We start from the raw sequence: 247,014 nt of genomic DNA, 5'->3' as shown, positions 1-247,014 counted from the left end.
CTATGGACCCCCACGGATATTAGTAGGCTGGTAAATGAGAAAAAGATATGTTGTATAATGATTGAATTACAAGAGGCGTGATAAGTGTTATGTTTTACAGCTTGTATTATTCCATGATTATGATAATGTTATTGTTTTTCTTATATTGTTTCATAAATTTCACCGAGGTAAGTGGATGGTAAAGGTTTTATCATAAATAAAAGGATTTGTTGTAAAACATGTTCCATGGGTCCTTTGTGTTTTCTACCCACCTTTACCTCCGTGACGGTGAGATATCGTGATGTTCTTACTGGACTAGTGTAGCTCACTCCTTATTTAACCATTTCAGATCAGGAAGACATGGTTCCCGAGCCCGTTCCGCAGGAGGACGACGAAAGGGATGCCTAGAGACTCTGTAGTCATACTCATAGCTTTATTTTCGAGTTTCACTTTTAGTTAGTTTAATCTTTTATATTTTAAGTACGTTTTTGGTTTTCGTGTAAGGGATGTTAACTGAAATTTTGATCTCGCTTCCGCATTTGATATATTTAAATACTCATTTCATTTTAATATTTCCGGAGTCGTTACAGTTGGTATCAGAGTCGCATTTCCTCGGACCCATCCCTTACACTAATGTGCCTTAGAGAAATACTCACCGATATATTGTTACTCAATCATTCCTTGTGAATGCAGGTACACAGGAATGAGGAGAGGAAGACCCCCACTAAACCGAGCGGCCCCAGATAATTCAATTCGAGAGGATTTAGATAGACTATTCGAGATGGTGGAGGCTCTCGCAGCTGCCCAGCGAAGGCAAGAGGAGAGAAGAGAGTTACCGGGACCTCCTCCGCTAGTGCAGGTTGTCCCCCCGCTACAGCAGGCTGATCCCGAGCCACCCCGGTAGGAGCCTGTTCCTCCACGATACCACCCGGTACCACAGCCGCGGTACGATCCGGTACCACAGCCACAGTACCAACAGGTGCCGCCACAGCACATTCCGGTGCCCCCACCACATCAGCAGGCGCCACCACAGGGTCCCCCAGTTCACCCTCAGCCGGCCCCAGTCCCTCTACCTCGGGACCCCACTCCCTCATTGATCAACCTCGGCTTCATAGAGAGGTACAGGAGACTGAACCCTTCTACCTTTTCAGGGGGATCCTCGTTCGAAGAGGCCCAATACTGGCTGGCAGAGACTGAGAGAGCTTTTGAGACCCTGGGAGTAATTCCTGAGCAGAGGGCTGCCATTGCCTCCTACATGCTGGTAGGGGAAGCGGTACGCTGGTGGGAGCTCAAGCGGGCAACCCTGCCTGTACCAGTTACTTGGGAGCAGTTCCTAGCGGCCTTCCATGCGGAGTATCTCCCTAAACACATCTAACATTTAAAGGAAATAGAATTTGCTCCATTGGTCCAGGGTAATATGACAGTGTCGGAGTATGCCCATAAGTTCCTGGAGCTGGGCCGACATGCCCCGGAGACATTGTTGGATGAGGGCCGAAAGGCCAGGAAATTCCAGTGGGGCCTCCGCCCGGCGATCAGACAGCACTTATTGGTGATGGAGCTCGAGACATATTCGGCAGTCCTGGCAAAGGCGCAGATCATAGAAAGGAGCTTCGACACCCGCCCTCAGCTAGCGGGAAGTTCCCGACCCTCAGCTCCGCTCCGCAGACCAGCGCCTACCATGCCTGTCCAACCCAGTAAGAGGCCCAGGCTTGCCGTTCAGGCCCCTCCTCAGGCTATGGGGGCAGCACGTGGGAAGATCTGCCAGTACTGCGGCAAGGATCATGGGGACCGACCCTGCTACCGCCTCAACAACACCTGTCGCATATGCGGCAGTGCCCAGCACTATGCGAGGGAGTGCCCTAGGAACCAGAATCAAGGGAGGCCTCCAATCTAGGGCAGAGTTTACAACCTTACCCAGAAGGATGCCGACGCAGACCCGGACGTGGTACATGGTATGTATACTATCTCTGGCCACATTGCTCATATTTTGTTTGATACTGGTGCATCACATTCTTTTATTTCACATGTTCTTGCTTCCAAAATTTGTGTATCACCTGATAGACTTGATTCATTATTGCTTGTATCTACCGCTAGGGGGGAGACATTGCTAGGAGAGGTTGTCTACAGGGCATGTGCCGTGGAGATAGCAGATAGGAAATTGAGGGTAGACCTGATAGGGTTAGACACAGGGGATTTTGATGTAATCCTAGGAATGGATTGGCTAGCAGCGTATCACGCCACCATAGACTGCTTTAATAAAAAGATTATATTTAATCCTCCCAACGAGGAGCCATTCACAAGTTAATAAAATTATTCGGTACTGATTTTCCCTAATGACAAATTCTTTTCTCCTTAATTCCCAGTGCCTTAATATTGTATTTTCCCTAACTAGGTAAACCCAAGAAAGAAGTTTGTATCCAAGAGATTCCAGTAGTCCGAGACTTCCCAGACGTATTCCCGGATGAACTGCCCGGTCTACCAGGGGACAGAGAGGTCGAGTTCACCATAGACTTATAGCCAGGAACCCAGCCCATCTCGGTAGCTCCTTACCGAATGAGCCGCATCGAGATGGAAGAGCTAAGGAAACAAATCACTGAGCTACAAAACAGTGGCTTCATTAGACACAGCATTTCCCCATGGGGTGCCGGGGTTACTTTTGCAAAGAAATGGGATGGAACGTTGAGACTGTGCATTGATTATAGAAGGATAAACAAGGTAACAATTAAGAACAAGTACCCTCTTCCCCGGATTGATGACCTTTTCGATCAGTTGCAGGGTGCACAGGTCTTTTCTAAAATAGATCTACGATCAGGTTACCATCAGGTAAAAGTGAGAGCAGAAGACATCCCCAAGACGGCATTCCGAACCAGGTACGGACACTATGAGTTCCTGGTTATGCCGTTTGGGCTAACCAACGCCCCGGCCATCTTTATGGATCTAATGAACAGAATCTTCAGAGAATTCTTGGACCAATTTGTCATCGTGTTCATCGATGATATCTTAGTCTACTCAAAAAGTAGGGAAGAACATGTTCATCATCTTGCCCAAGTTCTACAGGTACTCAGGGAAAAGAAGTTGTATGCGAAGTTGAGCAAGTGTGGATTTTGGCTCGTACAAACCGCCTTCCTAGGACATGTTATATCGAAGGAAGGGGTGTCGGTGAACCCCGAAAAGGTTAAAGCAGTACTTGGTTGGGAAAGGCTGACAGCAGTTAAGGAAATTCGCAGTTTCCTAGGGATGACAGGTTATTACCGCCGGTTTGTCGAAATGTTCTCTAGTCTAGCAGCTCCTCTAACCCGACTCACAAAGAAGAATGCAAGGTTTGGATGGAATGAGAACTGCGAGAGGAGTTTTTCAGAGTTGAAGAAGTGACTGACTACTGCACCAGTGCTGGCTCTACCGAGTGGATCAGGAGGGTACACAGTTTATAGTGATGCCTCCTATCTGGGCCTGGTTGTGTCCTAATGCAGCATGGAAAGGTTATAGCATATGGGTCTAGACAGCTAAAGAATCATGAGAAGAACTATCCTACCCATGACTTGGAGCTTGCCGCCATCATACACGCCTTGAAAACCTGACGCCATTATTTGTATGGAGAGACCTTTCAGATCTTCACTGATCATAAGAGTTTGAAGCATATCTTCACCCAGAAGGATCTCAACATGCGTCAGAGAAGGTGGATGGAACTCCTCAAGGATTATGATTGTGACATCCTATACCATCCAGGTAAGGGCAACGTGGTGGCCGATGCCCTCAGCAGGAAAAGTGCAGGCACCCTGGCCCATCTGATGGTTTCAGAATGTAGGTCTATTGGGGCTACACAGCAGGTTCGCCTGCGAGACCTGAAGAGAGTCACATGTTTGGGCCACCTAGCAGTCCAACCCGAGTTAATCCAAAGAATAAAGGAAGCCCAGTCAGTCGACCCCGCCCTAGTAACCCGCAAGAAGAGTGCAGAACAGGGAGTGAGCTCAGAATTTCAGATCTCCGCCGATGGATTGATTCGTTTCAGGGACAGAGTGTGTGTCCCAGATGACAGTGAGTTAAAAAGAGACATCATGACAGAGTCCCATAGCTCAAGGTTCGCCATGCATCCAGGAAGTACGAAAATGTACCAAACTATGCGACCCCAGTTCTGGTGGAATGGGATGAAGAGAGACATAGCCGACTTTGTGTCTAAGTGTTTGGTATGTCAGCAGGTCAAAGCAGAACATCAAAGCCCAGGCGGGTTACTTCAGTCTTTACCGATTCCAGAGTGGAAGTGAGAACATATCACCATGGACTTCGTATCGGGACTACCCAAGGCACGATCGGGACATGATGCTATATGGGTAATTGTTGACCGACTCACTAAGTCTTCCCACTTCCTGGCCATCAGAATGACTGATCCTTTAGATAAGTTGGCAAGAATGTATATCCGGGAGGTAGTCAGACTGCATGGAGTTCCAGTAACAGTGGTATCCGATAGGGATCCCAGATTCCCTTCTCGGTTTTGGAATAGTTTCCAGCAAGTTATGGGAACAAAGCTGTCTCTTAGTACTGCTTTCCACCCCCAAACCGATGGACAATCAGAGAGGACAATTCGTACGCTGGAGGATATGCTCCGAGCTTGTGTCCTTGACTCCGGGGGCCATTGGGACGACCACCTACCCCTGATAGAGTTTGCTTACAACAACAGTTATCAAGCAAGCATCGGCATGGCCCCATACGAGGCGCTATACGGGCGTCCGTGCAGGTCGCCGATCTGTTGGGAAGAAGTGGGCGATAGAAGATTGTTTGGCCCGGATTTGGTAGAGGAGACCACGTCCAAGATAGTTAAGATCAAGAAGAACATCCAGACAGCTCAGAGTAGGCAGAAGAGTTATGCCGATACTCGGAGGAGAGACCTGGCCTTTGAGAAAGGTGACCGGATGTTTCTTAAAGTCACCCCCTTCAAGGAAATTAGTAGGTTCGGCAGGAGGGGAAAATTAAACCCCATATATATTGGACCCTTTGAAATCTTAGACAAGATTGGTACCACTGCCTACAGACTTGCACTGCCCCCTGAGCTCTCCCGGGTTCATAATGTGTTTCATGTATCTATGCTACGCAAGTACAATCCGAACCCTTCTCATGTCGTGGCTCATGAACCGCTTTCACTCCGAGAGGACTTGTCTTATGAAGAAGTACCGGTCAGTATCACGGACCGAGAAAGCAGAATACTCCGCAACCGGAAAATATCATTTGTAAAAGTCATGTGGCAGAACCACACGCCTAGGGAGGCGACTTGGGAACTGGAATCAGAATTTAGGACACAATACCCCCATCTAATTGATCAAGAGTAATGAGGCAAATTTGGGGACCAAATTTCTTTAAGGGGGGGAGAGTTGTAGCGCCCGGAGAAAAGGGGCCGAAAAAAAAAAAAAAAAGCCACGTCAGCAGCCACGTCAGCAGGCCCGGTCAGCAATCCCGGCCAACCGGGGCCTGCCACGTGGCAAGACCACGTCACTCCAGAACGGGCCACGTTGGCGATCCGCGTGGGCGCGATCGGACGGCCCAGATCAATCGCGTGATCGGACGGCCCAGATGCAATCGCACGGACGGCTGAGATCAAAAGGCAAGGGGTTATAAATAGAACCCCCACACCAGACCACAAACCCTAGCCGCCTGCCGCTCGCCGGAGAAGACAAACCAGAAGCCGGCCGCCGCCACCCGCCGCCGCGCCGGGGAAATTTTCGACCGCCAATCAAGGTAAATTTCGTACCTCCGACTCGTTTTTCCACGCTGATTCCTCCTGTGGCCAAATCGGAGCCAAAATTCTGGCCAAACGGCCGAAGCCCAGCGGCGCCGCCGCGCCCCTTCTCGGTTTTTGCCTCCGATGAGGCCCTTCCCGGCCTCCGTTTGATGCAATTTTTATATCACTGTGATCACCATTCTTTTCTTTACAGGTTGACCGGAGCTGAATCACCAAAACACGAACTTCACCGGAGAGCCACCGCACCCGAGAGCGCCGCCGCCAGTAAGCTCCGTTTTTCCGTGATTTTTTGGCCCCCCGAGGGCCCTAGGGTTGTTTTCTCACAGGGACCGATGCGAGTGTGGCCGAATTCAGCCAGAAACGGTCGAAAATAGCCAACCCGAGGCGACTCGCCGCCGCCAGCGGCGGCGCCGTCGCCGGAGCACGGCGGAGCCGCCGTGCCGGAGTTGTGATTTGGGCCGAAAGGGGCCCTGGGCCTAATTTGGGATTTTTTTTGGAACACGTGCAGGTACCAGTAGTGCGTTTCAGTTCCCCGAGAAAAATTCAGGTTAAATTAGGGACAGCCTGCAAGCGCACTGTGAAGCCGTGTTCGGACCCCAAAACGAGTAAGGACCCCTCACCCTATTTCCTATCACGGTATTAAAGTTCAAAATGATAAAACGGTATTTCTTGAATTAACGAATGTGTGAAATTACTTAAGGTGGCTAATGGAGCCCGAGTATAGTGTAATTGGTGATTTACTGTTATTTGGCCTGTTTACAGCTTTAAATGCAGCATGAGGTTTGATGTGTTCATTTTACAGATTTGTGTGCATATACTACGTTTTTATTAATTATGGGTTGAATGACTGAAAAACTGATACTGTATGTTGTCTGTTTGGCATGAATTACGATTTGCTTGTTTAAATGTGAATTGATGATGCTGACTGAGGAAAAGGAAAATAAAGGATTGTGTAGACTGATAATTGTATTATGGGGTCAGCCTGACTAGATATCCTAGGAGATGGTGGACGGACCGGGTCCGTAGGGAACCCTACCGGGATTGTGGTCTCACATGCCGGACGGGGTATGGAGATCTTATGGGTTTGGCGCCCATACCGGACAGGGTATGGGGACGGCCCGTTTCACCCTCATACCGAACGGGGTATTGAGGTTTATGGTTTTGGCGCCCATACCGGACGGGGTATGGGGACGGCCCGTTTCACGCTCATACCGGACGGGGTGTTGAGGTTTATGGTTTTGGCGCCCATACCGGACGGGGTATGGGGACGGCCCTGGAAACTGATTATGAATGTTAAAGGTTAACGGGTAGCGGGACCCCTATGGACCCCCACGGATACTAGTAGGCTGGTAAATGAGAAAAAGATATGTTGTATAATGATTGAATTACAAGAGGCGTGATAAGTGTTATGTTTTACAGCTTGTATTATTTCATGATTATGATAATGTTATTGTTTTTCTTATATTGTTTCATAAATTCCACCGAGGTAAGTGGATGGTAAAGGTTTTATCATAAATAAAAGGATTTGTTGTAAAACATGCTCCATGGGTCCTTTGTGTTTTCTACCCACCTTTACCTCCGTGACGGTGAGATATCGTGATGTTCTTACTGGGCTAGTGTAGCTCACTCCTTATTTAACCATTTCAGATCAGGAAGACATGGTTCCCGAGCCCGTTCCGCAAGAGGACGACGAAAGGGATGCCTAGAGACTCTGTAGTCATACTCATAGCTTTATTTTCGAGTTTCACTTTTAGTTAGTTTAATCTTTTATATTTTAAGTACGTTTTTGGTTTTCGTGTAAGGGATGTTAACTGAAATTTTGATATCGCTTCCGCATTTGATATATTTAAATACTCATTTCATTTTAATATTTCGGGGTCGTTACAACAGTACTTTTATTTTATTAGTATATATTAATTATTTCTTAATGCATGTAGAATGTAATTTTTAAATTACAATAATATTTAACATATTTTAATTTAATTATTCATTATATTTTAAAATTTATGTTATCGTATATAATTTTATTTGGAAATGTATTTTATTTTTATTTTGGAACTACCTTTCAAAATATTCTATATAAGTTGGTTATATCATATTCTTGTATTGAATTTCTACTTTAGTTCCTCGTTAAAATGACACAAGTTTTTTGTAACAACTCAAAACTTAAAAAAAAATGAATTATAAATTGAATGCGGAAGCGAAATAATAAAGTTAGAGTTTACATTCTTTATACAATAATTTAGAATACCCAATAGGATTACGAAAATGATCATTCTAAAAGAATAAACGAAAAATCAAAGTAATAAATAGAAAGTAAACAATTGGTATCCTATTCGCAACTCTCTTGTGGATTAAGCTATTTTTTCATAATGAAAGAGTGAATGAAAGAGTGAGCTACACTAACTCAGTAAGAATGTCACACTACTCACCGATACAAAAATGAAAGTTGGTAAAAATCATAAAAATAACTATTTTCAATTTTATCCTCCACCTATTTTTTCTAAATTTTTATATTAAATAAAAATTCATAAATTTAAAAATTATATTTTTTATATTAATTTAAAATTTTTAAAATTGATTCTAGTTATTATAACTCTCAATCCCTTAAAAAAAATTTGGTCTCTCAAATTTGTCTCTCTCTCACTCAATCAAACAATTGGGGATACGGGACTCTGAAGTCTGATTCTAGCTCCCATGTGGCCTCTCCCTGTGTCTGATTTTGGCATAGGACCTTAACGAAGAGAATTTTTCAGTTGTGGAGTACTCTACTCTTTCGATCCACAATACCGACTGGTATCTCATTGTAGGACAGATCCTCTTAGAGTGAAATGGGCTCGTGGTCCAAGATGTGAGAGGGATCCGGGTTGTACTTGTGTAGTATGGATACATGAAACATATTATGGACCCTGGATAGTTCTGGAGGCAGTGCAAGTCTATAGGTGACAGTGTCAATTCTGTTTAAGATTTCAAATGACCCAATAAACCAGAGATTTAGTTTCTCCATTTTATCAAACCTACTGATTCCCTTAAAAGAAGTGACCTTAAAGAACACCCAATCACCTTTCTCAAATTCCAAATCTCTCATCCGGGTATCCGCATAACTCTTTTGCCTGTTCTGAGACGTCTGGATGTTTTTCTTAATTTTAACTATTTGGCTGTAGTCTCTTCCACAAGATTTAGACCAAACAATCTTTTATCATCCAACTCTTCCCAACAGATTGGCGATCTGCATGTGTGGTCATACAACACATCGTACGGAGCCATCCTGATACTTAATTGGTAGTTGTTATTATAAGCGAACTCTATTAGGGGTAAATGATCATCCCAATGGCCCCTCAAGTTAAGAACATAAGCTCGGAGCATATCATCCAGTCTGTGGATCTTCTTTTTTAATTGTCAATCGGTCTAAATGTGGAATGCAGTATTAAAGGACAATTTCATTCCCATGACTTGCTGAAAACTAGACCAGAATCGAGAAGTGAACCTAGGGTCCCTATCAGACTCTATTGTCATTAGCACTCTATGTAACCTGACTATCTCCCAGATATACATTCTTGGTAACTTCTGCAAGGGGTTGGTCATCTTGATGGTCAAGAAGTGGGAAGACTTTGTGAGTCGGTCACCAATTATCTAAATGACATAATGTCCCAAGTGTGCCCTACACAATCTTGTCACGAAATTCATTGTGATATGTTCTCACTTCCACTATGGAATTGATAATGGCTGAAGTAGTCCGCCTGAATGTTGATGCTCTACCTTGACTTGCTGACATACCAAATACTCGAAAACAAATTCGATTACATCTTTTTTCATCCCGTTTCACCAAATTCATGGTTAGATACTTTGATACATCTTTGTGCTTCTGAGATGCATTGTAAATTTTGAGATATGGGCCTCGATCATGATGTTCATTTTCAGCTCACTGTCATATGGAACACACCCTATCCAGAAATCTAAGCAATCTATCGGTAGAGACTCGAAATTCTGAATTTACTCCCTGTTTTGCATCTTTCTTGAGGGCTGCTATGGTGGAATCGACGGATTAGGCTTCCTTTATTCTCTGGATCAACTCAAGTTAAACAGTCAGATGGGTCAAACATGTAACTCTCTTCAGATCCTAAAGTCGTACCTGTTATGCAGCCCCTATTGCCCTGCATTTTGAAACTATAAGTGAGCTAATATACATGTACTTTTCCTACTGAGTGCGTCGGCTACCACGTTGCCCTTACCCGGGTGATATAAAATGTTGCAATCGTAATCATTGAGGAGTTTTATCAATCTTCTCTAACGCATGTTGAGATCCTTTTGAGTGAATATGTGTTTCAAGTTCTTATAGTCGGTATAGATCTGAAAGGTCTCTCCATATAAGTAATGGCGTAAAGTCTTTAAGGCGTGGATAATCGTAGTAAGTTTTAAGTCATGAGTGAGGTAGTTTTTCTCATGACTATTCAACTGCTTGGACCCATATGCTATGACCTTCCCATGCTGTATCAGAACACAACCCAACCTTAAGTAGGAGGCATCACTATAAATTATATATCCCCTTGTCTCGCTCGGCAAGGCCAATACAAGTGCAGTAGTCAACCATTTCTTCAATTGTAAAAAACTCATTTCATAGTTCTCGTTCTACTCAAACTTGACGTTCTTCTTTGTGAGCTAAGTCAAAGGAACAGCTAGGTTAGAAAATCATTCCACAAACCTGTGGTAATAACCTGCCATTTTCAGAAAGTTATGAATCTCCTTGACCGATGTTAACTTTTCCCAGCCGAGCACTGCCTTAACTTTTTTGGAGTTTACTGGCACTTCATCTCTTGATATGATGTGCTCTAGGAAAGTAGTTTGCTTGAGCCAGAACCCACACTTACTCAGCTTTGCATATAACTTCTTTTCTCTGAGAACTTGCAAAATTTGAGTCAAATGGTGAACGTATTCATCTCTACTTTTTGAATATATCATGATATCATCAATAAATACAATGACGAATTGATTCAGAAATTGTTTAAAAATTCTATTCATCAAATCCATGAAAATGGTCGGTGCGTTGGTTAGTCCAAATGTCATGATCAAGAACTCATAGTGTCCGTACCTAGTTCAAAAAGCTATTTTGCTAATGTCTTCTGCCTTGATCTTTATCTGATGGTAACCTGAATGCAGATTTATTTTGAAAAATACCTGAACACCCTGCAACTGATCAAAAAGATCATATGGGAAAGAGGTACTTGTTCTTGATCGTGACCCTGTTCAGTCCTCTGTAGTAAATACATAACCTTAATGTCCTATCTCTCTTCCTTGTAAATGTGACTCCGGCACCTCAAGGGAACATACTATGTCAGATGAATCCACTATCCTGCAATTCATTGATCTATTTTCTCAACTCCTCCATCTCAACATGACGTATGCGGTAAGGGGCAATCGAAATAGGTTGAGTGCCTGACTGAAGATCTATGGTAAATTCAACTTCTCTGTCTACTAGCAGTCTGGATAATTCATTCGGGAAGTCTCGAACTACTGGAATCTCTCAAATATAAATTTCTTTCTTAGGTTTGCTTAGTTGGAGAAAATAGCTGAGTTAAAGCACTTAATAATAGGAAAAATTGCCATGAGGGAATAATGTTTAAAGAATTTTATTAATTTATAAATGATTCTTCATTAGGAGGGTTGAATATAAGTTTCTTATGAAAATAATCTATGGTGGCGTGATACGTCGCTAACCAGTTCATTCCTAAGATTACATCAAAGTCCCTTATGTCAATCTCTATTAGGCACACATTCAATTTTTTATCTACTATATTTATGATACAGACTCTGTATATAACCTCCCCTAGTAGTGTACTACTTCTAAGAGTAGACACAAATAACACAAAATCAAGTCTTTCAAGTAATACATTCAAATTTGATGCAAAAGTATATGAAACAAATGAATGTGAGGCACCAGTATCAATCAAAACATGTGCAAGATTATTACAGATAATGTACGTACCATGTATCATGTTTGAGTTGGCTTCTGCATCTTGCTGAGTAAGGTTGTAAGTCTTGCCTTAGATAGGAGATCTGGCATGCTTCTGATTCCTCAGACACTCCCTAGCGTAATGCTGGACACTCCTACATATGCGACAAATATTGTTGAGGCAATAGCATGGTTGGTCCCCATAATCCTTACCGCAGTGCTGACAAATCCTACCACGTCCTATTGTCGGAATATGAGAAGGAGCTTGAGTCATTGGTCTAGGTCTCTTGTTCTGCTAAACAGATGCAGTAGGTGCTGGTTTGGGGTGTGAAACCGAGGGCCTAAGGTTCCCTACTGCTGGAGAAAAAATACGAAGGTTCCTCTCCACTAGCTGTGCCTTGGTCAGAACGACCGAGTAAGTACTGAGCTCGAACATATACAGCTACTGTCTAATCTCAGGACAGAGGCCCCAATCGAACTTTCTTGCATTTCTGCCTTCATTCATCATGCTCTCAGGGGAATACTGGCCCAACTCTAAGAACTTTCATGCATATTCTAATACAATCATATCACCCTGAATCAGGTGTGCAAACTCCATTTTCTTTAGATACCGGAGATGCTCTGGGAGATACTCTGCATTGAAAGTCATCAAGAATTGTTTTCAAGTGACTAGAATGGGCATGGTGACCTGCTTGAGTTGTCACCAGCGGCCTGCCTCTCCCACCAGCATGTTGGTGACAAGTATGACTCTCTGTTCGGGAATCACCCCAAAAGTCGTGAAGACTTTTTTTGTCTTAGCTAACCAGTACTCTACCTCTTCAAAGGAGGATATTCCTACAAAAGTATATGAATTTAGTCCTTTATACCTCTCAATGTAACTTGGGTCCATCATCGGAGGAGTTGGATCCCGTGGAAGAGGTACTGAATTGTGTTAAGGATGGACTAGATGGCCTTGTGGTGGTACTAGATGATACAGTTGAGGCACCAGATTGTACTGTGGTGGTGTTGGATGATGCAGTTAGGGCACTGGGCTATACTGTGGTGGTGCCGGGTAATGCAGTTGGGGTACTAGACCATACTATTGTGGTGTCAGATGGTACTGTGGAGGAGCAGGATCATACTGGGGTGGCTCAAGATCCTCCTGCTGCAGGGATGGCTCAACCTGTGTCAGAAAGGGAGGGTTAAGTAGCTCACTCCTTTCCTCCCGGGCCTGCTGGGTAGCAATGAGTCTCTCCAGCATTTTAAATAGTTGGTCCACATCCTCTCGAAGCGAACCCTCCCAGGCTGCTCGGTTTAATGGGGGTCTCCCTCTCCTCATGTATTTGTACATGCATTTCACAAGGAATGGTTGAGTGATAATCCATTGTTTTTTGTGTCTCGTAAGGATTTTGTGTAAGGAATGGTTCCGGCTCTATTAGTAACCCGTAATTAATTATCGAAGTTTTCTAAATTTCGCAAAATGCCGTATTATTTATAATTAGACTTCAATTCCATAACCAAGAATAAGGTGAGAGATTCTTACCCGAATCAGTGTCCGAAATACTAAACTTTCAGCTGCACCTATTGACGGTCCCCGGGTTTGTTAAATATTTCTACAGAGGTTAAAATATGCTTCAAGTGCCTAAAAATACCAAAAAAATCTCAAAATCGATGTTAAAACTCTTTTTTGGCCAATTAAAAAAATCCAGAATGGCGGTGTCGCCGTGCTCTAGCAACGGCATCGCCGCCCGCGGCAGCAGTTTGCCTCGAACTGGCTGTTTTCGGCTGGTTTTATACTCATCTCTGTGAGAAAACACATTAAGGGGTCTCGATTGACCGAAAAAAGTCAAAAAATAAAAACTCATCGGCGGCTCCGCCGGCTCACCTTCGTGGTTGGACGTTTTTCTTCGATCAACTTGTAGAAAATAGAATGGTGATTACAATAGTGAAAAAATTGCACAAAATGGGAATCGGGAAGGGACTCATCAGATGTGATTTTTAATTTTTTCTACGACAGTGTCACCGTGCTTTACCCGCAGTTTTCGGCTCATCCGCTGGTCCTTTTGCTCCGATTTGGGCATGAGAGTATTCAAAATCAAATTTCGAGCGAATGAGAAATCGTTTACCTTTTTTGGCGGTCGGATGTTGCTTCGGTGCGTCGGCAGGCGTCAGTTGACTCCCTTTTCCAGCGACTGGTCCTTCATCTCCGGTAGGAGGCTGGCGGCTAGAGTTAGGGTTCGGTGTGAAGTGAGGTATTTATATCTGTTTTTTTTTTATCTGGACCGTCTATCGCATTTGATCTCGACCGTCTGATCGCGTTAAAAGAGAAAATGAATCTGAGCCATTCATCACGATTTGATCTGAACCGTACGATTGCATTTAAAGAGAAAAATAATTTAAGTCGTTCATCGCGATTAATCGTGACCGTCTAATCGCGCCTGATGAGAAAATGGATCCGGACCGTCTACACACGCAGGAACAAATCCAGACTGTCCAATCATGGGCACACGGATTGACGATGTGACCTCCTGCGCGGCATTGAGTTAGCGTGCCTTACCGCGTGGCGTGCTCTGGTTCGTCGGAGCTGCTAACTAAGCAGTCCTACGTGACATATTTTTTTTAAATTGTATTTTGACCCCCTAGTTTTCGATTTTTCTTTTAAAAACACTCCGAGAATCCAAATTTTCTCACATTTTTTCTAAAATTATTTTTAATTTCATCATCAATCTATTTTTTTTTCTAATTTTTATATTAAATAAAAATTTAAAAATTTAAAAATTATATTTTATACATTAAATTTAAATTTTTAAAATTAATTCCGGTTTATTACATTTTCTCATTTATCTAGTTCTACCATATATATACACATATATATATATATGGTACATGCAACATATAATTTAGCATTTCCTGGGTCTTATCCAGGTAGAAAAAAGATAAAACCCTCCTAAAATTCAATAGTATTAAAGTAAATTTAGTATTATAAATCTAAATAAGTAAAAAAAAAATTTATATCACACATAAGTTAGAAGTAAGAGAATTTTTAATTATAAGAAGATGCCATTTTCTCTTCCAAGTGAGACATTTTTCAAAGGATACAATTATGATAAAATAATTGCTTAGTTGGACTCAATAATTATTATCAATTTATACATAAAATTTTTAAATTTATAAAGGTATATATATATTTAACGATTTTTTTATTTAATAAAAAATATCAATTTATTTTAATATAGCAAAAATATTAGAATAAATAATAAAATATAGTTTTTATATGAGGGTTAAAAAATATATAACTACAATTACTTATGGTAGGATAAACTCTTACTCCTATTTTTTTTTTATTAACAAAAAAATTTGGCTCCCCAATAAAAAATTTATTTTGGTTCCTCTACTCCAGGATATCTATATTACTTATTTCTCAGTTTTACAGGAAAAAAAGAACATCAATCCTCACGAAAACGATGCCGTTTCGGGAGAATAGACAAAGAAACGGGATATCACAAGCCCCGTATGTACTATAATATATATATGGACTTAATGACCAAACTGACCCTGTCTTCGTCTTTTTCTCAGTTTGTGCTTTCCCTCGCTTTTCTGTTGCTAGAGAAAATGACCATCCAAGAAACTGTAGAAACCGCGAAGAAAGAAGAAAGAAATATTATGTACGCCATCTTATCTCTCTTGAATTCTTTTTCTCATTTCCTGTATTTTTGATCACCCAGAATGTTGTTTGGTTATCGAGAAAAGCAAAAAGAATCAAGAATATGGAGTTTCCACGTACCCTAAATTGTTAACTTGTTCATGTGTTTACAATATATATATATATATGTGTGTGTGTGTATACTGAAGAGTCATGCAGTAGGTTTTGTGTTTTTCTTGAGAAAAGGAAACAGAGAAAATAAAGGGAGGGTTTGTAATTGGTAAAAAGAAATTAAGAATGAAACACATGATGTAGGTGTTAATAATGATTCTTGTCTTGATGAAGTGTTTTATTTTGGTTTAATATTTGTGGTAAATAGAAATTTTTTTTGCAGATTCTGCAATGAAGATAACAAGATTGGAGAAGAAAAGAAGAAAGGCAGAGAAGAAAACAAAGAAGAAGAAGAAGAAATAGAAAGAGAGAGATTTAAGGGCATGCGGCTCCAAAAGTATGAGACAGGTACAAATACATATTTGTATGTATACATACATCTATCACCCTCACCTCCCTCTTTGCTTATCTGGTAAAGCGGTTTTTGCAAGCTGAGAGTGAGTAAGATTTGGTTATTAGGTGGGCGGAGGCAAGAGCAGAAGAAGATCAGATTGAGGATAGAGAAAGAGCTTAAGGCAAGATACCAACTTGAGGAGCTTATCCAGGAACAGCTCAACCGATACAGAACCACAATTCCAATGCCACCCCATGAATTGGCTGCCATTTCTTGGAATGGAGATTGGCGTCCATCTCTCATTATTCACCTCCTCCAACTCCTGATACCTCATTCTTCCAACCACCGCCTCCTTCCGCAGCTTCTCCATGATGTACGCATCGAGGAGGCTATAATTGATGGCCAAATGGCTGAGCTGCAAGCTCACCCTCCTTTTTTTTCAAATTCATCCGCAATGAATCACCATTTCAACAAGATTCACAACCTCATCTCTAAGGCACAACAGCTAAGGTCTACTTGCATTCATATATCTTTTACTTGCTTAAATGTATTCAATCTCATATTTACTTACTGCTCTCATTACAGGTTCAACACATTGGAGATGGCTGTCAACAAGGTGCTGAATCTCACCGATGCAGCCAAGTTCCTTGTCGCTTTTTCTGGAATTCAAGATGCAATCCACCACTTTGCTCATCAACAGAGGATAAAGGGCTTGCCCACTCTGCCTGCATCTAGAACGGCATGGGATCTACCTCACACCTGAAAAATATGCTCCCAACAACGTGAACACATCTAATACAATTCTACTTCAAAATCAAAACACTTTTATGCAAATTCTGTAATGCTTGTCATACCATAAGTTGCAGATTTTCTGTTCATTAACTCATTGTTCACTGCTTAGATGGATAATAGAAACCTCTCTCTGTCCATTAACAAATTAACTGTGACATTTTTCTATTTTTCATGTAAAAATATAGATAGCTTGTAAAAGATATATTTACATCTTAATTTGTTTTCTGATTCAAGCAACCTCCTGCTTTACCATACCAAATTAGAATTAGCAGGCACCACTCCCTCCTACAACCTGAAACTATCATGTTACTATGCCCCTTGTAGTTTTCTTAAAGTTTTTTCTGATTTCTGTTGGTCATATCAGATTTAAATGCCTTCACAGAATCACCTAGCAGCAGCAGGAACACCTTCCCGGAAAATAATATTTGCTACTGGTGGTGGAAGCCATGCTGCATTGCCCGCTGCCTGCCCTTCCTGACAATTTCTTCTGTTTTTCTTCATTCTTTTATTCACACCTCGTCCAACAGATATGCCAATCCTCCCAGCCATTAGCATACCTAATACAATTGTCAGTGGCCTCACAGCCCAGTGAAAATCCTCCATATGTCGATACTTACCAATGATCCCAGGACAACTTTCAAATGACACTGGTTCCACTTCAGCTGGATCTGCCAGGAATCTGTTGGATTCATCTCCAAACACAAACCTCCCTGGAAAATCCACAACCAGACACCCATTTGGAAGCACCTGTAAGATCCTCCCGGTGGCCCATGTTCTTCCACTCTTACGAGGCCACTTGAAACGAGGAGTTGAAACATTTGCCTTTAGTCTAACAAACTGCCCAACATAGTAAGGAGTTGCCATTCGGAGATTCGAACACTTCCCAAGCCTAAGAGTTTCTAATCCAATAAATCCAACAGCAACCCTTCCATCACGATACACAGAATGCAGAATCCCCACTGGAGAGTGAACAGTGCTTTCATCTTTCAAACAAACCCAATCACCAACTGCAAAGCCAGAGGTGACACTTTGAAGGATTGACCCCTGGACGGTTAGAGGGTTCCGGATTCCTGGCACCTTCACCAGAACAAAACTTTTTCTTTCACCTTCACAATCTAGACCAACCACAGTTCCTTCAGGTAAATCAATATTTTGGGGTTTGCATGCATTAATAGGCTTTCTTGAACGGACAGTATCACCTACTTGGAAATGATCTTCTGAGAGAAACCATGAAGAATAGCCACAAAGACTTGCATTTTCTGCCAGTGATTGGCTTCCTAGACCAATCCATCCTCCATCAATATAAACAGCATTTTGTGAACTGCAAGTTCAGGGCAAATTATCAAAATATAACCCAGAATCCCAAGGGAGAAACACAGCCTATAAACATATAAGCTACCAATAAAACAATAGTAAAAATGATAATGAAGCTGGAAACTACAACATATTGTTTTTAATGTTTTGGAGAAAACCACTTTAGGTATGCTTGATTATTTGCAAAAGACCTCTTACATACTTTTATAAATAAATACATGGATAAACACATTAATATAGAAAATGAAAACTACAAAATATTTTTTATATCCCAAAAGGGTGTCTTAGATTTGTAGTTCAATTTGTTTCCTAGTGGAAGTGTGTATATTGCAATAGCAAATTCTCTACAAGATCTAATACAGTTTAGAAAAGATTTCGGATGCAGTACAAAAACGCAAATATAACAAGAAACATTTCAGGTTATCCAGATAAATGAAGCCTCAGCTTATTTGAAAAAATTCAGTAGTGTGTTAAAATACTGATCAATGCAAATCTGTAGTTCCAACTCCAAATTAGTGTTTGGTTCCATTATGTTCTATTTCTAGCCAATTCCTACTTCCAGATCTAATATTTTGTAACATGGATAATGTAGAACGTAATCTGTGATATTTTAGTTCCGCCACTGCCATCTTGAATTCCTTGATGGCGGAAATTCAATTCCTGCCGTTTAAGGCAAAGGTTGCCTTGTCACAACAAATGAATTCAAAATAGAGATAATGGTAACTAAAGATTACAAATCATGTTCTAATGTATATATTAAAGACTCGTATGAAGATCAGAACTAAGAACTAATATACATGTCAAAGATTGGTATGAAAATCAGAACCAGGGATTGACAAGAAATTAAATAGGAATAAAATTAAACACAACGTAACAACTATAAGATTGTACTGGTAACACCTGTCAACATTTACTCTGTCATATTCAACAAAAGCATCTTAAGTTTGATTTAAACCAAATACATACAAATTCTTTCAGTAAAAGTAATTATCATTAGTAGTTTTTATGGTATTGCATATAAATACACTATTTAACCGTGCAATTTATTATAAATTATTTTAGATCAACCCTCCAACCGCCATTTGTGGTCATCTTATAAGTTGAACCACTGTAACATGTACAAATTTCAGAGGACTTTGTATGCTAGTGAGAGTAATGTTTATTGATTTCAGTGCAATATTAGATCATATTTGAAAATAAAAAACTTGAGGTACAAAGGAAACTGAATAATTCATAATACCACTGTAACATGTACAAATTTCAGAGGACTTTGTGTGCTAGTGAGAGTAATGTTTATTGGTTTCTGTGCAATATTAGATCATATAGCAAATCAAAAACTTGAGGTACAAAGGAAACTGAATAATTCATATTCTATCAAAATAAGCTATTGGCAAAGGAAGTAACTTTTGTTTTCGTTTTTTCTTGTGATTCTCACTTTAAGTAATATAAGTAAGCAGGAGCTTGTACCTTTCAAATGCATGTAAAATATCTGTCATTAATGGTCGATTTCTTAAATCGTACTCAAAGCAACCATTAATTACATTTTCAACAGCAGGGGGCAAACCACTTGGAATGTCTGGTTTTTCTTGCTTGATCACAACTGAATCATATATTTGTTCAACTGATTTCCCAAACCAAGGTTGATTTCCAGATAACATCTCAACTATGCTACATCCAAATCCCCATGCATCAGTCTCAAATGACAAAGGACCCCTTAGTTCTGGTTCCCACTGTTCTGGAGCCATGTAATTTGGAGTTCCAAGTCTGAGAGCCATGTCTGGGTCAGACCAGGAAATTCCGAGCAGTAAGTATGGGATTCCAAAATCTCCTAATACCAGTTGGTCATGATCATTAATAAGAAAGTTAGAAGGCTTCAGGTTGAGCACCAACAATCCTAGTGTATGCAACTCCTTGATTCCTCTTGCCATATGGACTCCATACCTGCTAACCATTTTCCACTGCTTGACAATTTCCTCTATTGCAGAAACATGATTGACAAAGAAAAAGTATATGCTTAAAGTCATTACCTCAAAATGGTAGATAATGGAATCTGACCTCTTTTCCGCAGCGCTATTCGATCAGCAACTGATTCCTCATAATATTTCATAGCAATGCAGATCTGCCAAGACGAGTACCCAACATTTCAAGTGTTCTTTTCTTGATTTATCCCATTTCATTTACAAAAGGCAAAAAACTTTATCAGCCAGTTTACATATGTAGGTAAATACATAAATGCTGCAGAATTGCAGCGCGCGTGCATGTTCAAATAACATCTAAAACTTCAATATGTTATCCATCAATTGTCACATATCGCAGTCCAGTCCCTCACCGGTTGAAACTAAACAACTAACATGCTATTTACAGTACAATGCCATGTTAACTAATAATAAAGTTACATCTTGTATTTCTCTCAAGGATATAAGTGAGAAGAACAACATGTACTGACAAAGTACCACAAAACAGACCTAAGATGTTCCATTAAGAAAATAGAATGAAAAATATGCAAAAAAAATAAAAATAAAAATAAAAAATGTTAAATTGGAAGAATCACCTTTCCGTTTATAACCGATATACCGTGCAGCCAACAAATTTCTTGGAGTTCTCGGCACTTCAGAAATATTTCTTCAAATTTATCAGTAAATGTTTGTGTCCTATCCTCCTCTATACAATGCAACATCTTCACAGCCACTTCATGATACTCGTCAAAATCATCAGCAGACTGATGATGAGTAGCCAACCAAACATCACCGAAGGGGCCCCGTCCAATCCTATGCTTAAGTTTCAACGAGGCAGGAGCAATCCAAGGACTAATCTGAGTAGGTGTCGCCACAACAGTTCTAAGATGGTCAGGATCTCCTTCAAACAGCTCAAACTCAAAGGAAGCTGGTGGCCGAGGTGCTTTAATCCGTTGAGCCATTGTTGCTATAAAAATAGTGCTGTTATGGAAAGCAAAAAATTGAAAAGAATTCATCGAAATCTTCACTAAGATAGCAACATATACACGAAAATGAAGTATACACTAATACCATCTAAATTTTTGTAAAATGGTTTTGATTCCTGTATTTATCACCGAGTAATTGAGCCTATTACTGTAAACCGATCTACAAGCAAGAAGTTAGGTATAGCCACCTAGTTCCAAACACATCAAACATGCCAAGTGCAATCAGCCATGAATGCAACTCCAACTTGGGAAATTGATTTGCATGTAGCTGTCAATCGTATAACATAAAATCAAGGCACACGAATTAAGCATCAAAATCAGTCCATATTATCATAGGGAAGAGAGCAATTAGAATATTTGTTAGTTTATCTTCATATAATCAAGGACTTACAAAAAAATTGATTTAAGGATATCAGTCAAATAATGAGTACAACATTAACAGTCCACCCCTGATTAACACATTGTATAATCAACACTAAAAGCAAAATGTCCTTTATCGAAGCCAGTTGGACCCATGTTGCTTTCAAGTAGCAAATTCAAGAAACCCCAAAGGTCTTCATTTTTTTTCTCTTTTTGAAAAGCTGTAGGATAATTTATTTGGAACCCATTGCCTGGTCTTGTAAAAAAACCCAAGCGGGTGAATATGGAGTATTTAATACTCTTTAATTTTTTGCCTGTTTTATTGTGTGGAGGCATTGAAAATTTATACACATACAGGAGAGTGAAAGAAAAAGGGGAAGGTGGTCTCTGGAATCTACTGAGACCACCAGCTATCTCCAATAGTAACCAATTTTAAAACAGAAAAAATCTTGACCCTTCATTTTAGGGTTTTGATTTGGGCGATATACCTGTCCATTTCCTTTCAGCCTTTCCCCTTTTTTTACACTTAATTTTTTTCATCCGCTCCTCAAGATGAAGTCTGTTCACTTTCAACACTTCAAGTTCCTCACCACCACTTCTTTAACCCTTTGTGCTTTTTTGTTGCAGGTGCTTCATCTTGAACAGAAGTTGGTGATGTGCTAAGATTCCTAAAGGTTTCGTGAGCAGATTGGCGAGTTGTTCTCTCGAAGTGACGTGTTTCGTTTCGACGAAACCTTTTTGTACCTGGTTACGAATTATGTGGTAATCGATGTCGAAGTGCTTCGTTCATTCATGAAAACCTGGATTTGCTGCGATATGCTCGACGGCTTTGTTATCGTAGTTCAGTATTACGGGTAAGTGAGGTACTATTTGAAAATCTCGAAGGAGATAGGTTATGCACTGAACTTCACATACTGTAGATGACATACTTCTATACTCAGCTTCTACAGAAGACTTGCTCACTGTATTTTATTTCTTTGTTTTCCAGGAGATTGGTGCAGGTCCGAGGAAGATACAGAAGCCCGTGAGGGATTTGCAGGTCATCAGACACAATACTCAGTCCGAGTCATAAAAGGCTTGAACTTTAAGTATATTCCTTCTCGGGAAGAAGATTCCTTGCTCCTAATATTGCTTTAGGTACCTAATAACATGGAGTGCGGCGTCGAGATACGGCCATCTGGGCTGTTGCATGAACTGACTGAGATGTTGGGTGGAGTATATTATGTCGAGTTTGGTAAAGTTGATGTAGAGTAAGCGGCCGATTAGACGTCTGTACCTTTCCGGATCTGGTAAGATTTCTCCTTCTTCTGCATTTAGTTTTAGTCCGGAAGGCAGGGGAAAGTGGCTTCCATTTGCATCTTCTATCTTTGTATCTTGTAAAATGTCTTTAATGTATTTTCTCTGGCTAATGTAGATCCCTTTTTTTGACCTAGCTATCTCGACTCCAAAGAAGTATCTTGCTTGGCCGAGATCCTTGACCGTGAAGGCTTCATCTAGGGTGCTTTTAACTTCACAAATCTCTTCGTCGTTAGGACCCGTAACAGCTCATCCACATATACTACAACTGCAATGTAGTTTTCTTTTGTTCATTTTGTGAATAGATAGTGGTCAGCTTCTGACTTGGTGAAGCCGATGGATTGAAGCTTTGAAGTCAGCTCCTTGTTCCATTGGTGACCCGCTTGTTTCAGGCCGTACAGGCTCTTGGTTAAATGACAAACTTGCCCTTCACTGGTCTTGAAGTAGCCCTCTAGGGGATTTAGGTATAGCTCATCTTCTACAAACCCATGTAGGTACGCATTATTGATATCTAACTGATATACTGGTCAATCGCTTGCGATGGCCATGACTAAAAATAGTCGAAACATGACCATTTTGGCCACTGGTGAGAAGCTATCATGATAGTTTATGCCAAACTCTTGGTTGTGACTTTTAGCCACGAGTCTTACTCTGTATTTATCAATTGATCCATCGGCATTGTATTTTATTCTATATACCCATTTTGAGTCGATTACTTTCTTCTCTTTTGGTAGTGCAGTTAGTTCCCAAGTATTATTGTTTTCTAGTGTGGACTGCTCAGCTTGCATGGCCTCAACCCACTTGCTGTCCTTTTTAGCATCCCTATATGACATTGGTTTCTTCGTAATAGACACTTGTGCAATGAAATTAACATAGCCATGATTGTATGTAGGTGAGGTGGACATGAGGTAGGGAGGTTCGGGCACAGGTTGTTCGGTGGTATGGGCAACAAATTCTTCCATCCAGGCGGGCCTGTTTCTCACCCTGATGCTCCTCTTCATTTCAGATTCTTGGGAATGATGTTTGGTAAGGGAATTTCTTCTCTTCTTTGTAACTGGTTTTCAGGTGTAGTTACTGTGTCGATGCTTGGTATTGGTAGTGGTGTATCATAGTAATCTGGTTTAGGGTGTTGTGTTTGGTATGGGAGAATATGTTCATGGAATATGACATCCCTTGATAAAATCTTTTTTCTGTTTAGTATATCATATAAAAATTTGTATGCCTTAGCATCGGGTGCATATCCTAAGAAAATAAATTTCAAAGCTCTGGGTTCAAACTTGTCCTTTTAGGGGTTAAATATTTGAAACAAAACATAGGCAACCGAAGACTTTTAGGTTTGAGTAATCTATCTATTTTTTGTACAAAATTTCATAAGAGTTTTCTACTCTAAAACAGAGCTTGACAAAACGTTTATTATTTGTATGGCTATGAGTATGACTTCGTCCCAAAACCTTTTTGGTAATTTTGATTCAAACATCAATGCCCTAACAATTTGCAGTAGGTGTTTATGTTTCCTTTCCACCACACCATTTTGCTGTGGTGTGCATGTAAAGGTTTTTTGATGCATGGTTCCCCTTTCTTGAAAAATAGTTTTGCATGAAATGTTTATGAACTCAGTGTCATTGTATGTCCTAACTTTTTTGATTGTTTTTTGAAATTAGTTTTGTATTAAATTGCAAAAATATTTTAAAGTATTTGGTACACTCGTTTTCTCTTTTAATAAATAAGTCCAAGTGGCTCTTGAAAAATGATCAACTATGGTTAAAAAATAGAGTGCACCAGAAATACAATTGACCAGATATGGTCCCCAAAGGTCAACATGTATTAAACTAAAAATGTCATTGGTATTGATGGAACTTTTAAGGAAAGACAAACGCTGTTGTTTTGCCAAAGGGCATATTTCACAATCATGTAAAGCTACACTGCCTGGTAACTTTAGACTGGGGGATGTGAATCAATTTTTTTATGAATGTGTGATTGAGCTTTTTGTTCCATAGTTGTAGGTTATTTTCTTGGATGTAGTTGATGCATGCTTTGTTAGAGTCTATGTCTTCACTTCGGGTGTACAGACCCTTCATTATTGTTCATTTCCTCAATATTTTGTTAGTTGTCAAATCCTGTATAAAACAATGGTTGGGATGAAAGGAAATGTAGGTATTTGAAGCTTGAGTTAGCTTTCTAACAGAAATAAGGTTACAAGTAAATTTTGGTAGATAGAGGACATCCTACAGAATTAGATTGTCACACAATTTTATGCTTCCTTTATGGGTTAAATGATTCGCGGTTCCATCTGGTAGCGAGATAAACACTGTAGGTTCTAGTTTTATGGATTTTGAAAGCATTTTAAAATCATGACATACGTGTGATGTGACACCTGTGTCTATTATCCAAGTTCCTATATCATTAGAGGCATGTAAAAAATAACATTTAGGTTGCTTGCCAGCGGGGCCAGAGTAGCCCACGCATCCTACCGACTCTACTGTGTTTGCTCCTTAGTTTTTCATGTACTTGTTGATCTCTTGTAGTATGAGTGTGGTCATTTTTGTGCCCCAGTTTGTGTTGGATGCTTCTGTTTTGGTGTCATCGGGGGCATTGTTTGCCACTGCATTGGCTTTTTCTTTGTTCCTTTTCCCTTTGAGTTCTACAAACCATTCTGGGTAGCCATGGAGTTTGAAGCATTTGTCCTTCGTGTGCAATGTGTTTCTACAATAAGTGCATGTCATGCTGTCTTTTTCTTTTTTTTAGTTTGAAAATTTTGGATTGTCTTTCAGATTGGTGTAAAATGCAGCAGGCGTCCCTTCAGGTGAGTTGATATTGTATACTTCTTTTTGTTTTTCAACACTAATCACCATAGAATAAGCTCTATTCCTGATCAATATTGTAGACCCATTAAAAATTGAATCAGGTTATCGGTATTGTCTATTTCACTGTGTTGTGTTGCAGCATGGCAAGTGCAAGCAGGTGAGGGCCTTAGGTGGGTTAACTCATCCCAAAGCCTTTTGAGTTTTGTATAATAGGCTGTGACAGAAAGGTTAGACTGCGTGATAGAACTTATTTTACATTTTAATTGATACAACAAAGGCCTGTTGCTTTCACATTACCTCTATTTTATTTCATCACACAGATTTTTTGCTGATGTGGTGAATAGGAAAGCGCTGGTGAGCTCTTTATTCATCGAGTTTAGGATCCAGAACACCACCATGCTATCTGTTTTGTGTCATTGTCCATATTCTACTGCATTAGGTTCGGGTGTTTTGCATATTCCATCAACGAGAGCGAGCTTGTTCTTGGCTCTCAACGGAATCACCATGGCTCAGCTCCAAGACAAATAGTTGAAGCCATTAAGGGTAGTTGTGATAAGTTGCATTCCAGGCTGATCCGAGTTTAAGAATGTCAACACATCTGTATTAGGGTTTGCCATTGAGTAGTAGAGTAATAGTATAATATAGAAATAAGAGAAATCAGTGCTTATCACAGGCACTGCTCTGATACCATGTAAAAAAATCCAATCGAGTAAATATGGAGTATTTAATGCTTTTTAATTTTTTTTCTGTTTTATTGTGTGGAGGCATTGAGAATTTATACACATGCAGGAGAGTAAAAGAAAAGATGGAATATGGTCTCTAAAATCTACTAAGACCATTCGCTGTCCCCAACAGTAATCAATTTTAAAACAGAAAAAATCTTAACCCTTCATTTCAGGGTTTTGATTTGGGCGGTCCTCCTGTCCATTTCCTTTCAGCCTTTTCCCCTTTTTTTACACTTAATTCTTTTCAGGTCTGATTCTTATAAGTCACAGTATTGGATGGTAAAAGGAACCAGATTAGTTACTGTTAATCTTAATGGATTTTTATAGTAATTCAATGCCATAATGGCCTTTGGATGGTAAAGACTAAGGTTCCTTTAAAAAAAAAAGAAAAAACAAAAGAAAGATTAAGACTAGAACATTCAGACACTAAATTCAGTATTTTCAAGTGTTAAAAAAAATAGCTTTCAGCAAAAAGTGTAAATATTGTTTAGCAATGTTAAACTCCATATTACTCCATATGAAGCCCTAGACAAGTTAATGGAACAACTATAAACCAAAACCAGTACCATACCTAAGCAAGCTACCAAGAGCAACTAACTCATCACACAAGAATGCCCATAAAGCTTTCCAAAAAAGATATACAAGAAATGCATAGTTCACCAAACAATCATGAAGACCTTTTTGTTAGCAATCAAAACACCATCTTTTTTTTACCGATCAAAGACTGAAGAGAATGGGCAACTTGCTATGACGTTAAACAAACGAATAAACAATATATTAGAAATAACTATTTCTATTCACAATAAAAAAAAATCCTGATATATAGCAGTAGGAGTGCATCACAAGATATCAAAACAATCAATTTTAGTACGTAAGTATCAGTAGGAGTGTACAAAAAAAAAAAAAAGAAATATTGATGGTTAGAAAAAAGTGAACCTAAATGCCCGTAAACAGCGCATATAAACATAGGCAGAAAATTGCTATTTGAAATTGGATGTATCGACGAAAGGTAATTCGAACAAAAGATATCTATGCCTTCTTCTTTTCCTTTTTCGGATAAATTAAATTTCATACTTCATATTTTCTCTTCATTTTCCAGCAATTTCTAGGAAAACAAACAGAATATGACAACAAACACCAGAAAAAGAGAGGATCCATTTTAAAAAAAGAGAAAAAATTAAAAAATAAATCTCACCAGAGAATAGACAGATAACGATTGAAGTTTCAAATTTTGAACGATAAGTCGGCAAATTGAAATTTGAAAGAAGAAAAACAAGTTTAGTTCATCCTCGATCAGTATTATTCTTTTTTGACACATGTTTATATGCCTCAAAGCAAGATTAGCTAATCTCGGATAAACCGGTCAACGCTAAACAAACGTGCCAAATTGACACTATCTTTTGTTAAAAATTAATTTGTAATTTTACAAAAGTATTTATCATCTACCTGAGTATATAATATCAAAGTTTTGATACTTAGAATGTCACATAGGACAGATATAGTCTTTATTCTTCTCTTACAGAAGGTACCATTTAATTTTCTTATTTTATTAATTTAAAAATGACTGTGTTGTTGTAAAAATAATACAAATTTCTAATAAGTATTTACTATTATATAACTATGAAGTCATTGTCCTATCAAATTCTATTATTATTTTATTTAAAATCCAACAAATAGACAACAAAAAAGACACAAATTTTGAATATCTATATCTACGTGAGGTTATAATTGAATATTTCTTACCATTATTCAAGAAATAAAATTATAATAATAAACTACTTAAGTTTGATTTTTATTCCACTCTTATCTATATTTAGTATTAACAATTAACTATTTATATTAATAATATTTTTATTTAAAAAAAGTATAATATCCCTGATTTTTTTCTAAATATCATTTTATGTCTTCAACTAATTTATTTTAATATTGTATACTAGTTTCTCAAACATAGCAGCAAGCAATCCTTTGGTAAACAAACATGTTAAGTTATCTCCTAACGAATGTGTTGATATAATACCCGGATCCAGAATTTGGTCCGGGATTAATTTTGATATTTTAAAATATATAAAAAAATTTATTTTTAAATTAATTTATTTTAATTTTTGTTGAATTTATGGAAAAAAAATAGGTTATGGATAAAATCAAAAATAATTTTGAAAAAAATGGGTAAAAATTTGGGTTCAGGGAGTGTTTTTGAAAGAAAAATTAAAAATTATGAGTCAGAGTGCAAATAGAAAAAATTGTACCACGTAGGACCGCCCAATAGCAACCTCGACGATCAAACGGCCCATGTTCGATCCCGCGCGTGTGGACCGCCCAGATTTGTTCTCTCTTTAAACACGATCAGACAATTGAGATCAAAACGTGATGAACGATTCAGATTCATTTTCTCCTTAAATTCGATCGACGGTCAAGATCAAATCACGATGGACGGTTCAGATTCATTTTCTCCTTAAGCGTGATCGGACAGACGAGATCGATTGCGATGGACGATCTAGATCAAAGCAGGATGGGTATAAATACCTCGCATCACACAGGAACTAAAACCCTAACTGTCAGCCCCCACCGGAGAAGAAAAATCAAACGCTGAAGAATGAGGCTGACCGCCGCCGCACCAGAGCCACCGTCGACCCCTAAAAGAGGTAAAAATTTCTCCTACCTCTCGGAATTTGATTTCGAGCACCCCCATGGTTAAATCAGAGCAAAAAAGACGGTAGGTGAGCCAAAAATTGTGTGCGAAACTCGATAGAGCCGCTGCGACCAAAGTCCCAAAACCCCTCCAATGAGCCTCCTTCTCGATTCCTGTTTTACGTAATTTTTCGATCATTATATTCACCAACCTTTTCTATATAAGTTGGTTGGAGAAATAATCTTAGCCGCGAAGGAGAACCGGCGGAGACGCTGCACCCGAAGGTTCCCCCAGTTGTGAGTTTGATTTTCTATGATTTTTTGGCCAACTGAGGCCCCGTACCTGTTTTTCTATAGGGATACAGCCAAAACCGCCCAAATACTAACAAAAACTGGCCAAAATCGGCTAGGCCGAGGCGAACCACCTCCGTGGGCGGTGGAGCAAGGCATCGCCGCCGTGCTGGAACCCTAAAATTACCAGAACGAGTTTTGGACACTGATTTTTTATTTTTAGAGTATTTTTAGGTACGTGATAAGTATTTTGGTTTCTGCAAGAAAAATTCAAGAAATCCGATACCCGTCAAGAAGCATAGTAGACAGTGTGGCATCTACTACTGATCTGGATAAAGATCTCTCACCCTTTTCTCCGTTACCACAAATTGAGGCTTAATAATCGATAATTATGTAATTTTATGAAAACAATAGAGAACCTTAAAGATAACTACAGGTCGCTAGTAGAGCCGAAACTAGTTAGTTTACGGTCGTTTCGATTACCTGTTTATTTTTCTGTATTGCCTATATTTATTTACTATTATACTGTGCGTAACTAAATTAATGATTTTTAGGGTCTTTTTGGTTTTTTGGTTATTTTTTTCCCCTATATTGTTTGTCGGTATTCCGATCATTGGTTGTTTGACTGTGTTAAACTATATTGTTATTTAAGTGAACTGTGAGTATAAAATGAGATATGATTATTGCATAGTTGATTGTTATGCTGATGGAAATCTGTATGGGAAAGACTTACTGGGTATCCGGGAAAGGGCATACGGGCTCAATACATAGGAAACCCTATCGTGAACGTTACCTTAGTTAGACGAGGTTGGGAAGTCCCTTACCAGTAAGGTTTGGGAGATATGGTTCATCCTTATACTGGACAGGGTATCAAGGTGGTGGAATGTTTGGTACCCATTACCGGACGGACATGGAGACGACTGGTTAATTGTTTAATTGGATATTGGGTTTACAAGTAGGATGACATCCCTATGGACCCGTAAGGGTACCGGTAAGCGAAAAAAAATGAAATGTGATCGTTTCTTGTTATCTTAATGTGATAGTAAAAATGTATAGATATAGTTTTCATAGGTTATTTTTGAAAAAAAAAACTTACTACGTAAATATAGAATAAATGACTTTCTTTATAGTAAATGAATTTAAATAAATTAAGAGCTCCATTAGTTATTTTTATGATTTTTGCCAATTTTCAGTTTTCCGTATCTGTTATTAGTGTGATATTCTTACTAGGTTAGTGCGGCTCACCCTTTCATTAACTATTTCAGATTAAGGGGACCAAGATCCAAATCCCTCCTTCAAATGTCTGCATAACTCTTCTACCTGCTATTAACCGTCTGGATGTTCATTATCTTAACCATTTTGACTGTAGTCTCCTTCATAAGATTTAGACCGAACAATTTTTTATCACTCACCTTTTCTCAACAAATCAACAATCTGTACGGGCGTCCATACAACGCATCGTACGGAGTCATGTAAGTACTTGCCTAGTAGCTGTTATTATAGACGAACTCTATTAAGGATAAATGATCATCCCAATAGCCCCTAAAATTAAGAACACAAGCTCGGAGGATATCCTCAAGGGTATGAATCGTCCTATCTGATCATCCATCGGTCTGAGAGTGGAATACGATACTAAGAGATAGTTTCATTTCCATAGCTTGCTGGAAACTAGACTAGAATCAAGAAGTGAATCTAGGGTTCCTGTCGGATACTACTGTCACTAGCACTCCATGTAACATGACTATCTCCTGGATATACATTCTCGTTAACTTGTTCAAGGAGTCAGTCATATTGATGGCCAAGAAGTGAGAAGACTTTGTGAGTTGGTCAATAATTACCCAAATGGCATCATATCATAAGCGTACCCTAGGCAATCCCATCACGAAATCTATTGTGATGTATTCCCACTTTCACTCCGGGATCAGTAATGGCTGAAATAATCCACTTGGGCGTTGATAATCTACCTTGACCTGCTGACACACTAGACACTTGGAAATAAAATCAGGTACCTCTCTTTTCATCCTGTCCCACTAAATCGGGGTTGCATACTTTGGTACATTTTAGTGCTTCCAGGATGCATGACAAACTTTGAGCTATAAGTCTCTGTCATGATGTCCCTTTTCAATTCACTATCACCTGAAACACACTCTCTGTCCTGAAATCTGAGTAACCCATTGGCAGAGACTTAAAATTTTGAATTTACTCTCTGTTCTGCATCTTTCCTGAGAGCTGCTAAAGTGGAATCGGTGGATTAGACTTCCTTTATTGTCTGGATCAACTCAAGTTTAACAGTAAGGTAGACCAAACATGTGACTTTCTTCAAGTTCTGAAGTCATATATGTTGTGCGATCTTTATTACCCTGTATTCTGAAACTATTTGGTAAGCTAATATATCTATACTTTTTCTACTGAGTGCGTCGATTACCACATTATCCTTACCCAGATGATACAAAATGTTGCAATCGTAATCCTTGAGGAATTTTATCCAACGTCTTCGACGCATGTTAAGATTCTTTTGAGTGAATATTGTTGTTGGGGAAGTGAAGTAATTAACTTCATTCTTTTTTTGTTTTTTTGATCATGTCTGATCATGGAGAATATCTTCTTTTTGATCTAAAGAAAGAGAACACCACCAGACTTGAGAAAACAAACCAAGTTAAGAAGAAAAATTTGTCAACTAAACACGGGTTTTGAAGAAAGTAGTGTAGAAGAAACAGAACATATGGCACATAAGCATACTTTAAAAGAGCTAGCTACACCACCTATAAATCAGCAACCTCTCTGCATCACTTGCCCAGATCTGGAAATTGCTTTTGACCTAATTTTGGCTTGATTCACCTACTACCCAAATTCAGAGGTTTGGAGAGCAAGAACTCGCATAAGCATCTTAAGGAGTTCCATGTGGTGTATTCAAGTATGAAGCTGTAAGGGGTATCCGAGGAACATATTAAACTGAGAGCGTCCCCTTTCTTCCTAGATGATGCAGCTAAAGACTGGTTGTTCTACTTGCATTTTGGCTCGGTTACAACCTACACAGACATGGTGAAGTCACTTTTATACAAGTTTTTTTGTTCTTCCCGAGTTCTCGAGATAAAAAGGGAGATATGTAGGATCAGACAAAACGTTTCTGAGAGCCTTCATAATTGTTGGGAGAGATTCAAGTGACTATGCGCGGGCTGCCTACAACACGATATATCATAATAATCTCTCCTTCATTACTTCAATGAAGAGCTACCTTCATTAGAAAGTATTACGCTGGATGCAGCCAGCAGAAGCGCTATAGTGAACAAGACACCGCGAGAAGCCATGGAGTTGATAAAAATCATGGTAACAACCTCACAATGATTCGAGACCATGGTTATAGGAAACACCCTACGGGCTAGAGTTTGTAGAATTTGTGCATATGTAGGGTATCCTACGGATAAGTGGCCTACACTATAAAGAGGATGATCAATAATAGGTCAATGTTGTAGGAGGATTCCCAAATGAGCTGCAAAGTAGATATGACTCATTTTCCAATACGAACAATCCAAGATGGAGAGATCACCCCCAACTACAGCTATGGATCGAGACAACAAAACTTTCAGCAGTACCAGCCAAGGCTGCCTCCACAACAACAACCAGCACCTCTAAAATGAGGTATGTCTCTTGAGGAAATAGTTAAATCTCTTCCCTCTAACACTCAACAAGTTTAACACAAGATAAGAGTCAACATCCAGAATTTGAAAACGTAAATGAGCCAACTAGTGACATCTATGAATAAGTTGGAATCCAAAGATAAATTGCTCTTTCAAACAAAAGTAAATTCAAAGCCCAACATGAGTGCAGTCACACTGCGGAGTGGTAAAGAACTATTAAAAACTCTTTTACAAGTACATCTTGGGCAAGGCTTACAAAAGGATGCAGAACCAGAAGCCTTGGGCAAGGCATCCGAAGTTGCGATTGATGCCAATACCCGTCAGACAAAACCAAATTCTGGTTTGCCTGTGCTATTCACAGTCAGTCCACCCTTCCTAGAAAGGTTTACCAAAACCAAAAAAGAGGAGGACAAAGAAATTCTAGAAAATTTTTACAAGGTCAAGGTGAATATTCCCTTACTTGATGCGATCAAACAGGTATCTCGATCCACAAAGTTTCTAAAGGAGCTATGCACCAACAAAAAGAAGCTGAGCTACAATGAAAAGATAAGTGTGGGGGAAAATGTTTGAGCCATTATACAAAGAAAATTCGCCCCCAAGTGCAAAGACTAAGGTATATTTGTCATTTCTTGCAAAATAAGTAACTTAGGTATAAGAAAAGTCATGTGTGATTTAGGGGCCTCCATAAATATAATGCTGCTGTCCATCTAATCCAAGTCGAATACTGGGCCATTGAAGGAGACCGGTGTCATCATCCAGTTAGCTAACAAGTTAGTTGTTTATCCCAATAGAGTTTTAGAAGATGTGCTAGATATGGAGGGTGACAAATCCTCAAACTCATCAGATCTCTTATTAGATAGACCCTTCCTTAGCACTGAAAAGACCAAAATAGAGGTACAAGATGTACCCTCACCATGGAATTTGATGGAGAAGTTGTGAGATTTAATATTTATGATGTCATGAAGTACCCTACTGATATATCTTGTGTGTACAGTGTGGACATCATAGATTCCTTAAACTAGAAATATTTTGACTTTTGTCATGGTGATGAGTTGAATGTTGTACTCTGTAATAAATTAAATGTTAACAACTTAAGAGCTCTGGATGAAGATTTTATGGCTGACAGGAATCTGAAGGAGACTGTGTTTGAACTGGAAGTACTTAAATAACAAAAAGGTAATGCCTCAAATATTTATCTTCTTGCTTTTCACACAAGACTTTTCACCTTTTTTTTTGTAGGCACCTAAGCTGGAGCCGAAGTCACTACCCGAACACCTGAAGTACATATTATTGAGAGAATGAGAAACTCTTCCGGAAATAATCTCCAATAAATTGAGCAAGACAAAAGAGGATAGACTAGTCAGAGTGCTCCAGGAACACAGGGAAGTAGTTGGGTGGACCATTACTGACATTAAAGGGATATCACCTTCTACGTGTATGCATAGAATACTACTGGAGGAAGACAGCAAACCCAGTAAGCAAGCATAGAGGTGCTTGAACCCGCTAACGATGGAAATTGTAAATAAAGAAGTCTTGAAACTACTTGACATCATAATTATCTACCCGATTTCGGACAGCAAGTAGGCAAGTTCAATACAAGTGGTGCTAAAGAAGACGAGAATAACATTTATTGAAAATTAGGATGGTGAGAGGGTATCCACCAGGGTGCAGAATGGATGAAGAGTCTGCATAGCTTATCAGAAGCTGAATGCTTCCACTAGGAAGAACCACTTTCCCCTAGAAAGGTTGGTCAGACGAACACATTACTACTGCCTGGATGGCTATTCAGACTTCTACTAGATCTTGGTTGTACCTAAAGATCAAGAAAAAACCACCTTCATATGCCTCTTTAACACTTTTGCTTACAAAAGAATACCCTTCAGTCTTTGAAACGTCCCAGCCACATTCCAAAGGTGCATGGTCAATATCTGCACTACTCATGCATCAAATATATCCATAGATTCTTAGCCTACTCTTTTTCGGATCGGAAGAATGCACCAAACAACTTATCCAAAACTGAGTTGTACTTCATGTGGTGTATGATTCGCAAATGAAGAGTAAACCTAGGCTTTTGGTTAACCTCTCAATTCTTCAAAGTCATTTCTTGTAAACAACTACTAATTCTAGGATCTATCATCACCCGACTTGCAATTTGCATTACCGTTTTTGATATAGAGGACACCGACCTGCACATTATTTTCCCTCAAACTGCTTTGGATTTAGGCTCCTTAGATGACATGGGATTGCTGTATCTCAAGGATAACATCCTCATTTTTGCCCCTCCTGACCCACCTATGCCCAGAAACATGTAAGTGTATAGCAAAAAGAATGAGCAAAAAGAACCTGCTGCCACCAGCCTTACATCAATTAACACTCTTCCATTTATGGAAGAAGTGCTGCTGTATGTTCGAATGATAGATTCGCACTTGTTTCGCCTCTAGCGATTAACATAATAGCTAGCATACAGAATTGAGGGACTAGCCTAGTCCATAGCCCAAATGATGAAGGATGCCCCTCACCCCAGAACCAGCTGATGGTTCCAGTGTGCCTGCCTCTCAGTCACTACACCAGTGGAGTTACTCTGTCCCTTTATTTTTCTTTTATTTCTTATTTTCTTTGCATCACATTGGGAACAATGTGTGGCTTAAGTGTGGGGGTGGGACATACAGCATTTTTAGGTTCCACTTTGATATTTTTCTATATCCTCTCGGCCAAACTAAAAATTTTCTCACGACACCCACTGATGCACACTTTAGCCTTAGGCACAGACATATACACTTTCAACAGTTTTTAACCCCATCTTTTTCACTACTATCTTAGTTATTCTCAAAATAATTCAATTCTGATGTTTCAAGAATTAAATTACATTCACCGTAACCTTATAGGATTTCTACCTTATTTTTTATCCTTCCACACTATAAATGACTATCTTTAATAAAGTGTCTTAACATAACTTGTTTAGAGATTCAACTTAACTGATTTTCTCGTCTTGAAGTGAATGGCAGTACCTAAGGAAACTATACAACTACGTGTCTGGATTTTTATGTTTAATAATCATAAGTTTCATAACTAGAATAGATTTAAAAAAAAGAGAGAAAAGGGAAGGAAGAGCACTACATATAATCTACTCCTCTAATTAATTGGCTATGAGTAGCTAGTAGCCACGTGAAACTATGAGAAATTGAGTAACTGGGTACATTCATTACAAATATTTGTCCTCACATCAAACAATTGATGACATTTCAAGCAAGCAAAAGAGTGATCAAGAACTAGTCCCAAATAAATTTTATGTTCTAACATGAACCAATTGCATGAAACTTTTATGTCTAGACAGGATTGGTGTAGATGGTGTACTAGATATTGTTTGTTCTTCTCAATATAAAAATGTGTTCAAAAACCTGCAAAAACCTTTCCATTTTATGTTCGGGTACTATTCAAAGTAGTCATTCATTAGTGTGATTCCATGAAACTCAAAGCCTAGAATTACTAGCTGGTGACTGTTTTGTAATTTGAATATTGAGATATAACAAACAAGTTGTGAAGGAACTGGGGATAGTTCGGTTGAGGGTGAGAGGTTGAGAACTATTGAATGGTATTGCGGAGTGCTTGAGGGCAAACACAAAATAAATGTGGGAGAATTTGATAATGCGTATAAACAAAATCTTTATTACATATTATTTGAATACACAATTGAGTTGCTTATTACCTAATATAGGTGGTTTTGTCTGTTTTGATGCAAGTCAATGAATAAAACTCAAATACAGGAAAACAGCCCAATTGAAGCAAATTTTGTGCAGAAGTTGTCATCATTTCTGGTATAAGCCTCGAGCATGGCATATACCTTAAATAGGGACATTAGTCTCAGTTTACAAGCCTCAGGCAAGGTTTGTATTTTGGCAGACAATAGAAAGCACTGGTTCATACACAAATAACCCTTGGGCAAAGCTAACACTCTGGTAGTAGTAGGAAGTATTAGATCACTCATGGATAAGTCTTGGCCAAGGCTTAGGCTATAGCAGCAGCAGATATTGATAACCTAGCGTGCTTTCAAATTTAAAAGGAGATCCCGTTACAACCGGGAAGTGGGGGAATTAAATCAAGAAAAAAGATAATTTTGAAAAGTAGGAAGAAAGCCAAAATTATCGTGAAAACCTATCTTCACAATGAAATATCTTGATCCTCTAAGCCTTTAAATAGGAAGAAAAACAAAAAAGAAGGCACACCACCGACGACATCAGTAAACTTCGATTTTCTAAATCACTCTTTTCTTTCTGTAATCACAAAATAATCTCTTATGTATTGAACTCATCATGAACGGCTGACAAAATATTTATTCCAATTGAAGATTTAGTTAAAGTTTTAGTTTTGGATTCTAAGATCTAATTGTTTTGCACATGTTCTTGTTTGAATTACAGTATTTGCATATACCCTTGTGCGTATCATTATTGTTGTCTGTTAACTGATTAACAGGGTCCATTAGGTGTGCAACGTAGTAGCATACTGTCATTTAAACTCACGAATCTTTAATTGTTCGAGTTGTTTAGATGCTTTAAGGTGAATTAGTTTTGTACTAAAGGAATATGAAATCTAGTTTAAATGGATCACGCAGTTGAATCCATTAACTACAATCAGGTCTTTCTGACTATTAAACTTGTTAGTAAATTAAATTTTAAAATTAGATTTGGAATTATTTATTAATAAGAATTAAATAATAAACATTTCTTGGTTAATTTAAAATTAAAGAAAGATTGATTATTAGAAGCATTTTCAATAACTAGAATTGATTTATTAAAGTTTGAGTGAATTAATCATTGCATCAATGATCAATCCTATAACTAGAACCAAAACGTTTTTTTTAACTGGAATCAATTTATAACTCTTTGGCACTTTAATTCCTTTCAGACAGAATCTTTTATTTTTTATTTTGAATTTTATTAATTTATTTACTTTTTTGCATGGATATGGAATAGAATGCCTCCAACATTTAATCCTTATTCACTGCCATAAAATAAGAGTGATTCTCAACTCTTTGAGGATTTGAACCTATTCACCACTACTACAAAATTTCATTTGTTGGTAGAACAGAAAATTATTTTTGGTGGATTCAACACCCACTAGCATGCAAGAGAGGGAGGCTAGAGGTTGATAGCTAGCTGGGCGAATGGCTTCCTCGGCCAGGTGGCTGGAACACTACTTAAGATGCAGTTTAGTGGTGCCCCATCAAAGCTACAAGTGGAGGGTGATTGCCTCGTGGTCTGTTGTCTGCGAAAACTTCTGCGAGCAGGCAAGCTGAGTCTCCCGCATGCCCGTGCGCCTTGCAACTTGCGAATTGACACGCTAATTTTCCCCCACTCCTGCATATGCGAGATGACTGTGCACAGCAAAGTTGGTACCTTAGATCTGTGTGTCCACATGCTAACACCAGCCCGCAGATAAGGAAACTTTCTGTCCTCCACAGGTTGCATTTGGTTTTTTCTTTTTAATTTACATATTCATTTTCACAAGAATTTTAACTCAATGCAAATACAACTAAAAATAAATTAAAATTAACTTATGCAAAGAATAATAAAAGTTACAAGAATACTTCTTTTTAATAAAACTTAATGTCGTACAAGGTGGGATGTTATATTATCGTAACAACATTGGTCTTTATTTTAAGAAATGTAAGACTATAGATTAGTATAAAAATTATGACTTAATAATTTGGGCACCTCGAGAAGTATATGTAAATATTATAAAACTTACCTTCTTTAAAGATTTATTACATTATATAAATGACTTTCTTAATAAATAAATTATTTTCTTAAAAGTAAACATGAGATATATCTTGGATTGAGGTAAGTAATTAAAGCTGGTGGGTGCTTTATTGTACTACTTAAAATGGAAAAAAAAATGAGCCAGTAAGATATTGAATTCTGACGTGAATATTCTAGTATATACAGCTCATTTATTTTTTATTATGGTAGTTGGTAGCTATATGTGTGGCTAGCTAATATGCTTGATAAAGAAGATTTTAATATCAACTTTCTCATACCCAGTTTGCATTCACACTTTGTTAAGAAGGGAAGCCACTAATCAATCCTATATAGAAAAGAAGGTTCAACTAGCAATGAGATATATTTCCTACTTTAACTATTTAGGTTCAACTCTTATTAAATGCTTCATAAGTATGCAAAAACTAACACTAAGATACCCTTACCGTTAAAACAATCGAATAAGTACACTAATATTATTTGGTATTCATGTTTTAATATAAGATGCCCACCATCCTTGGTCTATGTTTGGTGCATATAGAAATAAGATTTTTCTCTAATTTCATGTCGATTAATCGAAATACGTACCTCAATATCTTCTTATAATGCATACACCCTCAATAAGCAGGGATGATAATATATTAAGTTTTAGGACAAGTTTTCTAAAACTTAAATCTGACCAAATTTTATAAATAAAAAACTCAAACCCTACATTGGATCTAGGCATGTTCACCAAACTTCTATGGTTTTATTTTCTATTGAATCCAATAACACATGGCCAGATAAAAGAGAAAGACTTATGTGTGGAGATGAATGGTGATCCAGGTAGATAATAGGGGAAGACTTGAGCTTGAATGGCAAGAGAACAAAGAAAATAATGCATGGAAAACTGAAGAATAAGAAGAAGAAGAAGAGACAATGCATGATGTGAACTCTAGCAGTGTTGTTGTGCAAAAATAAAATAAAAAATAAGGAAAATACCGGAAAAAGAAGATGAGATAGAAAGAAGAGGAATACTAGAAAAAGAAGAAGGCAACACAGAAAGAATAAGATAAGACTAAGGTGAATATTGGTGGCTAAAAGAGAAAAGTAAGGAACTTGGGTTAGGGTTTTAGTTTTATATTTCTAGTTAATATTGAAAAATATATATTTAATTAAAATAAAAAATATTATACATATCTAGGAATATATTACTTATGTTGTATATATTTAGTATACATTAAAGTTAAAGATATGTATGTAATAAATTAAAATTAACTTGGTCAACTTTGAGTAGTTTTTTTTTTTTTTTTCAAGAGGATGTAATATGTCTTGGCTTATTAAAAATATATCTGAACTAACTCGCATCGATTTTTTTTGGAAAAACTAAGACGAGCTTGACGTGTTAGTTGTGTTCATCAGTGTAGGTCGAGTGTTGCCATCCTCATCAAAGAGTAATACATTATCAATATTGATCTATTCACTTTGATGTCTATCTCTCATGTCTAACATTAGACATAGCCCTTGTTTTTTACCTTTAGTGTTAACAATAGGTTGATGAGTCATCATCAAATGTTTGTCTTTGAAAATCTTGTGTGCTAAATGACATTCTTATAATATATTATGATAACTTTTTAATGATATATCTTTGATCCAAACCCATAATTCTTGAAAAAATAGATAAATTTTATTTTATGATATTGTGAACTTATTTATTTACTTATACTCAATCAAATTGAAATATTACCATACGAGTTTAATATATCAATAATATTTTATGTTATTATAATAGGAGTTTGAGTCTACATTTATCATATTTTATAAATGAGAACATCATAATTGAGGATTATAGATATCAAAGAATTATATGAAATACATCAAACTACATAAATATGTGACTATAATCATGTTTAGAGAAATATGTAGAAAAATCAAAATTGATTAGAGTCAATGTCTCTCTAAAACCTTTCATAATTGCATTTAAGTTCATTATAGTTATTACTAGTGGTTGTGGCATTGACTGCAACTAAGGTTGAGATGATTCATTGAGTGTGTTAATTATTTTTCAAACTTTCTCAAACTCTTGCTTTATAATTCATTTTAATTTGTTAAAACCAATGACATTAAGTTGATGAAGAGGCTTTCCCATATGGTTGTGGAACATCACCTATTTAATCTCTTTCTCATTATCATTCTTACATTATTTTTTAAGTTGCTCGGTGGCTTTAGTGATCATTTCACGGACAAAGCCTTGTTGCATCATTTTTTTCTTACTTCATTCCATCTCGGGCATCCTCTTAAAACCAGCCAGCATTTCTTTGGTTCTTAAAGGTGAAGGTCAAACCTAAGGTTGCGATTCATACGGGCTATAAACTATAGCACAAGCTTCGACATCACAAAGGATGCTTAGTTCATCAACCTTTTTCATCAAACTCGTCTTCTTCTTCTTATAGGTGGCTTTTCTGGCAGAATCGCCAATGATATATGCAAGCTTCACTTTTTTTTTTGTCATGGTATTGTTGTTGTCTTACCCAAACAATATCGGTCTTTATATAGAGAAATGCAAGACTATAGATTTGTACAAAGATTGTGACTTATTGATTTAAGCACTCCGAGAAGTATATCTAAATATTATAAAACTTGCCTCATTTACAAAAATTTATTGCATTATATTGACTTCTCAAATAAATATATTATGTTCTTAAAAGTAAACATGAAACATATCTTAGATTGAGGTAAGTAATTAAAGTTGGCGAGTGCTTTAATGTACTACTTAAAATGAAAAAAAATGAGCATGTAAGACATCAAATCCTTACAGTTGATCCACATGAATATTATGGTATATAAAGGTCATTTGTTGGTCATTATGGTAGTTGACAGTCATTTGTGTGGCTAGCTATATATTTGATAAAGAAGATTTTATTGTCAACTTTCTCATACTCAACTTACATTCACACTTTGTTAAGAAGGGTAGCCACTAAATCAATCCTATATAAAAAAGAGATATATTTCACTTTTTCTAGTTTTTAAATCAATTTAATGTGAATTTCTCTTTTTTTTTCCTTTAAAATTTTCTTTCAGTGCACATAAAATTTGGATAATTGTCATTTGATCCCCCAAAATATTTTTTTTGTGTTTTTTTTGTAAAAATTAATATCTTTATTTTTTCTAATGGAAGTCTCAGTAATGATTAAATGAATCATATAACTTATTTTATAAGAATTAAGATAAATATATTAAGAGTAAAGTATTTAACAGAAATTGAAACATTAATTTTCTAAAATAATAGATTTCCTTTCTTCTTTTATTTAACTAGATAGTAATCATTGCAATTCTTTTAGTTTTATTTTTATAAAAGAATGATCATATTAAATAAAAAATATCTTCATCACTTTGATTCTACAATCAACTATTGTATATATATATATATATATATATATATATATATATATATATACCTTTTTTAATATAAATGAACTTTTATTTTTTTCATGCATATTTTAACTAATATTTTATACAATATGCATTAAGTAACATTAAAAGAATTATTTGAATAGAAAAATTCATTGGAGTCATATATATAATAAATTCTTTAAATAAATAACATCAAACATAAAATAAAAGATCATACCATCTAAAGTTGTGTGAGTTAAAAAAATATGTAGACATCAAATTATTGAAGTATTTAAGTGAAAATATGCTTACAAAAACAGATGGATAGCTAACTGTGATTTATTAAGGTCTTGATGAATAAAGAATTAAACCAAAATAGTCCATTGTTTTGGTTATTATTAGTAAACCTGTAGCATGCCTAAACATGGATATTATGGATGTGAATATTAGTTCATCATATCTATGAACTAGGATTGCTATTACAACTATTAATTGTGTCCATAAAAACAATAAAATATTTATCATAGCAAATGTCTCTCCAAGAAACCTCATAGTTGTATTTGGGACCATAACTGTAATTATTGCCAATAGGGTGTTGGCGAAGGCAATTTATTGAGTGTGTCAATCCTTTCTTGAATTTCAATCCTTTAACATAGATCGTCTATACTAATGAAGTTGAGTTGGTGAAAAGACCTCCCAATAAAGCCTTCAAACATCACATGCATAAATCTTTTTTTATGATCGACCGTGCTACAATGAGGTGACATGAGGTAAAAAAAATTCTTAAAAATAAATTTAAAATTTTTTAATGATATTTTTAATGCCATCGTATGATTCTTTTATTTTGTTTTATTTAGGAAGAAAATATGCTTGGGTTTAGGGAGAGGATATATTGTTGAATTACAATGTCTCTGACTTTGAAGTTCAAAATGTGATTTTATGCTTCTTGAAGTTTGAAATGTAATTTTATGCTCTTGATTTAGTATGTGATTTTATGCTTCTTAAATTCAAGAACAATTGTGATGGATAGTGTTTTATTGGAATTGAATTGAATTTTTTTTTCTTTACAAGTAAGTAAACTAATACTTCACGTGGAGGAGTATTTAACCATATATTTATGTTTTTTATCAGAATATAATTCATAGTTAAACTATTTCAAATAAAAATCTCTTGATAAAAGGATTATGAAAGCAAAAAGTAGGGATGATCCTTTTCTTTCTATATTTTTTGAATAAAAGTATGTTTTGTATTGATATGAAGGTATCAGGGGACACAACTCATTTACAATGTATTTACATGTCAATTAAACTATCAACGACAAAACCAAGATTATTTAAACAGTTGATGTTATGCTCCAATGTAGTGGAATCAAAATAATAGAATCAACTGTCAATGATTTTGTTAACGTCTACTTCTATTTCTTTAAAAGCGCGGTTGTTTCTTTCCTTTCAAAGAACCCATATTTATGGTGAGTGGGATGAGTCTTAAGCTTTTTCTCTTGCTGCAAAAGCCTTCCCGTGCAAAAAGTTCAGTTGAAATGTTGTTGTTCCTGACTCAAGACTGTCCCATTAGGCCAAGAATAGTGTTTTAAAGGTGTTGTGAGACTTCACAGCCAAAGAGTAGGTGGTTGTAAGTTTCGAAGTTTTTTTTTTTTCAAAGGAAACATCTGTTAACAATCGTGATACCTCTTTCGTTAGGTTGTCAAGGGTTAGAATACGATCTTTTGCTACTTCTTAAGTAAAAAATAAAATTCTTAAGATTGCACCAAATTTCCAATTTAGCTTGTAAGAGAAAGTGATGTTACTTCTAGATTCATAGCTAAGGACCCTTTCTATTCTATATTTCTTATTTTGCTCCGCTTCTTTAAAAACTTAAAAAGAAATTAAGTTTTACTATTCAAAAAAAGGGACATTTTAACAACTTCAGTTTTGATAGATGACAACCTTTAAATAACAATTATTCATGAATTTTTGAAGGATTTTAATTAGCAAGTTCTTGAAATAAAGCAAGGAGTATGAAGATTTTATACATGTTTGAAGAAAAATGAAGGAACTAAGAAGTTCTAAAAGGCATTGAAGAAATTAGTGATACTTGTAAATGTAAATAAAAAGTTAGGGCTAAAGGAAAATAATTTTTCAAATATGAGTTTTTACATGAAAGATGTCTTCGAAATAATGCTTGTAAACAAAGTGAAAATGATAAGATTTTGGGGGGATTTCTTTTTTTTTTGGAATTCGTACATGTAATGTGATGATCTCTTCATCATAGGGAATACCTTTGAACTAAGCAGTGAAAGAAATGATTTAATAATCTCTTCATTATACAGAATGATTTGCTTAAGGAGTGAAAAACGTATGTAACTCTGGATGTAATGAAAATTTCATCACATCGATGTCCAAGATAGTTTTAGAAATTATATTTTGGATTTTAGAAAGCAAAAATTATTTTTCCGATGTGTGTTATAATTCTTTTTAACTTGCACTATAAGTGTCACTCATGTATACTACATTTATTATATCTTTAAGAGAGAGAGAAAAATGAAACTTTTGAATAAAAAGCTTGTACTTTTACTTTTGTATTATAGTTTTTGAGTTTCCAAACACTTCACCTTGTTCTACTCTATAAGAGAGAATATATCATAAATCTTTTTATTTTTTTTTCTTGATCTTATAAGAAAGGATTAGAGATTCTTTATGGGGGAGTTTTGGCTTTGGAAAAACACAAATTTTGTGAAAGAAAAAAAAGTTATTTTTAAAGAGAAAGGATGATAAGGTGCAAAAACAATACCTTTATCATCTACTTTTGTGTATTTAAAATAAATTATTTACTATTTAGTCAAGTTATTTTATCTATTTTGATGCAGATCGGAAGATAGAGCTTAAGATATGAAGGAACAGCAGAAAACAAGAATAAGAACTGCAAAACAACTATTTGTCACAATTTTAGCCTTGGGCAAATCTTAGACCCCACAGTTACTGCATACTTTGGCCCACACAAACAACCCTTACCCAAAGCTTACGCCTCGGCAGGAAAGGGTAAACACAACTAGCCCTAAGCGCAACTTGCAACTAAGGCAGCAGGATGGGACTCAAATCATACTCAACTAAGCCTTGACCATGGTCGAGGCAGTGCTTAAGTTTAAATGACCCGCATGCAATAGAAATAAGATTCGCCTGAGACTTGCGTCGCGATCTGCAAAATACTTAAAAAAAAGATAGATTTTTTAAAAAATCTGATAAGATATTCTCCCTGCTGAGATTCCAAGGCAAAAAATCATGAGAAGATCATTTTAGAAAGCTAAGGATAAGCTGAAATCAAGAAAGAGATCCAAAAAATCAAAAAAAGAAAGAAAAGAAAAACCCTAGCTCCCATTTGGCTATGAAGGCGACGACTGTCAAGCATAATCGACATCCTTCTTTTTTTCGATACTGCCAACAGCAGCTGCATATCTTGCACCCTCTTTTCAGCTCTTTTAATCTCTTTTCTTCTCTTTAATTTTCAAGGACTCATTTTGTATTCAAGACCATTATGAGTGGCTAATTTGTTTTCTTTTTTTAATTGAGATTTGGTGAACTCCAACGATGTATTTATGATATTGAATTGATTTAATTCATGTTTTATTTAAACCTTAATATTTATTTAATTCTTGTAGCTATATATATTTGTTGTTTTGATTCGTTTGAACAGACCCCCTTGAACACGTACAGAAGCTGCAAGCAGTTGGCCGAACAATTCAAATCCTTAATTGTTTGAGTTGTTCTGGCACCTAGCAGCGATCAATAATGCACTGAGGAGGTAAGTAATTTAGTTAACCGGTTCATGCAGATGAATCCAACAACTTGAATTAGTTTCTTCTACTTCTCAAGTCCGTTGATAAGTTAAATGGACGTTCCCAAAATTGTTGGACAATAAAGAACCAACTAATAAACAGTTTTTGGTTGGTTTATAAATAAAGAATGATTGGTTGTGAGAATGTTTTCGACAAATATCACTAGTTTGCTATAATTTAAATAAAGTAAATTATTGCATCTATGATCAATTACATTACTAGAGAAAATTATTTCATCGAATAGAAATTCTTTTTATAATTGCTTAAGTCTCTAACTTGCAGGCAAGAATCATGTTTAATATTATTTTGTTATTTGTTTATTTTATATTTTACGTATTAAATTCTATAAACCCTCTTCCTCACCCCTGGTTTACTCTTCATTCGTTAGTTAATATAAAAAATTAGTCTTCAATTCTCTGTGAACTCAATCCTACTTACCATTACTATAATCAAGTTTTGTTAGTTAAATAAAAATTTTATTTTTAGTAAATTCAACACCCATAAAAGGAACTCTTGTGAAAGATGAGGAAATTCTTTTAAGAAAATGAAGCTAAAGTAACACTTATAAAATATGTTGAAGATTAGTCAAACACTCAAAGTAATAGCTTGAAAGAGGATGTATAAGCAAGATTGTTATCTCGAGCCTTCATAAAAATAATAGTTGTATTATCTCTCTAACTCCTTTATTTTTGTAATATTTAAAATTTTATTTGCTCGTTCATAAAATATATTCTTAAGAGTTACATTTATTATCACTCTGGGGATAAATTAGATTTTTAAAATTTTTCTTATTTTTAACAATTTAAAAAGATACAATAAATGAAACACTTAAGCCAATAGAACTCTTAAGAACATAGTCATTTAGATAAGCAGATCTCCTTTTTCTCAAGTTCATCTACTGGGCAGTGAAGTAAATTGAATTTAGCAGTAGGGGCTAGAGATTCTTCTTGTCTATATGTATGCATTCAAGCACAGTAGTAATCTGCTCCTTCCATTTCCTGAAGTTAGTATCATGAAGTTACTGGAATGATACTTATTAAAGTTATTTTATCAGAAATTTAAAAATAAAAGTACATATTTTTCAGCTCTTAGTCATGTTGGTTGTTTGAGATAAACAGAGGGCGGCTTGAGTGCGAAGAGAAAAAGAGAGGATTCAGTACATAGGAGAACATCCCAGGCGCCACGTGGCAATCCCCATCCACAACATCTGGTGCCAGTCACCGCATCAGCAACCAAAGCTTAGTTTTCTATTGGGTTGGCTCACACTGGACCACACACTGCTTGTGGCTGCAAATCATCTTCCCCAACAGAAAAATCCCTCTTTTCTTCCTTCTCTCTTTCTCGCTTTATCTCCAATCCAAGGTTGATTACCAGTTTCTTTCCATTTCTTGATTTCTGTACTCACTTTTAACTTCCCTAATGCTTGTATTTTGATGGGTTTCTGTCTGTTTTCTCTCTGGTAATTTCTGCTAAAATCTTAGTCTGACTAAACTCATCAATCTTTGCTTTTAATTCATTCGAGTAAACATCCCTAAATATGCTCTTGTTATTAGTATTATTATTATAATATGATGAGGAGGAAATTAAACTGAATGGTAGTGAATACTTGGAATTCGCACTGTGATTGAGATAGTTTGCGAGCAAGTAGTAGCTTGAATTTGGTCAGAAAGTGTTAGTTTTATTGTGTAGGAATGTGGATATATAGAAAGGAAATAAGATTGAGATCCAAGGAATTCAAGTAATATGGAATCAGTTCGATTGTGAATCCTATATGACGAGTATGATTCAATGTTACATATCAAATGATATTTTAGTTCTTATGGTAACATCCTTGGGCAATGTTATGGTTTGTGAATTTGTCTTATAAAATGACCTCAAACACTGGAAGATACAGTCTTTATTACTCATAAAGTTCATATTGAACCTCAGTAGTGTTTTCTTTCTCTGTTTTTCCTCACGTTTTAGAATATTTCCACTAAAACTATTTGAAACGATAGTGTCCTTTGCATCCATAGTCTGTGACTTAAAAACTTCTATCTTACGTTCATTTTCTTTATGTTACTTCTTCATATTTTATAAGAAGTATCTGAACCAAATTTGATCTATCTTCATCTCAGCTTCCAGATGCTCTCATAAAGAAGATGCTATCTGACGTCATCTCATTCCTATTTTGATCCTCTGACCATGGCATTTAATGCAAGCCAGGTTTCAAGTGGTCCTGTGGTGGCTAAGAGAATAGATACCTCTCAGTCTCCTGGAGTTGTGTGTTCTTTTGCCAAGGCAACAAAACACAGTAATTTACCTCCTGCAAGTCCTGAAGTTGTGCTTCATCATCCCCGCAACAGATATCGTTTGACTGCAAAATCCAGCTTCTCCAGTGATGGATTATGGAAAGTGCTTGCAAAACCAGTTAGTTTTTGGGTTTCACGGAGATCTTCGACATCATGCTTATCGACAAGGACGCATAAAAGTAAAGCAAAAGAATGTGATAAAAGTTATAGTGATTCTTCAGAAATATCCAGGTAAGATAAATGGGTACTATTAGATAAGTTCCATACCTGTGTATTGGCTGCTGAAACTAGTTGATCAGTTTTCACCATTTAGTTATTACACGATTCTTATGTTCTTTTTAATTTATACTGCTGTTTGTCAGTGCACAAACCAGAGGGGAGGAAAATGAGGACCCAGTCATGCCTGTGAGAATTATTCATTCAAGTGAGGGCTTAGCTGAAGCTTGTAAATATGTATGCAATGATGCGAAATATGTGAATGAGAGGGCTCGTAACGACATTTTCTTGCTTTCTCGGTAAATTTTATGTACTTCTTTTTCTAATGATTTAGTCAATGTTGGCCTTGATAGTGTGGCAACTCAACAGGGAGCTGAATTGTGTTTCTTAGATGTTTGCAAAATTTTCTTATTTGCTTATCTTTCTTTCTTAGGCATTAACATTGGCAATAGAAGAGTCTTAAACAATCAACTCGTTGGACACCTTTAGTTTCTGATCACCATCTTATTATGTTGAGGAGCATTTCATATCACTATTACTTAACACTCAGTAGGATGTCTCTCTAACATAGTGAAAGATTATTCTATTTTCCTAATATTTTTCTGTTGTATCTCATAAAATCACCACTTTCAGTTCACTATCCAATAGCATTGATAGAACTTTGTTCTTACATGAGTTTAAAAATATTTCAAATGACTAATGTATCTGGTACCAAGCTTTACAGACTGAGATATACTTTACTGATGGTAGTTATCTGTTTATCCCTGATTTTAACACTATACCAGTGAATTGTGTGGATATTCGAGAGCATCCTGATGATTAAAGTATTCCAAGAACTCAGCTAAATCCAAGTCAACAAAATTAATAGCTAGAATAAAACACTTGAGCAATAATTAAAATAAGGAGTAAGGGAAGTGATGGATGCATGCAAGATTTATAGAGGTTCGACCAAAACATGTGCCTCCATCCTCTCATCAAGTCATCACTTGATAATTTCATTAATAACTTCTTCTGCTAAAAGGGCTTGTTTTACACATGGCTTGCTAGCTAACCGTTTACAAATTGTTCTGTCTCCGAAAGATAGATAACTGTTCTGATTGTCCCTGGCTCACAAGCAATCATATATAACTTGTTTTGTCTTCGGATCACAAGTAACTGTCTTGTTTTTCCTGGCTCACAAGTAACTGCCTGTACTTGTTTGATCCTGGCTAGGCTATCTTGTTTTTGCTCATAAGCAATAATTCATACTTGTTTTGTTTTGGCACAAGCGTAAGCTATTTACAATTAAATACTTTAGCACTAAGCTCTCTAAGTAGAGCATATAACAGTTTCATGTCCGAATGACTTTCTCACTATATTAAATGTATATTTTCAGCAAAATATATTTATAGTCTCTAATCAGAGTACATTATGGTGAGGATATCCTAGACTATCACATTACTTTTCAAGAAGAATATAGATATGCCCATTTGACATCAAATGTAGTCTTTTTCTAAAACCAAGTAGAAAATCATTACGGAATCTTTTTATAAAGTAATCTCAAGTATTCTTTCATGAAAAAAAATCTAATAAAAACATGAAGTTGAGAATTATTCGATTTGTCTCAAGAAAAGATTTTTGTTAAATTTATTTCTTAATCATCTTTGTAAACAATTTTAAACACAGATCATAAAAATCCAAAGCAGATTTCAAAAGTTGTCTTAAAGCTCTCTCTTCAAAAGTAAATAATCCATTATGTATCTGGAAAAGGAGAAATAAGATTTTTGAAATTGATTTTTAGTATGTTATGTTTTGAAATCTTCTTCTCTCTCGTTTTGAAATGGGGTCGATGAAAGATACTTATGTACTTGACAGGAAACTAGCTGTTAGAGAGACATTTTTGAAAACTCTGAATTTTGTTTTTTTTGCTAGTAATCAAATACGCATGTATTTAGGAGTCTTGAAATTGATATAACTCGAGTGAGATTAGAGTATTTTTCAATGTGATTCATGATTTCTTTTTGTTTCAAGAACATATATTTTATAAAATGCTTCCAAATACTTTTATCTTTTGAAAGCTTTGGTTATCTGATATAAAAGAGCTTTCTTCTTGAGCCATTATGAGATTATATAACTTCTAAAGAGATGATACCCAAGAGATTTAATTCTTTACTTTCTTCTTGAAGATCTTCTTTGAGATCTTTGATTATATGTTCTTGTCTTCATCTTCTTTTCCTTCAGCTCATGAGCACTTTTTCAGCTCCATCCAGCTGCTTTATTTCTTGGCTGTACTGTTAGTTTTAAATATTATCTCAAAGCAACACTAGTAAGAATTAAGTGTTTTCTTATCAAAATCGATGCATATATTTCAACAGTTTAAGGACTCAATATATATTTTTTGAAATAAGTTTAAGGACTCAATATAACAGTTCTTTTGTAATTTTAGTTTTGGGATTCCATTTTGCTAAATTGTTGATCACATGTTCGTGGCTGACCACAAGTTATGTCTTATGTCAACCACAGTAAACAAGATTAGAAAATTTTGATATTTCTTGTATTACAAGAGAAGCTTCCCGCATAAGTTCACTTAGTTTCTTAAGGTATTTATTTTTCTTTTCAAATCCCTGTTGTTTTCAGAGTTCTGTTTTCATTCTTTTCTAATTTCTTTTAGTGGCATAATGAGGCTGGATGCACGTGCACGTCAAGATGTTGCTATTCTTGGTTCAGGGTTTCTTAAACTTGATGGTAAGATACCTCTCTGTTCATTTCTTAATGCCAGCTATCTATTTCATGGAACACTGCAATAAATTTGTTAATTTCCACTTTGCTGTTAAGTGAGTTTAATCCTTATCATCCGAAGTGTACTTTGCATGTTTAGTACAGCAATTACAACTTCACTGAAGTAGAGGATTTCAACATTTTCTTTTTAGTTGTTTTTTGCAGCCTATTTTTCTCTCTTTTTCTCTGAAGGTGAGGGGAGAGTGAGGATTATGTTGATGGTTTTGGTGATTGAATCAAGTAGATGGGAGCATATTTATTTTCCATTTTAAATGGTGGCCACACAGTTTATTCTCTCTCATTTGCTTTTTGTAACTCGCTGCCACTATCTTCCCTATGCTGACTCTAAGCTAATTTTCTCTTGAGTAGCTCGAGCAAGAAAGGACACAGAGAAAATTGATCGTGATGTCAAGGAAAAGGCCGAGCGTCTTCGTCATATTGCTACTGTATGTGTATACATATTGATTGTTGGTTTGTTGGCCACAATGAAATCCATCGCTGGGTGCTCTACAGTTCAATGTCTAATGCGCTTTCTGTCCATTTGTAGATCTTAAAAGACAAAGCTCAGTCTAGATTAAAAAGGGCTGCTGATAAGCATTGGAGTGATGGTGCTTTGGAGGTAAAGTGTCTTAGTTTTGAGTTTAAGTCACTCTGAAACGTCAGATGTATTAGATTGCTGAAACCTGAACTTCTTCTGGTATTTTAAGTAATGGAAATGGTCGCTCTTCGTCATGGCTGATCAAGGAAATTGAAAATCCATTTTTAAAAAAAAAAAAAAGAATTGGTTTGAATCCTGTTTCAGTTGAAATCTAGTTTATCCTCATGCAGAAATTATCTCTTTTCAGGCTGATCTACGTCTTGCTGACTACCGTGCCAAGCAACGTGCCATGGAAGATTCATTAATGGCTTTGGAGGTAAGTCAATTCTTGCATTTATGATTTGCACATTGGATAGGGACAGTTTTATAAGTTTATCTCTGGTTTTCACCTTCATTAATGATCTTTTTCAGACCCTTCTTTCATCACAAGTTTCCAATTTCAATAGCATATGCTTTTTAATGTTATGGTTCTAATGTTGACTTTTATTTCATTTTATATGATTGCCCCAGTTTATTAAAAATATTCATGATATGATGGTGAGGAAGATGTACGACTTGTAAGTTTGTACCATTATGGCATGCCTAGCTGCCGGCTCTTTTTTCTCTTAGCCTTCTGTTATTCTTTTATACAAGATATTTAAGTTTTGAATTTTCCGTTGCATCTAGCCCTCTGCGTAGAGAAAAAGGGCTTATATCAGCAAATGACATGATGGAGCATATAATGCTTGAGAAAAATGGCAAAGCTCTTGACTTCTTCCCTGGGGAAGTCTCCACTGACCGTATTACTGCTATTCAGGTCCTATCTCTCAGCTGTCTTAAGTTATTTCATCCATCAATTTTCATCTGGAAGCATAACATTGTTCTACATTTTTTTTTCATACAGGATGCTTACTGGAGTATGGCGTCTGCACTGTCTGAAGCTGATGGAATTGACTATACTGATCCTGAAGAGGTTCAAAGACTTTGTATTTTATCTGATGGAGCTGTTGATAAATTATTCTTGATTCATTTATTTACATGCTCCTTTCTGTTCTTGAGCAGCTTGAATTGGTAGTTAGAACACTCATAGATCTTGATGCAATGGATGGTAAAAGTAGTGCCTCACTATTGGCTGAATGTTCGAGTTCTCCTGATGTTAATACTAGGTAATCTATTTAGTCATAGCACGCCATTCTATCTGTTTTTCATTTCAGGAGTTCATCCAACGGACGTAAAATTATGAACTAAATACTCTACCTACAAGAAATTTTCAACTTATTTGAAATAATTTTCCTTATAATCATTGATTCATTCAGGAAAACTGCCATGTGGAACATCTAGATTATCCAGATAGGTCACTGCAAGACTCTCTGTTTAATTTGTTGTCAATCAATTATCAACATTGCCACACTGTAGTCTTTTGGAAATGGTTGGTGAATTTACCCTCCAATACTTGCCTGACAGAATCTGTACAAATATGACATATTGATCTTACTAAATCAGTGACTAAATCTGCAATTTTTTCCTTGTTGCCGTTTTAAATATATGAAGTTGAACCAACATTTTCCTGTTTGCATCTTCTCTTGCATTCTTTCTGAATGTTTGTATGCCATTCGACTATGTATTGGTTAATATACAAGGTAATCCCACATGTAAAGGGACTTTGAACAAATTTTGAAGCTTTTTAACTAAATCGTGATATACTTGTATGCTATTTCTTTGATTTTCTTTGTTAGACAAGCATTAGCAAATGCTTTGGCAGCAGCCCCATCCATGTGGACCCTCGGAAATGCCGGCATGGGAGCATTACAGGTTACTTATTCCTTCCTCGTTCTCAAGCCCTATAAAAGTTCGTTCTAAAAATTAAATGGAGGTTCATGATGCTTTGGAATAATGGACCTAGTCATGACTATATCCAAAATCAAGGACACCTAATAGATTTGGTGGGGTTTTCTGAAAGAAATAGATTTCATCTTCGTTTGATGTGTGGAAACTGATGTTTTTTCTGTTCTTACAGAGACTTGCAGAAGATAGCAATCCAGCAATTGCTACTGCAGCATCAAAAGCCATTTATGAACTGAAGAAACAGTGGGAAATAGAGGAAGGAGATAGCTGGAGATTTATGGTGAATCAAAATCCAGCGAACGAGATAGATAGCAAAGAAACCAAAGGGGATCGAGATACAAAGTGATCCGATTGAAAAAGAAAAAAAATAAAATAGTAATACTGTAGATATCAACATGTAGTCTTAAAAATGTGGGTATGAGCTAAAATCCCACTCCCGCAGAAAAGAATTTGTGTCCATCATTGTTCATGCAAAGATGAACTTTACAACCCTAATGTAGAATTATTTTGGTCAGTTTTACAGCTTTGGCAGGAAGTTCCTTAATTCAGGAACAGAGAGCCACATAGTTGGGTGTGATCGAGTCTAAAGAGCATGCCAGACAACCTAACTGGTGTTCAAGTGTCGAGGAAAATGACCGTTGCCTAAATTACTATAGGCTCAGAAATTTGGGCTTCTTTTAGTATGTGGTATATTTTAATTTTTATTTAAAGATAGCAATCAATTCTGATATGGTATTCTGGTAATTCTCAGTATCCATAATAGGAAAAAAGAATTCTCTATTGTAGCGAGCATATCTTTGATATGCTAAGCTAATCTATTTTTAATTACTTTATGGATGTCATTGATGAAGATATTGAATAAAACATCAAATAAGAAATGATCGTAGCTGAGTATCATATTAGGTTATTTATACAGAGAACAATTATGTAGTATCTGTTTTATGTAACCTTGTGAGATTATTTTGTTACTATATTCGTAAAATTAATACCCGACCGTAAAAAATATTCAAATCTATTATAAAATTTGCATAATACTTTAATTATATATAATAATTTTTAGAGCATATAATAACTTAGTACTTTATGATTTAGGATTTTTTTTTATAAAAAAAAAAAAATTCAATACATGTTTTCTATCTTTTAGCAATTTTAGATTGCAATATAATTGCTAATAAGTAAATATCATAGAAATTAAAACTAAAATAATAAAAATATACAAAAAAATTTGAAAAACTTTTTTTAATTTTTATTTTAAAAAGTCTAATATAAGTCTACTATACGTTAAACTTTTTAAAATTTAAACTGATAATATTATTATGTTACGTGACTAATAATCAAATTAAAAAATATGGGAATTAATAATATATAACTTTTAGTATAAATAAAATTACATAATAATTAATAAAAAAAATTAGTTTAATTCTCAGAAAATATGGGAATTATTAATATATAGATAAAACCAGAAAAAAATGTAAACGAGTGAAATTATTAATATTTTCTGTTAAATTTATAAAAACAAAACTTATGTATGATATTATATTTTAATACATAATAAATTAAAAAAATTAAAAATTAAATGTTCAATATTTTTGCCATAAGTCGGCTAGAATTTAGAAACTCTGAATTGGGCTCTCTCAGAAATGACTGCATCTTGAATTGGGCCTCGAACAACCATAACTCTACCAGACGAAGCAGCGTAAGGGCAATCATGTATCACACCGCCATTTACTCACTTCTCGACTCCGATAGCTGGTGATATAAAAGGAGGAAGCAGAGCCACATTTTCGCCATTTGGTCCCTTCACTCTCTCAAGCCCGAGTGAGAGAGAGAGAGAGAAAGAGAGACTGAGAAAGAGGGAAAAGCTGGAAGGACCCTAAACCCCAAAAACCCTAGAAACCGCCATCTGAGATTCGGCATACTTTTGCTTACTTCGAAATTGTCTGTATGTCCATTTGGTCTTCACTTTGGGGCTTTCTTATCGACGTGCTGAATTGAATTGAAATCTAAAGCTATGTGGAACAACGGAGGTCAGCAGCTTGCTCCACCAGGGACCGGAGGGTCGGTTATACCGCCTCCTCCAGCGGCGCAGCCCTCATATACGGTGCTTACTCCAAATCCTCCGCCGCAGCCGGCACCGTCACCACAGGAGACGGAGGCGAAGCTCGAGGAGAAGGCCAGGAAGTGGATGCAGCTTAATTCTAAGCGTTATGGAGACAAGAGGAAGTTCGGTTTTGTTGAGACACAGAAGGAGGACATGCCCCCGGAGCATGTCAGGAAGATTATCCGGTGTGTTTTCTTGTAGTAGCTTTTTTAGCATTTGAAGTGTTAAATTAGATTTTTTTGTTGTTGCAACTTTTAGTCTCTGGTTATTGTGGTTTCTTTCGGATGATTTCCATATGTTTTTTTCCTAGCTTTCTATCGAAAAATGTTTGATGTCTGATCGTTAGTTGTGCACTTTCGATATCATTGATTGAGTTTATGTGACTTCTCGTTGCAATAGATTTCTGATTGGCGCTTTAGTTTATTTTCCTTTCCTTTATGGTTTGTTCTTTTCATAAATCTCAGAAAGAAGAGAAGAAAATAGTGGATTTTGGATATTGTCACATCTGAAAACTTCCTAACAATTGCTCATTTGAAATAAAAAGTTCCTACTGCTATCGCCGGGTATAACTTCAAAAGATTTTTCAATTGCTCAAGGAAATAGCAGCTAATCTATGGCTGTTAATAATAAAAGAAAAAAAGAGCTTAATTGAGCTGGTGATGATTTTAATTGTTTGTATATTTTGACTGTGTTGATGTGTAATTTTTTTTCGGTTTGGCATTCTTAGGTATGATGCTAGCTAGGTATTGGTGAATGTAGAGCTAAACATTTATAGCTGCACAAATTGACTTGGCTCATGGGTGTCATTCAAAAAATGGCAAATGTTATATTCAGAAATTTGCTTTTTAGCTTCACTATGGTAGATTCTATATACAGGTTGCACCCCTTTGTTCCATAGATTTTTTCTTTAAAGAAAAACTACGATAGTATGTTATTCATGCAACTCTTCTATGTTATATTCCTGTTAGACTTGTTTACATTGTTTTCTTAGAATAATTGTTTATTATTAGGAAATCTTTTACATATGGCTGGTTGATGTATTATTAAGGAAACATGTGAAAAAGCAAGACAAAAATTATTATCACTGCTTTATCTGTGGGTAAACCTGAATTTCTACTTTCTTAAAGTTTGTTGGTTATTTCTTATATAGAACGACCAGCATCTTTAATGATTTACTTTAGCCTGGATGAGATTTTGTTAATTTACCACTGGTCGTGTATAGTATTTTCAGCTTAAAGTACCTTTTTTCATATTTTATATTGTTGATCTAATGGATCTTAGGTTTTTATAAGTAACATGATATATGAGAGAAGTGGAACTGTCATTAGCTATGTTTAGCTCTTTTGTATGATGGTTATGAGAAAATTTTATGCTCTCTTTTGCAGAGACCATGGCGACATGTCTTCTAAGAAATATCGTCATGACAAACGTGTGTATCTTGGAGCCCTCAAATTCATTCCTCATGCAGTTTATAAGCTCCTTGAAAATATGCCGATGCCCTGGGAACAAGTATTATCCCCTCTTCCAAAAATTCACTTTAATTGCATTTATTTTTAATCTGTTTCTATGCCTATAAGTCATTATTTTTTATCTTACTACAGGTCCGCGATGTGAGGGTCTTGTATCATATCACCGGAGCCATTACATTTGTAAATGAAATACCATGGGTTGTTGAACCTATCTATTTGGCTCAGGTATGAAGAGTTTCTTTCTCTCTTCTCATTTGCCCCTCATATTTTTTTTTAGTTTGAGACAGGCACTGTATGCATATTTCAATTTTTGGCTGATATTTGGCCTTCTATTTGGGTTTTGCAACTAATAGTTGGCTTTCAATTTCATTTGACAGTGGGGTACCATGTGGATCATGATGCGTAGGGAGAAGCGGGATCGTCGGCACTTCAAAAGAATGCGGTTTCCTCCATTTGATGATGAGGAGCCTCCATTAGACTATGCGGATAATTTGTTAGATGTAGATCCCCTAGAGCCAATTCAGTTAGAGCTGGATGAAGAAGAAGATTCTGCTGTATATACGTGGTTTTATGACCATAAGCCTCTGGTGAAAACAAAACTTATCAATGGCCCAAGTTATAGGAAATGGCATCTATCCCTTCCAATCATGGCAACTCTCCATCGGCTTGCAGGCCAACTGCTTTCTGATTTGATTGACCGCAATTATTTCTACTTGTTTGACATGCAGTCATTTTTTACAGCAAAAGCATTGAACATGTGTATACCAGGTATGCTTGCTGATCTTTAAGTCTATTTAGTTATGTATGTTAGCTTTTGTCTTTACATTTATTGAGTTGCAGTCTCCTATGAATAAGTACAGGTCCTACATCCATCCTGCATGCATGGAATGGTGAAGTAGATTTGTAATGCATTTAGTTAGAATCTTTAATTTGAATGTACAGTAGGGTGTTCATCTGCAGATCAGACAAAACTGCTTGGGGTTGGAAAAATATCAAGTTTGAGTGTAGCGTACGCAAAACATTCTTTTGCATATCCACGGTTAACTAAGAGAGATACAAATTATATCGAGAGAATAAACGTTGCTCTAATACAGAATTTAATGTGAAAATGAGACAATTTTTTTCCAAATTTCATCAAAAGTGAAGTCATATGAAATTCTATATGTGGAATTAGAACACTCCTATTCTATGAAATTTGATATGAGCTCACTTTCTATTATTTTTAGGTAGGATTTTAACTATCATTTAGTTGAATTACGTTTGAATTTGCAAATGAATTTCCTAAAAAAAGAAGGTTTTCTTCCAAACATGGACTAAGTATGATCATCTGCCCTTTGAAATTGTGAATTTGGGCATACATATCGAATTTTGTATTACTTCATCTTTGATGTAGCTATTAAAAGTTCTTAGTTTGATTGTAGATGCATGTGTGTGTCTTAAGTTCAGGCTTCATTTAATCTAGGTGACATGTAGATTAGATACAATTCTTGTACCTACTATGTGTTGATGTATATGGTGTTCTTTTATAGGTGGCCCTAAATTTGAACCCTTGTATCGTGACATGGAGAAAGGGGATGAGGACTGGAACGAGTTTAATGACATCAACAAACTCATCATTCGTTCACCTTTGAGGACTGAGTATAGAATTGCATTCCCTCATCTTTATAACAACAGGCCCAGGAAGGTTAAGCTTTGTGTTTATCACACTCCAATGGTCATGTATATAAAAACGGAGGATCCTGATTTACCTGCTTTTTATTATGACCCTTTAATTCATCCCATAACCACCACCAACAAGGAACGCCGTGATAAGAAGATTTATGATGATGAGGATAAAGATGATTTCTGTTTGCCAGAAGGGGTTGAACCGTTGCTGAAAGACACTCAGCTTTATACTGACACAACAGCTGCTGGAATTTCCTTATTATTTGCTCCACGACCCTTCAATATGAGGTCTGGTCGCATGCGAAGGGCAGAAGATATACCTCTTGTATCGGAGTGGTATAAGGAACACTGGTGAGATTACAATTCATTTGCAATTTATGCATGTGAAATTTGTTTCTTATGTTAATTAACAACTGATTTTTCTTCGTTTTGTATTTTTACAGTCCCCCTTCTTATCCTGTTAAGGTTCGGGTTAGTTATCAGAAGCTTTTGAAGTGCTATGTATTGAATGAGTTGCATCATAGGCCACCTAAGGCTCAGAAGAAGAAGCACTTGTTTCGGTCTCTCCAAGCGACCAAATTTTTCCAAACCACAGAACTTGATTGGGCTGAAGCAGGTCTTCAGGTCTGCAAGCAAGGATACAACATGCTGAATTTGTTGATTCACAGGAAAAATCTGAACTACCTTCACCTTGATTACAATTTCAATCTGAAGCCTGTAAAGACTCTAACCACAAAGGAACGCAAAAAATCACGATTTGGCAATGCATTTCATTTATGTCGAGAGATACTGCGCTTGACAAAGCTTGTAGTTGATGCTAATATTCAGTTCAGACTTGGTAATGTTGATGCCTTTCAGTTGGCTGATGGTCTGCAATACACGTTTTCCCATGTTGGTCAGTTGACTGGCATGTACCGTTACAAGTACAGATTAATGAGACAGATTAGAATGTGCAAAGATTTAAAGCACTTAATTTACTATCGTTTTAATACTGGGCCGGTGGGAAAAGGGCCAGGATGTGGTTTTTGGGCGCCAATGTGGAGGGTGTGGCTGTTTTTCCTTCGTGGCATAGTGCCTCTTCTTGAGCGATGGTTAGGGAATCTACTTGCACGTCAGTTTGAAGGTCGGCATTCAAAGGGAGTAGCCAAGACAGTTACCAAACAGCGTGTTGAAAGCCACTTCGATTTGGAGCTTCGGGCCGCTGTGATGCATGACGTTCTTGATGCTATGCCTGGTTATCATCTTTTCATTTTCTCTTTAACTCCTTTCAAGATAGGATGATGGTTAGCTTCCTGGTTTCTGTATTCTGCTTAGTTGACTTAACTAACCCTAATCTATTTATTTGCAGAGGGAATCAAGCAAAATAAAGCGAGAACTATATTGCAGCATCTCAGTGAGGCATGGCGCTGTTGGAAAGCCAACATTCCATGGAAGGTTCCTGGTTTGCCCGTTCCAATTGAAAACATGATCCTTCGGTATGTCAAATCAAAAGCGGATTGGTGGACAAATGTTGCTCATTATAATCGTGAACGTATTAGGAGAGGTGCAACTGTTGATAAGACAGTTTGTCGGAAGAATCTTGGAAGACTAACTCGCCTTTGGCTGAAAGCAGAACAGGTTATATATGTTATGGTGTTCTCAGTTTTGGCTGCTTACCCTCTACTTGCAGCAATTTTTCAGAATTTTAAATATTTTCGTTTTATTTTTTGTAACTTACACCCTCGATGATGTAGGAACGACAACACAACTACTTGAAAGATGGTCCGTATGTTACCCCAGAAGAAGCAGTTGCAATATATACAACAACTGTGCACTGGTTAGAATCAAGAAAGTTTTCTCCCATTCCATTCCCTCCACTGTCTTACAAGCATGATACAAAGTTGCTTATTCTTGCTCTGGAGAGATTGAAAGAATCTTACAGTGTGGCTGTGAGATTGAACCAACTGCAAAGAGAAGAGCTGGGTCTCATTGAACAAGCTTATGATAATCCACATGAAGCTCTGTCACGTATTAAGCGACATCTGCTTACCCAACGTGCTTTCAAAGAAGTCAGTTGATAACTTGCATTTACTAGGCTTAGTTGTATTTTTCTTTTTCTATTGCTTCTTTTCTACATTGTGTCTGAGCTAAAAACTGAATGTTGTCTGTTACAGGTTGGGATAGAGTTCATGGATTTGTATAGCTACCTGATTCCGGTTTATGAGATTGAACCTCTTGAGAAAATTACAGATGCTTATCTTGATCAATATTTGTGGTATGAAGGTGATAAGCGCCATCTATTTCCTAATTGGATTAAGCCTGCGGATTCAGAGCCACCTCCGCTTTTGGTTTATAAATGGTGTCAAGGTATAAACAATTTGCAAGGCATATGGGACACAAGTGAGGGGCAGTGTGTGGTTATGCTTCAGACTAAATTTGAGAAGTTCTTTGAGAAGATTGACTTGACAATGTTGAACAGGTAATATCATCATGTTAATATTTTGTGGACTGTAACATATGAAGCCTCTGGATTTCTCACCAAGGTTTCTTTTGATTTCCAGGCTTCTACGGTTAGTTCTCGACCACAACATTGCAGACTATGTCACTGCGAAGAATAATGTTGTCCTGTCTTACAAGGATATGAGTCACACGAACTCATATGGTCTTATAAGGGGTCTTCAGTTTGCTTCTTTTGTTGTACAATATTATGGACTTGTGCTGGATTTACTACTTCTTGGATTGACTCGAGCGAGTGAGATTGCTGGTCCACCACAGATGCCTAATGAGTTTATCACTTATTGGGACACAAAAGTTGAAACACGACATCCAATACGACTTTATTCAAGGTATATTGATAAGGTGCATATATTATTTCGATTTACTCATGAAGAGGCTCGAGACCTTATTCAGCGGTATCTTACTGAGCACCCTGATCCTAACAATGAAAACATGGTTGGATACAACAATAAGAAGTGCTGGCCCAGAGATGCGAGGATGCGGCTAATGAAACACGATGGTATTTATATTCCACTAATACCTGATGAATGTTCTTTTTTTCTGAATTGAACTCTATGAGCTCAAGAATGATCATTTTTAAATTTTTGTTGCAGTAAATCTTGGTAGGAGTGTCTTCTGGGACATGAAGAACCGTCTTCCTCGAAGCATCACTACCTTGGAATGGGAGAACAGCTTTGTTTCTGTATACAGCAAGGACAACCCCAATCTGCTTTTTAGCATGTATGTTTTTTGCTAGTAATTTAAGATTATGTCATGTGTCGTGATTGACTCTTCTCTGGTTAGTTTATTTTCCATTCTGACCCAGTTGTTCTTTTGTCTTTCCTATCCTATGCCTTTTGCAGTGGGATTAATTCCTTCTGATTTAAAAGTTAAAAGCTAATTTAGCCATCATTTAAATCCTGTCACTATCATTCCACCATCCAGTTCTTGTGCTTTTTTTCCCTCTAAATTTTTCATTTTTTGTATAAGCTTGAATCCCTCTTTCTTTGGGACTAGGGTTGGAGCTTGTATGTTGGTGGTTGTTATGCCCTTGTTTGAGGTTTCTCCTTTCTTACCTGTAGGTGTGGATTTGAAGTTCGTATTCTTCCAAAAATAAGAATGACCCAAGAAGCATTCAGCAATACGAGGGATGGAGTTTGGAACCTACAGAACGAGCAGACCAAAGAGCGAACTGCAGTTGCTTTCTTACGAGTTGATGATGAACACATGAAGGTTTTTGAGAATCGTGTCAGGCAGATTCTTATGTCCTCTGGTTCAACAACGTTCACAAAAATCGTTAATAAATGGAACACCGCATTGATAGGTACTTCTTTTTTATGTTTCTTTTGCACCATGATACAACTAGTATTCTTTGAATGTTGGCCTCTTTGTGTAGTCACTTGTTGAACCGGTCTTCTCATCTGTTTGAATAGGTCTTATGACATACTTCCGCGAAGCAACTGTGCATACGCAAGAGCTATTAGATCTGCTGGTTAAATGTGAAAACAAAATTCAAACTCGAATTAAGATTGGGCTGAATTCAAAAATGCCTAGCAGGTAAATGGTGGTTTGGTTCCATGAGCTAGACTTAATTGGTTGAGTTATTTTTTGCTTCGTAATGTGCTTATCAATTATTCTCTGTTTCCAGATTTCCTCCTGTTATCTTTTACACTCCAAAAGAAATTGGAGGACTTGGCATGTTGTCTATGGGTCACATATTGATCCCTCAAAGTGACCTTCGGTACAGTCAGCAGACAGATGTTGGTGTAACTCACTTTAGGAGTGGAATGAGCCATGAGGAGGACCAGCTGATTCCTAATCTTTACCGCTACATACAGGTTAAATCAAACAATGTCCTTTCAGCTATACATAATTTCTTCTTCAGTTCTTGATGTCTTTCTTTCTTTCTTGATCTGCAGCCCTGGGAGAGTGAATTCATTGATTCACAGCGTGTCTGGGCAGAGTATGCGTTGAAGAGGCAGGAAGCTCAGGCACAAAATAGGCGTTTAACCCTTGAAGATTTGGAAGTGAGTATTTGCGTTTTCTTAAGCTTGCATGCAATGTTTAATTATGTGGAGTGTTCGTATCCCTTTTCTTTTTGAGTTTGTGGAACACCAGCTAGAGTGGAATACCATATAGAATTTCAACTGCTAGAATATCATAGGGGATTTATATGGCTTCTCCAAATTATGTTGGCAGGATTCATGGGACAGGGGAATACCACGTATAAATACTTTGTTTCAGAAAGACAGACACACTTTAGCATACGATAAAGGTTGGAGAGTTCGAACTGACTTCAAGCAGTACCAAGTTTTGAAACAAAATCCTTTCTGGTGGACACATCAGAGGCATGACGGGAAGTTGTGGAACTTAAACAATTACCGTACAGATGTCATCCAAGCTCTTGGAGGTGTTGAGGGAATTCTTGAGCATACGTTATTCAAAGGAACCTAGTGAGTCTACTTTCCTTAATTATCTTATTTGTTATTTGTTTGCAATTGCACACTTTAGCATCCATCATTATCGTGTTTGTTGAATCCCGATTTTGTTGGCAAATTATGCATTTTTCATAACTAGTTATAATTATGAATTAAATGGATGTGTATTTAAGTGCCAAAGATATATTTTATTTTACATGATACTGAAAAATTGAAGTTCAATTAATAATATTACATTACTTTGCTGCATGACGTTCTTTGGCTGGCTCTAGGGATTATTAATACGTTACCATCAATCTGATTCTATGCTTGTGAATATCAATTATGTGCAATATTACTGATAGATTAGATGCAAGGACTTTTACATATAAAAAAGAAGCAATTGATTTTGCTTGGTCTAAATTTTTCAGCTTTCCAACCTGGGAAGGTCTCTTCTGGGAAAAGGCTTCTGGTTTTGAGGAGTCAATGAAATACAAGAAGTTGACAAATGCTCAAAGATCTGGTCTCAATCAAATTCCTAACCGTAGGTTTACTCTTTGGTGGTCGCCTACAATAAATCGTGCCAATGTGTATGTTGGTTTCCAAGTGCAGTTGGATTTGACTGGAATTTTCATGCATGGAAAGATTCCAACCTTGAAGATATCTCTAATTCAGATATTCCGAGCACATTTGTGGCAAAAGATTCATGAGAGCGTGGTTATGGATCTTTGTCAAGTCCTCGACCAGGAGCTAGATGCTTTGGAAATTGAAACTGTCCAGAAGGAAACAATTCATCCAAGGAAGAGTTACAAAATGAACAGCTCTTGTGCGGATGTTCTTCTCTTTGCTGCACATAGATGGCCTATGTCAAAACCTAGTCTTGTAGCAGAATCAAAAGATATGTTCGACCAGAAAGCAAGCAACAAGTATTGGATAGATGTACAACTCCGATGGGGAGATTATGACTCCCACGATATTGAGCGTTATACTCGAGCCAAATTCATGGATTATACCACTGATAATATGTCAATATATCCATCGCCCACTGGTGTGTAATTACTTCCTTGGTTTCATTCTATGCTCTTCTGTGCTTGCATGTACTCTGTTCTCAATTTGTCTGGGACTGGATTTCATGCAGGTGTAATGATTGGGATTGATTTGGCATATAATTTGCATTCTGCTTTTGGCAACTGGTTCCCTGGTTCAAAACCACTGCTAGCTCAGGCAATGAACAAGATCATGAAGGTAGTGTAGTTCTATTACTCTGATCATATACGTCTCTTTTGACTGGTTTGAAGCTTTTACTAGCAATTTACTCATGGGCTAATTGATGATTATGCAGTCAAATCCAGCTTTATATGTTCTGAGGGAGCGAATAAGGAAAGGTTTGCAGTTGTATTCATCTGAGCCTACAGAGCCATACTTGTCATCCCAAAATTATGGTGAAATATTTAGCAACCAAATAATATGGTTTGTTGATGACACCAACGTTTATCGTGTCACAATCCATAAGACATTTGAAGGAAATCTGACCACAAAACCTATTAATGGAGCTATCTTCATCTTCAACCCAAGAACGGGACAGTTGTTCTTAAAGGTTTTTTTTTTTTTTTTTCTCTTTGGTTTGATTATTGAATATATTCTCACCCTTTTAGTATATCATAATAACTAACCTATTAACATGGTGGTCTGTAGGTCATCCACACGAGTGTATGGGCCGGTCAGAAGCGTCTTGGTCAGCTTGCTAAGTGGAAAACTGCTGAAGAGGTTGCAGCTCTTGTGCGGTCTTTGCCTGTTGAAGAACAACCGAAACAGATCATTGTGACTCGTAAAGGAATGTTGGATCCCCTGGAAGTTCACTTGCTCGATTTTCCCAATATAGTGATTAAAGGAAGTGAGTTGCAGCTCCCATTCCAGGCGTGCTTGAAGATTGAGAAATTTGGTGATCTGATTCTGAAGGCCACTGAACCGCAGATGGTTCTATTCAATATTTATGATGATTGGTTGAAGAGTATATCGTCGTACACTGCATTCTCTAGACTCATTTTGATCCTTCGAGCACTTCATGTGAATAATGAGAAGGCGAAGATGTTGCTGAAGCCTGACAAAACAGTCATTACCGAGCCACATCATATCTGGCCTTCTCTCACTGATGATCAGTGGATGAAGGTGATGTCTCTCGCACAGTTCCTGGATTTGCTTGCATTCATTTATTAACTTCTGTTCCTTCCATTTGATTGTACAACTTTCTTTAGCTTGTCTTGTCAAATCTTCCGTTGTGTGTAAATTAGCATTGTAACAGCTAATCTCATCATTAAATGAAAGTGCATACTTCTATTGTGCAGGTTGAGGTTGCCCTAAGAGATCTTATACTTTCGGATTATGCAAAGAAAAACAATGTGAACACATCAGCTTTAACACAGTCTGAGATACGTGATATCATCCTTGGAGCTGAAATTACGCCACCATCGCAGCAGAGGCAACAAATTGCAGAGATTGAGAAACAGGTCACATTTGATTCTATCTTCTGGAGATTGCTTTTGAATCTGAGTTTCTTTTTCTATTTACTGAGTGAATTAATATTTTTCAGGCAAAAGAAGCAAGTCAGCTAACAGCTGTCACAACAAGGACGACAAATGTTCATGGTGATGAACTCATCGTCACTACCACTAGTCCTTACGAGCAAGCTGCGTTTGGATCGAAAACTGATTGGCGCGTGAGAGCAATATCAGCAACTAATCTTTATCTGAGGGTCAACCATATATATGTTAATTCAGAGGACATAAAGGTAAAGTTCTTTCTTGTTTTCAATTGAATGGTTGGCATACAAGCTCTTGTTCTTTTCTGACTCTGGTTTGCACTTGATGATGCAGGAGACAGGATATACTTACATCATGCCCAAGAACATTTTAAAGAAGTTTATTTGCATAGCAGATCTCAGGACTCAAATTGCCGGGTATCTATATGGTATAAGCCCTCCAGACAATCCCCAGGTGAAGGAAATCCGCTGTATTGCAATGCCACCCCAATGGGGTACTCATCAGCAAGTTCATCTTCCGTCAGCTCTTCCTGAGCATGACTTCTTGAATGATCTAGAGCCTCTGGGATGGATGCATACACAACCAAATGAGCTTCCTCAGTTGTCACCACAGGCACGACATGCTAATTATTTGTCTTCAAAATTTGTATGGTTTATCTTAAAATGGATTTGGTAACTGGTGCAATTGTTTGCAGGATCTGACAAATCATGCTCGAATCCTGGAGAACAACAAGCAGTGGGATGGAGAAAAGTGCATTATCTTGACATGCAGTTTCACTCCTGGCTCCTGTTCGTTAACTGCATATAAACTTACCCCAAGTGGTTACGAGTGGGGACGTGTCAACAAGGATACAGGAAGCAATCCCCACGGCTACCTTCCTACCCATTATGAGAAGGTCCAGATGCTCCTGAGTGACCGGTTCCTCGGGTTTTACATGGTAAGAAGTGTGCATTTATCTGTTATTGGATTTTTAGATTTCAAGTATGATGTTGGAATTAATGGAGCTGTGGACTTCTATCTGTAGATTCCGGATAATGGGCCATGGAATTATAACTTCATGGGGGTGAAGCACACAGTGAGCATGAAATATGGTGTGAAGCTTGGAACACCACGAGAGTACTATCATGAGGATCACAGGCCAACCCATTTCCTCGAGTTTAGCAACATGGAGGAGGGTGATGTTGCTGAAGGCGATCGCGAGGATACCTTCTCCTAGACATCAATTTTCTTCTTACTTGTAACAGTTCATGTACAAGCCACGCCCATGATGTAACTGTATTTGAGCACATAATTTTTGAATTAGCTGTAAATATTTCTGAGCTTTACTCTATGTAGCTAACAGATTTTGGTTCATAACAAGAGTATAAATTTTTCAGCAGGTTTTAATTCTCTGAAGTCTCTGGGAAAGAAAAGAGGGAATTTACAAACTCCACAAAGTTCTTGGTTCTGTTAGTTTTTAGTTGGAAATAGGCTTTATAATTTTCTGACTCTGGTAAGCGTCAGAGCGTGTAGAAGACACATAAGATTAGCAGGTTAAGGTCCATGGTAGCGGGAGCTAGACTTCTATTTTACAAAATTTATCGGTTGGTGACTGCCTGTAAATAAGTGTAAAAATTTAATTTTACCATCTTAACATAATTTTTTTGTTAGTGAGTTTGTAAGAGCAATGAACGTATGAATAAATCAATATAATTTATAAGTTTACATTACCAAAAGTTTATAATTTTTTTTAAAATTTAATAACCTAAAGTTCCTAAGCAGTTACATGCCATGTTTATGTTGCCTTCAAATGAATTTCAAAATTTTAGTTGGAAGTTTGGATATTTTACTGAACATAACTTGCAAATTTTCAGAGCTTATGAATAATTGAATAGTACACAAAGTCTTATACGCTAAAGTCATTCTTTCAATAAATTGAATAATTGAAAATTGTGTTGAGATAATTGGGGTGATTAAGATTCTTTTATTCGGGATGACGCTTGCTCATGGGAGAAGATCTACACACGTAGAATTGGAAGGCGGCTCTAAAACAATTCACACTTGCTCAGTCTTTTCAATTCTGAATTTTGCATGTTGTTGAATGAGTTTTTATTGATTATTATTGCTATTAAAAATTATTTCTATTTTCAAATCACGTCATTATGTTTGCTTCTCTATTACTCAGTTTGAGATAAACCTTTAACAATAGATACTTTTATCATCTGAAAAGAATATATATATTACTTATAGAATAGCAATAAGTCTTTTCTTTTTTTTGTTAATGTTTATCAAATTCTCTGAGTGTTTAATGTTATAAAATATAATAGTGAAATACTGCATAAACTTATTTAAAAATGTATATATAGTTCAGTTTTAAAAAGAAAAAGTTATAATAATGGAACAAAAATTCAACTCCATATATGTGTTTTAGCTTTTTCTTTTAACTTATTCACTTTTTTTGTTTAATTATTATTCATGCTTAGTTAAAATGTTTTAATCTGATGTATCTCTTACCTCTTTGATTTTACCAAGTACATAAACTCAATTATCATTTCAATCAAATAATTAAAAGTAGAGTCAGACATGCATACAATAAGTGCAATTTTTGTTTTAAGTTGATTAAATCATAACTTAGATGTTAATGTTATTAAAATCTTGATGGCCACAGTAAGTAATCATATAAAATAAGAACAAAATTATCATACTTCTATAACACCTCAATCGAGTTAGGATTTGTATTATATATTTTCTAGTTAAATCAACTTTAATCTGATTTTTTTTTTATTCCCAATCTAAACTGCATGGACCAAGCTTTTATTAAATTTGACATTAGAGAAGGCTTTTTCTCCATGTTATATTTCAGCTTTCAAAAGTTTCATTGAAATAGAAATTATATCTATGATCATTTTGGGAGAGGGGAAAAGAAAAACCTGAATTATTGCTTGATCTTTTTCTTCTTTTTTTACCTGATGCTTTAGAAGGGAGTCTCTAGGAAAATTTCTTGTTTCAATATTATAATAAGGTGCTTTTAAGACTCTTGCAGAATATAAAAGATATAAATTTACTACTTATTTCATTAAATATGATATTAAACAGCAGATTATGCACCATTAAATTAAAATTTATGATTGTTGAAAGGAATATATTCAAAGCATTAGAATGCTTTAAATTATTTAAGCATGTAAGTTATTATTCAAAAAGTAAGTGGTTAATGTTTGGATAAACTACTAATTGTAAACAGTAAACAATGTCAATGGCTCCCTTTCTTATCTCTATTGTTAAAAATCAAGAGCTGCTAAGAAAATAATTCATAAATGGCATAGGCATCACTTTTGAATTTCTTATCAGAAAGTTCAAAAGCTAGAAGAAGAACTTGAAACTTCATAGCAAGAAATCACCCACTTATGCTTGCATGAGAAGCTTATATTTAAACTACTCTCTGCAAGAGTTTCTAAACAAGATGAAGTCTATTGGGGGCAGCATTCTTGTGCTTAATAGACTGTTCAGGGAGCTAGGACTATTTCTCATCGTATTAAAGGGGAGCTGCTCTATATGAGGCTCGTACTGTAGAGCAAGCAAAGCTATTGGACCTGAAATGCATCGATCTAGCCATGAGCAGGTTGAAGAGAGCTCTTACAGTGTTGCTCTCGTTCCAAGTCAAAGACTCACATTCTTACTCTCTATTTATGCTCAAAAACTCAACCCAGTTACATGCACTTACATCTAGAGAAGCATTGGAGGGCTCATTGGTCGTCGCCAAAAAAGAGAGCAAAAGAAAGATAGGGAATGACAAATTGCTCTTTTTTCTATCTTTTTCATCCTACTATAATGAAGTCACAAAAGAAGTAGGAATAGATTGCTCAAGGGAGGAAATATTTCCATCTAACCTTAACTATTCAGTGGAAAGGAACTCCATTGCGACACAAATAGATTCCCAAAGTAATTAGTTTATTGATCCTAAAGGCATTATTGATAAGTAAATGTCATATTACCCACTTTCTCTACAAGTGATGAATCAATCTTATGCAATGAAATCTCAATTATTTCTATTTTGCATTACAACTTAGGATAATGAGGAATTATTTCAAATTCCTTCTGGTTGCAAAACTTTTGTGCCTCTTAAAATTATAGGTCCCAACAAATCCTCGGGACTAGAAGGTAAGCTAGGTTCTTTTTACTAAATTTCATCGGAATATTATTGGTCCAAACATTATATGTATATTCAATAATCCTTTCATACTAGTTTTCTCCTTAAAGAAATGAACCAGAATACTGTCTATATATCTGGATGTCTGGGTGCATAATGTTAAACGATTCAAACCTATTGCTTTATGTAATATATCCTACAAGATTACTTCTAAGCTCATCGCTTCTCAATTTAAGCCTTTTTGCAGTCTATCTTCCCTCCCTATCATGTATCTTTTGTAAAATGAAGTACAATACAAGATAATGCGTTCAATGAATCAAAAGAAATGTAAAGTGGTACGGATTCACTCTAAAATGTAATATCGAAATAATCTTCAAAAGAATGGAATTGTCCTTTCTTCTTTATATTACGAATTATATAGGATCTCATGTTAAAATAATATAAATTACATCTATTGATACATCTCTATGTCTCTTATCAATTCTTTTATTAATGAAAATCCATCCAATGACCTCTGAACCCAATCAAAGTCTAAGACAGGAAGATCATTTATCTTTATCCCTTTTTATTTTTTATACTGAAACTTTATTTAGATTGCTAGCTTAAAAAGGGATTGAAAGGACTAAAGAGCATTAAAGTATGTCAAGCTGCTCCCGGCTTAAATAATTTTATTTTTTTAACAGATGAACTATTTATCTGTTATCAAATTAAGATAGATTAGGTTGCTATTATTTTATACTATTTGGAGCAGTACAACAATTTGTTAGGTCAATTCTCTGTATGTCACTAAATTCTCCTAACATTCAGCATCTTATTAATTCTCTCACAGGTCTCACTATTAACCGAGCTCATTCCAATACTTCGGAATGTCATGAACTCCATACAGACTTTCCTTGAGGAATTTTGAAGACCTATTACATAGGATGCAAGCTCGATTAACTACTTAGACATGCATGGCTTCACCCTATTTAGTTGAGATGCCATGTATAAGCCAAACAAATTTTGCGGATTAGCATTCACAAGGTTAAGTGATTTTCATATGGTCTTTGTGGCTAAACTTGGCTCAGAGTTGATTTTTAACGCTCCAAAACTATAGATACAAATAATTATATGATTTATACGCACTACTTCTATTTCGATATGCAAATAAATGTGTAAGCAATCCGAAATTTCTTAGGAAAATCTGGAAAAACATCCACCGCTGTATCAATGGAAAAAAATTATCCTGTAAGTAGCCTCCTCTCAGACATATATAAATGTACAGAGAAAAAGTCTTACACCAAATTCAAACTCAATATCATGAAAAGAAATTAATGAATACAAACATTGCGAAAAGTGCATAAAACATAAGTTAAATTCGCTACCAATCCAACAGTTCTTGGAACTGAAAGAGCAGTGAATGAAAATGCATTCATATACATAAACAAAGATTCACACACACCTCACAAAATTATGCTTCCAATTCCAAACACCATGTAACCACACGCCCTGGCAACTTTAATAAACAAACAGCCAGTGCCACCTGTTACACAAATAATTAAGTCCCCGAGTCTACATCTAAACCTTCATTCTCATTATGAGCAACTGCAGGTACAATCTTTTCTGGTCCCTCCTGTGGTTTCTTCTCTTCTGAGATGCAATCTTCATTGTCTGACTTCCCATTATTTGATTCTGCAGGTTGGGGATTCTTGAAGAGTTCATGATTTTCTATTTCAGTTAATTTCTCCTTTGATTCTCCCTTGAGCAATTCAACCACCTCAAGCATGGTGGGTCTTTTCTCTGGTTGATTGTGGGCACATACAAGGGCAACAAGGACGATTCTTTTTAGCTCTTCCTCAACAAAGTTTCCATTTAGCCTAGCATCGGCAATCTCGCTGAACTTCTCCCCACGCACCAAGGGCAGAGCCCAGTCAGTGATTGTTCGTTTTGTCACTGCACCTAACTTCTCTATGGGTTTTTTGCCACTCGCCAATTCCAGCAAGAGAATGCCGAAGCTGTACACATCACAGCTCTCTGATGCTTTCCCCAACATTGCATATTCAGGGGCAAGGTAGCCAAGAGTACCTTTGACTCTTGTGGTGACATGTGTTGCACCATCAGGGATCAGTTTTGCAAATCCGAAATCAGCAACTTGAGCCTGGAAATCAGAATCAAGCAATACATTGCTAGCCTTGACATCTCTGTGGATAATATGCGGGGTAGCATGGTGGTGAAGATAGCTGGATTATTCCATCTAACAAGTTAGCATATGTGGTAGTAGATAGTTGAATAATATAAGAAAGTTGGGTTTTCAAGACTTACGCTATACCCTCTGCAGAGCCTATTGCAATATTCATCCGTCTCTTCCAATCAAGAAGGCACTCAGCCGAGTGGTGTCCATGAAGATGAGAAAGCAAGCTCAAATTTGGCATATAGTCATAGACAATAAGCCGTTCTTGTCCTTCAGCACAATATCCACGTAAACTCAACAAATTCTTGTGCCGGACTCGTGCCAGTATCTCAACCTCAACAGAAAATTCCATCTCCGCTTTATTGCTCCAAACCTTCAGTCTCTTCACTGCAATCTGCAGACATACTTTTTCAGAATAGAAACTAGTCTATCCAAAAGACAACATGGAAATAAATTTGGCAGCAACAACTCCAACAAGATGCCACTTCCTTTTTTTGTCAAGGGAATAGACTTGTAATCCAGACATTCATTCTACTTATATAAGAGAAAGAAAATGCAGTATTAGAAAAATTGCAGTGACATTGATTTTTCTAAACCAAAATATATTTAAGTTGGTGACATTCTGTTTTCACTTTTAATCTCTCACATGCTAATATTACCAATTATGACTCTGGTAAGCAAAATAAATAGAGAAAAAAAGACCTAGCAGATTTTGTTAAGCCCAAAACTCAACCTGAAATGACATCAGTAATTCCGACTATAGTTCCAAAAGGAACATTTACCTGCTAGAATTACCTAAGTTTCCAAAAGGAGACAGAAAAGAAAAAGAAAAGGTCAAAATGAATAAATTCTGCAATCAGCTTAGCACTAATTAAGTTGGTGACATTCTGTTTTCACTTTTAATCTCTCACATGCTAATATTACCAATTATGACTCTGGTAAGCAAAATAAATAGAGAAAAAAAGACCTAGCAGATTTTGTTAAGCCCAAAACTCAACCTGAAATGACATCAGTAATTCCGACTATAGTTCCAAAAGGAACATTTACCTGCTAGAATTACCTAAGTTTCCAAAAGGAGACAGAAAAGAAAAAGAAAAGGTCAAAATGAATAAATTCTGCAATCAGCTTAGCACTAATTAGGTCTCTCATATTAGGTTAGGCTAGTAGAACCACAGATAACCACCTGAAAATGCAACACAAGCTTTCCCATGAAGCTTGTGGAACCCCTAGAAATCACTTTTTTACTATTGACAAAATAAACCAAAGCTCTAGCTTCAATGAGGTAAGCTCAGCCATGAAACATTATGGCCCTTCGCCAATGTCTGTGTATCCTTTGGTTAAACAAACAAACAACCAACTTTGTGCACAAAAGCATAACTGCAGCTTTAGGGAGCCAGAGCTCAAATATTATTAGGCTGGTGAACTATTGATGTAGACTCCAAGTTGATTGTCGTAACACAAATCTATGGAAACTAACTATATGCTTGGTATTTGTTCGTTGCTGGAGAGAACATAAAAGCAATGCATTAGCTATATAACTGGAGCTTTTGCATTGTTTTGTCGACAGTCATAAACTTGTACTTCCTGAATAAGTTTTAACTCTGATTCATGAACGGGACGTCATGAATCAATGTTATAACCAAGGTATGACTAGTCACTTTATCTTTAGGACCATAATACCCCCATTAGCATAACAGTTGAATAGAATATTAACAGTGCACAAAAATACCAATGCATTTTAATGTGAAATTTCATAATGTTATTAATTAAAAAATTATATGAAATCAGAATTAAAACAACTATATTAAATCAGAATCTATGATGTCAAAATATGTGAGTAATTTTTTTTATTTTATAAACAGAAAAAAGTCATATATATGCAGCAAGGTCCACCGTCTTCTTTAGCACAATTATATGAAATGTTATAAGTCTATGAAAAAAAATATATGAAAATTTGAACTTACTAATTAAAATGTTTGCATAGATTCTATCAATTTATTATGTAATAATATATAAATTTTTAATATATAGATGAATTATTTATCATAAGTGCATTATATTATATTTTTAAACAAATAAAGTAAGGTGTGATATTATAATCACTTATGGTTTATTATAGCATTATTTCATTCTCGTACACTGTTGAATCAAACATAGCAATAATGTTGTAATGCTTATTGAAAACCAAATATCATAACATAACTACAAGTTTGTTACAGTATTATGCCGTCTCTGTTGAATAGTTATTCCATTCTACCTGTATCTTATTCAGCAAATCAAAATGTGCCATAAGTGAAGGAATGATAAAACCCAATCACAACGAGCAATGATAAAACTTGATAACTAGCCAATGATTCAAAGGTCATATCTTCCATTGGAATACCATTGAATTATTTCTGCCGAAAAGCATTAAGCTAAAGTGACAAACTAAAAACTTTCAACTCCAGGATTGAGAATGTGAAATTCAATTCCTAGATAAACTTTCACTAAAGAACATTGGGTCACATGCAAGCAAAAGGATATTGTACAGGAGGGAAAGATGAAAGCAAGTAGTGTTGACATGCAAGTTATGAAGACAAGGATAAATGACAGCAAAATTGCATTTCATTAAAACAGAAACAATAAAGGTACTGATCGAATTCCTTTATCTATGTACCTGTGGAACAAAAAGAAAAGAATAGATTTGCTCCTTTGACTTTGCCCTTCCAGTAAAATTAATTGGGGAACATCCAGAATCTATTCCTAACACATTTTAGCATGAATTGGTATAAGAGCTATTCCTTCTCTCAACAACCACCCAAAGCTACTCAAAATCAAACGCCTAACAAAGAAAACAACTAACTTGAGGCCATAGGGTACTTTGACACCAGGCACACAATCTCTTCTCTTTTTTTTTTCTTTTTGAGTAATGACATCCATAAAAATCTTGAAACTGGAATTTACATATCCAGATATGAAGAAATAAATATTTACATTCAGAGGAATGCCATATTCTGCACAAGAAACTTAACACAAAGAGGTACATTCCTTACTAGTTTATTACATCACCAACTGACTCAGAATTAGGCAAGAAAATGGTTATGGTACATTAGCTGGTTTCTCTTGCCAATCTCTTTTTTCCTTGGCAAATGAATGCACACACCCAATGCAGTTGGGAGTAGGAATCTTCAACAACTACATTCTTACTCGGACTATTTCACATGCAGCTACTAATTTCCATGACTAATTATCAGAATCTCAATAAAAAGTAACCACTTAAAGCTAACCATTCAAATAATTGGGTTTTGTATGAAATTGAATTTCGACTATTTTAAGCATATAAAATAAGGTCAATCAGTACACTTCAGAGCTTGAACAGCACCCACCCATCCAGTCCGGTCCGCCCCACAACAAATTCAATAATTTGCTATTTGCTGATAATTCTGTGTAAAATCGATAATTATATTTTCCTTGATAAATTTAATTAAAATTTAAAACCAAAATTCAAATAGGAAAAATAAATATCCAAAAAAAGCTAAGCTCAATACCTGCGAACCATCCCAGAGCTGACCCCAGTAAACACTGCCAAATCCACCTTCTCCAAGCTTGTTATCATAATTAAAATTATTGGTAGCTGAGTGCAATTCTTTTAATGAGAAAATCCTCCATGTTGACAGTTTCTTCTCCCTGTCTTTCCTGTAGAATTTCATAAACTAATCATCAAAACCATCATTACAACATGGTGAAAAGAACCCCAATTGCCAGTAACATCACACTCCTAAAGAATACAGGGAAAAAAGAAAAAGAATATGGAATGAGTAATGTAAACAACTCCTCTGTTACTGTAGTTTCACAAAACATGAATACTTCACATAGGCTAAACCTACCAGTCACAACCAAACTCAGTTCAGTATATTATAAACAATTTGTCATTTTAGGATCCACAGAAGAGTTAAAAGAAAATGAAAAATAAACCAACATCCACCTAATTAATTTTTAAACCCACCTTAATCCCCATTTCCACCAGCACAACAGTCACCCGCCGTAACCAATCAATCAAAAATCAAATTTCACCATAAATTTAATAGCACCCTTTAACAAATAATCAGATCAAACAAAAATAGAAATTCAAAAAGCAAAAGGAAACTCCAGTTTCCATCAATTGACCCATCATTGATACATACCGATCCAAACCCTTTCTACAGCAGAACATACTGCAAAACGCCATTTTGAACCACCAATCAAATCCTTTTCACCTCTCCCCCTATAATCGTTCTTGTGATTTCTTCACTTTCTCCTTCTAACTCAGTGCTGTTCTTGTCCCTAGCTCATCACTTCACTCTCTCGATATTGAGTCTGTTGCTTAGCCGACGATGAGATACAAAACAGAACGCTTTTACATACGAGAAAGCAGCAAAACATTTGTGTATCAGACCAGAGCAAAGACAATTTTCTTCTTCTCTTCTGCCGAAAGGAATCGAAGAATAGTGAAGGCGAAGTCTTGTTGTCTAACCATTTTCTGTGTTTGTATTTGTATTCGGGTACAGTTGTTTCCAATTTTCAAATGCTAATACATGTGGTGGTCGCGGGGTCCACTTCTCTGCGTCTTTTCCTTTATACACAAACACATGCATTTTTTTTTTTCAAAATTAAAAAAAGAAAAAGTTAAAATACTAAAATACCCCTGTATTAATCTGAATTTTTCATTTCAAATACATATTATACAGAATTCCATTTAAATACATGCAAATGCCACTCTATTTACGTGATTTACTCGGGTTTTTAGACTTAAAACGGACCCAAATCCTTGCAATTCTTTAAAGTCAAATTACTAAATTTCCATTCAAATACATACAATTTTTAAAGCGAAATTCCAAAAATGCCCCTCAATTATTCAATCAAAGTAAATGTGATGCAATTTTGAAAGCCAAAGTATTGAAAATGTCCCACTATTAATCTGAATTGTTCAATGTATTTTATGTCAAATTCCATCCAAAATACATATAAAAATTTTAAAGCCAAAATACTAAAAATGTCGGGAAGTATTCAATTCAAATATATTTTACAAGAAATTGAATTTGAATAGACCCAAAATCATGTAAAATAGTTTTTTATAACTTGAATTATTCATTTGAAATATATTTGTACGAATTTCTATCCTCTCAATGAATTTGAATTATTTAATTCAAATATATTTTATAAATTTTTATTTATAACTTTTAATTTAGTCTTAAATTAATCCAATCTTTACTATAAAACTAATTGTTGTTAAATTGTGTGCACACGGCCAAAGATGATGAAATTTATTATACACACAATAAATAATGATTTGATAAATAATTATTATTAACATTAATAATTAAAACTAAATTATTAAAAAAATATTAGTTTTAAATTAATTGGAAAAATAATAATAATAATTTTTTTTTTTTGCCCTTTTGAACCGTCTGTCTTTATGATACAGCTGCTTAGTAAACCATTGAATGCTGACGTAATATGCACGTGTAGTTATTCACTTTTTTATTTTTTAAGAATTAAAAATTAAAAATTAGAAAACTCTTTCTTTCTCTTTTTCCTCACTCTCTCTCTTGCTCCCCAAACAATCTCTTCGGACATTCATTTCGCCTCTTTCCTCTACGATGCAGTGATGCCGAAGACTATGTGACGGATGTTAGTTTCTTCCTCCTCCTACCGCAATAGCTTATGCTACTTCTTGGTGAATAGAGGTTGAAGCCGGAGCTTAGAACAATGTAAATCGTCGGTGACGAGTACAGACAAACTTCAGTGCTTTTAGTAAAAATTAGAGATGAAAGACTAGGGAAACTCATGATTTATAGAGGAGAGAAAAGAATGAGAGCATTCCCGCGGCCAAGGGTTTGCAATTGAGGATGGAAAAATAGGAAAAAGAAAAAGGTTTTCAATGAGGCGTGAATTAGAGAGACGAAGAAGATATTTATCTAATGAAAGCTCATTTCAAATTTTTTCCTTCCCTCTCTCTCTTCACAGGTACATGTATTATATACATATAAATTAAATTATGATTAGAAACCCTAAATATAGGAAGAACGGGCCGCCCTTCTGACTTTTTACTATTGACATATATGTGTAACAAATGAAAAAGTGAAGGAAAAAAGAACCAATCCAATGAGCTCCAATCATTTTTGCATGTATCCCTTGAAATACAAGAATTCAAATACGTACATATAGATATTTGCTTAATTTCTTTTCTTTTCTTTTTGTCTTTTCAAAATCATTCGTCAGTTCTAACACTAAAATATGACAAATACACACACCAGATAAGGGAGAAAAATTGGGATGACGTCCGTGGCTAGCCAGGTGTTGCAAGGGAGAAGATTGCTTAATGTTGAGAATATTTTTTTGTATATTAAAATAGTTTCGTCAGGGTAAACAAAGACATATTCTATTATTATAATTCGTTTTTGTTAAGACCAAAAATTCATCGTTAATAATTCCATATAAGACTATTTATAAAATACTCCATTTAAGTATTGAATCGGTTATAAAACTAATATTTATAAGTAATGAAATGTAAAAGGATAGACTATTTTTTATTGTTAGAGAAAAGACTAATTTAGAAAAATATTAAAAGTATTTAAAAAAAAACAGAAATTGTACAAGAGCTTTTGGAGTATTTATCCATGGCTTCACTGGCCTGGAAGAAAAATCCACTGAGAAGTTCTATTTTTTTGACCTTTTTTCTTTTTGAAAAATGCATATAGAGAAATTATTATTATTACACTGTGAATACTTGTAAAAATGCATAAAAAATTATTATTATTCAAATTTTAGTTATTTCAATTCGAATAAATTTAGATTATAACTTTCAAAAATATTGAAAAACTTGAATGTTGCAAGCAACAATTTTTGAGAAGGCTATCCTAAGAACCTTTACAGAAATTAGAAAATTTTTTGGCAAAATACAAAAGTAGAATTCAACTGTTGTCATGTATTTATTATACATGCAGAATAGGATGACACTTCAATTACATATTCATACCTGAACCAACATATTTCTTGATAACTAAATTTTTACATTTCTCACAATTAAAACAAACTTTCTTCATGTTCTAAATCTTTGTTACAATTTTCCTCATCGTCAGTCCACGTAGAAAATCTTTGAAATTTCATGTACAAACTTTTCATGAGTTTCCTATTCTGATTTACAACTAGAAACTTCATCAAAAAATTCTAATTCTAAGGCACTGTATAAAATATTCATTTGTCCAACATTGTTTTTAGGTATGTAACGAGAAACGCAAATCCCTAAATTCAAGTGGTTTGTCTCTCTCTTCAAAAATTGTTTTGCCCGTAACCTCTTCAACGGTTGTATTCTGTCATTATCACCCAAATCATTACCATCACTGTCCCTCCTTCGCGTCTATTCCCCTTCGTTACTGAAAACTCCTACAACCATCATTGAAACTCCTGCAACCTCTTTCCCTTCCTGATCGTGTGCTTCTAATCGCCATTAATTACCATCAGTTTCCCCTTTGAGTTTCTTCTGTCTTTTGCTCTCTCTCTTTCACGCTCTCTGACCTATTTCCATTTCTAACGACCTCCCTTTTCATAGTTTCCATCCACAGGTGCTTGCTCCGATCTACTTTGGTGGGTTCTGCTATGGTTCTAATGCAAGCATATTATGGCCTGCGCTCGTCCACAAGCTGTTTTGGGAATATTATCGGTGAGACAAATTTGGGATTGTAATTTTTGTAACTTGAAAATGTTAAGCCTTCCATTTTTCTTTGATAATAAAGAGCAACATCGTTTGAGAACTTTAGTCCATCACTGAATTTGGATTCAGACCTTCCCTGGTGGCAGTGCCATTATAGGAGTAAGGGAATTATGGTTCCATTAAATAGTTATTGCATAAGCCGAAGGAATAGTTGTTGACAATGTAATAACTGTTACATTCAAACTTAATTCAGTCTCTATTCATATCTTTTATCTAATTTAGTGATTGTTTGAAATTTTTTTTACTTTTTAACAGGCACTGTCTGATGTTATTGGGTGAATAAGGCAACAATCTGTTCTGATCTGGAGAGATTTATTTAATATACTGATATCCAGTTATGCATAAGTTGGGTATATCACTGTATTGTGATGCCAAGAATCTTCAAAACAGTAGGCTTAGGTCCAACAAAAGTCAAGTCCTTAATAGCTTGCAACAGAAGTGGTGTTCGTATGGAACCTTATTGCAGCAGAATGACTTGCAGATAGGGGTTACAAATGTTCAGAACAGTTTGATCTTAGCAAGATATGTACAACATAGGTCTAAGCTAGCTTGTCTAGTTCAAGGGAGTGGCTATTGGCTGAAGCAGAGCAGGGGGGCTGTGCATCGCTGTTTCAATCATGGTGTTGAAAATAGTCCTCATTTGACCAGAAATTTTCTTGCACAACTTTGGATTGCAGAGAAGAAGATGATAAAGTACAGAGAAAAAAGAAGACCAAAATTTGTTAAGTGTAAGGGTAGCGGTGAAAAAGTTTATCATAATCCTTCATCCTTCCAACACGCACTTGGAAGATGGTTTGCAGGTTCAGCTGTTCCAGACAAAAAATATTACGAGGGTGATAAAACTCTGAAGCAACCACCAGTAGGCCAATCTATTTCTGGTTTTCTGAAACCAACATCTCGAGAGGAGGTAAATTTGAGTTTTTTTCTTGGATTGCTTCTTGAGTTATCATTGGATTTCTATTCACCATATCAGATAGTGACAAAACATTTTTCTCTTGATTTTACAACCATAGGAATAAGTAGTTAGAGAGTTGTTTTTCTTTTATTTTTGAAAATGTATCAAACAGTTTATTGCTAAAAGGTATTTTTTTGAGATAAAAGTATAGAAAACATATTGATGTGAAGGCGCCAAGGGGGCGCCACCCATGTATAAAAGATTTACAAGTCAATAAGCACATCTACAATTGACCCCTAAATCGTCAAAATGGTTAATGTTATGTTACAGAACAACGGAACCAAAAAACTGTAGCCATTTGTCCATGATGTTGCCAAAAATATCTTCATTTCCATAAGAGACTCTGTTGTTTCTTTCTTTCTAAATTGCCCAGAAAGTGGCGACCGGTATAAGTCTAAACTTCTTGTTCTTCTTGCACACCAATTCCCAGGCAAACAATTCATCTTGTATGGAACTGGCCATTACCCAGCAAATACCAAGTAAGCCATAGACCATAGTGCATAGCACGTGAGTGATAGGATTATTACTAAAAGGTATGCTTTCTATAATTCCCTTGGCACCAGAAATATTAGTGGCTTATAGCATCTTTGCTATCTGTTTTGATAGAGTTAGAAATTTAGAGTTAGAGATTTATAGTTCCAAGTCCTTTTTTTTTTCAGTGCCGCAAATGGCTTGGGGGACCTCATTGGTATTTGATCTGATTTATAAATTTCTCCTTGTTTTGTAATATGGGTAGCACCTCTTGGTCCTTGTTAACATACTTTTCTTTGCTCTTAAAAGATGAACTGATGGAAAAATGAGTTGAAAAGTGTTGCCTAGCATAATGCTAAGATTATTTGCTATAACTCCAGAATCACTCTTTTCCAATTGTGACATCAATATCTCTCTCATTAAGTTGTAGATATTTCCATTTAATTCTGTAATTATTCTGTAACAGTATATAGTGTTTTTTATGCATAATTCACTAGTGTATGTATATATAGATATTCATATGAAATAAAACAAGATAGAAAACCTTCTTCCTCTAGTTTCTTCTTGGTTAATTTTCATCATGGTATCAGAGTGAAGCCCTTGATCATTGCACATTGTACATATTCAACTACTGATAATATGCCTGATTGTTCCCAAAGGTATGGGTGCAATTGAATAATCTTAGATCGGTGTTGGTATAGTGGTATATTGATTGCGTGGTTCCTGTTCTGAGACAAAAGATTGACAACATCAATCCCTCTTTTGTGGCTGATGAACAACTTGGTCATGTGGAGTCTCTTGGACCAAAACTGCCTGCTCCATTGCATCATGAGTCGTGTTCTTTTTTTTTTCTAGATTGAAAGGACAACTTGACGTTATCACTGGGGACAAACACTGAATATTTGACCACATTGCACGTCGGAGTCTAGTTTCTGGTGGGAGGAGTTGACTTTGCTCTAGTAAAGCTCACTGCCATATGAGAAATCTACGATTTCCTGGACTCGAGTCTACTGGAGTTGCTTTGGCCCTATTTTATGGCTAGAAGAAATCGATTCTATTGGAGTCAAGGTAACTACTATATGAGATCCCTTCATGTTGGAGCTGTGTTTGTGGATAGGAAAGGAGGTCACATCGTTTGCTGCTATCTTGTGAAGGCAGACGTGGCATGCTGTTGTGAATTGATGGCACAAGCGTAAGGTAGCAGAGTTATGTAAGCAAGTGATGGAAAATTTGGAGTGTAGGAGAAACTAGTTCTTTACATATTAGGCCGATGAGTTTAGATGAAACCAAATTTTTTTTTTTTTTAAATAAAAGAGAAGAGTATTATTATGAACATGGATATCAAAGCATACCGTCCGTATACAAAATAATTACATATCAATCAAGTGGTCAATGATTATCCCAATATCTTCCCAATCTGAAATGTTATGACCTAATAAAATAAAACTAAAAATGTGAATCTATCTATCTTTAATGTTTACATATATTTCCTTCTGCACTAGCCAAAAAATGGCAAGCGGAACTAAAAATAAATGCTTTTCTTTTTACATATACTTACCCACACCCATAGCTCTTTACTTACATCACCCGTCATGACCTGACTCATCCCCATAATCCCAAACACAATGGCCCAAATGTTGTGCACAACCGGGCAACAAAGTAAAATATGGTTGCAGGATTCCTTATCAGCTTTGCATAGGTAGATCTATTAACTAAAATTTTGCCTTTTCTCCTCAGCATACCAGTGGTCAAAATACTTTCTCTTGAAGCTTCCTAAGCAAAGAAAACCATTCTACGGGAAGCTTTGGATCTCCAAATTTGCTTAAAAGGTACTGCCATACCAGCCTCTCCATCACTTTTGGATAGGTAATTGTAGTAAGATTTCTCAAAAAAACCCCTTTTCTTATCCGGCTTCCAGATCCTCCTATCCCTCTGGTCCCCCAACTTCATATCAGCCAAACAAAGGAGCAAATCGCTGTATTCATCCACTTCCCAGTCCTTCAAATTTCTTTTAACTTGTACACTTCACCCACTGCCTCCACCACCATTCCAATACACCTTCTCCACCAAAATATCCTTTCACATGCAATATCAAAAACTGTTGGAAGTCTATCTTTCAGCTTGAAGTCCCCTAACCACTCATCCTGCCAGAATCTAATTCCCCCACCATTACCCAGCTGCCACCCAATGCATTCCCAAAGCCTGCTGCTGCCCCCACTAATTTTCTTCTACAAACTCACCCCATACGGTTTATACTTCCCTCTTCTCCCCCCATCCTGCTATCAGTCACCCCGTCTAGCCTCCACCACCTTCCTCCATAATTTCCCCTCCTCACTAATAAACCTCCATAACCATTTACCATGTAGAGCAGAATTCAACTCCACAATAGATCTTAACCCGAGCCGTCCCCCATATATGGGTTTTTTCACATCCTCCCACTTCACTAAATGATATTTTTTATTTCCCTCTTCATCACGCTAAAGGAATCTACATTGGTTCCTTTCAAGTTTTGATGCAATGGTAACCAGAATTGTTAAGATGGAAAGATAGTATATTGGTAAGTTTGCCAAGGTGCTCTTGATTAAGGTAAGCCTCACTCCTTTTGATAGAAAGTTTATCTTTCGTCCCGCAAGCCTCTTCTCAAACATTTCTACTTTTGGGTCCCAAGTTTTAGTATTTTTGAATCTCACTCCAAGAGGAAGCCCGAGGTATTTGATTGGTAAAGTAGTATCATTGCTTACTGTTCATCCAAGCTTTGGGGTTGCGAGGATATGTCATAGGAAATAACTCCACACCAATTGATACTGATAGAATTCTTGGTTGGCAAGAATAAAAAAAAAACTCATTCTTTATGCCTTAGTTCATTAATTCAATGCAACCACAAATTTCTCAAGGGTATTTACTCTTTGATAATATCCATAGTTTGGCTTGCTGCATCTCAGACATACTCCTAAGTTGGGAATGACGCACAAATATATGAATTGTGAAACAAGGTGAATGTAACTAAATAAGGTGAGATGATGATCACACGATATTTTGCTGAAATGAGTGGTTTGTTGTAGGAATTAGACTATTGTTAAGATTTTCAGGCAGCCTGTTCAATAGATGCAACCACATTTCAAAAATTAATTGACAAGGAGTGGGTTTATGAATTTAATATAAAAAATGATCATATCAGGGTTTGGGTCCTTGGTTGAGACCGACCTCACCATGACCAACATATTTGTACATTTCAACATGCTGAAGTGTCATGGTCAATTTAATTGGTGTTGACAAGGCATTTAGTTGTCGGCCTCTTTCACAATGAGACAAAGACTAGTAACTAAGGTATGTTAGATGAGGATAACCTAACATGTTGTTACTCTGATAAACTACGACATCAGAGAGTTCTTGGAAGCTTAAGAGTAGGCTTAGTTGAGGCCACGGAGGTGAGCCACAGAACTCAACACATCTACGTGCTAACTTGTTTTAGACCATTGACACATCAACAACAAGAGAAGTATCTAGTGCTAGCAGCTTTGTCAATGAAGAGGTACTAAGTTTAAAACGACTTTGTCATGGCTTGAGTCATACTCATAAGCAACAGCCTCTTCTAATTTTCCAAAATTAGGTATTAATTCTTGCTAATCTTAATAAACAAGATAACTTGTGAATTACAAATTTAGGAACTTCTAACTATATGACAGACTTTTAGACCATTTTGAAAACTATATACCATGCTCAGGTAATGAAAAGATCCTCTCTGTTCCTAATAGCACTTTCCTTTTTTACTAGAAAAAAAGATATGAAAAGGTCTGCATTGCTTATTGCTCTTTGTTAGTGTTAAAGGCTCCATCACTTACACGTTCTCCATTACATTGTCCTTTGTCCTGCATGTCCCAAAATTTTCTAATAATCTTTTGTCTACATTTGCAATCACAAATGGCCTTAACTGTAAATCTGAATCCTTTCTTATTGTGTTTTTTAAGAACTAAAAGCAAGAAAAACATGATTAAAGCTCAAAGCTTGATGGTTTTAACATGGGTTTTTTCAGGAAGTTTTAGGACGTGATGAAAGGTAACATTGCTGAGCACTTTAATGAATTCATGAGTTGGGGTCTTTATCATCAAGGAGTTCAGATCCATAAGTCTCATGGTGTGTTTACAAACTCATTGTTGAAGTCTTCGCTATGAGATTAACTAAGCTAACAGGGAGGGTGATGGAGAAGTGTTAGCCTACTTTGTGGGTGGTAGACAGATTGTGGATGCAGCCTTTAGTAGTGGTGGATAAGCTGAAGTACAGGAACATGTAGGGAGTTCTCTGCAAACTTGATATGGAGAAATCTTATGACCATGTGAATTGGGTTACCTACATTATATGACAGAGAGAATATGCTTTGGGGATAGATAGCGTAACTGTATCAAGTCTTGCATTTTTACGACATCTTTTGCTATTATAGTTAATATAGGTCCATCTTTCTTTAGAGCTACCACAGGTCTTAAATAAGGAGATTCATTGTCTCATTTACTTTTTATCGTTGATATAGAGGTATTACACAAGATGCTCATGAGGGGCTAGAGATCTTGAGATGTTTAAGGTTTTGAAGGTGAGAAAATGGTGAGCGAGTGAAGCATGTGACTCACTTATTCTTTACTGATGATACTTTGTTATTCCATGAACCGAATAAAAAAGCTTTCCTCAATATCAGAGGTGTTCATTTAAGTTCCCATGCTGTATCCGACCTTAATATCAATTTGCTAAATATGAGTTGGTGAAACTAGGCGATGGGAGAATGCTACAGATTGTCTACTCTTCTGGAATGTAAGGACTTGACTTACCAAGCAAATATTTGGATTTGCAATTGGGAGCAAAGTATAAGAAAACTTAGACTTGGATCCTGTGGTGGTGAGGTTTGAATAGGGTTTGGTTGGGTGGAAGAAACTTATTATCTAAATGGGGGAGACTCATTCTTATGAGAAGCAAAATGAGCAATATCCCTATTTATTTCATGTCTTTGTTGATGATTTTTTATTATCATGTCCGAAAGACTAGAAACCAGATAAAGCAGATTATTTTGGGGAGATTCTATGGAAAAGAGGAAATACCATCTTATAGTCTGGGATGAGGTCAAAAAGTCAATTCACCATGGAGGGCTGGGGTTTAGATCATTGATGGAGGTTAATGTGACTCTTTAGGAGAAATGGCTTTGGAGGTTCATGAATGAGAATGATAGTCTTCGATGGAGGGTGATTGATACCAAGTTTCGCATGATGGACGGAAGGTGGTTCACCAAAGATTCGTCTAGGCCCCATGGTAATGGGATGTGGAAGAAAATATGTTATTAAAAAAAAATAAAAAAAAAGTGGAAGAAAATTTGTATGGGTAGAGAGAAGTTCCAAAATTGTATCAATTGGAGGGTGGACATTGACGACAGGGTCGATTTGTGGCAGGATGCATGTTGGATGGTGGTACACCTAGAGCCAAATTCCCCCAAATTTATGTTATTGTTTATCATAAAGAGGCTTTCATTCAAGAGCCCTTCCTTGGCACTACAGAGAACATAAGTCATCACAAGGAACCTCAGCGATTTGGGAAGTTAAGGAGTATGAGCCACTTCTTCTTGCCCTCTCTAGGGTTAGGCTTGATGGAGCCAGGGATCACCCTATTTAGAGGGTTAATGTTAGAGGGGTTTTTTTCCATTAGACCCTTCTACCACTACTTGGGAATGGGAGGGGTATGGACAATGTCTTTCCTTTTAAGCAAATTTGGAAGGTCAATGCATCACCCAAGGTAGCTTTTTTTTTCTTCTTTTTCGTCCGCTTTGAAGGTAGCTAGAGGATGCATTTTAACATTAGACAAGCTGATTAGGAGGGGTAGGATTCTGATGAATGGTTGTTTTATGTGCAAAAGGAACGCAGAATTGTCTCACCACATCCTCTTATGGTGCCTCTTTGTCTATAGAGTTTGAACTCTCGCTTATAGCCTCACTAGTATAAATTGGGTGTATGACTGGATCGGTGAGGGAGGAGATTTGAGTGTGGAAAGAGGTCACTGAAGTGAAAAGGCAACACCTTCCCCCCCCCCCAAAGCTACTTTCTAGGTAACGTGGAAAAAAAGAAATAGAAGAACTTCTATAGGCATTGAAACTAACTTTAATAGGATTAAAAATAGCTGGTTTTGTATTAAGAGTTATGCTCTTTATTCTTGTGAGGATCTTGGGGACCTTATAGACATTTTACTTGACATGTAAATATATGTATACATATATATTTTGCCTGCTTTATATTCCCGTAATGCTCGTGAGTAAATACTATTTTTATTTAAAAACAGGATATTTCTTTTAAGTTTTGCAACTGTTCTGTGACCATATATAGTTCTTTCTGTATATAGGTTACTAGTATATATACATAACATTTCATACGAAATACAACAATATATAAAACTTTTTTTTCTCTGTTCCTTTTCTCATTAATTTTCATTGGCTTCACAACGACTTAGGAATGCATGTATTTTTATATAAGAATGCAATTCAATATCTAGTTCTTATCTTTTTGTGTAAATGATTTTCACTTAAAATATTTATTTTGCCACTGAACTCTGAAATAATTAAAAGAAATAATGTTATGAATATATGACCTTTTCCTTCTGGAAGTGTTCTTTTGGGCTTCCCATGTTCATATAGAACTTATTATAGAATTGGTGCGAAATCTAGCTCATGTCTTCTTTAAATTTTCCATTGAAGTATTATTAAATTTTGACAAGTATAGCAGGCAAGTGACTTTTTCTCTGTTCTTTCATTGATCAGATCCAAGTTGCACCTCTTGTTGCCAGGTCAAATTTGTTGATTACCAGGGACATTGAATGGGCAAATCTTGTACTTGGTTTTCAGCAGGTGATCTCTCTAAATCAGTTGTTACCTCTATACATTCAGACAGAGTGATCTTGACATGTTTATCACTCATTATTATCGATAGTTTTCTAAATCACTTGTTCCTTCCATACATTCAGGTAGAGTGATTCAGACATGTTTATCACTAACTGTTGTCCGTATTCGTCTAAAGCCAACGTTAGATTCTGCTTTGTTATTTTCAAAGAAAAGATTGAAATAAAGTAACAAACTGAAGTATTTTAGGCTTTGTTTAATATGTAAAAATATTTTTTAATTTTCATTTTCAAAATATATATTAGATGAAAATTAATAAATTGTTTGTAAAATGTTGAAAATATGACATTAGTATGAAAAGAATAAAAAATTGGTTTTAACATTTTCTGGAAAACACTGTTTTTAGTTGAGTATCACATATATAAATATAACTATATGTTTTATGCATAGATATATTGATTTATAAAATGAAAATTAAAATGTTTTTATAAATTAAACATGACTTTGCATAAGAAATTTGTAAATAAGTAAATAAGAACATTTTTTATTTTAAAAGATCATCTAACCCCTAATCTACTGTTAGATTGTTGTTTCCTATCCTCCATTAATACTTTCAGTACTATTCATTGCCTTGTGAACAACTTTCACAAGTCTTCTGGCAACATTTCCTGCAACAACCATATGCAACTCATGAGATTAATCATGGGAAAATCTTTTATATTTACAATACCCCCCATTTTCCGGAACCGAAAGAGTAGGATTTAGGCTATCACAAACCATGCCAATAGTTGAAGAGAAATGGTTCTATTTCGTTCATGTTACGCAGAAAATCTTGTACCCCATATCTTATATTTTCTTAAAAATCTTGCACCTTTCTGACATTCACCTGATGTTATACAGGTATAACTTTTCTCAGATGGTCTTTGAAGAAACTGTAAATATGCCCATCATTTTTCCATTATCTGCTTGATGTTTGGCTAGTATTTCCTTAATCATTGAATAATAATCGACTCTGTGTTTGGCTAGTATTTCCTTAATCATTGAATAATAATCGACTCTGTGTTTGGCTATCTTATATGCTTTTTTTTTTTTGCTTGACTTAATGGAATGAGATGTCTCTGTATTATCCGTACACATTTCTACATTTCCTCACCACTTCTGAGATTATCATGATGTTACTTTTCTTTTTCCCGAACATTTGGGAATTTTCCTTATATGACCTCTCATTTTCTGTCTTTTGTTTTTTCCCTTACACACCATTTTCATGTTCTTTTTTTGTATTCACTTGCCCTAGTTTGATTGTCTTTATTGCTAATGCTATGTGTTCAAATTGTAGGAGAACCGTTATGCGATAGTGGATGTATGCTACCCCCAGGCTGTGAGTAACAATGTTAAAGTATCTGAGGATTTTGCAGCAAAATGCCTGATTATTTTGGATTCTATCTTACTAAGTTCCTGAAGAGTCAAGGTTTTTTTTGCAGCCTGCTGGTTTTATCCGCGAACAGAGTAATATTGTTGCTAGACAGGTTACTTTCTCATGTTTATTTTGTATGTATGTATTTCTACAGCGATTGCTTTCTCATGCTTATTTTGTTTGTTATACTCCATAATCATGTATGTAGTTTGACATGAATATTTTATTACCTTTGATGTTGGTTAAGATCTAAGTCATAAACCAGTTTGTTAGCAGTCTTATGCTATTCAAAACTATCCTCCCATAGGTACTCCTGAAATCTTGAGGCTAGAAGGTATAGTCATAGATTGTTGAAATCTATTTTTTTTTTTTCATTTTTATTTCAAAAAAAAGAAATCTATTTTTTCCCTGAGTTTTTTACATGTAAAGTTTAATAATCATCACAGAGTCAATGATTTGTTTAGATAAAAAACCCCTGTATATTACGTATATGACACCAAAGGGGTGTTGCTCCTATTCGAAGAATTTACAAATCGGTTGGAGCATCAATAACCCTCCCAAGAAAAAAATTGCTGCACCTCACCTTTAATGCAAGTAGAAAATTTTATGTCAAAAACAGTGTTGTAGATACCTTCCAAAACCTAATGAGTATGAAGTCAATGAGCACCTAAGAAGTTCAATACTCCAATCTTGGTTATGCGCAATTACATGTATCTCTATGAAAATCTGTTTGCAAGATGACTCTGAATTAAAATTTGATGTTTTTAAAGAAAACCTTGTTTTTACATGTTAGACTGACTGGCATTTATTTGGATGTGAAGTAGATTATAGAGGCATTAACTCAATGTCTGTTTATGAGGTTTAGACTTTCGATTAATTGTGGTGATTGCTCAATCTTGGTTCTACTACAATTCCCATCTTATAATGGCCTTTATTTTTACATTTTGCAGTTGCTCCGTCTCCGACGTCCTTTCATTTCTTATGTAACTGATGCTACGGGTGCTGAGCTCTTTAGGGTGAGGACTTGATAAAGGTTTCTCCTCTATGTAGAAAGCTGTTTGGCTCTTAAAGTTCTAAACGTACAGTTCTCAGTTTGAAGCTTTTCTTTGCTACATTCAGGTTCGTAGACCTTTTTGGTGGTTAACCAGCTCAATTTATGCTGAGGTTGATGGTAAGGTATGCAAAGTTGACATTTGCTTGTTGTCATTACAAAAATGCAATTTTTTATGATCAATAATGCAAGAAATTTCAGCAGGTGGTTTGATGTTCATTTAAGATTTTCATTGTTTTGTGTAGGAAGTTGGTGTTGTTCATAGACGATGGCATCTTTGGAAGAGGATCTATGATTTGTACCTGGGGTAATGTTTTTAAACATTTTATTTTACAAATCATATTTAAGTATTTAATAATTAGTTATGCAACTGAATAAAGTACTTAATATTTTTAAACCCTAAATCCTAAATTGTAAATCTTTATTACTTGAAGGCTTGGGCTACAAGCAAGTGGTTTTAAACAAAAGAAAAGTAGTAAAAATGTTAAACTTTTTGTTAAACACCACCCTATCATGCCCTATTCGAAGGCCCTCATTACGCCTCTCTCCTTGTCACGGGACAATATACAACTCAAGACATCCACCACAAATGTGAAGAAAAAAAAAAAGAAAAGAGTGATTACCCTCCTAACCATGCTACCCCGAAAACCAAAATCTAGGTTTGCCATGCACGAAGACAACAAAAGGAAAAGAAGCATTACTTATAGGAAATTTATGTTTTACGGATTCACAATTGAAAATGGACGGTGTCCAAATCTTTTGTGATGAAGCCAAATTTTATCGGTAGTGTTACTAAACAGAAGGGAGAGAGGTAATGCAGGTGCCTCCAAGAAGTATAACTTGTTCCTTGCTTTCGCATATCTAATCATTGTCTCTAAGTAATAGCCCAGAAATACACTGTGGGAATGAGAGAAAGTCGCTTTGCAATTTAAATCATGAGACAACTCAGTTATTGATACAATATTAATGCATAGCTTTGGGACATGAAGGATATCCTTAAGAGTAAAACTCGGGCTAATCTTGATACTACTAACTCCTATTACGGTGGTTAATGAATCACTTGCAAAGTTATTTTTTTGTTACTTGGACAAGGAACATATGTACCAAAATGGTCTGAGTAATTCATATGATATGTAGCTCTTGAGTTTATAATCGATGAATGTGCAAAAGTTCTGTTTGAGAAACTTAAACCATATGAAATAGGAAACTCCCTGAATATACCAATAGACTTACCTGTGGGTTTTTGCTGGATATTTGAGGCGAGTTCTCAGCATTTATATTTCTTCTTTGAACTCTCTGTATTCTGAAGCCTTTTGTTTCTTTTGTTAACTCGTTAAATAGGTCTATCCCTGAGTTCTTTGGAAGATACTTTTGTACCTTCACACTTTGCTAGACATAAGAGGCTTTTTATATAATTTCTAGCACTTTTCTTTGGTATGACTTGATTTTTTGCAGAAGGTGTACTATAAGTTGTCTTGATTATCTCCACTTGTTTTGGTTGCCACAATATGGCCATGCTCCTTATTTGCCTACCAGTGAATTTTTGGTCTGCTAGTCAACATTGCTGAGGCCTCAGTTGATTGGGGTTCCAGTATTATCCCCTTCTTCTACTTTCATCTGCCACAATAATATAGATTACCTTATTCAGGGAGGGTAATTCTTCCTTGCCTGAAATTTGAACCCTAACTTGGTCAAATTCCACAATAAGACCTGCGAGAAAATTATAGATTCTATCTTGAATTTTAGTGTATCACTGTATTTCATCTCTATACGGCGATAGTGATCTAGCTCCTGCCATAACCCTTTCAAAAGATTAGCATACTCGATAACTGACATGCTTCCTTTTGGTAGAAGTAGTCTCCACTTTGAAGTTTATAGATTTGAGCAGCATCACAGACTTTGGAGTAGGTCTGTCTAACAGCATCCCAGATGTATTTGGCACTAGGAGGAACATGCAAGTATTACTGATTTCTAGTAATATCAACTTCAAGAGTCGGGCCATGATTGTAGAATCCTTCTCATCTCATGCATCAAATCTTGGGTTTCCTAGTTTTGCCCTGTTCTGAAAAGGTGGTTGATTTTTCCTTCCCCTTTTAGAAACACTTGGACCTGATGTCAGAAACAGTGTCCTACAAAAGCTGTTTTAGGCTGATGCATTGTGGGATACCAATTGAACTTGACCAGATGTTAGTGGCGGCAGATGGCTGGACGCGGAGATGCAAATATAGAGAGTCAAACCTGACCAGAATTTAGAGTAGCATGGAGGCTGGCTGGCTGGCGGCGGAGGGCAGTGGGTGCAGAGGCAGAATGCTCCTGGGGCTTTTCCTGTGGCTTTCAGATGGTTATGTGTAGCTTCAGGCGTGGCCTAAGATAGGGTGTGTGGCTAGCAGAGGTTGGAACTTGGGGCAGCAATGAAGGCCTATTTAGGAAGGGGGTTGGCTATGAAGGCCAGTTATAGATTAGGGTTTTGTTTTGTTTTTCTTTTAATTTTTATTTCTGTTCCGGCAATGAAGGCCGGTTTAAGTTATTTTTCCTATAGTTTTGATACCATGCAAGAGAATAAAATATGTTTATTGTTGAATAACTTAACTCTATATATACAGAACTTTTAGGTACAATAAACGGAAAACTTAAATAATTAATTACATAGCCGTATTTTTACTAATATACTCTTCTGCACAATAATTACAAATATACACTTTGTAACATTATTATTTATAATATAACTAAGAATACATATAACTAAGATTTACTACATTTTGGAGTGTTTTTCCCGAGCCCTTAACCCATTTAATTCCCTCTCCCTCCCCAAATGAAAAATCCGGGCTTCCACTAGAAAACCTTTTAGAAAGTTGCTCGTATTCTAATTCCTCTTAAAGAGGAAACTAAATCTAATTGACAGAGGACTAAATAAAGTTATAATAGAAGCTAAATTCGTAGTAGTAAAATACGTAAAACAATCAATTAGAAAACTAAATGTAATCCTTAACCATGTGAACATGTTCTATTACGAAAGTCATATAATTACTGCAGGCCTTTTTTAAATGAAAATTCTGATTTAGCTTCTTGTTTTCCACCATTTTTATTCATAGATATTGGCTAGTCATATGGGAGCAAAAATATATTTGAATTCTGATTACTTCAGAAAGTATGTTGGTGGTTGATTATGCTTTTCGAATGCTATCTTATTCAATACCTACACTGTGAATTTTCGTTTTGTTTCATCCTTCTGCCTGGCTCCAGTCTGGAAACATGTCTTTGTTTGTTCTTAGGAGTAAGCAGTTTGCGGTAGTCGAAAACCCTGGCTTTTGGAATTGGACATTTACTTTGAAGGATATTGATGGGGAGGTGCTGGCTGAAATAGATCGTGATTGGAGGGGTTTTGGCTTTGAGGTTAGATCCTCTCACTTAACTACTAATGTTGTTTCTCTGTTGATAAATGTTTCTTTTGCTCTTCTTATTATTAAAGCAAAGAAATATAACTTAGATATTTATAGAGGTGCTTTTGATAAGAATAATAAGGTGCATTGGTTATATGGAGAAAGGCAAATATGCTCCTATTCTCTCACATTCTTCGCTAGTTGAATGGAAGTATACTCTTACCTTGTACAAATAAATTAAAGCAAGTAAAAGTTTAATAGGAAATAAAACTGGTAACATGATGAGTTTGGTAAACCACGATTCATAACGAGCTCAACCAATAACATGCAACGAGTTCAATGAATAAAGATTTGAACAGTAGCTCAATCAAATAACTGTTTCATTTGGTAGTGCTGTAGAAAAAAACCATTTTTTCTTAAAGATTTTATTTTTAGTTAGTAGTTAAGAACATGCTGTCATCAAAAGTAATTACAGTTTTTGGTAATTTATTTTTTATAAAATATTCATAAGATCCTACAAAAATATATATATGTTTAGTGATAATACATTTAAAAATATTAGATAGATAGCTGCACTATTTTGGCTCCATCTTTGTGGGACACAACTTACATACCCTTGATGATTTAGGAGCAATTATTGATATGCTCGTTGACATGTAAATATAGTTTGTACTTGGGCAGCTCCTTCTTGGAGCCTTTTATCAATATACTTCTCTTTTATCTAAAAAAAAATACATTTAAAAATATTATGGGAATACATGTAGTTGTATTATGATTAACTGTTCTTCACTTGAGGGAATGAAGAAAAGCATAACGAGTTAGCACAATTTCTAGAAATGGTTTTGAGGAATCCAGTCTCTTCAAAAAGATGATAGGACAAATGAAGAGAAAACAAAATGAAAAATGCAGTACAATTAAAAAATAAATAAAGAACAGATACCCCAGCCACAAGAACCTGAGTAGACAATTAAAAGAACCAAAATCAACAGTAGAAGCAGAACCAGACCCACTTCAACTTGGCATCCTTTGACTAATGGAAAGCCTAATTTTTCCAAGTCTGTTGACATAAACCAAAAAGAGCCAAAGAAAGGAATGTATTAGAAAAAGCAAAAGAAAAAAAAAAGAAAGAAAGAAGTGATGTTTTTTGCTAATAAGAGTAGTTATGTTATTTAACATGCACTTATTTATATTTTTAACATTTGGAATCAACAAAGGGTGGGTTTTTGTGTAATAATTTGGAAATGGTTGGTTTTTGTTTAACTTCTAAAAACGGTGGGGATTTTGTGTTTCCTGAAACTCTCATGAAGGCTTTTGTAATCTGTTCGTATATATGTTTCATATTAATTTTCAGGAAAGATTATGAATATATTTAGTAAGTTACAACTTATAGTTCTGTGCTTCAAAATGAAGCAAGTTATGTTGCTTAGAGAAAGCAACCAATATATCATTTACTTCAACAAACAAGAGGATCTTGTCATGAACTTCAACCTCCATCAAGTTATCAACTTGCATAAATCTATGTCCCAAATTGTTTGTTGCTTTTTTCCTGATCTTATATGAAGAAGTTCTGAGATAGTCAAGTTTTGGTTCACTGTTTTCACACATCATATTCAATGAAAAGAATGTCATTTACTGATGTAACAGTGGAAACTATGTTGCTCCCTTTAACCTTCTGCGGCACACTGTTTACTCTTTTTTCGGTAAAGTCGTTTTCTTTGACCTTTTCGTGGAAAAGGATGTTCTGGGTACGAGAAGTTCGCTTCAATTTGTAAATGGATTGTCGCAGCTAACACTTTATTCGCATTTTCTTTAGATGTCTAACCTTTTGACATTTCCATTAACAATGACAATTTTTGCATTTATTACCAAATTTCAAATTTAAAATAAGCAACAATTGCAAGGTGAATACATGGAGCCTTAATGTTTCTTTGCATGTTACACAGATCTTTACTGATGCTGGTCAATATGTAATTCGCTTTGGCAGTTCTGATCCCAGTTCCAGGAGCCATGATGGATCGGTAAAGCACCAGATCCGAAAATAAGATGTGCTTACTTCTTAATGTTTTTCTTTATTCATGTTTAGTCTTTTGTTGCAGATCCAAGAGTTAGAAGTCAAGCGTCCACTTACTCTATCTGAGAGGGTTGTAGCCATAGCTCTTGCTATATCTTTGGATAATGATTACTTCTCCCGTCATGGTGGCTGGTAAGATTTTATTTTTTGATGGATGCTTGTCAACATGTTTTGTTATGCAACCTGTTGTCTTGAATGGCTGATGAATAGCAGCAAAGACTAATAGAAAACTCGTAACATTAGCAATTGTCATTTAACAGAGCACTACATGATAGCAGAAAAGGAAAAACTCATGATGTAAATGTTTTGACTTTTCAAAGAATGGTGCTGATTTTGGTTTTACATTTTTACTTCTTTCAGGGGAATCCCTTTCATTGCTGTTGATCAATAGGATCAGCCAAGCTTTGGAGGCAATGCAATTCTTTCTCAATTATATGCATTTGTGTTTCATTAGAGATATTCTTTTAACCAAAACATGATTTATACTACAATAATGAGGGATTGGCTTGTCTTGTGAGATCTTATCATTGGTGAAGGCTGCAAGTATTTGAAGGTTGTACAATGGGGGATTTGGTGGCAGTTGTCCTTGCATGTCAGTACCATCAAATAATTGCAAACTTGGTGCATTTGGAATAAGGACTTCCTTCCTTGATAAGTCAAGGCAATTCTGACTATGTTTAAATTATTTTTTTTTTTAAAGAAAATTAATTTTAAAAATAAATAATTATCTTTTTTGGTTGGCACATTTGTGATACATTTTTTTCTTATTTCGGCCATTTGTTTTATTTTTACATCTTAGAAAGAACTAATCTTGATGTGCATCAGGCTACTGATTATTTTCTTTCAATTTTTATCTTTTTTTATTTTTTAATTTTTTTTTTAAATGAACATTTAAATCATTATTTTAAAACTTTCAAAAGAAATCTAACACAAATTTTTTTTAAAATTTTTTATATTTTTCTCAAAATATAAACCTAAATAAATCTTTAAAGCTTTAAATCTTATTGAAAGAAAATCAAACGAAATATGTATTTTTGAATTTTAAAAAACTTTTATGTATTCTTTAATACGTAATAACCTAAATAAAATCTTAAAATTTTAGATCTCCTAAAAGAAATAACGTCTTTTTTTTTTTGATCTTTTTGAATTTCAACTTTTCTTTTTTTGGAAAATTAATCAAATAAAATCTACCATTTACAAAGTATTTTGCTTCTATACTTTTCTTTATAAAAAAAAAAAAATACTTTTGAAAGTCTATTTTTGAGTAAATTTTGGCAAAACCTCCTCGGAAGTTCAACCTATTTACTTCCTAATTCTTATAAATCATCAATCCTCAAATCATCAAGCTATAAACACAATCATATAATTATATGAAATTTTCTAATTTCAACCCATTAAATTTATTTAAGATATTGTTAGATATCTTATCCGACGTACAAACTCATAATAAAGCACGTTACAACTTTGTATGTTCATGAAAAAAAAAATTATATAAATATATAAGTTTTAAAACAAATCACAATTAAGTAAAAAAAAAAATGCCTCAAACAACAAAGAAATAATGAATCTTCAAAAATGCAATGACATGTCAAAACTTCAAGAAAAGAAAAAACTGTTTGAATAAACTAATCTCTTAATCCAAGTCTAAAATAAAGCTATTATGTCTTTAGATCCTTAATTCGGAATTTCTTAGTTACTCTCACATTTCTGTGTTAATGTCCAAAATCATATTTTACTTCTTATAATGTACGTCCAACATAAATTTGTTTATGATAATGTCAATATTAATCATCATTGATGCAGTCAAATCACAGATAAATTTGAAGTTTCAGAGCAGATTTATGCATTATCTATATTCTCATTAAAATAATAATAATAATAATATAATAATGCCTCAAAATCTAAATTTGCTTAAAATATAAGCTTGATTTGTAGTTTATATTCCAAATAAATAATTAGGAGTAATATAGTATTTTCAGAAGAATTAAATGATAATAAATCATTTTTAAGGGCTATAAATTATTACTACAATAGTTTCAAGATATCTAAAATGTCAAATTCAAAATTCCAAACAAAATACCAAAGCTTCTTCAAAAGATCAAAGATCAAATTTTAATTTAGAAATAGTTTCTCTTAAATTCCATCTTTCCTATCTTTTCCGTACCACTGACATAAATCTTAAAATATAATTCAGGAATAAAATCTACATTTTCACAAACTTTTTGTCACAATATTATCTATTTTAGCATCTTGAAATCATTCATGAAAAATCTTGAAATCATTCAATCCTCATAGTACAAATCAAAGATTTTTGAGTATTTTGTAAGGTAGACATGTAAACTATAATTTGAAAGAAATAATCAATTAAAAAGCTATCGAAAATTAAAAATTTGGAAGCCAAAGACTATTGCCACGATTTATGTTTTACCAACAGCTCTAAATATATAAAAATTCATAATTATATCGATTCTCATCAAAATCATGTAGATTACAATTACATATTTGTCGATGAAATTTGACTGGTAACATAAAAAATTATATCCACAGAGATACTACAATGCAGTTCACATTATTCTAAAATCCTAAATTTTAAAAATTTATATTCCTTAATCCTCATGCAAATCATAGATTATGAAATGTAGATCATAGTTAAAATAGTTTGATTGCAAAAAATTGGCCAACATTATTGTAGCGCCCGGACCAAGGAGGGGAAAAAAAAAAAAAAAAAAGCCACGTCGGCAGCCACGTCAGCAGGCCCGGTCAGCAGTCCCGGCCAACCGGGACCTGCCACGTGGCAAAATCACGTCGTTCCAAAAAGGGCCACATTGGCGATCCGCGTGGGCGCGATCGGACGGCCCAGATTTAAACGCACGGACGGCCCAGATTCAATCAGAAACGGACGGCCCAGATTAAAACAAAATGGACGGCTGAGATCAAAAGGCAAGGGGTTATAAATAGAACCCCCACACCAGACCACAAACCCTAGCCGCCTGCCACTCGCCGGAGAAGACGAACCAGAAGCCGGCCGCCGCCACCCGCTGCCGCACCGGAGGAACTTCCGACCACCGATCGAGGTAAATTTCGTACCCCCGACTCGTTTTTCTACGCTGATTCCTCCTGTGGCCAAATCGGAGCCAAAATCTTGGCCAAACGGCCGGAATGCACGACCGAAGCCCAGCGGCGCCGCCGCGCCCTTCTCGGTTTTTGCCTCCGATGAGGCCCTTCCCGGCCTCCGTTTGATGCAATTTTTATATCACCGTGATCACCACTATTTTCTCTACAGGTTGACCGGAGCCGAATCACCAAAACACGAACCTCGCTAGAGAGCCGCCGCACCCGAGAGCGCCGCTGCTGGTAAGCTCCGTTTTTCCGTGATTTTTTGGCCCCCCGAGGGCCCTAGGGTTGTTTTCTCGCAGGGACCGATGCGAGTGTGGCCGAATTCGACCGAAAACGGCCGAAAACAGCCAACCCGAGGCGAATCGCCGTCGCCGGAGCACGGCGGAGCCGCTGTGCCGGAGTTGCGATTTGGGCCGAAAGGGGCCCTGGGCCTAATTTGGGATTTTTTGGAACACGTGCAGGTACCAGTAGTGCGTTTCAGTTCCCCGAGGAAAATTCAGGGAAAATTAGGGACAGCCTGCAAGCGCACTGTGAAGCCGTGTTCGGACCCCGAAACGAGTAAGGACCCCTCACCCTATTTTCTATCACTGTTTTAAAGTTCAATAAATAATAAAACGGTATTTCATGAATCAACGAATGTGTGAAATTGCTTAAGGTCGCTAATGGAGCCCGAGTCTAGTGTGTTTGTCGGTTAACTGTTATTTGGCCTGTTTTACAGTTTTAAATGCAGCATGAGGTTCGATGTTTTCATTTTATAGTTTCGTGTGCATATTTTACTGTTTTATTGATTATGGATTGAATGACCGGGATATTGATGCTGTATGTTGTCTGTTTGGCATAAATTATCGTTTTGCTTGTTTGTATGTGATTGATAATGCTGACTGAGGGAAAAGGAGAATGAAAGATTATGTAAATGGAAATTGTATAATGTGTTCAGTCTGACTAGATATCCTGGGAGATGGTGGACGGACCGGGTCCGTAGGGAACCCTACCGGGATTGTGGTCTCCCATATCGGACGGGGTATGGAGATCTTATGTGTTTTGGCGCCCATACCGGACGGGGTATGGGGACGGCCTGTTTCACCCTCATACCGGATGGGGTATTGAGGTTTATGGTTTTGGCGCCCATACCGGACGGGGTATGGGGTCGACCCGTTTCACCCTCATACCGGACGGGGTATTGAGGTTTATGGTTTTGGCGCTCATACCGGACGGGGTATGGGGACGGCCCTGGAATCTAATGACGAATGTTAAAGGTTAACGGGTAGCGGGACCCCTATGGACCCCCACGGATACTAGTAGGCTGGTAAATGAGGAAAATATATGTTGTATAATGATTGAATTACAAAAGGCGTGATAAGTGTTATGTTTTACAGTTTATATGATTCCATGATTATGATAATGTTATTGCTTTCGTATATTGTTTTATAAATTCCACCGAGGTAAGTGGATGGTAAATGTTTTATTATTAATAAAAGGATTTGTCGTAAATCATGCTCCATTGGTCTTTTGTGTTTTTCTACCCACCTTTACCTCCGTGACGGTGAGATATCGTGATGTCTTTACTGGGCTAGTGTAGCTCATTCCCTATTTAATCATTTCAGATCAAGAGGACATCGTTCCCGAGCCGATTCCGCAGGAGGACGACGAAGGGGACGCTTAAAGACTCCATAGTCACATTCGTAGTTTTTACTTTCAAGTTTCTCCTTTAGGTAGTTTAATCTTTTATATTTTGTGAGCACGTTTCGGTTTCAGTGTAAGGGATGTTATTCAAATTTTGACCTCGCTTCCGCATTTGATATTTTTGAATATAAAATTCCATTTTAAATTTTCGGGGCTGCTACAGTTGGTATCAGAGCCGCATTTCCTTGGACTCATCCCTTACACAATAGTGCCTTAGAGTAATACTCACCGATATGTCGTTACTCAATCATTCCTTGTGAAAACGAGTACACGGGAATGAGGAGAGGAAGACCCCCACTAAACTAAGCGACCCAAGATAATTCGTTTCGGTAGGATTTAGACAGACTATTTGAGATGGTGGAGCCTCTCGTAGCTGCCCAGCAAAGGCAAGAGGAGAGAAGGGAGTTACCCGGACCTCCTCTGCTAGAACAGGTTGAGCCCCCGCTATAGCAGGCTGATCCCGAGCCACCCCGGCAGGAGCCTGTTCCTCCACAGTACCACCCGGCGCCACAGCCGCGGTACGACCCTGTACCACAGCCACAGTACCAGCAGGCGCCGCCACAGCACATTCCAGTACCCCCACCACATCAGCAGGTGCCACCACAGGGACCCCCAGTTAACCCTCAGCCGGCCCAAGTCCCTCTACCTCGGGACCCCGCTCATTCCTTGATTGACCCCGGCTTCATAGAGAGGTACAGAAGACTGAACCCTTCTACTTTTGCAGGGGGATCCTCTTTTGAAGAGGCCCAATACTAGCTGACAGAGACTGAAAGAGCTTTCGAGACCTTGGGAGTAGTTCCTGAGCAGAGGGCTGCCATTGCCTCCTACATGCTGGTAGGGGAGACATTGCTAGGAGAGGTTGTCTACAGGGCATGTGCCGTGGAGATAGCAGATAGGAAATTGAGGGTAGACCTGATAGGGTTAGACACAGGGGATTTTGATGTAATCCTAGGAATGGATTGGCTAGCGGCGTATCACGCCACCATAGACTGCTTTAACAAAAAGATTGTATTTAATCCTCCCAACGAGGAACCATTTACAAGTTAATAAAATTATTCGGTACTGATTTCCCCTAATGGCAAATTCTTTTCTTCTTAATTCCCAATGCCTTAATATTGTATTTTCTCTAACTAGGTAAACCCAAGAAAGAAGTTTGTATCCAAGAGATTCTAGTAGTCCAAGACTTTCCAGACGTATTTCCGGATGAACTGCCCGGTCTACCAAGGGACAGAGAGGTCGAGTTCACCATAGACTTACAGCCAGGAACCCAGCCCATCTCGGTAGCTCCTTACCGAATGAGCCGCATCGAGATGGAAGAGCTAAGGAAACAAATCACTGAGCTATAAAACAGTGGCTTCATTAGACACAGCATTTCCCCATGGGGTGCCGGGGTTACTTTTGCAAAGAAATGGGATGGAACGTTGAGACTATGCATTGATTATAGAAGGATAAACAAGGTAACAATTAAGAACAAGTACCCTCTTCCTCGGATTGATGACCTTTTCGATCAGTTGCAGGGTGCACAAGTCTTTTCTAAAATAGATCTACGATCAGGTTACCATCAGGTAAAAGTGAGAGCAGAAGACATCCCAAAGACGGCATTCCGAACCAGGTACGGACACTATGAGTTCCTGGTTATGCCGTTTGGGCTAACCAACGCCCCGGCCATCTTTATGGATCTAATGAACAGAATCTTCAGAGAATTCTTGGACCAATTTGTCATCGTGTTCATCGATGATATCTTAGTCTACTCAAAAAGTAGGGAAGAGCATGCTCATCATCTTGCCCAAGTCCTACAGGTACTCAGAGAAAATAAGTTGTATGCGAAGTTGAGCAAGTGTGGATTTTGGCTCGAACAAACCGCCTTCCTAGGACATGTTATATCGAACGAAGGGGTGTCGGTGAACCCCGAAAAGGTTGAAGCGGTACTTGGTTGGGAAAAGCTGACAACAGTTAAGGAAATTTGCAGTTTCTTAGGGATGGCAGGTTATTACCGCCGGTTTGTCGAAGGGTTCTCTAGTCTAGCAGCTCCTCTAACCCGACTCACAAAGAAGAATGCAAGGTTTGAATGGAATGAGAACTGCGAGAGGAGTTTTTCAGAGTTGAAGAAGCGACTGACTACTGCACCAGTGCTGGCTCTACCGAGTGGATCAGGAGGGTACACAGTTTATAGTGATGCCTCTTATCTGGGCCTGGGTTGTGTCCTAATGCAGCATGGAAAGGTTATAGCATATGGGTCTAGACAGCTAAAGAATCATGAGAAGAACTATCCTACCCATAACTTGGAGCTTGCCGCCATCATACACGCCTTGAAAACCTGGCACCATTATTTGTATGGAGAGACCTTCCAGATCTACACCGATCATAAGAGTTTGAAGCATATCTTCACCCAGAAGGATCTCAACATTCGTCAGAGGAGGTGGATGGAACTCCTCAAGGACTATGATTGTGACATCCTATACCATCCAGGTAAGGGCAACGTAGTGGCCGATGCCCTCAGCAGGAAAAGTGCAGGCACCCTAGCCCATCTGATGGTTTCAGAATGTAGGTCCATTGGGGCTACACAACAGGTTCGCCTGCGAGACCTGAAGAGAGTCACATGTTTGGGCCACCTAGCAGTCCAACCCGAGTTAATCCAAAGAATAAAGGAAGCTCAGTCAGTCGACCCCGCCCTAGTAACCCGCAAGAAGAGTGCAGAACAGGGAGTGAGCTCAGAATTTCAGATCTCCACCGACGGATTGATTCGTTTCAGGGACAGAGTGTGTGTCCCAGACGACAGTGAGTTAAGAAGAGACATCATGACAGAGTCCCATAGTTCAAGGTTTGCCATGCATCCAGGAAATACGAAAATGTATTAAACTATGCGACCTCGGTTCTGATGGAATGGGATGAAGAGAGATATAGCCGACTTTGTATCTAAGTGCTTGGTATGTCAGCAGGTCAAAGCAGAACATCAACGCCTGGGCGGTTTACTTCAGCCTTTACCGATTCCAGAGTGGAAGTGGGAACATATCACCATGGACTTCGTATCGGGACTACCCAAGGCACGATCGGGACATGATGCTATATGGGTAATTGTTGACCGACTCACTAAGTCTTCCCACTTCCTGGCCATCAGAATGACTGATCCCTTGGACAAGTTGGCAAGAATGTATATCCGGGAGGTAGTCAGACTACATGGAGTTCCAGTAACAGTGGTATCCGACAGGGATCCCAGATTCACTTCTCGATTTTGGAATAGTTTCCAGCAAGCTATGGGAACAAAGCTGTCTCTTAGTACTGCTTTCCACCCCCAAACTGATGGACAATCAGAGAGGACAATTCGTACGCTGGAGGATATGCTCTGAGCTTGTGTCCTTGACTCCGGGGGCCATTGGGACGACCACCTACCCCTGATAGAGTTTGCTTACAACAACAGTTACCAAGCAAGCATCGGCATGGCCCCATACGAGGCGCTATACGGGCGTCCGTACAGGTCGCCGATCTGTTGGGAGGAAGTGGGCGATAGAAGATTGTTTGGCCCGAATTTGGTAGAAGAAACCACGTCCAAGATAGTTAAGATCAGGAAGAACATCCAAACAGCTCAGAGTAGGCAGAAGAGTTATGCCGATACCCGGAGAAGAGACCTGGCCTTTGAGAAAGGCGACCGGGTGTTTCTTAAAGTCACCCCCTTCAAGGGAATTAGCAGGTTCGGCAGGAGGGGAAAATTAAACCCCAGATATATTGGACCCTTTGAAATCTTAGACAAGATTGGTACCACTGCCTACAGACTTGCACTGCCTCCTGAGCTCTCCCGGGTTCATAATGTGTTTCATGTATCTATGCTACGTAAGTACAATCCGGACCCTTCTCATGTCTTGGCTCACGAACCGCTTCCACTCCGAGAGGACTTGTCTTATGAAGAAGTACCGGTCAGTATCACGGACCGAGAAAGCAGAATACTCCGCAACCGGGAAATATCATTTGTAAAAGTCATGTGGCAGAACCACACGCACAGGGAGGCGACTTGAGAACTGGAATCAGAATTTAGGGCCCAATATCCCCATATGTTTGATCAAGAGTAATGAGCCAAATTTCTTTATCGGGGGGAGAGTTGTAGCGCCCAGACCGAGGAGGGGAAAAAAAAAAAAGCCACGTCAGCAGCCACGTCAGCAGGCCAGGTCAGCAGTCCCGGCCAACCGGGACCTGCCACGTGGCAAAATCACGTCGTTCCAAAAAGGGCCACGTTGGCGATCCGCGTGGGCGCGATCGGACGGCCCAGATTTAAACGCACGGACGACCCAGATTAAAACAAAATGGATGGCTGAGATCAAAAGGCAAGTGGTTATAAATAGAACCCCCACACCAGACCACAAACCCTAGCCGCCTGCCACTCGCCGGAGAAGACGAACCAGAAGCCAGCCGCCGCCACCCGCCGCCGCACCGGAGGAACTTCCGACCGCCGATCGAGGTAAATTTCGTACCCCCGACTCGTTTTTTCACGCTGATTCCTCATGTGGTCAAATCGGAGCCAAAATCCCGGCCAAACGGCCGGAATGCACGGCCGAAGCCCAGCGGCGCCGCCGCGTCCTTCTTGGTTTTTGCCTCCGATGAGGCCCTTCCCAGCCTCCGTTTGATGCAATTTTTATATCACCGTGATCACCACTATTTTCTCTACAGGTTGACCGGAGCCGAATCACCAAAACACGAACTTCGCAGGAGAGCCGCCGCACCCGAGAGTGCCGCCGCCGGTAAGCTCCGTTTTTCCGTGATTTTTTGGCCCCCCGAGGGCCCTAGGGTTGTTTTCTCGTAGGGACCGATGCGAGTGTGGCTGAATTCGGCCAGAAACGGCCGAAAACAGCCAACCCGAGGTGAATCGCCGCCGCCAGCGGCGGCGCCGTCGCCGGAGCACGGCGGAGCCGCCGTGCCGGAGTTGCGATTTGGGCCGAAAGGGGCCCTGGGCCTAATTTGGGATTTTTTGGAACATGTGCAGGTACCAGTAGTGCATTTTAGTTCCCCGAGGAAAATTCAGGGAAAATTAGGGACAGCCTGCAAGCGCACTGTGAAGCCGTGTTCGGACCCCGAAACGAGTAAGGACCCCTCACCCTATTTTCTATCACGGTTTTAAAGTTCAATAAATGATAAAACGGTATTTCATGAATCAACGAATGTGTGAAATTGCTTAAGGTCGCTAATGGAGCCCGAGTCTAGTGTGTTTGTCGGTTAACTGTTATTTGGCCTGTTTTACAGTTTTAAATGCAGCATGAGGTTCGATGTTTTCATTTTATAGTTTCATGTGCATATTTTACTGTTTTATTGATTATGGATTGAATGACCGGGATATTGATGCTGTATGTTGTCTGTTTGGCATAAATTATCGTTTTGCTTGTTTGTATGTGATTGATAATGCTGACTGAGGAAAAAGGAGAATGAAAGATTATGTAAATGGAAATTGTATAATGTGTTCAGTCTGACTAGATATCCTAGGAGATGGTGGACGGACCGGGTCCGTAGGGAACCCTACCGGGATTGTGGTCTCCCATATCGGACGGGGTATGAAGATCTTATGTGTTTTGGCGCCCATACCGAACGGGGTATGGGGGCGGCCCGTTTCACCCTCATACCGGACGGGGTATTGAGGTTTATGGTTTTGGCACCCATACCGGACGGGGTATGGGGACGACCCTGGAATCTGATGACGAATGTTAAAGGTTAACGGGTAGCGGGACCCCTATGGATCCCCACGGATACTAGTAGGCTGGTAAATGAGGAAAAGATATGTTGTATAATGATTGAATTACAAAAGGCGTGATAAGTGTTATGTTTTACAGTTTATATGATTCCATGATTATGATAATGTTATTGCTTTCGTATATTATTTTATAAATTCCACCGAGGTAAGTGGATGGTAAAAGTTTTATTATTAATAAAATGATTTGTCGTAAATCATGCTCCATTGGTCTTTTGTGTTTTTCTACCCACCTTTACCTCCGTGACGGTGAGATATCGTGATTTCTTTACTGGGCTAGTGTAGCTCATTCCCTATTTAATCATTTCAGATCAAGAGGACATCGTTCCCGAGCCGATTCCGCAGGAGAACGACGAAGGGGACGCTTAAAGACTCAATAGTCACATTCGTAGTTTTTACTTTCAAGTTTCTCCTTTAGGTAGTTTAATCTTTTATATTTTGTGAGCACGTTTCGGTTTCAGTGTAAGGGATGTTATTCAAATTTTGACATCGCTTCCGCATTTGATATTTTTGAATATAAAATTCCATTTTAAATTTCCGGGGCTGCTACAATTATTGTCATTCATCAACGACAATAAATTTATTTTTGTTCTATAATACTAATTGAGTTTTTGATGTTAACAAGCATGGTGAGACTAAACAAATTTTGGAAGATCCTAAGACAAATCAGCAAGAAGAAAATAAATCTCTTTTTTAATTTTTTTTAATTTAAATTAGGTAACTCATTGCTAATTGCTCAAGAGATTCTTTAAAAAATTTATGTTTATTGAAAATAATTTTGTTAAGTATTTTTCAAAGAGTTATTTTGGTTAAAAATATTTTTTTGACATTATTGTATTTATATGTGAAATAAATTTTAAAAAATGGAGTTTTTAGGGAAGAAGTTTTCAATATATTTACAAATATGATTCCACAAGTCACATTCCTAAGTACATAGGGAAATACTTTAAGTAATTATTGTGTCAAGATACGTGATTTGATGAATCGCATACTAAAGCATGTAAAAAGTACATTTCAAAATTAAATATTTCAGATGAGGTGTTCTCGCAAATTACATAGGTTTTTGAAATATATTTCTTTTTTAATGTTGGATGTGTTAGAGGATATATTTTCGTAATTATGTTAGAGATCATATAAGATTTTAAGAAAAAATACTTTTTGAATATTGTTGTATTAGAGAATATTATCTACAAAATCACATTACACGAAAATTTTGTACTTTTAAATAACACATTATCAATATTTCTGAGTCAAATCTAATTTTTATTATGTGCCTAACAATTCTCTTTAACTGTTACCTATATAAGTACTTTATTTTCACAATTTTTTACATAACTTTTGGAGAATCAATTTCATAAAATCAAGTAGAAATCTTCTACTTTCTTTTAAGCCTCATTTGAGTCATAAATGTGTTTTTAATTTATAAATCAACTCTTTGAGAGTGTATAATTGAAACTTATTCTACATGCTTGGGTATTATAAGAAATATTTGAGAAAACTTATTAGGAGTTTTTGTGTTGAAGATATGAAAGTATTTGACATTGATAGAAATTATGTTGTCGTAAAAAAGTTGAATAAAGTAGTGAAATATCAAGTAATTGACTTAAAAAATAAAAAGTAAACTTTATAAGTATGAGTTTATTCTCTCTTAAAGTTTATTTTTAATATATCACTCAATTATTTGATTGTTATTAGAATCACGCCTCTTATTTTTTATTTATGTATTGGACAAAAATAATGTATAATAATATAATTATATGAAGAACAATTTTTCAATAAACCTCATTTGTTTAATGGTAATTATTACAACTATTGAAAGATTAAAATATAAATATTTATTCAAGCCACCGACTATGATTTTTGAAGGGTCATTGTAAATCAAGTCATAATAAAATCAGAAGATTATTGGGATAAAAATAACAAAAGATTAGTCCAATTAAACGATTTGAGCAATGAATTTTTTGTATTGTGGACTTTATGTCAATAAATATAATAGAATATCAACTTAGGAAAAGACGAACTAAAGAAATTTACGATAGTGCACAATTATAATTCTTTAAGATTAGTACACAACTATAACTCTTTAATGAATATATCACGCAAATGTTTACTAAATTTGCATTAAAATCTCTTAAAAATATTTACACTAGTGAGAAAGATGCTCGGGGTATCTAACAAGATCATAGAAATGTTAAACTACTATTGTACCCAGCGCATGTTGAGAGACTAGTTACAATATATTCCTAGATATTTTGATCATCCGAGTAAAATTCAGTCCGTCTCTGCCTCAGTCCCTCCTCCCGTAAAACTTGAATTGTCATCAAAGTCTATTAAGTCTATCAACTACGATTCAACTATGAGTGACGCCGACAAGGAGGAATTCCTTGCGGAATTTGGAGGAGATTACGGCTATCCAAATGCTCCCAAGACTATCGATCAAATACGGGCAACTGAATTCAAGCGTTTAGAAAATGGTTCTTTCTCTCTCTGTTATTTCTTTTTTCTTTTTTCCTCATTTTATTTCATTCTCTTCCGTATTTTCTTGTGTTGAGAAGTTTTCATTAAATTGAAAGCGAACAGAAAATTTTCGTTTCTTCTAATTTTGTGTTATAGGGTACGTTACAATTTGATGATGTTTTGAATGATTGTTTCCTTTCGGAGGTACTTTTTGGGGGTAGGTGAAGGCCGATTTCATGAAGTTGCACAAGTTGATTGAGATGAACTTTGTTGGGTTTGAAAAGTTGGCCTTCGAGCTTTTTAGTACATTGGATCTGGGAGAACTTGTAATTAGAATCCCCTTTATTTGGCTTATGGGTAATCGGAAAAGGAAAGGCAAGGGTGACGAAATCACAGTGAATAAAGCTAGAATGTGGGCTAAGTCATGCTAGAACTTGATGGAGGTAGTGATGGTCTTTGTCACTGAACTGATGATTAACAGGGGTATATCTTTGTTGAGGGGTTTTAATGACTTGAGCTGGAATACTGAGAAAGTTTCTTTTTCTTTTGAAGCAATAGGGTAAGGACCTGGTTGAAGCGAATGATTATGGTATGGAAAATGGTTTCAAGCAAGCAGTTCAAGGTTTTCTATAATAACCTCCATGCATTGCACGAACTTTGGAGGCCTAATGTGGATGGTTTAGATTTTGATATGCTTGCCTAGGAGGATGTTCTACGGTCAGAGAGAGATTATTATTGTATTTCATTATTGAGGACGAGATCCTTGTTTGGGTCCAATGAATACAAAGAACCCAGTCTCGCCAACTTCTCTATATATATATATATATATTTGGCAAAAGCTAGGATGTCGGAAAAGGAGACCTCTTCAAGATGTTTGAGGAGTTCCATGAGATTGCTAGTTCTTTCCATAATGTGGAAGGTGAGGTTGATATCAAGTTTCTCTAGCTAATTAATTTTGTGGGTAATATATATGAACTTATAGCTAGGCCCTTGTTAGTAGATTGCACTGGATCTTTGAACTGTTAAAGCTCCCATCTACTGCCACCCATCCAGACATAGAGGGAAATGATAAAAAAACATAGTGCATCAGCATCTTTTCATTTAACTATGGACCTAGAATCAAAACAAGGAGATATTAGAATCAATTCTAAAAACTGGCTTCTTTATGGAATCGGACGAAGTCCACCTTTCTCGTGGACGAGAAATCAATAAGGCTAAGCCTATCTAACAACCTCCTGAACTCCGTAAAGCACACACGAGAGGAAGACTCCCCACAACTCTTATTGGCAAACAGGTCCAGATTAAAATATACCATTATCACCTGAGAAAAACTCATCTCCTACAAATATTTCCCCTCCTAATTTCTCTTGAGGCCCCTGTTTGCATTAAGATCCCCTCCTTGACACCAGAAATGGTTACGCAACCAAGATATATAAGATAATTCCTCCCAAATATAGAACTTATTTCAGTACTTAGTGGGGACTGTTTACATTTAATCTTCCAACAACCTTTACCTCTTATATTAAGAAGCACAGAAAGTGAATACACTTCCTTGATGGTGTCGACTCTGGTAACCACCCTAGTATCCCATATAATAAAAAATTTGCCCCAAGCCCCTGAGGAATTGAGGAACACCCGATCTTTGAATCTACTTTCACGGATACTGTGGATTAAGAGATTGCTAGTCTCTTCCTTGCTTCTTGTAGCATGGCAATGTCTGTGTTTACTTTAAGTATGACTTCTTTGATTTGCTTTCATTTAATTGCGTTACCCATATCATTAACATTCAAACTAACTACTTTCATGGAGTACCTGATAATTCCTGTTTCTTTCCATCTCTCCTTGACTATCCTGGAATGTTCTTAAGACTGGACATATGGTCGCGGAGAGAACTCTCATCTCTTTTCCTGTGTTTTCCATTAACCTAAACTAACTTATTTATAAAGTCTGTTGGATTATCCTGATTAGAGTTTATCAGAATTGGCTTAATGGCTATAGCACTTTTCAGAATTACCTTGCTCTCCGTTGTCATAGTTTGATAATCCATTCTTATTCGTTTTAGGGAGCAGAAAAGATACCTTTGCCTGATAGATTGGTCCCTGCACCACATGAGTGATTGGAAATGTTAAAAGAATTGACAAGAGGATAGATATTACTGGGAGCCTTTAGAGAGTTGTCACCAATATTTGGAAAACAGTCTGTGTCTTCTTCAGGTTTATGACCTTTAGACGAATTGCCATTTATCATTGACTCTTCACTCGCTTGAAACTCTTCCTCCATCATTTTCTCTTGTCTCATTGCAGTTTGTTATCTGCAAACATGAATTGGAAGTCGTTCCACATTTCTTGTATAATCTCTTATGTAGCTTTTTCTTGTACAATCTCCTTTAAGTCCTCATCCTACTCCACATCTAACCCCTCAAGCATCAAGCCATGGTATCTGAATACTTCTCCTCAGAATCAACTTTTGCTTATGACTCCACTTTTTGTTTTGTGGCCAATTTAGGCTCAAACCTGTTAGGACTCCCTTTGTGCGTGGTTGAAAATCTTTGGAAGGAGGAGTAGATTTCTGAATGAGGTGCAACGGCTTGGGCTCTTTCTGTGCATGGCCAAAAATACATGAGCGGAGGCGTGGGACTCTTATTCTCAGGAACTATGTTTGGCTACCGTGAACATGTCACCTTGATGCCGTCTCTGTATGAATCAGCGAGAATGACCGATTTTAGACATGGTTTTTTGGTTCTGGTGGTTGCACTGTTTCGTCCTTCTTTTTGCGAAAGGAAGATCCCAGTCTTCTGATTCTTGGATCCAACCAAGTTCAGGCATGGGTCGGGTGTCTGTTTGGGTTTCCAGGCATGAGGGGGTCTGTTGAGTCCAGCTTGGCTTGCTGGGCCCTTAAGGGTGTTGAGCTTAGAGACTCCTGCTCGTGCTGTTGGGCTTCTAGATGTAGGTGGAGAACTTGGTTTTTTTTATTTGGGTTTGCTGGCGCTGGATTCTTGTGAAAACAGATGTGCCAGGCTTGTCTTGCAGGCCTCCTGTAATTGCCTCCTTGTAGCTCCAGTTTTTAGTTGATTGCTGATTGGATTTTGGGACCCATCTCACTCCCCTGTAACCACCTCACTCAATTGTGATATGCAATTTAAATTTTGAGAGTTGATTATTTACATCCTCCCTACCCTTTTCCCACAAAATCCTCCTATTTTGACTCAAAATAAGATTATTGGCATGATTCTTGCTGATTTGAAAATTAATAAATGATTGCCATACCCCAGTTTATCTGCCTTCTCCACTGTCACCTGCTCCACAATTATGGCCCACTGTGCCACGCTGTGTGGTCGAAGTAGTCTTGTCAAAGAGTTCCTTCTTCCCATCAGCTGCACCCATTAATACACAATTGGCAAATGACCGTAGCACAGCCTACATGTTTCTTCATCCTGCTCCTTCTCTGCCTTGTGGGATGCATAGCCCGTTTAGGATTCGGCTCCCTTCATACCTTTTTTCATTGCATCTCTGCTAGCAGGTATCCGTTATCTTCCCTACAAACTGGAGAATAGATGAGATTTCCGTTTAACAAAGTGATTAGGCTGTTGCGTATCCAGGTTGTTTCCTTATGATTAAGATTGATTTCAAAACTTTGATGTGCTTTTTTTTTTCTTGAATCCTCACACCTCTATATTTCCCCATCAACCTGCTATTGTCTGGTGTCCTTAAGCAGCATCTGTTCTACAGAAAGTTCAACCCAAAAAGCCATTGGTAGCTTCCATTGCCCCCTGTCTCGAGCTGTTTCTTTCCCCATATGCTGTGTCCCTTATAAGATCACCTTGTCTCCTCAAATCTTAAAGAAACTTACACTTGAATCAATTGACTGCATGACATCCAACTCAGTTGTTGATGTAAAAAGTACTCTGGTTCACACTGAAATTGAGAGATTATTATATTTGGCCTTTAAGATGTTTTTTTTTGTTTTTTATTGTATCTCCCTATAATTTTTTTGCTTGCCATTGTAACAAATGGACCTGCCATTGAGATAATATTGATGTGCCATCAGAGAGAGGATACTAAATCTAGCGCTATTGATCTTCACTGCAATAAATATATCAAAATCCTCACAACTATCCTCCCGGTACTCCAAATATTTATCCAATTCTTCCTTATTAGTTGTACTCCTTCCTGAATTAGCCTTTGCTTGCTTATCTTTCATGAGGAAACAATTCTCACACCTGAGAGTCATATTTTCAGCCAAACTTGCAGCATTGTTGCTGTCGGAATATCAAGGAATAAAAGAGCCTTACTTGGTATATTTTCTATGGCTATGCAGTCTTGAGTCTTTATAATCATCAAGGAGTTTGTCTTACATAGTCACAGCCTTTTGTATACATTGAGTGCTCACATTCCCCTATTTCAAGCCATCCTATACGATTGGGTTAATTATGTAGGCAACACTCCTCACGTGAATATACTTCCTTTCATCAGCAGAAAGCCCCCCTCTTTCTAAGTTTGTTCCTTAAGTATTGACAAGTAAGATCATCAGCAAAGATAATATCAACAGTAATAGTTAGGACTTCATTGTCAAGTTTCTAATTCATCAAAGCTGCCTCTACTTCCATTTTGATATCCTCATCCTTATGACCAAATATTAGACAAAATATATAAAATATTCTTCTGCAAAGTCCAATAATTATTTACTGAGTTGTGCAGTGAGATAAATATTATTAATATTTTGATATGAAATGCAAGTTTGATTGATAAGAGAAACCCTTCAACATAAATTTATGAGAAATTCCTTCAACTTTTCCCTTTCACTAATACACACCTTCAAACAATCAAAAATAATTCGTGAAGGAATGCCAAATCTAGGACAACCAACCAATGTACTGAAATCACGAACTCTCAACAACTTAAATAGAAGTTCATCAATTAAGATCGTGGATGCTTAGTATCCCTATAGCCTCTTGATCAAATTTCCAACAAGACAGTGGGATTGAAGTGCTTTATTTGAAGCCTTGTAGTTTTTCTTTTTCTTTTTTTGTTTTTGTACAAGGGTGTCCCATTCCTCCTATTATGTACTTTTTTTTCTAATAATATTTACTTTTCATTAGAAAGAACTAGAAACCTTTGCTTAAAGACCTTTACTAATTTGTCTAAAAAGCTCATCCTCTCCTAGATGCGGAAGACCTAGGGACCTATTAATAATTTGACGTAATTTGGTTTTTAAGTGATTTTTCTGTGGATTTTTATTTTTAAAAAAGTGATTTTTCCGTGGATGACACCCTTTTTGTGTTTTTTTAGTAATATTCATATTTCCCTTAAAAATCTATTCTTCTCATTCCTTGTTTGCTTTATATTGGAAATGTAGGTGTCAACTACTTGGATCATGCTGGATCAACATTGTACTCGGAGTTGCAAATGGAAGCAATATTCAAAGATCTCAGAACTACTGTTTATGGAAATCCCCGTATCCTGCTATCTGCAGATTACCTTTTTCCTGGTTGTCATAAGACAAATTGGGAAAGCTGAAATTTAAATCTTCTTAGACAGCTTCAATGTTTCTGTGGGTAGCATTGATGTTTTATTTGATCTCAATTTGGTTTTCTTGCTCATAAATGTCTTTGCAAAGTATTGGCCATGGTTTTTGATTTTGGAACATTAAAATTTTTACAGTTTTTAATGTGAGAAATTCATAGCCTAGAGTAGAAGAATAGTATGTATTTTGAAGCTTTTGAATGGTCACAGACATTGGTAAAGGTAATGGAATTTTCAAATGGCAGAATTAATATGTTTTGGGGTACATTAATCTTTATAAGAATGTATATGCTTGTTCTGCTGTTAAGTTGTGTTCTTTGGTGGCTTAATGATGTTATAAGCATAATTCATTTCTCTATTGAATATAAAGAAGAACATTCTTTCATCTGCTTCATTTTTTTTGTTACGGAACTTTTATATTGCTTTGAAAGCGTTGTTTGTAATGTTGATGTTTGTGAGTCTTATAAGTTTATGGTCCTGAATTGTTTATTTGTTTAGAGGAAACAAAGTGTTCTAAGAGGAATAGATTGATTGAACTCAGGAATAGAGATTTCTTTTGGCGGAAGATTTTGATGAGATGTTACTTATTCTAGATTCTCACCTTTCAATAGAATCTTCATTCAAAATGAGGAAAGTGATTTTCACAGCTCTTACCTTACAGCTTTTCCGCTTCTTCCACCCTGCTTGTAAGCAGTGAAGAGGATGTCATGAGATTGTGCTTTAAGAGGCTCTCTTTCTCTAATCTTCTTCCTCATTCATTCCCTACTAATTACTAAATGTGACTGAGAACGTGGGTTCTGCATTAAAATAATTCTTTGTGCCTCCATTTGTTTTCTCCAGCCAAAAGAAAGGGGGTTCTTTAATTCAAGGTTTAGATAGCCAAAGTGATTCCAGCTTTTCAACTAGTGAGGTTACGCGCAAAGCACGTGAACAGGTACTATATTTTTTATGTAGCTCTGTCTAATGCAAGTTTCTTGGGGCATAATTATCTAACAGGAAAGAACGGCAATATTGCTGTTTTTATTCAGTTCCTTTCGTTATGTCTTTGTTGTAAATAAAGCAAGCTCTGTAACTATAGTATTTCAGTATTAGGCAAATATTATAACTATAGAATGCAAATATTATGCTTAATCATAGAAAACAAATTAGGTTATGATTAGGGAAGTCTTATGGCAGTCTGTTCATGTACATCTATATGTACTTTGTGCACCAGAAAAAATAAGAAGAATACTCTTACTCTAATTCTTCATTGGCATCAGAACATTATGGTTTCCTCTCTTTGGCACTTTATGCTTTTTATCTGTAACGGCTGCCCTAGTGTTCTGGCTAAATTTCTTGGTCCATAGCTGATGACCCATCTCTGAATTAATGTTAAAGATTTTTGCTGCCTCCAATTCTCTGCGAGTTAAGAGGCAGAATTTTCTCATTCAATGGTGGAAGAGAAAGAGATGAAAACTGTGATCTCTGGTGTTGTCCCTACGACAACAAAGCTCACTGAACACAAACTCAATCACTGAATCAAAACAGTGAGAGTTTAGCTTCTTAGAATTGCTAAGAATGATCATCTAACTGATGATCCACTGTCTGATGAAGTCGCAAAGAAGGCATGGTTAAGAAATATGCAAGATTTTATCTGCAATTTCGGAATTCCATTTACAATGAGGTAATTTGGTTAATCATTGTAAGTTTATTAAAGATCTTGTAGACTATTTAGCCTTTCTATATCCTGGAAAGAACAATCTATGACACATATATCATGTTCGTAATGCATTTTACCGTCAACAAAAATAGGGAAAAAAAGTCTTTTATTGAATATTTTATGAATCTTAAATGAGTCTATTAGGAGTTAAATGTCTTGCTATCGTTTAGTATTGATGTGAAATCACAATAATATCAGCAAGAACAAATGGGTATTATCAGTTTTGTTGTAGGCTTGTCATCCGAGTCTGATACTAGCAAGGAAATCACCTCTCTTTATGACACATCTTCTTGAGTGTGACATTAAGATGGATCTCAACCTGCTAATTTTCCTAGTGCCTTTGTGAGATACGGCTCTAGGAGTGAGACTAATCGAGGAAATCATAGTGAAAAAAGTGGACCAGTTAGCCATGATAATGAATTTGGAAAGAGTGGCAATAGAAAAGTACTAGTTTTTTTTGTGGTGATCCTGGACATACAAAATGTATATGATGGAAATTACATGACAAAACCTCCTGCTGCTAATGTCACTTTTACATCTCTGCTCGGACTTGAATCCTGCTGATGAATTTGCTCGCTTTACTTGTTACCAAGCAGCTCTAAGGTCTAATTTATCCTCCTACGATTCTTACTTAAGAATAAGTCCAGTACATGGCTTGTATACGGGTGACATCCCCTTGGTGCCTTTTTTTAATACATTTTCTCATTTTTATCTCAAAAAAGTCCAGTACATGGCTTATGTCATCCTTCCAAATGGGTTATTGATTTTGCTGCCACCGACCATTTGATAATACAAATATTTTATCTATGTTATCTTTGAAGTGTTACCCTAGCTGATGGTCAATCAACTCTCTTGTGGGTTCAGGAATTGCAACTCTCACACCAGCTCTCTCATTATCATCTATGTTATCTTTACCAAATTTTAATTCAATCTACTTTTTGATAGTAAAACTACTAAAGCCTTTAATTGTTTAGTCTCATTTTTTATGAACCGTTGTGTTCTCTAGGATCTTATGATGAGGAAGGAGATTGGTAGAGGATTTTAGTCTAGAGGCTTATATGTGCTTGATACTAGTATTATTAAAATATCTAAGCTAATTGCTTGTGCCAGTATTAATTGAACACCTACTTGTATCCCACTGGTCTTTTTCCTTTCGCTAGGTCTAACACTTCCCAGGTTCTGTTCTTTTTCAATTCCTACATTTCAACAGTCATAGCATTTTTCTATTTTTATGGTGTGAGAATATTACAAAGTATATTATACAATATTTTTGTGTAATTATTAGTTGATTTCCTATCATTATTAAGGTAATTTATGTTTGCATAAATAGATATATCTTCTATGTATATATAGCCGTAAATCTATGGAATGAAATACAAGAAAATATGTAGTATTCTTCTTCTCTAACACTATGGTATCAGAGCTAGTGTTAGGGTTAGGGTTTTAGGAATCGGAATACATCATATCAAAGAAGGGTTGAACAACCCATTCCTACCCCGGAAGAAGTCAACTATCAATCTCCGGCCAGTTTAGAGTGCGGCCAACACGGTGGTGTACGCAGAAGAAGAGGACCGTTTGGAGTTGCGGAGTCGAGTTTTTCGGCTGTTTGCACCGCGATTTGAAGCCACGATGTCGTGTATGTCCCGTGCAAAGTCAGAAGGTGAAGGGAAGCTCAGCTGGCCGATTTTGAGCAGGAAACCAGAAGGCCAGAACGGAGGAAACCCAAGGCTGAGCAGATCGCGCTACAACAAGCCTTTTCTGGTCCTCCAGCACAATTTGGGTCGATTTTGGGAGCTACATTCCGGATTCAGGTGTGTATTATGATTTTGTGGTGATTTTTAGTTGAAGGGAGGTTGTTCGACGTTTTCCGACGGCAGTGCGTGCGGCGACGATTAGTCTCCGGTGGTGGCAGTGTGGTTCTTTTAGTTTCTGTGTGATAAGAGGTACTCTGTTTTTTCAGAATTTCTGGTTTATTTGTAGTATTTTCTGTGTATCTCTGGCCGCTATGTTTTAATATTTTTGGTTACATTTTTGTAATTTTTGAATTAAAATGATAACATTGTCTCCTATTATTGTTGTGAACGAGGGCATATAAAGCGGTACTGTAAGAAATTGCAGAATCGTAGTCGGATGACACAAATAAATAATATTGTTGCTGCTACTGCTAGTTCATCTTTCGAGAGAACTACTATGATTTCAGCTGACGAATATGCTAAATTCACTTAATATTAGGAATTTTTAAATAAACTTTTTACTTTTATTGAATTAGAGAAAAAATGTTTTATCTCCTCATTGAACAGATGAGTAATTGATTCTGGTGCTATTTATCATATGACAGGTAATACTAATATTTTTTCTAATTTTCGACCACACAAAATACATTTTCCTGTAACCATTACTGGTGAGTCGACCTATAACATTGTGGATTCTAGCACCACAAAACCAATTTCATCTATGACTTTATCATCTGTATTAAGTCTACTTAAACTTGGATTCAATCTGATTTCTGTAAGTTGACTAAAGATTTGAATTGTTGTATTACATTTTTTCCTGATTACTGTGTTATTCAAGATCTTACGATGAAATAGATTATTGGTAATGAAATATATCAGATGGTCTCTATATTCTTGATAGTTAGGTGTATCGGTCGATTGCCTGCTCTAGTGTTATCTCTCGATTTGAAGTACATTGTCAATTAGGTCACATTTCTCTATCTGTGTTGAAGAAGTTATGTCTTCAGTTTCATGATGTACCTTCGCTGGATTGCGAATCATGTCAGTTTGTAAAATATCACCGTAATCTGTTAGGTCCAAGGATCAATAAACGAGTTGAGTCTGCTTTTAAGTTAGTTCATTATGATGTTTAGGGCTCCTGTCATGTTTCGTTTAAAACAGGTTTTAAGTATTTCGTTACTTTTGTGAATGATTTCTCTCGCATAACTTGGATATATTTTATGAAGAATCGTTATAAAGTATTTTTTCACTTTTGTGTTTTTTGTGCTGAAGTCAAGACACAATTCAATATTTCTGTGCATGAATTAAGGAGTGATAATGCTAAGTAATATATGTCAGATTCATTTCAGAATTATATGATTTAACACGGTATTTTTCAACAATTCTCGTGTGCTGATATACCATCTCAAAATGGGGTTGCTGAGAGAAAGAACAAACATTTACTTGAAACAGCACGAACCCTCTTGTTTCAAACGCAAGTCTCTAAGTAATTCTGAATTGATGCTGTTTCCACGACTTATTTCTTGATTAATTGTATGTCATCTATAGTACTTGATGAAGATGTTCTTTACAGTCTTCTATTTCTAAATAAGTCTTTGTTTCCGATGCAATTTAAAATATTTGGTAGCACTTGTTATGTTTGAGATGTGCGACTTAATGTGACAAAATTAAATTCAAAGGCCTTGAAGTATATATTTTTGGGATATTCTCGCATTTAGAAAGTATACTAGTGCCACATTTTAGATATCGATAAATACTTGATATCATCTGATGTGGTCTTTTCAAAGAATACACCATTTTTTTTTCTCATTGTCCAAGTCTACAAGTTAGGGGGCAGAAGATGAGTAGCTCATCTATAGTTTCACATTAAGTGCCTCCACTGAGTAAACAGATAATAATATTTCTCCAGATAGTGTATCTCCAATCCTACTTGAGTAAGTTGATGATAGTGTTAGTGTGCTTGTGACCCGAGTACCACTACTAATTGTTCATATCTATTTCAGATGACAACATACTGCACTAGATTCGTTGTTATCTGATTCTGCCTCACAGGACCTTGATCTTTCCATTGGTATTTGTAAAGGTATACGTTAGTGCACCATTCTTAAGTAAACTTATTCTATTGCTAATTTTGTTTCGTATGATCATTTGTCTCATTCGTCTAACTCTTTCATTGCTTCTGTAGATTTGATTTTCATACTCAAAACAATTAAAAAAGTTTTGAATAATCCTGGCTTGCATAATGCGATGCTTAAGTAGATAAATGCTCTCGATAAAAATCATACTTGGGATTTGGTGGATTTACATAAAGAAAAAAGGGTCATGGGGTGCAAATGGGTTTTTTCTATCGAAGTAAACCCCTATGTCTCAATAGCAAGACTTAAAGTCAGACTTGTAACAAAAGGCTATGTTCAGATTTATGGGATTGATAATTTTGATACTTTCTTTCCGGTGACCAAATTTACATTTGTCTGCTTATTTATCTTTATTGCGGCATCTCGAAATTGACCCTTACACTAGTTGGATATTAAGAACGTATTCCTTCATGGCGATCTCCTAAAAGAAGTATATATGTAACAACTACCTGAGTTTGTTGCTCATGGGGAGTGCGGGAAAATATGTTATTTGAAGAAATCTTTGTATGCTTGAAGCAGAGTTCCTGTGTGTGGTTTGATAGATTTAATGAAGTACTTATGAAATTTGGACTGAAAAAGAGCAAGTGTGATCATTCAATATTTTGTAAGCAGTTAGTAGTTTGTCTTATATTTCTTGTTGTGTACGTTGATGATATTGTAATTACAGGAGATGATTTTGTAGTAATATCATCTCTTAAATCATTCTTACACACTAAGTACACACAAAAGACTTGGGTCGATTAAAATACTTCTTGGGCGTAGAAGTAACAAGAAATAAAAAAAAAATTTTCTTGTCTAAGAAAAAGTATGTATTTAATCTACTTGCAAAAACTGAAATGTTGAGAGTTAAACCATGTAACACACCAATGGTACCAAATGTACACCTTACTAAAAATGATGATAATCCTCTTGATGATTTGAAAAGGTACAAACGATTAGTTAGGAAAATAAATATCTCATAGTAACTCGTCTTGATATTGCGTATTATGTCATTGTTGTTAGTCAATTTATGTCTTCATTTACAATCAAACATTGGAAAGGTTTGGAACAGATCTTATGCTACCAAAAAGGTGCTTCAGGACTTGGTATGTTGTTTAGCAATCATAAACACACTCACATTGAATGTTTTGCAAATGTTGATTGAGTTGGATTTAAAATTGATAGAAGATCCACTATAGATTATTGTGTTTTCGTTAGTAGCAGCGTAGTATCATGGAAGAGTAAGAAGCAGACTGTTGTGTCTCGGTCCAGTGCAGAGTACTAATACAGAGTTATGACGCGTTCACATGTGAAATCTTATGGATACAACACCTCTTAGCGGAAATAGGTTTGAATCCCATATTACCTGCAAAATTCTGGTGTGATAATCAATTTGCCCTTCATATTGCCTTAAATCTGCTGTACCATGAAAGAACGAAACATATCGAGGTTGATTGTCGCTTCATTCGTGAGAAGATTCAGGAGAACTTGATTTATATCGGTTATATGAAAACAGGGGAACAAGTGATATATTCACAAAAGTTTTGAATAGAACTCAAATTGAATATATTCATAACAAGCTGAACATGATTAATATCTATCCTTCAGCTTGATAAGAAGTGTTAAAATATTACAAAATATATTACGGAATATTTTTTTTATAATTATTAATTGATTTTCTAGCATAAATAGGGTTATTTATGTTTTCATATGAAATGAAATATAAGAAATATGATTCTTCTTCCCTAACTCTTCACACATAGAATAATTATAACACCCACAAAAATCCTTTTTTCAATTAATAAATATAATTTTTTATTTAATTTATTTATTGTATTTTATTTTATTTTAATTTAATCTAAAAATAGAGAAAAAATTGATGGAAAATTAAATTAAAAATAATTTTGAAAAAAATGATAAAAAATTAGGTTATGAGGGTATTTTTGAAAGAAAAATCGAAAACCGGTGATCAAAACGCAATTCAAAAAAAATTTGTCATGTCAGACGCTTTGGTCAGCAACCCCGACCAATCAGAACGCGCCAAGTGGCAGAGGCGCTGACGTGGGAGGCCACGCTGGGGAAGCCACATGGGCGATCCGCGTCCGTGCGATCGAACAGCTGAGGTCTGTTCCCGCGCGCACGGACGATCTAGATGCGCTCCCTCCCAAACGCAATTGAATGGCAAGATTAAAAGCAATCGGACGGTTCAGAGTGAATCGCGATGGACGGCGCAGATTGGATTGCGATGAACGACCCAGATTCACTCTCTATTTAATCGCAATCGGACGGTTCAGATTAAACGCGATGGACGGCCCATATTAAAAGCGGATGGGTATAAATAACCCCCATCCGCACCAACCCTAACCTTAGCCGCCAGAACCCCTCACTGGAGAAGACGACCCAGCCGCCGGGAAGCCGATCGCCGCCACCTGCCGCCGCATCGGAACCCTTTCTGACCGCCAAAAAAGGTAAAAACTTTTCATTTTGCACGAAATTCAATTTTAAGTTCACCCATAGCCAAATCGGAGTGAAAAGATCAGCCAATTGGCCGAAAAACACTGACGAAGTCCAGTGGCGCCGCGGCGGGGAATTTCACAAACCGCTTCCGATGAGTCCCTTCCCGATTCCCGTTTTGCGTAATTTTTTCACTGTTATGATCATTGTTTTCTTCTCTACAGGTCGAGCGAAACGAAACACCCAACTGCAATGTAAGCCGGAGGAGCCGCCGCACCGGAGAGCCCCGCTGCCAGTGAGTTTCGATTTTTTGTATTTTTTGACCAACCGAATCCCTTTAACGTGTTTGCTCGCAGGAATCGATACAAAATCGGCCGAAAACGGCCTACCCGAGGTGGATCGCCGCTTGGGGTGGCGGCACCGTCGCCGGAGCATGGCGGAGCCACTATGCCGGATTTTCGAAATTGGCCGAGTGGGTTCTGGGACTGATTTTGGATTATTTGGAATATTTGTAGGTATTATAAGCACGTTTTAGTTTCTGGAAAAAAATTCAGAGAATGCAGGGACCGTCCGTAGGCGAAGTAAACCGTTTAGTTTTTCGGCATCAAATCAAGTAAGGGTCCCTCACCCTAATTTCTATCATAGGATTGAAGTTATAAATAAATAATAATACGATATTTTGTACAAATTAAATAAATGTGCATAATTAATTACGGATTGTTAATGGAGCCCGAGCCGGAAATTGTTCTCTGTTAATTTATTTTACAGTTTAAAAGTATAATAGTATCTGATTTATCTATTTTATGGTTTAAATTCATGTATTGCTGTCTTACCTGACTATCGTTTGATTTGAGATTTGAGACATGATTGCATTACCTAATGCATGTTTATTTGTTTATGTGATTATGTTTTATTTGTTAATGGAGACTAAAGGAAAACGGAAAAATTGTGTGATCAAATAAACAGATGGAACAATAGCCTTACTAGATATCCTGAGAGATGGTGGACGGACCGGGTACATAGGGAACCCTACCGTGAATGTTGTCTCATATCGGATGGGGTATGAAGACTTGGTAATTTGGCGCTCATACTGGACGGGGTATGGGGACGGCCCGCTTCACCCTCATACCGGACGGGGTATTGAGGTTTAATATTTTGGCATTTATACCGGACGAGATATGGGGACGGCTCTGTAATTGAGATTGTTGAAGGAAAGAGTTCACGTGTAGTGGAGACATCCCTATGAACCCTTATGAGTACTACTAGGCTGGTGAAAAAGGAAACAGTTATGATTTGGTTTATTGTTAATGGATATGGATTTATGATATGTTTTATGTCGCTGATTGTTTATAAAGTTATGATTTGTATAGTATTATTGTGTCTAGTGGTTGTTTTTATAAATTTCACTATAGTAAGTGAATGGTAAATGGTTTTATGATTGACAAATGTATTGGTTTAAATTTACTGCTCAATTAGTGGTTTTTGGTTTTATACCAACTTTGTTTCTGTGCAGGTGATATAGTGTGATATTTTTACTGGATTAGTGTAACTCATCCTTTATTTAACCATTTCAGATCAAGAGAATCAGACTCCAGAGTCCGATTCGCAAGAAAAGTGCGAGTAGATGTTAGATATTTTTTATTTTTCATTTTGTTTCCTTATTTCTCGTGTTTCTTTCAAAAAATTAATTCCGCAATACTATTCAGTACTTTTAAGTTATTGTGTAAGGAATGTAAATTTTAATTTTTTATTTTGGTTCTGCACTTAAATTATTGTATATTATTTTTTAGATTTCCGGAGTTGTTACAATAATGCTTCAAATAATGTAATTGGAGTAGACATATTATTTATACTCATGAGTAAATTCTTGTGAAATGAACATTTTTTAAATGATACAAACGTGAGAGTGGATATGGCGTATGTTTTAGTGCATTTCCTAATGCTTTTATGAGAAATAGGTATGTTCTCAAGAGTTATCAAAAGGTACCTCATTCCTAGAATTAGAGTTTCGTCCTCAGGACTTGCTTTGGTTCAAGTATTGGATTAGTCTTCTCTGAATAAGTCACGCGTTGTAGGGCATTGTCTAGTATGTTCTCTGGATTTAGAGAGTCTGGTTGGTCTTCTGGAGTTTGAGGTAAGTGGGGAGATATTGGTGATGGTGAAGGCAAAGTTAGGTCAAGTAGAAATAGATTTGTGTTCTTATCTTCTACTTTTGTCTCCCCCTGAAGATAAAAGGTAACTCAGAGTCAACAAAAATTGCACCCACAAAAGCATAGATTTTAGTGGGCGGATAATAACATTTATATCTTCTCATCTTGTGAAATATCGCACAAGAACCATTTAATATCTCTTGGGCTTAGTTTCCCTCTATGCGTTGATGTATGTGAAGATAGGAGCCATATCTAAAAATCCAGGGAACCAAATAATTTGCGGTACCGACATCTGGGTGGAATTTTGAAAAGATTTCCATAAGACCCATCACGGTAGTCTGGTAATGAGATGTGCAGCTGTAAGAACAATTTTCCGCTAGTAGCGTTTAGGTACATTGTTTTGGAATAGAAAAGCTTGACTAAAGGTAAGTCCATGACTATTTTTCCTTTTTGCCACTCCACTTAATTGCGAAGTATGAACACAAGATAACTCATGAACAATCTCTTGGTAGAAATATGATGAGAGAGTTTGATTGAAAAAATCTTGACAATATTAGTACAAATCTTTTATTGTGAACACCAAACTAAGTTTTGATCATGTTATGAAAATTAGGAAGAACATGATTGACAAAGTTTTGGATTTAAGTAAGAAAATCCAAGTAACTCGTGTATAATTATCAATTAAATAAACAAACTATTTAGCCACTAAGATATTAGAAATATTGGGTGGACCCGAAATATCACTGTTAATCAATGAAAGTGGCTAAAGCTTCTCTTATTATAGATAGAAAAAGGTACACATCTATGTTAGCTAGTTCACATGTATCACAGCGCAATTTTTCATTATCTAATTCTTTGAACAAAGAGGGAAACATAACCTTAAGAATTTAGAAAGAAAGATGTCTAGTCTTTGGTGCTTGATCTAAATTTTATCTGTGGTGGTAGTAGGTTGTTAAGAAAGGAAAGAGAGGCTGTCCAAGTGCCTTTTAGAAGTATAATCTGTCATTCCTCTTAGCATTTCCAATCATCATCCTTGAATCTTGGTCCTAAAATACACAATGCGAGGGAAAAATGTGATTTTGCAATTAATACCATGAGAAAATTTATTGATTGACACTAGATTAGTGAATAACTTTAGAACATGAAGTACATTTTTAAGAATAAGGTTAGAAGTAATCTTAATTCAAAACTTCTAACTTCCTAATATAGAGGAAAAGATGCTCAATAGGAGAAAGTTCTTTCAAACATGTGTCTGCTCTATTCCCGTTACAAAGGGGACTTCATTATGGAGGAGTTGTATCAGTAATTACTACTACAAGAATATGAACTAGCAAGTCTCTTCTTGAAATTTTTAAAGTGTAAAATGTGGAGCTGCAATCTTTGGTCTATTTTCTATAATTTGCTTTTTAGCTTATGCTCCTGTAACTTTTTTCTTTCTGTTCACTAGTATCTCGCAAGAATGTTTAACTTGACTTTTCTTGAGAACTATTTTCTTACCTGACCTGTCAATCTAAAATGCTGTTGAGATTAATGGATCTTATTTATTCTTTCTTTTTTGTTAGCTTAAGTTTACAAGCTTTTGGAATGAACATGTTTTACTGATACATGGAGTAATATGGGAAGTTATTGATGATTTCCTCATGAAAAATCCAGTTCATTCCATTGTTTCTCTTGGGTACGAGTTCATTGAAATTGCATCTTTAATGTAGGTCCTCAATTATTTTAATGCACCTCCAAAGGACTACAGATGCATATTCACTGCTGGAGCAACTGCTGCACTGAAGCTGGTTGGCGAGACCTTTCCATGGAGCTGCCATAGCAACTTTATGTACACCATGGAAAACCACAATAGTGTGCTCGGGATTAGAGAGTATCCTACCATAGTTATTGTCATGGGTGGTTACTTAGATTACTATGGATAAGGAATTTAAACAAACACGTCTAGCTGCGTGTGATTACAGCATCTATTTACTAGTTTATTGCTTATCAATGCTTAATGGAATGTGATACATAAAGAAATGGTGATCTCTGATTGGAATTTGTCATTTGGTCTATGTAAAGTGACATAAGGCATGGTTATTTGGTTTTAAGGGATTTGGTATCAAGTTAAGTGGGATGTGGATCGTGTTTTGTGCCTATCATTTTGGATCCAACATTTTTTTTAAGTTGTCAATGGGGTAGAAGGGCACTGATATTATATCAGTTATCTTGTGTCAAGGCCAACATAATTAAATTTCTCGCTCCATGCACGTGATAGGAAGTGAGACACTGCAAGCAATAGGCTCCACCATCCATATATCTTGTGCATTTAGTGGAAGCAGCTTCCTCTTTCCTCCTATGTTAACTTCTCTAACTTCCGGGAAGTACCCCTTGTCTTCATCATCAAGCTCATAGATGACTTGTTTCCATTTCTTCTCAGTCACATTTATTCACTGCATTATGGCTTGAAGACTTTGGATCTGTTTACTTGATGCTTTTAGAGTTTTTTGAGTTTCTCCTTCTCATCTTGCAGAGTTCTCTTCTTTTGCTCTCCTGGTGTTAGTAGGAGGAAGAAGGTAAAATCTTTATGCAGCATAACCATTTTTGCTGGGTCTTAGTTGATTTGGCTAGAGAGAAATGCCAGGACTTTCGAAGGTCACGTCTCTCATTTTTTTCTTCTTTGGGATCTGATGTCCTTTTTGATGTCTCTTTGGGTTAAGGTGGACATGTATTTTAAAGATTATTCTTTGTCTGTTTTTCCTTCTTCTTGTAATAATATGTTTTTCTTCAAAGAGGAAACCTGTTAACGATGGAATACAACTATTTCCTTGCTGTTATGTTTTTTGTTATTGGGCATCAGAGCCTAATAGCCATCTTTTTCTCCACTTTGAGGTATACTCGATGTTTCAAAATAAGCTGTTTAAACTAAGTGGGAGTGTTGGGTTTGCTCTCCACTTCTGAGACAATTTTTATGTTCCTATTTGATGGCTTATCTGAAGGAGCATAGAGTGTTATAGTGGGGCGAACTTTTAGTTGTGCGTTGAGTTTGTGGTCAAGAAGTAATGCCAGCTTCTTTAATCACTGTGGTAATCTTACACATTTTACTTGTGTAGAATATATGCATGGTCTGGTTATGGCTAAGGCACATGGGCCTTTTTGAGGTATTTCTTTGTCAATTATGCTGAGGAATTGGGAGAATTTCCTATATTAATATTTTCTGACTTTTTCCTGTTTCTGTTTGTCTTCTTCCATTTGTTAGAAGGATGTCTTATCTTTTCCTCTTTCTAGTTTCTTTAGTTTAACAATAGCTTAGTTTTTCAATCCAAAGAATGGATAGCTTTACTATTTGTAGAGTCAGAGAAGGCAAAGTGTCCAGTTAGTTGACTTCCATTTTTAACATTGAATGTATTGATATGTGTACTCTTAGTAATAGGCTTGAGGCTGACTCTATAGATATGTGTACCGTTAATAATATTTAGATATGCTCTTGGCCAAGGTGCTTCGGCTTTTGCAGTTGATGTTGAAGAGGCTGTGCATAGTGGTGAACAAGCCATTAATTCTGGTGATTCTTTGAAGATATCACTTCACCAAGTACAGAGGAGAAATGCTTCCAGAGTCATCAACAGAGAGTCTACAGGTAACTTGTTAAGATATCAACTAAGGTACCAAAGTCTATTTCTATGTCGAGCAATTATAAATTTTAGAAGCTTAAATTCTTTGCAGTTTTTGGATATCATAATGTTGCATTTATAAACTTTCAGAATAATTTCACTCAAATTAATCTTAATTTCATTGATGATTTATATTTATGCAAGAGTTAGAGAATTCACCTTGAGGTGCAACTCATTTAACAATAAAATATGAAAAATTTGTTACCAAACTAATAGAAGATAACTATATTTATCATCCCTCTCGATCTAAGCATTTAAGCACATTAAAGAATGGCTCCAAATAAGTCAAAAGTTTTGATGTAAGACATTCGATGAAGATGTCTATCAATTGTTCTTGACTTGAAACATGATGGACTTGTAGTTGACCCGATTGGACTTTTCATGGACAAAGGGCATATCAAACTCAACATGTTTTGAGTAGGCATGTTAAACTAGATTAGAAGCTTGACATTTAGCACTAATATTGTAACACCAAGGTAGGTTTGCCCATTAAGGGACATTTAGTTCATGGAATATTGTTTTGTCCAAGTTAAATCAACTACTGAAATGGCAACTTCATGATACCATTCTTTATCATGAGAACAGGAAACAATGAATTGTTTCTTCGTACTCCATGAGATATAAAGTTGGATCCAAGAAAATACAACTTGCCAATTGTGGAGTGTCGGGTGTCTGGACATCCACCTTAATTTTTATCAGAATAGTCAATGAGCCTGTGAAAAGAGTTAAGGAAGAAGGTTTGATCTTATTCATAGAGATTCTTTCGAAACAATTGTGATTTTTTTTTAAAGATTAGATGTAGTTACTAATCCATGATTTAACATGTATAAAATGAAAATTTAATTGTCGATTATATGAGAACTTTTATGGAAGTCTGTCATTTTATTTTTTTTTGATGGAATTTTATTTTCTCAGAATGTATCCTAATTTTTAGTATAATTTTTTCAGATGATTGATTCAACCTATGGTAAAAAAGATATACCTTGGTTGTATTTCATCTCTTCTACAAGTTTGGTAATGACCATAAAGATCTTATTCTTTCAATGGAGAGAAGAACTGATTAGCTTTTCAGGAAATTTTTAAAAGAATAATTTCGACAAAATCTTTCAATTTTTTATTTTATTTTGTTCAACTCTCCATAATCATGCTCTATAGGATTTGAATCTATGACATTGGCTTTTAGATACCCACATTCTACCAAACTGGACTATGTGTGCCTTCTTATCACAATAGATAAAACTATAAAGACAAATATTATTTCTCTTAACCCTAGTACATCGCACAAGTATTTGTATGTTTATTTTTCGCCACGTATTTTTCAGACAGATGTTGTTACAACCAACTGGAGTTTCATCATATATTCCTCTAATTGCAGGTGATGCTTTTAACTTATTTGCTTTCCCGTCAGAATGCAATTTCACGGGTTTGAGATTCTGCCATGACTTGGTGAACATAATTAAGGGAAATTCTGAGAGCATATTGGAAGGCACTGCAGCTCTAAAGTATGCTCATTTTATTAAAGTTCATTTAGATTGTTTTATTCTTGTAAGCTTCTAAGCTCTGGAAAAGAAAGTTGTCAAGCTAGCTTCTTTTTAGAGTTCGTAACCTAATGTCACAAGTTTTTCTTTGGCATGTTTTTTAACACATTAAATTCTTGAGGTGTTTGAATGTATTTTATTGATGTTTGTGAATGGTAAGCCTTGGTCTAGGTATCAGGTTTCTATGGGGATTAGATAGGATCCCTTTTTCCTTTTGTTTTCATGATGGTGGTTGATGTACATAATTAGATGTTAACTATTGGCTCCGAGAGATGTGCCAGTAGATGTATGTTGTAGGAATTGGAGAATTGAGGTTTCTCACCTTCAATTTGCCGGTGGGACTATTCTGTATTTTTGTATGATGTGCAATTGTTTAATAACACTCTCACAGTTGTGAAGATATTTGAGCATGCCTCTAGCATGGAGAATAATATGGTTAGTGGCCTTGTAGATGCTATTGGTTGCAAGTATTTATCTTGGCCTTTTACTTATATAGGTGTTTTGTTGGGTGGAACCTTAAATTAGATTCTTTCTTAGACAAGGTGTTTACTTCCATTCTCTAGGTGAAACCATTGGAAGGGAGGTTGGTTTTCTTTAAGGCGTAGATTGCATTGCAAAAAGAAGCATTGTTGAATTGAAGGAGCGAACATCATAAAAAGTATAGTGGATTAGCTATCCAGTGAGGAAACACATCGTCTCCAACATCCCTAATTGAACCCTGGGACTGCTGCTGTTTTGGTTCTTCACCTCCATACCACCCTTCTCCCTTCCTAGCACAACCAACCTAACTCTGGCCACCTCTTGCGGAGCCATCATAAGGTTCCACAAGCCCTCTGTCCTCTTACTCTGCGGGACAAAAATCCTCTTGAAGCTTCTCCCGTAACTCACCTAAAACCCCAAATACCAACCTATGTTATCCCAGCCCAACACCATGCACAGAGATTGCTGACTGCCATGCCTGCTCCGATCCCAAGTTTTGCCCCTCTTCACCCAAAAAAATTCTTTGAAACTTCTTAACAGCCACTCCACATTCTCTTTGCTGAGAAAAATGGAAGTGCGGGAACTCCTTCCATTTTCCAATAACATTACTCTGTCCTGTCTGACACCTTTGCCAACGACATCAAACTTTTCTGGTCAATAACCAGAAAACATCTGTTTCTGTTCAACATCTCACCTTACACTAGCATCACTATTCAACAGAAACGGTGCGCCTAAACACCCCTGAAACCTTTCAGAATTTGCTTTCACTGAAGCCCTTAGTTTCTTCTCTCACCACCACAGCCACCTCCATCCGACTACTCAACGGGGAGCTTCGTCTTTTGCCGCAGCCACCTCTCAGCCACTACTCAGTCACCACTCAGCCACCTCTCTGTCACCCTCTCAGTCGCTCACCCCGACTACCTCATTCACTCTCCATCACTCTCAGTCACTCTATTTAATTTTTAATGATATTTCTGGCATATGAAAGAAACACTCATGTTTTGTTTTTCTTTCAAAAATAATTTATAACCTTAAAAAAAAAGGAAAGTAAACTTTTCTTATGCGTCACCCCCACCTTAAATTTCCTTTCCCTCCTAATACAGTGTTGGACATCTTGTCGGCTCAAATTTAAATTTATACTGCTCGAATTTATATCTTCTGTCACTGATGGGTTGTTTAAGTAATATTGTAATTGGAAAGATTTGAGCTATTAACATTGTTTCCATATCTCGAAACCAAGATCTTTTAATTTCTTTTTTGGATGGAAGATTTCAGATTGTTATAATTGATTTAGTTTGTGTAAAATGAATGGATACATTGTAATGGATAGAGCCAGTTTATTCAATCACTAGCATACTTTGTGTCTAGATCCCTTTTATATGATTACATTGACTTTGTCTTTTTATTAAGTAAGGGGCACTGGATGGTCTTGATTGATGCTGCGAAAGGATGTGTGACACAACCCCCTGATTTGTCAAAGTATCCTGCAGATTTTGTTGTGATGTCATTCTACAAGGTAGATATATTACTTTTCATTTTCTTTTTTCTTTGAACTCAAAAACAAATTGCACACTGTTTCTGATGATACTTCTTTTTAATGCTTTTGGAAGATATTCGGTTACCCTACCGGACTTGGTGCTCTCATTGTACGGAATGGTATGAGATTTATTCTTAAGGAAATACAACTTCATGTTTTTTAAAGTTATCATGTCATAAAACTAAAAATAGGTGTGTCATCCTTTATATTTGGTTGAAATGGAAAGTTTTACTCATAAGGTACGAAAATGATACTACCCAACTACTAGAGTCATGTACAATTAAGGACAAGAGAAAAGATTCACTTGGTTTACTAACTATATGAATAAGAGAATGGCCATTTTTAACAAATTGTTACCATTGGCTGAGGATATGTATGGACCTCTACATAGAGTTCGGTATGCTAGTTATTATCTACTATATGATATATTTTAGATAATTCGGTGAAGAGATGCATAGTATAGCGCAAATGAGCATATTATCTTTTTTTTTAATGTAAATAATTTAAGAGGTAATAATTAACATAAAGATAAAAATATCATTGTCAAGGATTTTGGTTACGGGGTATTGGTTAATTTTTTAAAGGATTTTGGTTGAGGAGTATTGCTTAATTTGTTAATACTATGATGATTTTATTATAAATTATAAAAGGTTAATATGAAGAAAAATGTTTAGGAGTATTATAGTAATTCTAAAGCATTATCTTAGTAGGTGATAGTTATCCACTCCAATTGAAGTGAACAAGGCAATCCACCCTAAGTTGGGTGGCAACTTACCCTCTTCGACTTATTATTTTATTTATCAAACATTGCGTAGGGGAGGGAAAGGAGTCTTACCCATCTGTTGTCCTCCTGTATTTTGCATACTAGGTGTAGTGTAAGTGTTTAAAACAATAGCTTTTAAGCTCATTAAAGGGAAATAATCCTTTTCAAAAATTCTCTCTCTCTCTCTCTTCACGTTAACTGGGAAACAGAAAGTGGAGTTAACTCATCCCAAGCCAAAGCTCAAAAACAACTAATCCTATTATTTGTCCTCTTCGTGCTCATTATTGCTGAGGCTGCATCTTGCTGCTTGCTTCTCCAGTAACATCACAAATGAATGTGCTAGGCCTTGTTGCAATAGAAGAGTTCATTGACAAATTTTGTGCCCTTCTTCTGCTTGTTAGTAGGGAGGATCTTTTCTCTCAAAGCTTCTTCAAAAGAGGATACCTTTTTTTTTTTTTTTCATTTTGAAGAAGGCAGAAGGGGCTATTTTTTTGGTGATGGACAAAAGACGGCATATATATATATTTTTTGGGTGATGGGCAGGGGAGGCTACTTTTTTACTTTTTGGTGAATGACAGAAGAGGCTACCTTTAGTTGAGATTTGTTCGTTCAGCTACTAATCTACCTGACTTCATAGACAACCGTAACATCAATGTCGGGGTTATGCATTCCTTGGTACGATGTTCTTTGAACAGGGTCTTGTTATGGCAGCTTCTATCTCCATCTCAAAGTCATGAGGTTCTTTGTCAAACTGAACTTCTTTCCTCCTCGTTGTTTAGTGATGTTAAACTCACAACAATATCCCACACAGCTGATGCAGGATCGAAACAAGCTAAGATGGAATATTTTTATTAGTGGAATCACTAGTTTGATCAAGATTGTTGCTGACTGATCTTATCTCCTGAATTGCATCCTCGAAATTGGCTATGTTGGAAAGGTTCGAGACTACTGTGGGAATTTGTGGACTTCTTTTGAAAGATTCCTTTTGCTCTCAACTAGCTTCTTAAATTTTTAGACAAGAGATTCTTAAACTCTAATTCTTTTAATTTAGTTTGAACTAACAACTTTAGGCATATCATTGGTAGACTACTAAATCTCAATTTCGCAATAGATCTACTAGTTCAAGCCCCAAATGAATGAATTCAATTTTTTGCGATTAAATCTTATGTTAAAAATAGTTTGATATATATTATATTAAATATTATAATTCTATATATAAAAACTTTTTAGGACATAAAGAGAAATAAATAATAGATTAAAATTAATTATAAATAATGTAATTTATCTTATACCCTTTAACTTAATTTACTTTTTCTTTAAAACTTCTCATCAAACTGGGGAGTAAAATGTTGTCCATTTCCAACTTCTCATTAAGCTTGGAATGTTGGATTCCTTAAAACTTTAGTTAACACTTCTGTCCGTTGAGAATTGGTAGGTATGCATGGGTGCATATTGGGCTGTTGTGTAAGTTGCTGTCAAGATTCTTTTGATAAAATGTTTATCGATCTCGATGTATTTTGTCCAGTTGTGTTGCCTTGGATTATCAACAATGCTTGTATCTGATTTATTATTACAATATAAACGTATAAAGTTTTTCTATTTGATTTTAAAATCTTTTAAAATTATTTTTATTTATAGTAGTTTACATATTTCCTGTCTTATTGCACTACACTTGATCTTGCAATTATATTTTGTTTCTTATTTCTTAAGATAACTAAGTTCTCCTCGAAGAAGGTACATTATCTTGTGGTAGAACTTTTGTCTTTAACTGATACTGCATAATTTGCTTCAGTATAAGATTTTAGGAGTAGTTTATCACTCTTTCTAAATGAAATTCCTTTTTGGTGAACTTTTTAGATAATTCAATGCTCTGTGGGCTGCTTGTAAGTACACTTCTTTCAGATTATATAAGAATTGACTTATAACACTCATTGCATAGGTGATGTTTGGTTTTATGTGGGATAGATATAATAATCTCCTAACTTATATCTAATAATTTTATTTGTTTACTAGCATATATTCTTTTACTATTCCTAATTTGTGATTAGGATCAATAGGAGTACTAGGTAGTTTGTACACGAATTTGCTAGCGTCCTTCAACAGGTTATGAATGCATTTTTCTGCTGAGAAATAAAAGTCATGGATATTGAGCAGTTGACATTGATTTCTAGAAAATACTTCAATTAACTAAGTTTTTTTATTTCAAATTCCTTTGTCAGACACTACTTTAGTGTTAGTTTTTCTCATTATCTCCTGATATGATAATATTATCAACATATAATAGGAAAGTTATAACTACTCATCTCTCTAAATAATTGATTAACAGAGTATGGCTTTCTTGAGCCTGCTTAAATCCTATGTCTATTATCACCCTTGCGAACATGTCAAAACATGCTCTTGGGGATTATTTGAGTTCATACATAGTTTCCTTTAATTTACATACCTTATTTGATCCTACTTGTTTGTCTGGTGGATATACACATAGATTTCTTTTTCTAAATCTCCATGTAGGAAGAGATTTTTTAGATCAAATTGTTGTAGTTACTAATCAAAGTGAGCAGCTAATAACAACAATATTTGCACAGTGTTCATCTTGATTACTGGTTCGAATATCTCTTGGCAATCTATTTCACATGTTTGTATATAATCCTTTGCTGCCAATGTCGCTTTTTGTACCTCGATTGTCCCATTTAGCTTATACTTAATAGTCAAAACCAATTTACATCCCACCGGTTTTTTTGTTTTTGGTAGATAAACAATTTTTCATGTTTGGTTTGTCTCAAATTCCTACATTTCATAGCATCTTTCTATTTTTCAAAAGATAATACCTTAAGTATTGTGTTAGGAATAGACTCATTATTAGAACATGTGAGAAAATTTTTATGAATGATGAACACTTATCAGATGACATAAATTATAAGATAGGATAAAAAGAGTATGCATTCTCTTGTAGCTTCATGAAGCGCTATAGGTATATCATTATTAGACTGTATATGCTCTTTGTAACTTACTTCAATTCCATGATCAAGGTTTGATTCTTGGACTGGTTTAGGCTCAGTACTTAGCATTTTCCTCTTTGTATATATTTGAAAAAACTTAGGATCTGGTATAATCTGTTAAGTAGATGACTTTGTGGATTTTGATTCTCTTGTGGTGATGTTGTTGGTGTTGTAGCAAATTGTTGTGATGCAGAACCTAAGATCAACAATGGAATCCAAAATTCCACATGTGCATTAGCAGTCAGAAATTCAAAATTCTAAACAAACCCTCCCTACTTGATCCACACTCAACAGGGTAGTAAAAATCAAGGTAATAGGAAAAGAAATAAAGAGGTGGAATTGAAAAGACTTACGAGACTAACCTCGATAAGTGATCTCAATTCCTAGCACAACAAGTCGGTCGAAGACCCACCTACTCACTCACTCTTGCAAGATTGAAAGTTTAAAATAAAAATACTTGAATTTTATTAATAAGCTGAAAATTCTAAATTGAATTACAACTTTGAATTGAAAAATTATTTATAATGTAAGCCATACGAATAATAAGGGGAAAAAAATCTTCTAATTAATTGTAGAAATTATATAAAAAATTAGATATAGAGCAGAATGGAAAACTAGCAAAAATTAAGAAAATTACAATTAAAATAGGATAGACATGATTTCCCTATGAAGAAAACTTTTTAAATAGGGAATATCTTAATTAATTGTACTTGATTTAGGGGAAGAGATTCTGCTAAAATATTTTCTTCTTTCTCAAATATTTTCTTTTTCCACGAGATTTAGCATTTAAGAAGCTTTCTTCTTTTTCAAGATAGCCTGCAATTTAGGAGCAATTTCCCCTCTTGACTGATCTTTAATTGTGGAGACCACATGATTAGGAAATAAAATTCCATAAGAATTTTCTTTTTTCATGTCTTGCAGAATTTCTCTTTCCTTGCTTATTTCCCTCTTGTACTTGGGTGAATAGTATATACTATTATACATTTGGTTTAATAGTCATGTTGTTTTCTTTTTTTGGGGTTCTTTAATGGGTCCAAACCCATCTTTCTCATTGATCCACGCTTGGATAAAAAGTTGAAGGATTGTTGTAATCTTTTAGCTTTCCCCCTTATAATGGGCCCACTTGGTATTGGGATATCATTTCCACCAACTTGATCTATGTCCATGCTCACATCATCCTCTCTCTCTTCAAAAAGATTCATCATCGAATCTTGACCTGCATCAAAAATGGAAAAGTCAGAAACATTAAAGGTAATAGACGCATCGTATTCACCTGGGAGATCAATTTTGTAGGCATTGTCATTGATACGCTCTAGAACTTGAAAAACTCCATCTTCTCAGGGGTTCAATTTAGATTTTTCTTGATTGAGAAATCTTTCCTTTCGCATATTAACCCATAGCCAATCGTCAGGTTGGAACACTACTCGTTTCCTTCCTTTATTGGCGTGTCGTGCATAGGATTCATGCTTCTTCTGGATATACTGCCTGACCTTCTCATGTATGACTTTAACAAGTTCTGCTATCTGCTGACTATCAGTATTCTAAATTTCCTGTAAAGGTGAAGGTGTGAGGTCTATTGGAGTTAAAGGATTAAAACTATAAACAATATCAAAAGGTGAAAACCTTGAATATGTATGAATACTCCTATTATATGCAAATTTTACTATAGCCAAACAATCTTCTCATGTTTTCAAGTTTCGACCAATTATAGCTCTCAACAAGAATCCTAAGGTACTATTAACAACTTCAATCTTACCATCAGTTTGGGGGTGACATGCAGTAGAGAATAACAACTTTGTTCCTAATTTACCTTACAGAACTCTCCAAAATTAACTAAGAAATTTTACATCACTATCACTCACAATTTAGGAATGCCATAAAATCTCGTAACATCCTTGAGAAACAGATTTGTGATATTTGTCGCATCATCGGTCTTATGACATACTTTGAAGTATGCCATCTTATTAAGTCTATTCATGACGACAAATATACTATCATTACCTCTCCTTGTCCTAGGCAATCCTAATACAAAATCCATAGATATATCTATCTAAGGTGCTGTAGGTATAGGTAAAGGTGTGTATAATCTATGAGGTAGAACCCTAAATTTGGCATGCTCATATGCAATGCATCTACTTCAAATGCACTCAACATCTTTTCTCATGTTAGACCAATAAAAATGCTTATTGAATAAATTTAGAGTTTTAGCTACTCCAAAGTGCCCTATCAATCCCCCACTATGAGCCTCATGCACCAGTAATTCCCTGAGTAAACAGTTAGACATACATAAATTACCATACATAAGGAGAAAACCATCATACGTATAAAAATTGTGGAATGCAGAATGCTCACATGCATGATAAACAGTAAAAAATCATTATCATTAGCATACTTCTCCTTAATATGTTCAAATCCTAACAACTTAGAGTTAAATGTAGAAATCAAAGCGTACTTGCGAGATAATGCACGACAACAATATTATCCTTACCTTGTTATACTTGATTACATAGGAGAAAAATTATATGAACTTGACCCACTTACAGTGGTGATGGTTGAGTTTACCTTGACCTTTCAGAAGTTTTAGGGATTCATGATTTATATGGATCACAAACTCCTTTGGCAATAAATAGTGCTGTCATACCTCTAATGCTTTCACCGAGACGTACAACTCCTTGTCGTAGGTTGAGTAGTTCAATAGTGTGCTACTAAGTTTCTCACTGAAATAAGCCACGAGACGCCCTTTCTGCATCAGAACTGCTCCTATACCAATACCTGAAGTATTACATTTAAGCTCAAAAGTTTTGTTAAAGTCAAGTAAAGCTAAAATAGGTACATAACATAATTTATTTTTCAATAAAGTAAAAGCATGCTCTTGTTTTTCAATCTATACAAATTTTACATTTTTTTTACCAGTTCATTCAATGGTGTTGCTATAAAACTGAAATTTTTAATAAACCTGCGGTAGAAGCTCACCAAACCATGGAAACTCCTTACCTCGCTGGTTGATGTCAGAGTAGGCCATTCTCTGATTGCTTTCACCTTATTTTAATCTATCTCAATGCCCTGTGCACTAAATACAATTCCTAAAAAAATTAATTTTTGATTGCAGAAGGTACACTTCTTGGCAATGCATACAACTATTCTTTCCTAAGGACCTTTAGAACATATCTGATGTACCTTCTGCAATCAAAAATTAATTTTTGATTGCAGAAGGTACACTTTTTGGCAATGTATACAACTATTCTTTCCTAAGGACCTTTAGGACATATCTGATGTGTTGAAGGTGATCCTCTAAAGACTTGCTGTAAATCAGGATGTCATCAAAGTAAACTACTATAAATTTACCTACAAAAGGTCATAAAACATGGTTCATAAGTCTCATGAAGGTGCTAGAAGCATTTGATAACCCTGAAGGCATTACTAACTACTCATACAACCGATACTTGGTTTTAAAGGTAGTTTTCCACTCATTTCCAAGTTTCATCCTAATCTGGTGGTATCCACTTTTAAGATTTATTTTAGTAAAAATAGTAGATCCCCTCAATTCATCAAACATATCATCTAACCTAGGATAAGGTATCTATACTTTACCATAATTTTGTTGACGGCTCGGCAATGCACACACATCCTCCAAGAGCCATCTTTTTTAGGCACAAGGGTTCAAACTTTCTCTTACATGTCCTTACCTAACAATTCCTCTACTTGCTGTTGAAGTTCCTTTATCTCTTTAGGATTACTTCAATAGGCTAGACGGCTGGGAATTGACGCTCCAGGGATAAAGTCAATATGATGTTCAATCCCTTGTAGTGGTGGTAGACTATTCAGAATCTCCTTCGGAAACACATCTTCATATTCTTACAAAAAGAGAAAAAACATAATTAGGCAAAGAAGTGTGAAAGTCAGAAAAAGTTAGATAGGTTTCCTTGTATCGAAGTACAATAAAGCTTTGCTTCTCACAGATCGCTCTCCTCACTTCTCTCTTCCTCACATATATATATTCTTTTCTTTTCTCTCTCTCACTTTCTCTCATTGGGCCTTTTTTATTGTTCTTTTGGGCCTCGTTTATGCTCAATGGACGACTTTATTTTTTTAGCTTCTTTTTCTCTTAATGGGCTATTTTTTTTTTCTTTTCGGCCTCTTTTCTTTCTTTTTCTTTTTCTTTTTCTGATTATTCTTCAAAGGATTTCTTGATTTTGATTTGATCAGCATAGACCTCTTTTGGAGATAGATGTGTCAAAATATGTTTTAGGCCATCCAAACGTAAAAAGTATTGATTCTTGAACCCATCGTGATGTGTCTATCTATCATAATGCCGTGGTCGTCAAAGCAGGATATGATTGACGTGCATGGAAATGACATCACAACATATCTCATCTTTGTACTTGCCTATGGAGAAGGGAATATTGACTTGCTTGTGTACCTTGACTTCTCCATACTCATTGAACCAATGTAGTCTATACGGCTTAGAGTGTTTAGTACAAGATAATCCTAGTTTGTCAACTAGTAAAGTACTAACAATATTGGCACAACTGCCTCCGTCTATGATCATACTGCATACCTTCTCATTCACATGACATCTGGTATGGAAGATATTCTCTCTTTGATCGTTGTCTGTTTCTTTGGATTGTATATTTAGAGCTCTCCGGATAACCAATATCTCACCCTATACTGGGGCTGTTAAATTGTCTTCACAATCATCTAGTGATGTTATACTATTATCATCACTGTTGTACTTATTGACAGTCTCTATCTCGCCGTCGTCTTGCAGTAACATGAGATTTTTGTTGTGGCATTGTGACGCGATGTGTCCAACTCCAAGACACCTAAAACACTTAATAGAACTTGGTTTTTGAGTAGCATTAGGTGATTTAGGGTTACCTCTAGATTCGGTAGAGTTGCGCTTGTCCTTCCTTTCTTCCAGTTTCTTTCTTTATTCCTTTTCAGGCCATGTAGAACTAAACTGAGGGGTAAACTGAGAATTACTTCTGGAGAAACCTCTATACTTTGGATGTTTCTCAATCTTCATAGTTAGGTGATTTAGGGTTACCTCTAGATTCGGTAGAGTTGCGCTTGTCCTTCCTTTCTTCCAGTTTCTTTCTTTATTCCTTTTCAAGCCATGTAGAACTAAACTGAGGGGTAAACTGAGAATTACTTATGGAGAAACCTCTATACTTTGGATGTTTCTCAATCTTCATAGCCATGTGTACTATCTCATCTAAATCTATGTAGTGATGCAGTTCCATAGCATTAACGATCTCTCTGTTCAGACCACTCAAAAATCTAGTCATGGTGACTTTTGGACTCTCATAAACTCTGGTCCTGATCATTGCCATTTCTATCTTCTTGTGGTAATCTTCTACCGAGAGGGATCCCTGAGTTAATCTTTGGAGCTTCTGATGCAATTCTCTATCATAATAAGATGCAACAAATCTCTTTCTCATAATAAACTTCATTTCTCTCTAGATGGATACAAGTTGGTCTCCATCTCTTCTCCTAAGGGCAGTTACTTTATCCCCCCCAAATAAGTGCATAATTTATGAATTTGATTGCTGATAGTTTTATTTTCTTGGCTTCACTATAGTTGTGACAGTCAAAAATCAACTCTACTTTCCGTTCCCACTCAAGATAAGTCTCTGCATCATTCCTTTCTTTGAATAGGGGTATCTACATCTTGATAGATCTAATGTCATCATATTCCCTTAGGATTTCTCTTCTACTGTAGCGCCCGGGAAATTGAAGAAGGAAAAAAAAAAAAAAAAAAGGGGCGGGGGGGGGGGGGAGGGGGGCCACGTCAGCAGCCACGTCAGCAGACCCAGTCAGCAGACCCAGTCAGCAGTCCCGGCCAACCAGGACCTGCCACGTGGCAAAACCACGTCGACCGGGGACGGACCACGTTGGCGATCCACGTACGCGCAATCGGACGACCCAGATCAAGCGTGCGTACGGACGGCCCAGATGAAATCGCACGGCCGGCCCAGATTTAATCAAAAAATGGACGGCCCAGATTAAAACAAAATGGACGGCTGAGATCAAAAGGCAAAAGGGTATAAATAGAACCCCCACACCAGACCAAAAAAAACCCTAGCCGCCTGCCCTCGCCGGAGAAGACGAACCAGACGCCGGAGACGCCGGCCGCCGCCACCCGCCGCCACACCGGGAAGATTTCCGACCGCCGATCGAGGTAAATTTCATACCCCCGACTCGTTTTTACACGCTGATTTCCCCTGTGGCCAAATCGGAGCCAAAATCTCAGCCAAACGGCCGGAAAACACGGCCGAAAACCAGCGGCGCCGCCGCGTCCCTTCTCGGTTTTTACCTCCGATGAGGCCCTTCCCGGCCTCCGTTTAATGCAATTTTTATATCACCGTGATCACCATTCTTTTCTCTAGAGGTTGATCAGAGCCGAATCACCAAAACACGAACTTCACTGGAGAGCCGCCGCACCCGAGAGCACCACCGCTGGTAAGCTTCGGTTTTCCGTAATTTTTTGGCCCCCCGAGGGCCCTAAGGTTGTTTTATCGCAAGGATCGATACAAGTGTGGCCAAATTCGGCCGGAAACGGCCGAAAACGGCCAAACCGAGGCGAATCGCCGCTGCAAGCGGCGGCGCCATCGCCGGAGCACGGCGGAGCCGCCGTGCCGGAATTGCGATATTGGCCGAAAGGGGCCCGGGGCCTAATTTGGGATTTTTTGAAACACGTGCAGGTACCAGTAGTGCGTTTCAGTTCCCCGGGAAAAAATTCAGGGAAAATTAGGGACAGCCCGTAGGCGCATTGTGAAGCCGTGTTCGGACCCGAAACGGGTAAGGACCCCTCACCCTGTTTCCTATCACGGTATTAAAGTTCAATAAATGATAAAACGGTATTTCATGAATCAACGAATGTGTGAAATTGTTTAAGGTCGCTAATGGAGCCCGAGTATAGTGTGTTTGTCGGTTAACTGTTATTTGGCCTGTTTTACAGTTTTAAATGCAGTATAAGGTTTGATGTTTTCATTTTATAGTTTCGTGTGCATATTTTACTGTTTTACTGATTATGGATTGAATGACTGGGATATTGATGCTGTATGTTGTCTGTTTGGCATAAGTTACCGTTTTGCTTGTTTGTATGTGGATTGATGATGCTGACTGAGGGAAAAGAGAATGAAAGATTATGTAAATGGGTAATTGTATAATGTGGTCAGCCTGACTAGATATCCTGGGAGATGGTGGACGGACCGGGTCCGTAGGGAACCCTACCGGGATCGTGGTCTCCCATACCGGACGGGGTATGAAGATCTTATGTGTTTTGGCGCCTATACCGGACGGGGTATGGGGACGGCCCGTTTCACCCTCATACCGGACGGGGTAATGAGGTTTATAGTTTTGGCGCCCATACCGGACGGGGTATGGGGACGGCCCTGGAATCTGATTTCAAGTGTTAAGGGTTAACGGGTAGTGGGACTCCTATGGATCCCCATGGATACTAGTGGGCTGGTAAATTAGGAAAATATGTTGTGTAACGATTGAATTACAAAAGACTTGATAAGTATTATGTTATACAGTTCATATATGATTTCATGATGATGATAATGTTATTGCTTTCGTATACTGTTTTATGGATTTCACCGAGGTAAGTGGATGGTGAAGGATTTATTATTGATAAAAGAATTTGTTGTAAATTATGCTCCATTGGTCTTTTTGTGTTTTCTACCCACCTTTACCTCCGTGACGGTGAGATATCGTGATGTCTTTACTGGGTTAGTGTAACTCATCCCTTATTTAATCATTTCAGATCAGGAAGACATTGTTCCCGAGCCGGTTCCGCAGGAGGACGACGAAGGGGACGCCTAAAGACTTCATAGTCATATTCGTAGCTTTTACTTTCAAGTTTCTCCTTTAGGTAGTTTGATCTTTTATATTTTGTGAGCACGTTTTTGGTTTTAGTGTAAGGGATGTTAATTGAATTTTTGACTTCGCTTCCGCATTTGATGTTTTTAATACATTTCATTTTAAATTTCCGGGGCCGTTACATCTACCAACTTCACTATTGTCACCATGTGACTCATCATCGTCCTAACAGTATTGGCGTCTAGGATGACTATGGTTCCTTCCTCTATCTCTCTCATCCATTCTTGTTGCTATACCTTCAATAGCTAAGCTCAGTCTGTCGTACATGTCATCCATCCTAACCTCCATGCGTTCTTCCAAGGTCATAGGTCGATTGGTTTCACGAAGCTGTGAGATATCTGCAAAAAGATGTTAATAGAAAAAAAAGAAATCACTCCCTCTCAATCACTTGTGTTTACCTCTTTTGTCTTCTTCCGTCAAGTTGAGTGTTGGAATTGGATCTCTTGAATCAAGACAAGTAAGGTTATTTTTTAAGATTTTGCAAAGAATCCTAAAAAAAGATCTTGTTTTCTAAAAGTGTAGAAGTGAGCACACAGAACAAGAATATGTGATGCTTTTATACTTATAGCTAAGTAGTTAGGATGCAATTAATCACTTATATGTATAATGAAACTAAAACATTTAGGAAAGAATGAAACTAGGAGTAGAAAAAGGCAATTATGGACTTAAAGCGTTAAAGATTCGATAAATCTATATGGATATAACCAAAATGTTATATTTAATTATTTTACCCCAATGACAGTTGCGCTATATGACTCATTTGAGTTTCAGTGATGCAGATGCTAATACAGAATATTGAATGTAATGTTGTAAAAGGAAAACCAAAGAGTCACACATCTCTCTCCTTTTTTTTATAAATTGTAATAATAACGTAAAAAATAATTTTTAAAAACAAACTAAATAAATTAACACTTTATGTAACGAGTTCTAATTTTATGTAAGAGAATAAATGTAAATAGTAAATAAAAAAAGAATGATATTAGCTTTATCGGAACCTAATCTCTGATACCAACTGATGTGGAACCTGAGATTAACAATGGAATCTAAAACGCCGCATATACATCAGCAATCAGAAACTCAAAACCTTAAGCAAATTCTCCCTACTTGACTCGCACTCAATAGAGAAGTGAAAACCAAGGTTACTGGGAAAGAAATAAAGAATTAGAACTGAAAAGATGCTATGAGACTTATCTCGATAAGTGATCCCAATTCTTAGCACAACAAGTCGGTCGAAAATCCACCCACTCACTCACTCTTGCAAGCTTAAAAGTTTAAAACATGAATACCTAAATTTTATTAATAAACTGAAAATTCCGAATTGAATTACAAATTTGAATTGAAGGATTATTTATAGTGTAGGCCATGCGAATAATAAGAGAAAAAAATAATTTTCTAATTAATGATAGAAATTATATAGGAAATTAAATTTATACTAGAATGAAAAACTAATAAAAATTATGAAAATTACAGTTAAAATAAGATAGATATGATTTTCTTATGAGGAAAACTTTTTAAACAGGGAATATCTTAATTAATTATGACTGATTTAGGGGAAGAGAATCTGCCAAGATATTTTTCTCTTTATCAAGTATTTTCCTTTTCTGCGAGATTTGACATTTAAGAAGTTTTCTTCTTTCTCAAGATAGCTTGCAATTTAGGAGCAATTTCCCTTATTGGCTGATCTTTAATTGTGAAGATTTCTCATATGATTAGAAAATAAATTTTTTTCCCTCTTCCACTTGGGGTGAATAATATATATTTTTATACCTTTGGGTTAATGGTCATGTTGTCTTCTTTTCTTGGGTTTCTTTAATGGCTCCAAACCTATCTTGCTCATTGATCTATGCTTGGATAAAAAGTTGTAAGATTTGTTGTAATCTTTTAACTCTCCTCTTTATAATGGGCCTACTTGGCATTGAGATATCATTTCCACCAACTTGACTCATGTCCATGCTGACATCATGTTGTGTGACAAATGTGGTAAGTTAAAGTATATTAAGAATTTTGTATTCTTATATTCGAATATAAGTTTTCCTTGAAGATAAGGTTGGGTTAAGTTGGGTTCCTGTTTATCAAATATAACATTTGCAGATACAAAATTTTTAGACGGGTAGATGATAACATTCATAACCCTTTAAAGAGAAGTACCCCAAACATGCACATTTCAAGCCTCGGGATTGAGTTTTCGGCTTTGATGAGAATGAATATGAATAAAGACAATACATCCAAATATTCGAGGGATCAGATGGTTTGTGACACTTACTGTTGGATAAAACTTTTGAAGTGTTTCTAGATAACTTTTGAAATCAAGAACATTGGTGGGGAGGGGGTTAATAATATAGTTTGTTGTAAGGACAATTTTGGTCCAATGTTGTTTTGGGACATTGTTTTGATAAAAGAAAGCTCTAGTAGTGGCTAAATGGTGACTATTCTTGCGTTTTGTTATTCGATTTTGTTGTGAAATTTTGATGTAGGGTCATTCATAGAGAATTCTTTCTTGATAGAGGAATAATGAAAGTGTGATTAAAAAAATATTTAGTGTTGTTCGCATATAATCTTTTTATGTCAGTTCTGTATTGAGTTTTTATCATATTGCAGAACTGTGGTATGATATGGTTAACATTAAATTTATTTTTGAGTCCAAATTGTTAGGTGACTCTAGTACAATCGTTAATAAATGACACAAACCATCAAGTCCCAAAAATTTTAAATATGTAAATTGATCCCCAAATAACACTATAGATTAATGAAAACGGAACTAAATTTGTTTCTTACTAGTGGGGAATGTTAAACACTTATGTTTTTCAAACTCACAGATATTACAGTATAAATTTTAACATTCTGAATTCTTAAACAATGAGAGTAAACTTTAAGATGAAAAAAAAAGGGTGCAATAGTCCTTTGTGATGATTCAAACTTTGTTGTGAGGTTGGTAATAATAATAGAAAAAGATTTGCCAGGTGCATGAGTCCATTTTTTGCTTTCAGTGCGCTCAATCATATTTCTTAAAATCTTGTCCTGAAAGTCGCGGTGAAAAAAGTCAAATATTATTTTGTAGTTTAAGTCATATAATAACTTATTGACCAACAAAAGATTTGTTCACTGTTTTTGAATATATAATATTTTTTTTAAGATAAGGGTAGGACTAAACTTATTGTTGTCGTTACCTGCAATCATATTGAGAAAACTATAGGTATTGACAATTTGGTCAAACAATCTGTGACTTTTGAGTATACAATTTAAGAATTTTTAAAAGGTTTATTTGAAACATTTATTCCATGAGGTAGACACCATACCTAAATGTGCAAATAAATTAGTATCTGTTTGTTTATCTAGGGACTCTAGTCAAATCTTTAGTTTTTCATTGTCCATTTTGAAATCACTAAGATATGTAATCGCAATATTGGAATTTGTTCTTATAATTTAAGACGTAAATTCCAACGTGATTTAAAAAGTTGTCATGTTGGAATTTGCTACAGTAACTTAGGACATAATTCTGACGAGAGTTGAAAACTTTTAGAACAATTAAAGCAAATTGAAATAGCGGCTGATGGAGCTGCTTCATTATAAAAAAAAAGAAACAGGGCAGATTCGTGCTGGTTGATTGCCATGGCTGTTGACTGGCTGCATGGCTAGTGGCTGCGGAAATGGGCTAGTTTGCAGCTGCAGGGAGTAGTGGTTGGAGATGTTGCTTGTGGCTGGATAGAGGCTTGAAAACAAAGGAATTGCCACTGATATGATGCAAAAAGGTCGTTAAAAACAGAACAGAACAGTGCGCTAAAATCAAAGTAGATCTGCATGAAAATAGAGGCAAACCGGAGCAAAACATAGTACAAAATGGGGGCTGTGCGCAAGAAACTGAGCATGTAAAACCGGGCCGAAAAAGAGCGTGCGGCTGAGCATGGCAAAAACAGAGTGTACGACTAAGTAGATCAAAAACAGAGTGAGTGCAAACAGAGCATGATTGGCTGTTGTTTTGAGTAGATGCAACTGCTGTTCTGGCCGAAATAGGGGCGAAAAAACAGAGGCGATATAGAGTTGGTTTTGCTGAAGCAGGGTGCACTTGAATTGGCTGATTATTGGCATGTCATGGCTTTTTTCTGGCTATGAAGGGCGGCATGTGGATATGAAGGCTGAATATGGGTTTAGGGCTTTTTTTATTTTTTATTATTTTTTTTTTAAAATTCTTGCTATAAAGCCAGTTTAAGGTTTGTGAAAAAATCATGATATTTTTTATATAACTCTAATATCATGTTCAGAATGGTTTAATATGTATTCTATTGAATATTGCAGCCCTATGTATATAGGTTTTCTGGAAGGAAAAAGAAATAGACAATGAATTGAATTAATACAAATGGTGTAATTTATTCTTATTACTCGTTAGCCTAATTTACCATTTTCTAACATCTCCAAACAAGTTGCAACCTTAGAACAAACATGTTGAATGTTGAATAACATCGTTAAGTTTGGTATGCCAAAAAGAACACTGTTGTTTGCAGAGGGTAGTGGTATTACCTCTCTGAAACATCCTCTAAATGCCTTCAAAGAGCCGAGTAATATTGGGTTTGGGAAGCAATCAGATGAATAAATAGTGAGTAACTAACAGGTTCCATCACATGGATGCTCTAGAGAGCTTAGTTGGAACCTCCATTTAGCAGCGTGGAAAGAAAAGGATATGGACATGCATTTCTTCATCTGAATTATTCACCTGTTTCTCGGCAGTCCATTTACATAAAATAGGGACTTCTGTGATACATGATTGCATGCGTTATCAATATCAAATGTGTAAATGAGTCATTCGTTCAATAAAATTGACATAATTCCTCTATTTATCTTTGCAAAACTTTATCTATGATTTCACTATTGAAGCTGTATCAAGAATTTGTATCGCTTGATCAATCTCTTGATGCACCACTGTTGTCAATCTCATGGGGATACTTTGGCCACAAGGTCGTAGGGACTCCCACTAGTCTGATTGGCCTATGATCTCCTCTGTTAGCTGCCCTTATATTTCATGGAATAAAGAGAATCAAGGAAATGTCCCGAATATACTCTCTTTAGATTGTGTGTTACTGACTCCTATAGCTACCTGCAGCTTTTTTTGCATTGTGGTGTGCCCTGGAAGATATGGCTAAGTTTTCTGATACTCTTGGTCTTCAGTGGGTCACCTTCTGTTCCCTTGAGTCTTTTAGTTCTTTCTAACTTCAGGTTTTTGAGGAGAATGAGAAAGATAGGCTGTTTTAGTGGGGAGCATTTTTTCTTCGTTATGGGTGTTTTGGTTGGAGAGAAGAGGTGGTATCACTGAAGATCATTCATTTTCTCCTCCATCTCTTTTACAAGAATGATGCACCTGATATTTCCTTAGGCCAAGGCACATGGCAGTTACAGAGGGAATCTCTTTGGTTACCTCACAAAGAGAGATTGGGCAGTGTTCTTGTGTTGATTTTAATTTTCTCTTCTTTCTTTCATTTGTTTTGAGAATTCATTATCCTTCTTTGAAGAACTCTCTTTTCTACTCTTCTCTATACTTCTTTTTCTATTACCCAAAAAAAGGTGTTGAGACTTTCTACAAGCTCTCCTCTCATGAAAGGGTTATCCAAGATTTAAAATTTCAGTTTTCAAAATTTCTTAATTTTGTTAAATGTAAGCTATTATAGATCGAGCAGAGTTTGATGCTTCTACATTTGGACTCCTGAATCACTTAGAACACGAAAATTTGTAATTAAATTTTTTGTTTATTGAATTTTTACTCATAATATTTAATTTACAACATATATATATATATAGGAGAATATTAGAGAAAGTTTACTAGGAAATTAAATATAAATCATACTCATAAAATGAATCTTGTAATTATAGAAGTTGACTATGATTTTGCTTTATAGGAAGATTTTTCTAAAGATACCAATCTGTATAGAAATTGATGTTCTACAAGAAGTCAGATTCCTACAAACTATCTCTGCTAGACAGATAAACTGGAATATAGTATTCTGGTATCTCACTATGAAATTTTAGTTTAGGTAAAACCAAATATTTCAAAATTTTAAAATGAGAGTAAATAACCTATTTTAGTATTTATATTCTAATACACAGCTTACATGCAAGAGTAGGGTAAAAGTGCTGACCAAGTACAGACACGCTTCAATTAATAGAAATAGGATAGATGTGAGGATCTGAATGCAGGATTCTGACTCTAATATCATATAAAATAATGGGTTGAATGATCAATTATTCTAGAAGTTTATGTTCATAATAAATGGGGTAATACATAGTTTATACACTTACAATCATTTCTTTAGTAAAAGTTGATTCCAGCTGGCTTATAGATATCTCATCAAACTTTGCAAAATCAAGTCCCTTTTATGAAGACCAACTTATAGGATACATTATCTGTTTGGTTTCAACTTGACCAGTCTTAGAATAGTTATATGTACTGTATTTGTTAATCTATGAGATATTATTTTTTTTAAAAGAAGAAACTTTATTGAAAGAAGAGGGGAAATAGATACAAATAAGGAGGGTAAGACATCCTCCTGAGCATGTCAAGCTATCGTAAGCAAAGAAACGTTATAGAGAAAGATAGAACAAAACAATGTGGGCTTTTAAGAGCCAAAATAATATTCTAACAATCCAAATGAAGCTTGGAAATATTTGTGTCAGAGTAAGTTCTGTTATATGATAAGCATGTCCACCTGAGAGATACTATGATGATTGGTTTTTGTAAATTTTAAGCAATTTCTCCTAATTTTAGAGTTTCATTGTAACAGATGCTGCAAAGTTGCTGAAGAAGACATATTTTAGTGGAGGTTTGTGCTTTGTGCATGATTTTTAAAATATAGTTACCATGCTGTTTAACTTTTGTAATTTATAGGCACCGTTGCTGCCTCAATTGCTGATATTGACTTTGTTAAAAGAAGAGACGGAGTTGAGGAGTTTTTCGAAGATGGAACAACTTCATTCCTGAGCATATCATCTCTCCAGTATGGGTTTGATATAATTAATTCCCTTACTGTATCCGCAATATGCCGGTATGTTTTGTTTTGTGAAACAATTAGCAATATCCATATGCTTGAATTATGGAATATCTTCATTTCCTCTGCTTTTGTACCTTTTTCTCCTATATCTAATATATGTAACTTTTTCAGGAAAAGGCAACATAGTTGATTGTTAACTTATTTAGTTATTAGTTAAACTCTAAGCTGACAGATTTTAGTTTGGAAGGATTCAATCCTGCTCTTTATCTCTTTTTCCATCATCTTTCTATCCATCTGTCTATTTATTTATAAATTAATTAATCGATCTATCTTTTTTTTTCCTCAATTGCTACTTTTTGTTTGTCTAATTTTTGAAATATACATCATAGAGGTTTTTGATGAAGTATAATGTTTTGCAGATCTAAGTATTGAGTTTCTGATATAGTACAAGTTGGGAGTTTGAAACTGTTAAAAAGAAAATAAATTAAGATGTTAAATAGTAAGTAAATCAGGGTATTAAAAAAGAAGCAAATCAGAGTTTGAAAAAGAAAGTAAATTAGGGTATTAAAAAGGAAGTAAAAAGGAAATAAATCAAGGTGTTAAAGAGTAAGCAAATTAGGTTAAAGGATATAAGGGTAAAACTATCTTCTTTGTGATTAATTGTAATTAATTGTTTATTTTCTTTTCTGTTATGAAAAACTTATATATAGGAACTATTGTATTCGATGAAATACATATCAATCAAAAAATAATCTTAACACAGTATCAGGAAATTTGGTTGAGAAATCCCTTACCTCTTTTACGAATCCTATTTGGTCTTCATTATTGAAATAAAAAGAACTCAAAGGGGCCAATTATGAATCCTCTTGCTGTCAGCCACCACAGGATTGACCACCTTTACCACTAGTTGGCCTTCATACTTGCTCTAGAAGTAGCTCTGCTCCTTGCAGCTGTTTCCCTGCCTAGCACACCTCACACCTCTCGGTTTGGCTAGAACTAGTCAATGCTCCCTGCAGTTGTTAATCAACAACCACAAGCCGTGACTCCCACTGTGCTCCTCTCTGTCTAGTTGTGCGTCCAACAGCTGTCCAGAAGCACGCATCGCCACACATAGCTATCTTTATCACCTTCATTGCAGCAAGACAAGAACAACTTCCCAATCCCCCCACAATCACTTCTTCTCCCTTCTGTCACTATAGTTGCCGCATATACCATCTTCAGCTCACCTTTATCCAAGTCTCTGCGTACAGACGTGTGCGACTGTGGTCCAGATCTAGGTCGAGTCGAGTCAAGTCAAGTCAAGTTGGAATTGCCAAGTTGGCTTAGTGAGTTTACTCAGTAGAAAACTGGTGTCTTTTTTCACACAACCACGTATTTCGGGTAAAATCCTTTCATTAGTTTTCCTTTTTCGACAAAAATTACTATCAAGTTCTTAAAGGATGTCAGAGATAACAGTTCAAAATACTGGAGCATGTTCTCAAATGAGAAATTCTATGTGTGAGTTTCAGCCAAAGCAAATTGTGTACCAATTGCAGGGAAAAAACTATCTAAGCTGGTTTAAATTAATTTGAACCACCCTAAAAGGGAAAGAGAAGCTCAGCCATCTTCTAGGTACTGGACTAAATCTTGGAGACCCCACATTTGATGTCTGAGATGAAACGAGCTCCATGAACATGACATGATTATGGAACTCCTTGATTCCATAGATAAGAGAAACTATAATGTTTCTTCCCAAAATAAAGATAGTGTAGAATGGAATTAGGTGAAACTTATTCCAAGTCAAGCATGCTGCACATATTTACAACATGACAGTCAAGACTTAGTCTATAGAAATAAGGACACAAGTCAGTAAATGAATATTCTAATATGTTAAGAAATTGGTTGTTGGAACTGGACCAATACCATAGTTTGATCATGAATTGTAGGAATGATGCAGTCTGTCTAAAAAAATTTGTAGAAAAAGATTGTGCATATCAATTTTTAATAGGACTAAATGTGGGATATGATCAAGTACAAATTTAGATATTAGGAATAGAGGAAATGTCATCTCCGAATGGGGTAATTTCTATCATAAAATTAGAAAAAAGTAAAAAAAGAGTAATGCTTGAACTTTGTTCCTTTGGTAGTTCAGCCTTAATCTCACGACGTTCAAAACCTCGTCAACAAATCGTAAGAAACAAGTTACCTTGAGACTGCAACTCTTGGAGTTGATAGTAGGGGTAATCTGTAATGTATCTTTTGTAAAAAGTCCAAACACATTAGAGACAAGTGTTGAAAACTTCATGGCAAGTCCAATACTTCCAGTAAAGAATGGAGATACGAAAATGCATTATAAAAGTATTTCTAAACATGGTCATATACCTAACTAGTGGGAAGAAGAATCGCCTACTAATCTCACTGCTTTTAAGTTCGAGATTGAAGAATTGCGAAATCAATTGGAGAACCTTGAAAAGTTTATAGGTAAAAGTGTAATAAAACAATTAGATATACTTTCTTTTTCATACGGTATGAATGCCTCAGATGAGCCTTTTGAGAATTTTTGAATTGTAGATTGAGGAGCCATTAATCATATGACAAATACTTATGAGTTTTTCAGTATATATGTTCCCTGTTCAAGTAATAAGAAGATTGTCATTGCAGACTGTTCCCTAAATACCATTGCAGGCAAAGGGAACATTAAGTTTAATCCTACCCTCATATTAGAAAATGTGCTACATATTTCTAAATTATGCACTAATCTTGTACCAGTAAGTAAATTATCATAGGACTTAAATTGTAAAATAACATTTCATTATTCTCATTGTGACATTGAGAACTAGAATTCGGTTAAGATGATTGGACGTGTTGAGGCTAAACATAGATTCTACTTCTTGGATATACTTAAGAGAATCTACTCGATCATTACCACCGACACCATACACGAAAATTGGCTCCATCATAGGAGAAGTGCACACTAATTCTCCTCCATATTAAATATTATGTTTCTTTTATTATTTACAAATTTAAAATATAAAACTTTTGCCATACCTCAGGGTGAGTATGAACTACTATAGACAAAGATCATCTTAGAAGATTTGGATTAAGGTTGATGGTCCGATGAGACTCTATTTGTGATAATAAGTCTCCAATTAGCATAGCTTATAATTCAGTGTAACACAATTGAACCTAATACATTGAAGCTGATATATTCTTCATCAAAGAAAAATTGGAGAGTGGCTAGATTTGTATACCTTAAGTGCCTACTCATGACAGTTGACTGATATATATATTAAAGGATTGAGTAGTCTAATGTTTCGGAGAATTGTTGCCAAGTTAGGAATGAAAAATACCTCTTCACAGCTTGAGGAGAGCATGGGAAAGTAGTCTATGTGTTATTGGAGTGTAAAGCTCTTTGATCCCTTCTAGGACCCAAGCTATGTAGGCGAGTCTGTATTTGGTAATCAACAAGCTACCCAGTTGCATAGGAAATTAGGTCATCGATTACTTTTTGTACTAGAGCAGATATAATCCTAGTTTATTTATAAATTTTCGATTTTGGTCTTTTTACTAAATTTACAGCTTAAAGCTCTAAATATTTTTTCAATACTTGATAGCTTATTAGAGCTTAAACATCAGGAAAAAAATAGTCAAGTATCCAAGCACTTTTTACTGCTTTAAGCATAGAAGATAATAAGGCATTCCAAGTACCACCGTAGATTAATTGGATTCTTCCATATAGGATGAAAAACATAGTGAGAAAAAGAGAAAGTGAAGTACCTTTCTTTTGTCAGAGCTTTGCAATAGGGGTCCTCTAAAGAATCAGGAGGTGACAAGCAAAGCTACCTCTTGATTTTTGCCCCTGAATGATAGATGAACGTGCTGAATAGCGACAATAGGTTATTCTTCATATTTGCACCTGCTTAAATCAACCTAAAAAATCAGTCACATTGTTAGTCAATTGTCTCATGTTCAAGAAATTCTCTAACATCTAACTCCAGAAGTAGGTCACAAAATATTTTGCTTTCAACTTTAGTTTCATAACCTCCCATTTTTTGATAGTTGGGTCCCCTAAATGGTTTGTGGTTCCCTGAATAGAGCAGCAATTTTGTTAGTAGGTTCTACCGATTTCATTTTGATGAACCTAATTCCATCACTGTTGGAGATGTCAGATCCATAAAAGGGATTGAGTTGAAAGTTTGTATTGATACAAATATGTTCTTGTTTTCTTTTTCTTTCGGAGGATAGCTTAAATCTTTTATTTTATAATTTTTTTTTCTCATTTCTAATAGTTTTTCTTGTTTTATAAGAAAATGGAAAGCAGAAAATAAAGTTTACCAATGCTAAAGAAGACAAAACTTAAACCTTCTTAAAAGGACATTAAATATGATTTTCTAATTCAACTGTTATTCCCATTATGCTGAGCTTTAGGGCGTACTGCATCAGTTTTCCTATTGCTATTTTTCCATTAACCTATTGCTATTCCTCTTTTTCGCAATCTGCTCAGCCCCTTCCCTCACACTTTTTATCCCTTAACCCATTATTCTGATATGTAAATTGCATTGGGTTGTTTGATGACATTCCACGATCTAATATTATCAATTATGCACTCCAAATTACTCTTTTGATGTGATTTAATTTGTTAAAGCTTTGCTCCCTAAAGAAAAACAGTGCATGGAAAAGCTTCATTGAATTAGGAAGATTTTAGTTCTATTGACTATAAATTTATATCTGCAGCATCCCCCTCCACTTTTCCCCCCGCCTTCAGGCAGAATATATAATGTGATAACTTCATTGGATTCAGGAACACTCTGGGTAGATACTTTTTCTTTTTGTTTATAAAAAGAAAAAATCTGACTGATGTCTTCAAGCGTGTTGTCTTGGTACTGTTTTGTGCATTTGATTCATATTCCATTATCCATAGGTTCTATTGTTTCCCAACTTTTTCTTTGAAAAAAAAGGATCTTTTGTTTTCTGTTTTCATGGAAGTACACATGTTAACTTAATCAATTGTTAACACTTTGATATCCTTAAACTTTTATAATTTTTGTACATTGTCCTAAAGTATGTTTTGCCTTTCTACCTGTAGGCACACAAGATCACTTGCCATATATGTGAAGAAAGCACTCCTAGGTTTACGACATGCAAATGGAGCTGCTGTGTGTACACTATATGGAAGTAATTCTTTGAAGGTTAAGTCTAGAAGCAAAGCCATTTATGTTATATATATTTTCTGATTGTCCTTTTACCATTTAAATTGTTATCATTAACTGGATGAAAGCCAGCGGAAAAGATTTGAAGATCTGCTTGAAACATCTTTGTGCATTTTTTCTATCTGCTTGTCTTTTTCTTCTTTTATAAGCAGATAAAGATCAGGAAGTCTTGCCTGTATGAGCATTTGAAATATTCGATCAATTAAGTTGAGCAGAAAGAAAAGTTCTCACTCTATGTAGTTTTGGACTGCTCCCTGCACGACCTTGCAACTTCCTTTTCATCTGAGAAAAATTATGAGAGGATTTAGGAAATCAGTTTGAGGACGGGAGTTCTGATTACCTGACATATATTTCTTGATTCAAGTAGGGGCTATTGTCCAGTGTAACTGTTATAATTCGTGCTCTGAGTGGGGGAACATCTTTCTTGTTTCTTGAGAATGCTACTCAGGCATCAATGTTTAACAGACAAAAATGTTGAAGGGGAGGACAACATATAAGATAGATCTTTCATAGCTTAGAAGAAAAGAAAAACCTTTTTCATGTTTTGGAAGTTGAAACTCTATTAAGAAGAAAAATATCTGTTTCATCATTTTTGTAGTTGAAGCTCTATTAAGATGCTTTTCCTTCCCGAAACAATTTCTGTTTCTTTCTTTACACTGTCATAAACTCTTCAGCTTCCTTGATATGTCTTTCCTGGAGGGTGGTAATTGACAGAAGTTGATCTTATTAGAACCTGTTCTCTAAAATATTCTCATGCTTGTATGGTTTCATAGAAGAATGAGCGTGTATTTTCTTCTGTAAATTAGTCCGCATCAATGAAGCCAGCCTTCTAAAGACTGCCTCTTTTTCATTTGCATCTGCTTTCGAACTGCAGTTTTGTTACAAGTAATCATGACATTGACTTTGACAAAAGCTGTAGTATGTTTCATTTTAATCTTTTGATTGCGAATTCCTCTTTTCTTTACTGGGAAGGCACTTGGAACCACTTTGGAACTGATTTTTGGTAGTACAGGCCACATGACCTCTTTTCCTTACTGGACAGCCACTTGCTTGTATGAAACAAAAAGTGATTGTGTATGGGAGTTGAGCTTTTCATTATGAACTCAAGGGCTGACAAGTGCTATACTTTCTCTATGTTTCAAATGATGTGGTGTTTAAAGCAATTAATTTAGAGTTTCTGCCTTTATATCATTCAGCTGCGAGTACAACCTATTCTGTTCTCTAGTAGCTTATTTAAAATTTGACATGTACTTACACTTTCTTCTTTCAGTTTTCTTCTCATGAGTCAGGTTCCATAGTCTCATTTAATTTAAAAAGGCCAGATGGCTCATGGTTCGGTCACCGTGAGGTGGAAAAGTTGGCATCTTTGTCAGGAATTCAATTACGGGTAAATTTGAGAAATGTCAAAGTCCTAATAGTTAATTTTACTTTCCTTTAAGTAGGTAAATTAATTGTTTTCTTCTTGAGCCTTCTTTCTTTTTGTAATTCTTGTTTGCCCATTTTCTCTTCATGCCAGTAAATTTTGTTCTCAAATTTGAACATGCAACATGTAGCACATTTGACAGCAATACTTAATATTGAGCTAGGGGAACAATAGTTTCTTTTACAGAAACGGGAAGAAGATAGAGGAAATATTACTATAACACGTTAAGCTATCTTCCAGCTAGACTAAAAAGAAAAAACATACAAGAGAATAAAAAAAACCAAAGCATCAATACAATATAGCAGCCCAATCTCTCTGAAGTGTAGAAAGACTAACATCCTTAAAGGAAGCATTTACCTCTGCTCAAGAAGAAGCTAAGCACACAATCCCATCCAAAAATGTTATTAACAGTATAGAGCGCTGGTCGAAAGTTAGTATTTCTCTCTGAACACCTGCAAAAGTACCCCTGCCTTCCAAATTGTGTGATGCTCTATAATCCTCCCCAAATCACCTAAAAATATAGGAAAACCTTGAAGTTTTTTTTTTTGGGTGGGGGGGGGGGGGGGGGGGGTGTGCTGCGAGGTAGAGTCCCTATTAATGAATCTAGTTGTTGGTTTCCATAGAAATAAATAGATATAGTTTGACTGTTTCTTGCTTTTTCTTTCTTTTTTTCTTTTATTTCAAAACAAAGTTTCTTGCTTTTTCTTCCTTTTACCTATCTTAAATCTAAGTTGCTCATAGGTAGATATAACCATCTCCTGAATAAGTACTCAACTCTTGATAGTTTCTTTCATATTCCTCTCAGAAATCATAGATGAAAATTACTATAATAGAGAGGATAGAAGCAGTTTCTTGTTTTCTCAGAACATAGGAACTGCCTATCTTTGTCCTTGTTCCAAGGCTTAGTCAACTTACATGATAACTGCCTAGACTATTCAGCTGCCACTACAATATGCACACTGCAACAGAAAATACTTGGCAAGAAAACACGTGGACGTTGGACCATAAAACTAAGAAAATTGAACATGAAATACCGAATCCTCCTTCCTTCTTTGGTACACTTTGGCAAAAGGAATGATCTTCATATTTTTAGGATCCCTAGCATCACTGCCCTCCTCCAAATTGTGCTTGTCCTCAAGCACAAAATGGGATATCTTAGGACCATATGATCTGCTATTCCTATGAAGCATGAACTGATGAAATGCTCTCCCAATGAAGAAGAACTTCATGGTGAGCCTGACGGGTCTGCAAATCCAACTAAGCTTGTGGAGTGGGGAGAGTAACACCTTGATGAATCAATCAAGAATGGTAAAGGGTCCATAAAAACAAGGTGTTAACTTTTGAATGCATTTGGCAGTCACAGAAATCTGCCAGTAGGGTTTTGAGTTGAGGACCAAATTACTCACATTAAAATTGACAGAATCATAGAGGTGTTTCATCCAATCTGGTGCTTGGAGAGGATGGGTATGTTTTCATCCAAACCTGTAGTGCCATTCTTGAGATCAAAATCCGCTGCCTCCAATCTAGATAGCTTAGGGCAATAAGAAAAAATATGTGGAGCAGGACGTCCATATACCATATCGTAGGGAGTACCTTTGAGGGAAGAATCAAATCTAGTGTTGTAAGAATTTTCAGGCCAAGCAACCCAATCCATCCACTCTGTAGGACTCGTGAAGTAACATAAATACGTTTTAACTGTATAATTAATGACCTCAGTTTGACTATCAGTTTGAGGGTAATAAGCTGCACTAAAAGTATGTGTAGGACCAAATAGGCAGAATAATTCTCTCGAAATAGACTTGTAAAGGCAACGACAGTCAGTGATAAAGTCCAGCAATCAATGTTAGTTGAAGATGTGATCAGAGAAAGGAACAGTATGATGAAATAAGGGCATAAAGTGAGCATAATTAGAGAAATGATCCATTACAATAAGTATGACACTTGTACCCTGGAAGTTGGAAGACCTTCAATAAAACTGTCACATACCATAATTACTGCATTTTTGCAAGTCTATGGATTGCTCAAGTAACAAAGAATGAGTAGAGTATCATTTTCATGATGATTGTACTTGCAACTTTCCTCAAACTACTACGAATTTTTCTTTTATCTAGATTATTAATACTAGATCCTGATAAATTACGTTCCTACTTCAATTGAGAATAAGAACAATAATAAATTTGATTCGTAAATTGAGATTAAAGAAAACTTTATGATTTCAGTGGCTAGGGGTACTTGATGTCACTTGCTTTTATGGTTATTTAATTTCACAGCATGTTAATTATTCTAGCCTTTTGATCTTGAGAATCGTGGTAGCTGATTCTAATCTCATTCCACTCCCAGGGGCCAGATAAAATGGGATACTTGTCCTAAGTTGTTCCCCTTCCCAGATGCTGTACAAACTGGTCATTCAACCATTTAACCAGTATTTGTATTTTATTAATTAATGAAATACCCATTAAGTTCTATTCACTTAATCAGTCCCAATGTTATATTAGCCTTCTGACTCCATAATTATTATTTGTGATTCCTAGGTTATATATATATATATATATATGTTATCAACCCGCTTGAATCTTTACAATATATACCAAATAGATTCCCTTAGGAGATTAAATTCTCGTGAAGTGCAAGAAACAGAAAGATCATAAAGGTGTAAATAAATAACGCTACTGATTTTTATTTCAAAACAAAAATAACACTACCGATTCAATTAAAAAAGCGTAATAGTTTCAAGCTACATCAGTTTCCTTTCTAAGAAAATTAGTTAGATATGCTTTAACTAAAATCCAAACAGAAGAAATAAACCATGGAAGTTCTGCTTCAATATAAATCATAACTTAAAGATAAACAACAAAGATTTGAGAATTAAACGAAAATTAAGAAGGAAAGAAAAAGCCGTACTTGGTGCTCAAGCCTCCTCTTTTTCTTCTCCTGAGAAGTTTTAAGTGTATATTAAGTAGGGTAAAGACATATGACTTGCTCATAGAAATCTTTATATTTAGGAACCTCATATTCAATAAAATACTTACTTTCGATCTCTACAGTTTCCTTTATTCTAACGACCTTCTCTCAATTCCTTCTCTCTTGCCTTTAAATGCTCTCCTTCTAGAGCTACGGAATATCCTAGGGAGAGTTTTCCTGCATTCAGGTGCTGCAGACCAATAAATTCTCATTGGAGACCCATATTTTGGGTAGATCTAGGACTAAACTCCAGCTCTGTTGGCACTACAGCCAGTTTTGCTCACTGCAGTTCCTAGGTTCGCGAAACATGGCCTTTTCTTCCTCTTTTCCTTGCTATAGATGAAAGAAATTTGGTTAAAACGCCTTGGTTTGTGCATCTTTTTTGTTTTTGACTTTTTTCATGCTCCAGAGCTTCATGACGTGGACCGACCCAAAGTGGTTAAGAAATACCAAATAAGTACTCAGTTAATTGGAAAACTAACAAAAATCACCTATAAAATATAATAGTAAAAATACTCTATCAAAAATCAAGAGAAATTGGACCAAACTTGATGGGAAACTGGTAAGGGCTATAGTAAGCTACCAGGTTGAAGATGATCAACTTTATTGCATTAAAAGGTAGAGGAAGAACCAACAAAATAACAAACTTGTTGCTCCATACCCTGCCAAAAGAAATCACTAGAAAAATCTTCAATGTTTTTTGGTAGCGTTCATGCAACTGTACAGAAGACCACACCATTATGAATAAGCTCAATTAAGTCAACTCGGCTAACTGCTTCAGTGTGGAAGACTCCTTAATTTCTGCATAAATGTTCGCAAAATAATCAAGATATGGTGTGGAGGTTGCAGCACAAATCTCCTCTAGTTTCCTCTGCCTAGATAGGGCGTTGGCAATAATGTCTTCACAGGCAACACTATATTCCACAATAAAATCAAATCCCAAAAGTTTACTAATCCAAAGTTGTTGTAGAGAAGTAGTGATATGTTTTTTGAGCAAAACCTTTATGCTGTAATGGTCAGTCTTGATTTAAACTGGTGTTGCCAAAGAATAAGGCTGCCAACAGCGGATAGCCTTTACAACTTTTTGTTGGCAGCTAAGTGTCCATGACACGTGGCTAGATCCCTTCTAAGTATCCCTTCTAAAGCCAAGGGCCTGCCATTTTGTTATAGCACTGCCCTGATATCCACTTTTACGCATCAAGCGAGAATTTTATTATCATTGTCTGAACATTTTTTTTTTAAAATATCAGTTATCACATGTTTGCTGTGAATATAATAAAATAACAACTGGAAAATATTTCCATGAGGCGAATGGAGGGTTGATCTTCCCCTATATTCTTTTCCTGGTCGGGAGTATCTCTTACTCTAGTGTACTCTTTTTGTCTCTTTTTCTATAATATTTCTTTTGTTGAGAAAAAGATTATCCTTGTCTTCTGTTTACTGTTACCTGGACTTGTGTATTTGAGTTGCGTCTCCTTGATGCTTCCATTTTATGCTTTTTCTTCAATGAAAGTGTGTGCTTTATGTAGATGCCAAAGAATTTGTGTTAACTAATTGTTTGTAGTCTGAAGAAGTCAGTATGTTGATCCTTTTGCTTGAGGAAATGCTAAAGTACCTTTCTGTCTCACTCTTCTTTTATTTTTTATTTTTTAAATCTAGACAGGATGCTTTTGCAATCCTGGTGCCTGTGTGAAATATCTTGGCTTGTCTCACTTGGACCTTCTCTCAAACATAGAGGTATACTTTCTTCTTTGATTATTCTTTATTTATTTAAATTTTTTAGGGTAAAAATGTTACCATATATCTTATTAAAATAAAATAATAGTTTTTGTAAGCACTAAGATGGTCTGCACACTGTCACTCATATATAATGTACAATATTCTTATGCAATTTGAATTCTCTACTACATAAACTACACGCTGTATCTCATTGGATAGAGGCTTTCCTCTTCCTCTTCATCAAAAGTTCATTTATTTCTATCTAAGTAATTACTGCCATGAGGCTTTTCCTCACCATAGTACTTCCTGCCTCCTCCCAAGTGTTATATCTTCCAGGATAGAGCCTGCTGCTGCGTATATATTTGTAATTTCATTCTATGGGTGTAGTTCAGAGCTTCAAGTTGAATAACTGATTAAATCCTTGAATTGTGAATTCAGGCTGGCCATATTTGCTGGGATGACAAGGATATTCTACATGGAAAACCAACCGGAGCTGTAAGAGTGTCATTTGGTTACATGTCAACTTATGAAGATGCTAAGGTTTTGTTGTTCCTACTGTCTTGTGGTGATTTCCATACTATATATGAAAAAGTCAATGCGTCATTATACCATTGGGTTTCTTAGAGTTGTTATGTAGGACAAATAGGATTAACTTGTCCCGTTAGGGTGAACAAAAACTTATATATCTCATCTAGAGTCTCTTATCCATTAAATTTAAAGTCTTAAGCATTGCAATTAAGGATTTGATTGTATTATCCAATTAGAAATTTTAGAAACTCTCAAAATATTTTATTTGATAACTGAATGTTGTCTCGAAGTGAAACTATAAAGATATTTTAATAATGTTTCTTAAGTAATCTTTACTAAATAGGATAAATTAAGAAATACTAAAATTAATAAAATTAGAAACACTACTCCTAATAATAATAGGAAATACTATTAACATTGATTTGATGTGTATTCTATTGAATATTACGATCCTATATATATAGGTTTTGTAGGATGTAAAAGGAAATGAACAATCAATTATAATGAATCACAAAGGGAATAATTTACCCTTATACCCTTTAAGCTATTTTGGCCTCTCTTTAACATTCCCTCAAGCTGGAGAGTAAATTTTGTCCATTCCTAATTTGCCAATAAGAGTTGGAGAGTAAATGCTGGATTACTTAAACTTTTAGTTAATATATCTGTCAATTGGAAACTAGACATATATAGGTTACATATTAGGTTATTATCAAGTTTTTTTCGATAAAATGTCTATTGATCTTATTATTTCCGGTCATGTTGTACTAAATTGTGAACGATGCTTATAATCGACTTATTATCATGGTATAGTGCATGAGGGTTTTCCATTTAGTTCTAAAGTCTTCCAAAATTCTTTTATTCATAGTAGTTCACATGCAGCTTTTGTCATTATCTAGAATTTGATTCTACACATGATCTCACAACTAGATTTTTCTTCTTACTTCTCTAAGTAATTAGATTGCCTTTAAAGAAAGTTCAGTAGCCTATAATAGATATTTTGTCTACAATTGACCTTACATAATCTATGTCAGTATAGACTTTTAGGAGCAATTTGTCATTCTTTCTTAATATAATTCCTTTCCCTAATGATCCTCTTAGGTATTGCAGTACTCTGAAATCTATTTGTAGGTGTACTTCTTCTGGATTGTGCATGAATTGACTTATAACATTTATTGCATAGACGCTCTTTGATCTCTTGTGGTATAGGTAGCTCATTGTTCTAACTAATTTTTGATACATTTACCTTGTTTACTGGCGTATCATCTTATTTTATTTCTAATTTGTGATCAAGAAAAATAAGGGCCTTAGTTGTTTTGCATGCTAGCCTATTAGTGTATTTTAATGGGTTATGAATTATTTTTGTTGAGAAATAAAAATCATTGATTTAGATTGAGCAACTTCAATTCTCAGAAAGTGTATCAACATGCCTAGTTCTTTGATTTCAATTTCTTTTGTCAAATCCTGTTTTAGTGTTAATTATTCATTCTCATTATTTTTTGTTGCGATAATGTCATCAATATATATTAGGAGAGCTATAACTCTCCCTATCTCTAAGTGTTTAATAAATAGAATGTGATCTTCTTGAGTATATTTAAATCTTAAATCTATCGTCATCCTTGTGAACCTGCCAAACTATATTCTTGGTGATTGTTTGACTTAATACAATATTTTCTTTAGTTTATACACCTTATGTAGTCATGCTTCTTGGTTAAAGTTTGGTGGAATATGCATGTACTTCTTCTTCTAGATCTCCATGCAAGAAAATATTTTTAAAATCAACTTATTAGAGTTGACAATCAAAGTGGGTAGCTAACGGCAATAACACTCGTACAATGTTGATCTTAACTATTGTTGCGAATGTCTTCTGGTTTTCTATTCTATATGTTTGTGTCTAATTCTTTGTTACTTATCTTGTTTATATCTGCCTTATATTTGATTGTAAAAACTCAGTCGCATTCCTTTAGATTTTTGTCTTTGAGTAAATCCACCATTTTCCAAATCTGGTTTTTTTTTCAGGTGCCTGTATTTTCATATTCATAATTTTCATTTTTGTTTTCTCAGGATAATGCCTCAAATAGTAGTTAGAAATTTTTGTATTTGATTGGGATGAAATTTCTATGGGTTCATAAACACTTATCAAATGACATAAATTTTAAGATGGGACACAGAGTGTTTGATACATTTTCTTCTACTTTTATAAAGTATAATAAATATATTGTATCAAATAACATAAACACTAATCATTATTATATTGTATAAGTTTTTTTGGGACTTTCTAGAATCAAGGTTGGATTATAAAATTGACTTTGGCTTAATACTTGACATCTTCATCCTTTTACACACTTGAGAAACTTAAAGAATCTGGTATGATCTTTTAAGAGTATATGTTTTGAAGAATTTCTTGTGTTCATGAGTTTTCTAGTGGGTTCTGAACGTTCGTTTGTGATGATAGTTTTGAGATGTATGGTAAAAGTTGTATGTTGAAGTCCATTTCTTATCTTTCAATATAAGTTCTCTCTGAAGGTAAAGTTGGGTAAGGTAGGATTCTTGTTCAATAAATGTGACGTTTGTAAACATATAAAACTTTTGGATACACAAATGGTAATATTTGTGCCCCTTTTGAGAGGAGTACTCAGAAATACACATTTCATGCTTAGGGATGAAATTTCTCTTTTGACAGGAATAAATATAAATAAAATGAACACCCAAATATTCGAGAGACAAAATGGTTTGTGACGCTTGTAATGCGTAAAACTGTTGAAGTGTTTCAAAAAGAATTTTGGAGTCAAGAACGCTTGTGAGCAGATAATTAGCAAAGTAGGTGGCAGTAAGAACAATTTTGCTATAATACTATTTAGGACACTATTTTGGAAAAGGAAAACTCAGTTAAAGGATGATTATTTTTGTATTTTGTTGTAGAGTGTGGACATAGGATGATGTCCCACATTAAAAAAGTATGTTAATGTTGTTATTAAATGATCAATATGTGTGATCAAAAAAATATTTGGCGTTGCCTATACATAATATTTTTGTAGAACTTGTATATAATATGGTTAATATTAAAAATAACTGAGAGTGAAAATAACTAGGTGATTCAAGTTCAATTGTTAATAAATGATACAAATTTCAAGCCCTAAAAATATTAAGCGGTGAGTTAGTTCCCAAATATTATTGTGAATTAATAAAATAAAATTGAATCTTATGAATTTTTAAACATAAGGGAAATATGATCTTTAAAATAGAGGATGAGGGCCCAAGTCTCTTACAGTGGAGTTAAATTTTGTAATGGGGTCATGGTAATAATAGAGAAGGCTCACTTATGTGCATCTAAATAGCAGAGTCCCATACCTAACTTCAGCATGTCCAATCATCTTTTGTAAATTCTAATCATAAAAGTCATAGTGACACGAGTTAAAAATTATTTTGTAATTCAAATCTTGTGATAATTTATTGGTGTAGAATAATGCACAATTTTGGAGCATATAACACATTTTCTAGGTCATGGGTAGTATTAAGTTTAATGTTCCCCTTGTCTGAAATGGTATTCAGGAACCATTTGTAATGACAATCTTCTTGTTACATTGATAGAAGACATTTATCAAAAAGTTTAAAAGTAATGGTCATATGATCTAGGCCTTGAAATCTACAATCTTGAAATTTTCAAATTGTTTATTTGAGGATTTCAGATTGTGTGAAATATAAAGCATGCCGAAGTGCTTTATTACATTTCTACCTGTAGACTTCTCAAGGTTCTTTAATTGATTTTGCAATTGTTTAATCTCGGTCTTGAAAGTAGTGAGATTTGCAGGTGCTTCTTTGTCCTATTGGTCAGCAATATGAACTTATTAATGAATATTTTGTGAGATATTTTTATCCCCACTCTTTGCTGGTAGTACTAGGGCTTGCTATGCAATTTCCAACATTTGTCTTCAGTGTAGTTGGATTTTTCATAAAAGATACATCAAAAATTGTTCCTGTTGTTTGCTCTCGGAGTTGAGTTGTTAGGGTCACTCACTTCCTTTGATTCATGACAGATTTTGGAACCTCGTGAGGTAAGGGCTGAATTATCAATGGAGCAGGATTCTAGTCTAAATCCTCTCCTGCTTCCTTCCACTTGTCTAGCAAAAATTATCTCATTGAATAATGACGTATCCTCTTTTCTTAAGATCTGGATTCGTACTTGATCATACTCAATGTTCAAACCTATTGAAAATTGATATGCACGATTTTTTTTGTATAAACATTTTGAAACGAACTGTATCTTTTTGCTACATTCCATTGTCAAACTGTGATATTGGTTTAGTTCCTGTCAAGAATTTTTTGAGTAGTTAGAATATTCATTTACTGGCCTATGCACTTATTTGGTAGACCATGTCTTGATTGCCAGGTCATAAATTTATACAGTGTCCTTTATTCTCAAGTAGGTTTCGCTAATTGCATCCCATACTACTTTTGCTGTGGGGTGGGAATATCACGGCTTGCGTATTTGTGAAGTCATGGAATTCTGGAGTTCTGTCATATACTATGGAATCCTCTTCATGTAGGGCATCGAATGTAGGGTCCCCGGGTTTCGATCCGATAACTAGATATGCTTGAGCTTCATTTTTTTCATTTAGGATGATCTAGATTAAGTGAAACCAACTCAGATAGTATTTTTCTGTGAACTAGTAGACAACCTAAATTGGCTAAAATGTACTAGTGGAATTTTCCATGTGGGAATATGCTTCAGTATTTTGGAATGCTACTTCCAATCTACTTTAAAAATTGTATGATAATTAATGTTGAAAGGAAAAAAGACCAATTTTACCCAGAACTCATGGTTGGTTGAAGAGAGAATTCCCAGCTTGCAGTTGATCTGGTTCTGTACTGAGTCATTAAGTTAGCTCGAACTTGTTATGATTGCACTAAGTCAAATTATTGAGTCAACTTATTTAGTCAACTCAGACGATTCCTTGCCCCCTTGAACCTTACCACCCTTGCTTGATTTGGCTTGGCTTGGATCTGGATAGAAGGCATGGACTTGCATGCACAGAGCAGATTAGCGGTTGGCATGTGCAGAGGCGGTGAAAAAATATCAGCGGCCGGCACACACGCATCTAACTTATGGTGTCATGTGTCTGTGCGTAGAGAGCCTCAGAGAATTGCATTTGGCCTTTGATGTTTGTGCATAAAGGGTCATGACAAAAAAAAGGTTATGCACAGAGTGTCGTGGCAGAGATGAGTTAGAGTTCTGGACTGTGAATCTGCGCGACTACAACCAGAATAGACAAAGTATTACTCGTTGTGCACGTTTGGGCAAGGCAACATGACTGAGGGCGACCAAGGACGGGCTGTGGTTGAGGAGATGGATGCAATGATGAAGGTCTATCTTGGTAGAGATGGTCAGTTTGTGGTTGGCTATGAAGGTTGCCTTGACCTTCTTAGGCTTTTTTTCTTGTTTCGGTAACGAAAGTTGAGTAGAGTTTGTAAAATAGTTTAGGATTTTTTAAAGTTAGGATTCTGATACCATGTTAAGAATGATTTAATTTGTATATTTTTGAATATTATAAAGCTATATATAAGTTTTTTAGGATAGAAAAGAAAATAAACAATTAACTACAAAGAATATAATTTATCCATATATCTGAACTAATTCAACATCTCCGTAATAAATACTACTAATATAAATAGGAAAATCAAATAGTTGTAAAAATAAAATCCTAAAGTTACTTGAACTATAACAATAGACTTCTAAAAAAAGTATACCAGTTTCACATTTAATAAAATTATAATTTCTAATCTATTTAAGCAATCTAAAACTACATCTTTATGCTTTAAGTTGTAAACATTTGCTAGACCAAAATTGTCATGATTTTTTCGACATAAGATTAAAGTCTCTTGTCCTCCCATTGTTGAATTAGGGTTAAACCGTACTGTTGTTGGAGTAAGTTTTTGAAGCTAATACCATCCTTTTGTGATTAAGATTTTCACTGGATATAAAATCATGGGTTTTTTTTAATGTCTTAAACATAGAATTTATCTTTAACTATGTAAGCTAGTCTACTAGTAAATATTATTGTTGTCCAGTTGATTGCAAGCTGATTAAGTGTGCAATCCAAGTTTATGCAGCGATTCCACAATCAGTTATTGTGTAATGTTATGATTATTATTTCAAGATTGTTTGTTATACCTTATATTAATGTTTTCTGTCATCCTTTTACATCTAAATAGTATAATAGTATAATCTTATAACTCATCATGTACAACATCCACAATTGTTGGATTAAGTATGAGAGTCTTTCTCCTTTTGGTACTTCTCTATTTTCTTGTTATCATTTGAACATTAGTTATCAGTGTCGTGCACTTAAATGTATTAGGATTGATTTCAATTAAAGGAAACTGAAATCTATTGGAAATTTCTGGAAGATCAATTGTATTATGCTGTAGGCCATAAGCGTAAAAGGGATGTAAAAGAATTGGATGGATCTTTTTTTATCATTTAACATATGATCTAGAGAACAATAAGAGATATCTCACTTCATTCCTTTTCTCTCCTCCTTTTCTAATAAATATTTTTGCAGAAATTTATTGGATTCATAGCACATTTCTTTGTATCCTCGACGACTGAATCTGAAAATCAGTATGTAATGAAATCAAGGTCCACCCTGCTTTCAAATGAAGGTAATTTTTGACCTCTTTTTACTCTTCATTCCTTAATGAGTGATTCTTTTTCTAATTTATTTTCCATTATGGTAGTGACAATTGTGCTGTTTGTCTGCAATCATCTAATTTTTACTTGTGTACTGTGGTAGAACGCAGAAAATCTGTTTGCCCCATATATTGGGGCTTCTGATATGGTTCACCATATACATAGAAGTGTTACAGTGACTTGTTTGCTTGGATATATAACTAAATATAAGTTTCTGAACTTGGACTAAGCTTTTTCTAGAATCCATATTCAAAGATTTATATAGGTAAATATTGTTTCAGGTCTTCATTTCTCATTGTAAAACTTACAGAGCTCATAGGCAGCCAAGCCCAAAAAAGATATATATGATTGTTTTACTGCACTAGAAAAAGTAACCTCATTTTCTTTTAATTGCAGGATGTCATTTGCATAATTTGCATCAGACCGTAGTATGCCTGTCATGTTAGATGCTCGATTTCTTTTTTCTTTTCCCATGTTTGTCCTACTGAAGTTCCTAGTTATTTCTATCTAGATAATTTGCACCGGACCTTATTGTTAATGTCCGTACAATAAGAAGCTGTAGATATCAAAGGAGGAAAATAAATTTTATTAAAGATGATAAATTAAATTATATGTATTTAGATATTATATTGTGTCTATTAAGATGTTGTATTCTATCTAATAATTCTGCAATATCTGTATTATGGTATGCGTATGATTTAGTTGAAGGATAAGATAGAAGAGGTAGGTAGTTAAATCTGGAAATTAGGATAAAATCCCAGAATAACTACTTCCTCTATTCCAATAAATTCCATCGCTGTAAATGAAAGAGTATGTATGGAGAATTATTGAAAAGTTCAGTACTTTTCTACTTAAGTGATGATAGGATTTTCTCTTAACAAACTCTAACTTTCATTCAGGATAGATAAAGGTAGAAGAACTTGAAAACATTCAATAAAATTCTGCAGATTGTCATATTCCTCGCTTCATAACTAGTTCTATTAGTAGAGCCACTAACAAATAACTGTTATTTAGCATTTTGTTTCCTGGTTTCTTTTATCTGATGTCCCTTGTTAACTGGATCTGCTGCTCTGTTGCACCTTCGTTTGTAAGGGTACCCGATCACCATATTTATACCTTCGAGTCACTCTTATATTATCTTATGGTTTCTGAGATAATGAAATATGTGGAATTTGATTGCTAACAATTGGGTTTTTACTGTTTATTGGAAGGTTAATGTTTCCTTACAGGTTAAGCTTTTTATCTGGATAGCAATTTTAACTAAGCTAAAAAATAATGACTCGCTTCCAGCATGCAGATGCAGCCATACTCTCTTCATATGTTTGCTATGTACTATTGGAAGGCTAGTCAATAGTCATCCTTTTTTTCCCTTTGGGATCTGGTCAGGAGTTTCCATTTCTATTGAGCTTTTCATCTTCTCTTTTCGTTGTAGTTTCTGTTAGAAAAAGGAGGAAAGGGTGCCTCAGGAGGAGCTTTCTTTGTCTCATTCTTAAAGTCATATATTTGGAGAGAAATTTTAAAACTCTTTATAGACTACTTTTTACCCCATTCTCTTCTTTAACAGCATGACTTTCCTGGGCTCGCTGTGATCTAAGGCTTCTAGGTATTATAGAGATATATCTTTGGCCATTTTGAAAGGAGATTGGATTGCAGTTTTTGTATTGCTTTTATTTTTGTTATTTTCTTTCCTTATTTATTTCACTTTCCTTCAGGAGGATTTCTTATTCTCCACTAATATGTTTTCATCAAGAAAAAATTGATTTCTTGTATATGACTTGAATTCCCTAATCTGCAGGCCTTGAGAGGAGACTTCCAGCTTCAAGATATTACCTTAAATCAATTACCATCTATCCAATAAAATCATGTGGAGGGTTTATTGTGGAAAGGTGGCCTCTAGGACCTTCTGGTATTCTTTTATCCCTTTCACATGAAATATTATATTGGCTATGTTGATATACTACTTGTGGCCGGTGATTAGTCAATTTAGGTTTGACCCATGTAATCTATGTTTCACATCTTAAACAGTAATGACTTATTAGAAAAAGAAGTTGATATGTTTCTGAGTGAATAATCTGCCTTTTTATTTTTCCGCTAGGATAGAAATGTGGAATTTGTTCTTACCATTTCTAAAACTTCAACTTTATAACCATCTTACATTGTACATCATGGTTATAGAAATGTGGGATAGAACCAACTGGGTTCTTGCCTTTTGACAGCTTTGAGAATCAGCACACCCTATTCTCTTCCAAGGTTTAGATTTCTTCCCAAATAGCAGCTTTATGTTTTAGTTGGGGAAATGCTTCTTGAATGTTGGTCGGGGTCCGAATATCATCAAGGGAGGCAATAAAGGCTTGAAAGTTCTTGGATAGTTTTCATAAAACATATGACTACTAATAGAATGTCAAGTGCATGATCTTATACTTTTTCTCAAAGCAACAGGTAGATCAGAATCAATAATTACGTTGCCTGGGAGTGAATTTTGTATTACTTGGATCTGGGTTCAATTCTGGACTTGGCTTCAGTTATGTGCTGTTCCCCAACTCCAGTTGAGGTTTTTTGCCTTCTTGAATAGATAATCCTTTATTTACTTGTGCGTTTGACTCAGAAGGAGCATCAGCAGTGTTTTTGGTGACATTATGAGTGACAGTTTTAGGTGCGACTGTTTACAGTGGTGGAGGGAAAGAGATTTGTGGTGATGGATTGGAAGAAGAAATGATGGCTTCAATGTTTCCCAAAGTTTGGAATTCATCGTTATTTGTGATCTCCTCTTGAATTGGAATTTCGGGGTAGAATGGTTGTTCTTCAAAGAACGTAAGATCCATAGAATTGTACAATTTCTTGGTTAATGATGACCTAACCTATCTGATGGTGATTGTATTAAGTTTATTTTGCTGTTATTTGTATATGCGAAAAAACTTTTTATGAAGGAAGTTACCTTGTGTTAATGAGGTAGTACAACAATCGTTACTCTGACGGCTTGAAGGGTTTGTTCGAATGTTTTTGTTAATTTCTCCAATTGCTCACTGTGGAATGGGCTTGTTTTAGAGGAGGTGGCAGGTTCATCACTCTCAGCTACAGCGGCATCACCACAACTTTATTTGGACCATTGGGTCCATGGAGGTTTTCGATTTGTTAGCTTGCAATGTATGTGCCAAAAAGTTTCCCCAATGTGCATGGGCTTTCAGAAATGGTCACACCATCAACGTTTCTTCTTGGGTTCCTTGCTGTTGTTAGGTTGTATTCTTTGTGAGACCAGTGCTGAACTTTTAATGTTTTGATGGGAATTTTGAATCCCCAACATCACATTTTTGTCTGGTTTCTTTCCAGCAAATTTCAGAAAATACCTCTCAAACACTAAGTAAAGTTTTAATGCTCAGAGTTCTGTCACGTACCTCGTTCAAGTTTCTGTTAAGGTCGAGCAAGAACTTTTAAACTCTTTCCTTTTTGACATCCTTTTTATACTGTTTTGCATCCTCGAGATCTTTCCATTCAAGGTCCTCACAAAGGTTGAGTTGCTATCAGCATTTAATGCAACGTGAAGTACTTTGTAGCTGTTGATTGTCTCTGCAGCGAGTCATGAAGGATGCTTTTAATCAAACTGCAGAAATTGTCAATGACTTAGTAAGCCTTCCTGGTTACACTCCATATCTCGTTTATAGTGTTGTAATGCATAAAATTTCCTCTACTGTCATTAGTCATTTAATTTAATAACCACGGCATATAATTGATTTTGTTTTAGGAATTGTATGAAGCACCTTTGTAAGATCTCTCTTTTCTTTTTCTGGTGCCTATTGCTAGGATTGGTGGGCCCCTTATTATCAAGGACTTTACACCTATTAACCTGTTGGGTTGTATTTATAAGTTAATTGCTAAAGTTCTTGTGAGGAGAATGACAAGTGTTTTGGACAAGGTTATTGGGAAAAGTCAACATGCATTGGTGAGTGGTAGACAAATCCTTGATACTGCATTGATTGTTAATGAAGTGGTTGATGAGTTGACATTTATAAAGAGAGATGGAGTGTTATGCAAGGTAGATATGAAGAAAGTGTATGATTATGTGAGTTGGGGTTTTCTAGATGTTATGCTTGAGATGTTGGGTTTCAGGGTGAAATGGAGGCATTGGGTTAGGACGTGCATCACTACTGCTTCATTTGCAGTGATTGTTAATGGAGGTGCATCGCGTTTCTTCCAAACATCAAGAGGATTAAGATAGGATGACCTCTTATCACCCTTGCTATTTATTGTGGTTATAGAAGACTTGAACAGTATGATTGTAAGAATTAGGGAGTATGACCTATTAAGAGGCTTGGAGATTGGGGGGTGGGGGGGAGGCAAATTGAGGAGATTATTCACCTGTTTTTTTACTGATGATGCAATGCTCTTTTATGAACCAAAGAGGAGAGCTCTGTTAAATATAACGTGCGTTTTGATGGAATTTCAAGTAGTTCCAGAGCTTAATGTCAAATTAGCCAAGTCAGAAATGGTAAGATTGGGATTCACGAGAGCGTCGGAGGATTTGGTGAGAGCTTTGGGCTGTAGACTTGTATGTTTGTCGATTAAGTACCTAGGTCTCCCTTTAGGTGCTAATTTTAAAGAGGTGAGGACATGAGAACCGGTTCTGAAGAGGTATGAACAGAGATTGACTTGTTATAAGAGAGCTCTTCTTTCTAAGGGATGAAGACTTACACTCATTAAGAGCACTTTGGGCAGTCTAACAATTTACTTTATCTTGTTTTAACCATCCCAGTGTATGTGGCAAAAAAAAAGAGGTTATTCAGTGTAGACTTTTGTGGGGTGACATGTAGGGTTACAGGAGATATCATTTGGTGACGTGGAGTGAAGTTAGAAAACTATTAGCCCTTGGTGGTCTAGTTTTGTTGTCCTTGGTGGAAATGAATGAGGCGTTGCAGAGTAAATGGTTGTGGAGGTTTTTGACCGAATTTAATGTCGTTTAGAGAAGAATGATTGCAGTGAAATATGGCATGGATGAGAAAGCATGATTCACCATGGTGGGTTTGAGACCACATGGGAAAGGCTTTTGAAAAAAGATTGGCCTTGGTAGGGATAACTTCCAGCTGAACATGCAAGTGGAAGGTTGGGAAGGGGGGGACAGGATCAGACTTTTGGAGGACTCGTGGTTCGAGGGTGTCCCCTTAGAGAGCAATTTCCTCATATTGATGCCATAGCTCAGCAGAGGTAGGTCAAAGATTTGTGATGTAGTTGTGGAGATTGAAGGAGGAGAAAAAGAATGACAGGTTTTAGAACAAATAAATTTGAATGAGTGGGAGATCAATGAATATGAGAATTTGCTATGGACTCTATCCCAGGTAGCGTTGAATAGTAGCAATAACATACCACTATGGAGCCTTATAATGAATAAGTCTTACACAGTTAAGTCATTTTACAAAAAACTTTTCAAACATGATGGTATCAGCTACTTTCTCCCGTACAGACAAATTTGGAAGGCTATGATTCCACCCCGAGTCTTTTTTTTTTTGAATGGGACCCTAGCAAGACATGTATTTTGACAATTGATAAACTCAGAAGAAGGGATAAGATTTTGATGAATGTTTGTTACTTCTCCAAGAGGACGGAGAAGACTTGTAATCATGTTCTACTCTAGTGTCAATGGTCTACAAACTATGGACTATGGTTATAGCCTACTAGGAATCAGCTGGGTGATAACAGGTTCAATGAGAGATGAAAGTAGGGCATGAAAAGGTTTCGGTGGTAAGAGGAAACAAGCAAAACGGATACCGCTTCTATATTTTGGGTTATGTGGAATGAGAGAAATAAAAGGGCATTTGATGATGTTGATGATGTTGATAGTTTTGACTTACTCAAGAATAAATGATTTCAAATCCTTAGTTTTTTATTGTTGGGCCATCTTCTTCGTTCAATAGAGGATTTATAGAACTTTCTTAACGCTTTGATATATTTGTATACGTTTTGTAAATGAGCAGACATTCTTTTGGTGCCAATACTAGTATATACTACTCACTTTTTCTTTTTTTTAAAAATGTAAAAAGTTAGAAAAATATTTAAATATTTCTTGTATTTTATTCCAATAGGGTTAGGCATACAGATTGATTAATCTATGGTAACTAACACAAATTATTATAATTTGCTGTCTAATTATACTAATATATTTAGAAAAATAATCATGCTGATATATACAAAGAATCATGCTATTATATACTAGAATATTTTATAATATTTTAACACTCCTTCCTCAAACTGGAGCACAGATATTAATTATGCCCAATTTGTTACGAAGATACTCAGTTTCTCTTTCATTCAGAAGCTTTGTAAATATATCTCCTAATTGTTCCCCTATCTTCAAATAACTAGTAGATATCAAATTCTCCTGAATCTTCTTACAGATAAAGTGCTAGTCAAGCTCGATACGTTTGGTTCTCTCATGATACATCGGATTTGATGCAATATGAAAGGTATTCTGATTATCGCACCAGATTTTTGCAAGCGATGTGGGCTTCAAACCCACTTCATTTAAAAGATTATGTATCCATAAAACTTCACATATGGACTGAGGCATAGTTTTATATTCGAACTCTGTGCTGGAGCGATATACAACTGTCTGTTTCTTACCTTTTCATGATATAAGATTTCTACCAACAAAAATATAATAGCCCATAGTGGACCTCCTATCAATTTTAGATTCAGCCAATCAGCTTCTGTAAAACATTCATTGTGAGCATGCCCATGATTGCTAGATAATACGCCAAGTACCGGAGCATTTTTTAAGTAGTACAAAATTTGTTCTAGAATCTCTCAATGTTTGACTGTTGGTGCATACATAAATTGAATAGCAATACCGACAGAATATGTAATATCTGAACGAGTCATAATAAGATAGTTCGATTTCCCAACTAATCACCTATATTTTTCTAGATCATCAAGGAGATCACCATCATCTTTTATAATATGTACATTTGGCACCATCGGTGTATTACACGATTTAGCTCGCAGCTTTCTTATTTTTGCAAGTAGGTCAAGTACATACTTTCCTTAAGATAACATAATCATTTTCTTGTTTCTTGTTACTTCAACCCCCAAAAAGTATTATAATTGTCTCCAAGTCTTCGGTATGAAATTTGGTATGCAAGAATAATTTGAGAGAAGATATTCCCGCATGATCATCTCCTGTAATAAAAATGCCATCAATATAAACAATAAAAAGTATAATATCAGTTGTTGATTGTTTATAAAAGATCGAATGATCGTATTTGTTCTTCAATCCAAGTTCACAGACTATTTCACTAAACTTGTCAAATCACAGTACAGGAACTGTGTTTCAAACCATACAAAGATTTCTTCAAGTAGTAGACTTTTCTACACTCCTCCTGAGCAACAAACTCAAGTAGTTGCTCTATATACATTTTTTCGAAGAGATCACCATGAATAAATGCATTCTTAATGTCCAATTGGTGGGACAGTCTCGAGAGGCTGCAATAGAGATGAATAAGCGGATAGAGGTAAGTTTGGTCACTAGAGAGAATGTATTAGAATAATCCACTCTATAAGTCTGAGTATACTCTTTCACTATCAGTCTAACTTTAAGTCTCGCCATAAAGCCATGTAGATTCAATTTGACTGAAATATCCATTTGCACCACGTAACCTTTTTTTCTTTGGGTAAATCCACAAAATTCCAAGTATGATTATCATCAAGAGCATTTATCTTAAGCATTGTATTATACCAATTAGGATGATTCAGAGCCTTCTTAATTGTCTCGGTTATGGAAGTTGAATATTTACAAGCAATTAAAGAGTCAGACAAAGGAGACGAGTGATCATATGAAATGAAATTAACAATGGGATAAGTAGAGTTAGGAATGGTGTATTGACGTGTACCTTTATGAAAGCTGATAGGAAGATCAAGGTCATGTGTAGAAGGATCAAATGAAGAAAAAGTTGGTGTAGGACATGTATCATTAGTTTATTGCCTTCTGGAATAAACACGAACAATTGGTTGTTGTCCTTGAGTTGGAGGTATGCCATCATCAGTTTTCTCAACTAGAATAGAAGACACATAAGAAAAAACACTATTATCTGGTTGCCCCGTAGAGGTATTAGGTTAGAACCTATAGATGAACCACTCATCATCCTTCACTTGATCTGTAGAATTGGACGGTGAAGAGAAGAATGGTATATTCTCTGAAAAAATCAGATTAGTAGATATCAAGTATTTATTTAACTTTGGAGAGTAATACTGATATCCCTTTTGGAAGTGAGAATATCCCAAAAAGATACAATTCAAGGTTTTTGGATACAACTTGGTAATATTGGGCTGCACATATTGAACATAACAATGACTACCAAATACCTGCGGTTGTACTAGAAACAATAACTTGTTTGGAAAAAGAATATTGTAAAGTACATCTTCTTCAAGTACTGTAAATGGTAGACGATTAATTAAGAAACAGGCCATGGGTACAGTGGCCCATAAGTGCTTAGGGATCTTTATTTGAACAAAATGGCTCTACTAATCTCAAGTAAATATATGTTCTTTCTCTCGGCAACTCTATCTTGAGATGGTGTATCAACACAAGAAGACTGATGAAGAATTCTTTGTTGAGTCATATAATTCTGAAATGAGTCTGATATATATTTTTTGATATTATCACTTCTTAACATATACATAGAAATATTAAATTGGGTTTTAATTTCCACATGAAAACCACAAAAATTAGCGAACACTTTAGAACAATTTTTCATAAAGTATATCGAAATCATTCGAGAAAAATTATTTACAAAAATAATAAAATATTTAAACTCTATTTTAAAATAACAGGACAAGGACCCCAAATATCAAAACGAAATAATTCAAAAGTACACTTAGCTCGTCTATTAATTTTTGGATTTAACGAGTTACGGTGATGTTTTGCAAATTGACATGACTAACAATCTAATGAAGATACATAATGAAACTGAGGACATAGTTTCTTCACACAATGAAAGACGGATGTCCCAATTGACAATATGTTTCAAATGAAGAGACGACACTAGAGCAGACAACTAATTAAGATACCCAACTATCAAGAATGTAGAAACCTTCTGATATATACTTTTTACCAATAATCTGCTTTGTCATAAGGTTCTGAAAAAGGCAATGATCAGGAAAGAATGAAATATAACAATTAAAATTAAAAGTAAGTTTAAATAGACTCAATGCAGATGTCAGGGAAATACAGAGAGTTAGTTTTATAGTCTTAGAACCCTCAATATTATAGATTGACCCATCAGCAATTGTTAGAGAGTACTTTGTATTATCGAAAACTAGAGAATATATTAGGGTTAACTGTCATGTGATCTGTAACACTAGAATCAATCACTCATTTGTTTGAGGAAGAGATAACATCTTTTACCTGATTCAGCAGGAGTAATGATTGGTGTGTATTCTTTTAAATATTTTTAAAACTGAGAGAATCTTATTTTAACTCTAAAATCAATCACTCATTTGTTTGAGGAAGAGATAAAACATCTTTTACTTAATTCAGCATGAGTAATGATTGGTGTGTATTCTTTTAAAAATTTTTAAAATTAAGAGAATCTTACTGAAATACTAGAATTAATCACTCATTTGTTTGAGAAAGAGATAAAACATATTTTACCTGATTCAGCATGAGTAATGATTAGTATGTTTTTAAATATTTTTAAAACTGAGAGAATCTTACATATACATCAGTTGAAACTATAATAGTTTTCTGAGAATAGGAGCTACCGGTGGCAATATTAGCAGTTTGTGTTCTCTGATTCCGGTTATGTAATTTCTTATATTGTCGGTTTATATGTTCTTGTTAATGGCAGTAATAGCAGATAATATTGCTTAGATCATTGTTCTGGTTATCCATTGCTTTGTTTCCTCCTTTGTTATTATTTCTTCCTTCTCATTTGGCAATAAGAACATTGGTATGCTGATTGGGTGCATTATTTTTTGTGCGCAATACTCTATTAAAAACTTCTTGAAGAGATGTGATTTCGGAACTGGATAAAATTTGAGATTTGACAGTCTCAAATTTAGATGGAAGACCAGCCAATAAACTTATTATGGTCATTTGCTCTCTTTGGATTTCTTATACCTTGATGTCAGTACTGAATGATAAAAGTACATTGAACTCTTCATATGTCTTTTTAAACTCCATAAAGTAAACCATGAGAGATTTAGTCTCCTTCTCAGTAGGGTAGAAGGCCTTACAAACATCATGCATGCAGAATACATTTCCTTTAGTTGAATACAGAAATTCAAAATAATTCATTAGTTCTTTAACAAACTCACAGTAATTAATTAAGTTAATTAGCTCACTGTCAATTGAATTTCTAATATGTAGAAATAATCGTTTATCATTTTTTAACCAGACTTGTTTAGTTCTATTAGTGGGAAAGTCTTGAATCAAGTGATTGTTTTGGTCAATACTGTGTAGATAAACCCTATTAGTTTTGCTCTACTCCAAATAATTTGTGTTATTCAATTTATGTTCGGTGATCTTAAACTAGACTTAGACTGTCTCACTTATAGAGAATTTGTTATCACCCATTTTAACTCGGGAATTACAAAAATGCTACTTAGAACACGCAAAACACAGTAGACAAAGATACACGAAAAATATTGCAAATAAATAAGAAATTCTGAGAAAATAGAATATCTCTTCACGTACGGTTGCCAACAAAACCACCAGAACCTCATTGCCACCACCGGGGACCAAGCGCCGCCACTGGAGAACTCATGCACCACTGCTGTAGAATTCACGCATCACCGCTGAAAAACCTACGCGCCGCCGAAAAACACCAAATGACTTCCCTTTTGGCCAGAAATCACCAGAGAACCGTGGCACACCCAAAATCGGATGATTTTGCAAAATCACTCCAAATCGCAACGAAAACACTCGAGACCCTTGCTGTTGTGCGATCTGCCTCCACCTCGCCTTCCTCCTCTCCGGCCTTCTAGTTTCACACTTGGAACCAGCTGAACAAAGCCTTTTTCGGTTTCTATCTTCACGCGGAACCAAACACGCACGTCTTCTGGTCCCAAACGCACACTGAAATGGCGGATCTGGCTTCCTCCGCTTCTTCCATTTCTTTTGCTTACACCATCGTGCTGGCCGCACTCTGAACTGGTCGGAGGTCAATTCTGTCGACTTCCTCTGGCATCAGAAATGGTTGTTCAACCATTCTTTTAGTATGATCTAATTTAACACTTAAAAATCCTAACTCTAACTCTGGTATCATGTAAAGAGTTAGGAAAAGATTTGAATATTTTTTGTATTTCATGCCAATAAAGTTAGGAGTATATATATATATACAGATGAATTCATATATGATAACTAACATAAATTATTATATTAATTTGCTGCCTAATTATGCTAATATATTTGGGAACGTAATCATGCAAATATATATATATATATAGACAATCATACTATTATATACTGGAATATTGTATAATATTCTAACAAAAAAAAAACAACAACAATGGCATCGCCATGTTGTTCTCCAATTTCTGTATTAGATAACTTAGATCAGTCTCTTCTAACTGCATGGTAGCTCTCATGAGATATTCTTCTTCCTTTTGCTGCAGATAGAAATTTGGAACAACTGAGCCTTGGATGTAGTTCTACCCATTGAGTTCTTTTCCCGTGACAAGAATGATGGTCCCTTTAGCAATACAAGGGTTTCTGGTGAGCACGACTTCTGGTCTAGAGGACACCTTCAAAGCTTGTTCCTTTATGTCTGTTGGCCATGGTGAAATAAGAGAGTGTCTTTTTTTTTTTCCTACGCGGTTCATATAATGTTTTGATGTCATGAAGACATTCTCATCTTTTCTCTAGTTCTTTATATAGAAATGCATTCTTAATATCAAATTGTTGTAATTTCATTTAAAATTAGCAGCTAATGATAACAATATTTTTATAGTATTCATCTTTGCAACTAGAGCAAATATTTCCATGTAGTCAATTACATAGGTTTTAATGTATCTTTTGGTTACCAACTATGCCTTATATTATTCTATTAATTCATTTGCTCTGTACTTCACCGTATATAGCTATTTACAACCTATTGTTTATTTTCTTTCCGGTAGTTTCACAGGCTCCCAAATCTTGCTTTTTCTTTCCTCCAACATTTCAAATTTCCAAACTCAAAACTTGTTTCTATTCCTCATTGAGTAAATCCTCCGATAGGGTGGTGGGGATTGTAATGGTGTTTAAGCTCATAAGGAAGGTCTTATGAGATTGCAAGAATTTTTTAAAGGGTTCAAAGTGTGAGAGTGGGTATAAGAGTCTTTTCTTACACTCTCTAGTCCCTTTCCTAACAGCAATAAGGTCCTGTTCATTGTTATTCACATGAAATTCAGCTTTATCTTGCAATGAAGAATCATATATTGTTACATCATTCTAAAGATTTGGGTTGATTCCGGAACTCAACAGAGATTCCAGAATGTTTACCCTCTTGAAAACACCTTGCTTTTGCCAAATCTCACATTCTCAAGGGCAGAATCTGTTATCTCCTCCTGTGAACCCAGGTTTTGACTCAAGAGTAACAAGGTAAGTACTCTAGGTTAAACAGAGGTAGCGCTGGCAAGTGCAATACAAGATCCTTATTTTTTTTTTTGAAGATAAGGATAAGGAAAGTCAAGTTATGCTTATAGAAAGTGGCATCCATCTTGACATAGAACTTTCTCCAGAAAGGATGGTAACACTCATATACTTTCTTAGTTGATGAGTATCCAAGAAAGACATTATAATGCCCTTGGATCTAATTTCCCCTAAATAGGATTTTTAACATGGACAAATGGCGTACCTGAATATCCTGCAGACAAGATAGTTTATTATGTGTATGTTAGGGTAGTATATAGAGAATATTCATTGGGCTTTAAATCCCGAAACTCTGAAAGGTAACCAGTTTGTGATATTAGCTGCAAATACAACTTACTTCCAAAAGGATTTAGGTATGTTTTCCTTAAACAGAAAGGCTTGGGTGATTTCAAGAAGATAGTCATTTTATTAAAAAATGGGGGGACATTTTGATTGAAAATGTCTTGAGCGTTGTTGACCTTAAAGTTTTTCGATAATGATTTAATCATTGAGCAAAAGAGTTTGAGAGGATGGTGCTGACTTCGGACTTATGTTTTAAAAAAATGGGGGGACATTTTGATTGAAAATGTCTTGAGCGTTGTTGACCTTAAAGTTTTTCGATAATGATTTAATCATTGAGCAAAAGAGTTTGAGAGGATGGTGCTGACTTCGGACTTATGTTTGAGGCAAAAATTCTATGTGACAAGAGTATAATTGTCAATGAATAACACAAACTATTTTGCTCCAAAGAAGTTACTAGTTATAGAAGGTCCAATATATTACTATGAATTAGATAAAAAAAAATAATAGAACTTCTTTTATTATTAACTTGAAAGATTATATGTTTGTCTTTAAATAGTTCGTGAAATTGACAATAAAAATGTCCAATATCTAAACCTTTAAATAAAAAAGGAAACAAAATCTTAAGAATTCTAAATGTTGGATCTTTATAAAAATTTAGGCTGCCTTATTTTGGACGGTTGGACATCTATTTGAACTGTATCTTCATTTGTTTTACAGGTTTGAAACATGATCATGAGTGGCTCCTGAGAAGTCATACTGGTGAAATTCTCACACAGAAAAAGGTGAATAAGTTGTTGCTCTGTGTGCGCACGTGCATATGTTTCCATAGACTGAACTCAAATATCATGACTATAATTTTGTTTTCTTAGCTGTTACATTGTTCAAAAAGTAGCATGTTCAATGACCCGTCCCCAAAGAAACTGATGAAAATTAACGGTGAAAAGACAATGGAAGGAGAAGGATTTCCTTTTTGCTGATTTCACACTGATGAATTATATATAGACTGAGCTGTATATGGTTACAGAACTGTTATAAAATTAGGCAACCGAAATGTTAAGTGGATAGAAAATTGGCCAAAATTATGCTTTAAGCCTTTAACTTGGGGTGCACGCTTGGCTCAAAAGAAAAATATTACTGGGCTTTTCATGTATGTGGACTTAATTGGAATATATTTGTACTATTTATTGGAAACAATATGCTATAGAAAAAGAACTGATATGGCTTTTGCTCCAATAACATCTCAAGGACTAATTATTCAAAAGGACTTGAAGTTATGGAATATATCAGTGTCAATAGCTATTAATTATTCTGTTATAGAGATGATTAAGAAAACAAGAAGAGAGCTGTGTTCCATTTAAAGGAATTGTCTGCAAAGAACCCCAGCAAATATATTTGTTCCATTTCTAGAAAAAGCTACTTTATTGCATCAAGATCTTTCTTCTTTTCCCTGGAAATCCTAAATATTAGGCAGTGAATGGGTAATGAGGAGACAAAAAATGGAGGGTGATTTGATAGTCTTTCTCTCAATTTTTTCAGAGGAAAACATCAGAATTTAACGTTCTCTTTTCGCCAAATCAAAGTATAGTTGTGTAGCTATATTGTTCATTAGTGGTCCCTCATTTTCCCACAAAAAGAAGAGCAGAGCAGATAATTGCACATTGAAATGGAAAGCAAATTATTTTTCCTTTGCATGGAACTTCCTTAGTATCTTGAAGTTTTAGTTCATGACAGAGAGACTAATTATTTCTAAATATTTGATTGTAGTGATCTAAAATAAATTAGGTTTAATTTGCCTACTATTTAGTGATCTTAAATATCATACCTAAGAGTTGTTAGGTATTACGCATAAGATTTGATTGTTCACACAATCATGTATTATGAAATTCTCAAATTATATTATAGAATAATTGAATGGTAGCCTCAAAGAGCTTACAAATATAGTTATAGGGTGTTAAAGAAGTTTCGAATAGATTAGAAAATTATAAAATTAGTAAGATTAAGAGTATTACTCTTTAATAAAATAAGAAACTCGTACTAATTAGATTATGGATACTACTTATAACAAAATAAGAATACTAATACTAAAAGATTAGGAAAACTAACATAAACTAGAAAAGATAAAAATAACTTAAACTATTCCCATATAGCACCATTAGTTTTTCCTGGGTGGGAAAAACTTGGCTCTGTCGAATTGAAATCATAGAATGTGGCATGCACAGCAGGATGTATCTCTTGTGCTTAGCTTCTGTGATCCAAGTACAATCAATATAAGGATGTCCCTTCCACTTCCCTTAGAAACTTGTGACAAATACCACTCCCTATAATTATTTCTTTATAGTTAATAATATCTTCTATCTTGTCCTAGAACTTTGTAGTGACTAGTAAATGAATAGGAACATAATTATGAGAAACAGTAGCTTCACATCCTTAATATGGGATTAGATCTTCAACATTGAAGACCTTATGCCCATATCTTCCAACAAGTCAAAAACATAAGTGTTTGAGCTAATCTTCTTAAGAATTTTGTAAGGTTCAATATTCTTGGGGTGGAGTTTCTTGTAAGCTCTCTTAGGAACCTTCCAAACTTGGTGTACCATAATCTTATCACCTCTATTAAAATCAGCAAGTGTTATTTTTAAGTCAGCAAAGGTCGTAAACACTTCATTGCTTAAATAATTCATCATCTAGCCTATGTATGAATATCATGCATATGTTTAGCAAACTCTCTTGCCTATGATAGGACGAGCTTGCAGGGTAAAGGAACCACATAAGAAGCTTTCTTAACAAAAAATGGAGTTGTTTTTTTTTTAGCTTAGCCACTAGTAAAATTTGCAGTCTTCCTAATCTTAAAGTTTTTGATATCTTTTGTCCTCATGGGTCACAAGGGAGCATCTCTTTTTTCCCATAAAAAATGTGTTTTCTCTCTCACTAGAGGTTACATTTCGATCATAGAACTAAGAGCGACCAAGAAGGATATGAGTTACTTTTACGAGAACGAGGTCAGGTAAGATAGTGTCTATGTACTTACAAAATGGAAAGGGACGGGGCATTCTCGAGTTACTAGAATTGTTTTCATCAATTCTTACTACCTTGTATGGTTGTGGATGTAGTTTTGTGGGAAGTTTGAGATGCTCTATGATTGAGACAGACGCGACATTCATGCGACTTCCACCATCAATAACAACCTTTTTGGCTTTAGGCCCACAATTTACTACAGTTGGAATATTGTAGGGGCAATGCCAATCATCTTCCTCAACCTTAGATGTTGCAAGGATGCCCCTAACTATGGACACAAAGGAACTGTCCACGCGGCAATTATTGTCATTAAAAAAGCATCATTTTCCCTATTTGTTATGTTTCCTCCTATTCCAATATGTAAGTTTTTTTCTTTGAGCATTCTCCTCCATAGGAGGTACAGATTTTTCTGCTCAAAATCTGTTAACTTGTCACAAAACTAACCATAGTTCTTCACAAGTCAATGAATTTAAAAAATTTCTATGTTTTTCTCCTCTTCATCTAATAAAGTATCATGTCCATAATATATATTAGCCTTCATAAGATATTAAAACTTCATAATTTACAGTGAGCTTTCATTTATTTATTGACAATTGTAAAAGAATGTATAATGGAAAACAATGTGACAATCATGTGTGTGTGGGTCACTAAAGTAGCAAATAAACCTATTTTGCGTATTAGTGAAGCCTCAAATATTATATTTATCAGAATAAATCACATAATTGTGTTTTGAAATAGGCCAAACCACAAGGCCGAGGGGTATAACTGTAATTTTACCTAAGCAAATTGATATTATATGCATCTTATGTCACCTAATGGTATATACCACTTCATATTTACTATTGAGCTGCCAGATCAAGTTTTAATTGTGTTATTATTATTGTATAGGTCCCTGAAATGTGCCTGATTAGTACTTTCATTAACCTCAATACGGGAGTACTATTTGTAGAGTCACCACATTGCAAAATGAACTTGCAGATCAAGATAATTTCAGATTCTCATGATGGCGAGAAGGAAGAAATTGATTTGAATTCACGAAGGTGTGTTATTAAAAATACTTTCTAATATTTCATTTTCTTTTTTATTAGAGGATGCACCGTTTAGATCCTTAGTGGAATCAAGAAAGTACTTTTGTATGCCACTGGTTCTGCTCCTAGTTAAATAGTTATTTTTTAGAACTATTTACTTATCCGTTGTTGGGTCAAATCTAAAGTGCAGATTTCATAGTTCTATGTGACAATATAGACCATGAAATGTGTTTGTTAAGAATGACTTGATGTTTTTTCTGTTAAATATCACAACTCTCTATATAGAGGTTTTATAGAGTAAAAACAAAATATATAATTAATTACATAGAGTGCATTTTACTCTTATACTCTTTAACCTAATCTTTATAAAATACACTTTCTTTAACACTTTTCTTTAAGGCGGGCAATAAGTATTGTACATCCTCAGCTTGCCAATGAGAGCTTGAAATGTTGGACTATTCATGTGTTTACTCAACACATCTCCGAACCATGAACTAGTAGGCATGTATGGAATACATATCAGGTCACTGTCAAGTTTTGATTCATAAATATCTATCTAACCTCGATATGCTTTGTCTAGTCATATTACATTAGATTGTTCGGAATGCTTATGGTTGACTTCTTCTCACAGTATAAATCATGAGACTCTCACTTGATCATTAGATTTTCTAAAATTTTTCTTATCTATAGTAGCTTACATACCATTTTACAATTGTTTGGAATTCAGAGTCTACACTTGATATAATAACTACGTTTTGTTTTTCATTCCTAGAAGTAATTAGGTTTCCCTTAATGGAGGTATAGTAATCTGTAGTAAATCTTTTGCCCACAACCAACCCTACATAATCTGCATTCGTATAAGTTTCTAGAAATAGTCTATTAGTCTTTTCATATAGAATTTGTTTCCCATATGACATTTTTAGGTAATGCAGTACTCTATAGGCTGCTTGTAAGTGCACTTCTTTTGGATTGTGCATAAACTAATTTGTAACATTTACTGCATAGGCGATGTCCAGTCTTGTATATGACAGATATATTAATTTCCCAACTAATCTCTAGTATATTTTTTTATCTACTGATGTTTATTTTTCTAACACTCATAATTTATGATTGGGAACAATACGAGTATTAATTGTTTTACATACTAGTTTGTCAATATTTTTCAACAGGTTATGAATGTTTTTCTATTGAGAAATGAAGATCCTGAATTTTAAGTGGACAACTTCAATTACAAAGAAACATTTCAACCTTTCTAATTCCTTGATTTCGAATTCCCTTGCCATGCATTATGTTAGCACTCATTCTCTTTCTCATCATCTCCTGTTACAATACTAGATGTGTAACTCTCCTGATCCATGGTGCTTGATAAATAGAGTATGGTCTCCCTGAGCTTGTTTATAACCCAAGCTTATCATCACCATTGCAAATTTGTCAAACCGTGCTCTCATTAGTTACTTGAGTTTATAGAGTGTCTTTTTTAATTTATACAATTTGTTTGGTTCTGCGTCTCCAGCAACACCTGGTAGGATTTCTATGTAAATCTCTTCTTCAAAGTTTTCCAACCAACTACTATTCTACAAGTCATTAAGAGTCCTTACTCTTCTACAGTTTATGGAAGGCGATCTTGAAGAGCCCTTACTCTTTTATAACTCATGTAAGCCAATTTTTGAAGAGTCCTTACTCTTCCACATTCATGGAAGCTGATCTTGAGGAGTCGTTACCCTTCTACAAGTCGTGGAAGCCAACCTTGAAGATCGTTTATCCTACAAGGTCATGGCCAAATGTAGGACTCTTCTACAAGCAAATTATTCTTCTTAATTAAAGAATATTTTCCGATCACCCTTCTTAAAGAATTCTTATCATGTGTAATATGTCATGTGGAAATTATGATTTAATTAAGATTCCTTATCCTTATCACATAGAAGAATCTTCTTGAAAGAGTTCTTATACCATCTAAGCATAAGAATTGTTGCTAATTTTGAATCCGACTTTAAGTAATCTTTTCTTATTAGGACTCTTGTTATATTCTCTTACAAATAGACCGTCTTGTATGTATCTTTCATCATTCAATGAATCAATAAAGCTATTCCAAACGTGGCTAATGGCTAGCTTGTTACTAAGGTTTCTTCGACCTTCTTGTTGTATCAAGAATTGATTTCAATTTATCAAAGTATTGTTGTGGCGTTTTACAATTCTTTTTTTTTCATCTCAATTAATTTAGTTCCAATCACAAGTTGATTATGGGTCAAGTAGGAAGAGTTTATTTAGGAATTAAATTTTAATACTAACTATGGATGTGTGAGTTTAGGTTGCAAATTGACCATGGATTTTGCATCAAATTGATATCAGAGCTTAGCCACTAGATAAATCTCAATTTATCTTGCTTATCTTATATTCTTTTTATCCTAACCAATTCTAAATTCAGTATATCCTAGTTTTTGTTCAATTGGACTCTTGTTTCAAATTTGGTATATCCAAACTAATTTAAGGACAAATATTTTTGAGGAAGGGGGAATGATGGAGATCAAGACACAAATTATATAAAGCACATGGGCCACATGGAGGCGAGCCACAGGAGCCACATGGGCCACATGGGCCACATGGAGATGAGCATAGGATGGACATAAGTCAAGATGCACTTGGGCTACATGGGCAAAATATTATTATACTGTAAGCCAATCACAAGATCATGGCGCAGACTCGAACAATCATTTTGAAACTTATGATCAAGAATGGATCAATGAAGAAGGAAGGCTTGGGTTGAATTTAGAGGGTCATGAAAGATTGTGGCCAAATTCATCAAGTCATTCGGAGACGGCCTACAACTCTTATACAAGTCATGAAGAGTCCTTACTCTTGAAGAGTCCTTACTCTTCCATAACTCATGAAAGCTGATTTTTGAAGAGTCCTTACTCTTCTACAATTCATGGAAGCTGATCTTGAAGATTTCTTACTCTTCTACTTCTACAAGTCTTGTCAATCACTCTTTTTAAAGAATTCTTATCATGTGTAATATGTCATGTGAAAATTATGATATAATTAAGAGTCCTTATCCTTATCACATAGAAGTATCTTCTTAAAAGAGTTCTTATGCCACTTAAGGATAAGCATTGTTACTAATTTGAAGTCCTACTTTAAGTAGTCTTTTCCTACAAGGACTCTTGTTGTATTCTCCTATAAATAAACCTTCTTGTAAGTAATTTTAATTATTTAATAAATCAATAAAGTTATTCTAAATGTAGTTGATGGCTAGCTTGCTACTTGTGAGGTTTCTTCAACCTTCTTGTTGCATTAAGAATTAATTTCAACTCATTAAGGTATTCTTGTGGCGTTTTAATCAATTTATTTTCTTTCATCCTAATTATCTTAATTCCAATCACGAGTTGATTGTGGATTAAATAGGTTGAGTTTATTTAGGGATTAATTTTAATATTAATTATGTATATTTGGGTTCGAACTGTAAGTTAATCATAAGTTCCGCATCATACATTTCCATACTCATAACATTTTTTCTTTTTTTCATAAGATAATAACTCGTGTATAATATTAGGGACATATTCAGCATCCTAAATTAAAATTTTTATGGAATAGTGAATATTTATCAAATGGCATAAACTATGAGATAAGATAAAGAGGACGTTTAGTGCATTACCTAGTACTTTTATAAAATGCAATAGGTATATCATTATCTAACTAAGTAGGTTTTTCGGGACTTAACTCAGTTCCAGAATCAAGGTTTTTAGATGCTTGGACCGACTTAGGCTTGAAACTTGAATACTTCCTCCTCCTATACACTTGAGTGAATCTAAAATTCACGTAGGTTCTAAGGGCTCTCTTGTGGCAGTAATGTTGGAGTGTGTCGCAAAAATAATATGGTAAAATTTTTTTAAAAAATCTGTATCATTATCTTCTAATATAAGCTTCCTTTGAAGATAAGGTTAGTTGAAATATAATTTTTGTTCATCCTTGCATATGTAAGTTTTATGTTGGTGGGTGGTAGCATTTGTAGCTCTTTTGAGATAAGGAGGACCACACAAATAGACATTTCATGACCTTCGAGATTAAGTTTTCTTATTTGATGGGAATGAATATGAAGAAAAACAACACATTTGAATATCTTAGAGATTAGATGGTATGTGACACTATTTTCTGAGTAAAACTTGGAGAATGTTTTTAGAGGGTTTTTAAAGTGTAGGAAACTGGAGAGTTAGCAGTTAATAATGTAGGTAGCTGTAAGCATGAGTTTGTCCTAATATTATTCTGGAATGTTGTTCTGAAAAAGGAAAGCTCTAGTGGTGGGTTAAAAAATGACTATTCTTCTGTTACACTATATTTTGTATTGTGGAGAGTAAATGCAAGATGATTCATGAAGAATCCCTTTTTGATGGAGGAATGATGAATGTGTTAATTGAAAAATTCTTTGGTGTTGTCAATCCGGAATCTTTTTATACAAGTTCCAAATTAAGTTTTTATAATGTTGTAGAACTAAGTTATGATATGGTTAACATTAGATTTGATTTTAAGTTTGAAAAATCATATGACTCTAATGCAACACAGTAGATGACACAAACTATCAAGCCCATAAATACTACATGTAGTCCCTAAATAAAAGTGAACTAAACTTTTTTATTGTTAGAATTATTATACACTTATGTTTGGCAAACTCACGTATATCGCAATGTACATTTTCATATTCTAAATTCTTAAAATAATAAGAAAAATAGAACAAAGGCATTCATGGACGGAGAAAATATATAGACCTTATCGCACCTACTATCTTTTGGGTTATTTAGAATGAGAAGAATAAAAGAGCCTTTGAAGGGGTTGATGATGTAGGGGATTTTGAGAAGATTAGGAATAAATGGTTGCAGACTCTTGGTTTCGTGATTTTGGGGTCATTCTCTTTATTCTATGGAGGGTTTGGGGATTTTGTTGATATTTTGTTAGATTTGTAAATAATTTATACACGGGTTGGCACCTTTGTTACTACAATTTTGTTTTTTCTATTTAAGAAAAAATAACCTTAAAAAAAAAATGATGGATGTCTAAGTCATTTATGATAAAGTACAACGTTTGTATAATATTGGTAGTAACTGCAAAAAAAGATCTACCAGGTGTATCAAAGTAGTAAAATCTGTTTCTAATTTTAACATATTCAATCATCTTCCCGAAATTCTTATCTTGAAGGTCACAGTGAGAACTAATAAAAAATATTTTGCTGTTCAAATTTTGTGATAATTTATTAACTAATACAAGATTAGTACACATTTTGGAAACATGTAACATATTTTGACCAGGGTAGAACTAAGCTTGGTGTTGTTCTTACCTGTAATAGTATTAAGATAACAATTGAAAATGACAATTTTCTTATTATTTCGAGAGAGGACATGTGTATTGAAGTATTTAAACGTATATGACTAGTGGCTCCTGGGTTTACAATTAAAGAATTTCCAAAAATTTTATTTAAGGGATTTAAATTGTGAAAATGAAAGCATACCTTCGTGTTTTATTGCACATGTCCCTGTGGGTCTTTCAAGGTCCTCCAATTGATTTTGAAGTCATTCAATCTCATATTTGAAAGCAATGAAATTAGCATATGCTTCTTCCTCTCGCTAGTTAGCAACATAAACTTGACTGCGAAACTTCTATGGAGGTAATTTTGTTCCTTGCCCTTCGTTGGATGTATTGTGCCTGCTATTTAGTTTTTAATATTTTTCTATGGTGTGTATGGGCTTCTTGCAAATGGTACATCAAAAATTGTGCCCATTATCTACTACAAAAGATGAGTTCATAGTGTGACTCAGTTCCTTTATTTGTTAGTGAAATGATGTGGAACCTAAGATCAATAATGAAATTCAAAACTCACAATTTCAATTAGTATCAAAAACTTAAATTTCTAAGTAAAGTCTTCCTACTTTAATCGCTATCAATATGTGATAGGAACTAAGTTAATTAGAAAAATTAAAAAATTAGAAAAATGTCACAAGATTATCTTGATAAGTTGATTCAATTTCTCACTCAACGAGAATGATGAAAAACACCTCACTTGTTGAAAATTAAACCTGTATTTTATTATTTCAGACTTGAGTGCTTACGATCATGAATTAAAAACCTATTTGCAGTTGTAAGGCATGTGAAATATAAGAAAAGAAATCTCCTAAATTAATTGTAAAATTTACATAGGAAATTAAATCTAAACTTACATGAAAAATAATAAAAATTAAGAGAATTACAACTAAAATAAGGTAAATATGATTTTCCTTTGTGGAAATCTTTTAAATGGGGAGAATTTTAATTAATTATTGAAATGATTGAGGGAAGAATTAACGAAGATTATGACCGGTCCAGGAAAGGCTTAGTTGTCGCCTATATCTCCCTAAATCTGTGAGATTTGGGCTCCCATTAAACCATGGGATTTAGTTTCTCTTTTCTTGAGATCATGATCAGTTTAGGAGAAGATCTTGGAGTGGTGGCCAATTTTTCCTTGATGGATGGGATTCTTAAGGCTTTAAGGGGATATGGGTATGTAAGATTTAGGGAAAGAAATTCTAAATATTTACATACATTTCATTACATAGAGTTAGAGGTATATATATAACGAAGAAAGATCTATATATGAAAATATAAATCACTCTATTAATATTAGAAAATCAACTAATATACATAAGAATATTTCATAATATATTTTGTGATATTCTAACATTCTCTTTCAAGTTGAAACATAAATATTGATCATGCCCAGCTTGTTACAAAAATATTCAATTTAAGTTCCATTCAAAACCTTTGTGAATATATCACTTAATTGTTCTCATGTTTTTGCATAATTGGTAGAAATCAAGTTCTCCTGAATTTTTTCACGAATGAAGTGACAATCAACCTCAATATGTTTAGTTCTTTTATGGTACACCGGATTTGAGGTAATATAAAAAGCAACTTTGATTATCACACCAGAGTTTTGCAGATAATATGGGATTCAAACCCACTTCCACTAAGAGGTGTTGTATCCATAAGACTTCACATGTAAACTGGGTCATAGCTCTGTATTCGGACTCTGCACTGGATCGGGATACAATAGTCTGCTTTTTATTCCTCCATAATATCAGGTTCTTATCAATGAAAGCACAATAACTTGTAGTGGATCTTCTATCAATTTTAGATTCAGCCCAATCAACATCTGCAAAACATTTAGTGTGAGTGTGCGCATGATTGCTAAAAAGTATACCAAGTCTTGGAGCACTTTTTAGGTAGCACAAAATCTATTCCAAAACCTCCCAATGTTTGATTGTAGGTACAGACATAAATTGACTAACAACACTGACAGGATATGATATCTGGACGAGTCACTATGAGTTAATTTAGTTTCTCAACTAATCATCTATACCTTTCCGGATCATCAAAGGGGTTACCATCATCTTTAGTAAGGTGTACATTTGGTACCATTGGAGTATTATACGGTTTAACTCCCAACTTTCCAGTTTCTGCAAGTAGATCAAGTACATATTTCTTCTAAGATGAGAAAGTTCATTTCTTGTTTCTTATTACTTCTACTCCCAACAAATATCTTAATTGACCTAAATTTTTGGTGTGAAACTTGGTATGTAAGAATGATTTGAGAGAGTATATTCCTGCACAATTATCACCTATAATAACAATATCATTAATATAGACAATAAGGAGCATAAGACCAGCTGCTAACTATTTATAGAAGACCTAAGTTATCACACTTGCTCTTCTTCAACCCGAATTCTAGAACTACTTCAATAAATTTGTCAAACCACGCACGAAAACTCTACTTCAACTCATATAAAGATTTCTTCAAATAATAGACTTTTTCATACTTCCCCTAAGTAACAAACATAGGTGGTTGCTTCATATAGACTTCTTCTAGAAGATCGCCATGAAGGAATGCAATGTTGATATCTAACTGGTATAAGAACCAATTGTGGGATGATGCAATGGAGATAAATAAACGGACATATATAAGTTTTGCTATTGGAGAGAAGGTATTAGAATAATCAACTCCATAAGTTTGAGCATACTCTTTTGTTACAAGTTGGGTTTTAAGTCTTACTACTGATCTATCTAGGTTTAATTTGACTGGAAAGATCCATTTGCACCCCACGACCTTTTTTTTTTTTTTGGATAAATCCACCAAATCCCAAATATAATTTTCATTGAGAGCATTTATCTCCTCAAATATTGGATTATGTCAACTAGAATTATTCAAAGTTTTCTTAACTGTCTTGAGTATGGAAATGGAATCTATATAAGCAATGAAAGAAGTAGACGAGGGAGACAGATAGTCATATGAAACATAGTTAGCAATGGGATAAATTGGCTGAGGAATGGTGCACTGACATTTACCTTTAGACCAATAGAGAGATCAAGGTCTTGTGAGGTAGAATCAGATGATGATGGACTTGATGCAGGACATATCATGATTCTGTTTTCTTCTGAAATAAACATGAACAATCGGTGGTAGTACTTGGGTCAGAGGCACACTAACACTATTATCGACTTGCTCAAATAAGGTTGGAGGCACATCATCTAGAAAAATACTATTATTTGTTTGCTCAGCAGAGGCACTTAGTATAAAACTATAAATGAGTCACTCATCGTCCGCCCTCTAATTTATAAACTTAGACAATGAGGAGAAGAACGATGTGTTTTTTAAAAAAATCACATCAGTTGATACCAAACATTTATTGAAATTTGCAAAGTAGCACCGGTATCTTTTTTGAAAGCGAGCATATCCAAAAAATACACATTTTAGGGTCTTTGAATCCAATTTTATCACAGTATGTCGCACATCTCGCATATAACAGATGCTACCAAATATTTTAGGTTGCACCGAAAACAAACACTTGTTTGGAAAAATAAGACTATAAGGAGCATTTTCATCAAGTACTGTAAATGATATACGATTAATTAAGAAACATACTGTGGAAACAGTATCAGTTCATAATTATTTAGGGAATTGCATTTGGAACAAGATGTCTCGAGCTATCTCAAATAAATGTTTGTTATTTCTTTCAATAATTTTATTTTGAGATGGTGTATTAATATACGAGGATTGGTGAAGGATCCCGCGTTTGGTTATATAGTTCTGAAATGAGTCTGACATATATTTCTTGGCATTATCACTTCTCAATACATACACAGAAATGTTGAATTATGTCTTAACTTCAGCACAAAAAGCACAAAAGTGAGAGAATACTTTAGAATGATTCTTCATAAAATATATTCAAGTCATTCGAGAAAAATCATCCACAAAAGTAACAAAATACTTAAAATCTGTTTTAGATGCAATAAGACAAGGGTCCCAAACATCATAATGAACCAATTCAAAAGCGTACTTAGCTCGTCTGTTGACTCTTGGATCTAACGGGTTGCGATGATGTTTTGCATACGACATAACTCGCAATCCAGCGAAAGTATATCATATAACTGAGAACATAACTTCTTCAACACGGGTAGAGAGGGATGTCCTAATTAACAATGAGATTCAAATAGAGATGTAACACTAGAGCAGGTAATCGACCGAGGCACCCAAGTATCAAAGATGTAGAGACCATTTGATATATTTTCTTTACCAATAATTTGTTTTGTCGTAAGATTTTGAAGAACACAGTGATCACAAAAGAATGTAATATAACAAGTCAAATTTTTATTCAACTTACTCACAGAAATCAGATTGAATACAAGTTTAAATAGACTTAATACAGATGACAAGATAATAGATGAACTTAGTTTTGTAGTCACAGACTTCACAATATTATAAGTCGATTCATTAGCAATAGTTACAGGAAAATGTGTTTTGTGTGGTCGAAAATTAAAATAAAAAATATTAGGATCACCTGTCGTGTGATCTGTAGCACCAGAATCAATCACCCATCTGTTTGAAGAAATAAGACATTTTTTCTTTGATTCAGAAAGAGAAAAATTTATTTAACGATTCCTGACACCAAGTGAATTTAACATATTCGTCAGCTGAAATCATAACAGTTCTCTCGAAAAATGAACTAGCAGTAGCAGTAACAATATTATCATTCTGTATCCTACTATTCTGCATTTTTTTACAATACTGTTTTATATATCCTTGTTCATGACAGTAATAGCAGACAATATCCATTTCAATTCAAGAATTATAAAAAATATGCCACCCATAATACCCAAAATACAATAGTAAGAGATCCAAAAAATATTGTAAATAAGCCAAAAATTTTGAGAAAATAAAATACTTCTTCACACACGAAAATAAAGAGAACCACACTGCCACAACCGGAGTTCATGCACCGCCGCATGCGCCGCCGCCGGAAATCACCAAAATTCCCCCTTTCAGCCAAAAATCACCACATAACCCTAATACACATCCTAATCTGGAATGACGCTTGCGGAAACGCCCTAAATCGTGCCAGAAAGCGGAGAATCGCTTAATGTTGCGCGATATCCTCTGACGCAGCTTTCCCTTCTTCGGCCTTCTGGTTTCGTGCACAGAACTAACCGACCGAGCTCCTCTGTGCCTTCTTTCCTCGAACGGGAATCCAAGACGCACGGGGATGCTCTCCTTCGGCAATCCCACTGTACGCAGCCTCAAACTGCCACGCGATCTGCTTCCTCGACTTCTCCTGCGTACACTACTGTGCTAGCTGCACTCTGAACTAGCCGAATATCAGTGGTTGTCTTCCTCTGATGTCGGGAATGAGTTGTTCAACTCTTCTTTTAATTTGATGTAATTTGACGCCTAAAACCCTAACCATAGCTATAACTCTGATACCATGTAAGATTTAGGAAAAGGAATTTTGAATATTTACATACATTTCATTGCATAGAGTTAGGAGTATATATACAAAGAAGAGGGATTTATATATGGAAACATAAATCACCCTATTAATGCTAGGAAATTAACTAATAATTACATAAGAATATTCCGTAATATATTTTGTGATATTCTAATAAGGTGAAAGAAGAGGAAAGTTTTCCTTCAGGAGGGCAATCCACTCGAGTTGGAAAGATTTCTCATTGGTAGGAGGATTTGTTTTCCCCTTTTCCATGGTTTCCTCTTCCATTTGGATTATGGTGCGTGTACTGTCATACTCGTGGTCTAATAGACTTGTTTTCTTCCTCCTTTGGCTTGGGTTGTGTTTAGAATGATTCATGCTTTCCATGATTCCATCATGAGGTTTAGAACCTCATGAGACTAGGGCTAAACTATCTGTGAAGTAGAGTTTTAGTATGAGCCTCTTTTTCTCTCTTCCACAGTCACAATGAAACTTACCTTATTGAGTAATAGCATTTCCTTCTTTCCCAAGATTTGGATTCGTACTTGATTATATTCTTGATTTAGTTCTACCAGAAACTGATATGCACAATTGTTTTTTCACAAATTTTTTGAAATGAGCTACATCTCTAAAGCAATTTATGGTAAGGTTGTGTTATTGGTCCGGGTCCTACTACTAGTTTTTTAAAATATTTGGAATATTTACTAGATAACTTATTCCCTTACTAATAGACCACATCTTTACAGTTAGGTCATAAGTCTGTACAACGTCCTTGACTTTAAAGTAGGTTTCGCTGATTGTATCCCATACTTCTTTTGTTGTGGGCGGAACATCAAGATCTTGTTTATTTCTAGAGTCATGGAGTTCCAAAGTCATACCATAATCATAGAAGCTTCTTTGTCCCAAGCATCAAAACTAGAGTCTCTGGATTATGGGCTAGATTCATACTAGAAGATGACTGAACTTACCTTTCTCCTTGAGGATAATCTGGATTAATTAGGACCTACTCAAATAATCCTTACATGTAAAGCTATAGGCAATATAGAATTGCTGAAATGTGCTGATAGAATTCCCTATGTGAGAGTGTATTCTAGTGTTCTAGGATATTACCTCCGACATCTTTTGGAAGTTGTATGGCAAATAAGACCAATCAAAAATTCACAAGAAGGATTTTACCAAGAGGACACACGATTGTGTGCATATGGCAGCTGGGAAGCTCTTGGCCTGCAGACTTGTTGCTAGAGCCGGCTAGTGTTTCTCTTGCTGAGAAGAATGCTGGAAGGTCAGTAGGGCAAACTAAAGTAAAGGGGAGTGACAGCTTGCGAACAGATGCGCAAAGAACATATGCTCACAGGATAAGTGCACAAGGGGCAGAAACGTGTTTCTGCAGGAAGGGAGTTGCGGTTGTGCTGGACAGGCACATGGTTCTGGCAGTTGTATTGGAAGACACTCAGGAAGAGAGTTGCGGCTGTGCTGGAAATACATGGAAGGAAGCGGCACACAAATGCGGATGAAGGTGGAAGTTTGCACAGCTGATGACAGCATAGAGAGAAACGAGATGGTGCGGCAGACCAGAGCAGCCAATCTGTGGTCACTGTGGCGGCTGAGCAGTAGAGGCGGAGACTGTGCATCTAAGCAGTGGGATCAATGCACACAGGAGGACCTGACCAGAATATTGGTGTAAGCTGGATGAAAGGCCAATCTTGGCTGTTGGTGATCGGCAACTAGTGGTGGCTGAGATGCTGGAACCAGCAATGAAGGCTGCTTTTTATGGCTTGTTGCCGGTCTGTGGTGACCAACTGTTTTGCTAATGGAGGGAGGTGCAAACGGTAGTTGCCTTCCGTGAGTTTTTTCGGTAATAAAGGTCAAGTAGAGGTTGTAAAGATTTCTTAGTGTAGGGATCTGATATTATTTTAAGAATTTATTGAATATCACATTCTTATATATATAGGTTATCCAGAGTATAAAGAGAAATAGGTAATTAGTTACACTTAACTATATAGAATGTACTTTACTCTTCTACCCTTTAATCTAATTTTCATAAAATACATATCTTTAAGAGTGTTATTAATTAAAAGCTACCTCCCATATTTGATTTTAGTATAGAAGTGGAAATGAATTCGGCGAAAACAGAACCCTATCAGAAGCTGACAAGCCTTAAATATTATGTTTTGGTTAACCTGCATTTTCAAAATAATCTTTTAAGGCCTTCTATGTAGGGCTTGAACATCTTAATGTGTTTTGGAATGTTACACTTGCGCGTGTTTGTTGAACCTGAACGTTTTGTTCTAAATCTTACGGTATGCTTGTACTTCTTAATATGTGATTTCTTTCAAGCATTTTCAGTTGCCATTTGATTGCCGTCTTCTTCATCTCGTTAACTGTGTTTCAGTATAGAATGCGTAATGTCCATCACATTATCAATGTATCACAACTGTTGTATCTTTATTACAGTTATGAAGTTCATAGTTATGGAAATGAAGTAAATGTATGGTTTAGCAATGCAATTGGACAACCTTGTGCTTTGCTGCGGTCCTCTGATTCCAAATATTGCTCGAACAAGAAAATTCTGGGCCTCTGTAGAGATGTTGGAAGCAGATTGAACTTCACCAATGAAGCTCAGTTTTTATTAATATCTGAAGAGAGTGTATCTGATCTCAACAAGAGATTAAGCTCAAGTATGTTCTTACATTTTTTTCCTTTTTCGTCCTGTAAGAAGCTTAGGTACATACACAAAAATATGCAACTATATAGGGGATGTGTCAAAAAGAAATATAATTTCAAGTTGCTGTATCTGAGTTCCATTGCTCAAAACAGGTTTAGCTTCTCTTAATGTTATAATCTATATCTGAAATTATATACTACTAATAATAGTAGGGATTATGCTAGTATATTTGGAAACAGTTAAAGATTCGAATAAGGAATCTTCAGTATTATACAACCACATACATCCATTTTGTTTCTTAAGTAAATAGTAGATTTTCCAACATTAGGATGGATAGTTAACGTTTTCTTTTCTTTGCTTCTACTATATATTATGATTTAATTTTCTTTAAGCAATGAGAATAATTTTTTGAGTGAAGAGTCTCCTAGAAAATTACACAAAGATTATATTGAAATTATAATTCAAAAATGAGGACCTTGAAATATATTGATCTCTAATAAGAATTCGTTAAAAAATCTGAAATAAAAATCCCCTACCCGAAAGTTTTAACCTCACTCAAACTGAATGCTAATATTAAAGAAAGATTTAGCATTTAAATATTTAGCAGTTGGCATTTCTGATTGATTTGGCATAGGTTTATGTCCTAGAAATTATTTAGGAATATGACAACACAGGAAGGTTGAGCTGTTTTGACTGTTCTGGCTTAGGAGTTACTTTAGGATTTAGACAAAGTATTTAAGAATCAGACATATAGGAAGTTTTTCTTTAAATATCGATCAGATCATACAAACTGGAAGCAATAGCTATAGCCTTCCGTCTATATAATATGTCTGTAAGCTATTTCATCAATAATGATCAGCCAAGAATATCTCTAAAAGAAAATGATGTTAGTGTACCCAGCCATAAGAGATTGTAGTTTTTTCTGAAGAAACCTCAAACCTAATTTGACAATGGCCATAAAGGATTCACCAAAAAGAAAAAGAAAAACAACAGCCATAAAGGAAGGAAATCTGTGAAACAAGCAGGCACTTGGTTCAAAATTTCAGGCCTAATCAACCCATAATTGGATTCCGAACTTTGGACGATATCAGTAATTTTATATGATATCTTTTATACATAATCATTAAGTTCTCATTGAATAATTCTACGGATGTTGGCTCTTTTCTATTTCTCTTTTACTTGATTAACTTGCTGCCAACTGGCTTTTACTGTTCAAATACATGTAAACCAACAATCAGTGACAGCAGATGTACAGGAAGGAACCAGTGAACCAGTCCAAGTCAATCCAATGAGATTTCGACCTAACCTTCTTATATCTGGTGGTGAACCTTATTCTGAAGATGGATGGACAAATCTTAAAATTGGGAACAACTATTTCACAGTATGTTCTGGAAACCCCAGTTTTACTACTACTGAATCTTATATGTGAAGTTTTTGCTGATAACCAAAAACTTTTCATCTTATTTTTTGTCTACACCATGGTAGATATAATCCATGACCTTTTAACTTAAATGTTTAATTTACTCTGATGTTAATGACATTTTGGACATTTCTTGTCATATATCTTTGGGATACGGTGGAATTCAAAAAGTTAGATATCCCTATTTAATATTGATTTTTGTTAGTTTGCTTACCTTGGCACATATTTGTTTTGCTACCTTCATGAAGGACACGAAACAATATAATAAAAGAATATGCTATGGATCACTTTGTCTTTAACAAGCCCCTTTTTTTTTTAAACTTTTTCTAGTCTTTGGGTGGATGCAACCGATGCCAGATGGTCAATTCTGTTTATCAAGCTGGAAAGGTGTGGAAGTCAAGGGATCCTCTGGCGACTTTGGCATCATACAGAAGGGTGAAGGTTAGTTATAGTACTTTTTTGCTTTTCTTGTTTCTGGACATGAATAGTTGGAAAATTATATTTCTTAAACCTTTTCATTCCTTTTTTCTGTTGTTTCTTAAAATGCAATCAGGGAAAGATTTTGTTTGGAATATTGCTGAAGTATCATTTTTGCACTGAGTTTGCTCTGGAAACTGATTCATGGCTTCAAGTGGGGCAAGAAATGCATCCAAATTAAGTATCTATCTTAATGTGTATATATATGGTCAGATATACACCTAATGGACTACCTACTTACAAGGCCATATAAGGTACCAAAAAGAAAAAGTTGAAGCGGTCCAGTGAAAATGTAGCTTACCAGTAAAACTCCAACAATATAATTGAGGGTCAAACATGTTGAAATAGCTCTATCTCTTGATTGGATACTTTTAAGTGGAATGCCTTACGAGCAGAGCAATGAAAATGATTATTGTTAAGAGGAAACCCTAGTTTACATGCTGAATCTGTTGATAAATCTCCTCGGCAGTTGTCTTGTGGAGCACTTCAATGTAAAATGGTGAATAAATAGTATGCCATGTACACAAATTCTTGTGATAAATGAGTGCTTTCTCCAAATGTTAGGCATCAAGCTAGTTTTATATATGTTTTGTGATGGTTCGTATGTGCATATTTTATATACGACCTCAATAGATACTTGGATGTGGAAAACATGAATTAACACCCATGGAATGACCTGCTTATTAGACTCTTCTTGATATGCATAAATTGAATACCAACACTGATTTCACAATCTAACTTTTTCCACTCGTTAAATTCTTTTGAAGTAGTATTTCTTCCATTTTTTTCTTATGTTACAATTTTTTTAGGATAAAACTCAACGTCTATGGCTCTAAACAAGATGTTAGGTACCTAGCTTGATTTTGAAGAAATTAAGAAAGAAAAAGAGTTGCAACAGAAGTAGAAAGGACTTTAGGAGAAGATAAAAGCAGATCTAGAGAGAAGAAAGGTAGAAAATATAGAAGAGAGAGGAAGAACCGTTGTAGAGAGAAAAGTTGTGGTTTTTATTTAGACTTCTTGTTTTTTCTCTATTAAGATTAAACAGTCCCTGTATCTCTCCAATGACACCTCAGCCATACACTTAACCAGAGTATCATCTTACACTAATTTGTTAAATTCTTCTATAATATCTACCGTTACTAAGCTTCCAAACCTCCTGCATAACTCTTCCATAAATATTTCTCATTCAAACAATCTATGGTTAATTGCTACTGAATGGAACCAGATTTTAGCTTTGCTCCCTAAATATAGTGAAGTTCTATGTAGTTTATTTTCTTCCGCAATATTAAAAACTTGAAAGTATTTAATGCATCTCCTAATCCAATTCCTTGGGTTTTTACCCTCAAAGTAGGAATATCTATCTTTGGGATAGGGTTTCCCATGAGGTTACCTCTCGGGCTCAGCAAACTACTAGCCTGAAGTATTCCTTGATCAACATTCAAAGTGGAGACTGAGTGACTTACCTTGATGGGTGTGTCGCCCAACCACGCGCCACCTCATTACAGTTCTGTAAGCTGCTCAATTCTTTGATTAAAGAAGATCATCCTCTGATTGATTCGTTTCCTAGTTTGCTGCTAGGAATCATAAATCTCATACATAAAATTCGAGAGTTGCTGTTTCACTTCGCGCATGTTTTCCTCTAGGGTTCAAAATTTTCGAGGCTTACTCACCTTGGCTTTGTCCTTGTTTTTTGCCATAATGACAAAACTTGTAAGGGCCTCCTTGGAATCAACCTGCTCTACTACCAAGTTGTCAAGTACCTGGCCTGATACATGAAGAAATTAAGGAAGAAGAAGGGTTGCAGCAAAAGTATAAAAGACTTTAGGAGAAGATAAAAGAGTAGATGTAAGGAGAAAGGTTGAAAATACAGAAGAGAAAGGAGGAATTGTTGTGGAGAGAAAAGCTGTGATTTCTATTAGACTTCTTGTTTTTTCTTTATTCCCTCAATTTCTCTCTGCCTTATTTATTTCCTTCTAATAGGAACAGAGGAGATAAAAACAATTAAGATTAAACAATCCCTACATCTCCCAGTGAGACCTTACTCACACATTTCGCCTGGTCAGCCATACATTTCACCTCGTCCTGACATAAGAATGGATATACCATGAGACCAAACAGTTGGGGGTGATGTTCGATTTCTACTTACATAAGAATTACTTTTTTCTTAAGGGAATAATTTAGAAAAAGCACATTTCCAGGTTGAATATAGCTATATTAGTGTTTCATTAACTTTATAAGTATGACGCCTCCAAGACCAAGCACAGTCTAATAATCTTTTGGACTCAAGCCACTACCTCTCAAGAGTTTAACCTCAAGTTATTTGCAATTTGTAATTTGTTTTATGTGAAGTTCAACAATCATAATCTTATTGATTTGAGTTTAAGATATCACAATATCTACTACTTAAATTTTTCATGATTTCATTAAGGTCACACATTACATAATCCCAAATCACAATACAAGAGTTCATAACATCTAATTATACAAGTTGGAGTCATCGAATTAGCACGTATTTTTATACCATTTATGATGCCCTAGATCCAATCACTACTAGCACAATAATTTTTCAATAATCTTAGATCTTTCTTATGTGGGTCTATGATATCACAATCTCTATTATTCAAATTCTTTATATTTTCATCGATACTACACATTACGTAATCTCAAGTCATAATCAAAAGCTCACAAAGTCCAAGGTCGTACAAGATGGAGCTATCGAATTTGCATGTATTATAATATCATTTGTGATGCTCTAGATCTAAGTATTACTAGTGCAATAATTTTTAAAACTCAAATTACTGGTTATCAATAGTTTAAGTTCAAGTTATTGCTAGTATATTATGACATGAATTTTTGTATGGAGTTTAACAATTATATATTTTTTTTATGTCACTTAAATGTTTGATGTTCTCGTCAAGATCAAATATTACGTAATTACAAATCACAATTCAAAAGTTCACAAGGTTTAAGATCGTATCAACTGGAATCACCCAAGTGTCATGTGCTCTACTAATACCATGTATAACACATAGGCCTAATTACTACTAATTCAACAATATTTCAAATTTGAATAATCGATCATCAAAAATTTAAGTTCAAATTATTAATAGTATATGATTTGAACTCTTATATTAAATTCAACAATCATATATCTTTCTGAATTATTAAATTTTTAAGAATTACTTGATTGATTATCAAAATTAAATATTTTTATAATAAAATAACATTTTTGTGGTTAGGTTTAAAATAAGAAGGTGCTTAGGAGGTAAATGGATCACCATGAAATGAAGACTACTAAAGTAGTAATATTATATTCTTTGGTTTCCTTATTTGTTAGTCATTTGAAAAAAAAAAAAAAAGTAACATGGAATTTTTTAGCTCATTTGGAAAAAACCTGATGCAAGTGAAAAAAATTTATCTTGTTTTCCTGTTACATGATAGAGCATAACAGGGACTAATTGTTTTCCTTTTGGAGGAGCTCTTTGTTGTTTGCATTACTATTCTATTGCTGTGAAACAACGATGTCTTCAGAAGAAACACACGAAACGTTCATGTAAGGAAATAAGAATACTCGGATAATCTAATTACATTTTTGTTCGCAAATAAATTTATCAATAAAGAAACTGAAGATTTAGAGTAAATCATCATAAATTTATTAACTCTGTGTAGTCATAAAATTACAACATATTAGGAAACGCAATTAACTTTTCAGCAGAAGTTTTTTATTTTTAGCGGATATTTGCTATTGTGATGGCAGACATCAAGATTTATCAACATGGAGGGTGAGTATATTTACTTAGAATGACTGAAATCAAATTATAATAATAAAAAATAAAATAAAATGTAATTTTTCAATATGAATGCAAATAAGATTTAAAGATAAAGAAATTAACTAGATTTATCTATTTTCGAATTTTTTTTAATTGAAATTCTGTAGAACTTATCTTAAAAAAAGTAGACTTTTATCTATTATCAAATTAAATATATTTGGTCGTCCACAACTCAAAATTTAATTATCTGAAAGCCCCATATGTATGCCCTATTGTCTTTAGAATATGTCAATCTAAATCAAGATGTTAAAATTTGAAAAAACTAAAGTACTTAATGAATTTAGAGCTTTGTTATATACCATCTTTTACATGCATGTGAACTTAAACTTGCCATCAAAAAAGTACTCGGTTCAAGATCCACATGATGCAATATATAAATGTGAGGAAAAGAAGATAAAATATCTTGTGAGCCCCTCCAACAATTTGCATCTTTTTCAACGTAGTTATATTAATTTTATATGTATTTTAGTTTTATACTTTCAAACTTTATCCAAATGAGTCCCTCACCTTAAGAGTTGTTTACATTCTATTAAAATAAAACCTTAAATAAGTGGCGAATAATGTGGCTATAATTTACCATACTAATAAAATTTAACACGAAGCAGTATTTACGTTTACGAGAAGCTATAATCCCTTCCTTTAATTCGTCAAAACCCTCATACAAAAATAGGTCTCCAAAATCCATAAACTCTAACTTCATCCTTGCATCGAAAATCTAATGGTAACCTTTGTAGTGATTCGTCTTCTTTACCTTGAAGAAACCACAACCGCCTCTGCTTCATCTCCCCTCACCTTAATATATCCGTCAGTGGAAATTGATGCAAAGATGCTTGTGAGAAGTAGAGAGCAGATGAAGCAATGAGCAAAAGAAAAAATGCAGGTGGGGTTGGGCTTATTTATATTAGAGTCTTATTTAAATGATAGTGTTTGAAGGAAAAGTATTGTGGGACATTTGTTGTCTTTGCAATATTTCAAGAAAGCACTAAGAATAGAGTAAAGGAAGACAGACATTATTTTTTTTGTTTTTGTTTTTATTTTTGTTTTTATTTTCATGACTAAAACAGAAAAGGTTGAATGTGTGAATCAAATGGTCCATACTAAATGCATATGTTTGCATTTGCATGGATATAACTTTACATTTACAATTCGATTTTTAAAATATAATTTTGCATGAGAAACAATGTAAGTTGATTTTATGATACTACTGAGTCTGATGCATTCTATACAACACTAGCAAGCACACTACTTATATCATTAATATAGATATGTAAATCTGAGTATCGTCCCATGAAAATTAACTTTTATAAACAAATTATTATACTAAAAGTTGTATTTGAGAAATAATATTTGAATAAAAGTAAATTATAAAACTAAATAAAATTACAGAAAGCTAAATAATCATAGTAAATCAATCAATAAAATAACATTAGAGCCTACAGTCTTCCTAAACTTGCCTAAATATCAATATTGATAATAAAATATGTGTTAAGATTGATGGATTAATTCTAAAGTTTGATTAATCTTATTCAGAAACATAACATTTCATATTTAAATGAAATTTTTATTCAGATACTTTAATAAAAATCTAAATATAATCAACTAATTATCCGATTTTATTTAGGAACACGAATACATGTCACAAGTCAATTTCAGATTATTTATTCGAACAAATCTATTATTAAACATATTATATAAAGCACTAATAATCATGCATTCAAATTTCATTAATTAAAAACTCTAACTTCTCTATTCAACACATAATTAAGGAATTCAATCAACAAAATATCAACACAAACATTAAATCTAGAAAACAAAAACTAAATTATATATCATTAATCAAAATAATACCCATTGTAGTTTAGGGTTTATATTTTTCCTAACAAAAATAAATCTACTCCATAATTAAATTTAGAAACCAAAAACTGAAACTAAAAGAAAACATGATAAAATAAAATCAAACTCTGAATTGTGTCTGCATGACCATGCACCTGCTTATGCAGATTGTTGCCTTGAAAATTCTGTGTGGAGAGATTCTATGACTGATGTGCGTTACCACTTGTATGAACATGCATCTGTCAGTGCAGGTTTTTATCTTTTTGTGTATTCATCTAAAACTTTCCAAATTCTTTCAAAATCACTTAAAATTTATAAAATAAACTAAAATCATATGAAAAACTAATAAAAATTACTCAAAACTAAGTAAAAACAATTATGATTGTATATAAAATACACAATTATCAAAGTCTCCCTCATTAAATCATTTTTATTTAATACTGTTGGCCAAATATATGAGGTAACCTAAGAGGAAAAACGAATTAAGTTTCAAATATATTTTGCTAATTTCAACTTAGAGTGTGAATTATTACAATATATATAAACAATTAGAGTAACTCAACAAGCCATAAATGATACAAGAAACAAATTAAGTGACGTTCAAGCTCTTAAGTGCCTCTTCTAATTTTATTGATAAGAGATATCAATATTAAAAGCTCTCAACAAACTATAAAGGCTAGAATATTAAATTCAAGAGAAAGAATAAATTAATTACACAAGCACATATTAATTAATTATTCGTAAATAAAGTATTATGCATAAATAAATGAGATAGAGGAACATTGATTGGAAACTCAGTTTTTATAAATGTTTAGTTACAAGTGTACACATAATTCCTTTTCTAAGTCAATAACTTGAGTATTTTCATTATCTTCAAATTGCTTGTTTTAGGTGTCTATGTTCACTGCTTATGCATCTTTTCTCAAATTCCATATGAATATGTCAAATATTTCAGTCATCAATTTTTTAAATAGCCAATATCTAATATCAAATGAAAAAATTTTCTCATAAAAAAATTCACTATCCAACTTAACAAATATAAAATATACCAAGAAATTATCCGGTATATATTCACAAATATAAGATGTGTCCATCAATAAGAAACCACAAGTCCAATATAATACCATAGCTTAATTTGATATTTGCCACAATATATACATAAAAAACACAAATAAAATAGCCAAAAAAAAAAAAAGAAACATGTCTTGCTTTTATGCCAGTTTGATCTATTATCCAAAAATTATGTTCTTTTGAAGGTATTCTTATAAATGATACGGAAGAGTTTACAGCTAAAGTTAAATGAAGTCTACAATGTAAAAAGAAATATCCTAAATTTTTATATTTTTTTTTATCTTTTCACAGACTATAAGAATTTGTTTGTTTTTATTAAAGAAAAAAAGCTTTTAAAAACTAATAGAGCTTTTAATCGTTGTAAATGACGCAACATTATTGGCTAGAGAAGACTTTACCTTTTGATATAAAAAGACTAGTTTTTCATGTACTTCTTCATATTTTCTTTTTATTAAAACAGAGCCTTATGAAAAAGATACAGGAAACATGGTCGAAGACACTAGGATTTCATTAGGATAGGCAATCTCCATGGACTCGGTGCTCAAGGTCGAGTCACAGTTGTGCTTTTTAGTCGAATAATCCAATTTATATATGTTGAAAGTTTTTAAAAGAAATGAATACATTTTAAGATTAAAGAACAACGACATTTTTAATACAATATAGCATATGTCTATATGGTAGAAGATGTGCATCATAAATATCATAATTTTTAAAAGTAATTATATATAAGTAAAGAAATAAGATGAAAAAAATGCAGAAGAAAGGGAAAAGAAATTAAATGGGGGAAAACGAAGCAAACACATGACATGCATGCCGATAATGTTTTTAAAAATGATCAATGTGACAATCACATAACATACACGCTATTCTCTTTTAAAATTATGATGTCTATGTAGTCATGTTGTCTGCTATGTGGATATTCGTTAAATGGTATTAAATATGTTATCAATAGTGGGGTGAATCTAAATAAAATTTACAAATATTAGTTGTATTTAAACAAAAAAAAAAACTATCTTGGAGCCAATACGAATTTTTTTAAAAGTAAGTGTTTTAGGAGTATATATCCTTTTTTTGTTTTCTCTTTTGCGACTTTCGCCTATAACCATCTTGCTCACAAGGTATTTACTTGCCCCGAACATGTGGAGTAATGTAGATTTTATATATAAGCAAATGTTTGGGTCAACTATAACATGTATTGTAGATTTTAAAAATATTTTTAATCAATTATTGTTTGACATTTAGTAGAAACTGTTAACAAGCCTGTCATAAACGGGATGCGTTTAACTCAGTTTTCCTTAGCCCGCTTCTATATGGGAGCCCAAACGCACCGTTTCATTAAATGGTGCATTTTGGTTGTTGCTGCCCTAGAGGAAGAGGTACTTATACCTCTTCTCCTTCACTAAAAAAAAATCTTAATCTGGTTTTCTTCTTCTCTAGCTGTCTTTTTCTCTCGCCGACATACCAGAAGCTCTAACATCGATATTATCTTGGATATCATGTGAAGGCATAACGGCGAATCTTCCCTTCAATGGAGTCAAGGTACTATGTACTAATTTTTCTATTTTCTTTTATCAAAGTGATATATTATTGTTAGAATATTTAGGGATTGAGTAACTTCCTGATATCCATAGAAAAATAAGAAGGTCATTTTGTAATAGAAATAATTGTAAAAAATATTATTATTTTAAAAAGTAAGAATTATGTGTTTGGTGAAAATAAGTTTGGAGATTTTAAGTGTAATATTTTGATTAAGAGTCAAAATTATTTTAATAATTTTTGTATTTAAAAATAATAAAATCATATTTTGACTTTAGTTTTTATTAAGAATATTTTTTATTTTACTCTTTTAATTATAAAAATTAAAGTTAAAAACTGCTGGCAAACATGAGATAAATATAAATGCCCTTTTCATAGTTATTGACTAAAAAGGTTTCCCGAATTTTCCTCCTAACTTACCCTGCCTGGCGTTTGCAAGATCTTCTTCCTAAATCCCTTTGAATATTTCCAATATAAACAAGTTCTTCTTTTTAACTTTTAACCCAAAGAGGAAAAAAGAAAAGAAATTTTTATTGTCATTTCAAAAAAGCTAAACACAGACTGATGGAGACAATGATGCAAAAAAATATCAAAGTACATGAACAAGTGTTTCAGCATTATTTTCAAAACACGTTTGCTTTATAATATATTAGAAAATAGTCTTTTTTTTTTTTCTTGGTAGGAAACTACCCAGAAAAGGTTTTATTCTCTCGTGCTTTTATAGATAGGTGTGTGTGTATATATGTAAACTTGATCAGATTCGGTTTTGACTCCAATGGGTTCCTTCATTTTCAATCTTTTATATTTTCAATAATTAGCTATGATTTCCTTACCTGTAAGTAAAGAAATGCTACCAAAAGTCAAAACTTATAATTTTAGAAATTCATCTCCCTTACTATCTTTAATACTTGGCCGTAGATGATTTAGAATTATAGTAAATTAAATTTTTTTGACGAATAATATACTAAATATTAAATTCTTACATATAAAAACCACTTACTTTCCTCCAAATCCCACTGTCCGAGAGGAAACAATTTACTTTTCATCGTCGATCCCGAGCTTGTGGACACGTAGATGAAATCGCCAGGCTGAAGCTGTTGAATCCGAATATACCTTTTCGCATGTCCCTCTTTCTCTCTCCATGAATGGCTTCCTCCTTCAAGCTGTCTCTGTTCGTCGCTCAAAAACTTTTCTCTCTTTCTCAACACGTGACGCCTCATCTTTAACTATTCGGTTAGCCAGCTTACCAAGAATTTTCTAGCTCTCCTTCTTCAATATTCAATTGTCACGTCCCATCTTCTGTGTTTTTCCCTTCAGTCGCCATTTTCTAGCACACTGTAAAAGAGGACAAAAAGAAGAAGCTTACCAAGAAGGAAGCCCTAGAAGGTCGTGTTAAAAGATAACCCAAAAGGCGTCGTTTTGAAACAAATAAGGATCCCATGTTGAACGATGCCCTTTAGCATCATTTGTGGCATTGGGTTCTACTGAAACAACATCGTTTTAAAGGAATAGTGCTCTTGCGTTTAGGCTTACATTCTAAATTCAACCCAATCCCAAACCCTTTTTCTTTTCCTCCTTTTTTCCACCTTTTTCTTTTCTTTTCTTTTCTTTTCTTGTCTCTTCTTTTTCTCCTTTTCCCTTTTCATTTCTGATAACAGTAGCAGTATTTAGAATTACTGGTTATTTCGATTTTTTCAATCATCACATTAGTAAATTTTATCAATATTATTATTTTTATTGTTATCTTTAAGTATTTATTTATTTGATCCAACAAAATTCTAAATTTTATAACCTGATTCATGAGTTTTAAATTTTTTGTAAATTGATTTAGAGTACTACGTCTCTCCTGTATGGATTGCTCAATGCAAATAACTTAAGAGTGTTATCATTCACAAGTCACTTAATATAATGAGTGCATAACTTTATGTTTTACCCTCATATATCATATCTATGCAGATGGTTTTAAATGTTTATTCCTTTGATGAATTGAAAGTAAATGTCAAATGCTCCGAATTATGTATGGTCATCATTCATTTTTTTTTTCTTTTCTTTAATTTTTTTTCATTGTATTTGTTTTTTCCATCATTTATTTTTTATTTTTTAGAAATCATTATTAGAATCTCTACTACACATAAATGATTAATCTTAATACTTTATGAAGAGAGTTTTCCGAGATTCAGATAGAACAAAAGTGTTATTAATCTTATATTTTTCATAATAAGTTTATCTAACTTTAATATTTAGAATTTATAATAAATCATGTCAAGTAAGATAAACTTTTTTTTTCTTAGTCATTTTTTTTTGTCTCAACCGGTAATATGCCCCAAGTATTTTATGGTATTTACTGATAATTTTTATCATGTTTGTACACGGTTTATAGCTTCAATATAATAATTATGAATTATATAAAGATTTTGATCATAAAACTTCATGTTAAGTACTTTAGCATATCATATCATTGGTTTTCCTAATGATAGTAAGAGAGTTAATGATGTAATGTACAATATACACATAAAGACACATGCAATGCACTAAATAATAATAAAGAATAACATGATTGTTTTAAAGAAGTAAATTCCCAAAGTTTTTACTGAGAAAATTGTTTGTCATAATTCTCTTACATTATAACGTTATAGATCCACAATTTTTTCAAATGGAAACAAGAATTTTCTGTAAACTATATTCATTACTTTATCATAATCATTTTTCATCTATCAAAGTTTCTAAAAAGAGAAAAGAAGAAAGAATTATTCTTTACTTGAGATTGAACAATTAATTAACAAAATAAGAAGTCACTAGGAGATTCTAAGACTTTCTGGTTTCCTGATAAGGAACTACTAAACCATGTCTATTTTAGATTATTAAAGAACTAACCAACAACATTGAATAAATTAAGAAATTTCATGATCAGTTTCATAAGACACTAAATGAAGAACAGAAAGAGTATCTGACCTGATAATTGAAGCACTAGAGAAACAAGAAAGTTCATGTTTTGTGTTTGCAGCTGTATTTATATATAATATATACACATACCAAGATAATATAATTAAAATAAATAGGAAAAATTCATTCTTAATTTAAATAGTAATTCATTTGTAAAATAAAATTCTAACCAGACAAAAATAATTGAATTACACTAGAAATTAATTAAAATTAGATCTCAATTATCTCTCAATACACAGAAGAGTAGAAACCATTTAAAAACTTAGTACTGAGGCAAATTTAGAAGATAAAGAGAAGAGTGTGAAACGAAGAGGAGGTCATGTAAAAAAATTTGTGGTCTTCTAAGTTTCTGGTCATGTAAAAAAATTATAAAATATAATAACTATGAATATTACAAATGCACAATTGATAAGTTTATTTTTCTAAAAAATATACATAATGTTAACTCACATAAATTACTTTTATTCCACTTAAATTTGTTTTAATTACATAGGATATAAAAAAAATCAACATGCAAGTAAAACTTTGTGAAAGTGCTAGTCTTAATATAAAATAATTAGCTTCTGAAGTTGCCTAAGAAAGATTCCATAACTTAATACAAGAAAAGAGTTAGAAAATACATGGAAAACATGGGGACATATAACAATGATAATAATTATTAATTCCAATAAGAAAAACATGGAAATAAAATCATAGGAATAAATCGAATATGATCATCTAAGTCTCATACATATAGATACATCTATATCAGTAACTATAACGGTTTTTCTAAATGGTAATAGCTTAAACAAGTTTATCTAACAAAACTCAAAAAAGACCAAATGTTACAAGATTAAATTAACTAATAAGCTGGAGGTGAGTCAAGCTATATATATATATATAAAGTTGTACAAGTAGAGTATCGTGTGTATCTACACAAGGGAGGGATGATGATCGAGAGCAAACTCTACAACTGGTCTGAGCTCATCCCAATTTCCATAGGAAAGCAACTGATCATCATTGCTGCTATCATCCTGATTTGAAGTGTTTGAACAGGAGGGGATTACTGATGGAGATTGTTGAGGAAGGGGGGTGATTATCTGGTGTGCATGCAAGGGGTTGGCATGGGTGATCATCATATGGTTAATGATAGGTTTTTGATCATCATTGATAAAGTAATGATGATATTGGTGATGGGTAATTGGAGCACTAAAATTGATGAAAGCCTCTCTATTGTTATTACACTGGGAAGTGTATGGCTTAATGCTTACATGATTAGTATCGACGGGATGGTGTGTTCGTTTCGTTGCTAATTCTCTCCAATCCGGAGTGTACTTTCTGTTTGCTACATTTCTCTTGAATATTCGACATAGAGTCCAAACTTCCTGCAATTTCATACATGCACCATTTAATAAATTACTATAAGTACGAATATTGATTTAGAAAATAAAAATTAAAGGTAACTTACGGCCTCTTGGAGAGAAGTTCTAGTACTTGAACTAGCACTGGCATCAACATTGGTCGGGAGACGAAATTCGTGCATCATCCAATCAGTTTTGGTGCCTTTACCTGCACTTCCGCGATAATAAACTAAAGTTTTCTTGAGTCCAATGCACTGATGACCTTCTCCTCCATTGGAATACACCGGCTTGTCAATGCCGGTTGCTTTCCAAAATCCAGATCCTGTCACTCTATTTGGTCTTATGCTGTTCCTGTACTTTCTTCCTCTTTTGCAAAAGAAGTAGCTCTCATTATCTCCAACACTGCTACCTTCTGCAATACATATGTATATATATACACAGATATATCAACTTTTACTGCAAAACTGAAAATGATGATTCATTCAAACACATATTTTCTCACTCCTAGCCAGACTAATTATCATACTTTATTAATATTCTAATTTATTTCATGTGAGACAAGGTTGAAATTAACTAATAATCAATTATCTAATTTGCTGATAAATACAGTCTTGTAGCTTCCAACTCATACATAAACATATAATTGCTTATAAAGTTTCATGAAATTATATAAAGCAGACATTCAGAAATGTAAATAGACTAGAAGCGGAGAGTTACTTCGGAATTTATGCACTAACACTTAGCAGACAGCTATACACATAAATTCAAGAAATAAATTTTATGGATCATATGTAGATGAGAGAGACTATATATTTAGATATATGTAAGGGATTGAAGCAGATCATTTGTAGGTTGATAGAGTTGACTATAAGCTTTCAGGAAACTAAAAAGCCGATAATAATAAATATCTAGATAGACGATTATAAATAAACTTGCCAGAAACTAAAGCAGATGACGATTTTAAATTATAAATCGACTAGAAGTTGTGAGCTAATGTCGAATCCATGCCCCTAAAACCTAGCATATAGATGTATATATGAATTCAAGGGGGATTATGTATAAATATATATATATATGTATGATCATATATAAAGATAGAGAATATATATGTACACATACTTGGAAGATCCCATGGATCATATTTGTAGATGTCGATCTGCTTAATGAGTTCGATCCTGATTGGTTTCTTGTCAACTTTCCGGCGAAGATAAAACCCAACAAGTTCATCGTCTGTGGGGTGAAATCGAAATCCTGGAAGTGGACCTTCTTCTTCCTCCTTGGAACTATTATCTTTGCTGTTCATCATCCTCGATCTTCTCTTTAGGTGTCTTTAACAGCCGATATATATACATATATTGAAGAAATCTAGAGAACCTTCTCAAATAATAATATTGTGAAATAACAGTCGTGCTAGGGTTGTTTGGGTCAAGTCAAGCCTCTTGACTCTTATGATGATAAGACGCCAATTATGTTTTAGAAGTAGTCCATGCAATAACGCCTATCTATAATTACCAAATTCGTAAGGCTTTGATTTTTTTTCATCTTAATTATATATATATATATATATATATATGCACGGCAGAGAGATTATTATGTGGACCGCTGCGACTTTTTCCTCGTGTCCCACCAATCAAAGCATGACTAGAAACGTGGATTCACCTCCTTGAAACTGCAATAAAATTAAAAGTGAACTTTTTCTTTATTTGCGTAAGGAAACTTATATATATATATATATGCATATATATTCTATGGATTATTAAAAACATATTCTACTACATCTCAATATAGATGGTTCTAATTGAACTTAATTCAGTTGGTAAAAAGAGATGCACTAAATTCATTTTTTTAGCTAGTTGTCTCTTTCATTTTAAATAAGATTTAAGAATGAAAATAAAATTAATTGGAAAATTACTCATAACCCATTTTATGACCCAAAAAACTCCATCATTTTCTTAAATTATTTTATATTTTGTCTAAAATCAATTTAAAAATTAGAATTCAACCCGTCTTTTTAGTTCAATCAAAATATAATTAAACTCAAAACTCAATACATCAGAACATAACCTGAATTTAATCCAACCTTGACTCAGATGAATGATTCAAACTAGCCTTCCAAGCAATATTATTTTGGAGATTTCTATTGATCTTTTTCAACTCTCATAATTGATGAAATTAGTGCTTTCATGTAGTAAGAATAGAGAAGTACGCTTCAATTGCATAACACCAATCAATGGTTATAGTTAATTAACGAGAATGATGATTGATTATTGATGATCAAGTGAAAAAAGTGACGAGTCGAGAGATCTAGCACGTAAAGTTGTCTTCTAAAGGAGAGATTGGGAGCCAAATATTGAGATAAGTAAAAAAGAGTAAAGCAAACAAGTTTTTTTTTTCACAAAAAGGAAAGAGATGCCATGTTGTCAAGTTGAAATTGAAGGGAACAAAAAAAGAGAAGCTTAGCTTAAAAGGGGACAAAAGAGCATGTGTCATGTACTTTAAGCATGAATACTAAGGATGGAACAAGAAGACATGAGGCAAAGTAAAAGAATTAAATAACTTAGAAATTTAGAAAACAAAAAGTAAAGAAAAAATAGAGTAGCTGTTTACTCAAATTTTCTTAAATACTAGTTTTACCCTCATATTAAAATTCTAATTCTTCTAATATATTCTTCCATAATGACTGAGAACAATACATTACAAAATAACGAAAATTGACATGTAAATAAAAAATAAAAATTGAGGCAACTACCTTTTAGCTTTTATAACTAATCAATATTTATTTTTTGGTGAATCATAATACTAATTACTCATTAGTTGATATAAGATGTTTACTTCTTACTCCTTTACCTCTTTGATTTGAGTCTTGACATATCTCTCTTATTAACAACTATTCTTGTTCTAAAAGATGTGTATCAACTATGAAAAAAAAGAAGCAAAAAGAGATATTAGTTAATTCACCACTGCTTGAATTGCTCATTTCATTAAACTCTATTTAAGCTTAAGTAATAATGATTTATAAAGGTGATATCTAACTTGTACCCAAGCATCCTCGATAAGACAACATGGTTGTTGCATAACTTAAAATTTTAGGAGAACAGATGCATTTTCATAAACAAAGTGTGGATTTAAATGAATTTTTAAACTAGCTTTTAGTTGATGACTTCATAAAGTCTTATAATGGTTCCTTCCATTGTTTTATTTTCATTGGTACTTACTTACAATATATTCTCATGCAACTCTTTTGATTGAGAAATTTTGATAATCACCTAGTGACATTCATCATACCACCTTCATTTCCAACTAGTTTTACATGTTTGGACCCTTCTTCTACCTTAAATTTCATCTTGTTTCTCATGTTTCTCAACTATTACTATTTGACAACAATCTCTACTCTGCCCTTCAAATCATAGTTTAAACTTCCCTCATACATAGAATCATCCCATATCAATAAAGCATTTTATAATACATTATTTGATAAAATTTTTATGTAAAGTGAAACCATATCTACTTCATTTCTAGGTCATTCTCTATTAACCTCTTAACCTTTTCAAGTTAAATGATCTATGTATTCCTAAGGGCTAAGAAAAATCAATTAGATATTTTTTTCCTAGTGAAAAAAAAAACTATGTTTATATGATTCAACCAACATAGATTTATTATAGTTGAGTAATAAATTATTTTCGAATACATGGATCCATGCACCTTAGTTTGAGAAAAAAATGTATTTCTATGTATTTTCCCCTTTTTTAATTAATCGTCTTGCCTTGATCCACTAAACTTGGCATATAGAAAACACTAATTTTGGATTTAAAGGTAAATGGAACTAATGATTAGTGTTTTAAGCTCTTCATTAATAAGGGATTAATAGTTGATAGAGCACTTGTGATCATATGTAATTCTATTTTACTACTTTTTTTAGTACATATTGCATGAAGCATAGTGTGAAGATCTAGTGATGATTTGACCAATAGTATTTTGTTGTTAATTAAGTTCCATCTTTATAGGTAGATTAGACCCCTTGAATGGATGAGCTTTTATTCAATAAGTTAGTTCCAATTAAACAAAAAAAAATTGAGTTTTATAAATACAAGTTCGATATTATATTTGGTCATGTTAACAGCCATTCCCATTTATCTAAAATGAAGTGATAATTAAGGTGATCTACACTGCCATTATTTTCATTTCATTCATGTATATGTACATGTTATCATCTTATAAGGACCGAGATGTATAACCTTTCACATGCCTAAGTGGCTTGCTTTTAAATAAGACCTTATAATATAATGCACAAATGTTACTACATGAATGCAAACGAATATAGGTAGTAAATTTTCCTCGTGACCCTTACCATAATGATAAAAGTTATTCACTTTTCCAAATTACTTACAAATGTTCCTACGAGAATTCAACTCTTTATTGATGAGGATTCACTTAGAAGGTGCTATAGACCATTTTTAGATTCTTTTATCTAGTTTAAATAATTTTTTCTACATATATATATATATATATATATATATAAAGCTAGCTAATTAAGGGGTAAAGATAATCTAAGATAGATAATGTGCATATCAGAGAAGCTAATCTAAGATATATCATGTGGGTATAAACTAGTATCTAAAATTACAAATGTCATTTTTGCAAATGTTATGGCCCTTAAGGAAACTAGTTAATTCTGCGATAAAGATATTTTAAGTGGTAAAGATAAGACAAAATTATCTTTCTAGTAAATATTGACTGTATAGAAAATAAAATATCTTTAGTATCATTAAATAATAATAATAGTTAATCTATTTGTAGGTAATATTAATAGTTAATAAAGTTTCAATTGAATTAAATTATCTATTCAAAAATTCCAATTAAATTAAGCTAGATGAGCTTTTATAGGTTTTACTAAATATCTTAAAATAATATATGATTTAGTTAAAAATCTAAAATTTATCAATAAAATTTAACATGTATATATATAGTAATATATTATTAAATATGCATCAAAATATTCAAAATTAAATACTTCTATATTATTTTTAAATATCAAAATAATCTCCTGCATAAATTTTTTGTTTCCTAATTATCCATCTATTTTTTTAATAAAAAATATTAGATTAGATTTTTTTAATATGTTATATATATCCCAACTAAAAGGATTTAGCTAAATAATTTTTTTTTTTTTTTTTTACTTATAAAAGTAATAAACTTGTTGAGACTTAGTATAACTTAATCATCGCAATCTCATTAACACACTAGTGAATTAAGTCATTGATTTTATTGAATCAAGTATTATAGATAGGTCATTATTAGTTTATAATACATCTATATATTCGATGATTTCAAAATTTTGACCTATAAATAGAACATAAAAAATCTCAACTACTAAAGAAGTGTGTTATTGATTAATAATTCACGTATTTATTCTGCTTGTAAAGCTTTATGTTTAATGTATCTCAATGACTAAGGGAGGAGAATAAAAAAAAAAAAAAAAGAATTAGTGTTCGGCAGGTTTAGAAAATAAGAAAGAGTGATTGCAATTGCAAAGTATATGGCCTATTTTTTTCAAATTTAAAATTTTGTTACATATAAGTATAAACGCTAATTTTTAAATCTCCTCAACAAATAGGTGCTTGGTCCAATAAAATCCTATCTAATGGAGAGAGATGTGACAAAACCCTATTTTCAATATAAAACCAATAAGCCGAAAAAAGATGGATTATTTTGTGAAATTATTTTTGAGCCTATAAAGGGTGAAATTTGCACTCGTAGAAAGTATCGAGCTATGAGAGAAAAAAAAAGACTTAAAGTTTTATGAACATCGTGAAATTGAATTTATTGATTCTCGGATACAAAAATATCAAATGAGATATATAAAACTGGCATGTCCAATAACCCATATATGATATTTGAAACATCTTCTTAGATATATTGCGAATCTTTTAAATAAATTCCTTAAAGAATTAGAGGGTCAAGATATAAAAATAATTCTATAATATTTACTAATTATAAATAGTTATATAAAGATAAAATTTTAAATATCATCTACCCAAATTTTAAAATACAAAAACAAAAATAATGTGATTATATTTTACACAGAGATATGTATAATTGTACATATTATCCACTTAAATAAGGATTTATTTTTCAATTGATTATAGATCAATCATTCTGTAATTTTAAATATAAAAATAAAATTTAATTTTTGATTTACTATAAATCATGCATTATATAATTTTCAAAAATGAAAATAAATTTTGTAATATATATAATACATTACATATTTAAAATTTTAAATATCAGAATAGAATTTAATTTTAAATTAATTATGATTTATATATTATATAATTAATTAAAAATATAATATAAATAACATGTTATTACCATGTGTATTAAAAATATTACCTTAATACTATATGCGAGGGAATTCTTAAAAATGACCGTGTGAAATGTGTAAGTTTGAAAAAAAAAAAATTTAATGGAGATAAAGTAGCTTAAACTGTTATTTTTTAAAGAAATGAGGGCTTTAAATAAATTATAAAAATAAAAATTCAAGTAAATATTAAAAGTTATACAAGAAATTATTTGAAAATTTAGAAAATATGTTCAAATATTTTGATATATGCACAATGTTTGACGTAAGAGGTTGAAATTATAGACGAAGAAAATTGTGGGACAGGTATATTTAGAAGTCCACAAGACCAGAAATTATGCCATATTTCATTTCTCCCCGATGATGTTACTTTTGAATCATATATATATATATGTGTGTGTGTGTATGTATATGTATGTATAATTATAAAATTATAGTAAATATTTTGGAATCAAGGATCAAAGCGCACTCGAGAATTGATCAGCGCGTACAATGTTTGACCAGTAACTTGAATAAAAGAACAAAATAAAAAAATAAAAAAAAAGAATTTGTTTATTGGACCAGTTTCCAATTTCAATGGGAAAGAAATTTGGAAAAGTCAAAATATAATACGTACTGATTATGATACGGTTATGGTTGAAAATGGGACTTTGACTAATTGGTATTGCCAAATTCATCCTACATAAATGCTGAAAATATATATGTGCACCAGAATACTTCTCCACATTTTAATGGAAGTAGGTAAGGACTATACAAGTTGGTCCATTAAATGTCTTAGTTGAATTTTTAAGAAATTAAAGATTTTTTTATTATTATTTTTTAAATATATATATATATATATATATATATATATAAGAACAAATGAATAATCTTTTATCAATTAGTTAATTTGATGACACATTTAAGATTTTCTCCTCACTGTTACTTATAAATAATTTAAATAAAATTTCAAAGTTAAATAAGAATAATATCAATATTCTTAATATCATTTTTGTATTGCTTTGTGCTTTATACTTTTAATATATTTTGTTATTTTATTTTTACAACACTCTATATTTATATTTTTTTTTATATTAAATTTTATTGTTAGAAAATTTTACACACTGAACATATTATTTTAGAATTCAGAGTTTCTGTTAAAATTAACTTAGTAAAAATTTTCTAAAATCATTTAAAATGCTCAACAACTATCGTGAAATAATAATCTCTTATCATGAATAGTTGAAGAGGAAAATAATAATTAACTACGACACACACAATTGTTATCGGAGAGAAAATTTTACTTTATTTCTCTATTTTATTACTCTTGTTTCTCTTCAAGAGAAGTCTCTTCGAGTACAAGATACTATTCTCTCTCCCAAGTAATCTCTCATGGAGAGAATTTTTCTGTAGAGAATCTTTATGTTTTAGTTATTTCTCTCTACAAGAGAAATTCTCTTCGTAAAGAAAATTCTCTTTCATAGAATTTCTCTTTGCCAAAAAATTTCATTATTATGTCTAATATCCATTTCTCTTGCTTCCCTGTAAAAGAATTCTTTTGGAGTACAAGATATTATTCAAGAAATATAGAGCAATTAATCCCTCAGGCATAATATCAACAAATGTATAACAATAGATATATAATGAGATCAATTTCTCTGTTATGCTCATTTCTCTCTTACAATATGTCTTTTATAAAGAATGCCTATAAACATATAAAGTAAGTAAAATTCAACAAGCATAAAAAAAGTCATAGTTCAAAAAGATCATTTATTAAATTTTAAATCAAACTATATATTTGATTAAAGTACTATATTTAAGTTCACAGTAATAGACAATTTATGATATATTCTACTATATTGAACTATGTTCCTCCCAATACATATCTAAATAAAACTTAACAGTATTCAATATAATAATGAAAATCCACCTAATTTGCATTGTCTTAAGATCTCATGTGATCTGTGCATTTAATCAGTCTTCTACCAACTGATTTGTTACATCCATGTCATGTTTTGACTTGACTTATCTTCCTCGAATCTCTTTTATGTTCACATAAAAGTCGACTATTTCATTATTCACCTGACTATTGTGTCTACTCAGTTCATCGTCCATTTTAATATTTTTCTTTATATTGATAAACAACTCCAAATAGTATTTCGAGTTAATATCTTCCTCATTATAATTGGAAAAACTTATAAATATATGTCTACAAAATATTGTTCATATTCAAATACATACTAATATTTTATTGAAAACTCATTTTAAGAAGGGAATACTTCATGACTATTGAAGTAGTCATCTTTGAGCTCTATGAAGTCTACCTTGGTATTTTTAGCCAAAAGTGGCAATAGACATGTTGCCCATCATAATCAAAATCAACTTTTTGACATGTCACAATATTTGTGGAGCTTGAGGAGCACAATGGGAAAACATAACAAAAACATAATTGGCAAAATATAGGCTTTTTATTCATCGATACAAATCACAATTCTCATAGCTCCATAACTATTATATTTCAGTGTTTAGTCCATAAACAATCTATTTTCTTTGTTCTCCTATTTTCTTAGTTGATTAATTCTAAGTTGATTATTATTTGTTGAATTTATTTTGTATTCCTTTTTATTGTGCAAGTGTAAGCAATTTTTTTTTGTTTTTATGCTAATGGTGGTGTTGCTGCGCAAAATCTAATGTAAAGTATTGTAGTTGTTTGTGTGTTTGTGTTTTCGTAATTGGGTTTGCACTTGTATGTGTATTGCTAATGCAGTGTGGTGTGCTTTCATCGTGAAAGTCCATAATAGAATTCAAAACTGGATTTGTGATGCAGCCTTAGGAGCAAATCTAAGCTATGGTGGCAGTGGTTTAAGAATTTGGTGAGCAATAAAGTTAAACAAGAAAAGTATAATAATCTAAGCCCATCTTTATTTCCATTTTTCAATTTTGTTTCTTGAATCCAAATTCATTTCTTCTATTAAAACACATAAATTCAATGTATCCTTTGCTTTTCTATTTTCATTATCTTGCATAATTTTCATGTGTTACAACATTTAAAATACATAAGGTAAAATGCAAGAAACATGAAAAATCATAAGGTTATATTTCAATTCATTTAAGACTAAAAATAGGTGCTTCAATACAATTATCATTATTTCCTACTTTTGTTTGATTGAAACCTCAATAGTAAATGGTACTTAGAGAATATCACTACAAAAAAAAGTATTTATAGTAACAACCGCTTCCAATAATAGACACGGTTTCGTTTCTAGAGATAGATATATTTAAATAAATTTGATTTATATAGGTCTCTATCAGTAAAGTTCGTTCATTATAAATGATATCTTTTTGTAGAGGACAAAATTTACTACTAATTAGCATTTCCATTACTAATAGGTGTCTCGTACAAATGGGTATAATCAAAACCCGAGCCTGACAAAATGAAGCCATATTTCTCATCTTTTTAAAACAAAAATTCCAAGTAGGACTTCCATTAAACTCATTCAAGTTTAAAAAAACTTGTATAAACCCATTTTAAGTTTAAAAGTTATTCCAAGCCCACTTAATTTTTTCAAAAAGCCCAACCCAACTGCCCTTAAAAAGTCACAGCTACTAGGCTTCTCTTCGTTTTCTATTTGAATTGCTAGGTTTCTCTTCTCTATAGTCTATCACTATCTTCAACAGGTTCATCAACGACTTTACCTTGAATCATCTGACTCCCATTGAAATTCCCCAACTGCTAGTTTTCTCTTATCTCTCGTATATTGCCATTGTCAACTTTAGGTTCATCAACAGCTTCAACTTGAATCATCTACAATATGATTGTTATTTAAAGTCTTTTCCCTTTTAATCAGGTATGTATTGTGAATTTTAATTCCTTTAGTAATCTAATTACTTGATTGATTAGAATATTAGCAAACTATGCCTTAGTTAAAATATGAGGAACGTATTCGAATTGTTTTTCGGTTATTGGACATATCATTTATATGAACCTAATAAAATATTATGAGGTTTAGCCTCTGATTGTTTTAATCCATTCAAAACTATGACAATTAGTCATAGTACCAATAATTTTGGTACCTCATAATCTTCCTCTATGGATGTGTATGAACAACCTTCCTTTATATTATCATTGATTATTCCTGGTTAGGAAGCCCTAGAAATAAAATGAATATATATACAAGGTAGATGAGTGAAACGAGTTGTGGGATGTGGTAATTGACACATCTGATGCATTTAAAAAAGAGATATTCAAATACGAGTAGCGTTAATGTGGACAATAAATAATTTTATGACATGTGCCAATTTATCTAGATGAAGCACTAAGGGACAATTTGCTTGTCTGTGGGTTTGAAACTGCTTCTTTGTGGTTAAACTATAGTAAAAATATATTGTTATATGCATCATGGTTGATGGTTGGAGCCGAATCATAAGTTTCAAACTGATAAGCTATCTTTTGATGGTACTCAAGAATTTAGAAGTGCACCTGCACCACATTGTATGTAACGACTCCAAAATTCCAAATGAAATAAATCATAAATTAAGTGTGGAAGTAAAATAATTAGTTAAGGTTTATATTCCTTACACAATAACTTAAAGTCCCAAATAGTGCTACAGGAATTACCATTTGAAGGAAATACAAAAAATTAAGAAAATAAATGAAAAATAAATAAAACTGGCATCCTACTCGCAACCCTCTTGTGGATCAGACTCTGAATCTTGGTCCTCTTGATATGAAATTATTAATAAAGGAATGAGCTACATTAGCCCAGTAAGAATATCACACTACTCACCGACACATAAATGAAGGTTGGTAGAAAAATTAAAACAGCTAATGGAGCTCTTAATTAAGTAAATTTATTTATCATAAACAAAATCGTTTACCGCCTACTTACTGTAGCGAGGTTTACAAAATAATTTATAGAGACAATAACATAACACATATTATGATCTCATATGCAATTGGTTGGAACAACAATTTTCTCTTTTATTAGCTTACTAGTATCCATAGGGGTTCATAGAGATGTCCCCATAATGTGTGAACCCTTTCCTTTAATATTTTTAATTAACGGGTCATCCCCATACAGCGTCCGGTATGAGCACCAAATTATAAAACCTCGATACCCCATCTGGTATGAGGGTGAAACGGATCGTCTCCATACCCCGTCCGGTATGAGTGCCAAATTACTAAGCATCGATACCTCGTTCGGTATGAGGCAACGTTCACGGTAGGGTTTCCTATGCACCAGATCCGTCCACCATCTCCCAGGATATCTAGTAAGGCTGTCATTTCATCCATTCACTTAATCACACAGTTTCCTATTTACCTTTAATCTTCAGTTTTCCAATTCAACCTAATCATATAAAACAAACAATTCATGCATTCAACACTATAAAATTGATCAATCAGATACTATCATGCATTTAAACTGGAAAATCAATCAACAATGAATAATTTTTTGTTCAGGCTCCATTAGTAACCCGTAGTTAATTTAACTTCAATTCCAGAACAGAGAATAGAGTGAGGGATTCTTACTTAAATTGATGTCTAAAAAGCTAAACTTGTTGACTGCGCCTATTAGAAGTCCCTAGGTTCCCTGAATTTTTCTTCAGGGATTAAAACACACTACAAGAATCTATAAACATCCCAAAAATGCAAAATCGGTGTCAGAACCTCTTTTTTGACCAATTTCAGAATTTCGGCACAGCGGCTCTGCCGTGCTTCGACGATGGTGCTGTCGCCTGCGACAGTAGTTTGCCTCGGGTCACCTATTTTTGGCTGTTTTCAGCTAAATTCGACCGGTTTTGCATCAATTCCTATGAAAAAACACGTTAAGGGGCCTCGATTGGCCAAAAAAAATAAAAAATCGAAACTCACTAGTGGCGGGGTTCTCCAGTACGACTCTGCCGGCTCACCTTTGCGGTTGGGTATTTTGCTTTGGTCAACCTATAGAGGAGGAAAGAGTGGTTACAATGGTGAAAGAATTACGCAAAACGGGAATTGAAAAGGGCCTCATCGGAGGCATTTTTTATAATTTCCCGCGACAATGCTGCCAGGCTTTGCCCGCAGTTTTCAGCCAATCCACCGGTCTTTTACCTCCGATTTGGCCATGAGGGCATTTAAAATTGAATTCGAAGCAAGGGGAGAAATTTTTACCTCTTTTGGCTGTCAGAAGTGGCTTCGGCACCGCGGCAGGTGGTGATGGCTCTCCTTCCCGGCGGCTGGGTCTTCTTCTCTGGCGAGGGTGTCTGGTAGCTAGGGTTAGGGTTTGGTGTGAAGAGGGTTATTTACATATATTTTTTTTAATATGGACTATTCATCATGTTTGATCTGAACCGTCCGATCGAGATTAAATAGGAAATAGATCTGGACCGTTGATCATGTTTAAATATGATCGTCCGATCGCGTTTGGGGAGGGGACGCATTCAGGCTGTCCGTGCGTGCGGGAGCAGATCTTGGCCGTCCGATCGTGGGCATGCAGATCGCCCGTGTGGCACTACGTCAGCGTCTCTTGCCACGCAGCTGCTGACTGGGCATCCTACGTGGCACAACTTTTCTAAATTATCTTTTGACCATTTATTTCTTATTTTTCTTTCAAAAATAGCATCAGAACCTAAATTTTTACCCCTTTTTTCCAAAATTATTTTCAATTTCATCCTTCACCTAATTTCCTTCATTTTTACATTAAATTAAAATTCAAAAATTAAAAAAAAATTATATTTATAAATTAATTTAAATTATAATTAAATTAATTTGGGTATTACAACTCTCTCCCCATAAAAGAAATTTAGTTCTTCAAATTCGTTTATCTCTCACTCAATCAAACAGTTAGGAGTATTGGGCTCTAAAGTCTGATTCTAGCTCTTATGTGGCTTCTCTCGGTGTGTGATTCTGCCATAGAACCTTAACGAAGAAAATTTTCCGATTGCGGAGTAATTTGCTCTTTTGGTCCATAATATCAACCGGTACTTCCTCATAGGACATATCCTCTTTGAGTGAAAGAGGCTCATAGGCCAAGACGTGAGAGGGGTCTAGGTTGTACTTGCGTAGCATGGACACATGAAATACATTATGGACCTTAAAAAGTTCTGGAGGTAGTACCAGTCTGTAGGCGACAGTACCAATTCTGTCTAAGATCTCAAATGGCCCAATAAACTAAGGATTCAGCTTCCCCCTCTTGCTAAACCTACGGATTTCCTTAAAATGGGTGACTTTAAGGAACACCCAATCGCCTTTCTCAAATCTAAATCTCTCCTCCAAGTGTCCACATAACTCTTTTGCCTGCTCTGGGTTGTCTGAATATTCTTCCTGATTTTAACTATTTTGGCTGAAGTCTCCTCTATGAGATCTGGGCTGAACAGTTTCCTATCACCCACTTCTTGCCAACATATCGGCGACTTGCACGAGCGGCCGTACAACGCCTCATACGGAGTCATGTCAATACTTGCTTTGTAGCTGTTGTTGTAGGCAAACTCTATCATGGGTAGATGGTCATCCCAATGGCCCCCGAAGTCAAGAACACAAGCTTGGAGTATATCCTCAAGTGTGCGGATCGTCCTTTCTGACTGTCCATTGGTCTAAGGGTGAAATGCAGTACTAAGGGATAGTTTCATTCCCATAGCTTGCTGAAGGCTAGACCAGAACCGAGAAGTGAACCTGAGGTCCTTGTCAGTCACTACTATCACTAGTACTACATGTAATCTGATTATGTCCTGGATATATATTATTGCTAACTTATCCATGGGATTGGTCATCCTGATGGCCAAGAAATGAAAAGACTTGGTAAGCCGGTCAACAATTACCCATATGGCATTATGTCCTGAGCGTGTCGTAGGCAATCTTATCACAAAATCCATGATGATATGTTCCCATTTTCACTCCGGAATTGGTAATAGCTAAAGTAGCCCACCTGAGCGTTGATGCTTTACCTTGATTTGCTGACATACCAAATACTTAGAAACAAAGTCAACTACATTTCTTTTCATCCTGTTCCACCAAAATCGGGGTTACATGCTTTGATACATCTTAGTGCTTCCGGGATGCATGACAAACTTTGAGTTATGAGCCTCTATCATAATGTCCTTTTTCAACTCACTATCACTTGAAACACACATCCTGTCTTGGAATCTAAGCAATCCATCGATAGAGACCTAAAATTCTAAATTAACTCCCTGTTCTGCATTTTTCTTGAGGGCTGCTAAGGTGGAATCGGTGGACTGAACTTCTTTTATTCTCTAGATTAACTTAGGTTAAACGATCAGGTGGGCCAAATATGGGACTATCTTTAGTCCTGAAGTCGTACCTGTTGTGCGGCTCCTATTACTTTGCATTCTGAAACCATTATATGAGCTAATATACCTGCACCTTTCCTGTTAAGTGCGTCGGCTACCACGTTGCCCTTACCCGAGTGATATAAGATGTCACAATCATAGTTCTTGAGGAGTTCTATCCATCTTCTCTCATGCATGTTGAGATCTTTTTGAGTGAATATGTGTTTCAAGCTCTTATGATCGATATAGATCTGAAATGTCTCCCTATACAAGTAATGGTGCAAATTCTTCAAAGAAAGGATAATTGCGGCCAGTTCTAAGTCATGGGTGGGGTAGTTTGTCTCATGATTCTTCAACTACCTGGACCCATAAGCTATGACCTTTCCATGCTACATCAAAACACAACCTAATCCTAGGTAGGAGGCATCACTATAAACTGTATATCCATCTAATCCGCTCGACAAGGCTAACACAGGTGCGGCACTTAACTGTTTCTTTAGTTCTGAAAAACTTCTTTCACAGTTCTCGTTCCACTCAAACTTGACGTTTTTCTTTGTGAGCCGAGTTAGAGGAGCAGGTAGGCTAGAAAACCCTTCCACAAACCTGCGGTAATAACCTGTCATCCGCAAAAAGCTATGGATCTCCTTAATCGAGGTCAATTTTTTCCAGTCGAGCACTGCTTCAACTTTTTCAGGATTCACCGACACTCTATCTTTTGATATGATGTGCCCTAGGAAGGTAGTCTGCTCAAGCCAAAACTCATACTTACTCAACTTTGCATACAACTTCTTCTCTCTGAAAACCTGCAAAACTTAATTCAGATGGTGAGTGTGTTTCTCTCTGCTTTTTGAATAAACTAAGATATCAGTGATGAACACAATAACGAATTGATCTAGAAATTATCTGAAAATTCTGTTCATCAAGTTCATGAAGATGGCTGAAACTTTTGTTAATACAAATAGCATGACCAGAAACTCATAGTGTCTGTACCTAGTTTGAAAGGCTATTTTGGGAATGTCTTTTACCCTGATCTTTACCTGATGGTAACCTGAATGCAGGTCTATCTTGGAGAAGACCTGCGCACCCTGCAACTGATTAAAAAGATCATCGATCTTGAGAAGGGGGTACTTGTTCTTGATCGTGACCCTGTTTAGGTCTCTGTAGTCAATACATAACCTCAATGTCCCATTTCTCTTTCTTACAAATTTGACTCTTGTACCCCAAGGAAGCAAACTATGTTGAATGAATCCATTGTCCTGCAATTTAGTGATCAATTTCATCAGTTCCTTCATCTCAACACGACCATGCGGTAAGGAGCAACCAAAATAGGCTGGGTGCCTAACTGAAGGTCTATGGTGAATTCAACTTCTCTATTCACTAGCAGTCTAGGTAGTTCATATAGGAACACATCTGAAAAATCTTGGATTACCGAAATCTTTTGAATACAAATTTCTTTCTTAGGTTTGCCTAGTTAGAGAAAACAGTCGGGTTAAAGTACTTGATAATAAGAAAATTTGCCATGAGGGAAAAAAATATTAAAGAATTTTATTAATTTATAAATGACTCCTTATTAAAAGGGTTGAATACAACTTTCTTATGAAAATAATCTACGGTGGTGTGATACGCCGCTAGCCAGTTCATTCCTAAAATTACATCAAAGTCTCCAATGTCAATCTCTATTAGGTCCACACTCAATTTCTTATTTGTTATATCTATGACACAGGCTCTGTATACAACTTCTTTCAGTAATGTTCTACTCCCAAGAGTAGACATAAAGAATACAAAATTAAGTTTTTCAAGTAATACATTTAATTATGATGTAAAAACATGTGAAAAAAATGAATGTGGTGCACTAGTATCAATCAAAACATGAGTAGGATTGTTACAGATAGTGTACGTACCATGTACCACATCCGGGTCGACTTCTGCATCCTGCTGAGTAAGGTTGTAAGCCCTACCCTGGATATGAGGTCTGGCCTGGTTCTGGTTCCTCGGGCACTCCCTTGCATATTGTTGGGCGCTACCACATATACGGCAGGAGTTGTTGAGGCGATAATAGGGTCGATCCTCATGATCCTTATCACAGTACTGACAGGTCTTACCGCGCCCTGTTGCTAGAACATGAGGAGGAGTTTGAGTCATCGGCCTGGGTATCTTGTTCTATTGAACAGGGGCAGTAGGTGCTGGTTTGCAGTGTGGAGCCGAGGGCCTGAGGTTCCCTACTGCTAGAGGGAAGGTGCGAAGGTTCCTCTCCACTAACTGTGCCTTGGCCAGAACAGCTGAATAAATTCTAAGCTCGAGCACATACAACTGCTGTCTGATCTCAGAATGGAGACCCCACTCGAACCTTCTAGCCTTTTTGCCTTCATCCGTCATGCTCTCAGGGAATACCGGCCCAACTCTAGAAACTTGCGAGTATATTCTGATACAGTCATGTCCCCCTGGACCAAGTATGCAAAATTCATCGCCTTCAGATGTCGGAGATGCTCTAGAAGGTACTCTGCATGAAAGGCCATCAGGAACTATTCCCAAGTGACTGAAATGGGCAGGGTGGCCTGCTTGACTTGCCACCAGCAGCCTACTTCTCCCACCAGCATATAGGTAACAAGGATGATTTTTTGTTCGAGAATCACCCCAAGCATCGTGAAGGCCTTCTCTGTCTCAGCTAACCAGTACTCGGCCTCTTTAAAAGATGATCCTCCTGTAAAAGTAGATGAGTTTAGTCTTTTATACCTCTCTATGTAGCTTGGGTCCATCATGGGAGGAGCTGGGTCCCATGGAAGAGGGACTGTACTGTGCTAAGAATGTATTGGATGGCCCTGCGATGGTACTGGATTATACAGTGGGGGCACCGGATTGTACTGTGATGGTGGGTGATGCGATTAAGGCATCGGGCCATACTATGGTGGTGTCAGGTGGTACTGTAGCTGGGGTACCAGATCATACTGTGGTGGTGTCGGGTGGTACTATGGAGGAGCAGGGTCGTACCGGGGTGGCTCGAAATCCTCTCGCTGCAGAGGTGGCTCAACCTGTGGCAGCGAGGGAGGGTAAGGTAGCTCCCTCCTTTCCTCCCGGGCTTGCTGGGCAGCGATGAGTCCCTCCAGCATCTCAAATAATCGATCAACATCATTTCATAGCGAACCCTCCTGGGCTACTCGGTTTAGTGGGGACCTTCCTCTCCTCATTTATTTGTACCTGCATTTCACAAGGAACGGTTGAGTGATAATTAATTATTTTTGTTGTTTCTTAAGGATTTTGTGTAAGGAATGGGTCCGAGGAACGCGACTCTGATACCAACTATAACGACCCCAGAATTTCAAAGAAAATAAATCATAAATTAAGTGCGGAAGCGAAATAATTAGTTATTGTGTAAGGAATGTAAACCCTAATTAATTATTTCGCTTCCGCACTTAATTTATAATTTATTTCCTTTAGAATTCCGGGGTCGTTATATTATAGGACTACAGTGTTGAGGCAATTGAAAAAAGTTCAGGATGTAGAGCAAGATAGAGCATAATCTTGGAAAAATAAGAGTATTTTTTTCATAATCTTATCGGAAACATCTTTTATTATGTCGCAATCTCGATCAAATATACATAAAAAAAACATATGTGACAATTCTATAGGTACATTGTCGAATCAAGGTGGTGAGATAAAAGGTTATTACATTGTTCAATGCGTTCTTGGAAAAATGATCATAAGAAGTGTCATTCACTCACAACTTTGCTTTGGTAGTGATACCACCCTTCTGCCTAGAGTTTGTTATCAAATGGCTATATTAGTAAAGGATGAGTTTACAAGTTCTAAAAAAGCTAAGAGTAATAGATGAATATTAATTAAATATCTCTTGTTGTTTGTAACTAAAACAACAAAAGATCATTAGACTTAAAGTTTTGATTATTACTTTTTGATGCAAGAGTTTCTTCCTATAGTGATAACATCTTTTTGCCAAATGGAATGAGTGTTATAGTTATTGATCTTTGTCATTTTTTAATACATATGTTCTAAGGTGTTTGATCCTCATAAGTTATAACAGTTGGAGTTTTGCATAGCCTTAACATTATGCCAAATGGGGAAGCTCTTTCTTGCGTTTCTCCAATTATGGTGCACTTGGTTATCCACTTGGCATATGAAGCTAAAGTTCTAGGTCCAGTGCGCTATGAATGGAACCTAGTATCAATAATGTACAATATATCAATTTTTTTATGCTGTTCAGATTTTTAAAAATCTCATGTGAATGTAGTTTTACCTATTTACATTTAAATATTTCATGTGTAATAAAGCTCATATTGAAGGTTTAGTTGCAAAAGTGTACTTAGCCCATGAATGCTGAATTTTTTGTACATGGTACCTGAGTTGGAAGTAGGTTTACTTGACTTAATAGTTTTTTTATCATGTATGTTTCTTAACGACCATTAGGAAGGAAAGCTTAAAAAGGCCATACATAAAAAAAGCTTAAAATTTTCTTAATAATTTTCCTTTTTTTTCAGCAGCTCTATTTTGTTTGAAGTATAGAAAATATCTTAGATTTATCAAATGAGAAACCCAATCATGTTGTCTCTCCCAATTTGAAGTTGGGAAGATTCATAATGAAGAATTTCACAATTCGTTTGGAAAAGTATACTTAAATATATAGCAATTAATTATACATATTTATAGTTATTATTAATTAGATTACTAACTAAAATTTGTACTGGTGGATGTATTAGATTGTTCCTTTAGATGAGGAAGCGAATGCATCACAAATCAATTCATATGGTTATATCGTGGCCCATTTGAAATACCAAGGAGGTAAATCGGTTATCTAGTAAAGGATATAGATTTCGTAAAAAAGATGCAACTTTTTTAAAAACTCAAAATAGTGAGGAGGTTGTGATTGCAAATATTAGTAACTATAATCAAGTAACATGATCAAATTAGATTATTGAAGGAAAATTGAGTTGTTTTTATTTAAGTGTGATTGGACTGATATGAACAAAGGTTGTAAGAAGGATTGTTTTGATTCAGTGTTAGTAAATTTTTCTTATCTGACACATACCGATGATGATATAGTGATGATCCATTTGGGAAGTTTTTTCTATTTTAAAGATGATAAACATAAAGTGTGACATCCTAGTTCCGCATGGAAAAGATATCATTATTGAACTCCATATAAGGGTTCAAATTGCACACTACTAGTAACTTGAGTATAAACTTTTAAGAACTAGTGATTTAGTCTGAGAGATTGTTTATCTACTTGTATTTGAGCTTGGGGCATTACAAATTGATGTTGAACTCAGGATCAACAATGCAACTAAGACTTGCACAATAACAATTAGCACCAAAACTCATTTCTATATAAATTTTTCCTACTTAACCCGTAATTAATTGATGATTGGATCTAAGATAATTGGAAAAAATTCAGAATTGATAAAACGTCTCAAGAATTATCTTGATAAGTTGAACCAATTCATTGCTCAACAAGAAAAGATGAAAAACATCTCACAAATTAAAAAAACTAAAACACTTTATATTTTATTGCGTGAAGACTTAATGCTTACAAACATGGTTTGGAGGGCTACTTATAGTTGTAGGTCAAGTGAAATACAAGTAAAAAAAATCTTCTAATTAATTATAAATGCTTACCTAGGAAACTAAATCAAAATTAAAATAATAAAAAATTGCAGTTAGTAAAGATTTTAACTAAATAATGTAGATATGACGTCCCATGAGGAAACCTCTTAGTTTGTTGAAGATCTCTTTTAATTTGATGAAGATTCTCAAGTGGGAAAAATGAAAATTAAGGCCGGGCAACTTGATAAAAGAAGGAACACTCGTGATCTTTACCAGTCTGTCCATAATTTTCCTTGAATAAATGAAGATCTTATGTTGAATGCTTATGATATTGGTTGCCTTATTTGGAAGGATAGGAATCGTCCTTGGGTTTTCAAAATAGTGTAAAAAGAAGTGCTTTGAATCATTGCTATTTGACCAGGACCTGTTCTAAAAAAGTCGAGGCATTTTGAATTGTTTGTTGACACGGACAAAGTCAAAGAAAACCTCTGAAATTATTTCAATATTGGACCTTGGACATATAATAGTTCCGAATCGAATCTCTTTAGAAAGAAGATCTTTTGTCTCATGGTAGCCTACTCCAATCCCCTTACAAAACTTTCGTTATTAGGTTAGCCATACACTTCATATGTTTCTAGCGATTCACATGGCATCATCAGATGATACAAGTCTTGGATAAGAATCTACAACGCACTAGAACTTCCTTATTTGGAAGGATAAGATATGTTACAAAGGGTCTTTTTTGATTGAATATTGATTCTCCTTAAATTTGTGGAATTTTAGTTATTATATTGAGGAAATATGGAGAAGAAAAGGAAACTCCCTTGCTTGAGAGAAAAATCTCTCTTGGATGGTAAAATTCTCTCACGAGTGGTAGAGATTTTCCCATGTGCTTGACTTGGCTCTTTCCTTTATTTGGATGAAGATGTATGACTAAATTTGCTATTGGTCGAATGAGCTTATTCTTCTTCCCTTGTGGGCTTCCATATTGGGTTCTCGTATTTCTTCCTCACTAATCAATTTTTAGACAAACAGTTGGAAGTCTTACTTTGTGACACCTCACACATTTGTGCTTCATGTGGTATTAAGACTCCATTTTATTCAGGCCTTTGACCATTAATTTTTTGTAATGTAATGTTATTTTGTTTTATTTTATTTTAAATTACTACCATTTTTTCTAAATTTACTGAAAATTTTATTATTTTATTAATTTAATTTAATTTATTTTATTTTATTTGTTAAGGTTTTCAAAATAAAAAGAGGAAAGAAAAATTTTTGAAGAGAAAAAGCAGCAGGAAAAACCCAACCCGCGCGAAGTGCCACGCACACTTGCATGCACGCCCCATCAACTGAGCGCTCGCATCACGCTTTGTTTGCGCGCGACTGAGCGCACACAGATCCTGCGTGCATAAATGTTGCATCAAGTGCGATGACCTGCGTGCCCGTCAACACAACAGGCATTGGACAGCCAGCACGCGCGCGGGCCTTGCCTTATGCACGTGTCAGCGCACTGTCCGGTCACGTAGACTAGTTGCATGCGAGCTAGGCCTTGTCTGCGCGTGTGGCAGATTTGGGCAGCATGTGGTACCTAGATGCTTGCGCTGCCACCGCCGTTGCTATAGCTGTCGCTATCGTTGTTGTCGCCGCCACCGCCTTGGGAGCTGTGCCTCACCCTTGGCCGATTGACACTGATGATGTCATCCTTTTCTCTCTCCTATTGGATTTGTGAAACTTATTGCAAATTCGACTATTCTCATTTTCTTTAAATAAAAACCTTCTCCCATCCTTCATCACTCATTTTCACCCTCAAATATCAAAATTCTAGAGAAAGAAAGTTAGAGAGGGAAAGGAAGAATATTTGAAGAGAAAGGGGACTGATTTACAAAAAGTTGCCGGTATCAGTAAGTGATTCAGTATTTTCTTGGACATTCTAAGAAATATTTGTAGAAAAATATAGAAGTGAAATACTAATTTTATTGCATGATTTATGACATGATTTTGAGGGTATAATGAGTTATTTCTTATAACGTTGTTTTAAATGCATGCATTGTAAATGCTTACATTGTTAAGAACAAATTGAGATGAAATTGAAGCAGGAAGGGATCTTATGAAATTGTTGACATGATATAACGCATGAAACTTAAATTAGTCAATTATATTCTTTTATCTACTTCTGTTGTCCCCACCATGTCTGCAAAGACGTGAGATGACGACACCATGTGGATGACAGCGTGAAAGCGCATAGGAGATTTTAGGACCATTGGGGCGAAGTATGGCCGTGGTCAGAGTCTTTAGGACCACAGTAGTTGGTACGACTATTGTCATAGATCGTGCTATGATGTGGCGAGCCGCAAATCAATTATGGTGTGCGAGTCGCAAATCAACTATGGTGTAGCGAACTGCAAATTTGTTGTGGTTAATCAAGCCATAAGTTGTCGTTAGTGTCACCATAGTGATAGCTGGGAGTCCGTATTAGCCAGTAGATAAAAAGTTGTAACGGGTTTCGCGCGAAGTATGGTAAAAGATTTAATAACAATGACTATGTTGATTCATTTAATTTTCTCTATTGATGTTTTATCTGTATTATTACTTTGCCTTGATATTTTTAAATAAATGTTTTCTTATATTAATCCTACTCTTATGGATCATTGCAATGGTAAGTGGCAAAAATATATTTTTTTTAAACATAAATTCTTTTATAAAATTCTTAGTTATGTCGATTTAATACTGAATATCTTACTAAATTTTATAGAACTCACCCATTTCTATGCTAGGCCATCCCAGATGACATCGATGAAGATGTTTGCGATGAGTTATCTCTCGAGTTACCTTTTGAAGCTTGTCTGGATTCTGTGGATCCATGATCATTGATGAGTGTATGTTTTGTTCTGCATTCTGATGAGTCCATTTACATAATGAAAGAAGTGACATTCTTTTTTTGTATTTTGTATTTTGTTGTCATTTCTGGTCTCAGTTGTATATGTAATTGAAAACTTATATATTTTATAAATGATTTTTTTTTTTGTGAAATAAAAATAAAAGTAGTATTAATATAAAAAAGATGCTAAGAGAGCATCCTCTATATACAGAATTTACATCTCGATTAGTATATCTACAATAATACATAAATCATCAAAACAATCAAGTTTGTGCTCTCAAATCTAAGAGTCAAAATAGTTAAACTAGTTATCCTTGATGATGTTAAAATCAAATTCGACTCTATGAAAAGCCCGTTTGTTTCTTTCCTTCTAGATGGTCTAAAATATAGTAAGATGAATGAGTTTAATGAATTCATTGCTGCTGCCAAGGCCATCCCAAGCCATCAATTTCGAGTTGACATTTCCAAAGAATACCCAAGAGACCCCTAACAACCCCAGGATCATGTTCCAGATATTTTGGGTAGTGAGGCAATTCAAAAGGATGTGATTACAAGTTTCCAAGTCTTCCTTACATAGAAAACATTTATTATCAATTGTGTGACCTCTTTTCATCAAATTGTCAAGAGTGAGTATCTTCCCTTTTGCAGCCTTCCAAGCAAAGAATCCTTGGAGGAGCACTAGATTTTCAAATAATCTTGGATGGAAAAGTTCTTTGAATATTCTGTTTTTGATCGTCTAGGAAGCAATATAGCGAATTAACAAAAAATAATCCATTCTTTTTTAGGTTCCAAGTTAATATGTCATCCCTATTAATTAGAGTAATGCCGGCCAAAGTAAGAAACAAAGATTCATAATCCACTAGCTCCCAATCATTAAGATTTATCACGACTGGGACATTCCAAGAGACTTGGCAGGTCGAACCAGCAACTTCCCAAATAGATGCATGTTTGTTCTTAACGATAGCATAGGTATAACTTAGAACAATGAAAAAAAACATCATTCAAATTGATTATGTTCTTCCACATACTAATACCATAGTTGTTGTTCTAAATGTGAGAAAGATCATGAGGATTGCCTTTAGACCATTTGCAGTTAATAACCAATTTTCATAAACTATTGTTGTCATTCCGAAATTTCCAAGTCCATTTTCCAAGCAAGACTTTGTTTAATTTAGTCAGGGATCTTAGCCCCAAGACACCCTCTTCAAGGGTTTTTTAACATCCGACCACTTAACCAAATGATATTTCTTATTGTTTTCACTTTCTCCCCATAAAAAAAATGCATTGGATGACTTCCAATTTTTTGGCAACATTTGTAAGAATATTAATAACATATAGGTAATAGATAGGTAGACTAAAGAGAATGCTCTTTATGAGTGTTAATCTACCTCATTTAGACATAAATTTTCTCTTCCAAGTAGCTAATCTGTTGTTGAACATTTCTATCATCTGTTCCCAGCATCATTTGTCATTTTTCTTAGTTCCCAAAGGTACACCAAGGTAGGTAATGGGAAGTGTCGATTTTTTGTAGCCAATTTATCACAGAATGTATCTCCAGTATTGCCACAGCCCAGGTTAACTAATTTTGATTTGTGAAGATTAATTTTTAATCCTAATATAGCCTGAAAGCAAATCAGAATGCATTTGAGAAATATCAATGTTTCTTGTGTTGTTTCTCATCAATTCCCCTTTAATAAGCTGAATGTTTTTAGTTCTCTCTAATAGTTGATGCAAAGCCTCCATTACAATAATAAATAAAAGGGGTGAGAGTGGATCTCCTTATCTCAATCCTCTAGTAGCCTGAAAAACAAAGGCCCATCATTCATTAATATGGCAAGGCTGATTGTAGTGACACAAGATTTGATCTAATTTCTCCATTTATCACCAATATTCATTCTTTGCAGAAAATAAACAAGAAAATTCCAGTTAACATGATCGAAAGCTTTTTCCACATCAAGTTTGCATAAGATACTTTTTTTATTATGTCGAATGGTCTCATCCACTAGCTCGTTAGCAATAAGGATGGCATCAATAATTTGTCTTCCATTAACAAATGAGTATTGAGAATTACTGATTATATATTTCAGCACACTTGTAAGTCTATTAGCCAAAACTTTTGATAATAGTTTGTAAATGCAACCAATGAGATTAATAGGATGATAATCATTTATATTCTTAGACTGAGCATTTTTTGGGATCATAACAAGAAATGTTGAATTGAGAGAGCGAACAAATTTACCATGGGCATTAAAAGCCTTAAAAAAATCAAGAATATTAGGCTTAATGACCTCCCAAAAAATTTGTAAAAATTTGATGTTGAATCCATATGGACCTGGGGCTTTATCCCTATAATAATTTTTTAAACAAGAACATATCTCTTCTTTGGAAAATTCCTCATCCAGTAGATTTTTTTGAACCTCATCAAGACTATTGAAGAAAATGTTGTCAAGTTTGGGCCTGTAATTAGTGCTCTCTTTAAACAATTTCCGAAATGCTCTTTTTCCCCCCTCTCTAAGAGCTTTATTACCCTTGATGCACTTGTCATCCATATTATGTTCTTCAGTGTAGTTCACTCTTCTTCTGTGATAGCTAACATATGAAAGTATTTGGAATTTTCATCTCCATCTTTGAGCCACTTTTATCTTGATGTTTGTTTTCAGGAGGTAGCTTCTATTTATAGTTTCTTGGATAAATAAGCTTTTATGTGACATTTCCTCTCCCTTTCCAAGAAATTCGTATTACCATTTTCTTCTTTCCTATCCAGGACATCAATTTCAAAAATAAGATCAGTTATGCTCTCTTCCACTTTTCTACCCATGTCTCCGGCCCAATTTTTAATTTCCTGCTTTAGGGATTTTAGCTTGACAACGATTTTGTAACTGATGGAACCCTGAAGATGAGTGTTTTTCTATGTGCTAGTGACTAAATCTTTAAAGCTTTCTAGACCTAGCCATTTGTTGTCAAGTCTAAATGGAACAGGATCCCATTTGATACCATCCATGGTCAGAGAGATCGGGAAATAATCTAAAATGGGTCTTGAAAGAACATTTTGATTGACACCAGATAATTCTAGAAGCAGCTCGGATGATATAAAGAATCTGTCTATTCTAGAGAAAGATGGTTGGCTTCTTTGATTACTCCAAGTCCATCTTCTATCCTTAAGAGGCAAATCGTTTAAATCAAGTTTGTTAAGTAAGGCCCTAAAATCATCGATATCATTATTGGAGTAATTGCTGTCAGATCTTTCAAAGCTCCTCAAAATCATGTTGAAATCACCACCAACTATACCCTTGACCCCCTATATTTTTTTACATTAAAAAATTCATCTTCAAATAGAAGACATTCTGAAGAGTTGCCTCTACAATACACCCCAGAAAAATACCAAGAATTGTTATTGTTGATAGAAAACAGACAGAAAAGAGTTACTTCACGTGTAGGGGATTTTGTATGATAAAATTCTCGCTGCATATATTATATTTAAATGCATTTGTCTTTTGTATTAGTATCTATCATTCTTATGCTATAATCAGTATTGGGGATGTCACAAGCGGTATCAGAGCCGAATTTTAGAAAAAATTCCTTTCATTGAGGCCAATCTAGAGTTAGAAAAAAAAAAGCATATATAAAACTTCTTTCTAGAAACCTTATTTAGAAACTTCCTTGAGATCCCTACTTATTATATCCCTTTTTATTTTATAGGAAATGACACGGGAGAGACCATCAGTAGAAAGAACCGAGGCCCAGGATACACCGACCATGACAAAATTTACTAAGCTGTTTCGATCCATTCAAGGCTTAACGGCAGCTATTGTGTATAATCAGACCAATAATTATCAGCCTCCCCCACCTCTTGAGTGTCGCTCCCTTGACCGTCCTATCTCCCAGCATGTCACAGAGTTTAATAGATTAAACCCTCCCCACTTTGATGGCAGTCCCGATCCTATGGTCACCAAAGCCTAGACTCAGGAAATGGAGAAGCTCTTCACAGTATTAGATGTGACAGAATAGCATAAGGTTTCCTTGGTTGCTTTCATATTCACAAGAGAAGCGGCTCATTGGTGGCAAGTAAGTAAGGATTTACTACCGACTCCCACCTCTTGAGAAATATTTATGGACGCCTTCCATGAGAATTTCTTCCCAGCTTACGTACAAGATAAGAAGGAAGAAGAGTTTATAGAACTCCGACAAAGAAATCTAATGGTTAGTTAGTAAATGGCTAAGTTTATTAAGTGTCAAGATTCACTCCATTGTTGGTGTCCACCAAAGCCCAAAAGGCCCAAAAATTCTTGAGGAGTGTTTGCCCAGATATTTTTGATCGGGTTGCCATGTCCAAACCCAGTTCCTAAGGTGAGGTGCTAGAGAATGCTCAATTGGCCGAAGACCTTACCTCGGCCCACAACTAGCACATCACCTGATCCGTATAAGAGTGAAGAACTTGACAACTCTTAAAATAAATATTAGTAGAAAATTGAGAGAAAGTTTATCTTTGAAGAAGATAAAATAACTTCCATTTTTCTTTGCTTTAATTCTTACAATAAAATCCTCTTATATAACTTTGAGGAGCTTACAAAATAGCACACATATTAAAATTAGTGAATCTTAAAAATAACATACAAATTAATATCTTCTCATTTTTTTAGTAAATTAATTAAAATCATTAATTTATTTTTAATATTAAATAAAAAAGATAAAAATAAAAATTATAAAAATAGAAAATTAAAAGATCACCCTTGATCATTATTTCCATTTCTTTTAGAGGAATCTAACTCTTATTGGATCTTCAAATTTAAGACTGGGAAACGTAGATTCTCCCATTTCTCTAGTGAACCACTTTGATGCACTAGGTTTTTGTCCTTTGTTTCCAATATGAAATGCTTCTCTGGTCCCCCTACGGGTTTCTATAACTTTTCTTTCAGGGATAGTATCTTCCAGTAATGGGGTCCCGTTGTTAGTATGCAAATCTTCCACTGAAGGCATAACTTCTCAAGGTTCATCATCTAACATTGATAGTTCGAAAGGTTTTAGATTTTCGACATTGACCATAGAGCATATCTCTATGTAGCTAGATAATTCTAGTTGACATGCATTATCACTAATTTTTTTAAGGATCTTAAAAGAACCATAACGAATAGAGTTCAATTTCTTGCCTTCTCCTTTTAACCTCTCATTTTCCAAGTGTAGCCATACTAGATCTCTCACTTGGAATTCACCTTTTACTCTATATCGATCATGTTTAGCTTTATATTTTTGTTGAACTTTCTGCAATTGTTTTTCTACTTCATCATGGTTGAATGCATTCTAAGAACTTTTGAGCCTTCTCGGGACCATTCTTATCTTACACTTCCGTTGATGATGATTCAAGTGTAAACTCAATGTCAAATGGATTTTGTGCTAAGTAGCCAAGACAAACTTCAAATGGTGACTTATTAGTGGAGCTATAAATAGTTAGTTAAAGGTAAATTATAGATATAGTAAACTCTCATCCCAACTTTTAGGGTGTCGAGCATTATACCCCTGTAGAAGACGTACAATGGTCCAATTGACAACTTCAATTTGATTATTAGTTTGAGAATGAAAAGTTGTACTTTTATTCAACTTCGTATCCATGATAGATCACAATGATCTCTAAAAACTTCTAAAAAAACGACTATCATGATCTAAAGCAATAGAACTTGGTAACCCAAAATGTGTCCATACATTTTTGAAGAAAAGTTTTGTGGTTTCTTCTCCCGTGATGGGTTTTTTGCATTGTGTACATATTATCATCTTAGAAAATCTATCCACTGCTACATATAGATAGTCTTATCCTCGTTTAATAGTTGGTAGACCTCCCATTAAATCAATAGAGATACTTTTCCATGATTTACTCGGAACTAGTAATGGTGTGTAAAGCCCAATCTTTTTATTTGATGGCTTTGAAGTGCTACATAACACACATGTTTTTATAAAACGTACTACATCTTATTGCATCCAGGGTTAGTAAACATAGCGTTGAAGATTTTGTACAGTTTTATTTACTCCAAAGTGTCTTACTACGTTTTAAGTATGAGCTTATCACATCCATTGTATACGATTTACTTTTCTTGGAACGCATAGTTGTGATCTTTTGTAGAGTAATCCATCTCGCAATGTAAACTCAGATTGTTTCTCCATTTTCACCATAGTCATTATATCACAAAAATCTAGATCATGTTCATACATGTTGACACATTCTTCATGTATGTTTGGTTGAATCTCCATTACAGCAGGCAAGCAAAGTTTTATTATTAGTGGCTGAGATAACATATTAGTCAATTTATTTTAAACTCCCTTTTTGTATTTGATGACTAAGTTAAATTGTTGAAGGTAGGTCATCCATTTCATGTGACGGGTTTTTTGTAATTTAGACTGTGTTTGAAGGTATTGAAAGGGTTGATGATCAGTGTAAACTACCATTTCTTTACCCAAGATACACACACTAATGTTTTATGGTTTGGTGTAGGGCAAACAACTCTTTATCATAAGTTATGTAGTTCTTTTGAAACCTTTTAAACAATTTAAAATAGTAAGTAGTAACTCTTCCTTCTTACTTCAGAACAACACCCATTGCATATCCAGATGCATCAAGTTCAAAAGGCTTTTGTAGATTTAGTATAACTTAAACAGGTGTCTCACATATCTTCCTTTTTAGAAGCTGGAACATGTCCTCATGTTTTTTAGTCCACTCAAACTATCGATTTGCCTTTGTTAGTTCATGTAAGGAAGTAGCTATCATAGAGAAATTCCGAATAAAGTTTTTAACATACTAACAAGCTCCCATAAAACTTCGAACTTCAGTGACATTTGTTGGTCAGGGCCACTCTTTAATAGTTTTCACTTTTCCTAAGTCGATTTCTAATTTGCCATTACCTATAATGAATCAAAGGTATAATAGTGATCTCTTCCCAAACTCACACTTCTTCTTATTAAGGCAGAGTTCATATTTCTGTAGCAACTCAAATACTCTTATCAAATGATCCAGGTGTTCCTCCTGAGTCCGATTGTTGATGAGAATGTCATCAAGATAAACAATGACAAGTTGATCAATGAAAGGTCACAAGACATCATTCATCAATCGCATAAATGTAGCAAGAGCATTATATAATCTAAATGGCATGACTAGCCACTCAAACGAACCTTGTATTGTCTTGAAAGTCATTTTCCAAGAATTTTCTTCTTGAATTTGTACTTTATGGTAACCGAATTTTAAATCCAACTTTGTGAAATAATAGGCATGCTTTAATTGATCTATGAGATCATCTATTCTTGGAAGAGGTTATCGATTTTTCACTGTGATTTTGTTCAAGGTACGATAGTCAATACACATATGCCAACCACCATTCTTTTTAGGAATAAGAACCATTGGTGATCCACAAGGTGAATTGCTTGGTTTTAGAATACCACTTTCAAAACAATCAGATACTTGCTTCTTTTTTTCTTAATTCTCTACTATAGAATACCGATACATACTTAAATTTAGAAGTGATGAATTTGAGATGAGTTGAATTTCGTGTTCTACTTTCCACTTTAGTGGTATACCTCGTTCTTCAGAAAATAGGTCAAGAAATTCTTCTCACAACTTTGTTATCTCATTTTTTTCTTTATTTTAAATCCAACTTTGTCAAATAATAGGCATACTTTAATTAATCTAGGAGATTATCTATTCTTGGAAGAGGTCATTGATTCTTCACTGTGATTTTGTTCAAGGCATGATAGTCAATACACATATGACAACCACCATCCCTTTTAGGAACAAGGACCACTGGTGATCCATAAGGTGAATTGCTTGGTTTTCTAACACCACTTTCAAGAAAATCAGATACTTGCTTCTTTTTTTCTTAATTCTCTACTATAGAATACCGATACATACTTAAATTTGGAAGTGATGAATCTGAGATGAGTTGAATTTCGTGTTCTACTTCCCGCTTTAATGGTAAACCTCGTTCTTCAGAAAATAGGTCAAGAAATTCTCCGCACAACTTTGTTATCTAATTTTTCTCTTTGTTTTAGGATGGCTTAGTGATTCCCACATGAGCTAAGTTAATAATATTGGTTGCATTTATGTATTCCTCATATTTAAAAGATCGTATAAATAGTAATAGAAAGTTCTTTAAAGAGTTAATCATCCGCTTGGCTTGACATGCAGTGATCAAATCGATAGTTTGTTTTATCTTTTCACTAGAAAAGAGATATTTCCTTCCTTCTTTAGTAAATTGAATTCTTTAAGTTCACCGATAATAAATGACATCTCAGTCCCATAAATAAGCACTTGCAAGTATTGTTTAGCATATATTAAAGGGGACTACATCACAGGTCATTTCATCGATAAACTAACTAGTAATAGTAAATCAAAAAGTACATTATCAATTAACTTGAAGCCCCACATCTTTATGAATCCAACCTAATGGGTATGGCTTAGGGTGAGGGATTATGGACAATCCTACACTTTTGCATCAATTGTTCAGAGATGAGACTTCTTTGGCTTCCACTATCCACCACGGCAGTAATCACCTATTGCTTTACTTGAATTTTTAGGACAAACAACTCATCTCGTTTGTTATGCTTAACAAGTGACTCTGAGTATATAACATTTAGTATTGCCATTAGAGATAAGTTTGGATTTAGTCTTTGAACCTGATCAACTAATATAGGTTCGTTAACATGGGTTGTTGTTACTACAATTTTATCATTTGGTCTTTTCTTTGGGTGCAATTCTGGGTGCAATTTCCAACATTACTCCTTTATATGACCGTCGATTTTACAGTGGTCACAGTACCTTCTAACACTTAGTGTTGATGATGAGGATGATAAAGCTGAAGTAGCCTTCTTAAACTTTTTCTATTTTAAGGAGCTTAATTTTGAGCCTTGAAAGGATTGCTCGTTACATCTATTTTTCTTTTCAATGGTCATAGCTATCGTACTTGCGCTAGACACATCGTTTGGTTTATAAAGTGAGATCTCGATACTTATACGTGGCAATAGTCCTAAGGTGTATTTCATGAACATCTCAGGTGAATCCATTGGAACTTTTAACACTACAGCTAGATGTCTAAACTCAATGGTATATTCTTACACTGACTAGTCTCGCTTTTGGTGTAGGTTGTGCCATTGCCTGCATCGATCTTCTTGGTAGCCCATTAGATAACATTCTTTTCGTATGAGATCCAGAAAATTATCCCAAGTAATTTTTTCACCCTCATGGATTTGTATATATGAATTCCACCATGCTAAGGCATGAGTTGTCATTCTTAATCTAGCCAATGGGACCTTATCTTCACTAGTATACTTATATAAGGTAAAGTAAATCTCCAACTGATTGATCTAAGAATCTAACTTATCAGCATCAATTGAATTGTCATACGATGGAATATCAATTTTTGCCTCCACCTTAAAAGGTCTTGACAACTTCTCTTCTTCCTATTCTTGAGGAGAGTGATCTTTTTTCTTTTTTCTTAAACTCGGATTGGGACTTTTAATTATCTCTGTGGAGTTTTTATCAGAATCATCACGAGATTAATCTTGCATCCAAGACATAACTTTTGTTATCTGTTCAGATAGACTAGCAATTTGCTTAGCCAAGTTGACTACAATAGAGTCTTGTGTCATTATAACATATTCAAAACTTGTGGTTCTTCTTAAGAGTCTTCAGTGGATGTTGAGAATAGAAAATGGTTTTTTGGTCTCCTTATAACCATTTATAGTCTTAACCATATACAGGTAGGATCAAAATACTTTGATACCAATCTAATCCATATGGAAGTGATAGAACTTGACAACTCTCAAATAGATATTAGTAAAAAATTGAGAGAAGATTTATCTTTGAAGAAGATAAGATAACTTTCATTCTTTTTTGTTTTTAATTCTTATAATGAAATCCTCTTATATAGATTTGAGGAGCTTACAAAAATAACACGTATACTAAACTAAGTAAATCCTATAAATAACATACAAATTAATATTCTCTCATTGTTTATTAAATTAATTAAACCATTAATCTATTTTTAATATTAAATAAAAATTA

General features: G+C 35.0%; 8 protein-coding genes and 1 long non-coding RNA gene across 29 annotated transcripts; 6 read left to right on the top strand and 3 right to left on the bottom strand.

Moving 5' to 3' along the window:
• Positions 1-15,156: 15,156 nt before the first annotated feature.
• LOC110815171 (seed dormancy control protein) lies at positions 15,157-16,781 on the top strand. 2 transcript variants are annotated; one of them, XM_088220450.1, is made up of 4 exons: positions 15,157-15,304; positions 15,677-15,801; positions 15,913-16,297; positions 16,373-16,781. In XM_088220450.1, the coding sequence occupies exons 1-4, from the start codon at positions 15,171-15,173 to the stop codon at positions 16,548-16,550; spliced, it is 822 nt and encodes a 273-aa protein (XP_088076576.1). In that variant the 5' UTR covers positions 15,157-15,170; the 3' UTR covers positions 16,551-16,781. The 2 variants fall into 2 exon arrangements, with proteins under 2 accessions (XP_088076576.1, XP_021898536.2); XM_022042844.2 differs by having other exon boundaries at positions 15,165-15,304; positions 15,662-15,801.
• Positions 16,694-21,461, bottom strand: LOC110815111 (protein KINASE OF THE OUTER CHLOROPLAST MEMBRANE 1-like). 8 transcript variants are annotated; one of them, XM_022042781.2, is made up of 6 exons: positions 21,226-21,461; positions 21,023-21,102; positions 20,445-20,829; positions 19,921-20,012; positions 19,361-19,834; positions 16,694-17,900 (listed from the first exon to the last, which is right to left on the bottom strand). In XM_022042781.2, exons 2-6 carry the CDS (start codon positions 21,043-21,045, stop codon positions 16,964-16,966), a joined length of 1,911 nt encoding a protein of 636 aa, XP_021898473.1. In that variant the 5' UTR covers positions 21,046-21,102; positions 21,226-21,461; the 3' UTR covers positions 16,694-16,963. The 8 variants fall into 8 exon arrangements, with proteins under 8 accessions (XP_021898473.1, XP_021898494.1, XP_021898511.1 ...); XM_022042802.2 differs by having other exon boundaries at positions 20,920-21,461; XM_022042819.2 differs by having other exon boundaries at positions 20,445-20,815; positions 20,920-21,461.
• Positions 21,462-46,596: 25,135 nt separating this feature from the next.
• LOC110813196 (senescence-associated family protein) lies at positions 46,597-53,946 on the top strand. Of its 4 annotated transcripts, none has more exons than XR_015819325.1 (13): positions 46,597-46,989; positions 47,648-48,052; positions 48,184-48,336; positions 50,688-50,761; positions 51,164-51,240; positions 51,342-51,413; positions 51,640-51,708; positions 51,903-51,949; positions 52,059-52,188; positions 52,276-52,344; positions 52,434-52,537; positions 53,108-53,314; positions 53,389-53,589. XR_015819325.1 is itself a non-coding variant. In XM_022040237.2 (13 exons), the coding sequence occupies exons 2-13, from the start codon at positions 47,715-47,717 to the stop codon at positions 53,560-53,562; spliced, it is 1,383 nt and encodes a 460-aa protein (XP_021895929.1). In that variant the 5' UTR covers positions 46,620-46,892; positions 47,648-47,714; the 3' UTR covers positions 53,563-53,946. The 4 variants fall into 4 exon arrangements, 3 of the variants coding, with proteins under 3 accessions (XP_021895930.1, XP_021895929.1, XP_021895928.1); XM_022040237.2 differs by having other exon boundaries at positions 46,620-46,892; positions 53,108-53,183; positions 53,389-53,946; XM_022040236.2 differs by having other exon boundaries at positions 46,621-46,989; positions 53,108-53,183; positions 53,389-53,946.
• Positions 53,947-54,981: 1,035 nt separating this feature from the next.
• Positions 54,982-67,272, top strand: LOC110813202 (Pre-mRNA-processing-splicing factor). The gene is made up of 25 exons (XM_088220440.1): positions 54,982-55,502; positions 56,703-56,826; positions 56,919-57,011; positions 57,164-57,554; positions 58,316-58,802; positions 58,895-59,685; positions 59,800-60,068; positions 60,185-60,499; positions 60,605-60,909; positions 60,992-61,446; positions 61,541-61,667; positions 62,009-62,250; positions 62,360-62,483; positions 62,575-62,764; positions 62,846-62,953; positions 63,126-63,379; positions 63,775-64,391; positions 64,482-64,588; positions 64,686-64,940; positions 65,039-65,512; positions 65,689-65,850; positions 65,934-66,131; positions 66,217-66,495; positions 66,578-66,820; positions 66,908-67,272. Exons 1-25 carry the CDS (start codon positions 55,228-55,230, stop codon positions 67,097-67,099), a joined length of 7,077 nt encoding a protein of 2,358 aa, XP_088076566.1. The 5' UTR covers positions 54,982-55,227; the 3' UTR covers positions 67,100-67,272.
• A 4,133-nt stretch (positions 67,273-71,405) lies between these two features.
• Positions 71,406-76,690, bottom strand: LOC110813223 (PTI1-like tyrosine-protein kinase At3g15890). The gene is made up of 4 exons (XM_088220439.1): positions 76,343-76,690; positions 75,707-75,854; positions 72,311-72,573; positions 71,406-72,228 (listed from the first exon to the last, which is right to left on the bottom strand). Exons 1-4 carry the CDS (start codon positions 76,384-76,386, stop codon positions 71,547-71,549), a joined length of 1,137 nt encoding a protein of 378 aa, XP_088076565.1. The 5' UTR covers positions 76,387-76,690; the 3' UTR covers positions 71,406-71,546.
• Positions 76,691-79,214: 2,524 nt separating this feature from the next.
• Positions 79,215-96,858, top strand: LOC110813189 (scramblase-like protein). Of its 2 annotated transcripts, XM_088220437.1 has the most exons (12): positions 79,215-79,860; positions 80,167-80,818; positions 88,122-88,208; positions 89,536-89,577; positions 89,681-89,725; positions 90,564-90,629; positions 90,733-90,789; positions 90,910-90,971; positions 93,937-94,057; positions 95,988-96,062; positions 96,141-96,247; positions 96,476-96,858. In XM_088220437.1, the coding sequence occupies exons 2-12, from the start codon at positions 80,249-80,251 to the stop codon at positions 96,504-96,506; spliced, it is 1,263 nt and encodes a 420-aa protein (XP_088076563.1). In that variant the 5' UTR covers positions 79,215-79,860; positions 80,167-80,248; the 3' UTR covers positions 96,507-96,858. The 2 variants fall into 2 exon arrangements, with proteins under 2 accessions (XP_088076563.1, XP_088076564.1); XM_088220438.1 differs by lacking the exons at positions 79,215-79,860; positions 80,167-80,818 and adding an exon at positions 85,399-85,471.
• Positions 96,859-108,773: 11,915 nt separating this feature from the next.
• Positions 108,774-201,947, top strand: ABA3 (molybdenum cofactor sulfurase (LOS5) (ABA3)). 9 transcript variants are annotated; one of them, XM_088220430.1, is made up of 22 exons: positions 108,779-109,117; positions 114,456-114,554; positions 115,498-115,556; positions 126,482-126,642; positions 128,231-128,388; positions 129,798-129,924; positions 131,851-131,956; positions 132,051-132,096; positions 150,394-150,432; positions 150,498-150,606; positions 155,666-155,768; positions 157,060-157,176; positions 161,833-161,910; positions 162,331-162,432; positions 168,981-169,080; positions 170,904-171,014; positions 182,721-182,785; positions 185,907-186,058; positions 199,282-199,505; positions 200,731-200,873; positions 201,243-201,353; positions 201,466-201,947. In XM_088220430.1, exons 1-22 carry the CDS (start codon positions 109,000-109,002, stop codon positions 201,568-201,570), a joined length of 2,433 nt encoding a protein of 810 aa, XP_088076556.1. In that variant the 5' UTR covers positions 108,779-108,999; the 3' UTR covers positions 201,571-201,947. The 9 variants fall into 9 exon arrangements, 8 of the variants coding, with proteins under 8 accessions (XP_088076557.1, XP_088076558.1, XP_088076556.1 ...); XM_088220429.1 differs by having other exon boundaries at positions 150,498-150,654; positions 162,331-162,387; XM_088220426.1 differs by having other exon boundaries at positions 108,780-109,117; positions 150,498-150,654; positions 200,737-200,873.
• LOC148265807 (uncharacterized) lies at positions 115,565-126,475 on the top strand. The gene is made up of 3 exons (XR_015819324.1): positions 115,565-118,264; positions 120,058-120,137; positions 124,197-126,475. It is a non-coding gene; the product is annotated as an uncharacterized LOC148265807 (long non-coding RNA).
• Positions 201,948-213,235: 11,288 nt separating the features above from the next.
• LOC110813221 (transcription factor JUNGBRUNNEN 1) lies at positions 213,236-215,410 on the bottom strand. Its single transcript, XM_022040264.2, has 3 exons — positions 215,062-215,410; positions 214,050-214,354; positions 213,236-213,966 (listed from the first exon to the last, which is right to left on the bottom strand). The coding sequence occupies exons 1-3, from the start codon at positions 215,246-215,248 to the stop codon at positions 213,514-213,516; spliced, it is 945 nt and encodes a 314-aa protein (XP_021895956.1). The 5' UTR covers positions 215,249-215,410; the 3' UTR covers positions 213,236-213,513.
• Between the last annotated feature and the right edge of the window lie 31,604 nt (positions 215,411-247,014).

The sequence above is a fragment of the Carica papaya genome, chromosome 5 (genome assembly GCF_054855325.1).
Source record: "Carica papaya isolate Zhongbai chromosome 5, ASM5485532v1, whole genome shotgun sequence".
In the NCBI taxonomy this organism is placed as follows: domain Eukaryota; kingdom Viridiplantae; phylum Streptophyta; class Magnoliopsida; order Brassicales; family Caricaceae; genus Carica; species Carica papaya.
Note: the sequence above shows the minus strand (reverse complement) of the source record. Positions and strands in the feature narration are given on the sequence as shown.

What these genes read in the sequence shown, in the direction of transcription:
- LOC110813202 (XM_088220440.1), top strand. Translation starts at nt 55,228, where the DNA reads ATGTGGAACAACGGAGGTCAGCAGCTTGCTCCACCAGGGACCGGAGGG. An exon ending in CGTTCTTGATGCTATGCCTG is followed by an intron (nt 59,686 to 59,799) that starts GTTATCATCTTT and finishes ATTTATTTGCAG; the next exon opens with AGGGAATCAAGCAAAATAAA. An exon ending in CCCAATCTGCTTTTTAGCAT is followed by an intron (nt 61,668 to 62,008) that starts GTATGTTTTTTG and finishes TCTTACCTGTAG; the next exon opens with GTGTGGATTTGAAGTTCGTA.
- LOC110813221 (XM_022040264.2), bottom strand. Translation starts at nt 215,248, where the DNA reads ATGATGAACAGCAAAGATAATAGTTCCAAGGAGGAAGAAGAAGGTCCA. An exon ending in TGATCCATGGGATCTTCCAA is followed by an intron (nt 214,355 to 215,061) that starts GTATGTGTACAT and finishes TATGTATTGCAG; the next exon opens with AAGGTAGCAGTGTTGGAGAT. An exon ending in GAACTTCTCTCCAAGAGGCC is followed by an intron (nt 213,967 to 214,049) that starts GTAAGTTACCTT and finishes ATGAAATTGCAG; the next exon opens with GAAGTTTGGACTCTATGTCG.
- LOC110813196 (XM_022040237.2), top strand. Translation starts at nt 47,715, where the DNA reads ATGGCATTTAATGCAAGCCAGGTTTCAAGTGGTCCTGTGGTGGCTAAG. An exon ending in GTCTTCGTCATATTGCTACT is followed by an intron (nt 51,241 to 51,341) that starts GTATGTGTATAC and finishes GTCCATTTGTAG; the next exon opens with ATCTTAAAAGACAAAGCTCA. An exon ending in ACCGTATTACTGCTATTCAG is followed by an intron (nt 52,189 to 52,275) that starts GTCCTATCTCTC and finishes TTTTTCATACAG; the next exon opens with GATGCTTACTGGAGTATGGC.
- LOC110815111 (XM_022042767.2), bottom strand. Translation starts at nt 20,864, where the DNA reads ATGAATTCTTTTCAATTTTTTGCTTTCCATAACAGCACTATTTTTATA. An exon ending in CCATTATCTACCATTTTGAG is followed by an intron (nt 19,835 to 19,920) that starts GTAATGACTTTA and finishes AATGGTTAGCAG; the next exon opens with GTATGGAGTCCATATGGCAA. An exon ending in ATTTTACATGCATTTGAAAG is followed by an intron (nt 17,901 to 19,360) that starts GTACAAGCTCCT and finishes CTGAACTTGCAG; the next exon opens with TTCACAAAATGCTGTTTATA.
- ABA3 (XM_088220425.1), top strand. Translation starts at nt 109,000, where the DNA reads ATGAGTGACGCCGACAAGGAGGAATTCCTTGCGGAATTTGGAGGAGAT. An exon ending in AGTGTGCTCGGGATTAGAGA is followed by an intron (nt 126,643 to 128,230) that starts GTATCCTACCAT and finishes AATAATATTTAG; the next exon opens with ATATGCTCTTGGCCAAGGTG. An exon ending in CATCATACAGAAGGGTGAAG is followed by an intron (nt 201,354 to 201,465) that starts GTTAGTTATAGT and finishes AAATGCAATCAG; the next exon opens with GGAAAGATTTTGTTTGGAAT.
- LOC110815171 (XM_022042844.2), top strand. Translation starts at nt 15,171, where the DNA reads ATGGACTTAATGACCAAACTGACCCTGTCTTCGTCTTTTTCTCAGTTT. An exon ending in AAAGAAGAAAGAAATATTAT is followed by an intron (nt 15,305 to 15,661) that starts GTACGCCATCTT and finishes TGTGGTAAATAG; the next exon opens with AAATTTTTTTTGCAGATTCT. An exon ending in TCTAAGGCACAACAGCTAAG is followed by an intron (nt 16,298 to 16,372) that starts GTCTACTTGCAT and finishes CTCTCATTACAG; the next exon opens with GTTCAACACATTGGAGATGG.
- LOC110813189 (XM_088220437.1), top strand. Translation starts at nt 80,249, where the DNA reads ATGCATAAGTTGGGTATATCACTGTATTGTGATGCCAAGAATCTTCAA. An exon ending in AACCAACATCTCGAGAGGAG is followed by an intron (nt 80,819 to 88,121) that starts GTAAATTTGAGT and finishes TTCATTGATCAG; the next exon opens with ATCCAAGTTGCACCTCTTGT. An exon ending in TTCTCCCGTCATGGTGGCTG is followed by an intron (nt 96,248 to 96,475) that starts GTAAGATTTTAT and finishes TACTTCTTTCAG; the next exon opens with GGGAATCCCTTTCATTGCTG.
- LOC110813223 (XM_088220439.1), bottom strand. Translation starts at nt 76,386, where the DNA reads ATGGCGTTTTGCAGTATGTTCTGCTGTAGAAAGGGTTTGGATCG. An exon ending in TGTAGAAAGGGTTTGGATCG is followed by an intron (nt 75,855 to 76,342) that starts GTATGTATCAAT and finishes GAAATTCTACAG; the next exon opens with GAAAGACAGGGAGAAGAAAC. An exon ending in AGCTCTGGGATGGTTCGCAG is followed by an intron (nt 72,574 to 75,706) that starts GTATTGAGCTTA and finishes GTATGTCTGCAG; the next exon opens with ATTGCAGTGAAGAGACTGAA.